The following is a 253,054-nucleotide window of genomic DNA, read 5'->3' as shown; positions in this document are numbered from 1 at the left end:
CTAGTTCTTCCCAACAAATTTTACAAATTTACAGTTCCACAACTGTAGTAAGTTGTTAAATGCTTCGGAGTTATTTGATACAGAAGAGAAGTACGTGAACACCAGAAGGAAAAAGACAAAAGATGCAGGATTTCAAGCATCATTGGCTCATTCACATTACACTTCTGTGCTTATTTATTATAGATTCAGCACTTAATTTAGGTGCAAGCCCTGATGAGTGCAGGTACTTCAATTTGATTATGACCTTCCATGTTTCATCTGGATATGAATCCTTGCCGTTGAAGCAGATAGTAAAATGCCCATTGATTTTAGCAGAATTAAATTCAGTTAGGATCTAGTAGTTCAACAGAAATTCCCAAGTAAGATGGAGTTCAAGGTGAAGTGTCTTAGTTGCATCTTCTGTTTGTGTCTTTTCCAGTTGTGTGATGTACAATGATTTTTTTTTTTTTTTTTTTTTTTTTTTAATCCTGTGTTTGGGTTGGAAGGGACTTTAAACATCATCTAATTCCAACCTGGCCTTGAACACTTCCAAGGAGGGGGCATCAACAACCTCTCTGGGCAACCTGTTCTAGTGTCTCACCACCCTCACAATGAAGAACTTCTTCCTTATATTTAATCTAAATCTACCTTCTTTCAGTTTAAAACCATTACCCTTCATCCTATCCCTACACTCCCTGATAGAGTCCCTCTCCACATTTCCTGTAGGCCCCTTTTAAGTACTGGAAGGCTAAAGTCTCCCTGGAGCCTTCTGCAGGCTGAACAACCCCAACTCTCTCAGCCTGTCCTCATAAGGGAGGTGCTCCAGCCCCCTGATCATCTTTGTGGCCTACTCTGGACCTGCTTGAGCAGGTCAATGTCCTCTGTATGTTGGTGGCCCCAGAGCTGGACACAGCACTGCAGGTGGGGTCTCATGAAGGCAGAGTAGAGGGGGAGAATCACCTCCCTCAACCTGCTGATCACACTCTTCTTGATGCAGCCCAGGATACGGTTGGCTTTCTGGGCTGCAAGCACACGTTGCTGGCTTATATTCAGTTTTTCCATCCACCAGTACCCCCAAGTCCTTCTCCACAGGGCTGCTCTCAATCCACTCATCTCCCAGCCTGTATTTGTGCTTGGGATTGCCCCAACCCTTGTGCAGGTCCTTGCACTTGGCATTGTTGAACTTCATGAGTTTTTCACGAGCCCACCTCTCCAGCCTGTCCAGGTCCCTCTGGATGGCACATCCCTTCCCTCCAGCGTGTTGACCACACCACACAGCTTGGTGTCACTGGTGAACTTGCTGAGGGTGCACTCGATCCCACTGTCCATGTCGCCAACAAAGATGTTAAACAGCACCGGTCCCTACACCGACCCCCAAGGCACGCCACTCATCACTGCTTTCCAACTGGACATCAAGCTGTTGACTGCAACTCTTTGAGTGTGACCATCCAGCCAATTCCTTATCCACCAAGTGGTCCATCAATCAAATCCATGCCTCTCCAATTTAGAGACAGATGTCATGCAAGACAGTGTCAAAAGCTTTGCTCAAGTCTGGGTAGATGACATCAGTTGCTCTTCCCTTATCCACCAATGCTGTAACCCCATCTGAGTTAATATTTAGAAGGAAATTATTCATTACCTTTCTGAAAGCCACTTTTATCTCAGGGTTACAGAGATAGGTTCTTGCTGTACTGTTTATTTATACAGGCCTTTAACAGCTTTGATTTGAATTATAAATTGGTAAGTATTAAAGTGATGACAAATACTTCATTACAGTTTCATCAGCTGAAGTACATTTTCTAGTGAAAAAGTATTTTTTATGTTTACTACATGCAGTTTTGATATTCACAAGTGTCAGAAGCAAGTGTGTAAGTAGGGTGGCATTTTTAGGGGTTTTTTTCTTTGTCAACAGTCAACATCCTAAGTTAAGAAATATTTTAAAATTTAATGGCAACTTAAATAGTCTAAAAGACCAGAAGTAGGTTGCAGTGTGTCTTTTTATGCAAGCACAAAATGTAATTCTCCACAAATGCACACTTCATCTTGCTTGCTCATGCAACCGGCAGTGATGGCCAGCTAATTCCAATTCCTTATGTTCTCTGTTCCAGCAAATCATCCTGTGATTTAGTGGAGCAGAATAAGAAATATATGGACGCAATGGTGTATTGTGAAATGTCATTTATTACCTTCTCATAGAAGAAAAATAGTTTCTGCTGGAAATTTTGAATTCTGTCTTTACATTTGAGCTTTGCTGGACTAAGCTGTGCGGTGAAATACTGTCAGCTCTGGACACTGAGTAAGAATCTGAGGTTTTCTCATAACAGTAGCAGGCTATTTGTCTGGCACCATTCCTACCTCATTGCATTCTGAAAATCCAGCCCTCCATATTACATGGTGACTCTGTGATGCAAACTGAAGTTTTCATTGCATGAGATTCAGGCAGCTGTAATCATTTGTGCTGATACCATCAAGCTAAAATCCAGATCGCAAGATATATAAGGCATTAACCCAGCATGACCTTTAGACATCGCCAAAGCATCAGTAGCCAGGGAAATTCCCAAGAAGCTCCAAGAGCAGTTGTGGACATGCCTGTGTGGTGAAGTTGTGGACATGTCTCTGGGTGATTACACACAGTCTGAGTGCTGAGACCAAGGGGTTGTTTTTTCAGTGGGAGCTTTGTGATGAACAGAAGTAGTTGTACTTTCTAAGGACAGGAACAGATGATGGGGCTTTATGTCTGCCTTCTGCCATGAGGAGAGAAAGAATTACCTTCTACATATGCATGCTTGTCCTAACCTCATTGCCTTCTCTGTAATGGCCTAGCATCATCTGTTCCAGTTTCTTAATGTTATTGTGGCCCAGATTCTTCCTTTCAGCTTCTAGCAGGCTTCAAAATCTCTCCTTTACTTAACAGCTCTCAGTTTCCCCTTGCTCTTCCAGTCACTCACAGCTGCATCTGTTCCTACAAATCAATTTATCCTGTTCTGTCTGGATTAATATCAGTGTATTAAATTCTGTAGCTCAAATGATCTGCACAGCAAAAATGAGCATTTAGGATTCGAATATTGCATCATTTAAATGGAGGGAATAATCATGGAGGACATTTTATATAACATTTCCTTTTTTCATAAAAGTTCAGCCTTTCAAACTCCACATACAAAAAATATGTAAAGATAATGGCATTTGGTTGCAATGCTGGACACTGTCGGATTGACAGTTTGTCCGCCCAGCCTCCAGACTGCCCCCTCCTCCACCAGGTTTCCACACAATGGTTGAATGCTTTTGATTACATGGTCACGTAACTTTTTTCCCTAGGGCGTCAGCTTGAGAGTGTGAAGGTTCCACAAGAAATTTGTTTCCTATCATTGCTCAGACCTGGCATCTCCTAATTTTTGAGTGCTGGACTTTGGGCAAATGTTAGTTAACATGCAAGAATGTGCAGTGACCCCTAAGGTTGCTTAAAACTCCTTTGTGGCCTATGTCTGTGAATGTCCTTCCAGCATGGCATAAGAGCCGAAAGCTGAGAGGCAGCAACAGTATAACTGAATGCCGGAGCTGCTGTGGGAAGGAGGAGGGACTTCCCGCAGTAACTGAGGCAGTCGAATCTTTGGTAGAGAGTCTGCATTCTGGGAAGTCCCAGAGGCTCCTGTGTACGTACAGCCAGACTGGTGCTGCAGTGGCCATGTTCTGCGGCAAAATGGTAGTAAGGGAGGTGAGAGATATGGTAGGTCTCTGGAAAGCATATTTTTGTCTTTCAGATTTTGCTCTAGAGGACAACTGCACTAAGCATCTGTCATGACTATAATGGATATGAAGGCACCTGAGGAAAAATAATGGGAAAAGGATTAATGCTTGGTAATAGCTGTTACCAGCTGTACCAGCAAAACAGTGTCCCTTGCCTTGAGTTGAAAGCAGAAATTAATTTCCATGGGCAGTTCATATGGGGGCTGTCTTCAGTAATGAAAATGCTGGTTTAGCAGAGCTCTTGGTAACTTCCTAATAGGAAGTAAAATATTAATGATATGCAAAGTACTGATCTGTTTGTTTTAGCTCAGTGTCCCATGCTTGATGGGGGAATACAGTGTAAACTTTTCCCTCTGAGTTGGTATTCTGTGAGGTTGGAGTCACGATCAGCATGTTTAATTTTTTCTGCAGTTGAGAATACCATTAAACTTTTCTTGGAGAGAACAGGACTCAACTTGCCACATCCTCTCTACCCTACCTCTCCTGTAATTTCAGATGGTGGAACCAGTGCTACATAACTGTTGCTCTGTGGTTTGTATTTCCAAACACCAGCTGATCCAAGCAGAGCAGGAAGGGTCTCTTTCTTTTTTCCAATTTACTTAATTATGACTTTTCCCATATACCTCCTTTTTGTAATCCTGAAGTAGATTAAACAGTCCAGATGAAAAAATGTGGCTTTATATAAAACAATTTTGGGTCCCTTCTTAGTATGTTTATATTGCAGCTTGGTTAAAGCTCATTGAATTATTTCCAATAGCCCAAAGACTGTTTAAAAACTGCTGTCCATGTGTTTCTTTTCATCATTGTTTGAATGGGCTTTTTTCAATTCCGTGGACCTTGTTCACTTCTGACATTTCATTAAACTGTTAGAGGAAATTGAGATTAGTCAGGTCATTTCAAATCAACACAGCAAACTCATTCAGCTGCAATATGAGGGGAGGAGAAATGCCTACACATTGAGTTCCAAGCTAGATACTAAATGCCACACCAAACAGAGACATTGTCCCCAGTGCCCAGCTGGCTTCATCTCTTAGAGCAAAAGGAGATTGTATTATGAAATTAGCGCAGGACATTCAAATAACAGGCTGGTTTGGGGAGGAGAGGGGAGGCTGTTTTACATTGAAGCTGTTGTTTTTTATTTAGCTCCTCAGCAAATACCTAGTTTTTTGCATGTATATGTGTAATAAGAGCCCAGGTTGGGATACCAAGTTAGCATAAACAAACTCAGGGACTTCACCTTCCAGTGTAAGAGTTCAAGGGGTCTGGGTTGGTACAGGGTGACAGAGGCAGTGAAGATGATTCATGACAATGCTTTGTGTTGGCTTTGTGGGTTTGGGATTTGGAAGAGCTTATGTTCACTCTGGATCTCTTCTCCTATAGAAGCACAACACTCTTTAACGGAAGGCTGAATCTCACCTATCCTGTCTGCAGTCCTTCAGCTTGAGAGGCAAGATTTGCTCAACTAAAGTCCTCTGTTTTGGAAATACAGCTGCTATTTAGGGTGCAGTCAGGTTGACATCAATGGGCAGAAGATCATACCCTGCCTCAGTTTACTCTTGCCAAGGAAACTGCTGTTTTCTTCCGGAGATTAGATTTATTCAGCCCTTGTAATCACCTCACATTTCTTTATGGTGCCACCAGCTCCCTAACTATTTCTGCAGTGGTGGTTCAGGTTTAAGTGTTATCTCATCTCTCTTGTACGTCATATACAAAAGGAGTGAGAAGTTAGGGATAACCTCTGATAGCCAAACTCCAGCTAGCTGTGTTTTCTTCTCTGAATAATTAGTTGGGATATCAAAAGTGTAACAAAATTTGCTATTCTTAATGCCGGGGGAGGGGTGTGTGTGTGTTGGATTTTTTAAAACTAACTGAAGTCTTGCCTAAAACAATATTGGTCTATGAAAACAATGAGTTGCAACTGCATATTCTGTTCCTGCTCCTACTCCAACAGAAGAAAACAAGTTTAATTAAAGAACAATATGACAGTCTTTGCGCTCTGAGTGCACTTGTTTATACCACAGACAGCACTTACTTTCTGCAGGCAGCTAGCTACCCCATCATAGCAATTGCAATAAATGATGGGCTAGAGCTCCTCCAGAAATAAACTCTTAACCTAAAGGTGCATCGTTTTTCATTCCTTTCCTATTTGTTTTTGTAGATAACTCAAGATGCCCCAGTGAGCCCCTTTCAGACAGGTTTATTCACCTGATTTGCACCTTGGTAATAAATTGCCATTTAGTGGCATCAAAGGAGTATGTACGTGGCCACAGGCTCCCATACCTTCCCTGAGAGCTTATGAAACTGTTCCAGTTCTTTCCAAGTGAAATCTGCCCTCAATCCCCAACCGCACTGGAATGTCTATACTTACCTCCAAGGCCAAACTGCAAGTAAACTTCAACCATTGGGTAAACTTGTTAAAAACCTGGCTTCTATGGTTTTATTGTGAGGGCACGACACCGTTTTCTTTAGCACATGACTGAGTCTTTTACCTTCATCCCATGTGTTTATACAGGGAAAATCAGACCATTGGACAGCAGAATGTTTTAACATTGCATATGCTTCCCAGCGCAGCCTGACTAAAGTAAGTCTCTTAAAAATTAATCTGACAAAATTATCTTATGTGTTGAATCAGTGATAGAAACACATCAACCCCACTTTATCCAGTATGTGAAGTGTCTGGAAAAAATTCACTGAAAAATAAGATCCATCAGAAAGACAACTACAAAAAGAGAAGCTTTAAAAGTCATCAGAATGCACATAAACAAAATTTTCTGGCAAGGGCAGCCTAGACCTCTGGCTTACTTGGGATGTCTGCCATCAATAGGAATCTTTGCCTTTGCTTTCAATGGGCAGTCGTTCAGGCCTTGGAGAAATTGCTCTTGAAAAGATTTTGGCAGTTAGGGGAAGTTTCCATCAGAAACAGCAGGATTCGGCTTTCCACGCAAGAAGATGGGTATACTTCAGTAGCTGGTATCAGGTGCAGTCAGAGCTGCATCACAGTTTACATGCTATTTTGCTGAGTGTGATATAACAGATTTACCTTCAAAAAAACTCGCTGAAAATGTGAATATCAAAGCGAAACATAGAATATAAGTGAGAAGAACAATTTGATTTGTGTGTGTGTGTGTGCAATGATAACTCATACAGGAAAAAACAGAATACCACTGAAGTACCCTCAGCTGGCTATTTCACCCCAGGGTGGATGTTGCTTTTCTTTGACTCCTTGGGCAAAAACTTACAAGCATTCTGCGATTTGTGTGTAGTTGCATTGTTGCTCCCCTATGTACTTGTTCTTTGCCTGTTAGTTATTTGTTAGCAGCATTTCTCTGTGGAATATTTTATAGCACTTGAACCACACGGAAAGTATGCACCAAGCTGAACCTGCTAAATTTGGTGAATAATCCATTGTGTGTAGATGCTGTCATATATTTCAGGGGAAGAAAAAAAACCACTAAGGGCACTCTGTCCTCTTCAAAAACACTTGTAAAGAATGGTCCCAGAGCTTTAAAAGATCCTCCCTTTTCTAAGTGCTGTGTGAATTTCCATGCAGCTCACTACCTTCCTTACTGACTAGACCCACAGACCTCAAGCCAGCAGACAGCTGGAGAGGAGCTGTGAACTTTTTTGACCATGTTTATTTTAAAATGTTAAGCCAAGGTATATATAAAGTCACAGAAGACTCAGAACTCAGTTTTCTGCCATGTGCTTTTCCACCAGCTCCACCACTTGCCCATTGTATCATACTGCTTTTTAGAGCAACTGATCCAGTTTTCCTTAACCTGACTACCAACTGTGCCTGTTCTGGCACTCCTGAGAACAGTTCTTCAGCAGATGAATAGTTGCGTAGCCCATCAGGTATCTCTGCAGAGAAGCCGCTGACCTTTGCAACTCAAATAGAAAGAATCTCTTTTGGGGATCTAGAGGTCTAAGCACTCACATTCTGGTGCTGACCTGTTCAGAGAGGGCACCACTGGGTATGTCTGACACACAAATAATGTGCATCTAGCTGATGTTGCATGAAGCCCTGAATTACACATTGCACCCTTTTGTCATGTTTGCCCATGCTGAGCTGTGATCAGTTGCATCACGCAGCCACCTTGATATCCAGTCCACCATGAGGATGTGTGTGATGGCAGTTAACTTGACAGACTGACTCTCAGGAACAATAAATGATAGAATTGTAGAATGGTTTGGGTTGGAAGGGACCTTAAAGATCATCTTGTTCCAACCCCCCTGCCATGGGCAGGGACACCTTCCACTACATCAGGTTGCCCAAAGCCCCGTCCAACCTGGCCTTCAACACTTCTAGGGAGGGGGCAGCCACAGCTTCTCTGGGAAACCTCTTCCAGTGTCTCACCACCCTCACAGGAAAGAATTTCTTCCTTATATCTAATCTGAATCTATCCCCTTTCAGTTTAAAAGCATTACCCCTCATCCTATCACTACACTTCCCGACAAAAAGTCCCTCCCCATCTTTCCTGTAGCCCCCTTTAAGTACTGGAAGGCCACTCTAAGGTCTCCCTGGAGCCTTCTCTTCTCCAGGCTGAACAACCCCAACTCTCTCAGCCTGTCCTCACAGGGGAGGTGCTCCAGCCCCCTGATCATCTTCATGGCCTCCTCTGGACCCGCTCGAGCAGGTCTATGCCCTTCTTGTCTTGGGGACCCCAGGGCTGGGCACAGCACTGCAAGTGGGGTCTCACGAGAGCAGAGTAGAGGGGGAGAATCACCTCCCTTGACCTGCTGGCCACACTTCTCTTGATGCAGCCCAGGATATGGTTGGCTTTCTGGGCTGTGAGTGCACATTGCTGGCTCATAGTTTTCCATACACCAATACCCCCAAGTCCTTCTCCTGCTCTCAGTCCACGCATTGCCCAGCCTGTATTTGTGCTTGGGATTGCCCCAACCCTTGTGCAGGTCCTTGCACTTGGCCTTGTTGAACTTCATGAGTTTTTCACAGGCCCACCTCTCCAGCCTGTCCAGGTCCCTCTGGATGGCCCATCCCTTCCCTCCAACGTGTCAACCACACCACACAGCTTGGTGTCACTGGTGAACTTGCTGAGGGTGCACTCGATCCCACTGTCCATGTCGCCAACAAAAATGATAAACAACACGAGTCCCAACACTGACCCCTGAGGAACACCAGTTGTCACTGCTCTCCACTTGGATGTCATAAAATGTCATGATTCTAGCTCTGAGGATTTTGATCTCATGTTATGTATTAGCCATGATGACCTGAGTGAATTCAAGAGGTATGTTTTCCTCTGGCAGTAAAGGGGAGGGAGCAATCGCAGATGGGCTGGTATAATACAGGTACAGACAACTGCAGCTGCTCCAGGCAATATCCAGCTTCCAGCCATTTACACTTGAGGGGGTGCCCTCCAGCTGGCAAAACACTGTTGCTGCTAAACCTCATATAATTCTCTGGACTGCTTTGCTGTTAATGCTTCAGGAACTTTCAAAGGGAATAAAATGATGCGTTACTGAGCACACCAAAGCTGTAGAAGAAATAGTAGGAAATGAATAGAAAAATGGCATGCAGTGGCAAAAGCTACCTCAGGACATGTGCAGGTCCACCCAGAAACCTAGAAGTGCAGAGACAGAGGAAAGCATTATGTCATTGATTCCATCTTATCACTCACATGAGTATTAGTAAGATACTCCCAAGCTTCACCCAAGCTCCCACTTCAGCCAGATACTCAAAAGCAGTCAGCCAGTCACTATGTACTCCCATGGAGCCAGGTTAGAACTATAAAGCTGTAAGTGAATGACCTCAGCACTGGAGAACTGAATTGCTTGAAAAACTGTTCAAGTGGGGCAGTCAAACATGCAAATCCATCACACACTGTGCTTGTGTAGCTGATGCAAAACCTATGCAGTCTCTCTACATTTCATATTAGACTATAAACCTTTTGAGACAAATGGAGTATGTTACTTATAAAGCTGTAGGCAATGTGATACAAAAAGTCATTCTCCTTAATAAATTATGCTTTTAAAGGTTTGAGTCCTCGACAATATATATTTTTGTTTGATAATATTAAATGCATCCGTCCTGGGGGAGATAGATTCTGTTGCCTGGCCCTCCTCACAACTCTTAAGGCCAAAATAGCATTAAATAAACTGAAACAATTTAAACTCTGTGAACTTTTTCTGCTGTGAAACAACTATTACAGAAATGGCATTTAAGAGTGTGTGTCTTTTTTTGCCTTCAAGAGTTTTGGAGTAGTCCTCCTTTTTCAGTTTCAAGATGACCAAATAGTTCCAGTAATTTCTGATCTCCCTGCCAGTTTATTATTAGTGCAACTGGCTACAAACCAGCTGACTGATGTCAGTCTCGTAATAAAGAATGACAAAGCTGAACAAGGGTCCCATGAGACACTGAAGAAGGAGGATCAAATGCAATTGTAAATCTGTGCAAGAGACTACAAGGTCTCTGGCAAAAGTTTTACTGCTTTTTATAGCACTACTTATTCAACAGGTTTTCTTTCTTTTCCCAGGTGTGTGCATGTTGCATTGTTCTCTCTTCTGTTGTTTGCTTGTTTGGTTTTTTTTTAATATATCATGTAGTGGAGTACATGAATATTCTTATTTAATGTGAGTACATAACTCTTTATTTAACACAACTCATTAATATACCCCACAAGGCAGAGCATCCCTAATTATGTGCTGTGTTGCCAACTGCAATCTTAGGTTTGCATCTTGCAGTTATGTAAGTGAATTATAATTGTGAAGAAAAGCCATGTTTTCCAAGGCTGCAATGGCAATTTTTTCAGCTATTGTGTGCACAGGAATGTGGCTGCACACACCCAGAGATCTCCAGACATCAGCAAAGCTTATGGATCCTATCAGCTGCAGAACAAGAAACTAAGCATTAGTATAAAAGCCAGCCATGTCCTTCACTCATCTTTCAGTAGCTCTGTTCTCAACTTAGCCTTGTCTGATTCTGCAACTGCTTTTTAAGAGTGGTGTTGTAGAAGGGTCATTGCAAAAAAACAGAGAATTGCAAAAAATTAAATTATTTTAGACAAGACTAAAATAGATGTAATCTGGTTCTCCTGGACTTCTTAACACTAGGTTTAAAAAGATAGCAGATTTAGGTTGCTCTTCATTACTGTGTCAAATTTTTATTGCCCTGCCATTCAGGATAGGTTCTTGGAAGGAGAGTTATATCCCCAAGAGCAAGGTTTGTGGAAACCGTCATTGCTAAAAAATGAATTGTGATCTAGCCAGCAAGAATGCTTTAGAGAAGGCAGTGCTGTAGAAAATGCCGTAGAGAGTTATTCACCTCAATCTGAGTTGCAGGGACATGGCATGTCACTCTTCTCATTATAGCCAGGAAAAGCTGTTGAGTTTTTCATATTTACATCAAAGTCCATTCAGGGATCAAGCTGCACTCATCTGAGCTGTCTCTGGGATCCAGTACAACATAATCTGCAAATCAGTGTATCTCCACAAAAGACATGTGGACTTCTGCATTCAAAAAAAAGTGTTTTGAAGAAAATTTGAGTCTCAACAACTGTTTTAATCTAATTTTCCATTGCCTGACCTGTATCTTTACTGTCATCTCTGCTACTTTGCTGGTGATAAAAAGTTTCCAACCTTCAGGCGATATGAATATGTAAAGTATTCCAGCAGATTCAAATACCATCTTTCCTCAGTGCAAATCTACAACAGTGGTTTTCCAGCACACATTAGGCAACACCTAACCTTTGAAAAATTCACTCTATTTCAGCAGACAAGTAATGTGCTCTGGGAAAAATTCAAGCTTGACTCCTTCAAGCCAGACTATCAATTCAATTAAATTGCCTTTAGGATACAATTTCTTATTTTGAGATTTCCACATGCTATGAAACAGTCACATTTACGGAGGGCAAAAGTTTTACTAGGAAGGCACATAATGCCTCGTGATGTCTTTTGTTCAAGGAAGCCACCAGCACATTAAAAGGAAAGGAAAAAACCAAAGAAAAGAGGCTTTTGCTATTCTTTCTTCATATTTGTGATGGCATGTAATGGTTAGAGAAGGCCCAAATTTCTGATTGCAGTCTGGTTTCTTAGGTTTTGCAGTTTCAACAGATGTGCATTTGATCATTTCAGCCCAAGCTCAATGCTGCTAATTCTTTGTTATTACTGATTCCTCTTGTTCATTTACAAGCTGTGGTGAATGTATACATAGACAGGTCAAGATTTCCCACAGGCTGAAATGCCTCCCTTTAACATTAAGACCCAGGATAGAAAAAAGAGAGGAACAGAGAGGAATCCCCATGGAGGATTACTCCAGGGCTTGTGGAATAGGCAAGTTACCTTGCTCCCTAGCATCAGTGAATCCCTACATGTCTGTATGAGTAAGGCTGGTACTTATAATTCTCTACACTTTACCTTCCTCCTCACCTCTCCCCGTGGTTTCCCATGCCTCCAAGTGCTTGTCAAACACACAGTGCAAGGAGGATCCACAGGAAAGGTCACATAGCATTAAGACACAATATCATTGCATTAGGTACTGAAAGAAAGAGAAAACATGTATAGAGTAATGCTCCCTTACAGCTTCCTGTTCTCTTTCCTTAACTTAGAGTCCAGCTCCCCAGAGCTAAATGTTAATTCAACTGAAAATTGCTGTAACCAGTTTGAAGGGCACAGAAATGTAGAAGGTAAGTGCCCATCTTTATACATGGTCATCAGGTCAGAGATGAATTAGACTCTGCCATCTGCAAGACGATACTGATGACTACCAGGAATTGGGACATTTGGTTTACATCTGTTTGTAACGACAGAAGCTCCAGCAGCACAGTGGTCGCCTAACTCTGAACTGGGGCAGTAGTTCAATATTGACTCAGAGGGAAGTGTGCCAGCAGCACCACTGAATGTATGTTATATATAATACAGCAGGAAATTTGGACAGCAACTTGTTATAACACTGTTTTGGAAGTGCATGAGTCACTGTGTTTCTGGAATCTGAACCTTCCTCAGCATGTTTTTGTGCTAGATACCCTGTCATGCTGTTTGAGAAAGCCTTAAGGACCGATGCTGAGTTAGTTTATCCCAGATCTTCACATTGGAATACTCTAATCCATCTCTGTCATTTTTCCTCCTGTTTCCAAAAAACCCAAAATGCAATCCACTATTTTCTTCCGTTGTGAAATATTATTTAAACCACTTTTGTAATTGACACTAATCTCCTCCTTTATTAGAGCAACACACTGAACCTTTCACCTCAGCTGTTGCACTCATTGACTTCTCTGATGCTTTCAGATGAGGCTCCCGCATTTCTTCACACCACAGTGCATACAGTATTCCTTCACCATTCTATTTCAAAATGTTTCTTGCAAGACTAAACACTAACAACACCGATGAAATCACATACATGCTCTGCAGTAACTGAACATGCCAGGGGATGCCTCTGTGTTTCCTTTGCCTCCTTTCTCCTCCCACTGACAGTTGTCTCTGTCTCCAGAGCTGCACTGCTGCAAGCTTAGGATTCAGGTACCACTTCTAACTTCACTGATGGCAGAAGGTCCCTCCCTCTAACAAATGTCATAATTTGTCTATAACACCTTGGCTTTTTTCCTACTTCTTACACTAAAATCTAGTGCTAAACCGAATTACAATTAAAATAGTTTTATTTAATCTCATAAATGCACGCAAGCACACACAGATGCACACACACTTTTTTATGAGACATTTAAATACAGGTGTATTCAAAATTATCAAAGTGCAAGAAAAATCAACAGCATGGTTGTGCTAGAAGCTGGCTGCAGAGGAAAGGGAAGCTTCCCATCTTGCAATTACATGTGTTAGATTGATCATTTGAGCAAACAAGTCACAGCAAAGACGAGTAAGATTAAAGTGAGGCACTTAGGAAGGGTCAGGGCTGAAGTCTGACAGCTCAGTGACATTGTGCATCCTGAGTCTGATTCACAAAGTCTTTGATGCCTAACAGGCTTTTTTTAGATATTGGCACTTAGGCATATTCACAATGCCTGTGACCCAACCCTGCAGGCATCTACAGTCATCCCTGGAGTCACAGGAGTGCACAGAGCCTACCTCACAGGTGAGAGCAAGAGGAATGCAAAAAACTGGGGTTCTCCAATCTTTGTCACCTGCTGATCCTGGTCGAGCAGGACGCCCGCCTGGTTGAGCACACCTAGCTGTCCCTTGAAACACAGCCAGGAAGCAGACGGGTTATGTCCTGCCCACGTCTGGCAGTAAAAGCTCTCAGCTGGCAGATGGGAGATTTGGGAAGCTGAGTTCCCCATTTTCTTTAACACATGTGGAGCAGACTTGCAGCAAAAGCTACAGTCTATCAGATCTTCCTCATCACCAGCCTTACAGAACTATTTCTCTCAGTTATCTTTAAATGTGATAAAGGAAAGCAGGTTCTTTACCATATAGAGTTGATGTCTGATTCTTAAACAGGTCTGGTTTTTTTAATTTTATAAAAGTAGCGGTTTTTTTTAAACAAGGATAGTACAGACGACTTGATAGAAAACAAACCATGCCGTGGACATATTTAGAAGATGTAATATTAAAATTGCCTTGTATCACACATGCCACTTATCAGGGTCTAACATGTTTTATAGACCTGCCTTTATCTGCCTGTACCATGTCCCCTCCCACTTCTGCTTATAGCTTTCCTCTTAGCTTTTATTCTAGAAGCAGAGAAACACAGTGGTGAAACAGCACTCAGAATTTATGTGTCACCTATTCAGTGTTACAAAATTTTTTTAAGACTGCATGTAACTGGGCAATAAAAAGCATGCTCACTCCTAGGTACCTCTGCCAACCTGCTGTCGCTGCTCCAATATGTTAATTTATCACACGCTTCATGGGCTCTTAAGCAAAACAAAGATCAGGTTCATGATAAATGACTGCAGCACATACCCTCTGCCAACTGCTGAGTCTGGGATGGGATACTCCCTATTTTTAGCAACTGCATGGCCTTTTTATGCCTCTTAATTGCTTTAGTCATACAAAGTACGTACGCAGTGAACAGATTTTGTTCTATTGATTTGTGCAAAGGTTCTATGATGAGGCTGCTGTGCTTTTGTATTTGTATGTAGCAAACCAATACTGCACAAGATACCTGTCACACTGGCTTTTTATACTTGCATGGATCTGCATGATTTGTGTGTGTTCTGTAAGGTGCTGTTTATAGGAGGAACCATCCCAGCTGTTCATTGCTGATGTTGATGCACTGGTACCTGAATGGATTTTATCTGAAATAATTTGGGTTTGCATTTGAAAGCTAGCAACTGTGCTCATCCTAAGTATTGCTGAATAAAAACTCCTAAGCCTGATAATAGGTTATTATTTGTGAATTTTATAATAATAATAGCATTAGAGAAAGGAACAAGCTAAATCTGTGCCCTGGATCTATACCCATGGCAGTAGTATCTGAGTCCCTTGTTGCTTCTGTGCAGTTTATCTTCACAGTATGTATCTGCAGTACAGCAGTGCTATCTTCCCCACCTGGCAGAAGGGAGCGAACAAGGCACAGGGTGTACTAATGTACATGGCTTGCATTCCCACTCAAGCCCAAGCTCCTTGAAAGCCCACACCACCTGTTTGTTGACACACTCTGACGCAAGCCCATGTGTGCACCAGGAAGGGAAACTCAACAACGCTGCAGTGCCTTTTGTGCCTGAAAACGAACCCGTCCCTCCCAGACACCACCACTTCACCCTATGGCATTGCACATTCAAGTCCTCACTCCTCTGACATGGCTAAAAAAATAGGGACCTAGCTGGAGGGACATAAGCCATTCAACCAGGGCTTCCTGGAAATGTGGGGGAGTGCTCATACCTCAACAACTACACTCTTCTTCCTCACTTCTGGCTAATACAAAGCACAGCAAAGATCAGCATTATGTTATCCACTAGTCTTGGGAGGCTGATAATTTGGGGGCATCATCCAAGATTTTTTCTTTTTTTCACAACATCTGTAGGTATGAATTTCTTCAGTATGTTTGTGTTCCCTTCTGAACGCTTTCAAAGGCTGAAAAGTTAAAATAACATAGAGTGGTTTTAGTGCAGTGCACCACACATTGTTTCTATCATGTGAGAATTGCTTAACTGCAGTACACTTCAGCAGCACAATTTATTACAAACCTTGGAAGTCATTTCAGGAGCCCAAGGACCTCATGGACCTTGGACCAAGTTTCAACAAACTGCTCAGATATGCAGTCACTAGGCAGATGTCTGGAAACGTGTTCTTGCACATTTATCTGATAATGCAAACGTCCCAATGCAAGCATTAACACTTAAGAGCATTATGTGGATTTTAAACAATCCCTGGAAGAGTTGGGTCCCATAAAAGTTATTCTGACAGATATAATCCTTCTCCTCTCCTTTGCCAAGTGCTTGCTCTGACTACAGGAGCCAGAGCACATCAAGTGAGACTCCTGCCTGCTTCCACTGCTTCTGGTGCTCCAGACACAACATCCCTGCCCAGTGCTGACTTCACTCTTATTTTTATTGTTATTATTCTAGTTGGGAAAGAAGCAGCAACGTGGAAGGGAGAGATAAAACAGTAGATAAGAGGATATTTTTATGCTTTCATCTGCACAGATGACTCATATGGGACAGGTTTATTTCTCGTCTCTCTCTGGATTAATGCCTCATGGAGAACAGCAACAAAATTAAGGCTCTTTTTGCTGCTGTGGAAAATAATACTTTCTTTCATCCTGCTCTGTGAGGTCTTTGAGGCAATGACTGTGAGTGTGTACAGCACATAGCACAATTGGCTCCAATCTTACTGGGGCCTCTCAGTGTAATAAAAGTAAATACCAAGTGGTCAGGGTTTAATTATAATCTGGACATGCTGTGCTCTGGCAGTGGATTACGGGAGCCATTGACTTGTACCTTAAGGCACTGAATCTACTGTTGGCACGAGGGTGAATCCATGTAAAGGGACAAGACAGCAAAGTGAAATCCCACGTTTCCTGCTCAGTGTGTAGGACACAACCTAGGAGGAAGTGATTTCAGTTAGAACTGGAGCAGCTGGAGTAGGTCCAGCTGTGGCTTTTTGTGTTCAACTCTGATGACTGTTTCAGGGAGTCAAATACTATTTTATAGTAGATGGAGAGGCAGAAGTTTTCATTAGATAATGATTTTATTAAGACCCAAATCCTCACATAATTCTTTGAAAAGGAATGTTGCAATTAATGTTGCAATTTTATGTTGATTTTTTTTCTCCTCCACCCTTAATTTTCTTTTGAGCAGGCACTGACCATGATCGTGCTCTGTGAAGAATAATTCAGAAATGCAAGAAATAAATGTGTTCCACAATCAATCCTGAAGTGTGTTTCTTTTTGCCTTATTTGATTCTTGAGGGTTTTGGTAACATTTTCCCTATTTTTATTTCACTTTCAAAGTCCCCTCATAATTTATTTTTGTAGTTGCTATTATTTATGTGCTAGGCTATTGTAACTGCATTATATTAGTGCACAGAGAGGTGTCCAAGGTTGAATTTTATCTGATATATTTTTAATGCCTTAAGAAAACAACAACAAAGTGCTATGAACCTGTGAATAAATACCTTTGGATCTCTGGCACAGATTTGTGGAGCTCAAGCAGAAGCAACATTGACAACTGTAACAGCATAATACTGTTACTAAAAATGTTGCAAAAGGCCCCCTACAGACATATTTCCATAGCCATTCTGGTTATATTAGCTTGGCCTTAGCTTCACAGTGTAGTTCTGGATGACTGTGACATATGAGTATTACAGTAACATCTGGAGGCTCAACTCACTGTATTAGGAAATGTACATGGTAAGGGATTGCTGTTCTGAGACTTTTCAACATAAATGAGCAGGGCATGTGTAACTGAAGGGGCAGCAGTCAAGCGGTTCATCCACCTAGCAGGATCATAAGAATTAGGCCAGGAAAAAAAACTCAGATCTACATCTCACCACGTCTCTCTGTTTCTGTCTATTCCCATGCTGTACTTCTGGTGGTGCTTAACTGGTATCCAAGCCACCCTGAAGCAGTACAGGACTGGGAGCTGCTGCCTCGCAATGGTTTCAGTGTAGATTGCTGCCTGTTTAAAGCAGAGTGTCTGGGGTGGGACTGCTGCTGCCAAGCAGGGACAAGCAGCAGGAGCACACACCTTAGCTGCTGCACTCTGGATGCCCAGCTTTGATCAGCCAGTGAAGCACATGGAGATATATCTGGAAGAGGTGCAATGACACACATTTTTCTTCAAGCTTACCTTCTTCTATCAGTTGAAGTGGATACATGGATATACGGACCATATATGGAACCAGGCCCAGGAGGCTGAGTTGCTACTGTAGGTGTGTGATGGGTCAAAACGGGGTGTCTTTGATACATCATTGGCAAATTCTTCACTGTGCAACTGGTTTACCCTGTTGAAGTTCATCTCTTGCAATTCCTACTGCTGCCAGAGTTACCTCTGTTTTGCTAGCTGGTTTGACTGGAAAGCATGACCATGAATGGAAGAGAGGGGAAATCAGAAGCCAGAAGACACATATCCTGCAGCCCCTAAATCACTACAACTTGCAGTAATCATAAGAGATCACTCAGCCATGAACATTTAGTGAGTGCTTTTGAGACATTCTTTCTTTCAGAATCTATTATTGCTTCAGAGCAATAACTGTAATTGAAACAAATAATAAAATCCAATAAAGAGCAAACAGGGACAGTTTCTTAGCCCAAAGGCCAACTGGCAAAGCATAGCTGATGGCACACAGCTGTGTTTTCTTCCTGTCAGAAGAGCATGGCTGCATGCAAAACTGCCATGGGGAATGCTCCCTGGCATGTGCTAAGTTCTGAACACCACCGTTTGTGAGCTAACACATAAATAGTGTGGAGAATCATGTGCCAGTACCTGTTTCGTGTGTGCTGGCCCCACTAAATTAACTTGTGTAGATGTAGCCTGAAGGGTTTTTTCTAGAATATACTGTATGATCTTCTGAGGCTGTATGATACATGCTATTAAATATATATAAACAAAGCTATATACTTGGGTTTTAATACCTTTTCATACATTACACGGACATGAATATTAAATCTATGTTAGAATGTTAAATCTATGTTATTATGCTGTCTGGTGATGTCTGCTTGATTCTTTATTTCTGCAGCTAATCTTTAGAAATAACCAGTTGTCTTCTCTACTGGAACAGGTCTCAGTCACTCTTGTGGAAATACTCTTGTAACTTTGACCTAAAATTGGGGGAGCAGAACCCTTCATGGATCCAAACTTGCCCAAGAGCGAAGCAGTGGAGTGCCATGGGTGACAATCTCAAGTCAGCCTGACAGCAGGAGCCTTTTGGTGAATAGACAACACAGTTCAATAGGGATGTGGGAGTGAAGTACCCAAACAAGTGTCAACTGTATTTAAAGGAAAAAGAATTAAAGGAGAGAAGACAGGAAACTCCTCATGCTTTGTTTATCAGAAATGTAAATGTTCTCACTGCTCCCTTATTAAAAGCCAAACAAATGTGAGACATAGGAGCAAAAGAAAGAAAACAACTAAATGTCCAGACCAAACAAAAGAATAGATAAGTGGCTAAGATATTTTGGTGGAATCCAAATTCTGTTTTCTGAAATATTCTGTGCAAGGGTTGTCAGCTGACTTCAGAAGTCCAGGTCTCAACACTACCTGTAGTGTAGGAGTGTGTGTCATCTTGCAAGGGGCAAATCCCGTGCCCTGGACAAATGATGTAAGATAAGTTCAGGAGGGCCATCTTGGCAGACTTTCCTCCCTGGTCCTCTTCTGCAGGTCTTACTGCATGACTGGAGTTTTGGCAGATAAATTCTACTTAACCAGACAAAAGTATTGCAGAGCCTGAGAGAATATTATATACAAGTCTGAACTATTTCATCTCTGCTAACTATTACTAATGTCTTTGGCAGTGTTACACTATGGCCATTGACTGGCTTTGAACATAACAAGACCTGATTTGGATCAAGTCCGTCCAGCCCAATACCGTGCAACAGTGCCCAGCAGCAGATGTTTAGCGGGGGGTGTTAAGGAACAGGGCCTGCAGAATGACCCTTCCCCAGCAGACCTTTCTAAATGTGGGAAATCAGCAGTTCTGATATTTCTTCAACTACCAGAATTCATTGTTTAACAGCAGACCTATCCTCTATGAATTTACCTAGTGCCTTTTGGCTCCTTTGTAATTTTGTGCCCCACCGCACCCTGAGGCAATAAATTCCACAATATTATCATGTAAAGGAGTCCTGTTGTCTGACACCTTATATAGGTTGTCCCTAGTTCTTATCTGATACAAAGTAGTGAATACTTGTTACACATTTAACCTTCTCCACACTTTTCATGATTTTATAGATCTGCACGTTATAAAGCCTTTTCCTCTCCCATCATTCCCTTTTCGTGTTGAAAAATCCTATTCTACTTCTGTTTCTCTTGCACTGAGGCTGTTGTATACAAGTGCTAAAAATCCTTTTTGCCTTCCTTTCAGCTTTCTCTGCTTCTACTTACCCATTTTGATGTGGGATTGCCAGCATTCAGGAATGTGTCATAGTGATATTGGACGAATTGCTCTCTACCTCTTTCCTAACAGCACTCCCAGCACTGCTCGGCACTGAGCACCCAGAGGATGGCTTCCCAGAACTGTCCACCGTGACCCTCTCATCCCTTTCATGAGTGGTAACAGCTCATTCAGAGCTATTGATTCCCATCAAGCTACAGAGAAACAAGCCTGGGAAAGTCCCATTATTTACTAAAGCTGCTGATCTATATGAATGTTAATTGCAGTTAAGAGTCCTGTTGGGTCAGTGCTAATTAATTATCATACAAGTACCACTACAGATTGATGATAAACTTCCTGAGAAGGAAACTTTTAAGTAGGATGGGCAAAACACTGAAGATCAGGATTTCTAGAAGAACCCGAAGAGAACAAAGACATGAACTGGGCTGTAACTTGGGCCTGGTGTTCTCTGCTGCTCACTGCTCTCAATTAAACAAACAAAAAGATACAATTAAAAAAACCCCAGCTAAATAACCATTTTAGGAGAATCTGAATTCTAGAGATTAATATTAGACTGTTTTAAAATGTAAATTTAATGACAGGATAAAATATAATTTATGAGCTTTGTCTGTTGCCTTTGTTTTATTCGGGTCCCAGATCAAAAACATTCTTTAGCACAGACCCTGCTATGCATATGAGTGGATCTGTCTTGACATCACTGAGTCACTGTGATGGTTAAGAATGGTGGACATCCAAGTGCCTTGCTGTGAGGGACAGGTACCAAGCAAAGTCTAGACAGGAAAAATACCACAAAGTCAGAAGATACTACAAAACTCTCACAGTACCAGGAAAAAAAAAAAATTAGAAGCTATGATATTTGTGTAGTACATTTTAAAAAACCCCAAACTTCCAACTGATGTTGAACGTGATTTCTGTTTGTGTTTATAAATGAACATCCTCCATCCCCTTGGGAATGTACTGCTCCAGATGCTCTCAAGCACCATCAGTTTGCCATTTCTGCTACCCTGGGCATTGTTGCTGCCGCAGACACTTATTATTTGTTAAAGGTGCTTGAGCATGCATGCAGTTTGGTTTGGTTTTTTTTTTCCTCTCTTTAGTTTTACACCAAACATCCTTACATCCTTTTTGTGTGAAATAAGATCGTATCTGACGATGCAGTACTTGTAGTAACACAACCCTTGAATAATGTAGGGTTTTGCTAATCTGAGTAGTAATTCAGGCTGAAAGTGCTTGGGTTGGCATGCTTCCATGGTTAATGCTTGTCTGCCTATGAAGGCCCGGAAAAGCCTTGTGAGAGCCTAGAACAGTGCAGTGCTAACCGAATCCCTCCAACCCTGTGTGCTCAGCTGGGGGTTTCCAAGTAATCGCAAGCCTGGTGGTGGGAATAGAGTTGCAACAGCAAGGCTCCTATCCCTTGTGCAATGGAAAGTTTGGAGAGGAACCAGGTCACTGTTTTCTTTCCTGAATTCTGGCAGAAGATTGTAGAGATGCCTCTTCCCTCAGGCAAGCTACCTCTCAAGGGTGAAACAGAGATGTAGAAACTGCAAGACAATAAAGCGTGACTAATTTCTCTCCTTGGTGAGTGCTGTGCTGCTGCAGCCCAATTTCCAGGTGTTTTTAAGTGTAATCACTATCTTGCTTACATTCTTCTGGGAAGAGATCCATTTAAATTAGCGCAATCTCTTCGGTCTCTAATTTACTGCACAGGGGTGTGGATCAGGAGAGCTGTTTGCTGCTTAGCCCAAACAAGATTAACGTGATGCTTTTGGGTTGAAGAAAGCAATTACAGCAATTGTGCATGGAATGTTTGCGTTGCCTGTCTTCTGGGTTTTCTAACCATCTTGCAATTTTGGGGATGTTATCTACTCCTGATTTAAGACCTTGTGAACAATCCCCTGCTTTGTGAGGAGCAGAGCAGATGGCACACTTTTCTTTCAGCAGCAGTTCTCACAAAGATAAGCCCGCTTTTCATCCTTGCCAGGTTGTGCTCCAATTTGTTCCATTACTTTCTGCATTTTAAGACAACACTGGAGCCTCCATCTCCACGAGACCATCCCAGAATACTTGCACAGGAAAACGTGCTCTGTAAATTACACTACACTCCTGGAAGTCAAGGGCAGTTTTAATTTCTAGAACTGCCCATTTTGATTTGTAGCTGGGATGCTTCTTAGCTGTTGAGATGAAATCGGGAACCCCGGATGTGCTGCTGTGTAGAGTTTCTTTATATATTGTGTATGGAGCTGCTTTATGTACTTTTTTAGGCAGCATGGTTGAAGATAACAGCATATTTAGCAAGGCGTTTCCACCACCTTGTTTCCCTTGTCGATCTGCCAGTCCTGTTATTCCGCCTTTAGGATACAATACAAAGTGAAGCTGTTTACAGAATTAGAGGGTGGAATACATGAGAAATCGCAGAAGAGTTTATCCGGCTGCTTTCCGAGTGGGAAGTGCCGCTCCACCTGCAGCTACCTACAACAAAACACAGATGTGCTCAGTGGCGCGAGTGAGAAGTTTGTGCCCAACAGCTCTAACAACACTGGTGAATAAAGTTGTCTGTTTTGTGGTAAATGCTGTTAAAATAAAAATGAGGTTATGCAGAAAACATTTTCTTCACATCGGTCGCGATTTTCTTTCCAAATAAAAGCTTTTAATAAGGAAAAAGATTGTTTTGGGTTGGACTGAAACTCAACTTCTCAGCATTTTTGCAATTTTCCAACACTCTTTAGAGGTGGAAACGGCTTTTTCCTAGTCAAAAAAAAAAAAAGCGCTCCCGTGTTTGCAGCAGAGGACGCCTCCCCGGCTCTGTCGCAGGCAGGCCGGGGCGCCGCGGCGGCGGGAGTCCCTGTGTCCGGCCGGAGCCGGGCGCCACCGACAGCCCCCCCAGGTGTTGGTGACCGCGGCAGCCCCTCGGGGGACCAGGCAGGCCACGCTCCGCTGCACCGGCCCGTATGGCCTCAGGGCAGGGCGGGCCGGGCCGGGCCGGGCCGGGCCGGGCCAGGCCGGCAGGTGGGGGCACAGCCCGCCCGCCCGCCCTCAGGAGCGGGGGGGCGCGGTCCCAGAGGCGCGGGGGTCCCCTGGCACAGCGGGCTCGCGCCGCGGGGGCGGGGCGGGGGGCGGGGCGCCCTGGGGGCGGGCCGCGGCGCCATTGGCCGGCCCGCGCCGCGCCGCGGCGTTGCCGCGCGGCCGCCGGGTGGGGCGTCACGGCGGCGGGTCGGGGCGGTCGGAGGCGCCGCCGCCTGCCCGCCCTCCTCCCCCCACCCCCGCCCGCCTTATAGCCCCGGTGGGCGCCGCGGCGGCGGCGGCAGTAGCGCAGTGCGGGCGGCGGCGGGACCGCGGGGGGCGGGCGCTGCTGGCTCGGAGCGCAGCGCCTTGCGGCGGCAGAGCCCCTCCGTCCCTCCCTCCTGCCGCCTCCGCTCCGCTCCCGCCCCTCGGGCCGAGGCTGTCACCGCGCTGCGCGAGGAAGCGCGGCCGCAGCCGCCGCCGCGCCTGTCGCCGGCGCTGCCAGCATGTTTGACAGGACGCGGCTGCCCTTCGTGGCGCTGGACGTGGTCTGCGTGCTGCTGGGTAGGTCGGCGGGCCGCGGCGGGGGGCGAGGGAAGCCGTCCCCGGGGCGCTGCGCCGCGCCCCGCTCCGCTCCCTCCCCGCACGGCACGGGGCTAACCGCATGCTGGCCACCCCCCTCCCCGTGGCGCCAGGCACCACCCCGGCGCGGGTCTTTCTCCAGCCTGCGCCTTCGCTGCGCCCATCTGCCGCTTCACCGCTGCCTGCCGTCCCTTCGCCCCCCCGCCTCCCTCCCTGCTTGCCTCTCGCCTGCCCCTTCCCTTCGCCGCCGCCCCGGGCAGACGGCGGCGCCGCGCCCTCCCGACCCTCGCACGGAGGAATCTGGTCACTGCCGCCCGCCGGGGCCGCGGGCTGGGAAGGAAAGAGTCCTGGGGGGAGCGGGCTGCTGCCGCTTATCGACTGACATCTGGAACTCCCTCCGCTCTCTGGTGTCCTTACTCCTCCTTCCCTCACCTCTTCTGCCGGCTGGAAACCGGTTGTGGCGAAAGCCTCTGCTGGGGAAGTGTAGGTGTCCGCAGTCTGGGGTGCGCTTGTTGCCCTCGGTGGTCGGACGGCCGCCCCGACGCGGGCCAGGGTCGCGGGGACGCGCTTCATCGCCCTGCCCGGCCGGGGCGGCGCGACGGGCGTTGTGCAGCGGAGATGAGGGTCGCTTTGAGGTCCGAGTTGAGCGCGGTCTCAGGGAAACTCAACCGATACTCTCGGTTGAGGCTGAAAGCGAAATGGGGTATTTACTGCAGCATGATGTTTGCGTGCCCGTGTCTGTGGGCGGCGGTGAGGGACACGTGTAGGGGCAGGAGCGATGCCTGGGTGCGGGGAGCCCTGACAGCCACAGCACACTGCCACAGCACTGCAGACGCTTCTCTTGGCTAGTCCAGAGAGTGCATCCTTCCTAGTTTTTCTTTCTTCTGTTTCAGTCTCCAGCTCTGTTGAAACAACATCATGGCCTGTCAATTTGCATTGACTTTCTCCTTTTAGGTAATGGCACGGTGTAAAGCGTTACTGATGTTAGTTACTGATCAGCAAAGGAGAAGTTTTACTCTGTAAAGAGCTGTGACTCCTCTGGGCCTTTGGGTGTTGAGAGCCTGGGAAGTGTCTTCAGTATCTGAAGATGTTCTTCTTGGTCAGTCTTAGGAGGTGTTAGGCAGTTTGCTTCTTAATCAAATGAGACCAGTACTTCAGTAATAAATCTAAGCACTTTCTTGTCATGTTCAGTGGGGGTGTTCAAACAGGCCTGGCTCATGAAGTCTCTCTTGGATGAAAAAGTTTCTAGCATCAATATGAACATAAGGAGCAACATTTTATCTTGCTAGATGCTTCACGTGGCAACGGTACCCGTAGCTAAATGGCATTAAAGAACAAAATTATGGTGAACGATGCATTGATTTGAACAAACATTACATGAGAGAGAGCTTCTGGAGAATGATAGTGGATCCATGTAGTCCAGTAGGAGCAATCTTTACTCGGAGGTTTTACAAAGCTACACTGTAGCAAGGCTTAATCTTTCATGCTGTCTTTATGGCCAGTAAAACAGTTTTGACTATCCTGACAATTGTCATTACAAAATCTTTACAATTGGGCAAAAGTTTGCACTATGCATATATTTTAGTCTGTTTGAAGCATATGTGCATACTCTTAAGTAACCTTGAGGAAAACAAAAGGTATTAAAATGAAGACTATAGGAGGCATATGACTTGAGGGTTATCCAGCTAAAAGAATGAGGGTTTCCCCCTGCTCCTGCCCCAAGTTACTACCTGGGGGGTGGATTCTTGACCTTGCCCTGCGGTGTAATATCAATTTGCACACCTTCCCCTGCCCCCCCGTGTATCATTTGCATTACAGATGCCCTAATCTGATGCCTCAGTGTGCTGGAGGGTTGACAGACTTTTTATTTTCCCTGGTCTTGTTTACTTCCTATTAGTAGGAGGAAAAATGCAGGCAGTGCATAACATGAAATCTCTTTACAACTGTAACTTCAAACACATGGAGTTACAGGTTTCAGTGAAACTCTAGCTGAGGCAAGAATATGTAAGTGTAAGAATGGGAAAGATACTGCATATAGAACCAGATTCTCTTCCTCTTCTTCCTGGCTCCCATGTGATTGAGACAGACCCTTAGAAGAATAGGTCTTAATCCTGTGTGTCTAATGGGGGAATCCGATTTTTTTTTTACTGTAAGAAGAATAGTTCCTGTTGATTGTGGATTCTTATTCTAACTTGCTTTTCCCCTGCCCTCCCCCCACCCTGCACTTTGGTATCTACTCAAATGGCTGAGGTAACTGCCCAGATAAAGTGACTTGCAGGTGTTGATAACCTGATACCTAGTATCTCCACTAAAGAGACCAGGAAGCCTCCAAGAGTAAACTTTACCTGTGTTGTACTGAAAGTTTAAAACTATGTAGACCAGCTTCAGCTGAGGAATGAACTCTCAATCTTTGTGTGGTAGCCCATTCTACAAAAAGGGCTACCATTAGCATACCCATGATTCCCAAGGTAACTCTTACTGTCACTTGAGACAGAGCTTGCCTTTTTTCTCCTCAATCTCCTGCCCGCACCTTCCCCATAGTAAGTGAAGATGGAGAAGAAAAATTAATTTCATTGTCTAAGCAATGTTTGACAGAAACCTAAGGATATCACTTCAAGTTACAATGACCTGATTTATCCATAAGCTCACCACAGTGGAACTGGATGACTCTGACTGTGTGTCTGACTTATTTGCTCCCATTTTAGTCAAACCATTTTTTGTGCAGGTTCAACTCTCCCAACACAAGTTTTCCAAAGGGGAAGGAAGGGAAAGAGAGATTTACTGTATATTTTTTTTTTTTTTGTGATTTAAATGGCTTTGTTGAAAGGTCTGACAAGTGCCCAAGGTGGAGGAGAGGTAAGACACTAAGATCAAGAAAGAGCAGGCAGCACAGGAGGGAGAAACATCCTCCCCCTTTATGTGGCATTAACCTATCAGATGTGTTTGGTTGCTTGAAACTTAAGTCTAAGGTTGTTCTTAATTGGCCTTAAGGAAACTCCCTCCCTCACCTACCTTTCTACCCAGTAAGGGAGAGACAATTCAGGGAAAGCAGTCTTTGGTGCCCTGAGAAAATAAATGAAAGATCTCCTTTCTTATCAGGATGATAATTCTTTCCTAAATGATACTAGTGTTTCAGCATTAAACTAGTGTCATATTCTGTAAACTAAAGAAAGAAAAAGCTGCAGGTTTCTGCGGTATCTGTCCTTAAATAGTGTGACAAGGCTGTGTCTGCATTCTGTGAGTGCGTGCTGATCTGCAGTGCTGCGTGTGTGTGTGCAGCACGTTGTATGCAGCTCTGCAGTGCTGCAGGCAACAGCTCCCTTACTCTGTGCAGTCCAGTAGGCAGTGGTCAACTACTTCTGTCACTGGAGAGCATCAACAGCCTGGACTGAAAGGTTTCCTTCTCCTGCATACTTTTGTTACTTGTCCCTCCTTGTTTTTCTGATGGAGAGACATTTTATATATCATGGCATAGATGTGTAAATGGAATGGCATTACTAGACAATAGTAGAACCATTTTCACTGATACTGAGACTTGATTCTTATGGTTTATTATACTTTCACTTTGTCATACAAAAAATAACAGCTTATTAGGGTAACAATTAGATAGCTTGTGACTGATATCTTCATTAGGCACTATACATATACTCTATGCCACTTCTATAGGTCTATTGTTTGACTGCAAATCAGACTCCTTCATTAAAGCAGGTAAACAACACTTAAAGAACACAGTTGGGAAACCCATGGTAATCAGTAGAAGAACTACTACATTTACCTTTAGACCAAACTCTCACTAAGACCAGGTCAGATTAAAGTAACTTCTGCAGAGGTGACTAGAGCGATAAGGAAAACATCCTCTGTGATGCCAGACTCTAGGACAACTTGCAGTGCAACAGAACTGTGTTTCTTTAGTCCCTTGCCTGACTACACAATTACTGACAAACTACTGTAAGTACTTATGGAGTGTACTTGTCAATATGTGATTGCTGTTGTAATGCAAGAATACGTACAACCTAAGATTAGAAAAATTGATGTCTTCTAAAAGAGTTTGGCTCTTCACTGTTCTGATCCAATCTTCTGCCGTATGTTGGAAATAGTAAAGGATTACTTAGTTAAATTTCAAACTGCTGTAGCACCTAATTATATTTGGTGTATGTGTAGGGATTTCTTTTGCTTTTTTTCCTCCTCCCCATGTCCTACCCTGTCTTGGTTCAAGAAGCCAACTGAAAACTTCCCTATTGCCAGCCATTCTCTAGCATGAGGGCTATCTGCTACTTTGGTGTGAGGCACCTTAAGCTGCAAGCAGTATCTGTGGAAAAAAGGAGGTTGGTAGGTGGCTGGTGGTGGGGAAGGTGAGGCTGTGGCAGTCTTATTTATCTTTTTTGTTATGAAACTACTTCTAAGGGGAGGAGAAGTTCTAGTCTTCCAAACAGAAGAACATGTCAACTAAACCCAGAAATATGAAATGCTTACATCACTTTTTAAAGCATACTATTTAAAGACTACTGGAGTGTCGTGTGATACAATATGCTAAATGGCAGATGCATGTGTGTAGGACAGGTGAGTTTGCTTTTGCAGTGACTTCCGAGGGTGAGATGGCTAGACCACTCTGCACACCCTCTACAATGTTTTTGCATTAGGTGCCATTCTTTCCTTTTGGGAGTGTTTACTCTTGCTGTCACTGAAGGCAGCCGTCTTTGTGACGATTAAGGTACTGCTGTTCAGTCAAGGAGGGCCTCCTTCTACATGGGTTAGCACTTCCTGATTGCCCTAGTTCAAATAAAACCTCCTCCCCTATTACTTGTGACTCACTGACATATGTGTCACCATCCTTATATTTCATGTCATGTGGATGATAAATCTTTTTTCTAGTGCATGAATACTTTGTTAAGCTGTAACAGGTTCAGGTGAAAGAGCAGCTTGTCTTCAGATGACGCTGTCCACCAGTACCACGAGATGATACCCATTAAGCTGTCTCTCAGTTCATTGGAAACATGGCTGTGACCTAAACCAGGGAAAATCTTCCCTCTCCTACTGTGCTTTCTCAAACACATGAGACCAAATAGTCTGGTTGTGACATTGTCCTTTGTTACTGTTCTTGGCAAGTCACTTTTTATTTTCCCCCACATAAAGAAAGATGCTCTACCCGGAGACTCTCTCTGTCTTGCTTGGAAGCCTACAGAAAAGCCTCAGGTTAGAACTCAACTAGTTAATGAGCAGTATTAAAAGTCAGCAATTGGGTTCCTGCTCTGGCAGGTATTGCTTTTAAAGTGTTTCTTGTACTCTGGCTAACCCCAGCCTCAAAAAGAGAAGTTCTTGCACTTGTTTTTTACAGGAATGGGTAAATCCTAATTCACCTTCTAGTGCCTTCCCAAGAGACGTATCTTCAACTTAGCACTATACTCTTTCCTCTTGGCATAATAGAGGAAGTTGCTTGTCAGCAGTGAGGTTCCTTACAAGCTGCTTGAGTCCTGGTGACTTTTTAACCTTAAGCAGACAGAAGGGCTCTTGCAGCATGCTTATGTGAAGGTGGTGACCTTTGCTTAAGAGAATGGGAGGGAAGGGGCTTCTGACACATTTTCTGTAGAAAATGAAGTACCACGCTACAGCTAAATAATAAAATAGTTCATCTCTCATAGTTGAAGAGGTCCTGCCTCATCTTTATAGCTCTTTGGGTGCTTGTTGAGCCTGTACTGAGTTGATTTAGTACACTGCCCTGGTTTCAAAGAGTTGGATAGCATGAACTTGTACTGACTAAAAGCAGCTTGGTTTGAAACCTGCACAATCACAGCCCTGGTGGGAGAGGAAGTAAAGAGTTGACTGCTGGTTGCCTGCTACTGCGTAGTTTTAGTAGGAGCACTGTTGCTCTGACCAGATGCTGATGACAGGATAAAGCTGTGTTAGTCCTCTATCTGTGACTGTGTTAGAACCACAGAAGCGGCTGGCACGAACAGGTGACCTAACTCTGGAAGGTACCTGATGGTGAGAGGTAACTTGAGCTTTGTAGTGTTCCAAGTGACTTGGATTTATCCCTGACAACTGATAATTCTCTTCCCAGAATTAGTCCAGGAGAATTAAAACAAACTCACCTTGGAAAAAAAGAAAAAAGGAAGTGCTGAACAGAATAACGTAGAACCTTATTGGGAAGATACACCACCCACAGAAGTATGACTTCAAAAAAGTCAGGTTCATTGGTACGGGCTTGTTTATTGCTGTATCTGCTCAGGGGGGTGGGGGTGGTGCCAGGGCTTGGTTCTTTTTCTTATCCCACAAAGGAAGCTCTTCCTTCTTGGGGTTTAATCAGGTAAAATAGTTGACTGAAGACAACTGAAAAATCCACAAACACTACAAATTCAGATAATGGATGACTAGCAAGTGACTAGTTATAGCCAAGTTTTATGACAAAATTAAAACCATTTAAAGCTGTCCTGAAGAAGCAAGATTTCCTTAAGATACTTTCTTAGACTGTTTTGTTGGAACAATGTAGTTGCCACTACATCAGGAAATACTACTAATCAGTTTGGCTGCAGCAATAGGCTTTAGTCCCACCTGTGAGTAGACCCACAAGCATTTTTTTCAGCCAGAGTAGTGTAGTCCTGGAAGAAAAAACCAGAAGAAACTATGCTCTTTATATTAAGTATCTTCAGCTCACCTATTCTTGTTTAACAATTGACTGCTAATGAGTTGACCCACTTTCTGGGAGGAATTTTCCTTTCCAAGTTATGAGGCTGATCTCAGAGGCACAGAACTAAAAACTGTCTATTGATAAACTTGCATTGTGTCTTTCAAACTACCTTTGACAGATTACTCTGGTACACTAATTATTCTAGCACAGTCAGGTCCAGTCTTGATTTTAAAATCAAGAACTGCCTGTTCATACAGAAGCCAAAAATAGACCCAAGTAAGCTTCTTCAGCAGAATATGATACAGAAGAGTAATGTTGAAACTGTCTGCTGCAATTACCAAACACTCCTGTTATCACATTGAGTTGCAGTATCTGAAACAACCAATACAAAAAGCATTAATAAGCTGGTCTTACACTGTTACAGACTTTGCTGATTCATCTTTAAAAAAGCTGTAACCAAGAAGCAGTCTGATGCAGAAGTGTGTTAAGGCACTTTAGTTTTATTTGTATTGTACTTCCAACACAGTTTTGGCATCTCCTATTTATGTGGCATCTTGATATTTCGCAACAGGAAAATAATTTTTTAAATGTAGAAAGGCAAGTATGTCATGTCAGGGCATCCATCTTGTATTGGCTATAAACGCTGATTCTACTAAATGGAACCAAAGGTATGCAGGAGCCCTATCAATACAGCCTTACTTTTGTGATGCTGCTGCTGAAACAATGAATCTTGCTAGATGTTGCCTACACTTTAGTGCCTCCTCACCTTAGGCTGCTATTGCTAAGCATGCAGCTTTCAGAGGGACCACATAGGGGTTGCTTGATCTTGTAAGGTAGCTTCAAGATGTTAGCTAGTCATCTCTGGTATAGAAGAAGGGTCATAGGTTTTTGTTACATGATCCCTCTCCTAGGGAAGGAGGAAGCTGTGCCCAACAAGAGTTTTGCTCATTTTTTGCCTGAAGTCTAGAAGGGATTATGTATCAAATTTCAGCATCCCGAGTAGCTTCTGTCTCTCTGAGAATAATGTCCAATTTTTCCCTCAAATTTATCTTAGTATATTTTTGTCCCTTTAACTTTGCTCTGTTACTGCAGATCTGCAGATTACTGTAAATCTGTTCTGGCTGAATCACTGAGATTTAACAGTAGGTGCAATATTCTCTGAAACTGGAGTGCTGGGATGATAAGGCACATACATGTATCTAAGCTTATCTACCTTATTTTAAGGTATCTGAGGGGCAATGGACTATGCTTACCTTAAGCTGAAGGGACTGGTTTGGAAGCTAGTGGTGAAGAGACATGAGAGGATAAACTTCTAGTTTTAACCATGCAACCTTCTGATGTGCAGCAAGCTAATGGGGAGCATGTGTGGCCCTTAAGGGGTCAAGAGGGCTGAGATATAGAAGGGAGGCAGTGAGATTGAGCCCTGCAAAGAGCTCCAGTCAGGAGCTGTTCTCCATTAAATTCCAAAAATCATCATTTTAGTCAGTGGCTCCTTTTCTTGGTGTTTCTTCAGTGAGTTCTGTACCTTTTTGCTGACTCAGGGAAATTAAGGCTTCATTTTGTTTTGTTAGGTAAGCCTATGCTGCAGTACTAGTATTCAGTTGAAATACTCCAAGCCAGTATGGTGGCTGTGTCTAATGCTAATGGAGATGCTGGGGATGGAAATAAGGTCACTGTTTCTGCTTGCAGACAGTCTCTTGTCATTCTCATGTCTTCTTGAATCTTAAGACTCCAGTCGCCAACACCAGAAAATGAAATTTCCAATCATTAATACATAGAAACTAAGATCAGGAATCTAACGCTGATAACTTCTACTGAAAGTAGAAAGCAACACCTGCTCTATTATATGAGTACCAGAAGACTTTCTATGCTGTTGCATTATTCATTATACTCAAGTATCAAAAGCAATGTTGTCTAAATATTTTTTACAAATGCTGGTTAAATGAACTTCTCGGGAAGTCTTCTGAATCAGTACAAAACAATTGCTCTGATAGCTCTAAAATATATAGGGTATTCTCATTTTTCCTTTTAAAATTCTATTTAGGTACAGCTTAATAAAGAGCTTATGTTCTCAGAATGTACTATTAGACACTACAAACTTCAGTGTACCATGAAAAAATGTGGTTCTGATAACTAAAAATACTCTTAAACATGGTGGTATGCAGCAGTGTGTACAGTATAAAATAATGTTCTGATGGATTATAAGGTAGACAATCTTATGGAAGTTCTGAGTCCCTCTAGCCCTGCCTTTGTAAGGCCTGACTTTGTTAAAAGACTGTTTAAAATATTGTTATGCTTGTAAGACTCACTGGAAAAAGGGCATTTACACTACTAACAACTAATTGGCTATTATATTTCTAGAGACTGAATGGTATTTCAGGTTATGGTGTGTAGCTATATGTGAAATACTCTGAAAGCCTCTTGCTGTGCACTCCCACAAAACAAAAGTTAGAATGGAAAAGTAGTTAGAACTTCTGGAGTCTAAAAGAACACTGGTCTTGCATGAAATTCGGAGTTAGTATCACCTGCAGGAAAAAAAAAATCCCTCCCTGCCTTGCCTACCGCTGACCTTGATAGTTCAGTTTCTTTTGCTGTATTGTTTTCCCTGTCTGTAAACCCTGTGCTTTAGGTAGATTGTTTGTAGATCATGATCTTTGGGGAGCATGCATGGCATTTTCTATCTGTGGGCTTTTTAATCCTCTAGACAATACAGTCAAAGCCTTTAACAGTGAACATAATACTGAGCACATAATGCAAGCAGTGATTAAATATTTATTTAATTTCCCCTAAACAGGAAGGGTTATTGCTTGCTCTGGCTGCAGCCAGCTGGATTCTTCCCCACCCCATGAACAGCACTGCAACACAAGGAGCTGCTGACCTCTCCCTTTCCATCCTTCCCTGTGCCCCCAGTGTCTTTTGGATATCTGAGGGTCTAAAAATCTTTGCAAGGTCTGTCGGTGATCAGGGCAATTGGCCTCTGCCCCACTGGGTGAACTGCTAATGAGTTCCAGGTGGTTGTCAGTTGACTGGTTGAACTTCAACATTCTCTGCCCCCCTGAACTAAGTAGAACACAGCCTTTGCTTATGACATGCAACTGGCTTGGTTCAGCTGAACAATTTTCTCTGTGTAAGTAATAGAGCAGGCTAGAATGTACTACTGTCTTGTCTCTCTGCATTTTTTATTTTGTATTTGTACTTCTGTAAATGCTCACAGGTGAGACCACTGCAGGGTTTTTAGACTAACAGGTACTTAGTGCTTCTAAAAGCCCATTTTTTTCACTGAAATGTAGATATAAGGGAGAAAACACTTGTCTATGTGAATATTTTTAAACAAATGTGACTTGTAATGGATTGGGAATGTAGATAACTGAACTAGTGCTCTCAGGTACTGCTAAACTGATGAATGTGGAAAAACTGGAATATAATGTAGTTTTCTGTTAGTAAATGACTGGACTAGAAATTGCACTCTTCTGTTTTGAGGCTGGTCCATCTCACAGGGAGGTTTCCTTCGCTTCCTGCCTCTGCCACCCTTGCCTTGGCTCAACCAAAAGTGTCAGGTGTGGTGAGGGAATCATTTAGTGAAACTGTCTCAGCTGGACCGGGTTGCTGATCTGGCTTCCTGCTAGCTAAATCACAGATCAGTAAACAAATAAAAATGTAAGTAGTGTATAGTTGCAAGTAGAATAGTAGCAGAGATTAGAATGTAGTTCGTACTTTCAAATATGTATATCCTGTTTACTGAAGCCTAGCACAGCTTCTGGTGTTACCAGAACAATCAGTGTGCTGGTGTTAGAAATATTTTGCATTCCTTGGGGTGGAAAAGTAAGATAAAGTCCTTTAAAGTGGCTAGGAGGTGAGTTGTGGACTATCCACTGAACTACTGAAAATGAATACTGTATTCACTCTTGTACATCCCTCACCCCTAGGTGTCAAAAGTCTAGATGCTTTCTTATTTTTTTTAATCTCTTCTTCCTCTTGGGTAGTTTTCTGTATTACCAGAACCTTCTGTCTAAGAGGTGTTGATTCTTCGTCTTGGCCACTTGTGAAAAAAACCTTTCAGCACATCTGCTTTTCTGCAAGGAACAGTCTCTTACAGATGCTCCCAAACTCTCCAGCAGCATTGACCTGTTTCTTTAAATCTTGCGTACTTCTTACCCCAGACTGCACACTGCAAAATGAGCAGCAAAGCAAACATGGTTGTCCTGGCTGAAAATAAAAGGAGAAATACATGTGTAAGAGTGGGAGAACTTAAGTTCTCTCTTGCCCTCAGTAGTAATTACTGGCTGTAAAGGTTCTACTCAGAATGATGGCTTTTATCTGTGGGGTTATTTAGCAGCATCATCTCTCTAATAAGCATCTAAACTGTGAAGTACCTTTTCCTCAAATGAGCAGCCTTCAGCTGAATACCTGATCTGTTTTGAGACTGTCATTTGATGTGTTTTATAGAGATTATTTCTCTGATACAACCAGAATTCCTGTTTGACATTCCCCAATTTAACTGTAAATTGTGGATTTCTTTACAAAAAGTTACTTTGTCAGTCCATCAAGTGCAGAATGTGTTGAGCCTATTCTTCAGGACAAGTGTAGAGAAACATAACATGAGACTGAGAACTTTTAGTCTGGTACAGTTTCTCTTAATTAGCACTTGTGAGCTCAGTACAGCATGAGGAAAAAACTCTGGTTAATAATCAAGCTAGAATATTCTCATTTGCCATGGTCTCCCTTAAGGGTAACTGTCTTTCTCCTGGTTTCTAGATATTAATTTCTTTAAATGAGAAGAACTTCCTGACTGAGGACCAGGTGGGAGTCTTGTGTGTCTTGGAGAATTTGAAACACCAACACAATTTTTAAAGTTTTTCAGAGCCTCACATGAAGATTCAGTCACTTCCACAGATAAGGAGGCCAACTGGATTAATTTAACGATGTTTACAAAAAAATACAGTACATTCCTTTCAACTGCTTAAAACTGTGGAGGAGAAAGAACCACTGACCAGGAAACAATTTCACAAGGTGTTTGAGCTGATCTAAGACTATGGGCAGTCTGTCCTTGTTCTCCTTTCTTCCACACCCTTGGCTATGTGTTCCTATTATGTCTACCAGCTCTAACAGTCATGCACTCGGCCAGATGAGCAAGTGCTTCTGAAGAACCTGTGTTGTGGGGGCATGCATTTGTCCTTTCTTTGGACAGGTTGGTGTGAAAAGCTGGTGCTGTGGCAAGGAAGGGGATAGCGGTGGATGGCCAGAGGTGGGAGAAGGGCAGGACAGTCTAGGTTGTCTTTGAGCTCAGTGTAGCCAGGTTTTGTGAGCACCACACTTGCTTCTCAACTAGATGGTACAGTATAACTGAAATGGTTAGAATCTTCAAGAGTCTTTTTCCTTTCAGATATAAAACCTAAATAGTGTTAAAATGGAAGACCTATCTAAAACTGTGTGCATAGACTTAATTAGGAAAATGTTCCTAAATTTTAAGTAGAACACAGTATTTTTAGACCCTAAAGCTACCTTCTTTTGAACAGTATTCTGTTGCTGGTCTTAAATATTTTATGGCAACTGCTGGCTGCAAAAGAGGCTAATTCAGTTATAAATGCTATTTTTTTCCCTGTTTAGGGAAAAATACCCCATGCAACTTGCTGGCAAAGCCAAACGGGCACCTGAGTATCAGAATCCAGCTCCTTACGCCTCTAAATTTAAACACCTAACTCTAAAGTTACAAGTGTGATAAATGCTACAAATCAGAATAATAATGCAGTGTTATACACATTGTAAAAAGATCATAGTTTGGTATCTAGCACTTCCATCTGTAGGATAAATTGTGGAACTTAAGTGACTTTTTTGTTTTCATCTTAAAATTATTTAAAATATAAGAAATCAACATTTTTTCATTAAACAGTCTTTTTCTTTTTTTGCCAAAGGAAGACTTAATCTCTCATTGGGTATTGTTTTTTCTTGACATTCCCTTTCTGTGGGTGCAGAACTGTTCTCACAGTGACTTCCTTCCTAGTGTCCCTTCCTTACTTACAGATTTTTGTGTCATGGCATGTTGTCCAGTCAGATGTGATTAAATATGAGCTCCCTAAAGGCTGTTGATATTACTGTGAATTATCCATAGGTTTTTAGTGGAAACTACACTACAACTGGCTCAAATCTACAAATAAGATTTGGAAACTCCTTGTGAACTGAGTGTAGCCCTATGTAACTATGAGCTGGCTTAGCTTCAATGTACAATGTACAATGTGTGTTGCCCTGTTCTTATAGTTCTAGCCAAAAACTTAAGGCTGTTTCTTCCCTGCAAGTAATAAATATTCGTCTTGCCTCTCTCTTCTCCCTCTCCATCCTGTGTGTGTGCTTTTGTTCTCTTCCATGTGTATGAATCTTTTTCACCTTCCTTTCATAGGTGAAGGCTTCAAATCTCTGCAGTATTTTTTCCTGTTCAACTTTGTTACTTCTGCTGTAGACTCTGACTAACCCCGAAAGCTCTTTGTGTCAGCATTACAGAAGTGTACCTCCCAGTCTTTTCAAAGTCTTGGATGGACCTGGTCCAGAGCACTTGAGTGATCAGGTCGTTTTCTCTGTATAGTTAAAGGGGAGAGAATCCAAATCAGAGGACTGCTGTCTATTTCTTGCTACTACCTAGCAAAACAGTACAGAACCTGTTGGTGACTAGTCCTTGACAAGATCAACTAGACAAATCTTGACAGAAAATAGAGAATCTTACAGAAAATAGAGGCACCCCAGTTCTGAGTCTGAAGCATGGGGAACTTCAAGGAATTGTCTCTTTACAGCTGAAGGTTATGTTTTAGAGGATATGAATAACAACTGAGCCACTATGATCCCTTATAATCCCTAGTTACCTAGATCAGAAGAGCACCCTCAGAGGTTACTGCTGGTACTGGCTAGGTAAAAAGGAAGAGTAGGTACACTGTGAAGAGGATAAGGCATGAGAGTTGATGTACAAGACTGAATTTTAGCATTGTAATCTTTCACTAGATCTTGGTCACCCTTTTCTCCAGTTTGTAGAAGCTAATGAAGCTGAACATACATGCATTCCTCAGAAGTTCAGTGTACAGTCAGCCTGCTTAAAGGTTATAGAGATGCTTGGAACCTGTGATGGCAATACTGGCCTGTAATGTACATTAGTGTGTTTTTTTTTCTCTTATAGTGAGAACTTAAGGACCATTTGCTTACATGTATGCAGTGTTGTCTTCTCTCCCTGTAAAGTAAAAATGCTACTACTTGTTTAGGGTAGGTTAATGTTCAACTAAACACCATTTCACAAAGTCTTCTACTCCACTGCTGGAAAGCAATGCATCATTTAGATTGCAGTAGGAATTCTAACAATAATGTAAAAAATGGAAATGGGCAGTTAGTGTAACATGTGTAACCAGTTTCTTGTTTTCTTTTACTATGGACTGTACAAATGAATTTTGCGGTCACTTTGGTGAAACTGTTCTCATCTGACCCCTTTATTTGCTGCTTTTCCTCTCCCCCCTCCCCCCCCTTCCCAGAATCTCATGGTTGAAAGTACAAATATGTTTCTTAATTCCTACTCTAGATTATACATTTTCAAAGTACTTTTTTAAGTACTATGTAATGTAGTCAATCTGATTTAACAAAAAGGTGCCTCTTTTTTCTTTCAATGAAACATGTAGAAAGGAACAAAAATGTATGAGAAATATTTAAATATATAGGCACCAGAAAGATTTGGATAACTGCTGGTTATTTAAAAGTTCTCAAACTAGTTTTCATAAACAAATTTCGCATACAGATGACTATTTAATGGGAAGAGAAGCTTGAATTAAATCTTGAGTTCCCTTCATCTTTGTTTAATAAAAACTGAGAGCATAGCACTTACTGTCTGGAATTCTCCCTAATTAAAAAAAAAAAACCCTCAAGCTTCTGTCTTAACTAGGTTAGAGTAATTCTCTCCTGCTGCAGTTACACAACAAAAAACCCCCTTCATATTCAAACTGATTGTTTTGCTGGTAGGCTTAAAACACTGCATGTCAAACTTAGGGTACTTTCTCTTTTTCATGTACAGTCATGTAATAGATCTCTTCCAGTTCCTAAAGAAATCTTCCTTGAAAAAACAACATGACCCATGACTGTAAACCTGTGTACTTTGGTGGCAAGAAATTTGGAATTTTTGAGCTAAGAACTCTGTCATGTTTGCAAGTGAATTACTGGAGTGTCTTCTACTTTCTGAACTGGAGCACTTAGAGAACGTATTTCAGCAGCTGGTAAAAATGAAACAGCCTGTCCTAATGAAGTTAAAACTAGAAACAAAAGCCAAGGCAAAACACCTCAAAATCTTTTTGTAAAAACTGAGCAATATTGGCTAAAAAGGTTGAGCTGGAAGGCTGAAAATGTAACTGAATGAAACAGGAAAATTCTTGGTGTTGAGTTGTAGCAACTTCTCTTGGAAAACAGAGGTATTTATGTCTTAAGTAGTCAACTTCTGCAAGCTGCTGCTTAAATTAACCATGAGGATGTGATATATTTTCCGTATGTGAAAATCTGGTGACCTGTTTGAGAAGATAGGATTGTATCAAATAGGTAATGGATTTGCCACTCCATCATCCTGACGCTGGGTATGCAATAGCAGAGATAACGACAGGAAACATGGGCTCTGACTTACATTAGTGGAATCTTGCCATGGCCTCAAGTGGAGCTAAAAATTGGCTCCAGACATGTGAACATCCAGCAGTGTCCTTTGATCCAAGTGAACTTTCAGAGTTCTTCAGTGTGTGCTTTGTATTTGAAGGGCTGTGATTCTGTTTCGGCTACTTCTGCCATTTGCATTCTGTCACGTTCCAGCTCCTTTTCAATCATTAAAGCAGAGGAGGGAGAGGGATCTTTGAGATGCTGTTGATTTGAAGGTATATCGTCCTACTTTATGAAAAACTTTGTGCTTAAAGTTGAACAAGCATAGTGCCATTTGCATTTTTGTTCAGTTTTGCTATACAGGATGGTAAGCATCTGCTGAAGTGCTTTGGTGCATCAGCATCCCTGGTTGTTAAGGCTAAGTGTGGACAGTCCTTAGGATTTCAGATGTTTTGTGGAAAAAATTACTCTCTGCTCCATAGGAGGCTTTAAATTACTGACAAAATGCCTTCTGTGACCATAGCAATTTTCTTAGAAGAGAAGTTGGGAGTTGGAGTATTAGGAAGCACATACACAGTTTCAATATGCACTTAATGAGCTTTTGCGCTGTGATTTAGCAGGTCAAAGAAGGGATCAGGGTTTATCACTCTGTTCCTACTGTTTCACTCTTGATGTCTTCTGATGAAGTATATAGGAATAAGCTTATTTAAAACCCCTTTAAGTGACTTATCTGATAGTTGTCTTAAGCGTCACCAGAAATCAAAGCAATCTCACATCATCTGAACTTCTTTGAAATGTTTTTTGTTCTCAGTACAGCAGTTTGTTTATATCATGAGATATCTTTTCTGCTTCAGTAATAGCACTTACCATCTAATTTATATATAATATCTATATGCAGAATTGCATATTACCTGGATGTTGGGGAAAATACAGTTTAGTTTGCCCTTTTTTACCTTGTTTTAAACCAAAATCTACCTTTGTTATTGTTTGTGGATTTTGCAATTCTTAGAGCATTGCCTAATTTATCCAATGTTAATCTATTACTTGCTCAGGGGAACAAAGGAAAGGGGGAGGATGAGAACATAAAGTTACAAACTTGGATTTCCTGAGGTCATTGCTCCTGCAAATGTCTATTCTCTAGCTGATTCTTATCAGAAATAAGTTAGACCTGAATGTAATTGTCAGAGGTCTTGATGGCTTCTTTGACGTGTCTACCAGTATAGTGGAAGAGAACTTGTAAGAGGAGGAGTAGGTAATATCTCACACAGTGTAAGTTCAGAGAGCTATAATTTGTACCCAAGTCTCAGTTCCCATGTTAATAATTTAGTCGTTTTCATGCAGAAATCTTCCAAAGCATACAAAGCTGTGTAAATGCAACTCTTAAGAAGTATAGATCTCATTACCTTGATGCAGTCCATTCAAAGTGTTCCCCTTACTTGCATGAAAACTACTTGCATGAAATTAACTCCCTAACTACAACAAAATCTGTATGTTTTTTTGTATTGTTCTATGTAAACACTGACCAGATTACAATGTACAGAACAAGGCTGGTAATTCAGTTACATTTCAATGCTGTGAGGTGGTGGTGAAGGAGGGGGTGCAAAAGGCAGCTTGCCCTCAAATAACTATTCAGTCATGTGAGTGGCAAATGCTTTTCTTAAGCGTAATCTTGGTTCAGTGTGTGGCAACTCACCTTACTGATGAAAGGACTTTGAACTTTATACTTTCTTAACTTCTGTATCTGGTGGGCAACCTCAGAGTCCTTCTGTAGACTTCTAGAAGAGATACATTTCTATAAACATGATTTGGTAAGTGTGTGCATTGCATGATACATAGGAAACTTGAGTTTTGCATGTTTGGTAGCTTCCTCCATGCATGTTTAAAAATGATTTTTTTTTAATTTAACCACATGTATTTCTTGTTTTTGTTTTTTGTTTTCCTTCCCCCAACAGCTGGCTTACCCCTTGGTGTTCTAAACTTGGCAAAAATAAAACCGTATCAGAGAGGCTTTTTCTGTAATGATGACAGCATCAAGTATCCGTTCCATGACAGTACCATCACATCCACTGTCCTCTACACAGTGGGGTTCACCCTGCCCATTTTCTCTGTAAGTAGCTAATATATAGGGAGCTTTGGTGATGGGAGTAAAATGTATGCCTTTCAAGAGTTCAGCACTGTGACTGAGTTGAAGACAGTCTGTATAGGCAAAATCCCATATATGTATAGTCATATGCATGTGAAAGATGCTGTTGCTACTTTGTTTGCCCAGGAAATCTGGGACTAATCTCTTAACTGCTAGTATTGCTAATCTCATTTGTTTTAGGAGCAGAAAAAAATGGAGATGAGAATTTAAACTGTGTTAGTCCAGGCTCTTATCACTGGGGATAAAAATGCTACAGGCTTCCAAAATGCTGTGGAATAAAATACATCTTTTGTTCAGAATGGGTTAGTCTGACAGCTTAAACGCTTGTGATGTTAAAACTTGCACTGTAGTGGAGTACGGAAACCTATAACTAATGACTGTTGCTTCCATATACTTTCTACAGAAATAAGTCTAATTTGCACTCAGTGTGTTGTCTTAGGTTTAGAAAAAATGTGGTGACTCTTTAAACCCTTCAAAATGGGATACAGAGGCTGAAAATCTAGTTGCCTGTAAAAAAGAGGCTCAGTGTTTTCAAGACCACGTGATTTTTACAAAGAACAAGTTAACTCTTCAGTAGGCTTTTCTAACTATTTTAACCCTGTTTGTATCTGAGCTTTTAGTAAAGTTTGAGCTGGTTTAGAGAACCAAAATTTAACTATTCAGAATAGTCTTGAACCTGAAACTGCATCTTCTTGTTTCTGCCTGTAGTGGTTGACCAAACTGTATTGGAGATGGCCATAATATTTGGTCTTCTGATAAATGTATGTGCTAAACTAATAAGTAAGAAGTGTATGTTAAATTAGTTTAAGGATGGAAGCTATTGTTTAAAACGAGTAAACAGAAATCTGCAGAACCTCTACATGTTTTACTCTGTTTTTCCATTAAATGCTTATTTATTAAAGCTTGCATTAGTCCTGTGCAGTAAATAGATGGTAGACACAACAGTCCACTTTTGAGGAAAACAGTCTGAAGTTTGTAATTTTGACATGTACTGACATATATCCTCAGCACAATTTCAGGAAAATTTATTTTCCAGTAGAGTTCATGTGTACCTTAACTGGTACATACACAGGGAAACTAGCAATTGCAGGTCTGTGGAATTTTGGACTTTTAAAGAGGCATTTCAGTTGCAGTTAGATAATCTGTTGAATTGATTGGTATTTTTATCTTCTATTTTTAGATTAGAAGAAGTTCTTCCTGTAACAGAAAGTCAGTTGAGAAAGCATTTTTTTTCTCTCTAAAGCAGTGGAGAAACACCTGACTTACAGTTAATTTACTTAAAAGTGTAAACATCTAAGGAGTGGTTTGGATAGCTATTGTAACTTTAGCTGCCAAGGTATCTAAAATGATAACCTAGGATTAGACTTGTCACTGATTCCAGTCTATTCTGATATTTTTTCTTCTATGATACTCTTGTAGCATTCACACAGTGAATTTTTATTGCTTGTCTTTGTGCAGGGGATCAAGTATATAATTGGAACAATCACTTCTGGCTTCTATGCTGAGAGGCAAAAAAAAAAATTCTAAAGCACTTGTAGTTTTGTAACAACAATACAGGCTATCCAGATCAGTTTTCTTCAGTCTGAACATTTTACAAACCTTAAAACAACACAGATTTTCTGGGATCTCGTGAGAAAATAATCACTGTAGTGTGTATATTACTGTTCTGTGTAGTTAATTAACCTAACTGGCTTTCTTAGTCTCAATATTAGATTTAGGGAGTTCTTCAGCCTCATGCAATAGGTGAAAAATCATTTATGGTTACTGAAAATGTAGAGCTAGGATGAGGTGTATAGAGCTAGAGATTTTAAGATCTGGTTTTTTACAACTTACTGAGTTGAAAGTGGGTTCCAGTTGTGAATGCTTTCTAGCTTTAAGCTTGCCTTTATTCAAAATGGACAGGGAAAGTTGATTAGTCTGGGAGCAGAAGAATCTGACATTCCAATTTGTTTTGGACTGACTCAATGGAGGCTTGAAACTTTTTCCAAGGCAACTTAAGTTTTTGGAAGTAGCATGTTCCAAAGTCAATATCCTCAGCAGGGACACAGCTGGCTCATGAAAGCTTATTGGGCAGTGACACCGATTATCCCACATCTAGTAAAAAACATTATCCTGACTTGAGATGTTCCTGAAGGGAACAGGCTTCTCAATGAAGGAATTGACAGTAAAAATTGGGTCTAATACTGTGAAATAAGAGTTGATAAATTGCACTTTTGTGCAAACTTTTCCCTAATCAAAGACTACCTTCAACAGGATACTTGTTCCTAAGAAGGACTTACACCTCAGCTTTGTCACATCACAAAACAGAAGGAAGAACTTGTGGTAGGAAGCTAAGGGAGGGAAAAGGAATCACATCTGTAACATGGAAAAAAAAAAAAAGAATGGTTAATTGAGTAGTAGAATGGTTATAACCCTTCCCCTTAGCATTCAACAATGTACAGGTATTGGTGATCCAGTTATTTAGTCCTCAGTCTCTAAAGCCTCATGAAATCTCAGCAGAAATGCTCAAAATATTATTATGCATATGCCCCTGCTGTACTAACATCTTGCTTGTCTTCAGAATGCAGTAAGAAATGGCCTGGCCATCTTGCTTTATAATAATAAAAGGTCTTGTCTGGTTCAGTTGATGGGGTAGGCCCATAGTGGAATATAGAACACCTTCAAAAAAACCCCCAAACAAACCAAAACCTACAGTAATGAGTAAGGCATAAATATTTCATTAAGAAGTCTCTTTGTGCATAAAAAACTAGGCTGCCTGAACATTTACTTGTCTTCAGAACATTTTATGAAGATTTATAAGACATGTTAGAAACTTGCAGGGATATTCTTTAAAAAAAAATGTTTTTACAATTCCATTTATAGCACTGAACTCTTTCTGCTCCTATTGCCACCTGTTATCAGGAAATAAAATGTCTGGGAAAAACTCATGTTTATTCTTTTGCAAGTGCCGCTTCATAGTTTGATACTTCATAATTTTCCAAATTGTTTTCTGTGTCTGGATGGTAAGCATAACTTTGTATTAGAATTTTTGGAGACTTACACTCAAGCCTTGGTAGTGCTCTAGAAAAATGAATATCTTTTGATGTCTAGGCCAGTGTCTGGAGCAGCACACATCCATGATGACTGACATTTCAAGAAACCCAGAAGATACTTCTGATACTTCCACCTTCCAAAGTCTTTTCAGAGATGTTTAGAAAGTAATTCTGAACAGTCTAAAAGCCATGACTAGTCAGGGGACAGTGTCTATAGATTGCAACTCTAGGAATATTTTGAAATTAATCTCTTAAGTAGATGTATTTTGTCTCGCATTGTTGTTGATCTTTAGCTGTCTGCATGAGATTGGCTCTTCCAAGTATAAATGACAAATTAATGTCAGTGTCTTTCTCTTGCAGTGAGGTCCAACCATGCCTATTTGCATGTGTTCTATTCCATTGGTCTTTTCTGGTGACCTCTTTTCCAGATCAATTTCCTCTTCCTCCAGTCATCTTGCTTCTTAAAACTGCTGTCTTCAGTGACACTCGTATAGCTACTCTTAGATCGAAGGGTAGGTGTGATTGAGGGAAGGAGAAGCACAGAGCAAAGGAGGCCTCTCTGAAGCAGAAGAATGGAGCAACTCAAGAGTTGCTGAGTTTCATCTGCTCCTCATGCTAGGTTCTGAGCAGGGTTTCTGTAGTTGCCTACCAAAGCTTTGCCTTGAACAGAGGTTCAGGAGGTGAAGGGACGCAACACACTGGTGACTTTCTATATGATGGACTGAGTCATTAGAGGACAAGAGTTCAGTTCTTCTAACTCAGCCAAAGTGCCACATCGAGTTTGTGGGAACAAAGTAGTTTGCCACAGCTGTTGCTACTAAAACAGGTAATGCAAATGCTGATGTTTCTGACAGGTGAAGTGTTCAGTAGTAGTACAGAGTTTTGAATAAGTCACTCCCCTGGGATGAGCTCTGCTATTTGGCACTTCTTTCAGAGAAAGGAATGTTATGGACCTGTAGGACTTAATTTCTCCACCTTAAACACATCCAAAAGATATTTAGGTGGTCAGGTCATGTTGTCTTCTACTTCAGATAACAAAACCAAAACATTCTTAGTTTGATTTGGCAAAGGCTAATGTCTTCAGTGTCATAATGCCTTCCCTAAAGGGACCTATGTAACTTTGCTTCTGTGCCAGCTTTAATGTGTTAGGCATTAGGTTTAATGTTTTCAGAAACATCTCCTTCTACCACGTGCATCAATGTTGTGACTGTAACTTTTCCTTTCTACAGATTAGCACAATCATACTCTGGAGGCAATCTCACTTCTTTTCTGGCAAAAGAAACTAATCTTTTATGCTTTGTTTGTGAAAGGGGTACATTTTGCAGGGAAACTTTTACTGAAAGGACCTATTTGATTAATAACATAAGCACTTACTGGGCTAGTTCATGTTTCTTGAGGGACGAATGTAGCTACTGCTGTGGTAGAGCCTGGTAAAGCAGGGGACTGTAATGAAACCTATTGAAGACTGTTAAATTGGTAGATGTGCACTTCATTTTTCTGCAGCAGTGTCAAAGCTTTGTGGCCCACTGCTGATAGTTTTGCAACTAATCAAAATCAAACCTGCTGTTTGATACTAGAGTGGACTTTTGCATCCTTTAACTTAACTTTCAGGTTATGTATTAATAATTTTATTGTGCTTTGAACAAGACTTTGCCTCTTACCTGGTAAACTTTTTGAAAAGGAGAGTAATGTTTTATCTTCATTTTTTTTTGGTATATTCATGGCACTGGAAATCTTTTTAGGCAATGCTGTTGAACTTCATAATCTGGCATGAGTTCTACTTGATACTAACTGTTCGTACAACCCATGTTTATATTATGTGAAGGGTTAATGCACAGGGTGATGCACTTTGGTTGAATTCATGAGTAATTCATGGGTGAGATCAGTGCTGTGGGGGACAGAGGCTGAGAAATGGCAGTTGCTGCATCCAGCTTTGGCCCCGCTTCTCCCCAATCCATGGCAAGGGTGTTCTGGTGAGCTTGGTTTGAAGTCAGATGAGGAAAGATCTGAGGAGCACCACTTCCAGTTTGATACTCTTACCAGATGCAGTTCATTTTAAATAAATTGCAGCTACTTGCTTGTTAAGCCTGTGGACTTGAATATTGTACTGTTCTCAATCCTTCAGATACGTTTGTTAATACAGTGATGAAAAATGCATGCAGTGTGTGAAACAGTAAAATAGTTGGCAGCCTGACAGTGGAAAGAGCTCCAAACAAGGGCTTTTAAAATGTTGAGTGAAGCATGGTCATAACTATAAGAAAGCCAAGTGGTTTGGAGTTGTTTTTAAAAGGGTAAAATGGAATAGGGAGAAACGTAGGGAGAGGGAGTTGCAACTTTAAATATTTAAGTCTTGTCATCTAAGCAAAAAAACCCCCAACCAGTCTGTGGCATAGATTTTTCCTTAAGTCTCATACCTAGTTACTAATAACTTGCTGTTGACATCCAGGACTTAGACCAGAGACTCAAGGGGGTGGCAAAAAAGGGAAGGGACTGCACCAGAAACCAGAGATGAGCAACAGGGAAAGTAAGTGGAAGAGAGGGAAAGTTCCTTTTTGGCTGCCTCTTCTGTTTCCCTTCCTCTGGCTCACCCCATTGTATCTCTTTCTCTTCTGCCTTGAGCAGTGAAATGCTCATGCAGAGAGATGGTTTTTATCCATCTTTTCTGGAGAAAGTTGAATAACAAAATGCAGCCATTGATCTTGGTGAACTGTGGAGTGATGGTATAAGCATATTTCTTGCTAGGTGCCCTCCTGAACTTTAAAGCTCCTTTTAAGAAATGTAAAGTAGCGCTGTTGTGGTACTGAGGAGAAGCCGAAGTCTTAACTTAATCTGCAATGAGCTGTATAATACCATAACCAACCCCTGTGGAATGTGAGCAGTTATACAGAGTAATACTCAACTCAGAAGTTTTAACCGAGCTTTCACAAAATGCTTTTTTTTTTTAGGCAGGATTTCTGGTGTTGTACAAATGAATACTATGGATGTTTTTGCTGATGCAATTAGTAATGAATCTCTACAGCACATTCATGGGAGATGTTAACTTCTGCTTTCTATCTTAATTTCTGGTGTAAGGAGACTTAGACCTCAAAAATACTATTTATGTGTTTGTTTTAATAACAAGTCTAGGTGTCACTTCTGGTTTAAAGCTACACTAATGAAGTTGGTATTAGATAATAGCATGAAAGTGGTGGTGGCTTTTCTTGAAGTGCTGGGAGAAAAGAGCGAAATCTTTCAAAATTTCTTTTGTTTCTAAATTCTGGAGAAAGACTATTGCTACCCACTACTTAAGCACAGATGTTTAAAGCTATTTTGTCTGAAACATATCCACTGTTTCCTGGTGTCAATCACATCTATTCTCTTTCTAATCCCTTTAATGAACCAGGAGCATGGAGTACTTGGGCTAAAGGCAGCATTAAAAAAATAACTCATTATTTGATCTGTACATTCAAATGATTACTTCACCAGGAAACTGAATAGTCATGGGATTAGATGAGGAAACCTTAAATATATAAATAATTCATTGAAATGTGAGAAATTGACAGTAGGAGTAGGTGCTCCCTGTCTTTAACGAGGGAGGAAGGTACCAAGTGGAGCTTTCCAGCAGTCTGCTCAGTAGAGTCATAAATGCCCTGGAGGAGAGTGTATGCAGTGAGGCAGCAGAGCAGGGTACTCACAGCAGTAAATACAAAACATGGGAATGACATGGCTGGTGAAATACAGCTTAGATCAATATCAAGTCATGTCCTTCCTGAGGAGAGTGGAAAGGACAACTTGAGGGTGGCATATAATGTGATGTTCTTTCTCTTCACCAGAGTGGTAGCTTTTAGTTCTGTGGAGAGATCAACTTCATGCCCAGTAACAGTGTAGAAACCTAATCAAAATTAGTAACATGGAGAGAAATAAACCTGTGTTATACAGGATATTCATAGAATAAAACCTCAACATAACTGGTCAGAAATCACTTCAGCTTGTAAGGAAATCTAATCCATTATACTGTGTGAGCCAGACTATTGGACAAGTGTACTATAATTGTTTAAAATACTTAGTCTTATCAGTTGAGCTACTTGTGTTTCTACCCCTGCATTCGGACTGAAAGCCTGTTTCAGAGGCCTGTATATCTCCCTCACTACGAATGTCTTTATTGCCAACTGTATTTGCAGCTCCTTAATTCTTGGTTGTTGTTGGATAAGTATTGCTCTTTTTTTTTTTTCTGGTAGCCACTGCCTATGCAATTAGCTGATTTACCACCCTTACATTCTGTTGAACTGTGCAAAACCCAACTTTTCTAGCTCTTTGAGATGAGGAATGTACCTTAGCAGTCCTCTCTCTGCATTTAAGGCAGTTTAATGAAAAACAAACATTTTTGCAAGTTCTGATTGAATGCTGTTTCAGAAGAAATTCTCGTCAGGTGGCTAACAGTGTTAAAGCCTTTGGAAAGACTTTTCTAATGGTCTGTTATATTGATGAACAACAACCATGGGAAGCAGACACTATTTTCCCCTCCTGTTTCGAACTGACAAGCTCCCAGCTCATCAGAGCTGTTCAGCCTCCCAAGTGCATGACTCTGAACTCATTACTCCGCAAATCTCCATCTGGTCTCTCGCTTCAGTCTTTAAGAGTTGTTTTGCAGGCAGAACTGGCTGACCTTGATCTTCCACAGTATCAGAATTGCCAGCTCTGTCAGCAGTACATCTACTAGTTATTCATTAATGATGCTGGCATAGGCACTGCATACCACTAGTTTGTTGGCTTTATCCTTGAGATTACCCTACTGGTAACCTCTTCCCAACCTTATAATTCCTCTTAACAAACCTGTTGTCATCTTTCCTCTAGGCAATTTCTTCACTGTGTTACAATTGACTTGGGAAATGAAGTATACATTAGGGATGCTTTTTGGTATTGTCATATGGGAGGTATTCAGTAGAGAGCCTTTAATGACCCTCTGCCATCTCCACTTAAAAGGAGTATTTAAACTCCCCAGTTTCTTCTACTTTCATGTAAAACTGAGACCAACTAATTTTTACTAGTTCTTCTTTTTAAGGTGACAAACTCTGCCCTTAGAAATTGTAGCTTGTTTAGGGGAAAAAGGATAATTCTAGAAAAAGCAGGACCTTTCTTTTACTGTGGCAACACATGACTATGGCAGATGAGCAGGATCTCTTTTCCCAGAGATCTGCTGTTGAATCTTTGCTACTTTTCCTGAGAAACTACTTTATAGACTTTTATGTGGATAAATCTTTTGGCAATGAAGTACACCATGTCCTATACTACTACTGAAATTTGTTCTTCATTTGTATTTGGGAAGACCTTGACACTAATGATAGTTGTACCATTATAAAGACAAATATAACTTAGTCTCTTCACTCATATCCAGTCCCGCTACCATGATGCAAAAACTTATTCCTGTCTTATGAAACTATGATACCTCTTGGGGTAAAAAAAGTAACATGTCTATCGCAACTATAGGGAAACCCTACTGTTGTACTTGCTAAGAGGCTTTGCCTCTTTCATCGCTTATGCCGGTTCTTCTGCTTGTTTGTCCTGCCTATACTAATGAAAAAGCCAAACTATTTTTCCCTGTCTCTGCACTGTCTTTGGGGGAGAGAGGCTTGCACTGCAGGAAGTACTTAAACTATATATTTGAAATAACTTTGATTTGTTTTCACAAATGGTTTGGTTTTTTTAAAAAAAACCCTTAAAATTCTACAAAACCAGACTTTGCAGATTCATTTAAAACAGAACAAAACCTGTAAGTATTTTGAGATGTTTTTCTTAATGGCTTCACCTGACAGAAACAGTAGGAGTTGCTGCCCCTCTGGTTTGACTTCTACTTTTCTCCCCCCTCCCACCAGCTAATAGTGAAGCCAATCCATGTGTGTTTAAAAGAAGTAAATTAAACCTGTATGGAGTGTGTTCTGAGGGAGTAGGTATTGACATTGGAGAGTACTTCAACCGAAAAGACATCAAAAGCCAGTATTGGCATGGTTTTTCAGTCTAACAACTGCCTTGGATTGAGCAGAAGGTAAATTACAAATGTTGTAGTTCTGTGACTTTAGTTTTCAGTTTAACAGTGTTAAGTCAATCTGATCAATCTTACTGCAATATGTTTTTAGAAATTAAACCTTTTATCTCAAGCTTTCATGGAGCACATCTCCTTTCAGCACTGAAACATGCTGACAAAGAGCTGGTGGAATTACTTTTAAAATACGTTATACAGTTGGGGGAAACTGAAGAAACACTTCATGAAGTTTACTGTATATGCTTTTTTAGCAGTATTGTATTTCAGTTCATAGCTCTTCCAATTAATTGTTACTTCAAACCAGATACCTAGAATTTTAAGGCTCATACTGTCTTACCTAATTTTATTGGTTATGACTTCAGGAAACTGTTTATAAAGTTCTCTTTCTTAATTTGCAACGTGGGATTGGTTTCAGATAGAGGTGGAAAAATTACGAAAAAGAAGGAATTTTAATAACATATTTTAGCTGGTTCTTACTTGCTTACAGAAACCCCCCAAACTTAGAGTTGTTTGGTATTTTGTTTGCATGGTCTTGATATAGGAAGGTGCTGCAAGCAATTACAGACTAATTACATAACAATTTCAATATTGTTGAAGAGTGAGCACACATTTCAAGCAGCTTCTCTTTACATGGAAAAGCACATGCTGTTGCTGCATGATGGACTTCATTCCCATTATCTGCATACCATTGCTTTCCATTTCTGATTTAGCAGGAGGTAATTACATAAAAAAAAGCCCCCCCAACACCTGAATAACCCCAGCTGAAATATTCAGGTGTGGGTAGGAGGAAATGAGGACTAAGACACCACGATAACATTATTCATAGAGCAGGTCTTTAAAAAGGATGATGCAGAGCTGGTGATGTGATGTCAGTGACATCACCTAACTATGATCGCAAGTATTTGTGGCAGTGTGCTGAAGCTGTGGTAAGGTTTTTCTAGGCTAAATTTAATTTTGTGAGTAACTGCTTTACCATGATGATTAAAACTACCTACTCTAAAGATGCAAACCTGTAAATAATCAAGAGACTCTTATTTGTTTGTGCCTCATGCTCCACTTGTGGAGATGTGAAAAATACACTTTTCTCAAATATACAGTCTTCGATCTTGGACGTTAGTATGTGTGCAGGGCAACGGATGAAGCTTTCATTCCATACATATTTTGTAGAATAAATGGTGTTGGAAATGCACCATGGCATTATGTTGACAAATCACCTTCCCTCACCATGACCTCACATTGCTTCTGCCTCCTCCTTTGCACAAGCTAGCTAAATACTAAACAACTGATTATATATTGTGACATACTGTCACAATACCAACACAAGGGGAGAGCAGAAATGAGGTCTTGGCTGTAGCGCTTTAAAAAACCCTGTTATTTGTACTATTAAGGAGAAAGCGAGAGGGATTTTTTTTCCTGGTAGGAAGGGCTGTGTTTTTGCACTGTTACTGCAGAGTACTGCTCCAGGGCTCTGTGGCGGCTCATGTCTGAATGGTTCAGTGTTTTGGCGAGGCTCTGGCTTGGCTCTTAGCCTGTTCTGCTATCCTTCTGCTTTGTTGGTGTGCTTGGACAGCTTCCAGAGCTAGGTCAGTTGTAGTCCCACTAGTGTGGAACTGGAAGCAACCCCGCTTCACAGTGACAGTGTTTTTTTCAGCCACTTTCAGAAGGGAGAATGCTATAGATTCTATGACTGTAACAGTACAGAAGCTACATGATTCTCTGCGACTTAGCTGGAATACATGGGTGTTATGATAAGCCCATGACTGCTTGGTCATGGAAGAAAGCTGTATGTCATTTGTCAGCGGTCACCTCAAGGAAATTTTCACTTTGAGCTATTAGTTTGTTATTTGTTTTTCTGTGTCTGTTTTCAAACTGAAAGATTCTTTTAAGCAGTCACTTTATGATGTGAAGAACAAAATTCATAGCAAATCATTGGTGAAACCATAGTATGTCTCATTTGAGATGCGCCCAGGAGTCAGGCTTAGTTTGAAGGACTTCATGGGTGGAGGTTAAAGCAGGAAGAGGGTTGAAAAGCATCCTAGGTATTCTTTTTTTCTTATTGTAAATCCTGACTGTGTAACTTAGTATTTTTCTTCTCTAACAGTTCTTTTACTGTTTGGTTGGTATCTTTTGCTAATAATTACTTTTTCTTCTGTTGTTTCCATGTTTACTTTTGTTTGTACACACTAAGGTGGGTGTAGTTGTATATATGGAAAGGAACAGGTGGGCTGTGCCTTGACACTGAGGTCCTGAGGAGAGAACTGAGATTACAGCAACATCTTTCTCTAGCAGGCAGAAAGGAGGCTGTTTTTCATCCTTCTGATCCATTTACTGGTAGATTAGGATTGTCTCCCCCAGATGATTTTTGTTGTCTAACTCGGTATGTACTTTATGTGCAATACTGCTGAATTTTGAGCACAAAATCCAGGCTTTTAAGCACTTTAATGCCATTGTGCTGTTCATCCCTAACTTAAAGAAGATAATTTATTGTTTTGTTGAACATTCTTGATAGTCCCACGCTTCTTTTTTTTTTCCATACAGCTATTTCTTTCTGAGGGTATTCATCCCTGTACACAAACAGATTGTGCAAATGATGTATGTGTGTCAACGAAGGAGGATCAGGGTTTAAAAATTGATTCTATTACTTGTAGTAATTTGTATCCTATTAAGCTTTTTTAAACTTTGCTGTTCAAATGACTAGTTTTGGTTAGTGTTGCAGGTCTCTTGAGGTGCAATAGCACAAAGCATTGTGTGCCTTAATCTTGTGTTCTCTTGAGTTTAGGATGAGCCAAAGGCTTCCTCTTTTGTGGAAGAGAGGGGAGTAAAATCTCCATGCCCTGAGACTGTAGGGTTTGTGCAGTGACCACATTGTTCCAGGGAACAATCCAGTGTGTGTGGAAGTAAGGGGTTCACATGCATGTATAATTTTACCTCTTTTCCATATCTTCCTGAAAACTTCCTCTGCACTTGCACTCCCTGGGAAGCACCCCTTTTCTGCTTTCATGGAATGTAATTTATGCTCTTCTGACTTGTAAAGCTCTCCAGAGAAGGTATAAAGGGGCAACTGTTGCTCACTGGAATATAAAGGAACAGTCGAAAATTGTGGCAGTAGCAGCAGATTGAGCAACTCAGTGGTTGCCACCGAACTGTTTACTCAATCACAGTTTTGGCATGCTTCCATACTTGATGTGCCACAAATGGGTGAGAAATTTTGGATCAAAAAGGTGAGAGGAATCCTGTCCTGCTCTCCTTCATTCAGCAGTCCTTCCTGGGAGCTGCAAAGACAAGGCAGTAGTCATTGGCCAAAGGAAGTGCATAACCTCCTAATTTGCTGCATGCCTGTTCCTCTTTATGCGCTTCTCTTTGGAAATGCGGGGGTATAATCATCGCCAGAGTTTGTGTTGCTTTTGTAATGTATTTTTTTATTCCTTTTTGCTAGCTGGCTTGCCTTTTGCAATTCTCAATTCAAGACGTATCCCCTTCCAGAGAGGAGTTTTCTGTAGTGATGAATCCATCCGGTATCCATACAAAGAGGACACCATTTCTTATAAGTTGTTAGCAGGAATAATTATTCCTTTCAGTATAATTGTTGTAAGTTAAAACTTCTCTTCATTGCATTTGATTTCAGTGGGGGTGGGGAAGAGGGAGGAGGGGCAATCTGTTGATACAGACTTCTAAAACTGTATTCTATAAGATTTCTCAACTTTAAAATAATGTCATTAGACCAGGTGCTAAAGCAGTAGAAATGGTGTTCTGGCAAGAATTACTAAAAGGTTTTCTTTAATTGAGGTCAAACTACTAGAATTATAGACTAGAAAAAGAATAACTCAGAACCGTGGTGACTAATTCTATAGTCTGATCAATAAAAACTTCCTCCCTTACCATATCAGTTAAGAATAACACTAATGTATCTTAAATGACTGTCTCAAGCTTCTCTATTTTGGGGAGCTACTACTTTCAGAATATGAGTTTGCATGACCTATTAAGTTAGATTTTTTCTTTTTTAATCTGCCACAGAGTCTTTGAAAATACTTCTGTGTGTGGAAGTGTAACAACAGATACTAAGTTCTTGTGGCGTCCAATCAGAACACATCAAAAGCATAACTAGAAAAAAAAAAGTAGCCAGGGAGTTTTTCCCTGGACATTTCCCCAAAGATCTGAATAAAACACTGGGCCCATTTGTGTTTGAGTTAATGCTAGGGCTTACTTTCTTGCTTTCACCCTGGTTGAAAATGGGGTGGTTCTTCCCTTGTTTTTGCACCATATCAGAGAGCTGAAGAGATTGCCTCTGCAACTGCCAGTTTGGGATCTCCCTATTGGACCACAGGTCCTAGATCAGTTGAACTGGTTCAAGCATATAGTGACTCTGTATCTTTAAGATTTAATTGCATACTGTCAGTTGAGCTAGCCTAATAGCTCACTGTGGGCAAAAGTTGAGGTCCCACTGTTACCCTGTCTTTTGCCACCTCTGGCTGCTTGTCTGACCCAGGATAAGCTAGTGAAATTCCTTAACCTGGCAGAAAAGAGCAGCTTTCTTCGAGCTATGTTGAGTGAAATGGCTCTTGGAAGAATACAGCGTCAGTGCTGCAGGCATGTCCTTGGGCATGGGCAGAGGGGAGAGCTGGACCTCATCAGTTAACCATTTTGTGTCCTAAGTTTCATGGGACTGCATTTTAGTTCCCACAATGGCACTTCAATGGGGACTTCAAGATCCCTGTCCAGATGTGCTAAAGAGCTTCAGACTCCACTCATGGCTCTGTTGGGTGACATCCAAGCTCAGCAGAGCTACACTTTGAGCAAAGTTAAAAGTCTTTTATGCCAAATAAGATTTTTAGGTGTATAAATGTTTATCCAAGTATATTTTAGGAATCAAAGCTGGAAGAGGAGTAGCTAAATGTAAACCTCAGTAGTGGCCAGCTGTTTCTCTGGGCTAATGGGTTAAAATCAGGAGGGATATTATGTCAATCTAACTGTTTTTTGCATAAGGACTGCATGGATTTTTATCTAGGTTCCAACATAAAGGTCAACTTGTACCTAATGTTTGCTCTCAGGTGGAATTTTTTGTTTCATACTGTAGAAATGTGGGGCTGGGAATCAAAACTGTGACTTACCTAGTTCTCCTTTTCTTGGAAAAACTGCTTCAAAAACTTACAGAAATACTTCTGGAGCAGATAAAACTTGGGGTTTTGTTCTATTAACTGGCAAGTGGTTTATGCTAAAAGATTTTGCCTTTTAAGATAGGACTGTTTTTTTCCACCCTGTTACTACCACTGGTAGTCAATATGACTTAAGAGCAACAGTACTTGGTTACAACTGAAGTCCGTCTAGCCTCATTTCTAGCAGTGATTAAAACAGATGAGTGAGGAAGTACAGAAAAACAGAGCAAGCAGAGATTAATGTTTTGCCCTCAAGTACTTTGCTACTAGCCATTGCAGCTCAGGGACTTCCAGAGTTAGAAAAGGCTTCAGTGAATATAGTAATTTTAATGGATGCATTTCCTCTTTATCCAACTCCTCTTTATCCTGCATTTATCCAATTTACATATGAGCCTGTATGAACATTTAGCTAACAAAGTTACCTTTGTAACATCAGGGACTGTCTTTTAGTTGTGAAGTCAGGCTTTTCTGTCAAGACTGCTTTAATGGTAAAAGCAAATGTTGGTGTCTTCTACTCAATGCTTTGTCAGATTCTTGAAGATGAAATACTCTTTGATGTCTGCATCCATTGAAGAAGCTGCATTGACATCACCTAATTTTTTTGTCAGCTCAACCGAGATAAGTGACCTTCTTGCAGATTTTGCAGCAGTGTTCTTTAAAAGGGATTCATTATTTATTAGTCATGGCTGTAATATTTCTGCTCAACTGTCTTCATTAAGAGGTTATTCTCTGGGATAGGTAGATTCTGTATAAGAGCCTACCAACATCTACTTTACTGAAAACTTTTTCAGCTTTAGTCCATGTTGTGGTGATTCTCTGCTTCAGTCCATGTTTCAGTATGGTGCAGGGTATAAAACTTCAGTGTCATGCATCTGATGGGATTGTCTGTTTGCCTTAATGTGCAGAGCTGCCGACAGCTACTTTGTATGCCCAAGTGTCAGAGTGTCTAATAACAGCTTCATTCACCAAAGCTTTGCTTTGATGGGATCCTGGACTTGTCACTCTTGAGTGACGATGGAGCCATCATTTAATCTTTACATGATTTTTAAAGACCAGTCTACATACATGTATACAGTCCCCCACTCACTTGATCATCTGTATGAGTTGAGCCTTTCTGTACAAAATGGGACCATCTGGTTCAATATCCAGCCTGTCTGGGCTGAAGTTTTGTACTTGGTTTAAGGAAAAACTTACTTTCTGCAAAAGATATAGTTGCAGGGAAATAAAATTAAATCTGTTTTCCCGTCAACACTTGATACAGACTTGATGCATATACCTTGGACAAGCAGGTTGAAAGACCTCAGTAATGCCTGTCTGTCCCCATTCTCGTTTCGTTTTCTCCCCATAGAATTTAATTTTCCTGAGGAATATTTCTTTGTTTAAATAACTGGCCTTTCACATCTGGAAGTGAAGTCTAGACCCTTCAGAATAGTCTCTGGCTTCACAAAAAACCAAACAACTTAATGATGAAATAGAAAAAATTTGCTCAGCAGAAGTTTAGCTGAAGAAGACTCAATGTAGAATAAAATGTTATTCTGGAGAAAATACTTGTAATTAGGGCCATGCCAAATAATATGGATAAATGTTACTCTGAGAAGGCTTTGTTTTAATAAATATTCTGAAAATCAACAATATTAAGTTCAACATGAAGCAGGGTAAGATAATGGTTTTTTCTTCTACATAAGTGTGTAAAGTTTCGGCATGGTTACTGCTGACTCTTGGAAAATTTAAATTTGCAGCTTAATTTTTATAAAATTAATTTCTGAAACTACATGTCTGAGTGTTAATAACAGTAGAGTAATATCTTTCTTTTTAAGTGATTATCTTTCTTTAACTGTTGTCCTTATTTCTCTTTCAGATAATCCTAGGAGAGACTCTCTCTGTCTTTTATAATAATTTGCACTCAAATTCATTTGTCAGAAATAACTACATAGCCACTATTTACAAAGCCATTGGGACCTTCATTTTTGGAGCAGCTGCTAGCCAGTCGTTGACAGACATTGCCAAGTACTCCATAGGTAGGCTGCGTCCTCACTTCCTCGCTGTGTGCCAGCCCGACTGGACACGAATCAACTGCAGTCTTGGTTACATTGAGAACTTCTCTTGTCAAGGAGACAAAGCAAAAATCAATGAGGGAAGGTGAGTCTGACTAACCTTGTGTACTTGATTGTTAAGACCTGTTTCTTTCTTAAGTTTGAGTTTGGTATTGCTACTGCATTTTTTATGATTCTAGAGTAAATTTCTTGTAATGAATTTTAAACTTTGAGCCCTGTCTAGACACTGGGATTTTTTTTCTAATTTGTGGAAACTTGTTTTATACAGAAGAATGCATAAATTATTGTGTATTCATTTCTGCTTTTTTTACAAAATGTAGGTGATGTTCAGTTTCGATTCTCATCTATTTATGTTTCTAAAGTGTCTCTGTATCCCAGTAAAGAGAAGAATTTGAAACCTGCCTTCAAAATTGGATGTGGAATAGCAAGGAAAACAGTTTAGATTTAGAATGAAAGCACGTAAAAACTGGATGTATCCATATAAAAATATGGAGGGCTTTGAAGAGAATCACTTTACTTGGTTTTCTCGATACTAGGCATTTCTTTACCTTAAATCCTTACCTGCCAGTTCAATTGAAGCAAGATAACAGGGAAACAAAAGAAGCATCTGACACATTGGAATTTTGTCAGTGTTATAAGCGAAAATGTTTGAATGCGACTGAAAATATTAAAAGTATGTTCAGAATAATTTCTGGTATTAGAGTTGCTTGAGCTCCCTGGAAGCTTGCTTTAGAGAAACTCCTTGCCATTCTTTTTCCAGAAGATCTGTATACCCTTAGAACTCTTCTCTCTGAGTATGGTTCTTAAATACATGTATGTAGGTTTTGCTCACTGTCCTCTGCTCTTCTAGCACATGTTCCCTGTGGATCTTCCAGTAGCCTACATGGTATTCCTCAGCAGTCACAGGAAAATGTTGTGTACTGATTTGGTGGGGGACCAGGTCCAGCTCCAAGTCACACACAGCAGCTGTTCAAAGGTGCCAGGAGCAGTTTGTATTTTGAATGGCTGTTGCTAGTAGAGAAGTAAGTGCATGATGATAGATAGGCAGTAGAGCAGATAATCCTAAAATGAGCAGAACTTCATGCAACAGAGAAATGGGAGTTTGCTCTTTGAGAGATTGCAGTAGTGTGCTTTGTGTGCAGCTTTTTTTTTGTATTACTAATGCCTAAATTATGCTTAGAAGACTTCTATTTACTTATTCTAAGCTATTCTAGACCTTGATTATTGGGTGGACTTTCCTTATCTGTGAGTAGTCCTGTAGAGTGAGAATATCCACTAGCAAAGTATAACTTTTATCTCTGTTCCAGGAAATGGGATGTATCTAAACACCTGTAATGGTCACTTTCTATATGACTGTCAACTTCAGTTTGGAAAAAGGCAGAGTAAACCAAGGAGGATTTTCATGAAATGTAGAAAACAAGAGTTTTTAAACAGCATGTCTGTCAGACTTTTAAATGGTAGTGACTTGTCAGAGATCTAACGACATAAAGGAGATGCTGCTTCCCCCAAGATAACAAATTGTCTTGGTATCTTGTCAGCTTTGCAAATTTTAGTGTAGTGAGTTAGCAGAAGTAACTGCCAGAAACTATCTCTTTAGAGTTTAAAAGAAGATAAAATGGTAATTTACAAGAGGAGGGAATACAGAATTTTTTGTGTATTACATTGTGGCAGGGGTAAAATGTTTTGACTTTTTTTTTTGCTTCAACTCAATAAAAGTTGTATTTTTTTATTATTCTGCTACTATGTGAAAAGATACTTGTCTAAGTTTCAAGTGGAATGAGTCTTTAAACAAAAAGGCACTTCCTCAGGTTCTTTGAAACCGAATTGCATGGCTTTCAGCATGGAACTATGGGGTCAAAATTCAACTCGGGTATAGCTCCAAGTCTTCAGTTGAACTTCGCATGAGTCTAAAAATGCTTCTGTAATGTAAAGAGGGAAAAGGAGAAAATTCAAGTAGACCGTAATGATTAAATGGTCGTGAAGTAAAATTCTCTGCGTTTTGGGGATGCTGAAAACCAGAGTCAGCTTATTCTCAATCAAGGAAACAGATTTTTGTTGTATGAGAATAACATGGGGGAACAATGGCATACTGATCACCTAGCTTTTGCTCTTCCGTGTGCAACTAGTGCTTTGAAATCAGACTTCCATATTGGAAGCAAGATTCGTCTGTCATCTCTTAACTGATGAGCTGTTAGGTTTGTATTCCCAGCTACTGTTTTGTTCCCTTTTTTCTGTTGTCACTGTTGCTCCCTAGAACATGATGTAAGAGGGCTGTCCTTGGTCAAAGTTTGCCTTGAAGTGATGACTTCACTGTGAGCTCACCTGTGGTGCTTCTGCTCTCAGCTGAGGTTTTTCCATGCACAGGAAGCTGTAAAGAAAAAGTAAGTTACTGCATGGTCAAAGAAGGGTAGATTAAAGTGGAACATTGTCCTGTACACATGGATGTCATGGATACAGTGACCTAGTAAATCATTCTGGGTTTCCTATGGAAATTGGGTCCTACATCTGAGAGGGTGGTTTCAATGATCTTAGGTCATATGCCTACATACTTTACAGTTAATAAGCCACTAAGAGGAGGGAGTTTGATTGCAGTGAGTTCTACAGCAAGTTGGAGGAGGTCAGTAGGGTCTCAAACTGTAACCCAGAGGTGAATTTCTGGATCAGTTGGACAAAATTATTAGGGCAAACTTATTAGCATCTACAATCACTTGCATAAAATAAATATGCAGATAGATATTCCAAGAAAAAATGAAGACAGGACGATTGTAGTGTTGCATACAAAACCATATGTTCTGAATTGAACCTATTATTCCTGTGTAGTAGTACAACTTGAGGTTGTGTTTGAATATTTTTAGAGATTCATGCTCATTTATACTGTCCAAAAGACAAATCTAGTCTTTGTTTATGTTAATTCATAGCAGGAAAGCAGTGCTTCCAGTGTAAAAATCCACTGTACACTTCTATGCATATTGTACTCTTCTGTTTTGTTTTGGTTTCTATTCCCTTCCCATCCCTTATCATTTTATAAATATAAAATAGCTTTGGAATGCAGCATCTCTGAGTAAATCAGAGCTCTTGGTCAAAATAAAGTGGGTGTGTATTGAAGAGGTGGGTGTAAGATGGAAGTTTCTAGATGATACTTTAGAAGTGGTACAGAAGCTAGGTAATCAACACTGTTCCCTTTTCCTCCTAAGAGTAAAACTGGAGGGAAAACATTTGAAGTAGTTCCTTATTTTTATTTTTCTCACATGAAGATTAAGAAGATTTAAGAAAGATGTGGAACTCTTTGCAGTTCTGAGATGTGTAAGTTTATAGGTGGGTTCAAAAAACCATTTGGACAAACTTCTAGAAGAATAAAACCAAGAAAACAACCTATGTTTCTAGAAGCCTGTAAGTTATGGTTGGAGGCTGAGTGTTTTGGGCAAGTATCTCTGCATATTTTGTTCCAGTACTGTTTTATGCAAATCTGATGTTTGCAACTCTTTGCATATGTTTCCTATGTTATAACAAGGGGACGTGAGGGGAGGATAATCATTAGTCTTTATTGTTCATCAGTAACAATAGTATTAAAGTGCATGCTAAAATACATATATGCTTTATCATGAACATAAACCAATGGGACTTATGCTTGGTTGTCTAAATTAATAAAGTGCTCATGGGTTTTGGTTAGTTTCGGTAAGGTTTTACTTTCTAACTTCAGTTTCATAAGTTAATTCTGACCTATGTATCTTGTTTGCTCTGTATCATGCTGAAGACGGAGTCCTCTTCAGTTTTAAATAGCTTAGGTTCTCCTTAACAACTTTTATAGTGAGTTTGTACTTTCAGTACTACTAGTGGTTAAGCTAAGCTGAGGGTCACAATCACAGTTGTGTACTTGGTAAATCTCATTCATATTTGTTGAAAGATGCATGTAAGAGTTGGCATATATTACTTGAAAGTATGTAACACTTGAAGATCTCTAAAATATACATGGAAATCACTAGTTACATTAAAAATTGCTAGTTAAATTACATATTAGCATTAGAAACTGTACTTCAGTGTCTCTTTTGTAAGACAACGCTTTCTTCAGGATTTCTTTGGCATTTAATTTAAGCTAGACACAGAAGCTTGGTATGAGCTACTTCACAGCAGCTTTCTGAGGGTGAATGACTTACACAGAACTGCATTCTCAAGCTTTTATGAACTAGTTGTGTGTAGAGCTTTGTAATATTCCATTTAAGTAAATATTAAGAGTAGTAACTCAGTAAAGGTGCTTGACCTGTGAAAGTGATTTTTCTTTTGAATATCAAAATAGCAAAGTTCTCCTTAAAGCACATAATGCAGTTGAGTAAGATAAATATTTTTAAAATGTAGTTGCACTGGACAGAAGGGTACAGAACTTCATATAGTGTAGTTTCTTTATTGGGAGACAGTGACTTTTCTAATACACTAAAATAAGTTTTAGTGTCTATGAATGAAGAGAGGTCAAAGCAAACAGGTCCTACTGTCACCGGTGCTAGCAATTAGCATGTCACTTTTAGTATACCAGCATATACTTTAATGCTGCTAGATTGCCTTTAAGGTACTTCCTTCAGCACCCATAAAGATAATGACTTGTGAAATGGCTGTTTCCTTTTTCAAATCAGCAAAGTAGGGTTCAGTAAAATAGGTAAGTGTGCTGGGCCATAACCCTGATTGAGTGGGGATGAGTGAGCCGTTTTTGCAGCTCCCATTCTTGTTCAGTGCTTCCTTCTCTTTTGGCTTGCTACTGCTTGCCTTTGCCTGGCTTTGAGCGGGTTGGCAAGATACCCAAATTCCTCAAAGAGGAGTAGGCAGGGAGGACACAGAAAGGACAGGTGACCTCCATTCCTTATTGGTAGCTAAGGCATACTTCCCAAACCTGTCTGCTCTAGCCAGTCTGTGGCAGATTGTTCACGCATCCTGTTTGTTACCTTTCTTGCACTGAAAAGAGTTAATAGAAACCACAGATGTTCAGCAGCAGGAGCTCTGAATTAATATTTTACTGTTCCTTTGGTGGGTGTACCTTGTAGTTGCTGGTTGTCTGTCTGAAACTTTGTAGACAGTGAAGCTTGAATGTCTTAGTAGGGTAACAAAGTTGAAAATCAGGAGCTGCTTGTTTTCCTCAAGTATATGAATTGTGGGATAAGTCTTCAACATGTTCAAAAAGCCTTTGTTGTTAGTGTATCTTAATGAGTGGTGTGGAAGATTTTTTTTTTAGGCTTCTGGTAGGAGGAGAAAAGGCAATTTTTAAAGCTATTTGTTTAGTTACTTAAATATATTGTATTTCAGCACTTCAAGGTGGTGATGGGGTTCCTTCTAACTGTATTGTTAGATTGTACTAATATATTGCGTGGCAGTGTTAACTGCTTGCTCCCAAATCATTTTGACAGTCAGGAGTTGCTAATTGTACCTTGATAGCCTTTGTGCAGACAAGGATTGGTGTCATATCCTCTCAGACGAGGCAGACAAGTGGTAAAGATTCATAAATCCCCAACAGTGGACAACGGCGAGACAAGTCTCAAAGTCCAGACATTTATTAACTTCCCACAATGTACTAATTGGATACACAATAATTGGCTAAGTATATAATGAGTTATGGCAAGCAATACGGTATGTCTTGCATTACTTGATGGTAAAGGAGGGAGATAGAATAGAGAAATAGAGATCACTGGTCCGGGTTCCTGCATTGGTCCTATCCGAGTCTGACAGGGATGCATCTGTCGTCTTCACTTCATGTCTTTTGTTTTTCTCCCCTTCCCTTCTTCCCCCCCCTCCTCCCCCCTCAACTTGTACACACTTTCCTTGGGTCCGTGCCCTAGGTTAACCCACATACCTACATATCCCATGTATGGGGAGGGGTAAGGTGCTTCATGGGATGAGGTAATTAGCATGATCTTGTTAATCTTTATTAGCATATTCAGTTTTCACCATCATCTGCAGGTAACAATCATCCTGAAATGCAGTATTAAAAATATAGACTTATGTTAATCCAAAACTATGAAGAATAACTTCATAACCCAATTGCCAGGTATCTGAATTGATTCTTAAACTTCTACCCACTAAATTGATTGGTCCTAATTAGTCAAAAATTTAGTCAAAACTGTCAACTTTAATATACATTTTGTGGATAATGTGTCCGTCATTCACTGGACAGATGGCCCTTGAAACTTCACAAGATGCACCAGAGCAGAACTGTCCTGCCTTCACAGGGCTCCCCTCTCCAGCTGCATTGTACGCTATCAAGGCAGCCTTATCAGTTCCAAACTCGCTATCCACCCTGTGACTATAGTTTTGCTACTTGCGAGTGTTTGAGACATTACTTGGCTCAGAGGGCCCCCGCTCCCCCCCCCCCCCCCCCATCCCTTATCTCTCTCAGGCTGTTTTTTCTTGCAGGCCTGTTTCTCTCAGACCCTGTTTTTAGGGAGTTACAGGTCATCCCTCACAACTGGTAATCCCTAGGTAGCAAGATCTGGAATCCAGGAGACATGCTTGACCAGGGCAGCCTGAAACTGGAAAAGGTCAGTCTTAACTGTATCTGTAAACTTGGAGTGGGTATTTCTTACCGCTTGTAAAATCCTGTCTCGAAGAAAATAAATGTGGCTTAAATAAAGGTTCTGTCAGAATCTTTTTTGAGGAGGATGGGAACTTGTAATGGCAATATGCTTTTCTCTCCAGTTTTATAAAATTCTTTCCACAAGCAGGTAAAAACTAAAAACCAAACAAAAACCCCAAGGTGCCCCCCCACTGAACAAAAACTCCCCCAAAACAACAATAAAGAACCCCCACCAACAAAGTTTCTGGTATTTGAAGGGTTGGGTCTAATTGAAAGAACATTTGAGAGTTTTTTAATTCTCAAACAATGTATCAGGTGCCATATACAGCTCACAGTATTTTTAGAACTTAATTTAGGATTGTGCTGTCACTTGTGTATATATATCATGTTATAAACTTGGCAGCACAAATAGCACATTAAAGCCTTGTGTAAAGGTCAGGTATATTGAATCTGGTACTATTTAAATTTACATTTTATCCACAAAACGTTAAGAATAAATGTTGTAGCATGAAGTATGCAGTATTATTATTCAGTGTCTGCTGAATAATTTCACAGGGACAATAACATACTAGGGTGGAAACAAATAAGTTCTAGTTACTGCTGGTGCAAATGATGCCTCCCTAGAACTTCAAAACCTTAAAGCATGCTTCCTTAAATTTTCTGGTTTTAGAATCACTTCCTGCAGTAATATGTAGGAAAAAAAGTAGGTTTGTAATACCAGTACTCAATAATGAGTGTGAAACACAACTGTTGCTAATGCTGTGTTGAACTTGGAACCTTTGAAAGTAAAAGGCTTTTAGTTAATGTAGTCCTCTTCTCACATGTTCAGTGATTTGCTTGTTGTGCCATAGTGGTCACTAAATTCTCTGAAACAGAAACTAATTAGGACCAATCAATTTAGTGGGTAGAAGTTTAAGAATCAATTCAGATACCTGGCAATTGGGTTATGAAGTTATTCTTCATAGTTTTGGATTAACATAAGTCTATATTTTTAATACTGCATTTCAGGATGATTGTTACCTGCAGATGATGGTGAAAACTATTTTTAAAAGAACTCTTCTAAAATGTCACCAGAAAAAGTATTAAAACATTTCAGAAAAATAAACATGGTGGCTTCTCTTAAAAGCTAATGTTTTCTACCCTTTTGAGTATACCTTAGAGATATCTTATAAAATTCTGAATCTTTGTCTTCTGAAATGTTCATTGAACCTTTTCTTCCTGCTGAATTGATTTCTTCACCTCCCCACCCCCTCCCCCACCCATCCAGGATTGTTAATGTCCACATGATCTTGAAGACTGTGGAGACCTTGTTAAAATGTCTAGCAAGAATGGCTTAAATACTTCTGGTGTGTGGCTGGATGCCTAGGAAGCCTTTGTGTATATATAGGAGGGGATCTCTGGAGGTTATCTAGTCCAACCTCTGGTTTAAAGTGGAGGTTAACTATAGAGTTTTGACAAAACTCTGTGCATCCTGATTCACTGAAGAGCTCTGGAGGTGGATACTCCACAGCCTGTTGGGAAAATATATTCCTTCAGTCCTTCTTGCCCTTTTTCTAACCATCAAGGGGACCATCTGCCTCCTTAGCATGGCTTCTTAAAGATACCTAAACAGCCTCATCATGGCATCTCTACCTTCTTCAGCACCACTGGGTGCAAGCCATCCAGTTTCATGGACTTGCAAGTCGAGCTTTAAGTAATCATGGTTAGATCTTCCTTGACTATATAGTACCTCTCTCTGCTAAACTCTACTACTAGGCTTGAAGACCTGGAAGTCTGAAAAGATCTTGTTGGAAAAGACTTCAAAACATGAGTCAAAGAAGGTATCAAATACCTTTAGCTTTTCTATCCCCTTTGTCACAGCATATAGCTCACCCTGTTCAGTGGTGGGCCCATGTTATCCTTGTCTTTGTTTTGCTGCTGACCTACCAGTTGAACACCTTCACACTGCCCTTTGTATCCCTCACTAGCTCCAGCCTTGGCCTTCCTAATTCCTTTGCATGCTTGGGTGATTCTTCAGTGCTTGTCCTTGGTAGGCAGTCTGTACCTCTCATTTTTTTTACCTAAACTCAGATGTTGCTCACTGAATCAAGATGGCCTCTTGTTATTCCTGCTTATTTTCTTCCAGAAGGGGATGGAATGTATTGGTGCTCTGAGGAGGTTGTCCTTGAAATCCTACCACCTCATAGTTGCTGCAACCAAGGCTATTGCTGACATGTCCAACTAGTACATTTTTGCTCCTGAGTAACATATTAGCAGAGATCACTCTTCCTGTTAGGCCTGTCCAACAGCAGTATCAAAAAAGGAAGGCTGTTGAATTGCTTCCACCCTGCCATGTTGTCCTTCCAGCAGATTTTGAGACAGCTGAATTTCTCTAGGAGAGGAAGCCTTTCTAGATGGGAGATGCCTGAGTTCCTATGCCCCCAGTCTTTAGAAATTTTAGTCTGTACTTCAGTGTTTGAGTGCTCAGTCTAACTAGTGGATTCTAACACATCTTGGGGTTGTCCCCCAATCCCTTCTGTGTACGATTAAGCCTGAAAGGAAGACTTAACAATTCTTTGTGTTCTTCAGCCTTGGGCAAGACTTGTACCCTGGGCTCCAAACATCTAAGTGAGCTTCTCTAATGACTTCGCATTTTCTTTTTATGCATCTCCAGCTGTACCTTGAGTTAAAAGGAGAAGGGTCAACATATGGTTCAATTCACTAACTTTTACTCTGGAGCTTATTTATTGACCTCTCATTTAAGGTGAAGATTCGCTTGTTTCTGTTTTTCTATTGAGACATAGATATGAGGGCTTTTCGTCTTGTTCATGTGTAAGATCTGCTTCAAACTGGGTTTCATAAATGCTAGATGTGTCCCTTTGTGATGGAATTTTATTGTCCTTTCAGACTGCACCTTGAAAAATCAGGGTTGAATTTCAGATCTGGGTAACTGATGGGTCCAGCTTTTGTTTTTTCAGAAAATATAATAAAATTTAGCAGTTTTTATGGATGCCATTCAAAATGTTCTTTCACATTTTTGAAACTGAAAACTTTCCCACTAGTTCCATAACGAAGTGATTTCAGTGTTGTACAAGGAGACAGTCCAGGTTTCTACTCCTGAAAGTGAAGAGTGCAGTATGCATTAGACAGAAAAAATGCATATAGCAAACATCTTGCCCCCGTTTATTTCATGGTCTTTAAAATGGGGAAGCAGAACATTGCTACATGTGTGTAATACCTCTATAGTATTCAGGTAAACAAGTATCTTTCATTCCAGGGATGTAAAGCGCTTGATTATCATGCTGCTGCTCGGAGACACAGAACAGTTGCAGATGGGAAGGCATAAGTGTAATGTGTTCTTCCTTGATTAATATACTGCAAAGTTGGGAGTAGAAAGTAGGGATTCAGATCTTTTCCAGAGGATGATGCAAGAATATGTTTAAACAGTCTTTTGACAGATTAGCCTTTTCAGCAAACAATTTCAGCTATGATAGCAGGTTTCTAACTAACCAATTAGGAGTGTGTATGTGTTATGCATGTGCTGCCATACTGTGTTTTCCATAACCTCTGTTTCTGAGCAAATAGAAGGTGGTGCAGGTGATCTGCAAGTAAGTACTGTCAGTGGATGTACTTAATGGTTGCCTTAATTCTCTTCTACAGTATCTGTTATAAGGAATTTGATGTTAAAACTTTTTGTAGCTGAAGCTTGAGTCACCTTGTAAATCAGTTCTGAGTACATACTTTAATTTTTCAGAGCTTTAGAATCAAATTAGAACAAAATATTTTTTTATTAGTTCTCAAAAATCTATATTCTCCCTCAAAGGACAGTTGAGTATAAAGGAGGAGGAACAGAGCAGTGATACAAGTATTTAGAAGACAAACCGGATGCCAGCATGTTTGTTTATTTAGGGTGCTAATGGCTTTCTCTTGTAGTCATCCTAAATTTGGTTGCAGTGTTGCAGTACAGTTGCTGATTTATGCTATTGCTTTAGCACTGGTTAAACTAATTCCCATCAGCACACATTCTCGTACAGTGTGAAGTGGTTTTTTTCCATGTGTAATAGTCCTGGATGTGCACTAAAGGGCCCTTAATCTAGCTGCTCAGGCTTCCTGAGTTTACTGCAGATTTTTTTTATGCAGTATTTATTGCAGTTTAGTTGAGCAGTGCAAGTTTGTCACAGTAATGCAGTCAGTGACTTCTAAATATTTTTGTTAGATATAATTTTTTAGCTTTTTTTACTGAGTATGGATGTTGAGGGGAAAGTTCGGAGTTCTGGGCTTGGAGGAACACTGAAAGCCTGGTGACCAAGGAGATCCAAAAAGCTGTCCTTTTTTGGTTTGTCAGCTCAGTAAGCACATACACAAAAGTGAAACTTTCAACCTGAAGTGGTAAATATTAAGCCATGTTGTGCAAGTCTAGCTACTTCAGCAGCACTCTGCAGTCTGAACTCTCAGGCTCCAAAGCAGACTTGCGCAGCTAGCAGGGATGTGTATGTGTGTATGAAGCACTTTCTCTGAAGTTGAATTTAACTTTGGATAGTTGAAGTTCTCTAATTTCAGCCTGCCACTTTGTTTGTGGTAACAGATAATGCAGCTGTTGTTTCATAATTATAATTGTATTACTAATGTACAGTTTCATATTACAACTCAGATGTCCAGAGGAAAAAACAGTTCCCTACTTAAGTTGATCTATTGCTCACATGCTGGCTGCACTCAGAACAAGCTGTGTGTTGTCTGCCATTGCAAACTCAAAATGTAATCTTCAAAGAAGTCTTTAGGAAATTAGAGCTGACAGTTTTGACCTTGATAATTTATTTCAATACAATTGCCAAGGTGGTGCCCTTTACCAATCATTTTGCCAGGAATTTTATTTCAGCTTTGTTTAGAGCTCTTTCATAGGCTGTATTCATGCATGCCAGTGAGTGCAGTTAAATCACCCGGAGCAGTTCCCAGTAGCTAGGGACCCGTGCTAGAGTAACTGGTATGGGCTAACCTGTATAACATTTTTGAAGTTCAACCAAACTTTTAAAATGCTTATGTTGTCTGTTCTGTGCATGCCCTCAAAACTATAACTCTGTTAAAAAAAACCCACAGAAGAATAACACCCAAACAAAAAAACCCCAGAAAACAACCAAAACCAAACTTCATGCCTTACTTCCATTTTCATGAATAGTTTTGTTTTCCCTTGTTTCATTAGATAGCCTTTGCAATTGGTTTGCTTTGGAATTTTTAAACCTAAGCTGAGAGACTGGACATTTCCTTGAAGTTAACCATCTTTATTAATAATTGTACTTGTCTTCCCCCCCACCCCACGCCCCGCACTAGGAATAATTTTACGATGAAATGTTATTTTGCATTAAAATAAATTCACTTGTATGAAATGATCCAATATTTTGTTTTGAAACTTAGAGCTTTGACAAAAATCAAACTGCACTTAATTATTCAAGCATAATAACTAAATGGATTACTTACCTAATCTGGCAGTTTCAAACCGCATCATGAATCAAATTTCTCTAAAGCTGCTACAGACTTACTAACTACATATTTTCTAGGGGCATACTGCTTTGTTGTGTATAACCTGTGAAGTGCTCTGTGGTACTGAAATTTATATGTTCAGTTTTCATCAGAGGTTAACTTAATAGTTTTCACTTCTGAAAAGATACATGTGAAAAATCTCAAGGAGCTTGGATACTGAAGTAGTTGAAAGGGATGAATAGAAGGTCATATATGTGTAATATTATCCAGATGGTGCAACTTCTTCCTTTAAACACCGCTTCTCACCCTTCTGTTATTACTGTTATTCAAGATGTAACATGGCTGATTTGGGAACACTTCCACACTTAATAAAATTATTCACCACTTCCGAGAATTGGACCTTAGTCAGGGCACCTACAGTTAATTTTACACTGAAGAAAAAAGCTGAAATATGGTAGTGAATAAGAGTCTTTAAATATTTAAACTTTAGAAACTTCTGGGTACAGTGGATGATGAAATGGGGCCGTACTTGATCTAGAAGCAAAAAGAGCTGCCTTTGCAATAGAAATTAACTGGCAGTAGGGAGAATCATATCTGAAAGGTGAACATGGTGTAATCAACTGAGATGCACTTTTACAATCCCCTTTAATGGTTTTCAGAAAAAGCTGTACTGGCAGTCTGTTATTACAGTAGCTTATCATGCTTAAGTTCATTAAAAATAAAAATTTGTAACTCGTGTTCAGCACACCCTGAAAATTATTTAGAAGCTAGCTATGGCTAATCAAACCCGTAGATGAATCTTCTTGTTCTTGGCAGAATTTCACTGATTTGCAAAGCTTATGTCCAAGTTAATAGAAGGGAAAAGTCTCTTAAGATAAAAGTTTGGACTGCTGTGTAACTGCTTATTGCTTGTACCATAGGAACTGAAATACCCTTAATGCTGACAGTTCTCCTACTGCTTCCTTTCCCTTTTTCCCTTCAAAGATTTAAAAACTGTTTGGGGAAGGATTCTGCACATTTGCCAAGTGCTTCATGCCCAAAGCAGTTTCTTAAAGAGGGAGTAACAATCAAATCCCTGATTTAACAGGGATTATCTTTTTTGTTCTCATTCCCTTTATGTAAAATGATCACACTCCTGTGAGTCAGAGTAGTATTGTGTGGATAATTTGTGGAGACATGGTTCATGGAACAGAAGCCTGTAATCTGATGCATGTGAGAGCAAGCTATTAGTCTGTGTAAGTGTTGATTTGAGACACCTTGCTGCTATTTTCACTTTTACTCTTTCCTGAGGGGGGTTACTAGGAAAGAGAAGTAAACAAAGTCCTGATATCTTTTTTTCCTGTTGGAGGAAGCTAGCTAGAAATGTAGTGGAAAGTTAAACTTTTCTTTTTTGTGTTAAGTTAAATTGAGTGACAAAGTCAAAAGTGACAAAGGAGAACTTGCTTTGTAGTGGTTTTGCCGTGTGCATGTGTAATTCCATTGCAGCATGCCAGTTGGTTGGACTTCACAATATCAAGAGCTCAGAACATACATGTTTGTGTGTGGTACGAATGCCAGGAGTTGGTAACTTTTGATAAAACTTAGAAATTTTGGAAGTTCAAGGTGCATGTTGACTGCTGCTCATTTGAAAAGGAAAAAATAGTAGGGGGAGATGAGGTTTTTCCTTACTGGCTCTCTTACGGTGAAGTGTATTCCACTGGTAGCTGCTGGTATAAACTGCTGCTGACAGATGCAGAATAGCTACCTAACTAGTCATTGCCCAGTTAGATTGTTCCATCAGTGTGTAATACTTCTGTTTAAAGAAACAAAATTTACATGATATTTGCATACTTGGATGTATTGGGAGATAATTCTTCAATTCCTAGCGAGGAAGAAAAAAAAAAACCCACAACAAATTATACCAGCGGAAGTTAACAAACTTCAAAATCTGGTCCACCTAGTAGTGATGACAAGACTTGTAGTACTCCTGAGTAAAATCACTTCATGTTGATCCTGAGCTTGGGAAAAAGGTTACTTTATTACCCCTGTTTCTTGCACTGGCTGCAGGGCTTGTTTCAAAAGGGTGGTGGTGGTAAAGGTGAAAATTAGAAAAAGATTGCCTATTTCTTTCTAGAACCTGCTAGATCTGTTTTATGTCATTAGGATATGCCAAGAACTTTCACTTGTGTATGATAGCCTGTAAAAGGAAAAAAGTGTAACTGTCTGCAAAAAAAGGAACATAGTCTCATGCATATTAAGTGTCAACATTGGCAAAGTTTTCCCACTATCTGCCACTACTTCAAGTAGAACGGAGTGGATGCACCCCTCCGCCCAAACTCGATTAGGGAATTGTGCAAGACACTTACTATTAGTAAGTCTCATATCGAAACACCTCTGACAGTAAAATTGTCCAGACGACGATTACTGGATTGGAAAGACTCTGTCAGTTTTTTCCCTTCTGTAAGTGCAAGGCTTTGTACTTAAGTGTGAGTTTAACTACTGGCAGAGAAGGAAGAAAGTGAAGAAATTTGGAATATTGTCTTTTGAAAATGGGTTTCTGAGTAGTTGCTGATATTGTTAAATAGATGAACTACTATTTACTTAAACATTTCTTTGCAATAATCACAAGTGCTTAATTTCAGAGTCCTCAACTCTTTCAACCCCAATCTTGTGGGTATTGAAAGTTGTACTTGTGCAAGTCTTAGCACTTGAGAAAAGAGCAGGTGCAGTGAAAACATGTTGACTGTTGAGCACAGAGAAAATTGACTGTAAAGAATATGGTGCTTCAGCTTAAGTGTAAGACTAGCACTTTATTAAACCATGTCCTCATGGCACTGAAATTCTAGGAATATTTCACTGCCAACTGTGTGGAGCTGTCTGGCTTACTCCACACAGATGTGTTAAACTGCAGCCTCTGGCAGTCTCCTCCAGATCAATGGAATGGGTAACACAAATGTCAGTGGAAGCTTTGAGTCAGACTTGGAGAATCCAGAAAACTTGAGGTTAGAAAGGATTTGCTGGCTAATCCAGTGGGTGGTTTCATTTGCTTTGATGTGGGAGTGTGCATAATGTTTTGCTGGGTGTCCTATTTTTCTCTAAGGGATCATTCCATAGTTTGGTAGTTATATTGGGAAGATTCCTTTATCATTCAGCCTCTGCCAGGTTTATTGTGGCACCACAAGATACGCTTTCTTCTGGTTTATCCCTTTCAACTGTAATTTCTAACACTTTAATTTCTCACCGTTTAATGCTCCACTGTGTATTTAGCTGTTTCCTAGTCTTGTGTTTCACTAAGGTTATTTATTTCCCTGTCAGACTCCCGCACTTCACTTAAATGTTTTTGCACATTCAGGTGTCCTTACAAAGGCATTCTATGGAGACAAGAAATCAAGCTTGTTTACTGAGCTCCAGTGTTCAGTAATTCACTTATGAAATAATGCACTTTACAAAATATGCTTTTTTGTGACAGTGTAAGACAAATGATCCTTTTATGTGCTGTGTGTATTGTTTCTTTTTTCTACTAATTAAAGAAATGGTACCTTCTATCAAGCAGGCTCTGCTCCCTAGGCTAAGTTGCCTTTGTGCATGGAAAGGAATAGAACAGAGTGAAAATGAAATGGTTGTCAGTGTCAAGTCCTGCAAGGCAATCTTACTTAGACTTGCTTACATGGGATTAGAAGTCCTGGCTAAAAGTACCGTGTGGTTCAGTTCAATTATTTCTTATATAACACGAATTTTTCCAGGTAATCTTTAAAAACGCAGATTTACAATAACAAACTGTAGTGATTAATTGTAATCAGTCTTCTGGCAACCTTTTTAAGAAAGTATAACGTCTTTACTTTTGTCTTTATCTTAAACCATGTGAAATTTGTGGCAAAACTTAAGTTTCAAGAAAGCTAAACAGCCCTTAAATTACCTTGTTTTAAGACCTTTTTGATATGTCCGGCTGTACTGTATATGATGGAAACTGTAGACCTCAACTGAGACCTGAAACTGGTTTCATATTACTACTTAAGGCATTCTTCTAACTTGGTAGTAATATATCGCCCAAGTGGAAATAATTAAATCTTATGCTTTTTCCTGTTAAAATGAAGCCTTGTTCCTCACATCAGAAGTGATCTGTGAGGTAGGTATTGATGGAGTAAAAGGCATAGATCTCTGCAAAGCTGTTCTTTTGATGTCAGACTTTGCCATTTTGGAAAGAATCAAAACAAATTTTGCAGTTACCAATTCTGTTTCATGACACTACAGTTTTACTGGATACTGTTCTAATATTAATTTTAAAAAAAGTCCCAGAATTTGATATGCAAATTCCTACTGGGATAATTTAGCCTTCCCTTCATTAGCAAAAGGTATGGGTTTTGAGAGTTGTCTGTACCATTTTATTTATAAGTGTATCTTCTAATACTTCTGCATTCTTGGGATTAGTAAAGAGTGGTTCATTTTTTAATTAAAAATGTATTTATTTTGTAAATGCTGTCTCATGGCAAACCAGCACTTGCAGTATGATGACAAAGAAGCCTGAGCTGTGCAGCCGCTTGGCTGGTTTGATAGACAGATGTTCTCCTGGCTTTGGGAAGACATTGTTTGCGTGCTGAGGAATCGCTGGTAAACTTTTCCATTGTCAAACTTAGTGTTTGAAAGGGTTTTAAGATTATTTTTTTAAATATGTCTGTGTTTTAAAGAAAGCTAGAATTGCCAAAGAAATTTCAGTGGGATTGCACAATGTACAAGTTGGATCAATACTTTCTCCCAGTTGTATTTCTGGCAATACTTCATGTGCTAAGCACAACATTTTCAATCATGTACAGCATACTTATCTATGCCTGATGAGAATGCATTCAAATTTTGTAATCTTCAACTTGGAACAAGGCATTCTTAATGTTACATTGGGCTAATACATTCCTAAAACCAAGAATGCCAATAGTCAACAGCACCTTTAAAATGGTATAGGAATTCCAAAATAAACTTAAATAATTTAATTTATTCCTTCTCTCAATTATTAGTCTTCTGTATTCCTTCAGTTGGCAACAGGCTGCCTTCAGGAATTATAGGAAATGTCATCTTATGGACAACAGGAATAGCCCCAAAGGCAGTGGACAACAGGAGTAGGCCCAAAGTCAGTGGATAAAATATTGGTGTAGGAGCCAGGAATTCCATATTCTGTATCTTCTGTTCTGTAGAACAGCATGCTCTGCTTTCATGGCTCAGATGACATGTTTGTCTGAAAGACAGATCTTCAAAATGCTGATTGACTTTCACACTGGATTCTTGCCCAGAGATTTTAACTGGTGAAGAGTTAGGAGTACTAAAGTGGAGAAGGGATGTCTAGCTAAAACGTAATCTTATGGTTTTGAATTTTAAATATCTGAATATAACACATTGTCAATACAGTTTTTCTATTTAAGAATTTAAGAATATCTGATACTACATATATTCACACCCCCACAAAAGTAGTCTTATTCAAGACTGCTTATTTAGTACCTCTGAAACTGAAAAGCTATTTATTGGCTGTGCTTTGAATCAACTATAAGCCAAGAACTCTAAAATGTGCAGAGGAAACTTATGTGGGTTTTTTCTGATACCTGATTCAGTTTCATGATGTTAGACATGCAAACTAATGCAAGAAGTTGTGCAGTTTCACTTGTGCATGTTTGTTTTATTCCCTTCTTTGTGGTATTTGAGTAGTGAATGTTTAACCCAGTTATCTTGCTGCACATCAGAGCTGCCTTAATTACTTCATTACTATCTTCATGCCTGAAGAGTAGAAATGCTTCCCCTGACTGGGAATTTCCATGGCCTCAGGCTCTCTGCCTGCCTGAGGCATCAAAACAGGGACTGCTGGATATGGTGGAGGGCTATGACACTGAAGTTGGTCTTGTTTATATATGCCAAACTCTTAAGTCAGGAGTGCTGTGTTACTTAGCTAAATAGCACAGAAGCCTGCCTGAGACCTGACTGACAGCCTGTGAAGCAGCACTCTTACAAGGCTATGTGCATAAAATAGAAGAAATAGTTTACACTTTCTTTGATGTTGCTGCTTAAGACCGAGTTAGAAATGTCTTTCCATTTTGCCCTCTCTTCCTGATGAAGAGGTGGGGTGGGATTTGTTTTATACCTCTGATACTCAGCTCCTTGCAGAAACCACCTGTGCGGGGGAGGACCTTGCTGAAGGCATGACAGTGTCAGCATCAACTGTTGAGTCCCTTCAGTCTGGACCTGCTAGAAGCCCTTATGAGCTGAAAGCGATGTTGACACTCTTTAAATGAGATAGCCAAGTATGAAGCTATTTCTACAAATATTAGATGAAGTGTCATCTTTTGTGGTTGGCTGGCTAACGAACTGCCTTCCTGCTTTTCTCCCTACCCTTCATTGACAGATGATAGTGGTCTGCATCAATCAGTACGTTTATCAAAGGTATACATATGTATACGTGGTATAAACATCTAGATGGGAGTTGTTAACAATGACTTCTTGATGGTGATTAATGTGTCATTTCTTCTCATCTACATACTGTGACTATCACATAAGTAATTTTAAAAATTGATAATATTTACAGTATTCTGGTATTTATCAAGATGAAATAAATACACAGCTTTAAAGGACACTTGATAGTTTTGAGGCTGTGTCCACTTGCTGCTCAAACTTCAGTCAGAGAGCTAGTAGTTACTACCTGATATGGAGATCAGCTTAATGCTGGAATACAGTATCTGCTGTTTGTCAGAAGCTGTTGTCGGACATGCATGATGGCTGTTGTGCCTAGGTAGCCTCCTGAAGAAAAAGCATTGATATGTTTGCAATTTACCAGTTTCCTTGTGTAAGATAAATTAGTATCACTGTAGACTGAGTGTTGCGAAAGCAAAATAATGAAATGTCTGCTTTCTTCTCTTCCAGACTATCATTTTACTCTGGCCATTCTTCGTTCTCCATGTACTGCATGCTCTTCCTAGCAGTAAGTATGCTCTTTAAATAGCAATGAAAAGTCTGTTAAGTTACCTAGTACAAAATTTGAAATATTTATTTGGCTGCTTTGCACAAGAGACATTGCTTTTGTAGGATGCTTGTCTGAAGATTTCTCAGTAGGAGTTGTAAGGGAACACCACTGATACTGGGACAAGAAGAGAATTTGTTCAATGTGCCTAGAAGTAATATGGTAGTTGGCGTGTGTGTCTTGTCTAAAATGAACCCGGTCACAAGTGGGTTTGGAAAATATGCTGCTACTTAAATTTAGTTAGATTGAAAGTATTGCAAGCCATATAAAAATATATAATGAGATATGTCTGAATTAATGAAACATGGAAAGCCTATTTAAAAAACAATAACCATAAACTTAAACCCTGATCAAATGTGTATGGGCCCATATGCACAAAACAGAAAATCAACCTGAATTTTTAAATTCCTTTTAATTTCTCCTATCTTCTAGGAGTGGGGCGAAAGAGTGAGGGAAGCAAGGGGACAGATCTGTGTGTGGAAGTAGATACTAATGATAAGATCAGTTCACTAATGCTTCAATTGTAGCCTAATCTATTTCAGTTCAAGTTGTTGCAAGTCAGCTAGGGCAAATTACCTTCACTCCTAGGACAAGCTTTGTAACACTGAAAGATTGATTGCGATTGTTCTCCCCCAGCTTATTTGTAACACAAAGTATTAAACAATTTTGTGCACTTTTGTCATTAATGCAGTTGGAAAATTAAGCTCTAGTCCCGGATATAAATTCCTAACATAATACATACATACCAGGATTTTCAGAGCTCAGATTCAATTTGCCTTCTCATCTTGATTGCATTTTTAATTTTTTCTGTCTCTTGGCAATAGTATAACATCCACAGTGGATGGACAGATTATCCAAACTAAAGTAAAAAAGCTACAACCACAAACAGAAAGGGGTGGCTTTTCAGTATGACATAGGTATTTTTAAACTTTATTTTAAAATAAAGGCTTTTCAGAAGCTCAGTGTTCAGTTTGGATCTATCATTAAAGTTTGTTTATTGCTAAACCTGTTTAGTTCCTCTCCCCTCTCACCTGTCTCTAGTGTTAAAATACCAAGAGTTCACAGTACTATTATGTCATGGGTTTGACTAGAATATAGTGCAACTTCCTGTGTCAGCTGGTTTTAAAAATAGTGTCTTGCGCGTTACGACTGGCAGTCTCCAAAATTATATAGGTCCATTTGTGATATGATTCCAAAACCACTATTTCCATAGTACAGTGGAGCAATTACTGCTATATAGCAACCTAATACTGATTTGCTCCATTGGGTTCAGCCATACCCAACTTCAGCCAGATCCAACTTCTCCGTGCATGGTTTTGTTGAGCAATATGAGAATGGAATACTGCCACCTCTCAGAAGCACAAACTTACAGACAAGAAAAGACTGGCTAGATGTGTGGCAGTGTGTATGGTTTATAATTTATGCTGACTGGATTATAGTAATTTATCAGGGATCTGAATCTGTCTGAATTTATACCACTGTCACAGGTGTGTGTAAGGAGAGTCCCGCTTGCTGCAGACTGGGGAAATGGTGGTGGTCAGGAGGACTTCTCAGCTGCTGCACACTGAGAGAAAGGAGTTGCTATTTTCAAACCTTTCATCTGTTCATTAAAACCTGTGTGTGCTTCACTGCCTGCCCCACCCTGCCCCCCTCTCCCTTGCTGTAATACTGAGGCCATCTTTAGTTGAATGCAATGTAGTAGAAGATGTGCTGAACAGCTTGGTCTTCAGACCTTGTTTGTTTAACCTGCTAGGATTTGAAAAAATGCAGCCTTTGGCAAGAAAGTCAAGAATTCTTTGTTTTGAAGATACAAATTTCATGTGGGTTAAATAATGCTTTCTGTAGCTCCCTGTGGCATGGCTTTTTGAATCCATGCAAAGGAGCTTGTGTGGAGAGTTCCTCAACACGCAACTGTGAACCTTATGTGTCTTGGGGCTTTGTGTGTGTGTGAGCTTCACTCTTAACAACCTTCTGCATGGGGGAGAAGTAGGGCATGGAAGTCAAATCATCCTCTGTATGCCACTTTGAAATGCTGTAAATCCAGAGCTTGTGTCAGTCCTAGTTCAGCAATGAAATAGAACTTACTGTAGTTGAGCCTACTGCTCCAGAAACTGTCCTCATGTTCATTCAGTTCTGGAGTAACTACAAGACAACATGGCTTTACTTAGCTCCCTTAGACTAGAAGGGTATGAATGTCTTCAACAAATGTCATGTTAAGACTTAAACAGTAATTGCTTTATTGGAGATCAGTTTGTTATTCAGTAAACTTGTCAATGAGTAGCCAGAACCCTGGCTGAAGGAGAAGGCATTCATCTATTCCTGCACCCCAGTTTCTTGTCTTGTCTCTGGCTGAGCTGTTACCCAGTACAAGTAAGAGGCTTTGTGGAGATTAGACTTGTACTTTCTTCTGTAACAAGATTATTCACTCAGAAATTGTTGGGAGTCTTTCATAGGGATGTCTGAAGAAGGTTAATGACACCTGTGCAGGACGTTTTTACCTTGCTGATTAACACAGCATTACTGCATACTAACCTTTGCATTGAATGTGATCTTTTTTTTTAATAAAAAAAAGGTAAAAAAAGTAAGTACAGATGTCTTCAAGCAGATAGACAGCTACTGCAGGAACATGAGGAAAACTGTTTTCTAACCCTCCCCCCTTGCGCATGTGGCAAGGCAGAGTGCTGCTGCTGGCTCTAAACCAAACCTGTGGCACTTGATAACCTGTTCGTTAACTGAACTCTGGTGCTGGCTTCATCTGCTCTTTGCACACTTAATACAGCCATGGACTGAGTCATGAGCAGGACAGAATCGTTAACATGTGGCATTACTCATAGGCAGCATTAATCATAACCAGACACTAGTATGCTGGTTTCTGGAGAGACTGGAGGAGCCTGCCACGTGCGTACTGCAGAAAGCATGCTCTTAAATGTTACCTGCTGAACATGTGTACTGTGTCAGATTATGCATTTCAAACATGAGGGAACATTTTGGTGGAATCAAAGGGGAAATGATCTCTGCCACAAACACTGCAGCTGTGAAATGAAAGATGCTTGAAGTTGATGTGTGTGGCTTAAAGCCACCTTGCAAAATACTAGGTGAAGTAGTGAAATACTTCTGCAACTTCAGTTACTTAACTCGTTTGCAATCCAGCCATTCTGCTTTAAATTGTAGCTTTTTTCTGTTCTGTGCACTTGCACATGATGGATTAAAAATGAACATGAGGTGGTTCATCAGCCTTTTCAAATGTTTTAAATGCTTTAAACCTTTGGTGACATGAGAAATTCCACAAGTCTCGGTGAGAACTGTGGTATCTGAGTTCTGACTGCATGGCTTTGCTGGTATCGGGATTTAAAACCGCAATTTTTAACATAATCCTGTACTGCATGTCCCCACCCCATAGTGAGGGCATCTGACATATCAGAAATATCTGATGGCTCAGGCTTTATATTTAATGTGAAGGAAGTTGTTGACAAAAACTGTAAGCTGTAGGTACTGCTGGGTGGGTGGTTTTTTTTTTAAAAGTTCATCTCTTAAGGATGTTGTAACTTTAATGTCTTTGTATTCTGGGGGCTTCGTTACCCTGGAAGCAGGGATTTTGTCTAGATGATGTCTCATTTTCTTGCTTCAGGAGCATATAGAAGAAAATGTGTGATTTAGTTCAGAAGGGAAGGATAGTAGCTGAAAAGCTTGAAATTCCAAATTGAAAATACATAACTTCAATTTTAAGAGCTAAAGAAACATACAAGAATATCATGCCACATGAACTATTCAAAATGAATAGTCTAAGCAAGCACATATCTGGGAATTTGAAGCATTTCTCCTTAGTTTGTCTCTTGGTTTGTGGGACAGCATTGGAGAGTAGAACTTTCACTTTTAACCCAAAAAATGGAAATACTTACTTGGTATGTAATTTGGGCTCATATTTCTGGGAGAACACAAATAACCTTTGTTCCCCAGCATTTACAGTTACTTACTATTGTCTGTCTTAGGTTCCTTGCAGAAGCAGCGTTCACCTTCCATGCATGTGGCAGTCAAGCTTTTAAAGGTTATCTAAATAAAAGGAATGAGTCTGTGATACCATATCAATTTACATATTTCCATAATTGATAGCAGCTTCATGAAGCTAGTCCCTTCTTAAAGCCTTTTATGGCAAAATATAATGAATTACATTTTTTTACTGTTTGAATTGTTACTGTGCTCATGTGCAAAATCTCTACTTGAACTGGTCTCATGTAGCTTGCTGTATATGACTGTCTGGCATTAAAACAGAAGCAAGGGCAGTGCCTACTGCAAATCACTGGGGCAGTGATTTCCATTAAGAAAAGAGGTTTGCTCATCTGCAGAGTAACAAGAAGAATGCTTTAATTCTGTTTCATAAAACAAGTATCTAACAGGTTCTAAAAGAATGATAATACAATAGAAATGTGTAGGTTTTGTATAACCTTAGGGAATGTTAAATAGCATATATAATCTACCTATTTAAATAAGCAGTAGTGTATATCACTTGTTATTATTATTACACCACAGAGGTCGCTGCTACGTTTTTTTAACTGGATGTTATGTTGCCATGTACCTGTAAAAAAGCTGTTGTGTCTAGCTGGACCAGTTTAAGGCCTGGGTTTTTAGTCTGTTTCAGGTTAGACTTCAGGTTTCTTCTAGTTCTAACTGGTATATAGAATGAGTGAAACCACAGAAAAAAACCTGCTTGCAGACTGTCAGGCCAGGAAGTTGTGGTGGAGAATATATTTTGAGATTCATTTGACAGAGCTAGGTGGGTCACTTTGGGTCCAGACGGAGCCTTTATCTCTGGGATGCTTCTGCCAACAGCAGCTTCATGGGGAAACTAGAGGGAGTTTGAGGTGCAACAGTGTGTGGGAACCCAGTGACCTAATAACAGATGCTGGATCCCAAATTATCTCCGTCATCCCCTCCCCCTGCTGCTCCTTTTCTTTCATAGTTAAACAGCTGGCACTATCTCTCCTGTGTCAACAAGACCATTTTATCTTGGCTTGGAGAATGGGAGGACGAGTGTAGTTGAATGTCTCTTCTAGCAATGTCCATGTGACCAAACTAGCACCCCTCCCCTAGAGTGGTAGGTGCTGCAGTTATAGTCCTAAATTTTTGCTTCAACTTTTTTAAAAAAACTTACATCTGAAAGCTATTGTAAATTAAAATGCATGCTGTTTTCAGTAGGGAGAATGACCCCACTGCAGCTGTTTGCAGTTGGCAGAAATGAGTGTGGTGCTGAGGATCAGGTTGCTGTAATGGAGTCGGCGTTGTCTGTAGCTGGCCTGGGCATGTCTCTGCCAGCTCCTAACCTGGGATGAAGAACAGGGCTGCAGAAACCCAGCCAAGCTGCCCTGCTATTCTGGGGATGGCAACATTTGTGTTGCTTAGACTTGGGACGAAAGGGGATGGTGAATCTTTGCATGATGTAACTTGAGTGGCTCTCAAACTTTCCCACTGTTCATTGGGAAAGAACACTTTGTGTGTCCAAGGACACAGGGAATTACAGATGAGAATGGGGAGGATGACTAGTATTTTGGTGACCTGGGCTGACAGCCACCTTTTGCAGAGAGATCATAGACTAAATAAACACAAGTGAAGGTGGGGTTTAGGATGCTTTTTGTACTCATGCTCCTAAATGTGCCAGTCAAGCTTTGCTCTTGAAATTTCTTACTTTAATTGTTTATGTTGGGATTGGAGGTTGAGTGAAACAGTACCCAAGTAAGAGCCTTGGAGCCTTTAACCAGTATTTTAGGTATGTCTGTTTGTGTGACAGTATTGCTTTACTGACTGGAGCTACAGGACAGTCCTTAATGTGTTCCTGCCCATGTGAAAGCTGAGGACTACCCAGTCTTCAAAAACTAGTGAAAAGACATTTATTACTGAAAATGTTTTATTTGGCTGTAGCTGTGGCCAGTACCAAGCATCTTACTTGAAGAAGAGATGAAAAAATAAAGGGTAGCTAGTCATGCTGTAAGGCTCAAGTATGGAGATGCTTGTGCTTCTGCTTGCATTGGTATTTAGACTTTTTAACAGTAAGCAAACAAAGCAAAACAACTTCTCCATAGTTTGCTTAAAAGTTATGGCTGTCAGGAGTGATGAAATTATTGTGGACTGAGCTGAAAGTAATACCTTGCAGTGCTTATGTTCTTCTAGTAAAGGTTTCTATAACTTGGTAGACAGAAGAGAAAAATCCTTACACCAGGTAGAAGGAACATATTTAGCTTTTGCTCATCAGAAAAGATCCAAGTGTTAGCATTTGCAATGGAATAAAATGTTATTGTTTATCCTGCTTGATGGTAAAATGATGTCAATAAACAATTATTTCTGCAGTGTACAGCCAAGTTGAGTTGGAGCATTAAAAACCCAAAAAACATTACTTGTCCAGTGGGAAATTTCTGTACGGAATAGATTTATTGTACTTGTGACATTGAACTGAGAGTTGGGCTATCGCTAGTAACAGAGGTGTTTTTCACATTGCATAGGAGGCAGCTCTTGTGCATCAGTTGCCTTTTGACAGTAGTGTGCAGCTATCTTAACAGCCAGATTAGTACCTATTCTGCCTTTTCATAGACCAGTCATTTTTTTCACCCTTAATTCAGCTGTCCAATGGATCAGTTCCCTGTACCAGCTCACTGTAGGGCTATTCAAACATCAGAGCTGGCACAGGGGGTCAGTGGGAATACATGGTTAAAGGGATAGATCACCCCTTTGAACAGCAGTTTAGATAGACCACCACCTTGAAGTAACTGCAGACCTGTATCCTTTTCCTTCACTGGAAGAGGAAAAATTAATTCTGAAATACTGTTTTTTTTCCTTTGTTTTCTGCTCAATCAAAATAAAACTAAAGAATGGATAATATTGCAGATATACCAGGGATCATAAGTATGTATTTGTTAAGAAAAGGAGGAGATGTCATTAAAAAGACAAAATAAACTTAGAAGTCTAAGTTGCTTTTTTCTTTAAGAACCCCAGCTCATGAGTGACTCATGAATTCTGCTACATCTCTGTAGTGCTTTTATAATAGTTTTCTGTTTGTATGTGAGCCTGTTGTGTTTAAAATTACATGGGATAGACATTATCCATACTAAAATCAAGTTTCACGTGAGACACTGCACATTGATTTCTGGTTTGCAGGCAGTGCCTTGTTGCTGCTTAAAGCTCTATTTAACTGTAGATACTGTGCTTACAAGTATAAAACAAGCTGCTGCACTTGTATGTAGTATTTGCATAAACACAAGATTGTATATGACAGATTATTTCTCAGCACATCTTGTGGCTCTTGGCCATTGTTTTGTGCTTGGAACTGCAATTTTTAAACTGTTTCCTGGATTTCTTACACTTCATCGTATTTCAGCTAGCATAAACTCTGGAATTCAAGGAATACTTTTATATCAACTTGCTTTTATACAAAGGAATCTGTAAAGGTTCCTGTAACATGCAGGAAGGGAAGAACTCTTTTGCAAACCTTCACAGAAGAAGGAAAAAGCTTGGAAGATTTCTGAAGTGGGCTTTTTTTCTCCCCTGTAACCTAGTATGAGCAGGGCAGGTGTGTCTTGTGTCTGTACTGCTGGACTGTTGAGCAGGACTAGAACAGGGGAATGGCAGATCTGTTTAAGTGTTTGTTTTCTGTTGCTTTATAGCATTATGCAAGAATCCAGAGTGAATGTCTCAGGTCTTTCATTCTCTTGGAGGATCTTGTTTGAATAACTGTTTGTATTGAAGATACTCAGGTGCAAACTGTCTTGTAGAAGTGTGTAGTAGTGTAGTTACTGGAGTCCCTTCTTCTCACAGAAAGGGGATGATGCTTATTTACTGATGGAGTTGGAGGGTGGATAGTTACTCTGGTGCTCTGTGCATCTACTCAGTTTCCTAATGGACAACTTCAGTCTTAAGAGTGTCCTGTAAGGAAGTCCTTGGGATATCCATAGAAATGGAATTTTCCTGTCTTATAAGTGTGCCTGGGTCTTCCTTCCTAACCCCAGGTCTCCTGGAGAATTTTGCCCCATTGTTTATCATATTAGTTATTCTGAGGTTGTTTTTTCTGAAGACTTTCAAACACTGGTGCCTCACGTGCCTTTTCCCTTCTACTTCCACCTCAGTCTCATTAACAAAACCACCAAAACACAGTACCTCTATATCCCCTCCCTCCACCCCAGAAATCCCAAACCCAACCACATACATGTGTACACACATTTGAGGTGGCTCACGCTTTACTGTTTCAGAGCTTCTTGGTTTGGGACAAATACTTATGGTAGATTTCCACAGCACTGATTACCGTTTGTGGCTCTTTGAACTTTTTGGGTCAGCAGACTTGCTTCGAAGTACGAGCTTTTCTAACTATAGTCAATAAAGGATCCAAATACTAATTATAACTGCAGTAGGATCTTGTGCCTGTTAAAGAGCAAAACAGTAATGCCATAGGACTTTTTCTTGATGCTCAGGCAGGTATGATGAAACTGAAGTTAATGACTAATGGTAAATGCTAAGCTAAGCAAAGTAAATGCCATTTACCTGCTCTCTCCCAAAACTTGTATCAGCCACTATTGTCTCTCACAGTAGGGCTTACTTCCTAAGAAAACTGATTTCTGCACCTTTGTTTCTCCTCCAGACTCTTACTACTTTTACTCGGACAATTCAAGAAGTGTTCTCACTTCCCTGACTCACAAAGGAGTTTTCTCTCTAGGAAAACCATATGCTTTCTCTGTTTTGCTATTAAGTTCATGATGCTATGAATATATTAGGATTGAGGAGACAAAAATAAGAGGGAAAACAGGTACATCTCCAAAGGGAAAGTGTACTTCCGTTCATTAGGACACAACAGGACACCTGTAGGAAGTGTGATTACTAGGGCCTTTAGATACTGGGAAACCTAAAATCCTATTGAATAAAATAATTTTTGAAAAGTGACAGAACAAATCAATTGGTATCAGTAAAACTCTTCCTCAGTAGGGGAAAAACCCCCAAAACTTCCTTTATTTTGACTTTCATTCTTGAAGGAAGACTGGAAGTACAGGAGGATTTCCCATGCCCTAATAGGCAAAATATTTTGCAGTATAGAGTTTTTGTGTAACAGGATTTTGGAAAAAAACTGAAAAGGTATTGAATGAAAAATGAGGAGTTTTAAGTATTGAAATTAAGTATCTGAAATACGACCTTGGTTTGTGGAGTGAGGAGGTTTTGGTAGATTTAAAACAATTTCGTGCCCTTAAGGTAGGGATGTGAGATGTTGGCTGTTAGGAAATTTTCTTGTGAAGCTGCATGGTTACAAAAGTCCATCTAGGAAATAAAAGTCACTGTACTTTAAAATTAGGTAGGCAGGCATCATGTATATATGTATATTAATACTGCTTCAGTGGAAGAGCAAATACTTGAAAGCTATGCTAGAAACATTAAGAGCAACAAATAACTCTCCAGTTGCAGAGACCCTTCCACTCATGTCTGTGGCTTCTTGCAACAAGCCACAAAGTGGCTGTGAGTTTCTTCTCATTCCTGTGTGTATTTTTAGAAATGAAGTACTAGACCATAGATTAAGAAGAAACTTGTGTTCAGGATGTGTGTGGTGTAAAGAACATACTTTCATTATAGAGTAAGCATTAGCTAGTAGGGGAAAAAAAAGTTGAAGATTATTTAATCCCATTACAAGAAAGTTTCTATGAAATCTATTTATGTACTTTACAAAACAAACATGAGAAACAGCAGGATGGAGAAATAGATCATAGCTGAATTATATTACTGAATGATCAGACAGATGCTCGAAAACAGGGTAGCCAGGAGCTGGTATGGTGTAGTAGCTGTCACTTATAGGAGCACGTTGCTACCAGAACAGCTGTGGATGCTCCTGCTGTGTTCATAAGCCCACAAATGTATTTCTCAGCAACAAGTGAACTGCTGTGAAGGGGCATTACAGTAGTATGTGCCAGATGACGTTTCCTAAAGTTCCTGCTGCATCCATAGATTACAAGTTCTACTCTAAAGCTTATTCCTTTCTAGCAAACAGACTTAGGTGGGGAGGCAGGCAGGGGTTTGCTTCTGTTTCCCTTTTTTAAGCCTGTGCTGTAAATGACTTCAAAGAGGAGCAAAAGAAGCTGAGGCGTGCTGTGCATGTCAGGAGGGGTTCTGTAAACAGCTGAAGTCATTGCCCTCTGTTAGTCAACAGGGTCAAAATAGTAGTGTTATTGCAGTGTAACACCAGGACACCTCTATATTGTGCATATAATGCTATATAAGGACTACTGCTGTATAAAGGACTCTTGGGTCTACTTATGGTATCAACCTGGGTTTATATTAATGGATCTTTAGGGTCCCTTCCAACCCAAACCATTCTATGATTCTATGAATTGCAAGGCAAAAGCTCCTGCCTCTCTTTGGCTGCTTTATTTCCCTGTGTGGTCCTGCTGGCCCATTTCAGCCCAGACATGTCACTGTTGTCTGAGTGAGTCATGGTAGTAGGAAGAATCTTTGCAGGGGAGCATGACTGCCTGAGTCTATTAAAAGCAGTGTCAGTTTGAAGTTACCTCTTCAAAAATAACATGGAATTTGCCATTGTAGCAGCTGGTTAATAATCAGTTACTCTCAACTGAATGAAAGAATAATGGAAAAAAATCACAACAGCTGCTACTTTTGAAAGTAAATACAGCAGTGATCAGTCACACTGACACCTGTGGTATGATTCATCACTCTTCTCACACCTAGTTTTAGAATAAGGTGCAAGAAGGGCTTTGGGCATTTCCTCTACAGCTACTGGAGTTGGTGGTGTGAGGAGGCACCTAGAATTGATGAAGTCTGTAGGCAACTGCGCGTGTTCTGCAGGTGATAAAGCATCTCCAGATCTTCTCTATGACTGGAGATTACTTCCTTCTTATGGAAATTAAGTCTTCATGTAGATGTTAAATCCAAGTGTCTTGTTTGATGCTTTGTCAAGCAGAAAGAAAATCTGAATACATGTTGTGTAATAGGGATTCAAAGACTCTTGGTCATCTGGTGTTGTGGGCTGGCATCTTTCCAAGCTTGGTTTTTGTCTGGCTTGCCTCATTTAATTCCTCTGTTCAGAAGTAAACCTGCTTTTTCACCTATTTGCAGTCTTTTTCTTTCTAATACAACTATACATCTTTGTCAACTATCAGAAATGCTTACATGGAAAAAACTTGTATTACAGCAAGGTATTTTTAGCTGTCCTAAGCAGAATTTGGTGTGAATAGGAAAAGAGGAAAGAACAGCCAGTATCAAATCATCAGCCAGCTCTCTTCAGGCTACCAGCATGTGTTCCTTAGACGCACCTCTGCTCCATTTGGCACTCAGGTAGTCTTCTGGTCTACTCTTGGTAAATCCAGAGGCAGTATTAGTATAAGACCATTAAAACACCTTTTGTTAAAAGAACTGTGTGACAGCTAATTTTTGAAGTGGCTAAACAGTATTTTCCCTAGTGCTGAAATTAAGGTCCCCAGAAATAGGCAGTGCCCACCACTTGAGGGGAAAAAAAATTATTTTCCAGTTCAGGCTTAGCTGTAGCTTCTTCAGATTTCACCATGACCTTACTATTAATGAAACCTAGTTATGGATTGGGTTGATCTTTTTGATGTTCCATTTATAGCTGAAAAGTCAGCATACCAAAATTATGATGTGAGTTACTCACAGAAACCAACCAAACGTTCCCCAAATGTTTAACTTTGGAAAGTAGCACCTTTGTATCTACAGTGCATGCTCTATACCAGTATTTACATTGTAAATGTAATGCTTTTACAAGGTAGCCATGGCTTTTGCAGTTGGCAACGGAGGGATTTACCAGAAGTTTAGTGTGCTTAGTGCCTGAAGCCTGTGTTTTAGTTAGCTTCTCTGATTTTGCAAGACTGTCAGTTAAGGTTTTGTACTCGACCTGAAGTTCCTAGATGGTACTGAAAAGATATACTTGAAATGTTAAATATAACTTCCAACTGTATTGTTCTTCTCTGTAAATACGGTAACTGTGTTGCCTATCTTGACAGGATCAAGTTCTAGAATAAATTCAATGATGTTTACAGGGTGGATTTGGAGAAGCTCCTCTTATAGCTGAAATAAGAGGTCTCTGTCCTAAACAGACCAGAGGAGACAGAAGCAGGGTCTTACATTAGATGGGAAAGTAATAAATACTGTGAATTTGAGAACTCATCAAAAGCATACACATGAGGGGAGGGAAAAAGCACGAGAACTGCGAGTATCCACTGGCTTACCAGAGTGGCAACATGGTTAGTGTGCAGCTAAAATGGACTAGGAACAGATGGAGCTCAGTGAAATACAGCAGTGACAACTGAGGAATGTTATCCTAGATGTTGATGTATCAGGTTAGTTCTGATGCTTAACTACAGCTGGAATATTATGCTAAAAGTTGGTAATACTGAAGGTGACTGGAATTGAGAATAAAGTTAAAAACTTGTCAACTCTGTGCATAGTATATGTAAACTTTACTAAAGGTGTTCATGGTCTTCCTGCTCAGAGCAAGATGGGGCTCCCTGTATTTGGAGGACTGTAAATTTGGATGGTTGCCAGATTTTTATGTGTGTGTAAGACTTACCTGTAGTTAATGTAGGACTAAAATACTGGTTTGATTTCCACTGGATTCTTTCTAAGCCTTAAGTGGCTCTGGTATTACCAGTACCTTTATCCTGAAAATAGTAATTTGTCACATTGGTACAAATACAGCAAGTATCTATATGATGGTGTTATGTAGCTTTATGTAAAACATATAGACCAACACTATCAAACTCTGCCTTGGCATACTTGTGAGAGTATAGCATTTGGAACACTTGTGGATGTTATCATGTCTCTGAACACTAATTTCAACTCAACTTTTTGAACAGACCCAACACAATTTTATGTGATGATTACTGCTTCTGTATTTACTTAATGTATTTTATAATTTTCCTTTTAGCTTTACCTTCAGGCCAGAATGAAAGGAGACTGGGCAAGACTTGTACGTCCTACTCTACAATTTGGTCTTATTGCTGCATCTATCTATGTGGGTCTCTCACGTGTTTCTGATTACAAGCATCATTGGAGTGATGTTTTAACAGGACTCATTCAGGGAGCAGTGGTAGCTGTGCTCATTGTAAGTAATTCCTGAAGGGGGGTGTGTGTGTGTGTGTGTAAACACTGCTTTTATAAACAGCACCTTAGAACTGCAGGCTATGTTCAGATGAATACAGACCTGTCTTCCTAATGCTTTGAAAATTGCTGGAGAGGGGAAACAACTCCTTGAACTGGAGGTAGCCATAGTACTTCTGGGACTGAGGCAGACTCTGGGCCAATGATGAGATAAGTGGCTGTTTTAGCTGTTGGACAATGTGAAATTATCCCTGCCCAAGAGCTTTTCAAATAACTGAGATAGAAACAGTCAACTGCAAAGCTGCATGGGCCTCTATATAATCAAGAAAAGATAGAGCTTTTGCTTCTAGCTGAATTCTGAATTGCAGGTACAACAGAACTGTGTACAAAGTAAGCAGGGCAAAAAAAGGCCTTTAAGGATACAGACAGCATGCCTAGTGTCTGCCTCCGCTAGCTTTTACAGCCTGCTTTTTCAGTCTGATGGGAAACAAAAACCCTTCACCATTTCTTGTGTGCATTTTGAGTGCTAAAGTTATGCATAGCAACCAGCATGTGAAGCTTAGCTGTACTGATGAGTGAAAAGCTATCCCAAGGAACAGAGATTCAGCTAAACGTGGAGCTGCAGGCCTGGTTGACTTAGTTGTGCTGGCTCTCAACAGTGCCATGGTTGATTCATCCATGGGAAGGGACAGATCAGAGAGACTTCTGGTTCAGAGACATGAGCTAATTGAGGTCATACTAAAGAATTCAGTTACCAAGAACTGAGGCTCACTGAGAAGAACCGCCTCCAACATAAGCACTTTCTCAGCTGAAAGTCAGAAGGGTATGGTTCATGTCAAGACAGAGCTTTGTTTACTTGTTGCAATCATCAAAACAAATCTTGGGAGTAGCTCTGGGAAACCTACATGCTGCATTAGCTCTTATTAAATGGCTGCATGTTGACTAAAACATAATCCTACCCCTCATTTTTGTACAATCTCACTTTCTAAGAAAAGGAGCGCAGGGAACGAGAAACATCAGGGATTGACGAGCTGAGGGCACTTGTATTAGAAAAATGAGTTTAGTGAAGGGTGTGGATGATTGAGAGGGTATCTTAGAGATGCTCAATAATACAAGAATGAGTAGAAGGTGGCATTACAGTGAACAGAGTTGAAAGGTGAGAAAACTTAAATAAACCCCCTCAAACACCTTATCTGAAAGAACTGAAGAGTTCACCTCCAGAAACAGAAAGCTGAGGTAAGTAAGCATGCTGGGACTACAACTGCAAATGGAGCACTAAATTGAGCCGAGTGAATTCAGCATTAAGTGGAAGCTGAAACTGAAGCTGAAACAGCATGCTGGGTCATCACCTAGCCCTTGGTGTGGAAGATGTCTTCTGCTGCTGCCCTGAGTTGTGTTCTGCAGTTCTCCTGCAGTTCTTCAGTTTGCATTGGGAGGGGAAGAAGTAGGAAGGGAAGGGATCATGAGAGAAGGCTTCTCATTTATTGTACTTCATGCAGCACTGTACCCAGCATGCTCACTAGTATGGCTTGATGAAGTGGGTAGTGGGTAGCCTCAGAATTGGATCAAGTCTCATATAGTTGGTAGCTGTGAAGGAAGTGATATGTTCAAAGGAATGTAGGAAAGGATAATGTGGATAGAGTTGGCCTTACAGGTGCTGGAACTTGGGTGAGACACGTGTTGGGAAGGGAACTGCTGTGAACCTTGTCAAGGAGAGGAATCCAAGCTTGGTTTAACTAGCTTTTAAAGAAATGCAAGTGAGAGTGACACTCCAGAGGCTAGTTACTAACTATTGAGCCCTATTTCTCAGCTAAAGCACAATAAATAAGTTACAGAATAAATTTAACAGTACATGCGATGGGGGCCCTCAGCAAGCCTATCTTGCTCCTTCCTTTAGAGTTGTTGAGACTATGGCTATTGTAATGAACCAGTGCCTGGTAAGGCAGTTACAGCAGCTAACACATAAGCCTTGAATTTGGCTTAAACCATCAGTGGCTAAGTGGTCAGTGGGAGAGGGGTAATGGCTGGAGAAAAAGCTATTGAAAGAACAGATGCCAGAATTGTATACAAGACTTCCTAGCATTTTCTAATGTTTTAATCTGTTTAAACATTTTATTACTTTTGATCATGGAATTTACCTTCTGCAGAAGTGCAAGAGCTTAACCCTCATTTGTTCACTTAGGTTGTATATGTGTCTGACTTCTTCAAAGTGAGAGGATGTACATTTCAACCGAAAGAAGATTCCCATACAACCCTACATGAGACTCCAACAAATGGAAATCACTTTGGCAGCAATCATCAACCATGAAGAATAGCCCACCTCACCTGCCTTGCTCTCTGAAAGGAAAATAATTTCACAAGTCTAACTATGTAATACAAGTAAATGCCTTTAAGAGACTGCTGCTGCTCTTGGATGCTCACTCTACCTGTATATAGTAACATCTACCACCATTAATGTATATCTAAACTTTTAAATTTCTGTTGGTTCAAGCTCTTGCATAAAAGAAAAAAGCTATTCAAATTGTAAATTTTTATTGAAAACATAGTAACAGTTATATTACATACACTGCTGTTTTAGCAAGGCATGTACAAACAACTGGTTTTAAATACACACCATTAAAAGAAATAATGACTTGAAATGAAAATAGCATGTGAAGCTGATGATCTTGTTCCGTAACGTGAATCTAGTACTGTTTCTAGAAGATACCTTCTGTTACAGGTAAAGGCTTGCAGCAAACACAATATCTCTCTTGATTTTTGTAATCCCTATTAAAAAAGAAAACTGTATTAATGTCCAGCAGTCATAATTGACACAATCACTATTTTAAGTGCAGTTACAGGTCTGTAATACTTTGCAGCACAGAAAGTGTTACAGGCCTTAAATGAAAGTCATTGTACATCCATTTTCAGTCACAAACTTGGTTAAACTGTCAGTATGCACTTAAGTCAAACTTAACATAGGTGTTGCCTGGAAGGAGAGCAATGATGCCGTTTACTATGAAGTCAATACCAGAAGCTTGTTAATACCAAATCATTCACCCACACCCTGCCCTACTTCCCCTCCCCGCAGCCCTTTCCTTTCATATGCTTTCTACACTTACTTCTTATACTGTGGAAGTGAAATACATACCCTCTGCAAACTTATTTTCCAACTCTGTGTTTCCAATGGCTTTTGCAGCCTGGCACATCTGCCGAAGCAATTCTTCTAGCCTCCTCATGCAACGAATTATGCTACCTGTACAAAAAGAGTGAGGGAAAACTTTGTATCCTTTGCCACATTGTGTCACTGAACAATTCAGCTCCTTGGGCCCACTTTGAGCCAGAGCAGTAGTTCCTTCTTCAACCCTGTTCAATTTATCTAGAAGCCAAGGGTAAGAATGGCCATACATATATCTTAAGCTTGGTTTCTGTTTAACAGTAACTTTTTCCATCAGGCATTTCCTTGAAGCTATCCTCTATGTGCTTGTCCTGTTCTTGTTTTTTTTCTACACAGCCTCTAACTATCTAACCACAGAACTAGTAACTACTAGTGGATTTTTCTTTCAAGTACTTGTTAAGACTTCCCTCAAAAACTACACAGGTTCAAGGGATTCAGAAGTTTCCTGCTTCAAGAACCACCACATGTCGGCTGTGTTTATTTTTTTGCTAGCCCTTAGTTCTTTAGTTGGTAGATCCACTGAGACAGTAAGTGGTCTACCTTAATTCTCCTGTGCCACTCAGAGTCTGGACCACTCTACCACCCAGTTGCATACTTATAGTAATGTATACAAGCTCAGACTTGACAAAGCTCCTACACTGCAACCTCATGTCCAAGTGTAGTTTGTTAAGCCTTCCTCTCCTCTTAATTTCTCAGCTTAGCCCAAGTTACTGCAACAACTTCCACGAAGTGACCCTAATGCTTACGCTCTTTTAGTAGCATACAAACAGTATGCTGTTTGGTCATTTCCTACAGACAAAATTACTGTATGCAAAATAACTGTCATAGGGTAAATATAGGATGAAAGGATTGAGAGCAGCCCTCTGGAGAAGGATTTGGGGGTATTGGGCCATGAAAAGCTGGACATGAGCTGGCAACATGCACCCGCAGACCATACCCTGGACTGCATCAAGAGGAGTGTGGCCAGCAGGTTGAGGGAGGTGATTCTCCCCCTCTGCTCTTTTGAGACCACACTTGCAGTGCTGTGTGTGTGGTGTCCAGCTCTGGGGCCCCCCAACATAAGAAAGGCATGGACCTGCTCAAGGGGGCAGGCCCAGAAAAGGCCACAAAGATAATCAGGGGGCTGGAGCACCTCCCTTATGAGGACAGGCTGAGAGAGTTGGGGTTGTTCAGCCTGCAGAAGAGAAGGCTCTGGGGAGACCTTCTAGCGGCCTTCCAGTACTTAAAGGGGCTACAGGAAAGATGGAGGGACTCTTCAAGGAGTGTAGGGCTAGGACAAGGGATAACAGCTTTAAATTGAAAGAAGGTAGATTTAGATTAGATGTAAGGAAGAAGTTCTTCACTGTAAGGGTGGTGAGACACTGAAACAGGTTGCCCAGAGAAGTGGTAGATGCCTCATCCCTGGAAACATTCAAGGTCAAGTTGGATGGGGCTTTGAGCAACCTGAACTAGTTGAAGATCTCCCTGCTCATTGCATGGCGGGCTGAACTAGGTGACCTATCTGGAGAAAAACTGTCTATATGAAAAAAATGTTGTTGGGAAAGTGAGAAGTTAAATAAAATATCACCTATTTTCTAAAAGTACATTTATACTGTACTAGTAGGCCATGTCAGTTTCCACAGTAAGAATAGTTTGTGTGAGGGCAGCAGTCTGCAAAACCTATTGCAATGACACAAGGTGAAAAAAACCATACATAGTCTATTGAACACAAAGAACAAAGCCAATGCAAGTGACTGCAGGCAGCTCCCCCAAACACAGCCACGCTGCGTTGTGGCAGGCCCCGGCTCAGCATTTAAAGATCCTGCTTGTCTCCATTTACAAGGCCAGGCCTGACAACCAATCCAGAGAGTACTCATTTACAGGCAGCAGAGCTGGGGTTGTTGCAGACATACTTTTCTTTTGCATGGAAAAAAAAAATTGCATTTTTTGACTAAATGACTACTGTGTATACTTACTTCCACAAAACAAAACAGTCAATCTGCAACTGATTAACAGTATACTTAGCTCAGTTTGCCATTCTTCCCTACAGCTTTAAAAAGCTTCTCTAATTTCTACCTCTTTCCAACACACACATTTCAGCTTAATGACAACTCATTTTCATTAGCCAATCAACACTGTTCCAATCTGGCAAGCATGCCTGCTCTTGGAGCACTCAGGCATATGCTGCAACCTGAAAAGGGAGCCAGTTACCACAAGTACCACACTACTCATAACTGCATCCAAAAGGTTTCAGACACTTGACCATCAACAGTAATAAAATAGTAGAACGCCATCTATCTTCAGGCTTGTGAAGAGTGGAAGCATGCCATTGACTCAAGATTTCTGTCTAGAACAGTTCTGCTAGTGCCTGTTAGCCTGGATGGCAGCACAAAAAATGAAAAGCACAATTTTTCAGAAAGCACTTTCAGTAAGTTGCAGGGAGGGTGGGGGGTGTGATGAAAAAAACTAGTTTAAAGTGGTGACTTCCAATGCACTCTTTAATGGCTGAACAATTTTCAGCCTCCTTACTACAACTGATACACAACAGTGAAGTTGGGACTCCCTGTAATAGCAGCGATTCATTACTGTTAATTCCATGTTGTCCGAAAGGCAAAGAGGAAAATACACCTTTTTTTAGAGCTTTAACAAGCCATCACACTGTAACTTGTGGTAACAACTTCTATCAAAATTAAGACAGAAGCACTAATACCTAAAATGAAAATTTGCACTTAAGATCACAATAAGGATGCTGTGGGTTTCAGTTTGTGTTTTGTTGTTTGGGGTTTTTTTGTATTCTGGTTTTTAATTTTTTTGAAATCACTATAGTGACTTGGCTAACCAGGGCAAACTCCCCTGGGATTCAGCAACACTACACTGCTATTAAGGTAAGCATAATGGACAGCGGACATCTGAGGCGCTTTCCTTCCTTTTGAACAATGCACAGAAAACCAGCCTATTAAAGGAAAAATCATGTGTCAACCCCTGCCACAAGGACTGAAGTTCTCAAAATAGGCCCATAAGATCTGATTTTGAGGGAGCTAGCACTGTTGATTAGACCAACTAGCCATAGCCCAAATATAGTAAATGGAAAATGCTACTGCCCTGTGTATTCTGAACAACGAAGTGCCAACATAAAAACATAAGCCAGCTACTGCTTTTCCTTTTGTATTCCCCTTACTCAGGGTGCCTCCACAGCAGATGTAAGGCTCAGACATTCATTGCAATTGGAGGAATCTCCTGAATGCAGAATCAAAGACTGCCAGGATTCCTGCTGCTTAAAGGCAATATGCTTTAGAAAGTTCCGGGGTCTATGCACTGGATTACAGAAGTGCATGATTTCTGTTGTTTTAAGGGCTCCGATTTGCAACTGTATACATACAAACAAGAAAACAGCATTTGAGAGAGCCAAGACAATCGTGACAGTAAGAACTTCAAAAAGGATTTTCAATCATCAGTCATTACATACAGACTTGTAAGATTGGTGCACACATTCTACTGTTCTTCACAACTTTCAACATAGCTGGAAAAGATGAAGTAAGATTTTTCATTCTGGTTTGACCTTCAGGTGGATGGTTTGTCATTTTACAAAGTATCTGGGCTTTAAGTCATCCTACTTTTAAAATAATTCCCCCTCAAGGGGAATTTTTAGTACTCCAACTTTAGGAACCAACTTAACCCAGGTGACAGGTTACATCTAGGCTTTTCAAATATCTGCATAGCACTGTGTAAGGAACTGAAGGAAATAATGCCTCAAACATTCATCAACACAGAAAACCTTAAGGACAAATTGTGGCCTTTGTGATTAGTCTAAGGAATGAACTGTCTGCCCAGGGAAGCACAGGGTGTATCGAAGGGTGCACAGCTCTGCTCCCTTGTGGTTTTATAACCAAATTCCTTAGATAAACCTTGAAGGGAGGAGACATAGACTGAGTAAAACCGTATGTTTGGGTTAAGGCTACACTTTAATTTACGACTATAGCCTCGAAGAAGAGCTAAAAGAGTGGTGAGACAGATAAACAACCGACATCAGATGGAGCTAATGACTGGGTAATTGCCTGAGAAACCAAAACTGAGGAAAAGGTAAAGGTGGTAGGGGGAGATCACAATCACCAACTCAATTGGACAAAAGGGTTAATGTACCCCATTCCCCCCCCCAAAGCATGCACAGAACCCATGGTCCACCTTTGGCCTGTGTTTCATGGAGATGAGTTCATGGAATACCTGCCTCTCTTTGTCTAGTATGCTAATCAGCTGGTAAGATGAACTTAAAAGGTGACAGAAAACTTTGCTGTCTGTGCACCCAAGATTACCAGACCTGAAACAACGCTGGATCCAGGGGTGGTGATCCGGATTTCTTTGACTCTCTTTCTCTCTTTTCTTTCTTATAGATTTATAAGAGACCACATTGCTTATTATCCTTTTCCAAGTTTAAATTGTTTTCTACTGCAAGTAAAACATTTTAACTGGTTGTTTGGTGTTGTTTCACCTTAATTTAACCCGAGGGGATCACACAACCGTTGCAACTCTCTGGGCTTCCAGTCCGGGTCATGACACACTGCTGTGATGAACCATCCAAAACAGAGACTTGGTTACCACCTCTCACTTATGTCACCATTAACACAGCAAGAGCAACCTTCAGTTTACCAAGTAAATAAAACACTGAACTGTAATTGGGACAAGCACAAGAGACGTGCTTCTTAATGGCAAGTATTTGGAACATGGTATTTTTCCCTTTAACTAGGAAAGGTAAGCATTAACTTTGTTGCAATACTTAGGATTTCCGAATTTTATATAAAGTTTTTAAAATGCAGAGAGATCTCTTTTAAAAAGTCTTCTATAGATTCTAAGTTATCAACAGTAAAACTATAAATTAACATATATAGTAAACATTTTTTTTCCCACTTAGTTTCAGCCAGGCAGATACTTGAATACATCTGAGTTAATGAATTTTGTGATCTATTGTAAGGTTATTCAGAATTACCATTCCATGTTATGGAATTACCATCTCACACTTCCTAAAGAAGAACTGATTAACATACCTTCAAAGACATCAGTCATCTTACAGATGTGAGCGAAGTTAGCTCCATTTGACCATGTATACACAACATCCATTAGGTTGGGTCTAAAAGAATTTAAGTAATTTTCTTCATCAATTTCCAGTTTTGCTTCTGCTGACACCTTGGCAATTCTTTTTGCACACTCCTTTAAAATAAAATATTTTAAATTTATAAATATGCTTAAACAGATTAAGTGTTCAACCAGTAGAAAAACTTGCATATTATTAGGTAATGTATACAGGATGAGGTTTCCTTTTTACTGTGAAATTATTCAGAATCAGCAAGTAAACCATTGTTTACATTAAGTTTGCCTGCACTAACAACTTACAGTGTAGTAAGCAAGCTTATAAAAGTTTTTAAAGTCATATTCTAGATTAGCATGAAGATTTCTTGCAAACAAGATAACCCATTACACAATGCAAAACCACATGCAGTGCCAGCCAAATTCACTGATGATCCAAAATCAAGTCTTCACCGTGCATTTATTATACTTTACTCACACACTTTACTCATGTTAACATTAACCCTGAGCTTAGACAGATTTCTAAGGGACAGATTACCTGCATTTGCCGAAGTGGTCCTGCCAACTGCTCTGTCAATTTTGGCATTTCACTGGACTGAAAAAGAAGACATTAAATAATCTCACGTGCTCCCATACATTTGCTCTACACCGAACTAAAACGTGTGATACTGCCATCCTAAATTATTCCAATGACTTCTCAAACCTGTTATCAAACACTAAAATTTACTGAATTCCTTAAGTACTTTTTCCTCAAACTAAATCAGAAAACAAAATCTCTCTGTCCCGTCTGCCAACAGTATGAAAAAAACCACCTGCTTTCAGAATACTTCCAAAATTCCCTCTATTTAGCTGTTCTATAATTTTGAACTGCCAAAATGCTGGTTGTTTACTACTTTAACTGTTACAAGCTTTTAAGAATATGAAAAGCAAATGTTTTGAATAACTTAAGCATTAGTGGTTATGTATGAAAATATGGCTATTCAAATATAGCAGCATTTTTATGTCCTACCTGTTTAGAACCGAGTACCATTGTTGAGTGAACCACAATATTCTGACTAATAATGGCTTATTTTGGCAGCCCTTCTATTAACAAAAATAATTCATTAGCATCTGCTGCTAATGTGTTTTCCACATTTAGAATCAACCCAAGTGATACATCTTGCTAGTTATCTGCTGTAGTATTCATATGCAAGGTTTTTTTTTACTGTATTTTCCTGATGATGCTAAACTTCTAACACAGCTTGTAGGTGGGAAAACAATTAGCATCTGGTATTAAACACCCATGGTTTTGCTTTTAGTAACATATGGTCTGTTTTTAACAACTCTTTTGGTATCAATTCCATGTGGTACTGCCTTTTCCATCAATAGGTCAAGGGTACTGTCCAAGTATTGTAACATGGACATAGCTCAGAATTAAAGATACTCTCAGCCTGGAGTGTATGGAGCATATATTGTTAAGCATCTTTTTTGAAATAATCACTCTACATTTTAAATTATAGGGATGTGCTTATACATACATAAATACAAGCATGTACGCTGAGACTCTTAATATTGCTTCATTGCATGAGGAGGAAACAGCTGTAGATTCACTACAAGGACTGCAATTTTACGCAACCTTCGGCACATCATTCATGAGGAAAGATTTTAGCACTGAAGCTGCAACGCTTTTGGTAACAATGGGATTTCATGTTAAACACCTTAGGAAAGGATAAAAAATGTGCAGTGGCTCATACTGTTATGACCAATTTCTGGAACTGAATTATAAACAATACTGTTGGTAGACAGAAATGTCTAGAGTTCATGAACTGAAGAAGTAACTCACGTTCTCTTGAAATACAAAGCAGCTTAGTAGTGCAGTTGCCTGTTCTGCAGATAAGTCATTGAAGAGACCATTGAACATCATTTCTGTCAGGAGTAGTTCATCAGCACTAAAATAAAGAGAAGGAAGCTTAGGGAAAAGACTTACTGAAATGTAATTTTAAAATTAAGTACTATTAATCTGTTTTGTGAAGCAACTGGATATAGGTAAGAAACAACAGCTTCTTAATTTTGCTCACGGGAACACCAAATATTAATATGTTAGCTTTTTAAGGGGGGGTGCTAGTTAGTAAGACAGTGAGACAGTATTTTAAACAAACTAAAAGCTCTTACTGAAATACAAAGAATCTCTCCTGATAGTTCATAGAAGTTAGTATTAACAGTTGCTTTAGTCAGTTTTTGTCAGGATATCAAGAGATTGAAAAGAGCTAGAGAGTTAGGCAACTTATGAATTGGTACTGCTGCTGCTCAAAAAAGACTCAACTGGGTATTTCCAAGTTACTGAAAAGAGGAATGAACTTGCTTCAATTTACTTGTAGAATAAAGACTTAATCATTAATTATAAAAGTGCATGATGTGGATACAAAATCCAAACATACTATTTGGATAAAACAACAAATTTGTTGACAAGACTATGCCTTTATTTTTGGAGTTTGTCAGACAAATGCATAGGATGGGGGGAAAAAAGTAGATTTTTTTACAATGAAAAGTGTAACTCATCAGCACACAGCTCCTGAAAGTCAGAAAGTTGATAAAATTCTGATTCAGCTTCCCCATTTGCTATTAAATTTTGCATGAGAAAAAAGGTATTAGATATCAAACAAATATAGGTAGCATCTTTCAAACCATCTGTAAGGCAATGAGTACAGCAGTCATTGTAACTTTTAAAAATACACAATTCTACCAAAACCTGAGTTACACTCTGAAGTATTAAAGTCTGATTCACGAGTTTCTGTGGAATCTTTACAATATGTTTCAATACAGATGTACCTGCTAAATGTATTACAGTAAAATGCATCACTTGCATAGATTTGTTCCAACAGCTCTTATGAAAGCAATTAAGCTGTATTTCAAACTTGTCAGCAACTTGGTAATTGCTGATATTCACCGTTACACCCTTGTTTGTGAGCAACTCTGTACTAAGAGACCCGGGAAGTGCAATCATAGAAACTGAGACCATCATCTCATGTAATGTACAATATTAAATGCAAACACACACTACTGCTTAAACTGTATAAGAAAATAGCCATTGTTCTGGCATTTTCTGTCCACGTTTTAGTTTTAAAATCTATTGTATTTTGTCCTTAAGTTGCTATCTTTATTGCTTCAATCAGTATATTCCCTTTATGACACAGATCATATAGTCTCTGAAGAATCTTTTAACGGTCTCAGAACTGTAAAATATAAACATGGCATACTAATTTCAGCAAGGACAGTAAAGTGTGTATTCTTGACAATAATCACTTTGCACAATTACCTGCTGATTTCACAAGCCACCCGTCCTTTCAACTCAATAACATCTGAAGATGTGGCAAATCCCAGTCTTCTCAAAACACGCTTGCGGCATTTGAGTTCATCCATTTGTAAGACAGTTCTGGCTTTTTTCAGTTCTCGCTTTGCTGTTTTAATATCCATAGCAATCTTGGGGGTCAGAAGGAGAGAAATTACGTTACTGGTTTAACAGATGCAACTGTTTTAAGACATTGTTTAATTTACATAAAGGCCTCAGAACTATAGTATATGGACACACTAGTCCTAACTCTACTAAGAGGAAGGTTTAAAACAAATTTAAAAGAAACTCAAAACAAAACAGCTTCATTTACTCATAGGAAACTCTGGCATGTTTGGGAAGGTAAGCTACTTACCCAGAGTGAGGGCAAAAAAACCCAACTGGCCCTCACCAAAAAAACACAGAAGAAATCTTTGGTTGAGAAATGAACATTCATCTTCTGAGACCTGTACTAAGTCTCAGCTAAGTAACCATTGCATCAAATGTAACCTGAAGGCATTGCTTCCTGCTATTAGAGCTTCTCCAGTGTCTTGCAGTTTATCAGTCACTGTCAGCATCCTGATAGCGGGGTGTACAGTGCAGACACCCTCGCAGAAGTCTGCTTGGTCCATCAGATCTTGCCACATGCAATTTTGTGCTGCCCGTAACAGAACTACCTCACTTCTGTGAAGTGGCTCCTGGAGAACCTGTTTTCTGGAGCAGCATAGAAACAGGAGAGATGTTTTTGTGCACAACCAGTTTTGGTCTAGCAGGGTACGACTCTATACAAAATAATTAAGTGTATTGCTTCCCGGATGGGAGTCAGCTCAGGAAGCAGCAGCACACATTTGTATGGTACACTCCTCAAACTAATAATCCCCATCAATTCAACTTAGCTCTGCACAAGCATGTTAAAAATTATCAGTTTCAATTATCTGTGAAGAATTTACCTACACTGTATTGTGCTATGTCTATTCAGTGAAAAAGACTCTAGCAGCACCTCTGTAACTTTTAGTCCCTGATGACTTTTTCTTAAGATTTTTTTTTTTTTTTCACATGTACGTCCCATCTGTACCAATCAAGGGCATGCCACCAAGTCAGCCAGTTTGTTAGTGAGATTCAATAATGTGCTTATTAATTTAAAAAGGATTATTTGGGCTTTGCAAATAAAAACAAGTAAGAAGGGAACTATTACTGTCTCTCTCTTCAGCTAAATATAGTGTTTTGGTTGTATTTTTACCTGTGCTTTTTTTTCACAAAGTTTGTATACAGTTTCCAAGTTGGGATCATTGTGAAGAGGATGTGAATACATCCTATGCTCAAATGCCTCTACTTTTTGGATTACTTTTTTCAGTCCTTGATCTTTGATGCCCATGTCATCAATAGGGTCTAGTAATGGTACTCCATCAGGAAATCGCTTCTGTACTTCCTAAAAGGAAAAAATTTTTTTTCTGTAAGATTAGTAACAGTAAAATAAACTATACTTCTACAAATCAGCTGTCTCAACTATAGGGACACAGAAGGCACCGGTGTAAGTTTGTTATGCAATGTTTCAGAAGTTTTCAAAATCAGTTTAAAATGACTGTTGACAAGGAGAAACAATTGACATAACTTGTGGCTTCCAAGCCCTTTTAAGAATGAGGTGAAGATGTGACACAAGCTTTAGACAAATTTCTTTAGTACAAGTTGTCCTGGGTTCAAGAGTACCTCACTAATCAGAGCAGAGAGTTTACACAGCTTAGTGGAACTTACTTGTATAGATTTTAACACACTTTGCCTGTTGTCAACAGGCCTCAGGTCTTTCGGTATGTAAAGTCGGACACTGCTGATAGCTGAGAGAAGATGTACCAAAACAGGAACAACCTATCAAAGACAGTGCAGTAACTGATAAATCAGTGAAAAAATATTTATTATTAATGTTCCATAGCAAAACTTTACTAGGAGAACTAAGTACACAAGGACAGAGCAGTAGGTAAAGGAATATCAGGAAGCAGGAAAATGTGGGTAATGAGATAAAGTATTAATAAAGAAGAAAAGTAGGTTTATCCAAATGGGAAAATTCTGTATTCAGTTAAATCTGGAGAGAGGCCACAAGTGGAAAAAAAGTTTTCTGTTTTTCTATTACCTTGCCTCTTATCTACTGGAATACGTTTTAGGATCCAAATCAGACAAATTTTTGTCATATACTTAACTAGGAATGCTAACAATAGAGAACATAAAATCAGTAAATGTATATTTGTAAGTATCAAAATCATGAAGACAATCAATACTCAAGCTTTAAACTGACTTTGTGAAAAAACCATGCAGACCACATAAACCACTGTCTGGTCTGAAAATTATAATTCTTTGTCTTGGTATAGGGTTTGAAATTGAAAAATTTAAATAATGCGAATGCTTTTAATAAAAATGTCCATTTAATTTTAGAATGAGATAGCCTCACAAAGCTGAAGGGGTGTGAAAAAGAAGTAAAAAAAGAATTCTGCTCCCAGAGACAGAAGATACTGCTCAGAAAAGTATCTGCCAAACAGCATTGCTAAAATTTATTACTCAAGGATTATAAAAATTCTAACTAAATTCTTGATCTACAAGAACAAATGCATATTACCCACAAAATCCTGCACAAGTATCCAAGAAAAAACAGCTTATAGATACTAGTTTATCTGCAGATTTTACCACTTATGCAGGTTGTTTTCATAACATTGTTTACATTACTACTATTGTCTTTCATCTACTGATTTGAAATATAGAACACAACAGTAACTAATTTTCAAAGCACTTCTTATATGGTAACAAATTCTCTCAAGTATTTTGTTCACACTTAAATGTTTCCTCTTCAGTGAAATCAGCCACTGTTTAAGAAAGCGGAGTTAGGTGTACAGCTCCTTTCTCTTAATGCATCAATCCTCTTTTTACCACAGTTTGCAAATATTTTGGAAATAGAATCTTTGAGAACAGTTATAACAAACTATTGAGAATAAAGATGTGTAACAAACCTGCATCTCTCCTTTCTCATTAGGTCTGGCTGGCTTTGCAGCCTCAGTAGCAGAATTCTTCAAACTCTCTTTGCTGCAGTGCAGTAGCACTTCAACTACGTATAGTGGGTCCAATTCACCAGAATTTGGCTGTTGAGGACACGGAAGAAAGAAGTCCATAACAGTTATTTTAAAATACAAGCAAGAATGAAAGGAAAAAGCATGATTTTATTCAATATTACAGGTATGAAATGAGCTACTGCTCTTCAGAGTGTATCAACTCAGTGATGCAGTATATCCTAAAAACTACTGAATCAATATTGATTGAAAGATCCCTCACATAGAAAAGTACACTTGAAAAAATTACTCCTTCCCCATCCTCCCTCACCAGAGTAGCCGGAAGTCTACTTGAAGCTTTAGGTATTTCTGCCTTTTCTTCTAGATGTAGCTCTTTCCAATTACAACATCTTTTGTAACTGTAATGCAAAATATTTGCATCATGCTAGCTAGCAGTGCTGAACTTTGCCATTTTTTTAAAAAAAGAAACAAAATTTGGGGGATCTCTTTCATTTGCAGGTTTGCAAGTTCAAGTTTTTCCCCACAATAAGGACCACAGAAAAGTCTTTCAAGCATAACAGCTTGTATCTGCAGCAAAGCAGGAGCTGCATCTTACAGGCCACATCTTTATATACCCAAAACTGCATATGTAACAACTGACATTCACTTAAAGAACACAAACATGCAGATATGGTGGTTAAAGACTATTGTTCACAAAGCCTAACCTTTGTTATATACTGCTTAAAAAAACCCTGCCGTTAGTTATTTGACTGGATCAGTATGCACTATGGTTGCTGAAATATACTCCTACTACAAGCAAATCTTTTTACGACTTTGAATAGAAACAAGCTATAGGCCTAACACTGAAGGCAGACATCAACTTTTAAAATACTACGTGCAAGCTTGTCTGCTTCACAAGAGAGATGATGAGAGAACACTCTTTTCAAAATCCCATATTAACTCAGTTCAGTTTTACTGGGCAATATTTTTCATTACAACACACTATTTTCTTTTGCTGCATGCAAAGCAGGGTGAGGCCAGCTAGCATTTCTAAGAGATTCTCAGAAGTACTATGAGAAACTGCCATAGTAAACTAAACAGAAAAACAGGGTTATCCTGTTCTACAAGATACATAACTTCAAGAAATGCAGTTACTTGCTGGGGAAGAAGCTGCTCCTCTGAATTCTATGCTACATTTGCAGAAAGCACTCAGAGCAATGTACAAAACCCATATGACTGCTGCTCTTCAAATTAGAATTTTAAAATAATATCCACCTATACCAAATCAGTATCCAGCCAAAGTCACAAAAAGCATAATGCTGACTTGAATGAAGAAGAGACTAAACTCATAGCTGCACATATATGCTACAAAAAATACTAGAATTGGAGATGTCTAGAAAATTATGAGAGGAAAAAAGTATTTCTATAACTAACTGTACTGTAAACCTATTAATAAAGGAGTATACATTTAATTAACATTTGCTGTTAATATTACTCTCTATAAGTTTACATATACCAATGGCTTTTAGACAATGCTGACCAGACATGACTTAATCTAGAACTGCTTTTTGAATGTGTATGTTTCCTTCAATGGGTCTTCTACAACATTTTAGGTGCTGAACCCTTGAACAGGAACATCCATGGTTTTATATGCAACAGTAAAAGGAGACTAGAACACCCTGTAAAAATTTGTTAGTCACAGACATCTCCATCATATCAAGTTTGAATGATCCTTTGGTTCATGTCACATCAATTCACATGCTTCAAGGATAAATTTCTGCCCTCTTTGGCAGATTATTGCCTGATTAGGTGTATTCCAAGGATTTTATATTTGCCCTGAAACATCTTTTACTTTATGTGCCTGGAAACAAAACAAGGTAAAACAGCTGATCATATCTGCAAATCAAGAAATGTGACACAGATAAATTCAGATTCCCAGATTGATAACATCAGACTCACTGAAAATTCAGTGACCATGACACAGCAAAAATAATGCTTATGTAGTAAACATAAATACACATGAACAGGCAAGTACATAAATGTAAGTTTAATATGTAAGGATTATAATTATGCTAAATAAGGAAGACCAAATTTCAGCATCTCGAATTTTAGTATCAGTAACTGTTAACAGACAAAATTTGATGTCTAGAATCAGGGATCAGATGACAACATGGACTATAAACAGCACAACAATTAAACTAGCATACTGCTGGCACAATCTAGTGGAAATAAAATTTCTTACTCCAAAATACTTGGGTTTTTTTATGAATTCCAAAGCAAATAGTTACTTTGCTGCCTACTGTACTGTACAATATAAAGCAAACACCACTGCTTGAAATAAATTCTTCTGTCTACTGTAATTCAGGATAAAGTGCTATTTGCATTCACAATTTTGTGGAACAATTTTGTGAAATTATGCTGGAAAAACATGTAAATATAATTAGCAATGAACATAACTGACAATGACTCATGCTTTTGCTTTCACAATGCAATGACTAAAGAATTACTCAAATACAGACATACTGTAACCTTAAATGTCAATCTTAATTATATATATTCCTCACTAGAAAGAGGACTTCATTAGAAACCGTGACACAGTGAAGAAAAATTTACAACTAAAGAAAAACTAGTAATATAGACTGAATTCAATGTAATTTCTAAAAGCAAAGCCAAAGAACTGTCACAGCTTAGAAGTGGATGAAGGTTTAAAGGCATGACATAATAGTGACATATTTCCAATACTAAGTATACTACTACATTGAACATGGGGAAATGTATCTGTATATATCCCAGGACAAAAATACGTTGAATAAGCACGTTAAAATGGGTAAATAACAGACTAAGTCGTTTGTTTTGCCTCTCCTCATAGAAACTAGTCTTTCCATACCAATTTTAAAAGTTATATAGCTTTAAGTCTGTTCCATAATTTTCAGCATCTATTGTCATTCTTTCCACAGAGCTCAGAAGGAAAAATTCAACCCAGCTGCTAGAATGACTTAATGAAAAAAGGGTTGCTGGAGCCAGAGCCATACCCTGCAGAACTGACTGTAATTTCAAAGCTAATATTCAAACCTAAAGGCTTTATACAACAGTGAGACCGGCCAGATAGAGAAGGCAAATATATATGTGGGTAAAATATGACACAGATAGAAGAAATGCCTCCAGTGACACAGAGGTTGGCAATTTTACATAGAAGGCCAGGGTGAGAGGGAAATCTGTTTTGCTGCTCATGTGGCTCTAAGAAAAAGGCAGTCTGCAAGCAAAAGTTTAAGCAATAGGAGTAACAGTCCAGCTTTTCAACCTGAAAAAGAAATGTGACTTTCAAAAGGAAGATGGAAAATGAAAACAAAGTATCTTTTAATAAGTTCTGTATGCACACATTTTTCTCATATTCTCTTTAATGAATATATTAGAGAAGCACCAAAAGGTGCCACAATGTACAGTCACCACCAGAACTTGACAAAGACAACGTCTCATTTAGACCTAGTAATTAATGCCAATGCTCTCCAGAGCAAATTATAGCAAAAATGCCACCACAGAAAAATACACTTTAAACTTAGGTTTTAATTTAACCAGCCTGTCAAAACATTTCTGAAAGGGAGACTAAAACATCATCTCTGGGGTTATGTGGAGACCAACTATAAAAATGGATTTTTGGAAGGAAAAACAAATCTGGCTTCTATTGCATCACTGCCCTCTGTATTTTCTTCCAGACTTCCCTGAATGCATTTCTATTGTTTTGCTCTCTTTGTATTTTAACTTCCCAACTCTCAACTCTACAGCAACGTCTCAGGACAAGCAATCCCATGTTTCATGCACTAGCTCAGGACCCAAGACACAATTCCCCAGTTTCAGATAACCTTCTACACACAGTCAGATGTCAGTCTCCCTACGCTCTCAACCCTCACTTACAGTTTCTATAGATTTTCTGAGTAGATAAGATAGTATCTTTCCCATGAACCGCTTAGAGTAGTGCTGTTGGGGATGTCTCAGAAACAAATTAGTTTGAAACATCTGTAGTACCAAGTGCACTTTTGAACTACTTATCCCAGACACAACCAAGCATTTCCTCCATAAATATGTCAAAAGTTAAAAAATGAACACAGGATTTAGGGTTTGTCCCACCTTTCATAGTTTTTTCTTTACTCTTTTACTTCAGGAAGGCCTGAGCGTTTTGTAAATCTGAGGTGAAAGGAAAATTTTTTTGCCTTTGAGAATTACAAAGAAAATAGGAGCTTTATCTTATTTTCAGAAAAAGAATTGTTTCTAATGGACCGAATCTATATTTTACCTTAACATTTGATTTTTTGGAGAAATTAACAACCACTCCCCATCCAAAGTCATCACCTTCGTTCTTCACCTGAAAATATTACAAGACATTATAACATAAACTATGTGCAATCACATCCTGGCAAGCATATCTTTTTCTATTTGATATTTACAACATCATGGACTACTATTTATCATGGAAACAGTGTTTCTTTTAATTCATTGTTGAATGTTTAACAAAGAAACATAACAGAAGTCAAAATTGTTGCTTAGTGCAACGCATGTAGTATTTCAAGATGGTAAACCAGCAGACACCAACCCAGCAAATTTCATGGATAGATAGTGATTTGAAATAAAAACAAAATAAACCAAACAGCAAGTTACCTTTACGAGTCTCCCTGGCTGTAGAAAGGGCAAACAATACTTTGGTTTGTGAACATATTCTTCAATCTCTTTACCCAGTTTTGCAAGCTGCTGTCGGATTTTGTAGTATATGACCACATTTTCTTCATTGGGAATTGCTATTTTATTGTACTGCCCTTCCAAATTATTCACTCCTATAATAAAAAGTAAAATCTCATGGTAATGAGTAACTTCAGATTTAAAAATCAATGTTTCACCTTCAGATCTACAGAACCAGTATTTTGTCACCATTTTTGGCATTCATTTTCTATTTACAATAATCTGTTCTCTGGAAAGCTAGAAATCTGTAAGTGTGTGCATTAAATTTTATTTATAGGAAATTAAGTATTAATACTAGAAAATATTTTGTTTTAAATAAACAAGCTTCAGAAAACAAAGAAGGCTAGATCCCCAATTGTCCAGGAATCACTAATTCAGGGTTGCACAGAAGTCCCACAAAAACTTGCAATGATTTGTAGGAGGGTATTCACTGTCTACCAGTGCTCTTCTACCTCCTCCTACGAAAATAAGATTGCTCAAAGACATCTTCTAACAAGATGTCTTCCAACAAGAGGGAAGTTGTTAGAAAGTGTTCTTCCCAACCTGTTTTAGGCTCTGATTTCATCAGCTGGAAATCACTATTTTCTTCCTTCAACATTTTTACGCCTTATTTAGCAAATCAGTTTTTATTATAAGCAACATGCTTTGTTCTCTCACACTGATAACAGCATTAGTAAACATAAACAATGGACAAATTAGAAAGATCTCTTTTTCCTCTCTACCAACTCACCCTCCTGCATGCTATTTGAATGCATATGGGTGACTCAGAAATCCCACTTCACTGGGATCCTGCTTCAGAGACAGTTCAGGGAAGTGCTCCCTATTTTTAACTGCCAACTTTTTAAATAAAAAAGCTAGCAATCCAGACTCATAGCATAATTTCCAACTTGATCTAAACAACCATTTCTCTCCTTTGTGTTTTTAATTGCAGCTGAAGCGATTACAAAATTTTAATACCCAGTATGGTGCATAAACAAAAAATGTCCAAGAAATACGAAAAAAGTTCTCCAGCTCCATTTCTCTCTCTATTGAAATAGCAATGCTGGAATGCCAAAATGAAGATCTAGGCATGCCAGTTGGAACAGCGAGACTCTCAGGAAATACATACTATATTTGACTACTACAGTCTTAAATACTGCACCTGCAAACTAACAGAAAGTGCAAAGGGAATCGAAACCCTTCCCCTCAGCACATCTATCAAAGCTACACATTGTCTCTCTTAATATTCAGTTAACAAATGAACAGATGAACTGCTCATTCAACAGTGGCAAAGGAAGAAGTTACCCCTTGTGTTCTTAAGATTTTTCTGGGTTAAGTTTTGAAAGAGGCCTCACTCTCAAACACTGGCTGAGATCTTTGGAAACTATCTTTGGCTCATGAAAACACACTATTTAAAGATCATGGCTCAAAATCTAGTTACTCAGTGGAGTGCAAATAATGTCTCAGTCCTCTCTGAATTTTGCTTTGTATTTTAATGAAACATTTTTTCCTATACTACTCTGAATACAGCGTGCCCAAGTTCTTTTTTAGAGATTGTAACGAGATATTAAAATCATGCTTCTTTTAGCTTCTTTCTGCATATCAAGAAGGAGTAAGACTTCTCTGCACCTCTAACAAGCTGCAAGAATTCAAAAACTGTTTTTCTTTCTTCATGTACTACACTTTAGCAATGTGACAACACAGAATCACAGAATCATCTAGGTTGGAAAAGACCTTGAAGTTCACCTAGTCCAACCGTAAACCTAACACTGACAGTTCCCAACTACACCATATCCCTCAGTGCTATGTCAACCCGACTCTTAAACACTTCCAGGGATGGGGACTCCACCACCTCCCTGGGCAGCTCATTCCACGCCTAACAACCCGTTTGGAAAGAAATGCTTCCTAATATCCAGTCTAAACCTTCCCTGGCACAACTTGAGGCCGTTCCCTCTTGTCCTATCGCTTGTTACTTGGTTAAAGAGACTCATCCCCAGCTCTCTGCAACCTTCTTTCAGGTAGTTGTAGAGGGTGATGAGGTCTCCCCTCAGCCTCCTCTTCTCCAGACTAAACAACCCCAGTTCCCTCAGCCGCTCCTCGTACGACCTGTGCTCCAGACCCTTCACCAGCTTCCTTGCCCTTCTCTGGACACGCTCGAGTAGTTCAATGTCCTTTTTGTAGTGAGGGGCCCAAAACTGAACATAGGAATCGAGGTGTGGCCTCACCAGTGCCGAGTACAGGGGTAAGATCACTTCCCTGTCCCTGCTGGCCACGCTATTCCTGATACAAGCCAGGATGCCACTGGCCTTCTTGGCCACCTGGGCACACTGCTGGCTCATGTTCAGCTGGCTGTCAGTCAACACCCCCAGGTCCCTCTCTGACTGGCAGCTCTCCAGCCACTCCTCCCCAAGCCTGTAGCGCTGCTGGGGGTTGTTGTGGCCCAAGTGCAGCACCTGGCATTTGGCCTTATTGAAACTCCTACAGTTGGCCTTAGCCCATCGCTCCAGCCTGTCCAGGTCTCTCTGCAGAGCCTCCCTACCCTCGAGCAGATCAACACTCCCACCCAACTTGGTGTCATCTGCAAACTTACTGAGGGTGCACTCGATCCCCTCATCTAGATCATCAGTAAAGATGTTAAACTGGAGTGGCCCCAAAACTGAGCCCTGGGGGACACCACTCGTGACCGGCCGCCAACTAGATTTAACTCCGTTCACCACAACTCTCTGGGCCCGGCCATCCAGCCAGTTTTTTACCCAGCAAAGTGTGTGCCCATCCAAGCCTCGAGCAGCCAGTTTTGCCAGGAGAATGCTGGCAAAACAACCATTCTTGTCTGACTCAGTGAGGAAAGCTCTCTTCATAGATTGACAGTGCATATCAATAAAGGTCCTAAGAACAAGAGGAAATTACTCTTCCTGAAACTATAACATAACAGGAAATGGTGCAGTGGCAACTGTTGGCAGGGAAGGCAAGAACTGCACAGGTATAAACTCTTCTAAGAGTGATGAAGTGTAACTACCTAATCTCACAGTGCAGCACCTTTTATATCGACTCTTGTAAGTACAACATACAGTAATACTTACTTTCTACTATTTCTGGAATAGTTCTGTAATGTTGGAACTGATAGAAGGATTTTTCTAACATGTATTCAGGGTTAATTTCCTCTACTCGAAGCAAGTTCAATACCATGTTGTACGTCAGGTGGAATGCACTGTTTAAAGGATCAGCTGAACCCTGAAAAACATCCAAGAGTACCGTCCAGTTAAAAAATATTAATTGCAGCATATAAGAACATACCAAATAAATCATGATGCAGTGTTTTATACGAGGAGCTATTTTGATGGGTATACCACTTGTCTTGAATTTAGATTACGTGTCTCGTCAAGAAGCCTTCAGCATATGTTTATACTAAGGAAGTACCAACATGAATACATGTAAACCAGGTTTAAGATAAATCACATACACTAATGTTTTGCTTTCCATGGCCAGAGACTCAGTCATTCTAGCTTACATCTGTGAGAATACACACATAGGCTTTCACCTCAAGTCATGTACCACATAACAGAAATACCTCTTAAATTAGATCATGAAATGTGTATTTGAAATAACACCATCAGTTCTGAAATTACTGCAAACGGATTTATACTAACAGAAAAGTGTCAATAAGTATGATGTCAACAGCTGAGCTGCAGCATACAGAGGAAAGCTCAAGATTCTACAGCTGTCTCTGGTCTGATACACCAAAGGATGAGAGAACTTCTGCTGCTGATGGTAACCAATGTTTAACAAGGCTTTTTCCTTAGACCTAATAAAAGGATTATGTGTCTGTTTTTCTAAATATATGAGTTGTTCTAGGAAAGAGAAAGGACCACTCCCTAAAAAGCCTGCTAAGCACAACAGACAATGCCATTTAAAGAATGGCATTTACTAAAGAACAGCACAGCAATTATGCCAGTGTCAGTTAACGGTGGGTCAGATTCTTTCCTACAGCAACATCCACTGCTGTATCCAGCCATCAAGTAAGCAGCTGGAATACACCCACCAGCTGGCTACAGTCACCAGTGTATCTACAGATCAGCAGAAATCTGGCAAAATGCTGCTGTGACTGCTCTGATCACACTGTGAACTCCTCTTTCCATTCCTGACAATGTTACATAGCTTTAAGGCATAATTTAGCTGTGTGCTTGCAAGATTATCAACTATTTGAAAGAATAAAATAGGGTCACACAGTCACTTAAATCCTATCATGAAGTGAGAAAACAATGAACTTTATACAACTATAATATAGGTACAGAACATGCCAAGAAAGACCAAACAATTCCTGCGGATTCACTTTAATGGCTTTTTTAAAATCAGCACAGTTCAACTGTGAAGAAGGAGTGATTTAAAAATGAACTAAAACCGCCAAACTATTTCCAAGATTATATAAAGCAGACTTATTTGAAAGGCAGCATTTGAGCCAGTTGCTGATGTGGCAATTTTTATTTTGAACACATGATCATCATTTTACAATTTGAAAATAAGATCATTCTATTAAGACCAAACAGTTAAAATACAAATCCTGTTTTGGCAAAAATTGTGAATTGTTCCTGTTCCTTCATCTCATAAACACATTTTTCTCCAAGTTTCAGAAATTCCTGTTTTCTCAGTGTTGTTCTTTAGGCAATACTACATTCAAAATAAAAAGTTCTGAGATCAGCTTATTTGTTTTTGAAAACCGGAACAGTTGCTTCTCCAAATTAAAGAGATCTATAGTGGATTTACTGTAGTATACCTTCAGCACAGCCAGTGAATTCTGCAACATGCATTAGTCTCTAGAGACTACCCCAGGCTGTCAACAGACTCGCATCTAACAGGCAGCAATCACCCAGATGTCCTTGCTTCATTTTCCTAGTAGCAACATACAGATTTTGCAGCTGCATTAGGAAACCTTATAGCAAACCACAGTTGTTCTTCTATACTAAGTACACACAAAACATGAGTAGACATTCAAGCCTTTTCTGGCAAATTATAAACATTGGCATGATTACTGAAGAGGCAGTTAGAAGTTATCTAAAGACACCTGGTGGAGGGAAGGGAAAAACAGGAGGGGGGGAAAGATGGGATACATTACTGATAGGAAAATAGAAAAGGTGGGCCTTTGTTTCCTAACTTGCTCTCAAAAAGCCTACACAGTACAAAGTGTTCAGCTATCCTGGATTTTGATTGCTGCTAAGAAGAAGGAGGCAAATCAGTTTAACTTAGATCTTCTCCTTGACAGTTTGCTCCTCTTGCAATCCCTTTCTCTACTCAGGCCCTGTGCCACCAGCTCCCAGAATGATTACTTTTCTTATTTTCTTAAGAATACTGTAAAGTATGTGCATGACATTTAGCTCACCCTCTACCATAGATCCTCCTATAACAACTCATCAATCTTCTCTCTGACAAGCTAGGGTATGCAATCATCTGCCTCAAGTTCTCGGTCTCCAGAGAAAAAGCTCCATATTAGAGAAAGAAAGAACTACCAACTAGTCAAGCAGAAGACTGGGCAAAAGCCTAATTGATCAGAGCTGCAACAAAAGTTGATGAGAAAGACTGCCTTGAATAGGCATCAAGAAGTCAAACACAAGCTGTGTCCATGACTTTACTGTTGTTGGAGAACTACCTTACCAGTTCCCAGCCTCCTTTCTGCAAGTAATCCTCCTCCTCAGCCCGTCAAAGAGGGCAGTCCCCACACCCCAAATCTTCAACAGACAGTCGCAACAGATGTATGTCTGAATATTTTTTAAAAAAAACAGAACAATTTTGCGAGCTGTTTTATCCATAACTCTGGATGGGAACTGGTTGGATACATGAGAACAGCCTGGATATATCAACTAAAGTTCTCAGAAATTAATGACCTACTCTGTGTGCTTGCAACCACTTCACTTCTTGAGAAATTTTAAACCAACTTACCAGTAGCATCCTTTCAAGTTTTCCAAGATTTGGGTTGCAAAGGAATGATTGGTTTAAGTTGATAATGTTAAAAATCAAGAACATGACCATAAGCAATTTACTACAGAAATAATTTAGTAAAGATCTATCTGAAAATTATAGCAGCTATACACTGTGCCCTGTTTAACTGACAACAACTTCAGAGTGGAGTCTCTCCTTAACACAACCAGCATTTACTAGTCCTACCATTTCTTGCCTACATAAACTAGAAAGATACAAGATTGGAGAGGAGGAAGATTAGTGTCTGGAATTGATATTCACAAGGTTTTTTCACATTTTTTTAATTACTGTTAAGACTTGGAAGCTCTGTCTAACCAGAGATGTGAGAGCTGTCATTGATGCATTATGGCACGTAGTGTTGAGCAAGATGTACATTTGGTAAGGGTTACTCTCTCTGTTCTCTCTTATAGTGGGAGAAAAATATTTACATTTTCAAAACTGTTCCCATGCAGAGAGAGGAACAAATTTTGCACGTAACTTTCCTGCTTTCCAGCCTCTCATGGAAAACGTGTACAAAGCTTTCACACAGAATACAAGATGGCAAATACTGTCTAAAACTAACTCTGAGGGACATTACAAGCTAACAAAGATGCAAGAGGCAACTTGCAAAGCAACAATGAAGTATCTTTCATAATTACACAAATCAGATACACTACAGGACATATTTTACACCACTTGGTCCACTGACTGTTTCATCTGTTTATCAGTGTTTCCAGAAATAAGCTGAATGAATGAGTTTCCAAAGAGGAAACAAAGAACCGCTTTACAAAAAGGGCAAACAGAACACATTGATGATATTTAAAAGGTCTCTCACTTTTTTCCTCATAAGGGGGAAATAAGTACATTTAGCTGTCTGTGACAGTCGCCATTATGAATTTCTATGAAAAACCTCATCAAATAAAAACGCAAGTGACTGCTTGATAATCTGTAAGACACAGAAATGCCTTTAGTGAAACAGTAATTAACAGCACACATTTTTTCCACACATCAATGATACAGTTACCACATGAATAAGCAGATCTCTCTCAGAAATACCAAAAAAGACTGTATATTTATACCGATAACAGGATTATCCTGAGCCATCCTGGCATGATTGCAAAACCTACAAAAACCCCTTCTGCAGGGTTACTTTTAAGAGACAAGGTAAGTAGCTATTTTAAGCACAAATTAATTACCAATCTAGCTAACTGCTTTGCCCCAAAACCAGTTGCAAAAACAAAACCAGAAGCCACTGTGGGTGGCAAAATCCTGCTTTAGCAGGCTTTGCCGATGAAAATACCTCCAGTTTTGGTTCCACAAATGCTCCAGTTGTAATCCGAGACTTAAAAGGAAAAAAATCTATCTCGATTTCTCTCGCATGCAACTACCACCGTCTGAAGTTAGTTCTGAATGACTGAACTTTTCAGTCATTTACTCTCTCTAATATAGTAGGGTCCTACCATTGTAACCATCCTTAGTTTTACTTCAGGCTGGTAACTCCAAGTTCTCTTCTTCCCCTAAGCCTTTTGTCTTCTTTCTGAACTGAACACAGAAAAATAAACAAAAACCCTGCACAGTTGTACCAAGGCATCCCCATTCAACAAAACAATATTTAAACTCTCAAGCAAATACTAACTTAAAAATTTAGAAACTGGCCCTCCCCAAACTAGGATCATAGCACTGCTACAGGAATTGCTCTGCAAAAAACACAAATGGACAGTGGGGGAAAGGTAACTCACCATGTGTTCAACCCCATACTGTGCAATGATTCTTTTGGACCTGAGCTAGCCTGCTAACACTATAACTGTATAATACATTTGAGAAAATAATATTGCTCCTTCTAGGTTGGATGAACTCAGAGAATGCTGAAATGCAAAAAACCAAATGGTATCTATATCTGCACTTAGAAGCTAGCCGAGATCCTCAACAGTCACTGGTTTCAGATTTGCTACTACAGGTATCAGGTCACTGATGTGGCAATTTACAACTTCAATAAATATGCAGTATGTTTAACTTAAAGGAGATGTGTGCCCTAGCAAAGATCATATACTTCTACAAAAAGTTAACATAAATTTTAAAAAGGAACTTTGTCTTCCGTTCATCTTCCACTTACCTTTTTTAAGAATAAGAAGGCAAAGAAAAAAAATCTAGCTTAACCAGTCAAAACGCATTCACATTTGTAGTGATGAGTTTACCAAAGTAAAAGAAAATTTCCGAAAAATCTGTCAGCTGAGGGGAAACTGCTTTCCACAGACTGACCTAATAAAACTTAAGTGACTTGTGGTATTAAGAGGCAGCAACTGCAATTCATAAACACCAGTTAGCTTAGTCCTACTGGCTCTGGAAAAGCCTAATGTGAAGTTCAAGAGTGACAAATGATTTTACATGCTACCTGATGCACCCCATCTTCCCACATTTTGGTTGCGAACAGCAGGAAGAACAACCATTTGCGGTTCTCTTCTATCTGCTGGCTTGCATAATTATCTACAAAACTGTGACCCTGTTCACAATGGCATCTGATTATCTGTTTCCCTTAAAACAGCTGAATTCTCTCCACAATTTCATGCTAAAATCTTGTTGACTTTTAGCAGATTTTAAATTAAGGTTAGAAATTAAGTACCTTTCTGAATTGAAGCCTGGAAAATTTCAGCAGTGCAAGCTTCATAAGAACAAGAAAAGTTTGGCAATAAAAAAGGGTATTTTGACAATAAAAAATGTTTTACAATAAAAATAAAAATTTCACATTATTTTTATCTAAATTTTGATAAAGTATCCAAAATGTTTCATTGATATTCTCATCTATGTATCAACTTTAGATTAGAAAGAACATTATACCGTCCTCAAATCACCAGTGACAACCTACTTCATCTAGATTTTGTAACACCTTTTCCAAAAAGTGCTAGTGCCAGCCTCCAGCTGACGTCTCTTTCTCTCCCAAACTAGGCTTTAGTAAATTTCTAAAATCCTGAGGCATTTATTGTTTTTTCCATATGAGTAAGCTTTGAACCAAACCAAAGTACAATAGTATAATTAAGCTGGCATGTTATGATGATGTTTGCAGAGGGACAGAATGCTCACAGAAGACAGTCTCACTAGAAGGCTTCACCTGCTGTCTTGTGCATAGTTCCAAACAACAAGATCAAATGGAAAACTGTTACTACTACTCACTCACAAGTTACAGGAAAATGAACTGAAATACCAGTTTGCTTCTCTACAAACATCTTTAATGCATTTGGGGAGAAGTAAATGGAAAATCTGCATACAGCACCATTTTAAAAGATGTGGACAATCCACAGTATTAAAGATTCTGTGGAGTCTTTATCATAAAAGTGAGGTAGTAAGCCGTATCATTCCATACCAATTTCAGTACAGGCCACCACATTTTGCACAAGAAAACATTACTCATAGACATCATATCAGGATACCCTCTCGCCAAAAAAGCTTGTGCTGCAATTTTGCCAAACACTGCACTGAAGAACTGCTACACTCTTGCCTGCATCTGATTGTACCTTGAGCTTCCTGATAGAGGTTGTCAGCAGCTCCCTATTCTTGACTTCCGTGACAGCCATGCATAGCAAACAACCTCTGTTTCTTTACTCCGACTGTGCTAAGCATTTCATTTGAAAAAAGAAGCTCTGTTGATGCTCTGCTCCCATGCTTCTTGCCTGATCATACAGTAAAAATTCAGTACCATTTATAAGAACAAAATGAGAACTCAGTATAACAGAATAAATCTTACCACCTGAAAAATTTCCCATTCACTGGAAGGGTTTTCTATATATTAGTCAAATGAGATCAGTTAAACAAAAACACACTAATAAGTTCAAGAGTATGATGTTAGTACATATGGGTATTTTAAAGGGTAATAAAGACTAATAACAGTTTTGGACTGTCCTAAATCTACCTAGCAATAACAATAACAAAAAATCACCCCAAAACCCAACCACTCAAACAGAATCTATGTGTTTACATTAGGTAATTTTAAAAGTTTTACTATTTTTCAACCCAATTCAAGAGCATACACACCCATATTTATTTTAAAACACAGAATTCTGATTTATCAGAGTTTCTTATGGCATTAGATAACTATGGCATTTCTCATGACCCAGGCAAAAGTTTTAGTTGCTTGTTACACTTTCTGTGTTAGAAATCCACAGAAACTTACGCTGGTGCCCAAGCCTTATTATTATTTTGCTTTGCCGACAGGCAGCTATGATTATGCAAAAATACTAACTTCCAGCAATTTCATCACATAGCTCCTTGTCCAGAAACTTCCTCTTCCTGCAGTTGAAGCTTCTCATCACCTCACCATTTCCAATCTTATTTATTCCCAATCAGCATAAATGTATTTATTTTTATGTAAATATAGCTCTTCACAGTAAGTAGAATTTTCTTTGTACTTGGGAGTCTGAAAGGAACAGCCATATCTGATACAGAGCAGATGATTAAAACACAGATGCTGCCTCAGTTATAAGGGAACAATGATTTGTCCTTTCAAAATTAAGAAACTTTCTAACAACTGCACAATCGTCATATGAGAGAGCTGTGCAAACAGGCAGAAAGTTAGAGAAAAGTATTAAGCTGTCTGACTCGCTATCCTGTTCATTTGCCTAGTACAATAAACAACCTGAAAGTCAAAATAAAATTCAAAAAGACAAGACAGATTTCTAATAGCACCATACGTGCCAAACAAGCACAGTACTGCCAACTTTACAAATTAAGGCCCAGCCAAGGAGTCAGATGTAGCTAGTGGACTATCTCCTACAGCTTGGCATCGAGGCACTTTATGTTCCATACACAAATGACAAGGAAAGCATAATACTGTGTATTTTATCTGGCTAGATGGATGTTTTCTTTCAATTTTTCAGTCCATCTAGCTTGTCCTGTGAAGGAATAAGTAGATGCAAAGAACTGATACACCCAAATTCAAGGCTCAAAAACTTAACTTACATTAGCACATTTTCTTTCATTATACAATCATTCATTTCTGCAATGTAATTAGCTTAAGATTTTTGTCTTTTAGAGACAAAACAGATTACCACTGCTCAGTAACTCAGTTGGCTCTGTAAGGAATACATGCTTGTAACATGGCCAAATTCCAACCAGAAAGATGCTGCTCTGGTTTCAAAGATGATCTAGCATCAAGGAGAAGCTTTCCACTTTCTACCTAAACTAACACAATGTAGCTAAAGATTTTAATTAAGGAAACAAAAAAAATTTTCCCACCAAACATTTTTTAGTATTATGCAAATGTAAGACTGTAATTTACTGTCTTCAGAAATCTATCAAACATTGTGTTTATAGATTCGTGCAAATCACCAGTTTACTAAATATTCAATGGTCAAATAAATGCTAAGGATAAACAAAAAAACCTAGTTACACTCCAGAAGACAAATGTACATTACCAAGTTTAAGAAATATTTACAAATATCCCTTGGAAGAACTCCATCTAAGATTTGAACTTTGAATTGAAGTCTGAAGTACTGTACACAATGTTGCAATGAACAGTGGCAGGCAAACAGCACAGCTGCAGCAATACTGCTGGTACTGAAATGTACTCAAAGCTCTCACTTCACTTAACAGCAGCTGATAACACTATTCCTAGACATTTTGCTCAGTATTCAGGAAATCATTTGGATCAGACATGCATTAGGATTGAAGAGCTACGATAAAAATGTCCTATGTAAATGTCCTATCATTCTCAGTATGGCTAATGCATTTTTTCCTGAAGTTTTCCCTATAGATCTTTAGGTTATCCTGGAGCAAAGCCACAATACTTGATGTGGCGACAAAACATTACCACAAGACATGATCATGATCTTACTACAGATTTTTTTTATTTACACTGTCAGTTACTAAGTAAAAGCTGATTCAGACACACTTAACGATGTATACAAAATGTCAATATTGAAGAAATGTTAGTCTGTATACATTCTTGGCCTGCTTTGACATAAAATTTCCTCAAAGTGTTTTGTATTTAAAAGGGAAAATATGAAGTATTTTTTTATGTTGTACTGCTCATCTCATAAAAAAGACTACTTTTACTGCCTTTTCAGCAATTGATTGAATAGTAACAGAAGCATCAATACCTTCATTATAGCCCCTTCTAATCTTTTTCAAAGAAATCTTAAATTTGGTCCTTGCTTACAAGTGAAGTAGTGTGAAAAATTAATGAAATACATTAATGTATTTAGATCAGTGGAGAAGAACCAAGTGATACTATGGAAAGCCAAAACCTTCCCATTATTTTCCCCTTTTGTTTCCTTATAATTCAAAAGGTAGAAAAAAAAATATCAAAGGGCTTATAGTTTCAATAAAGGAAATATTCTTTATTATTTCCTTAAAATCTAGACAACAAATCAAGATATTATCAAAAAGATGTAGGTGATATACTGTTTCCTTTTTTCTTCATACTTCATGAAGATTGAGTTCTACAGTTCTCAAACTACTGAATTTACAAACTTAAAAACACACCTTCTGAATGGTTGAGCTTATACAGTAATCTCATAAAGCCTGAAGATAAATAACTGAAAGATCAATTTTTCTTAAGCTATTTACTATTACTTCAAATAAATTAACCTTTGGGAGATATTCTTTATAAACTACAGATTACAAGTTCACAAAATTAATGGTATTTATAAGGACTGTTTTTTTCTTCTCTCATTTTGTATCTCCTGCTGTTTAATTTTTCAGCTGTGGAAGTACAATGGTATAAAGACTTTATTTAAATTAAGTGTGCCACAAAATCACATCTATTTTTTTTAGAGACTTAAAAACGTATAAAAATCTACTTAAAATACTTAGCCTTCGCACATCTCAGAGATGTACACACACATTAAGTGTGGATGTAAACAAATATACATCCATTCCACTGAGAAAACACAAATCAAATCAAGACTAAGAAGTAAATTCAAAACCTAATGCTACCATATATGAACGAGTTCCAATATTTTTGAAACTTATGTTATTAATTTGTGGTTAGTTAGCCATAACATAGCATTCACGAAAATTCTGACTTTAAGAAGGTACAATTAACACAATTTATACAAACTCTAATAATACTCTTAAGTGTCATTTTAACACAAATGACCTGCTATTTGTACCAAGACTACAAGCTCCCGAACAGCGTGCAGAGGAACTCCCCAAGTTTTCAATTTTAACATGCATACACAATTACTGTAAGCAGCCTAAGACAGACAACACACAGAACAGAATATTATGCTTCATTATGGTGATTTTTGCCATGTAATTTAAATAGAAGTGTAATGAGTCCAATGTTTCACATTCAAACTATAAAGCAAGAGGGTATTATTGAATCTGTAACAACTTCCATTACAATGTGAGGAAGCCCTATAATCTAATGCCCATCTCAACCACAAGAGTATTTTTTTTCAGTCTCTTGATTTATAAACCTCAGTTTCCTACAAGCACTATCAATTTCTCCATAGTTAATTTTAGCTGACAGCCATCTCACTCTTATTTATATGTACCTCATTTTTTTGCATGTCTTTATCCAGTTTGTCTATTACACTGAAAAGTCCATTAACAAAGTTTTATTTCACCACAGAACCAAGCCTTTAATAATTCTTCTGAAAGCTCAGATAACCTGTTCTAGTTCAGCAATATCCTTGAACTGACTGTGGTCAGCAAGAAATGAACAGAACGCTGCAGCAGTAGTGAAACCACTAGAAAACAGAATGTAATTCTACCTTTCCTTTTATACAGAGAAGGATGATACTGGTATTCTAATATTGTCTCACAACAGAAACTCCCACTTTAAAGAAAATGCAGTGAAAACCATAATCCTTTTAGCCCATGCACCTCCTACTTGCATGATCTACATACCTTTTGTTCTAGGTGTACAATTTTACATGTTACATTATTCAAATGAGAATCACCTTAGTGGGGAGGATTAAAAAAAAAGTTAACTTCTCTCCTACCTTCAGGAGCTGCTTGCCAATTGTTGGACTCATTTTTTCATCCACCATAAGAATTACTATTCCTCTGTCATCCATACCTCGACGTCCTGCACGACCTGACATTTGAATGTATTCACCTGAGGATATCTAGGATAAAACAAGAAAAAGAAAAAAATTTAACAAACATCAGAAAAATAGCAAGAACATATAAAGTGCTATTTACAATTATGCAGTAAATGACCATGATGTATAAAAATCAGGAGAGTTATCTACGACATGAACTTTTCACAGATTCCATGACTATGAACAATGTATGTCAGCAGCGTTAACTAATGCTCCCATAGCTACAGTGATTTCTGTAACACTGTGTATCATTTTAATAAGTACAAAAAACATTTTATGTCTTATGTGATAGAAGATTGCTGGGCATGGTGGAGATTATTAAACTATAATACATCTTATACATGGTGATAATGCATCTTCACCATCTTCAAATAATGTATCATTTCATTCAAATGATTAAAATTATTCAGATGTAACATTAAAATACTGATACCCAGCAGAAGCAGCATTTCTATGCCTACTAACAGTGAAATCGAAGAGGTTATAAAGAACTGGGACATGGACAAGAGCCAGCTATAAGTGGCTCCCTATGTCTCAGTAAGTTATAAAACCTTTTTTTTGTAATCTGTGGCACTTACATTCACTTTAAGTCAGATCTCAAAAACTACTTAAGGAAACTGTGTTAAAACATTTCAAAAGCAGGAGTATCACATATCTAATACCTCAAAGGTAGCCAGTTCTCACATATACCTTAAGGACATGCAATCAGACTGAACGCACAGTGAAACTGAACAGCCTAAACTAAGATTGAAAAGATGTTTACTTCATAATGCATGTCAAGTCACTTGTCATGTTTACCTCAGTTTTCCCATCTCTGAAAGATGAACCATGACACTTATTTATAACGGGATGACTTGTACACCCTTATTATTATTTATATGTGAATCACATACCTGGTTTTAATGTTTAAAACTTTTAAATTACTTGTTTTTCAGCTGTTTTAACGTGTCTCTCCCTCTGCACATTTGTGTCTTTCTGTGGGCTACCCAAAATACTATGCTGGAACAGAACAATCAATACTCTCCTGAGGTAAATGATCTCTTTTCTTGCATCTGTCTAAACCTAAATTTAGCAATCATTATGATATGATACTGAACCCACTTACTCTCCACATTTCTCTGACACAGAAGAAAATGCTTGGGTCACACAGTCTTGGACAAGTTGTGCAGAAGTCTTGGTCTAATTCAGTGTCCACCACTAACCTGTGTTTCATGTCCTTTTGCTGTGTCTTATTAAACTAAATAATCTCATGCATAATCTGAGGAATCTTGTCTTCAGGAATTTGTACACTAATGATAAATGGATTAGTGAACAAAGAAAGATTTTTGAAAGAAAAAAATATTTTCTACTACACTGAAGTGGATACATCACAACTAAATTTAATCCTAGTAAGGTTTAAATAATGCAATTCAGTTATTCTACAGAACCCATTTTTCACTTACCCATCGGAAATCTTTTCCATCAAATTTGCTGGCACTTGTAAATAGCACAGTCCTGGCTGGCATATTAATTCCCATAGCAAAAGTCTCTGTTGCAAACAAGGCCTAAATAAACAGACTAAAGTTAAGCAGGCAAAACCAAACACTCTTAAGCAAACATGCAAATCATCAGAGATTACTACACAAAACCTCTCCAGATTTTACTACTTATGTGCAGCCAACACAGGAACATAGGTGCATTCAATATTTAAAAACTGCACAAAAAGCATTCTCCCCGCCCCTCCCCTATTTCCTTTGGGAAAACATGAAAACTAGTTAGATGGGACCATGTGAAAGACTCCAAAACAAAACACAAGGCAGTGCAAATTATATTAATGAAAAATAATTGTTAATTTCCACATTCAAAGTTTGCAAAAAGAAAATAACAGTTAGCTATCCAAAAAACCCCACAACCTTCATCTGAACGTATGTCCCTTAGGGCAACCAATAAACACCCTGGTAAATGTCTACAATCATTTATAGGAGCAAAATATATCTTAAAACAGTTGAAGAAAATGTTGAAGTTAGACGTTATAAGTTTAAATACTTTAGAATAAAATCTGGAACACATAAAACTAGAGCTGTAATTGTGCACTAACATAAGACATCTATGGTAAAGTATTAAAGACTACAAACTTTTCCTTATGGAGAGAAAAAAAAAATAACCAGCTTCAAGAATTGTTTTTTCAGGTAAAGATGGAGGCATTTACAGAAATATTTGCATTTCTCAAGGGAAGGGAGCTGCAATCAGTTACACCAATCAACCTGTGCCACTGGAACAACTACAGGCTTCCAGAGGTGCTGTGGGCACTTGCAGAACCCACTATGTAGATCCACAGAATGAAGCCTTTCCCTTCACATGAGTGTAGCTCTTTTTAAAACTGCCTACTTAATGGTTCACAGAGTGTTCAAAAAAAGTTTTGGTAAGTACTAAGCCTTATGCTTCCTGCGTAGAATCACATTCAAAACATAAAGCATTTTTCAGTTTGGCACGTGTAATGAGTCTTTCACCTTTTTCAGTCCATAAGCAGATCTCCACTGTAATACTAGCATATATTCTGAGCTAAGACACAGTTCTCATTTTTTCAGATTACTCACAACAGAGAAAAAACCTAAACATGGACATGAATTACATACCTTTATTAGGCCCTCAGAGAAAAGAATTTCTATGGTTTCTTTTAAGATAGGAAGCAGACCACCATGATGGATACCAATTCCTCGCTTCAAAAGAGGAAGTACATGCTCAACCTGGGAAGAAAGGTATAAAGACCCGTAAAAAAACTTTAATATTCATTACTAAAAAATAAAACCTGAACAGAAAACCTCAACACTGCCCTCAGTGTTCATGTAATTCAGTATCTCCCGATTTTAAATACAATAAATAACCCTTCAGTATTATTTTCCAGTTAGAACTAGGGATGATGTGAAGAGTAAAGCCAGAGGCCAATCTTTTCAATAGACTAGTCTTAAACTGGGTTAGCCAACTGTGAAGCTATGCCCTAATCTACACATGCAGTTAGTACTTAACTTTGCCTCTATACAAAAAAAATTGCCTCATTTAAAATAATTTTTGGAAATAGCGATCCTGGTATGCATGATATATTTTGTTTCAATTTTAGTTGCAGTGATTTCATTTATTGATATATGCTGTAGAACAGTGAAGTCAGCACCCACGAGAGCCATACATGGAAATTCAGGCTGTAAATGACTGAATTCGTCTCTTAAATTCTAAAAACATTATACTTCAAATACCTATATAAACTCAGTTTTGTCTCTGTTTTTTCTTTGAAAACAATAATTCCCATTAACAATCTATTAACACTTGGTTACCACCCCAAACCTAATTTTGAGAATACGCTTTTGAGATAATGTCCACAGATACCAAAACAGATTACTTGGGTATAATGCCACTGTTATAAGCTTACCAAAAATACCAGCATGTAACACCTTATATACTGGATTCTTATTTTCCATTTTTCTCAAGTTCACAAATAAAACAGGTATCTGGAATCCAAAGCAAATAGGCATGGCCAAAAATTCAATGGTTGTTTTTTAAAAGAAGAAATTGCCATGCTCACAATAAAGGTAACTACATTAAGAAATGATGGACACAAATAAATAAAGAGGGGGTAGGAATAAATTATAGTTTTAGTATTTATTGCAAAAGTACTGAACCCTGTAAAATTCTGTCCATTTAGAAGCTTGTATTTTTCCACTGTAAAGGCTGTCATTATGCTTAGTCATTACACAATAAATTAGAATGCAGATGCATCAATTCAATTTTTTGAAAGGCTCAGCAGCCGATACCTGATAAAGTGCATGCTGCGCTCTCATATGAACTATTTCCAGACAGTTTTAACCCAGATACATATCTTTATAAGCCCTTATATTTACTTAAAAACATGATCAGGAAAAAATAAAACACAGGATAGGAACTCCATGGTTGATTTTGGCATATGTCATTCACTGGAATCACAACTGGAAGGAATCCTAATCACTGAGTCCTATTTCACAATTCCAGGGAGAAATGTAAGAGAGATTAAAACCTGGGGAGATGAATGAGAATATCCAGTTTATAATTTCTGTACCCACTACAAAAGACCCACAGCCTCAAAAGTTGCAGAAAACAGGAGAGCAGTAGCTACGCCTATTCAATCTCCACTCACCTGAGGAAGCTTTTTGTCTTCATCTGACAGACAATCAATTGCATTATTGAACACTTCTTCAACCATCTTTTTTTCTTCATCTAAGAAGGCAATTTGTACGTTATCACAAAATCGAGAAGGCTAATACTGTATGTAAATAAAGTGTTACCACATTCTAATAGTTACAAGTTTACAATAAAAAGAGCATGGAAGACTGTGAAGTCCACACAAAACCATCCACATTGGGTCAAGACTTGAATGTGAGCCTGAAGGAGCCTAACAGTAACCAGTAGATGCTCAGGGAAAAGGAAAATAGAACAAACTTGGCAGAATAGCCTAAACTTCAACTATTTCTAAGACTGTGATTTCTCAGTTTTACGTACTTTCTGCCTATTTCATAAACCTCCCCATTTCTCTTTTACCTATTAGTCCCTGTCTGCATGGACACAGAGGTTCTTCCTCTTCCCTGCTAATTCTCTAAGTTTATATCCTTTCTACCTAAGTAGTACAAATATCAAAAATACATATTCAAAGATATGACTGAAGAAAATGTATGAAAATGCATCTCTGCACTTGTGCATATCTTTAGATTTTCTGACAGAAATGGGTGCACTATTTTGCAACACTGAACCAGAACATGCAAAGGCTAGAGCAAGTAAACAACCAAGAACCCTGAACCGTTCACAAACATGAAGCGCTATGTTGATTTACAACAAATTCCTTATTTTTGTTACAACTCTTAACATTTCCAAGAAGAAATGAGCTTAAATGTTTTCCAAGCTTGGTCTTAATCCAAAACTAAAAAATATTCTTTGTTTAACTTTTGATTTTTTCTTTGAGAAGGGGGAAGAAGAAAACTGGATTTAATAGTTGAGAAAGAACAGTCTAGTGGTTTGTTACACAGCTGTTTTGACTTTGAGAGAATACTCATTTTTCTAATGGACATAACATGAAAATTTTGGGAAATACACTTGTTACATCTTGTCCCATTATAGAATTTCCTAGGAACTCTTGTGCTATTATTGAAGTGAACGGGATTTTGAAGAAAGGAATGAAGTTTAAAATAGAGTAACAGGAATTAGAAATATCTAACCCGAGTAACATTCCACATCAAACTACAATTGTGAATAAAACTGCATTTTATTTATCTGTACCTGTATTGAAATCTAACTTTGTCATCTGAAGTGCATAGGCTTCACAGTCTTTCTTACTGAAGCTGAAAATAATCACAGGTTGGAAATTCCTTTCCATGATCATTTTCACAATCTTAAAAACATTTGAAGGACCTGCAGAGAGATTATATTAATTTAAATGTTATTTTGGAAAAAAAAAGATCTTACGGAATAACTGAGACAAAAGGACAACATACAACTTCGTTGTATTATACAAAAAGTTACTTTAGAATGGGATTCAAACTCACCTTTCAATCCTCCTTTCCTGCCTTTCTGGTCCCCTTTTGCCAAGTCTCCTGCATCTCTAAGCACCTGCATTGCTGTATTAAAATTATCTTCTCTGAAATCTCCCTAGATATAAAACACAATCTTTGTAAGCAATTACTTCTTACATAGCTCACTTAAAAATATTTGGTGCTTTGCATAGCCAGTACCATTAGCCCATGTTTACAGGCAGAAGGACAAAAACAATGCATAAGCTAGCGAGTTTACTACATCAGTGTCACAGGTCAGAATTACATTGGTGTCTCTGAAGTTATTGCTCATTGTTCTATCCACCACACCATTAACCATGCTAGACCTGCTGAATAACACAATAACAAAACTGACTTTTAGGAACGTCTACATGAAACTACACTGCGCAATGAAGACCTAGCTTCAAGTGCAGTACGACTGTTTGTGACATTAGCTACTGCTGTGCAAGCTGATGATGAATTTTAAACAAGTCATTACTTCAAAATCACCTAGACACAAAAATATTTTGCCCCCTCAGACAAAGTAAAATTTATATGCTACTATGTTTTCCTTTGAGAAACAGTACAAGAAACATCAGCTACTTTGCAGATTTACAGAAAGCAGCACGCATTTTAGGAAACAAAGCAAGGATGAGGGCACTTAAGACATCTCAGCAAAGTACTTACTACTCAGCTGACTACCACCTGCATTAGATAATAAAACCAATCTCTTCTATAAGACTCCAAAAATCTAACAGCAATTCAGAGATCATTGCTATCCATTTGTACTTCATTTTAACACAAACATCCTTTTTGCATAGCCAATCCAAATTTTGCAAGAGACCAAGCTTGTGACTGATACGCGAGGAAAAAGATCTTCCAAACAAACTGAATGTCACTTACATTTTCATCAACAACCAGATGGAGTCCATCTCCTCCTGCTGGGAATATATAATGCTGCAGTGGAGTGGGTCGATAATCAGTGTAAATCACATGGCAAGGCTATAAAGAAAGAACAGCATATACATAAATATTTAATGTTTCTAATTGCACTGTAAAAACACTTGCTTGATGAAAAATCAAATACATTACTATTGAAATACATATTTCTAAAAGCCAGAAAGTAAGACTCACAGAAAGCAAGATAAATTTTCTTTCCTGAATATGAATTTTGTACTAATGACATTGCTTAAGAAAATTAAAGTTTGCAAGTCCTTTAGAAGTACAGAATTTTTGTAGCCAGATTATTTCTCATGAACACAAAAAGTCAGGACCGGTAATATTTCCTTCTGTATTATTACACAGACTCAAAATCTCAACACCGTTTAAAATCAAAAGGAAAAACTGTTAATTTCTACTTTGTAAAAAAGCCTGCAGTACTTCTTACACCAACTAAAAAAGGCACACAGTAGACTTTTAAAAACATTTAAGGTTTTAATGCACAGAGAAAGCTTGTTTAGGAAAAAAATAAACAGACCACTTCCTTTAAAATATTAAATATTATGTAAATCTTTAAAAAAAAATCAGTGTCTAGTGGTCTGCAAAACAAAGTCAAGGTTTTATGCCATGCTTAAACAGACATTTCTTATACTACACTCCTTTCATCACAAACAACGTAAGATTCAATCTCTGGGGTATGTTTAAAATCGGACCAACCTCTTGTGGATATCAACTTCCCTAATTATAATTCCCATATTTTTTCCTGCAAAAGCATCTCTTAAAAAAACAGATTAAAATAAACCTAACAGTTACGGAACAGGATAGATTTCTTACATTCCTCTTTTCTCACTTTGTTTGCATACATATATAGTATTTCCTATGGATTTATGATTTACTTCTGATTTCCACATGGCCTTTTTACAGAATTCTTCAAACAAATTCTCCAAATAACCTCTTGTCTATCAGCCCTCTGAAAATCATAGTATGTTCATCCTGATTCATAATTCAGAATGTTTGTTGAAATCAAGCTGGTGTCTAAATAAGTGTGGAAAATAAACTTTAAAGAAACAGCTTTAATGTTGCTTTGTAGAACCAACAGCCAGTATAGCTGCAAAAGCTAGGAATACAACCAAAGAAGCCAGGAGCGATCTATACCATCATTTATAAGCAATATGACTAAAAAGATGCTCAAAGGCTCAGTTCTCATCAACCAAAGAGCCGGTATTTTGCCACAAAACAAAAAGGATGGAGGTACAGCCCATCAGAAACATTACCTGTTTGTGAAGATGGCAGATCCATTCAGCAAACTGACGGGCATTTGGAATAGTTGCAGAAAGGAACACGTAATGAACATTGTCAGGGAGCAAAATAATTGTCTCTTCCCAAACCACACCACGTTCTGAAAGTGTAAAAGTCACATGGGAAATTTACGTGATTAAAGCCTATTTTTCAGCTCTGATGCCATAGTACAGCATGCTTAAAGACAAAATAAAACAAAAACTCAAAAAACCTTCCCCTACACAAATGGGGTACAACAAATGCCTTCTAGGTGGCTTTTGCCTCGGCAAAGAAAATGCAGACTGCAACACACAATAACTATCTTATATACATTCAGTAGAAAACAAATTCTGAATGATTTATGCACAAAGATGACTGATTTTTAGAGAGAGAATAAAGATGTAATGCTTTAAAAGAAAAATATTTGTTCTTGGGAAAAAAAATTACTGAAAAGAAAAATTGTACATATAGGGTACCTGAATCTCTCATGTAGTGGATTTCATCAAAAATAACCCACGCAACTTCTCGCATAACCTCAGAACCTCTGTAGAGCATACTTCTCAAAATCTAGAAGAGGAAAAAAACCCTGAGATCATCACATGAAATAGCAACTGTCACATATTACAGATGTGTCAGTAAGAAACTGCAAGAACTTTTGGTTCACATTTGCATGGCAGTATGAAATCTTATTTTGCACAAAACTTAAAAGCATTTAAAGATTGACTGTGAGATGCCTTCCAAGTTGATTGCAATCTAACAAATCTCGTGATACGAGATGAACTCATTTCCCTGCAAGAACAATGAAGGAACATGAAAGAAAAACTCTTTTTCTCCCAGCCTCTACATGGTAGCGTATTTGTTACAGGTCTACAGATCTACTTCTGCCAAGCCTTCCTCCCTCATGCTAATAGATAATGTCTCTGTGATTAAGAGGAAACCTTTGTCAGAATTCAAGTCATCCTGTCTCTCCACTCCAATTTTCCCCTACCAGAGTTTTCTCTGTAAGACTCTCTAGTCCTTTGAGGTAAAGACAGCAAGAGGAAAATTCCAACTCATGGCTGGATAGATTTCTACAACAGAAATATGACACAACTGTGCCAACAGTTTTCGTTACCGTAGACGAAAAACTGTATATTCCTGGTGTACTAGCATCTAGCATGAACCACTCAACTACTACTCAGTGATTTTCCTTTCCCCATTCTGTTTCCCTAGAATAAAAAACTGACCCTACAGGATTCAGTAAGCTTGACTGACTTTCAGTACTTCACATCTATCCAAAGAAAACAGTGTCTTGAGCGTTCAGGAAACCTAGTTCTGCCTTTCTGCATGTGAGAATGAAAGTTTCTTGTTGATAGTCCAAAAGCATGAGTTTACAGAGATTTACCTAACTTATTTAATAACCAAAAGTTAAAACATTAAAGGGTGGTATAATGAACTTGCAACATTTTCTACCCTAACTGGGCTTATGATGATAACTTTAACCTTTCAATATCAGACCTTCTCAGTCAAAAAAGGGTAGAAGAAAACACACACAGATCACAAATTAATGTCTGATCTTACCTCAGTTGTCATTACCAGACAAGAAGCTGTAGGATTAATGGTGACATCCCCAGTCATCAAACCAACATCTTGAAATTCTTCATACATTTCACGGTACTTCTGATTACTCAAAGCTTTAATTGGACTTGTAAATATCACACGCTGTTTCTCCCTCAAAGCAAGGGCTATTGCATATCTGTATTCAAACATTGTACATATTAAAGTTGTCAGAAAGACTTTCAGAGCATATCACTTTCCTCTAAACTTCTCTTCAAAAAAAAAAACCCAAAATAAAATACGAAATTCAGACCACTGCTAGAGTGATATGAAGCATTATTAAATTCAGTTGAATCTTAACTCAACTATGTACGCCACTTTGGCGAGCAACAAATCATTGACGACATTAACAGATTTTTACCGATATCAGAGCACACCTAATTAAATCTAAAAATTTAATTGTCACTGTCTCATGACAAACTATTATTTGAACCCATGTTCTAATACATCTACACGTACATTTCACATCTCACCTCAGGTCAGCAAAGTCACTTCACTGTCAGACCAAACTCTGACAAAAAATGTACACTATCTTTTGAACATTTCTTGCTTGATAAACACCAAGTTGCAAATTAAATCAAACCAATGCTTCTGACAAAGCAAAGCAAACATACAAGTAACTCATTATTAGTTATAGCCAAGGGCTTGAAAACAAAGGTATTTTTTTCTAAATTCATGAAAGTTTGTATTGAAGAAGCTTTCCTTTCCATTTATACAGTAACATCTCAACAAAACCAGATTGTTTAAAAATGAAAGGTAAGTTTAAACACAAATTAAGCCTTTCACTACCCACTAAATAAGACAAAATAAGTAATTTTTATATTCAGGAGTGGTCCATTCAGTTCTAACACTAATGGTCCAAACTTTGTATCAAGAAACTGAGACACAACAGCTACTGATGGTTCAACAAAATGACATGACAAGCATCATACCATTCTCTTACTACAGCCTGTCAGAAAATTACGTACTCTGCACAAACAGTTTTACCAGCTGATGTATGAGCCGACACTAGCACAGATTGGTTATTATCTACACAAAGAATAGCTTCTCTCTGAAAGGCATCAAGAATGAATGGATATTCCTAAAAAGAAAGAAAGCAAAAACCTTACATATTTTTAACACAGACTGTTATTTACATCTAAATAGTTTTGTGACTGATCTAGTGTGCAAATTACAGGCAGAAATCAAATCCTGTAGATATGTAACTTCAACTGATCTTAATCCAGTAATTTGCAATGACTTTGTATTTAAATAATGTTATCTAATACCACACCTAAGATCTTTACTTACATCCTGTTGTCATATCAAATGAAAATCTTGCCCCGATGACTGATTTTTGTCTAATTTACTAATTTAGGAAAACTACTGTGTACAATGTGTAATACTGTGTACTACTGTCTACCTAATGTTGTAGAATAGAACTGGAGTCACAACAGCCTATCCACCCCATTCAACCACCACATTTTGCTCTACCAAATTTAAAATATAGAAACACCAGTCTTACTTACAACAGGCTATCTTTTCAAGATACTTTTTTCCAAGCCTTACTTGCAGGGTGTATCATTTTTCCCTCTACTTTCATCTAGTATCTAAAGCATATGCAAAAAGAAAAATAAATGCAATCTACCACATACTTTTGCAGCTTTTCCAGTTCTTGGCTTCAGACCTGTGAAGTCTTCATCTGCTGGAAGTGCAACCTATAAAACACATTTTAAACAAAAACAGTTGCAGAGTTCTCAAGTTCTTGGTGTTCACTCCAGTGACATGGCAAGCTATGAAGACCTGGGGCACGAGACGTAAAGTGCATGAAAACTAGTCTGAGTTTCTGTTATCCTGTTTCTATGAGCTCATATGTCAAGGCTTCCTTCCTTCCTTTCTTTCTCTCAGAGTTTTTCAACCAGCATCTCTATCCACCTGCCCCAATGATGCTCCTGCTCTCACTCCTTACTGTCTTATGTGAAATATTTCTGCTTCACCCACCTTGGAAATTTAGCTCTTCAGGCCAAGACACAATCATGGCTTCTGGCCAGTGGATGTTAGGAGCTATTATTCAGCTCACATTGCTAACATATCCTCTCCAAGGACAATGTATTTATACAGGTAAAGTTCCTGTTCCCGGCCAGTATCTGAAATTCATTATTACTAGATATTTAAGCTCTCTTCAGTTACTGAGCGATGGCAAACCTCTACCAGACACCTCAAGATAACAAATATTGTACGTAAGCAAGAGCTTTAAAACCCATATCATCAATTGCATATACAGTTCCTTCATTACAAAGGTCTAATCATACAGGATCCTTGAATGTGACCCTAATTAATTTGAGCTAGTTCTGGAAGACAGCACAGAACAGAAAATGAGCATGAAAGTGCAAGGAAGTTTAAATTTACATATTTACTTCTCACAGAAACTCCTCTTGACAATCATCCTTGGATGAAGGATCATTTGAAAAAAGGAATCAGCATTAATACTTCTGATTTTTCATATTTTAAATTGTATTTATGTCTATTAACACAATTTGAAAACGGATAGTTTTCATTATTTTGCTTTTACGTAAAAACACTTTTCCTTTTTATTAAAATGTAATTTTCAACAGTAATCAGCCTTACAAGAAAGCTGTTCATTCTTTGAAGCAGAATAGCAAAATATTTCAATGCACTGCTGCACAATTAGATCACACTATGAACAAAGACCTATTTTAACAACCAATTTCCTCCTCAACAACAGTACTCAGAATGTGCTTGGTACCTTTGATATATGGAAACCTATCAAAATTATCATTAAGTCCCTCACAATCACTTATTTTATTGCAAGTATCATTCAATCTGCTTCCGGTAAGATATTCTATTAATTTCTCAAGTGCATTTTGTGCATGCTCAATGCCAGACACAGACTTCAAACTCTTTACAAGCCTGTCCTACCTTATATTTAGTATGAAATAATATAACTTCTTGAGGGCAAAAAAGCTCTACAGAGGGATCTAGACAGGCTGGACTGGTGGTCTAAGGCCAATTGTACGAGATTCAACAAGGCTGAGTGCTGGGTCCTGCACCTGGGTCACAACAACCCCATGCAATGCTACAGGCTTGGGGAAGAGTGGCTGGAAAGCTGCCCGGTGGGGAACAACCTGGAGGTGTTGGTCAACAGCCAGCTGAATATGAGCCAGCAGTGTGCCCAGCTGGCCAAGAAGGCCAATAACATCCTGGCTTGTATCAGAAACACTGTGGCCAGCAGGACTAGGGAAGTGATCGTCCCCCTGTACTCAGCACTGGTGAGGCCGCACCTTGAATACCGTGTTTGGTTTTGGGCCCCTCACTACAAGAAAGACATTGAGGTGCTGGAGTGTGTCCAAAGCAGAGCAACGAAGCTGGTGAAGGGTCTAGAGAACAAGTCCTATCAGGAGTGGCTGAAGGAACTGGGGTTGTTCAGCCTGGAGAAAAGGAGGCTGAGGGGAGACCTTATTGCTCTCTACAACTACCTGAAAGGAGGTTGTAGCAAGGTGAGTGTTGGTCTCTTCTCCCAAGCAACAAGGGATAGGATGAGAGGAAACAGCCTAAAGTTGTGCCAGGGGAGGTTCAGATTGGATATTAGGAAAATTTCTCTGTCAAAAGTGTTGTCAAGCACTGGAACAGGCTGCCCAGGGAAGTGGTTGAGTCACCATCCCTGGGGGTATTTAAAAGACATGTAGATGTGGTGCTTAGGGACATGGTTTAGTGGTGGACCTGGCAGCATTATGTTTATGGTCAGACTTGATAATCTTAAAGGTCTTTTCCAACCTAAAGGATCCTATGATACAATAAGTACAAGTGCAATAAACAGTATTATTATACTGGCAGTAATACATATAATTCTATGAAACAAGCCTATATTTTTCGTGTGCATTTTACTGCACTTACCTCGTGTGTACAACCTTCAACAGTTTCCACAGCTTGCACCTTTACTTGAGGCATCAGGTCTGCCAGACTAAAAACATATGAGTTAGGATTGCCAAAACAGTATTTAAAAATCCTGTTTTCTTTATAAATGCAAAAGTGTTGAACTTCACCTCTACTTTAACTGCAACATTAAAAAAACGATGCGCACACTTAAACGGACACTTGGCAGAGACTACTACCAGGACTAAGAATACCTGTTAAGTATTAAAATTTTGCTACTATATAAACCTACTCTAGCTACCACTTTGGGATTTGCACCACTAAACAGCACTTGTATCACATTTGTTCACATGAACTTTTCTGATTAAATGGGGACTTTTTTTCAATATACAACAAAGCAAAATTCAAGACCTGTATTCCTGCTACTAGTCATGACACTGAACAACAGCAGCTGCCTGAAGATGAGACCCCTCTTTTCTTCACCAGTCCCTTCTCTCATGGCCACAAAAATGGGCTAGTGTCTTCACTGCATAAAACAGTGTTTTTTTCTGATGGTTTTAACATACTTAGTAAGTTACTGTGGACAAGTATATATTCCACTGAGACCACTAACACAAACTGACTTAAAATGTTGACTCTGGCTCTGTTTTGCTTCTATACGGCTACTCTTTGTTTACAGTGTTCCGAGAAGTCTTCTCACGACTTTCTCATAGAAAATATTCCCTTAAACTTATGAAAAATTACCATGTAAGACCAAATGACAATCCAGACCAGGATTCTGTCTGACAGAAGTCAATAATACATCACCCAGAGAAAAAAGAACACAGAGAGCACGTAATTTTTATTCCTGTAGTAGAGTTTTCCACATCTTGAGCTAGGAGGTACAGACCTGCATTTGGCAACTCTGGATGAATTTTTCTTCCACAAACTCTCCTAATCATTTTCTGAACCAACATAAACTTCCAAGTTCCCAAGAATCTCTTAACATACCCTAAGCTGCAAAAGTGCCCATACTGTCCCTTCAAAACACCTCATAATACCTGTCATGAAGGACATGAGGGACAAGAGGGAAGACAGATCCCAAAGCACAGAAAAGGCATTCTGGCTTCCCTTCAGCTGCATTATCTCTGTCGCTGTCAACATGCCAAATACCTGCCATTTGTGTTCAAATTTAAAAGCATGTCCATACTTACGATCCCAAATATTTGCTGCACTTATAATCTTACATGCCTCAAAAGCCTTGTTTCTGTTCCCTTGGTCAAATTATTCTTCCTGTACCCCAAGCCAATAATGTCTTTCAGTGGCATGGTACAGCAAGCCTGCCTCCTCCCCTGTGCATCACTGCTTATCTCTTGCTATATGCCTGAAATCAACACGGTGGCTTTGACCAAAAACCACCAATCCATATGCAGTAACCACAAATACATGAACTTTTCATACTGCAGTTCCTTGTCTGTCCTCAGTATCATTTTAAACGTACCCAGTGGTCATCACCACTGAAGCTGTATTACCAACACATCCTCATTTATATAGATAATGGAAAATCAACTTCGTATGCCTATTCATCTTTATATGAAAATAATGCAAAGCTACTTACATTGACTATGCACAACTAGCATACGGCTAACCAGCATGTCATGTTATGCTTTCCCTACACATTAAGCTGGGTACTTACTTAGCATCTTCTGATACAACATCCTCTAATTTTGGCTTCTTTCCCAAAATGGTATCTTCAGTACTATCAACCTCAACTTCCCTTTTGGGCTTCCCTGTCGCAACTACTGAAGATTTTTCCTCCAATTTTCTTCTGCAACATAAATAGAAAGCAAATTTAAATTTTGTCTTTTACATACATAGTTCCAAAAAAAAAAATCAGGTATCCTATAAACAGTGATCACCCTACATTCAGAGCACGACCCGGGGAACTCCACCCACGAAAAATCTCTGTTGGGTTTTCAAACCACTTCCCAGATGAGCATGTCCCCACATCCCCGCGCTTCCCAACCGCCCACGGCGCCTGGGCTGGCTACAGCTTTGGGGCTAGGAATCCCAGGGAAGCGCTTCCCCTGCACCGACTCTCTGGTCCGAGGAGGTTCAGTAGTTCAGATAAGCAGGCAGAAGCCGGGCCCAGCAGTGCGGCCCGACACTCAGCCGCCACAGCACCCCGGCACTGCTTCCCCGGACCCCCACTGCGCCCTCACCCTGGTCTCCTGGTGTCCTCTTTGCTCTTCTTGGTGGAGGAGGCGCTGGCGGCCGAGTCCTCCTCAAACACGCTGAAGAGCTCGTCCCCAAACGCGTCCGCCATCTTCACCACCGGTCCCACAATGCCTCGCGTGGCACTACCTCCCCCACCGACCCTGATCCTTTCCGCCCCTACGGCGGTGCTGCACCCCGAGAAGAAACAGAGCGCCCCGCCGCCCCCGGGCACCGGGAGCCCCACCAGCGGCCCGATCCCGCTCCCGGTCCCACCCCACCAGCACTGGGGCAGCGGAAATCTCCCTTCAGTGAACAACTACCCCCGCCCAGCCTTTCCCACAAGCCCCCGCGACCGGCAGTGGCCCTTGCCCCGGAACCTGATCCCCGCATGGCCTAGAAGGCCTAGCGGCGGCGAGGTGCGCTACCTCAGGCTCTGACCAATGGCGGGTGGAAGGCGGTGCCATGCAGGAGGCACTGGCCAGTGGGAAGCGGAGGGCGGTACCAAGCGCCGTGCCCGGATGTGGGGGGCGCGTCGTTTCCAGTACGGGCAGGAGGTGCCATGGGCGGCCGTAACAAGAAGCAGCGGGCGGGCAGCGCGGCCCACACCGCCTCCGCTGCCACTGCTGCTGCCCGGGCTCGGGCCGCTGCCGAGGCTGGAGCTGCCGCTGCTGCGGAGGCGGGTAGCCGAGTGGCGCCGCGGCCGCCGCCCGCCTCCAAGGAGCCTCGTGTCAAGCAAGGTACCGGGCCCCGCGGCGTGAGGCGGCCCCGGCCAAGGAGCCCCGGGAGCGGCTGTGCCGTGGGGAGGAGGGTCGCAGGGTCAAGGCGGCGGAGGGGTGTCTTGGATGGCCGGGAGCACATGGAGGGGCAGCTTCGTCGGGGAGCCTCCGAGGGCGCGGCCTGGTTCTGCCTGGGCGCCTCGGCGTTATGTGAAAAGGCCTGCTAAAAGACTTGACGTAATTGAGCGTCGAGAGGCACCTTAAATCTCTCTGACACGGGGCTGGTCAGGCCTGGCTTTAGCCTGTCTCACTTCCTGGGGCGTCCCTGAGCAGATGAGCATTGTTGGCATTGATGTGTTAGTTACAAAAAGTCTGTCATTAGATTATTGGCAGCTCTTGTGGAGTAAGTGTTGATGTGGCACTTTCCCAGTAATGAGCTGCTTTTGTAGATGTTCATTCTGTATGTGCTCAAAACCAACATAATGTGGATTTGGGATTTTTTTTTTTTTTTTGTCATGAGAAAAGCCCAGAACAATTCTGTGGGCTGAAGGCACTTCAGTGTTGGATGAGCTGAGGGATGACTGTTTTGGCTGCAGCCTGAAAAACTAGTATTGTGCAGCACTGTGAGAAGTCTGTTTTCAATAAGCCAGCTTTACCAGAAGTAGCTCAGATACCTTATAAGATCAGTAACTGCTTATGTTGCAGACTATAAGCAAATGATGCAATGGCCAGGCCATTTGAAATTACAACTTGTTAACAGAGTATTGCGTTCCATTAATTTAACCTTCTTGAACTTATTAATGTACACTGCTTTTACAAATTTGGGCTCTGCTAAATGTATTTTTTGTGTCTCCCACTTCTCCAACACCGTGGCGCTCAGTCCTCTTCAGAAACTATCCTGCATCTTTCCCAGGTTGTCTGCTGTGGTGAAAAATAAGTCAGTGTAAGTGATAGTTAGTGTAGTCTTAACTACTGTGTAGTTGCACAGCCTACCAGTAAGTGCCAGTGATTAGCTCATGAATGCTAGTTGCTCTTTGTAGCTCCTGACCAGATTTGACTGTTTTTTTTCTGAAATGCAGTTGCCTACACCCAGTGCCAATCTAAGATGCCTCTCCACAGGCAGCCCTGCACAGATGAGCTGTCCAACCCGCCTGCTGGCAGGCTGAGGAGCTGAGAGGTAGCTGTGACTCCTGGAGCACAGCTGTGCTTCCTCTGGGGTGGCATACAGCCTTGAATGGTGGTGAAAGCTGGGAGGCTGCTCAGTTTCTTTATACCTGTGCAGTACCAGAAACAGTATGTGTGTTCTGCAAGTGATGGAATCCAACAGCAAGCTGTATGTTGTCATTCTAATGACAGTAAATAGCTTTGTGAATTAGTATTTTTTTCTAACATCTGCTAAATGAAAAGCATTTAAGAATGACCACAGTAGATCAGACCAAAGGCCTCTAACCCTGTGCCCTCTCCTAAATAGGGGCCAAAAGCAGGTACCTAGGTAAGAATAGGTCAGACATGCAGTGATACTGCTGTAGGGTACTCTTACGTTCTCCACCAGTTGTGACTTGGGGTCTTCCTGAGCCAGATGCAATGTTTTTTCAATGCCCTCCCAAATCGGTTTCTTTACTACAAAGTTATTGTGTCTGTCCTTGGTCTTTAGTAAATGTCCAATATCCACAGCTTTAGTGGCAAAGAGTTCTGTTACATAGCTATGCACTTTGTGGTAAACCCTCAACAGTCTTGCTTGTTTTGAAACTGCAATTAGCTTCCCTGTTTGGCACTCCTTGTTCCAAAGTTGAAAATGAGCAGTCAATCCCATTTCCTCTCATTGTGTCACTTTGGATTTTATGTTTTGGCTGCTGAGAGTCATACTCTTCTTTGTTACTCCTTGTTCAAGGGTCATTTCTGCACTGGTGATACATACATATGTGTTTCTGACAAATTAGTGTGGTATTTGCTTGCACTAACCTGTGTTATGTTGTGTCTGCTTTAGCTACTGTAAACAATGTTGTGTGTTCTGCTTATGTGATGATAGTTATTTGCAATTTGCAGGTCCAAAAACTTACAGTTTTAGTTCAACAACAGATTCCAGTGCTGCTGCAAATCTAGATAAATCAGTTCTTAAGGTGAGTATTTTCTTGGGTAAAACAACTTTGGTTTTCCATAGTGCTCTTATAGCTGAGTGAGTATTTCTTCAGCTCTTCTTCAGCATTATGTTATGCAGGTAAACTGTGTTCATGTATTAGACGTTGAATGTCTTGAGCTTGATATGTTTGGGATTTTCAGTGTGCTTTAAGAAATAGGGGTAAAGTAACAGGGCAGGAGGGTGTCTGGTTTTAAGTACAAATGCCACATTACATGCAGAACTATTAAAGAGTTATGTTTGGGCTTCTGCTGTGCATGTGGATTCTTCCTGTTGGAGGAAGAATACAGATTTTGTACAACAACCTCAGTAGCAATCAAAGCTTGGTTCATGTTTTAGAAGTGTTAAAAATACTAAAATTATTATTTTACTAACACTATTTTTTTTAAGCCAGACAGGAAAGGTAGTGTCACAGATTATATTTTGATGATCGAACTATTTTATACCAGTTTTGGTAAGCAGAGGAGAAAGGCCTTGTTCTTTCCCGTGGAAGTTTTTGAAATTTCCTTACAGTATTTTCCCTGACATACTACATTTTCCTGAAGATGTATAGGCCTTCTTTGTAATAAGGAGTAAACTCTTCTATTTCAAGTAAAAGCATATAGCTTGCAAAAGTAAAAAGAAAAAAGTGTCCCTTTGATAAGAAGTGTTTACCACGTTTAGGGAAAGCTAGAAAAGTTGGGATTTGAATAGTAGAGAGATTTCTGCATTTATTTCTTTAGCTATGAAGAGCATTGATATATCATAAAAAATTGTAAAGTTTTGCTTTGTATCAACTGATTTTCTCTGTGCAGGTAATGATAAATGGTCATTTAGAGAAAAGGATTATTGATGTAATCAATGACCATAAAAACCAAAATGATGACAAAGGAATGATTTCCAGAAGACTTACTGCTAAGAAACTACAGGTAGAGTTTAAAGTGGTGTTCTCTGACCATTGTTTAATTAGAATAAGCAGTTTCTTTTTTGTCATTCCTATCATGTATCATGCTACACTTCTGCATGCAGTACAAGCCAGTGTAGCATGTTTCTGGTAGTTACATTAATGATTGGTCAGTGAAACTGACAAATATGCTTATTAGGAAATAGGTCTTTATGCATTCAGTAACTAAAACTGGAGTCTTCAGACAGAATAGAGGAGTAGAACTTAATCTGAATATTTTGTTTCCTACATTTTTTGTTACATATAGCTGCAAAATTTTAGGTTTATCTTTCTAACTAGAAAATAAGCTGTGTACAGAGGCTGGAGTGTAGCTGTATTTATACATATGCATACATATTTACAATTAAAATATAAGTTATATATGCAAAACACGATTTTCTACTCAGTCTCCTAATATATTTAAGCTGTTTACCTCCATTTACTGCCAGTTACCTGATATGTGGGAAATAGGAGTTTACAAGCCTATATTAGATTGCTAGACTAAATTCTAAAATTTACTGACTTCTTTATTTATAGGATGTATACATGGCTTTACAAAGATTCTCTTTTAAGACTGAGCACATTGAGGAAGCAATGAAAAATACACTTTTATATGGTGGGGATCTTCACTCTGCACTTGACTGGCTTTGTTTAAACCTTCCTGATGGTGAGTATGGTGACAGAGAATTGATTACAGTTTTTAACAGAAGAGTAACAGGACCTGCTTTGGCATGAGAATGCTTCATAGTAGTAATTAAGTATGTTGTTTCACCAAGACTGGTAGTAGTCACAATTGTCTTGGTTTGAGCCCAGAGGGCAACTGAGCACCACACAGCTGCTTGCTCGTTCCTTCCCCCTCAAGGATGGAGGGGAGAAAATACAATAAAAGGCTCAGGCATCAAGACAAGGACAGGGGGGCTTGACTCACCTATCATGGTCAGGGACAAAAGGCAGACTCATTAGGGGAAGAAAAAGAACATCAATTTAATAACACCACTACCACCACCACTTAATTTTCCAATTGGAATAGAACAGTGAGAAGTATAATCACATCTTAAAAACACCTTCCCCTCCCTTCTTTCCCAGTTCAGCTTTGCTTCCAAATTCTTTACCTGCTACCCTCTCAGAGGTGTAGGGGAGCAGGGGATGGGGGTTGTGGTTGGTCCCTCACGTTGTCTCTGCTACTTCCTCCTCCTCAGGGGGAGGACTCCTTACACTCTTCCACTGCTTCAGCGTGGGGTCCCTCCCACTGGAGACCAGCGTGGGTCCCTCCCACGTGTTGCAGTCCTCCCAGTGCTGAGCTACAACAGTGGGGGCTTCCAAGAGTCTCAGCATTCCTCAGGCACAGCCCCTTGCCCCGGTGTGGGGTCCTCCACAGGCTGCAGATGGGCATCTGCTCCATCAGTGACCTCCTTGGGTTGCAGGGGCACAGCCTGCCCCTCACCACGGGCTGCAAGGTGGGGTCTCTCCTCTGGTGCACCTCCTCCCCCGCTTCATTCCACTGACCTACATGCATAGGTGCCTCCCTCAACTCTTCCTCACAACTCCCCCTCCTCTCAGTTTCCCCTTCTTAAATACATTATCACAGAGGCATGGCCACCATCGCCAATTGGCTCAGCCTTGGCCAGAAGTGGGTCTGACTTGGAGCCGGGGGATCTTCAAGAAGCTTCTCACAGGAGCCACCACCATAGCCTCCTCCCCCCCACACAAACCCAACACAACAGTGTTCCCTTCCCAGATGGACTGCTGACTGGTTCTCGGATATCTTTTTTTTAGCGTATAAAGTCTTGTAGACCTCTTGTTCCTACTCTTAGAGTTTTATGGAAGTCCAACAAGCAAATGCTGGTTTATCAAAATGCTAAAGACTAATTTTATTTCAGGCATGTTGCTTTTGTTTTACGTTCTTCGGGTTGGTTCCCAACACGCTTTAAAAGACTTCCAGTAATTATTATTGACATATTCTGTGCGTTTTTTATTTTGAAGATGCCTTGCCTGAAGGTTTTAGCCAGCAGTTTGAAGAACAGCAACAGAAACCTAGAGCAAAATTTTGTTCTCCTGTGTCACAACGTGAACCTCTACCTTGCTTAGCAGATAACAAAAAGAAAGAAAATGGCCCTGAAACTAAGGTAATCTGAGAAATTCATTAGTATTTACTGGGGGGAAGAGAAGATGAAGTTTTCTAAAATACAGAATTTGTATTGACTTCCAACAGTGCTGTGAAAAACTTCTGAAAATATGATATGCTTTATAATTGTCCCCCATGGTATTTTAACTTCAGTGGGATGGTCAGTTGAAGGTAACAGTTTTCTCTTGTGAAGTCTAGAAGGCTCTTCATAGTTCACTTTTTTTTTTAGTAAAACATAGCTGAAATTTCTCCTGGAATGAGTACATTCTGTTTATTTACAGATGGCAATCTTTATATACTAGTATGGGCTTAAGTTTGCCTGTGTATTTGCAGTGTTTTGATTTATGTGATTATTGACTTTTACACCTAGAAATCGAAAGATTTCTTGCAATTTTTTTTTTTTTTCTTACAGCAGTTATAATTGTTCAAGTGTTAAGATCTAAGTAAATTGTGAGATCTTTACCCTGGTTGGAGAAGTTTGCTCCATGTTTTATTGTTATTTATGTAATACAGCTATCACATCCAACCTATGGGGAGGGGGGAGTGACTAGGATTCCTAAATCCCCTTGGTATGGATTAAGGTGAGAACACTCAAGGTCTGTACATAAATATCAACTTTAATGGGAACAAATATTCTGTAAATGTTGGCACTCTCACAATTATGTCTACCTAAGCTATAAGGCTTTATGGGGAACCAAGGTAGGCCTTTAACAACTTTAAGAGAAAAGAGATAGAGAAGAGAGAGAGGTCCTGGATCTAGTGTCGGACCTGCCAACAGAGGGCCAGTAGAGAGTCCCCTCTAGACTTGTATGTCCCCTTATTTATTGGCTTCAGCTCCTGGGCTTGTGACACCTTCTCTTGCCCGAGTTCCAAGAGTGGTTGAGACACCAGTCAAATCAAGAGAAGTGACACCAGGCCCCTCCCTGTGACTTACTTCTGGTCCCTCCTCTCAGGGAACTGCCCAGGCTCACCGTACAGGCACTTGGGACTTGTCCCTTACAATAACTTAGTTTTTGTATATAAAAAAAAATCTTTAAAAATAGTTCCTAAATACTGACAGAGAAAAGCATTGGTCTTTTCAGTTGCTTGTTATCACTACTTTTAATTTTCATTGTTCTTCCTAGGAGACAAGTGTGGGGAAGCAGAAAGAAGTGAGTATGAAAGAATGGATTTTGCGATATGCCGAGCAACAGAGTGATGAAGAGAATGAGTCTGTGAAAGAGACAGATGAAGAAAAGTTTGACCCAGTAAGATAGAGCAACACTTCATGAAAGTCTTTCAAAAACTTGTATGTCTGGTGCATCTCCAAGTGGTGGAGCTGTTTGTTAAAAATTGGGGATTGAGTACTTTTTTTATGTTAATCTATTTTTACATTTGCAGGCTACTGAAGGGGAAATGGGTTGAAACTTCTGCTTTCTGAAGCTGTTTTTCCTTTCCTATTTTTTTTTGTACTGGTCTCAAAATACTGAACACATTGTGCTAGAAAGGAAAAAATTTTGAAACACATCTCAGATTAGGAGAGTGACTATCAAATTCTGAGAGATTTTGACTGTTAGTTACCTAAAAACTAATTGTTCCTCCTTTGTGTAAGCTTGGTATAAAGGACAAAAAAACCCCACTTTTTTATTAGTAAAGTGACGAGCATACAATATTCAATTTGTAATTAATAATTGTTTGAAATAGAATGAGAGGTATGTACATCTGGCTGCCAAGCTTTCAGAAGCAAAAGAACAAGCAAGCATCTCCAAGCAAGACAAAGACAAGCAAGGCCAGAAGGTAGCACAGGAGAAAATAAGAAGAATTCAGCAAGGTAGAGCTATGCCAATTACCTGTGTCTTTATTTTGTGGCTTGCATATTTGTTAGTCAAGTAAGTCTCTGAGTCAGATTGAATTGATTTCGTCATCTTTTATGCCACTGTGTGAATTGCAGGCTTTCATGAATCTGTCCTTTCCATGGCCAAATTTTAAAAAGTCAGTAATATTTCACTACTTCTGGTTTTGGGTACTTGGTATGAATTAATATAATTGGGCTTTTCTTTTTAAAGAAGAGATGTTTAATATAGTGGAGCTTTTTTTTAAAAAAGAAGAAATGCTCAGCAATTGGTGAGTGTAAGTTGTATTCTCTCTCTGACAGAAATGGCTATACTTGAAGAACATCCAGTATTTAATCCGGCTATAAAGATTTCAAACCAACAACAAAACGAAAAGAAAAAAGCTCCATCACCTCAGCCTCAAGAAACCACTTTGAATTTGAGCTTGCTTGAAAAACCCGATGGTGCTGCAAAGGAAGAAAAAGGTGTGTTGGAAATGGTTCAGTACAAATTTGGAATGTATCACAAATTTCCAGTGTTAGTTCTTGTTTTTCCGGGCTGTATTGCACTGCTGAGTCATCAAGCTCTGATTGTGGGAGAAGCAGGTGGACTGTCTCACTGATCAAGTTGACTTTAAAGGATCTGTCTTTGCTTTTAGCAGATCATGTTGAAAGCTATTTTTGCCATAGTGTCATGTCTAAAATTTTGATTTTTTTTTTAATTATAGGGCTAGTTACTGTTTCCATTGTCACCCTCTTTTTAACCTATTTTAATTGTAAACCTTCAAACTGTTACATTTTCTAATAACCAAACTTTAGTGAAAGCTCTTAAATTATTGGGTGTTCAAAGATGGCAAACAAAATATTGTAATAAATTTCCTGCTAGATACTTTTGTGGGAAAAGCAGGAATTTGTCATGTATTAGTATTTCTGTAATACATTTCAGAAAAGACTGCTCTGTAGTAAAAATACATTTGAAGAAAAGGTAAAAACCCTTTTGACTATCAAAGGAATGTAAAATAAAAGAAATTTTAGGAGACTTAAAATGTGTCTTTCTGCTCTTGCAGTGAAAAAGAAAGAACCGTTAGATATAAGAAATTTTGATTATAGTGCTCGAAGCTGGACTGGTAAATCTCCAAAACAGTTTTTGATTGACTGGTGTAGGAAGAATTTTCCCAAGAGCCCAAATCCTGCTTTTGAAAAGGTTCCAGTTGGAAAATACTGGAAATGTAGGTATGTATTTCCTAGAAACTTTACATTTTCCTTTTGGTTCATATAAAAATGCTGGCTATTTCTGTCTTGTCATGTTGATCCAGATTTATATGAATCTGGTGTGTTTAACCCAAACTCTTTTTTTAGTCCACCAGGGAGGTATTTCACTGTGGATATTTTTGCAAAAGTAGTGCTTAGACAGGACAGTATCAGAAAAACAAGATTCTAGTGTATGATCCCATAAAGAAGGGATTAGTTTTTAATTCTGTACTACTGAATGAAAGGTTCTGAAGTGAACCTGTGAGATAAATTTGGACAATTAAGTTCTGGTATTCTCATTCAAAGTAATGTATTAAATCACAGGTTTTAAACATACGAATACCAAAACCTCTTTGGGGATTAAAAGTGGAGGTTAGAAATTTATATGAAAGGTAAGTTTGTAACCAGAACAGTGCAGTATCAGTGATTTTTTTTTTTTTTTTAATTTCTTTTAGAAAATGAATGTATAATATAGTGGTATAAAGTAGAGTATTAATACAAAAATAAAGTAGACACTGCATTACAAACAAGTAATGCTTCTGGAAGGAACCAAGTAAAAGAAGCTGTCATCTTGCTCAAGTTAAAAGCTACCAGTGTTCCCCTAAGAATATGAGAAATTTGACTGCTGATCTGATTGGCATGTATCTTACACAGGTAGATCATTAACTGTCATCTCAATCTCTGCAAAGTAGTTACAAGCACACAAATATTTAGTCCCTCTTCCAAAGCAACTAACCTTAATGGTAAGCTGTATGAATATAAATACCTCTGCTTTGATGAAAGTGAAGACATTTGTTAAGAGTAAAAAAAAAAAAAATCACAAGTTCATGGCTAGAATCTGCTGCTGAAAATTTTCTGCTATTCAGTTGAGCTTTATCAGGTGTTTCAGTTTACAAAGTATTACTGAGTAACATTTAAGTTTCTTTAGCTTAGTTTCTCTATTTTAATTTCACTCATGTTTTTGTCCTGGCTTTGGCTCAGATGGAGTTAATTTTTCTTCTTAGTAGCTAGAATAGTGCTGTGCTTAGGATTCTGGATGGGATTTGGTATAAGAAGAATGTTGGTAATAGACTGATGTTTTCAATCATTACTAAGAAATCAAGGACTTTCCAACTTCCCATGTCCTGCCTGTGTGCAGGTGTTACAGGAAGCTGTGAGGGAGCAGACCCAGAGCACCGGACCCAAACTGGCCAATGAAAATATTCCATGTCATGTAATGTCATGTTCAGTATATAGAGGAGGGTTGACCAGGAAGGGGGGGTTTCTCTCTTGCTTCCAGAATTGAGGTTTTGGGATCTTGGCTTCTCCAGGATTGCTAGTTGGGAACGGGCTGGGAATTAGTTGGTGGGTGGTGAGCACTTGCATTGTGCATGACCTGTTTGTATTTTTTATCATTATTATTGTTTCATTTTATTTCAGTTAAACTGTTTTTATCTCAGCCTATGAGTCTACCTACCTTTATTCCTCCAATTCTCTCCCCATCACCTGGGCAGGGGAGGGTGAGTGAGCAGCTGTGTGGTGTTTGGCTGCTGGGTGGGTTAAAACCCTGACAGTTTTAAACAAAAACATTTAACAGGTGTGCTATTTATATAGGTAACAGATTTAAAGAAATGCCTGTATGAATTTATCTTTAAGGGTCAGGATTACCAAATCGTCAGATGATGTAATGGTGATGTGTCCTACAATCGTAACAGAAGATAGTATGCAAGCACAGCATCTAGCTGCTACTTTGGCACTCTATCATTTAACCAAAGGACAAGTAAGATTTTCACCAATATTACTGTTTTTAGCCTGGAATCTGCCTCTGCGCTTGTTTGTTGTAATATCCATAGTTAAATTCTAAAAACAGTTTAATGAAGTGTTTCCCATGAAATTCTTTGCTTTTATTATATGTTCATTTACTTTCATCTGTAATTATGCGTATGTGTTACAGCATACAGGGAGGAAATTTTTTGATAGTAAAACTGTTCTTTCGGTCTTGTAAAGAATGCAAGCCAGTTGAAAATAAAGTCTATTGTTGACATTTATATTACTGTTTTCATCATTTCTGTATTTAGAAATAGCTCCCTATTTCATATTTTGTCATATCTTTTGCCACTTAAGTTCATTTACACATAAAATGTTAGTGGTAGTACATAAAGTAATTTTTTTCTGCTTTTTTCCACCTGAAGTCAGTTCATCAGTTACTGCCTCCTACTTACCGAGATGTCTGGCTGGAATGGAGGGATATTGAAAAGAAAAAGGAAGAAGAAAACAGGATAGAAACCAACAAACCTCGTGATAACTTTATTGCTAGATTATTAAATAAACTCAAACAACAGCAACAGTTACAATCTGAAAACCAACTGAAAGTATCTGAGGGTCCTGAAGATTCCTGGGAAAACTTAGTTTCTGATGAGGACTTCAGCAGTCTCTCCCTTGAGACCTCAAACACAGATAATTTGGAACCATCACGGATTTTGTTCAAAAAGCTGCAAAGTTCCTCCAGATACCAGAGGCTTCTGAAAGAGAGACAGGAATTACCTGTGTTTAAGCACAGATATTCAATTGTAGAAACTCTTAAAAAACATCGAGTAGTTGTTGTGGCAGGTGAAACAGGCAGTGGGAAGAGTACCCAGGTGCCCCATTTCTTGTTAGAAGACTTGTTGCTAGATGAAGGATCAAATAAATGTAATATTGTTTGCACACAACCCCGAAGAATCTCAGCAGTGAGTCTGGCAACCAGAGTTTGTGAAGAGCTAGGCTGCGAATCAGGACCGGGAGGAAAAGTAAGATGTGTCTGGATTAATTTTTCTAGTCTTGATCAAATAGGGAGGGACTGGATTGTTGATACAAAGTAAAAACATTGTTTCTTGCTCAACGAAATAATTAGCTGTTATTTTCTCTTGAAAAGGGCTTCTTGCTGTGTCAGCTGTTACTTTCCAAATTGTCGCTTGTGAACCTCTGGGTATCCATATATGATTTCTAAAATCTTTAGAGGGTGCGTAAGAGCAAGAGTGTTTCATAATGGGATTGGTCAGACGACGGAGCAGATTGCCCAGAGACTAGCATCTCCATCATTAAGGATAGAGAAGTCTCCCCAGAAAAGTCAGAGCAATCCATTGGCGTTGAATGAGGCTTTGAGGCCCCTTCCAACATAAGTTATTTTGTTACTTGAAGAAAACCAAGGTCCTGTATTCTTTATGGTAGTGTATTTGTGCAAAAGAATTTTTGAGGAATGCAAAGAACTGTGAAAAGAACACTTAATTTACCAGGTCTTTGGTACTCTGGAGAACCTTAGTAGTGGATTTCGGTGTATTTTCCAGAAAGTGCGTATACGAAAAAAGTGTGGTAGTCATTCACCATACTGTTTAATTAGCAACTTGTGCAGTGTCTGAATCTAATAGTGCTTAAATTTCACTTCATTCTGAATATCTCTAGTTTGTATACTATTTTAAGTTATGCCTGTATTTTTAATTTTTTAAAGAATTCCCTGTGCGGATATCAAATTCGTATGGAATCAAGAACAGGAGAAGCCACCAGACTACTCTACTGTACAACAGGTGTCCTGCTTCGGAAACTTCAGGAGGATGGTCTTCTTTCAAGTATATCTCATGTTATTGTAGATGAGGTTATCAGCTCTTACTATTCTGTAGAAACTGTAGTTATTCTGGGCCTTGACTTGTACTAAAGCCTTACTATAGATATGTTTTTCTAATTCTAGGTACACGAAAGAAGTGTCCAATCTGATTTCTTGCTAATTATTCTGAAGGAGATCTTGCATAAGCGTTCAGACCTGCATCTGATTTTAATGAGTGCTACTGTGGACAGTGAGAAGTTTTCCAGCTATTTCTCACACTGTCCCATTTTAAGGATCTCGGGGAGGAGTTACCCTGTTGAGGTAGGTAAATGTTTCTTTAATTATGCAAGACACTTTGTATGCATGTGTTTGATCAGTTAGTGTCTATAGGAAATACACCTGTATTACTTGTTTCTTACCAAAAATACATAATTTAAATGTATGTTTCAAGCACTTGTAACACTTTTCCTTCCTGAAAATATAAAATAGCATCAGTGTTTTGAATTACAGTGTTGTACTGTTTTTTCTGATGGATTTTTAATTGATTAAAATCAGTCCATCAGTGACGCTTTGGTTTTTCTCTACTCAACTAGGTAGAAAGGAAAGAATTAAAAGAATTCCCCTCACCCCCCCCATGCAAGTTGTCATTACACTCTTATGTGGGTTTCTCATGCATATTATATAAGCTATGGTAAAGGTAGTGTTGGTGATCGTGTGGAGAGGCCCATTAACAAACTCATAGCAGCTCTATGAGTTTAGGTTTTCAAAAATCATATGAAAGATGAAGTTGAAATTTACAAGATCTATTATAACATTAAGAGAAAGGCATGCCCTGTTTAGCTTTGTATGTAAGCTTTAAAAAATGAAGAAGACTCTGGTTAGTTTTTGACATACCTTGTATTTCTTCTGTGAATTTTCACTAAAGATTTTCCATGTTGAAGATGTAATTGAAGCAACTGGCTATGTTCTGGAGAAAGACTCGGAATATTGTCAGAAGTTCTTGGAGGAGGAGGAGGAAGTAACAATAAATATTACTAGCAAAGGTGGAGGCACTACAAAGTATCAGGTAAAATAGGCATTTCTAGTTTTGGCTTGGAAGTATTGATTATTTTTTTATTATCACCTTAGTTCCTCTTATTAGATATGATTGGATTGTATAATATCAAATATTCTTTCCGTTGACAAGACAGGCACAATGGCACTCATATAGTGGAGACCAAATATTTATTAATGCTGCACCCTTATGTTTGTGTCTCCAGCTCCTTTATAGCTGATTTTTGCTATATTTGACATTTGAGTTCTCCTGTACAGATTCCCAACTCTAGCAGCAGGGGAAAGCATTTAAGTTTTTTTCTCCCAAAGAATTAATTATCCTAAGTAATGAACCAAAGAACAGAAGAGGCAAGGCCATATCCTTCTTAGCTGAAAAATTCCCAAGATCCTCCATCTTGGCATATCAAATGAGATGATTTACATGAGATTGTGTAGAGCTTTTGGGTTTAACAGGCTGTGGTTAATTCTGTAGCTACTCTTCTGTGACAGCTGTATGTGCTTTGGGATGAAAATTCTTGAAGGGAAGAGTATATGAATGCCATCTGACTTTAGGCAACTTGGGCTGTTCATCTAGATTGCTTTTATTTTGGGTAGATACCTGTCTGCTCTGACTTGCTCTCTCTGTAGGATCATTTAGCTTGGTGTGATCAAACACTGATACATATGTTGAAAAACTGATGGGTTTTTTTTCCTAGCGTAGTAGTTATCCCATACATCACAACAGCATCCTTAAATTGAAGCCCAAGTGCTCTCCTCAGTGCTCCTCCATCTTTGTGGTTTATTTCTGTTGAGCCTTCAGTACAGAAGGATATGTGGTGGCAAGTTTCTTTAAGTGTGTTGATTAACAATAAAATAATTTACAGTAGTGCCACTTAAGGTAGAAGTCCTATGCATCTGTAAGATGTTTACAAACAATTTAGATGTCTATATGTTCTGCTGACTCTCCCTCCCCCTTTCCTCCTGCTCCAAAACACTGCAGGAGTTGCCACCTAATTCACTCTTAACTTTCACTGCAACCATTGCTTGAGAAGGGTGAGGTAAGGGGGGGAGAAAAGGGGAGACTGGTTTCTCATACCCCAAAACAGGAGTTTTGAAAGAAGAATAGCCACTCTGTTATCCCATTTTGAATTGATACCAGTTGGATGCCAGATATGGACCTTGGTACTGTTTTCATTTGCAAAACAGACATAGTACTGCTTCCACGGACTTTAAGTTTTACTAATTTTTTAATCTGGAGCGTCATTTAACAGTATTAAGTACCTATACACAGGTTATGTAGGTGGCTGTGATTTAATCTAACTCACAGTGATTTTGATGGGAACTTAGTTAAATGTCTCTTATCCCAGTCTTTGTTTTAAGAAATCTAAATTAAGTGAATGACAAACTGGCCTTTTTTTCTCTTACCTTCTAAAACACTGAGAATGAATTTTTTTTTTTGGTGTGTGTGTGTTCATCTTTTTAGGAGTATGTCCCAATCCAGTCTGGATCTGGTACTGATTTAGCTCCTTACTATGCGAAGTATAGCAGTCGTACACAGCAGGCAATCTTCTATATGAACCCTTACAAGATCAACCTTGAACTTCTTTTGGAGCTGCTTGCATACTTAGGTACAGCCTACTCATTAAGTTTATATACCTGGAGCTGTCCTTTGGACTTATTTGTCAGCATTTTGTACTGATAATGAAGTACTGGACTTCATTCTTAGATGAAACATCCTAAAAAGTGTTTACCTCAGGGCCCAGAATTAGCTCTCATTCTCAAGTGAAAGTGTTTGCAAATGGATCTTTGTTTTAACTATATGCCTGTACTGTAACTTTCCAGATAGAAGTCCCCAGTTCAAGAACATTGAGGGTGCTGTGCTGATCTTTTTACCCGGCCTTGCCCATATCCAACAGCTGTATGATCTCATTTCAACTGACAGAAGATTTAACTTGCGTGACAGGTAATGCAGTTAATAGTTTAATTTAATTAATATGTTTGGGTTTTAAGATCTGCTGTTCTTGAAAAGGGAAACTGAGAGTTATACCTCTGAGCAGTTTGTGCTGCAAATATACTTCCATTATCTAAAAATGATACAAGCAAAAATGGCAGGTGCTTAGGAATGGTACAGTAGTAACTTTATTCTTTTGATTTTATTTTTCGACAAACTTACTTAATCACAAAGCACTTCACTACTTTTCCGCTTCTTAGGGTATGGAAGCTGCCATATTGGGGATATAGCTTATCGTGGCTTACGCTTTGCATGGAAGTGACTACTTCCTGAGAAGAGATCCAGAGACAGTAATATACCAAGAGAAATGACATAAGGTTGTAGTGACAGATAGTTTTGAAATTTATTTTGTGGGTAACTAAAAGTTAGTTTATGGCATAAAAAGAACATTTGCAGTCAAATTCTAAAGATTCTTAGATGGACTGAGATGTCAAGGTCTAGAAAAGGGAAGTACAAATCTCTGTCTCATCTCTGAAGACCTTTATTACTCAGGCTGAAAGTTGCATGTGTTTATAGTTCTGTGCAAAGTTTCAATAATGGTCCTTGTCTCGGAAGCACGATGTAAAGAACTCAGACACCTAGCTCCCTCTTTTGCTAGGCTATTGATGTAAATTAGTTTAGAGTTCTGCAGTAGTAGTACTTTTTCTGCATTGTTACCAAGTAGAACAGATTTAAGAACTAATGGTGTTATCCTTTCTTGATATTGTAATAAATCACTGAAGCAGTCTTTCATACCTAATCATGCAAGGTTTTACTCTTTCAAGTGTCCATTCTAGTTGCTTTCTCCATACTTGTCATCATTCTGGTCTCTTTTTTTTACTGTATCTTCTTTTGATAAGTGTATATTGATTAGTGTAATTTCTTGTTCTAGGCACAGGTTGATAGCTTTGCATTCTGTTCTTTCAACTCAAGATCAAGCAGCTGCATTTACAATTCCTCCTTTTGGTATTAGAAAGGTATGATATATTTAGAAAGGCAAAGTTCACCACTGAAAGGAGAAACTTTCTGTGGGTGCAACTCTGTTTTAAAATCAAATGATAGAGAATTACACAACAACTGGTTGTTCCTGGAATTTTCTCACTGGAAAGAAACAATTCATCTTATTTGGTGCTCTGTAACAGAAGCTAGCATGCTGTGAAAACTTTGACAGTAATCAGGCAAATTTTTAAACCTAATACTTTTCTAAGAGCTTCTTTAACTGTTACTTTCCTGTATTTTAACTATTTTAAACCAGTAACTATAGCTTTTACCTAGGAAAATAGTATTTTACTGAATGCCAAATCATTTAATTAAAAGTTGATCAATTTTGCCAGATACTGGCTAGTAAGTTTGATGGATTATAAAACAAAAAATGAAATTCTTATTTAACTTTTGATTCCTTAGTAATTGGGGAAGACTAAACCATTTTCCAAGTGGTATAGCTTTTAATGCTTTGTCAGATTATTTAAGGAAACATTTCTGGGTTAAAAAAATTCAACCAAACTTATTCTGTAATATTGATTAAAAGGATGAAAACTGTTAGACATTCTATAATTCTTTTTATTTGTTATGTTACTACTTTTCAGATTGTTTTGGCAACCAATATAGCAGAGACAGGTATTACAATACCAGATGTTGTCTTTGTAATTGATACTGGGAGAACAAAAGAAAATAGGTGAGAGTGATTTACATCAATGATACTGTGATTACTGTAAACATTTAGAGGTTAGTACTGCAAGAATTTTGTAGTATCCTTATTAAGCTACAGTTCTGAATGAAAAATGTGCTGAGCTCATTGAACAGCTTGCAGTTCAGGTACAAGCTTGGAATGAATCTTGGTTTTTCAAATGGTGTGAAGAACAGCAAGGGGAATTGTTCATAGATTTGGAGAAGTATGACTAAGTACTGGTTTAAAAATAAAGTAAACCCTTTTCATGCTATCTCAGTTCTTAGAAGTGGGGTTTTTTTGTGCCTTTTAAATGTGAAAAGCCTTACAGAGTGTGTTAGAAAAATTCTGAATTGCCAGGGAGATTAAATAATACAATAGCTCTTTCATTTTCTAATTTTTACATTTTCATTAGTGAGTTGTATCCAAGGTTCTATGGTGTACAGTTTCCCCCAGGTACGCTTAGTTTTCAAAACTAAATATAATATTTTCAAATAAATACTATTTAGATATATTATCAATATGCTAGTGTTTAAGTATACATCAGAATTTTAATTCTGAAATCTGAATGGGCACCTGCTTTGCAATTTTTAAGGTATCATGAAAGCAGTCAGATGAGTTCCCTGGAAGAGACCTTTGTAAGTAAAGCTAGTGCTCTGCAGCGACAAGGAAGAGCTGGGCGTGTTAGGGATGGATTCTGCTTCCGAATGTACACCAGAGACAGGTACTGTAAACTTAGTTGTCAAGATTTTGTAAATCGCATAAATATCTTTGTCTTTTCTGTGCACAAACAAGAAGTCTTGTTGAAATTCACTTTACTACAAACTGGAACTGCTAAACTGTAAAAAAAAAAAAAAATTGTAAGACCAAAGTGTTACAGTAACACAGTGTTATAGTTGATTTTAAAAAAGCCAATTTTATTCTTGGTATCTCTGTAATGTGTTTTGAAGAAAATTGTCATGATTAACGGAAAGTGCAGCACCAAGGAATTGTAGATGAGTTTTTAATATCATTTACTGCCCTGCATCAAATATACACAAACCTAACCTCCTGAACTGTGAATTTTTTTATCAGAAAAATCTGTAGGCTTCTGAAGTTGTATCTCTATGGATAAGATTTGGGGAATATATCAAATTATCCAGTACTGCAGAACTAGTTTCTGGTACTGCAGTGGAATAACTTTTTTCCTTCTTGTCTGAAAGTCTGAAGCAACTTTCAGCTGAGAAGCAGTTAAGGTAAAAGTATTTTGAAATAACCAGTGAAGCGTGCATTTTAGCCATATGCAAGACTTTCAGTTTGCGTGGTATGCATTTTAAAAACCTGTTTTGAAAATCAGGGTCACTGCCTTTCCCTCTCTTTCACTGAAATGCTTTCCAAGCTACCACACACACCTTAATTCAAAAGATGAATGGTTTATCCCTGTATTAAAACATGTGCCACTCCCCGCCTCTTGCCCCTCAAAAGAACATCTGCAAAGAATGAGCATGTGAAACCTGAGTTTGTAAGTTGAATTCAAAGACTAAATTGGATATCTGTAATTCTGTGTTTTTACGATGTTGCAGGTTTGAAAGTTTCATGGAATATTCTGTTCCAGAAATACTGCGTGTGCCTTTGGAGGAATTATGCCTTCATATTATGGTATGGTTTTTTTAGAATTACTGACAGTGTTAGCTAAAATATGACATGTGCCTTTGGAGGAATTATATCCTCATTCTCTTGTGGGGGGGTGGTTTTGGAATTACTGACCTTGTTAGCTAAAAAGGTTTGCTAGGACAGCCCTTATCCAGTGTGGTCTTCTCCCACCAGGGCAGGGGGGAACCCAGTACCTGCGTGTTGGAAAATCCAGGGAATGCTGCTCAGTGAGAGTAGCATACTGTACTATTCCAGATTACCTCAAAGGGACAATTCAAACTTAGTTAAATAGCCTTCAAACTGATTTCTGCTTAAGGAAGCAATTCCATTCCCCAATTCCTCCCATCCTGAGTGAGTAGAATATGCATAGGAGAACTAGCAACCTGGCAAATTAGTGCCAGGTTTGAACTGTATCTCATCAGGTTTGAGAGTCTCCTGTGACCATTGGTAATGTGATTCTCTGAGCAGTGGCTGTGCCATACAAAGTCGTTCCAAACAGTGAAGCTTTGTTAACCTGATTTGGGGTTTGTCTGCATTCTGGGAACCAAGAGGCTGGTTTAGAGGGAAAGGAATGTGGGCTTTTGATTGCAAGAACAGCTTTCCAGTTTCCTTCATAGCTACTCTAAAAGTGTATTATAATAAATTTTTATATTGAAATATATGCCCATTTACTCCACAGAAGTGCAATCTTGGCTCTCCTGAAGATTTCCTTTCCAGGGCATTAGACCCTCCACAGCAGCAAGTCATTGGTAATGCAATGAACCTGCTGAGGAAGATTGGGGCTTGTCTGTTAAATGAGCCCAAGCTGACTCCATTGGGCCAGCACCTTGCAGCCCTTCCTGTCAATGTAAAGATTGGCAAAATGCTTATATTTGGTGCTATATTTGGCTGCTTGGATCCTGTGGTGAGTATTAAAAAAAAAAATAATAATTTATATCTAAATTTTGAAAAAAGGCATAAAAATGGTTAACTCTTTACTCTTAATCTGGTATTTTGTGACATCATATTTTGAAAGGATGATGAAAGAAGTTGAAATGTTTATATTAAGGTGAGGACAGCTGGACATCATGGAGGGGAACAATCTAAGTATTCTTTACAGTTGGACTCCATGAGCTTTTCCAACCTAAATGATTTTATGATTCTGAACTCCTAGGTACTATTCATAAGGGAATAGTCAGACTTGGTTTCTAGTTCTGTCTGTTACAATCCCAGGGAGTATGATGCTTACAGAAAAAGCCCTCTTACATGTGGGTTAGACCAGTCTGGATTACTCCATAGTTTGTGGCCCAAGAACATGCTGATGTTAAGCTATTGCAAATTAAATGATGTGGTAATTTATTATATGAAGACTGTGGCACAGTTTACACTTTCACCTAATGCATATAATTTACTGCAAATTAGGAGAAAGCAAGGGTATGTTAGTTGCAGAAAACTGGAAGTTAAAATTCAGTGTTCTCTCAGTATCTCCTGTTAATGTGGTATAGTCTAAAGCAGTTGTTTAATCTGACCTTCGCTGTATTATATCAGGTACTGCTCTGACATTTGACAAAATGTTTTGTGTGTTTTGAAATGTATTATTTTTATCAGTGTATATAAGGCACTATGTAAGCAATGTCTCTAATATAAGTAAGTTCTGAACTCTGTGTAGGAAATTCTTATGGTGATAAATCTTCCTTAAGATGTAGAAGATGAAGTATCATTAAATATTACTGTGAAAGAAAACTTAAAGCTATTTGCATGATAAACCTGTAAGCTTATAATGAAATACTTGTAAGAGATGTGTACTTTACTAATTGCAGGCAACTCTGGCTGCTGTTATGACAGAAAAATCCCCATTTACTACACCAATTGGTCGAAAAGATGAAGCAGATCTTGCAAAATCATCTCTAGCAATGGCAGTTTCAGACCATATAACAATCTACAATGCTTATCTGGGGTAAATGATAATTCTCCTGTGCTTATAGCTAGATGCAGATAACACTTAAGTAACATAGTTCTGTAAAGAATTCTTAATAAGTATCTTCTCTTGAATTGTTTGCACCTGCAGTTTTTCTCTTCAGAATTACAAGATATCATTTGTGTTACAGTATTTGGCTAGCTTGCTCAGTACCTTATCCTTTAACTCTTTAACTATGCTTGCACATGTACAGAGGTGTACCGTGACTGTTTATCCTACCGTTTAAAGTATTTCCTGTTTGTGATACTCTGACCTGAATATTTTGTATTTGAGAAAGTACAAATGTATATATTATAAAATGGCATACATACTGTTTTCTTTTTAGGATATTATCACTAAGTCTCAAAAACCACACCTGAATTGTTTCAACTGTCAAGGTGGACAGAAGTGTGTAATTTTTGAGAGAAAATTACCTTGTATTATTGTTAGTATCCATCAAATTTGTTGCAGACATGTTCTCCGGAGTGCTCTTAGATCAGCAGCATTTATCTTAATGCCACTTATTTCTAGTTCTGAGGGGAGAATGCTGACCAAAACACAGTATTGCCTTTTAATTCACTACCACTTTCATATTGTTACACTCTTGATGTGGTTCTTTTTCCTGTAATAAAACACTTTTTTTCTTTAGGTGGAAAAGGGCTCGACAAGAAGGAGGGTATCGTGCTGAAATGACTTATTGTGGAAGAAATTTCCTTAATAGGACTTCACTGTTAACTCTGGAGGTAAATGAAATAATTATGCTCTGCACTCCTTGTTTGTTAAAATCTCCCTCTGAGAATGTCATGCCCTCTTAAAGATGTGATACATTGCAGTTACTATTCAGACAAGACAAAAACAAGTGAAATGCTAGGGACTGATGAAATGCACACTCTCAATCGAGGTAGCTGTGTCTGCATTTGAGTTTTGATATGCACACTTCGTTGATATGCATCTTTGTAGTCACTGCCATTGGAGAAACTAGTTCTTACTTCCACCAGAGAATCAAAACTCAGAAATTAAACCTTGGATTGTGGGGTTTTTTGGTATCTAAGATGAGACACAAACTTAAGTAAATGACCTTTATTTTTGTTGAGAAAATGTTTTAATTGGTCTTTCCTATTTAAGTTTGGGTGACTGAGCTCTCCTAAGCAGAAATGGGTCTTTGATACAAATGTATGTATCTTTTTATTTTAACTACAGGTGAGGGATTTGATACTTGCCATATATATAGTACCATATATCAAATTCCATATTCCAGGTAATGTTTTTTCTCATAGAAACAGCCAGTATTCCAAAGTGATTGCAGAAAATACAAGTGTTTTTCTAGTAAGATATTTTCCCCTGGAGAGCATGAATATTTGGGATGGAGTGTTGTTGCCTGCTGATGGAGTATGTACCTTCTTAAATTCAGAGTTTTATTAACACCTTAATAATTTCAGGATGTGAAGCAAGAACTCATAAGAGTGGTCAGAGCAGCAGGGTTCACAGCACCTACAACACAATGTGGATGGGATGGAAATGGAGCCACACAATCCCTTTCTCTGCATGAAATAGCTCTTCTTAAAGCTGTGTTGACTGCAGGGCTGTATGAAAACATAGGAAAAGTAATATATACGAAGTCTGTAGATATTACAGAGAAGCTGGCTTGCATGGTAGAAACTGCTCAGGGTAAAGCGCAAGTGCATCCCTCCTCTGTAAATCGAGACTTACAGACATATGGATGGCTCCTTTACCAGGAGAAGGTAAGTGAAAATAGTGAATATAGCTAACAGTTTGTGTGAAAGTGGACTTATGCCTCTAATGTTAAACAGCATACACCAGTGTAAAGTATATCTGAATGTCTTGTTCATCTTAAGAGTCTTCAGTATCTAATGATTCTAAAGTCCATAAAAATGAGTCAGCTGAGTGCTGAAGAGTTAAGACTGAACATCATGAACATACCTGTTTGTGGTGAAGCTGCTAGCTGTAAATGAAACTACATTTGTGTCATCGTGGTGGTTTAGTCCCTGCCAGGGGCTGAGACCACGCGGCCGCTGCCCCTCCCCCACAAAGGGAGTGAAATAAAAAACCTCCGGGCTGAGATAAGGAAAGGTTTAATACAACAGTGCAACTGCAACGCAACAACAACAATAACAATAAGAATAACAGTAATAACAATGAACAGGACAAAATATCTACCAATACAGCAGTGAGAACAGAACAAATCCCACAGTACATGTGTTAACCGACTGTCCTGCTTCGGCGCCAGGATGTGACGTCCGCAGGGTATCTGAATAACCCGGCTAGAGCTTCCCCCCCACTGCTGGGGAAACTTAACCCTATCCTGGTTAAACCAGGACATAATCCATCCCTTTATTCTATACCATGTGCGTCACATCCAGCTGCCATTTAGCAATTAGCATTGACAAAGAAAAATTGACAAAAGCACAGTATAACTCACGGTGTGTTTTCACCCACAATCAAGTCCCCTTGTGGCACGCATCGGACCTCTCCATCCTTCTGCATCACCCACCAGGTGCACCCAGGTCCTTGAGCAAAAACAATCCCGTGGATGGGTTTGCCTTTGCCTGGCTCAGGACTAACCCAGACCATTTTTCCCAGCAGATCCCTCATGCGCACCACAGGGACTTTATCCCCGTCTACAACACGTGGAAGTTTTGACTGAGCCAGGCCAGCTCGATTGGCAGATCCTCTTGTGTTCACTAACCAAGTGGCCTTTGTCAGATGTGTGTCCCAGTGTTTGAAGGTTCCACCCCCCCATTGCTCTCAATGTAGTTTTCAACAGTCCATTGTAGCGCTCGATCTTCCCAGAGGCTGGTGCGTGGTAGGGGATGTGGTAGACCCACTCGATGCCGTGTTCTTCTGCCCAGGCATCTATGAGGTTATTTTGGAAGTGAGTCCCATTGTCCGACTCAGTCCTCTCTGGGGTGCCGTGTCGCCACAGGACTCGCTCTTCAAGGCCCAGAATGGTATTTCAGGTGGTGGCGTGGGACACTGGATAAGTTTCGAGCCACCCAGTGGTTGCTTCCACCATTGTGAGCACGTGGCACTTGCCTTGGCGGGTCTGTGGCAGTGTGATGTAGTCGATCTGCCAGGCCTCTCCATATTTATATTTCATCCATCGATCTTTATTCCGCTGGGGCTTCACCCGTTTGGCTTGTTTGATCGCAGCACACGTCTCACATCCATGGATGATCTCTGCGATGGTGTCAATGGTGAGGTCCACCCCTCGATCTCGAGCCCACCTGTATGTTGCATCTCTGCCTTGGTGGCCCAAGGTCTCATAGGCCCACCGGGCTATGAACAGTTCACCTTTACGCTGCCAGTCCAAGTCCACCTGAGCCACTTCGATCTTAGCAGCCTGGTCCGCCTGCTGGTTATGTTGATGTTCATCAGTGGCTTGACTCTTGGGTATATGGGCGTCCACATGGCACACCTTCACAACGAGGTTCTCCACCCGGGCTGCAATGTCCTGCCATACTTCAGCGGCCCAGACGGGTCTGCCCTTGCGTTGCCAGTTGTTCTGTTTCCATTGCTGCAACCACATCCACAGGGCACTTGCCATCACCCACGAGTCAGTGTAGAGATAGAGCCTCGGCCACTTTTCTCGCTCAGCAATCTCCAAAGCCAATTGGATGGCTTTCACCTCTGCGAACTGGCTCGGTTCACCTTGTCCCTCAACAGCTTCAGTGGTTTCCCGTGTGGGATGCCACACCACAGCCTTCCATCATCGATGTTTTCCCACAATGCGGCAAGACCCATCAGTGAACAGGGCATATCGTTTCTCTTCCTCTGGCAGCTCGTTACATGGTGGGGCCTCCTCAGCATGTTTCACCTCTTGTTCTGGTGACATCCCAGCATCTTTGCTCTCTGGCCAGTTTATGATCATTTCTACTAATCCTGGGGGGTCGCGGTTCCCTATTCAAGCCCGTTGTGTTATCAACGCAACCCATTTACTCCACGTGGCATCTGTTGCATGATGTGTGGAGGGAGCCTTTCCTTTGAACATCCATCCCAGCACCGGCAGTCGGGGTGCCAGGAGGAGCTGTGTCTCAGTACCGACCACTTCTGAGGCAGCTCGAATTCGTTCGTACGCTGCCAGTATCTCCTTCTCAGTCAGGGTATAGTTAGCTTCAGAGCCTTTGTATCCCCGGCTCCAAAAGCCTAGAGGTCGGCCTCGGGATTCCCCATCTGCTCTCTGCCAAAGGCTCCAGGAAGGGCCATTCTCCCCAGCTGTGGTGTAGAGCATGTTCTTAATCTCCTGCCCTGTCCGGACTGGCCCGAGGGCCACTGCCTGGGTAATCTCCTGCTTAATTTGTTCAAAGGCTTGGTGTTGCTCTGGGCCCCATTTAAAATCGTTCTTCTTGCGGGTTATGTGGTAGAGAGGGCTCACAATCAGGCTGTAGTTTGGGATGTGCATCCTCCAGAACCCCACAGCGCCCAGGAAAGACTGAGTCTCCTTTTTGGTGGTTGGTGGGGCCATGGCTGTTATCTTGTTTATCACCTCCATTGGGATGTGGCGACGCCCATCTTGCCATTTTATTCCTAGGAACTGAATCTCCCTTCCAGGCCCCTTAACTTTCTGTTGCTTGATGGCAAAACCAGCCTTCAGGAGGATTTCAATTATCTTCTTTCCTTTCTCAAAGACTTCCTCAGCTGTGTCCCCCCATACAATGATATCATCAATGAACTGCAGGTGTTCTGGAGCCCCACCTTTCTCCAGTGCAGTATGGACCAGTCTATGGCAAATGGTGGAGCTGTGTTTCCACCCCTGGGGCAATCAATTCCAGGTGTACTGGATACCCCTCCAAGTGAACGCAAACTGTGGCCTGCACTCTGGTGCTATTGGGATGGAGAAGAACGCGTTAGCAATGTCAATCGTGGAGTACCACTTGGCTGCCTTCGACTCCAGCTCATACTGGAGCTCTAGCATGTCTGGCACTGCAGCACTCATCGCTGGCGTAACTTCATTCAGGCCACGGTAGTCTACAGTTAGTCTCCATTCGCCATTAGGTTTTCTCACTGGCCGTATAGGGCTGTTGAAAGGTGAATGAGTCTTGCTGATCACCTTCTGGCTTTCTAGTCGACGGATCAGCTGATGGATGGGGACCAGGGAATCTCGGTTAGTGAGGTACTGCCGCCGGTGCACCGTCTTGGTGGCAATTGGCACTCGCTGCTCTTCAACCTTAAGCAACCCCACCACCGAGGGGTCCTCTGAGAGGCCGGGTAAGGTGGACAATTGCTCAGTCTCCTCCAGGGCAGCTATACCAAAGGCCCACCGGTACCCTTTTGGGTCTTTAAAGTACCCTCTCCTGAGGTAGTCTATACCCAGGATGCACGGGGCATCTGGGCCAGTCACAATGGGGTGCTTATGCCAGTCCTTCCCAGTTAAGCTTACTTCAGCCTCTAATAGGGTCAGCTGTTGGGACCCCCCTGTCACTCCAGAGATGCAGATGGATTTGACCCCACTGTGACTTGATGGCATCAGGGTGCACTGTGTGCCAGTGTCTACCAAGGCCTTATATTCTTGTGGTTCTGATGTGCCAGGCCATCGGATCCACACCTTCCAGTAAATCCGATTATCCCTCTCCTCCACCTGGCTGGAGGCAGGGCCCTTCTAATCCTGCTCACCATCACTCACTTGATCTAAGAGTGACTCCTGCAGGAATGACTTCCTGGTCCCCTCAAGAGGGTCAAGCATACTGTTGGCCATTCTATTCTGTCCAGGGGATTTCCGACTAGACACTGGAGCTGCATCTCTCTTGGAAGACTCCCCTTTCATGGTGGTCTTCCCTTTCAGTTGCTGTACTCGTGCAGCTAGGTTGGAAGTGGGCTGTCCATGCCACCTTCTCCTGTTTTCCCCATGGTCACAGAGGAAGAACCACAGGGTGCCCCGTGGTGTGTGCCTTCCACTGTCCTTCTCTTGGGTGGGGAAGCGACTGCTTCTAATGGCTGAGACATCGGCCTGTGCAGGTGGAACATAGGACATGTCCTCTTCCACTTTCTGGAGCCTCTGAGACAGTTCCTCTACAGCTGAAACCAAAGCATGTTGGGAGGAAGGGAGACTTCCCTCATATTGCCAGAGCTGGATAATCACTTCATCCACTGTCTGAGTCTGGGTGTCTCGCCACCAGGACGCTACTGCTAATGCTTTGGAATGTGCCTCTGGTCCACTTTGCAGGAACTTCCGCCACATCAGCTGTGTGCAAGGGGCCTGATCTGGATCCATTGGTGACTGCTCATCATTCAGATCACCATAGACCATGTCAAACACAGCCATTTCCCTGAGGTTTTGAATGCCTTTCTCCATGTCGGTCCACTTGCCTAACCGACATAGAGCATCAAGCATCATCCTTGTAGGGGTACCTCTCCCTCACACCGAGCAGGAGTCGCCTCCAAAGGCTGAGGGTTTGAGCCTGTTTCCCTATTGCCTTGTCAATACCAGCCTGCTTGGCTAAAGGTCCCAGCTGCTTGGCCTCTCTCCCTTCCAATTCAAAACCAGCAGCTCCACTGTCCCAGCACCGGAGCAGCCAGGTGCAAATTTGCTCGCCTGGAAGGCGGCTGAAATCCTTCCGCATATCTCGCAACTCACTGAGGGATAGAGATTGGATGATTACCTCCGGCTCTTCCTCCTGCTCTCGTGATGGGCCTGGTTCATCATCACCCTGTACACTGTGAGGGGATTTTTTGGTATATTTGGTTTTCTGTATCGGGGCAACTGATATTGGTACTGCTTGTCCCTCTGGCCCAGCTGCTGTGCTGGTGGAGGCGACCGGTACTGGCACTGCCTGTCCCCCTGGCCCAGCTGCTGTACCAGCAGGTTCACTTTCAGACCCTGCAGCCCTTTTTCCCCCTTGAGGGCAGTGATCAGTGTTAAGGGCGATGCGGTAAGCATGGGCAAGCCCCCAACACATCGCAGCGAGTTGCATCTCCCGGGGTTTGTCAGATTGGCAGCACACCTTTTCCAAACACTCCACCAGTTTATCAGGACTCTGCACTTGTTCGGGAGTGAAATCCCAGAATGTTGGGGGTGACCACTGACTCAGGTACTTGCCCATCTTCTCCCACATACCTAGCCATTTATAACTATCTGCCCTTGGGGCAGGTTTCCAGGTGGTGCTATTGTTGGAGAAGTACCACATGGCCCAAAACAAGATCTGGCAGACATTCAGAAAGCATTGTACCGCGAACACAGTGGCCAGGAGGCTCCAGGGATAGCTGAAACTCTCAAAAACCGAGAGGATCTCTTCCCCTGGCTCACCCACAGAGGGGGTGAGACCCCAAACAAAAGACCAGGCAGCAAACAGGTACCAGTTCACCCCCACAAACAGCGATACGAGCCCATTATAAGCAGACAGTAACCAGTAGAGCAGAACAAGACCCTTGATACATCTTCCACCGAGAACAAACACCAGCACTGGGAACACACAGGGGATATAAGGATTAATCCAGCCCCACCACGCAAGCAAGTCGGCCAGCATTGCAAACGTTTCTTATCAAACAATACGAATAAAAACAGAAAAAAAATTACACCTAACAGATGGCTCTAACACACCTTCTCCTTTTGTCCTTATCTCAGCCTTCTCAAGCCCCACGTTGGGCGCCAAAGTTGTGGTGGTTTAGTCCCTGCCGGGGTCTGAGACCACGCGGCCACTGCCCCTCCCCCACAAAGGGAGTGAAATATAAAGCCCCGAGACTGAGATAAGGAAAGGTTTAATACAACAGTGCAACTGCAACGCAACAAACAATAACAATAACAGTGATAACAATGAACAGAGCAAAATATCTACCAATACAGCAGTGAGAACAGAGCAAATCCCACAGTACGCGTGGTGACTGACTGTCCCGCTTTGGCGCCAGGACATGACGTCCGCAGGGTATCTGAATAACCCGGCTAGAGCTTCCCCCCCACTGCTGGGGAAACTTAACTCTATCCTGGCTAAACCAGGACAGTCATTTAATAGTATCATTGACTTTTTTAATACGATCACTTTAAGCAGTAATATGTAGTAGTAACCCTTTGAAGTGTGCTTTTCTGTTTTACTCTTCTAAGCAGACTCTATATCTGAAACTTGATACAGGCCTCGCGTATCCCCAATAATAAAAAGAAATAGCCATGTCAGTGTAATTGACTGCTGAACTTCCTAAGTGAATTGCGTTTTTTTCCTGACGCTTTCTTCCTCCTCACAACTGAAAATTTTGTCAGCTATTTGCTAAACTCAAGTGTTTATATTTAGTTACACTTCTGACACAACAAAACCTTGACAGCAGTTGCTTAATAGCCAACTTCACTGTAGAGAAGCAGGAAATTACATTAGACTTCTTAGTGCGTATGAAGTGATAGTATTTTTTGGAGAGCTGAAAATACTTCCTACCCCCAAGAACCTTGTGTAAGGGCAAGACAGCAGCTAAAGCAGGTAAGTTATTCCATGAACAGTAGACCCAAAGCCTGCACTTGGGTGAAGATGCACTCTTTTTGTTTCCTTTCTTCCCACTACAACTTTTTGCCATCCCATTCAGTCTTTATCTTAGAGGCTCCAAAGCCAGAAGTAGCATATGCTGAGCCCCGTAGTTTACTCTATGTATCTGCATGTGTGCCCACATTTATGCATGGATGGATGTGCATGTGTGGATATAGATAGACAAACCAGCTGCTGCTAAGAATGATGTATAACAGAAGAGTTTTACCTGCCTTTGACTTTACTAGGTTTATTAATTTTGATGTGTCTTCTCTGAACAGCACTAAGCTAATGTTACCTTTCTGTTTGAATTTTGACAAGAAAATTGTGGCTTCAGCTAATTTCCTGGTAGTGTATAAGCCTGGTCACTTACTTAGAGGTGATGTATTTTATGCGGTCTAAGGCAGACAAATTGCCATTAGTTGTTCTGTGTACAGTGACTTGTGTTGATTGGATCTTAAAAGGAAGAAAGTGTATTTTTTGCTTTTAAAAGTAGCAATGAAATTTGGTGTTACAGATTCTGTGGTTTGGGTTTTTTTGTTGTTTTTAATTCTTGTGTTTGTTTATATGCAGGTGAGGTACACTAAGGTGTATTTGAGAGAAACTACTTTAATATCACCCTTTCCCATTTTGCTTTTTGGTGGGGATATAGAAGTCCAGCATCGGGAGCGTCTCCTGACAGTTGATGGCTGGATCCATTTTCAGGTGCATTGCAGTGATAACTACCTTTTGTGGTGCCATGGGCTTTTGTGTTACACAGTTGATGTGCAAGCTTAATTCAGAACGCTATATACATGGGATGAAGACAACAGGGAAGAAGGAAGGAGAGAATTAAAGGGAATTATGGGAGATTTTATACACATGTAACAATCTTAGCAAATCGCACTCTAAAGAATAGGCTTGTAATATGCAGCTTGTAACAAATCACTTCCCTCTCTATGAAAAAAAAAGTCAGTTCTTTCAGAAAAGGTGTTGGAAAAGGATATAGATTAAGCCTTGTTTTATAGAGCTAGTACTGAAAGCAGATGTGTGCTATTTTATATTACCCTTTCCTACAATCTTATAATAATGTAAATACATATTTATCTTTAGAATACTATTTATTTTGCTTTATAGCTGAAACAGAATTATTTAGGAAAGGAAGAAATCCAAGCGGAAAATACCTGTTTGCTTGGGTTTGGGGTGTTTGGGTTTTTTTGTTCAGGGTTTTTTCTTTCCAGGTGAAAAAGTTTTATTTGGGAATGGGAAAACTGAGTACATTTTAGCATATTTTTGCAGACAAAAATTGAAACAGTGAGGTGCCAAAATCTTCTGTAAACTCTGTTAAATAGTAAACACTGGTTTTTGCTAGCCTGCCAGCTACTTGGTTACAATTTTCTGTGCTCCTGTGGGTCGTGTTATACTCAAGGAAGACTGTAAGTCACAAAACATTTTAGTTTTTTGCACTCTGATGCAAGCAAGCAACCATCTAATTGAATTCACTGTTTATCATGAATATGGAATTTTAAAAAGCAGCTCCCTTGTGGTTTGGAGGATTTTTTATGTTCCCTGGGTAGCTATAAGTTGTGCGGTTGCTGGGCCAATTACATCTTGTAGTGTATTTCAGAATGTCTATTTTTCTACTGAGATGCTAAGAAGAATATGTTGCATTTTGTGCTTTTTTCATAATAGTTACTTATTGTACCATGAGCAGCATATAAATAAAGATTGGAATAAGGATTCTGGAAAAAGCCTTCAGGTTTTGATATGCATATTCCTAGTGAGATTTAGGAGATGTTTGTGACTGCTTTCTCAGGAGGCTAGATGGACCTCCTGAGAGGGAAATGTGTAGATATTTTTTTATTTCAGGTATAAATTAATTTCTACTTTTATGCCTTGGAAAAAAGCAATTAGAGTAAGAAGGATATTGGTAAATTAATAATTTTACCATATGCTCGTTGTTCATGATATGTCTGAGAACATATTCTGAGTTACCCTTCTGAGCTGTTCTCTAGGCTGTGATGCTACAAAAAACGGGTGCTTAAAGATGAGGGCATAATGAAAGCCCAGTCATTTCTTGAGTCCACTATCCATATGCTTAAAATCATGTATATGCATCATGTTTGCAAGAGTCTTCTTGAAAACTTCTGTTTGTATGTAAGGTAATCTTTTAATTTATATTTTGGTATAAAATGTCTGAGTAATGCAAATGTTTGTCTTCTCTGTTCTTTATAGGCTCCTGTAAAGATAGCGGTAATTTTCAAACAGCTGAGAGTTCTCATTGAGTCTGTTCTAAAGAAGAAGCTTGAAAATCCTAAAATGTCACTTGAAGGTAACTTTTACTGCATTGCTGACATTACTATTTGTTAAACGGACCTTGGGGTAACCTGAGGAAACTTTAGTACACTGCATCCTCACCCAGTAGGTTAGTGTGACATGAGTATCATTCCATTATCTTGAGAGACACCCACAAAGTCACTACTAATCCTAGTGTATTGGGTGGCTTACCCGAGATGTGTGAAGATCTGCACAACTGGTATTTTAAAGATACCCCTGGTGACACTCAAGGTAGTGGTGGTAATGGTTAAGGTGTGCGTCTCAAAACAGAAGTTAGATTGTGTGATGGACCTCAGACGTGAATGAATTTTAAGTGTTACGCAAGTTGTCCCACAGCTTAGGTTAATGATGGGGAACTGCGTGCTGGCCCCCGATATGAAGGGGTAGAGGAGCACAATGTAAACTTTGAACACTGGATGTTCAGAAGAATATTGTGGGTTTGGAGGAAGAAAGTGAGTTCCTCTATGCTAATGCATCTGTAGTTCACCCATCACTTTCTCAGTCTTTTGTGAAATACTGAAATGGCCACAACCAGCACATTGAGTAATTTTATAAATTTTCTAATGTACTGTGGACATACTGCTTGCCCTTTTGTCATGCTTTTGAGTCTGGCATAGCCTAAAGCATTAAGATTTCAAGTTGCTGAGAACTAAACTTGGGAACCAGTTTTTAAGCTCACCTTTTTCCACTTACTGTGTGTGTTTTTCTTTCCTAGATGACAAGGTCTTACACATCATCAGAGAACTGATAAAAACAGAGAATGGTAACTGAAACCAGAAATCAGTAACAAAGCAGAGCTTCAGTAATGGCAGGGGACATACGCACTCCAACATTAACTGAAAGTATTTAAATGCTTAGTGTGTTTGATACCAGCCATGATGTGGAAAGACTGCATGATTTTACATAGAATTTACTTTTCTCTGTATTGCTTTTAAAGATGAACATTGAGTATGTTTAGCTTTTACAATATATTTGGTGCCATTTGTCTGACTGTACAAATGATGGATGGAAGCAGTTCATTATTAATATAAAAATGGCTGTGGTCAGTTCCTCTTTTTCTTGTTTTAACATACTAATCTTTACTATCACTGGTGGTGCAGACTGTAGTAATGATTAAAGCTTGGGTCCTGAATCTCAGTTGAATAGAATTCCATTAGATGTGTGCAGACAGAAGACAAATGCTTCTTAATGTGGGTTTTCCAAGTGTAATTTTTTTTGATCTCTGAATTTACAGTATTAAAGCAATACATCTTATAGATGTCTTTGTTTTTCTATATGGTTTGCATTAAGGAGATGCTTTATAATGAGATGGTATGGACTGCTGTGAACAAGTACTCTGTCTTTTCTCACACGTGTTCCTCCCTATTCCCCCTGATCCTTGTCTCTCCCAGCTACTGTAGTAAGTTTTGCTGTTCCTTCCCTCTGTTAAGTTTTGCACAGTCTTGCAGGCTGCCCAGGCTATCTCCCCCCCGTGTTTGTGCTCTCTTTCCCCCTGAGACCAAGTGAAGGCACTACTTAAACCCAGCAGTCTAGCTACAAAATGGTAGGAGAGGGAGAGACGTTTGTTTAAGTAGTGGCAAAACCGGAGCCGGAGCAACTTCAGCGGGCTCGGGTCAGGCTCTGACCCGGTGGGGTTTAGGGCGCTGCTGCCCGGTTTGGGCCCCCTGCCCCCCCGCAGCCCAGCGATGCCTGCCCCCGTAGAAGGCGCCAGAGAAGAGCCAGGCGTTTCGCTAACTCGGCCCCTTTTCGGATTGTGTTGTGGAGACGGCGCTCCGGCAGTGCCCGGCCGACCTCCCCGCGGCGGGGGGTGCCCGGGGGACGGGCGGTGGCGGCACCGGGGCCGCCCTGCCGCTCAAATACCCGCCGCCACCGCTCCCGGCAGCGGAGCCGGCACAGCCGGCCCCCGCCATGGTGACGGCGGCGAGCAGGCGGCGCGGCGGCACCCCGGGGCGGCGGGGGCCCGGCGGCTCCCCCGGCCGCTGCCCGCGGCGACCGGCACGGCGGCGGCGGCGACCGGCGGCGGCGGCGGCGGCGGGGGAGAGCCCGCAGGAGCTGCAGGCTTTCCGCGACTACGGGGAGAGCTGGTACCGCTCCCGCAAGGGGCTGGAGAGCCGCTTCCAGCCGCAGGAGCCGCTGGCCCGGCAGCCGCAGGTGGGGGTGGCGGATGATGGCGGGCGGGGGTAGCCCGGCAGGGGCCCGGCCTGACCCCCTGCTCCCGGTGCCGCAGGTGACGGCGGAGGCGCGCTGCAAGCTGGTCAGCTGGCTCATCCCCGTGCACCGGCACTTCGGGCTCTCCTTCGAGGCGCTCTGCCTGGCCGTCAACATCCTCGACCGCTTCCTCGCCACCACCCCCGTGGCGGCGGACTGCTTCCAGCTCCTGGGGGTGACGGCGCTGCTCATCGCCGGCAAGCAGGTAGGGCGGCCCCGCAGCCCGGCTGCCCCCGCGCCGGGGGCTCCGCAGCCCCTCCTCGGCCACCCCCAGCGGCTCCGGCGCCAGCCGGGCCCCAGCCGCGCCGGGCTGCGCACCCTTTCCGCCGGCGGCAGCGTCCCCACCGCCTGCCCCCCTCCTCTTCCCGCTCCCTCCCTCGCAGGTGGAGGTGCACCCTCCCAGCGTGAAGGAGCTCCTCGTCCTCTGCTGCGGCGCCTTCAGCCGTCAGCAGCTCTGCAACCTGGAGTGCATCGTCCTGCACCGCCTGGGCTTCGACCTGGCAGCGCCCACCGTCAGCTTCTTCCTGGAGCACTTCAGCCGGGTGCGGCTGGAGGCGGAGGGGGCGGACGCGGGGGAGGCGGCGGACGCCAGGAGCCTGGCCGGGGGGGTGGCGGAGCTCAGCCTCGCCGACTACGCTTTCACCAAGTACGCGCCCTCGCTGCTGGCCGCCGGCAGCCTGGGGCTGGCCGACCGGCTGCTGCGGCACCGCAGCCCCCTGGACCTGCGGGTCAGCGGCTACCCGGAGGGGCTCCTGCGGGACTGCATGGACCAGCTGCAGCTCCTGGTGTCGCTGAACGGGCAGTCCCTGCCGCTCCTCCTGCCTCCGGAGGTGGCCCAGAAGTGCCCCTGGCTGCGGGGCGGCCGCTGACTGCGGGGCCGCCGGTCGCCGGTCCCTGTGGCCGCCGCGGTGTCTGTCTCGGCCTTTGGCTGAGCTGGCTGCGGGCTGCTCGTCGTCTGTGCACCGTGGAGTTGATGCAGAGTGTAGTCAACTAAGCGTTAGTGTCACTGGCGTTTTAAAAAATAGATCACGTTTTGCACTTGATGTTACTGTATGTCAGTTGCACTGTCCCTTCGCTGTTCTTTAAAATCCAGCATGTAAATAACATGCAGAATCTCAAGTACTGTATTATTTATTTGGAGGATGGTCTGTAAAGATGGCGGTGGAAGGACCAGATGAACGTTGAATAAACTTTTTTCTACTTGTCACCTGTGCTCGTCCGTTTGCTGGCAGTGCGTGTGCACAGCTGGGAGAGGAAACATGCTGGCACAGAACGAGTTCACCCCAACAGTTAACTCCAGCCCCCACAAAGCAGTGATGCCCTGTGGTGTCATTGCCGATTTCAAACTGACACTGGCTTGGTAGTGGCTTGGGAAAAAGAAAAATTAGATGCACTGACCTAATTGTAGGAAAACAAAATGTTACATAATAAAACAGCTGATTACTATTTTTCCAGCAGGTCTGTAATCCAGGTGCATACTCCTAACCAACCTGGCACTGTAGCATGGGAAACGTTCAAGGGGGGAAAAGAGGGAAATTTCGTGATGTCACAAAATATTTTATTTTCTTCATTTTATTGTCTTTGTGCACAGAAGAGCGCACACACATCTAAAGTCGCCCGCGGGGGTGCTCGCCTTTCAGGGCAGTAGGGAAGGGGTGAACTGCGCACTGGGCTGCGCTCTGAGCCCTAACGAGCAGCAGGTGTTCAGGCAGAAAGAGCAGAACTTGTCTACACTGCTGCGGCCGAAAATACCGACGAGCCCCTCACACGAGGCTAACGGCCGGTTTATCCTCCGCCAGCCCCGCCGGTGATTTCAGCCGGGCTCAGCGTAGCAGCAGTGGGCGACCCTCTCCCGGTGCGGGGCTCAGCAAAGTCAAGATGCCGCGGGCTGGTTTCTTTCCTCTCCTGCCCCCGACTTATGCTTTCCACGCTGACGGCCCTTAGCCCTAGCATTTAACAAAAATCCTTGCAAAAACCAGCCCAGCCCGCAAGCCGACTCCCACACGCGGCCCGGGGTAGGGGCGGGGGACCGAGGTGCTGGCGGGGGGGGGGCAGCCGCGGCGGAGCGGCCTCGGCCGCGGGGCCGGCAGCGCCCCTCCTGGGGTTTTTCCCTAGCGGGGGTAGCCCCCCCGGCCCGCCCCGGCTCCGCGGGCGCGGGGAAGGGCTCCGCGGGCGCGGGAGCCGCCGGCGCGGCCCGGGCAGGCGGCGGGAGATTCCCGCGCCCCGGCGGAGGGAAGGCGGGCGGGCAGCTCCCGGCATGGCCCCGGTCCTGCCCGCGCCCCTACCCGCGCCCCTGCCCGCGGGGCGGCGCCGAGAGGGGCGCGGGGCGGAGGGCGCCCGCCGGTGCCGGGATCGGTGCCGGTGCCGCGGCGGCAGCATGGAGCAGGGCGGCCGCCGCCGGGCCTTCGGCAGCATCTGCCCCAACAGGGTCCAAGGCCCGCCCGCCCGCCTCGCCAAGAAGCCGGCCCGTCCTGGCGGGGGGGCGGCGGGGACCCCTCCGGCCGCCCTGAGCCCCCGAGCACCCCCCCCCCGCCCGCGCCGCAGCGGCGCCCCGCCGGCCCCCGCCGCACCCACCCTCGGTGAGTCTGTCCGCGGCGGAGAGCCCTGACACCCCGGCCGTGCCCCTCTCCCCGTGCCTCCCACCCTGCCCCCCAGCCCCCACCCCCTGGCCGTGACACCCCCACTATGCCCTCCACTCTGTTCTCCCGGCCGTGTCCCCCCTCCATGCCCCTCGCTGTGTCCTCCCCCGGTGCCCCCCACCACGCCCCCCAGCCCTGCGTCCCCCCGGGCGTGCTCCTTGAGGATGCCCCCCGACCACACTTCCCACTTCGCCGCACCCCCTCCCCCCCCCCCCCCGCTGTGCCCACCGCTGCCCGGGTTCCTCACGGCTGTCTCTCGCTGTCCCCAGCACTCACCACCATCGACTGGCAAGATTTGGCAGCCTGTGCCCCCATCCTTCCCACCACCCCGGCTGGCCTTGTGACCCTGCAGCAGGTAACCCCCCCGGCTGGGGCAGGCTTGGCCGCCCTGGGTGCAGGGCACCCAAGCGGATGGCCCCCTCAAGCTGATGGGTGCTGGCAGCCCCCCCCCCGCCCCCCCCCACCTGTGAAATGGGAACAGTGGAGGACAGTGTCTTGTCCCATGCATTAGATCCGTTAGTGGCAAGGGCAGGGGAGGGGATAGGTGCCCGGGGGTGCCAGGACTGTGGGAAGGTGCTGAGGACCGGCAGCAGTCAGTGTCGGAGCAGTGTGGGCAGCGCAGGCAGGGCTGAGCCCTGGGCTCCGTTCACAGGCAAGTTTCCTTCACCCCTCCCAGGGTCCTTGCTTCCAGGATGGACAGGACTTTGATCTCCAGGAGTTCAGAGATGCTGTCGATGATTTTATATCTGGCAAGTAGATATATTTCCTTACCTGAGCCAAACACGCCTGTCTGTGCACATCAGCAGTCACGCTGTGTTCCATTTCCTCCTTTTTTGCTTTGTTTTTGGGTTTTTGGATGCCCACTCACTGCACGCTTGTCCCACCTGGTGACATTCTGTAAAGCAGTGAGTAAGGCACCGTAAGGCGCACCCCCTCAGAGGTACCTGGGCTGATACTGAGCTTTCTCCCATGGGAGATAGAAATTAAGTCCAAACAGATTTAGGGTGCACAGCTGCTGCAGCAGAGTAAAAGCATGTTGAGACATACCGGGGGGATGCTCTGAACCGGGATGGTGTGCTGGGGTCGGGGGCAGAGAGGACGTGAAAACCACCTCTGTTTTAACACCTGTGGCCATTCCCTCCAGATGCAGCCACCTTAATGCCACCGCCAGTGGACTGCACCGACTTTGATTTCTCACTTGACGAGGAGGCCTTTGGCCCCTGTGCCCCGCAGCTGGAGAGCAGTGCGCTGGCACAGACGGCCTCGCAGCGCCTGCCTTCCCCTGAGCCGTGCTGGAGGGACCTGGTCGACCAGCACCAGAAAGCGCTGGGCCATGCCCTGGAGGCAAACAGCCAGGTAGGGGCTCCCAAGCCCTCCCCGAGGGCCCCCCGCTGGGTTTCTCTCCCTCGCATCCTGCTGAGGCGGCTGCACAGCCCCGGTGTGCAGCATCCCCTGCCCGCCCCTGTCCCCACTTGACCTTCGCAGCTGCAGGAGACCCTCACCCAGAGGCAGGAAGAGCTGGCGACGCTGCGGGCGAGCAATGTGCACCTGAAGGAGCTGGCGAGCCAGGCCAGGCAGCTGGCCGCCGTCCTCGAGGTGAGTGCTGCCGCCCCGTCTGGCCTGGCTGCCCCGCGGCCCAGCCGGTCCCTGTGGGGGACACTGCAGTGCGGGGGTGCAGTGGGGGACAGGGCGCGGGGTGAGGTGAGCAGTGCGAGGTGGGACAGGGCCGCGGCGGGGGGAGGAGGAGGAGGTGTGGGGTGGTGCAGTGTAGGCCCGTGGGGTGGGTGGTGGGGTGGGACGGGGCGGGTCAGGGCAGTCTGGGTCGCGGGGGGGGGGTGGTGGTACAGCAGCGCGGGATGGAGAAGGGCAGCGGGGGACAGCGTGGTACAGCAGGGGGCAGTGATGGGAGGGATGGGGCGGTGTGGGGCAGGGCAGCGGGGCGGGGGGGGGCGTGCGGTGTGGGCAAGGAGCAGTGCGGGACAGTGTGGAGCGGGGACGCACGGTGCGGCGCAGCCCGCGGAAAGTCGCGCTCTTTCCTCCCCGGCAGACGCTGATTCTCCCGCAGGGCGCCGACGGGGCGGCCCTTCCTCCTCCACCTCCTCCTCCCGCCGCCGCTGCCGCCGCCGCCCCGGCCGGGGTCTGGGGCGGGCGCGGGCGGCCGGAGCCGCGGGAGGAGGCGGCGGGCGTGGACGCCATGCTGCAGGCGGTGTCGGAGAAGTGCCGCGCCGCCCTGCGGAGCCTGGGGGGCAGCCCGGGGGGCAGCCCCGCGCCCAAGCGCCCGCGGCCGCCCCCGCGCCTGCACGGCGCCTTCCGCGGGCTGCGCACCGGCCGCGCCGCCGCGCGCCCGGACGAGGGGGGGGCGGAGGGGGGCGGCAGCCTGCGGGCCGCGCTGGGGGCCGCGGGCGGCATCCGCACCCTGGCCTTCCCGCAGGGCAACGCCTTCACCCTCCGCACCGCCGGCGGCGGGTACCGCTTCCGCTGGGTGCCGCGCTGAGCCCCTGCACCCCGCCACCCCCCGCCACGCGTGTCCCGGGCGCGGCGGAGCGGGGCCTGCCGCAGCCAGAGGCTGGCGGGGCACGGGCCCCGTTTTCTCCTGGGAAACGGGTACTTGCGCTTTCGCCGCCGTTGCTGGAGGCTGGAGGAGAGACGGGGCGCGGGGGCAGCGGCCGCGCAGGGCGGGCAGCGAGGCTCGGGCACTGCCACTGCAGCCGCCGCCGGGCTTTACAGGGAGCTGCTGGGGTTTTCGAGTCGGCAACTCGCCCTCAGTAGTTTGCTAATGAATGTGATGAATGTAGAGATTAAATGAGGATCTCCACGGTTTTATCCGGAGATTTTACTCAGTTGAGCAGAAAAGCGTAATTTACAGGCGGTTCTCCAGCATGAGAAGGGACAGACCAGCCCAAGAGGTTTAAACACGATACACCTTTCCCATCACGGAATTTTACATCCATAGTCTTTACAAACTGCACTTGCGTCGTTCATGTGTGCGACTGTAGGTGTATATTTGCACTTGGTGTGATGATTAAATAGGGCTTAAAATTGCCATTTATTTGTACTGATTTAATGTAAACATAGCGTTTCGCATCAGGTATGCAAGTTCACTTTCATTAGAGCAAAGATGACAGAAAACAGCATCTACACAGAGCTGAGCATCTACACAAAGTTTACTTTGCTTGATGTGCTCAAGCAGAAAATTTTAGCATAAGACATGATGCTGTTAACATTCAGTGATATTATCTCAAGTAAAGAGAAGTGCGAATAACGTTAAATTGTTCTAAATGGATACATTTCACTTGCACCCACTGGCCTGAAGGCTGAACCACTGACAGCACACGTGAAATGGTACGTGAAGTTTATTTTTCTGTGGCATATAAGTGAATGAAGGCACTGTGCTCCACCCAAGATAGAGATTTTCTCTCTGTGAAGTTACCAGTTTTTCTGCTTTTCAGTACTCAGACTTCCCAGTATCCTTGCATGGGTCCATGCACACTAGCAGCAAGCCAACTGTAACAGGCTCATGTGATGGTTAAGGTGACAGAACCGTGTTGTCATCTCAGGAGGTTTCTTAGGGGAGTTATGTGGCTCCTAGAAGACTGCAGAGGTGGTCCATCAGTATCTGCGGTCCTTCGTGTCTGCGTCACTGACATTTTCTAGCAGGGAAGGTGCTGAAGCCCTGTCTGGGATGTCAAGGGCTCAACCCTGGGACAAGTCCAGACACGTTCACATTTCAGGAGAAGACCGTTGCCACCTTGGCCAGAATGCTGTATGAAAGCTCTGGTTCAGCAGCAGACAGGAGAGACAAAACCTTCCCAGCTGCGCTGAATTCAGCAGGGAATAAACTGATAACAAAAGCCAACTTGTATAGATTTCTACAGTTCCTCTCCACGTGTTTTATGAAGTTAAACACAAAACGTATAGTGTGTACAACTTCGTAATGCTCATAAGCTTATTAATTCCTCAGAAATAAAGTGACAGTAGAACTGTAGACTTTTCGTAGGATGCAACAATAAAACAATCACCCTGTTGGACTGCCACTAGTGTTGTTCTTGCTGCTATTTCAAGTCTTTTCAGAATTACAAATACCTGTTTATCCACTTACTTTTGCAGTTAACCTGCTACAGAGTTGCCACTAATGACTTTACTCATAGCGTTTCTATGTTAAAAGAATCCTTGATTAATTTTGAATTGTGATCTAAAAGTAATGGAAAATGATCATAGATGTATTTAAAAAAAATAATTTGCTTTTAATGCTGTTAATTTGAAAAACTGAAAATTGGCTGATCAGACCAAGATACTTCTCGCTGAGACTCATGGTAGCATCATCAGACACAGAGACCATAACTGGTAAAAGGAAAAGGCATTTGGTATGCAGCATGGTATGTTCATTGTTCATAGTGTTATGCTATAAACATAGTTACAGTGTTACACTATAAACCTCCTTTAAACTATAAAGGTGTATTTTAAATTCCCACTTATTCATCCACTTCCATACAGGAACCTCATAAAAAGTGAACAAATCTTTTGCACAGATTAAAGCAGCCCAACAACTGCTTTCATCACCAGTAACTTGAAACGGCTCCCAGTGCCCTTTGTCTTTCTGTCAGAAAGGAGTAGGTGGAATCACAGAGGATGAAGCCTGGCCTCTTGGTACATGCTCATGCTCCATGGTTGTTCCATCAGAAGCTGATCCCTGGAGAAGCTGGAAGTTTACCACTAGGAAACCTCAAGTCCGAAGAAATTTGACTCTATGCTTAGTGTCTGGGGCAGGGTCTGTGCCACAGGGCACAGGGCAGAGCCCTGGACATGCAGGTGTAATGAACTGAAGAACATGTTGGTCTGTGGTATAGGTTCACTGTTTCTCTCCCTTGCAGTGTGTGGTCCACGCAACAGGTGAAGGGAGCTGGCCAAGCCCCCAACAGAAATAAAATAAAGTAGGTGCAATAACATTCCACGAGCCTTGTTCCAGCTCACAAGTAAACTTCCTCCACCTTTCCCTGCCCTGCTGGTGCCGGGGTCACAGGTTGGGTGGCTGTGGATGTGTGGAGGTGCAGAACTGCAGACAGCTGGGACACTTTGAGGTGAAAGAGAAAAATACCTTTTAATTCTGTGTGTGTGTGTGCGCCAGGGGAAGGGGTTTAGTGATCATGTTTTGAATATAAACACCTCAATTCCACATAAGCCTTGTTCTGGGCACATGGGTTTTTCATTGGATAAAATCTTTAGGTGTTAATTAAAAAATTACACCAGACCTCAAGGTACAGCTTGATTAAAAAGAAATACTAGAAAGAGAAACTACCTTTTAGTAAATAGGTCCATATTAGGTCAGTAATTTTAGGTCTCTTCAGAATGGCAAGGGCAAAAGGGACATGGATGGAGGTATTTAGAAATGGCATAGGGCTCTTGGTATAATTACAGCTTGTCAAAGCCTTTTTTATTGGCCATGTTGCCTATTCCCTGGTCTAAAGGCTGAGAGTCGGCATGGCATTATCCTGTGGGGGTTGCCAAGACTGTTCAATGAGTCATAGAGGGAAACATTCCCTGTTCACGTTATCTGAGCTACTCTCCACGTGTTTGGCTCTTGCTTTGCTATTCGTATCAACCTATACATAAACACAGGCACACATTTTGTGTCATTTAATTGGCCTGACTACCATTTTTGAAGCACATAGGTTCCTACAACTCCCATTCATATGAAGCCATGAAAAAGATGCAGCTGGTGCTCCTGTCAGTTTGCCACAGACCCTGGGTGGCAGCAGGCATTGAGGTAGCTCAGACGCTTGGTAATCATGTAGAGACCAGACTGCAACATGGCTGTGGTGCTGTAGCTGCAGTACTAAACTACTCCTATTGGTTTGTCTCTTCTGTTCAGTGATAGCAGAGAAATGGAATTTCACCAACTTTTCTCCTCTTGTTTTGTGGAATATTTTTCTAAATAAAATTACCCCTATGTCTAACTTCAGGAAAAAGACAAGCATTTTGCAGTAAGTTTTGTATCACAGCAGCAGCCCTCTTCATCTTTTCTAAACATCGACTTACTTCTGGTCAGCAGCCATTATTTACATTTTGCATTGCACAGTCTTAATGAACAACTAAAGCTAATGAGGTCAAAAGAGGCTGTAGTTTGCTTTGGCACAACTATGTCATAGGTGTACCAGAAGCAGTGTAAAGTCTGCTTTGCGCCTAGCACCTGTTCAAACTCTGATGGCAAGTGACTATTTATGTTCAATATTTACTTTATGGTCTTCAACAAAATACTATGAAAAACCAAAATTAATAAGTGTCTTCAAGCTTATTCACACTTTGTGGTCACTTTTGGTAAAGTCTCTGGGCTTCTTGCACAGGTACTGCAGTTACAGTTAGAACTCACTTGTTAAAATGCGGTAGCTGGCAATTTTGAGGCTTATTCCCTTTTTTGCCCAGTAAATTGTTGTTGCAATGGCCCGTGACGATATGTCCCAGACATCCTCCCTGTAAGTCTCTCTGTCACAGGCTGACAGACAGCAAGCACGCAGAAGATGGTTACGTTTTGTGCTCTGATCTCTTCTACGGCACAGGTCTCAGCATTTCAGGCAACAACTCCTTTATCGAATCTCATATTTCTATTTGTGCAAAACTTACCTCAGCTGATGCTTTACAGTTTCAAACAGCTTTAGCCCATGTACCACGGATCTCCCTGAATCCCTCTGGGTGAACTGCTTTGGCTTTCAGTAGTGGGGGCACCGACAGCACATTGACACAGCAGAGAGCCTCCACACCCTGGATGAATTGCTGGGAAATCTCAACTCTGGTTGACCACATTTGCAGGCGTTTAATGCAAAGAAATATTAACAATTCTAACTCCCTCTTCTATATCCTTGAGCAGTAGAAATGTCCTCTCTTTTAAGCCATTCTGTAGTGATGTCTACAGCTGGTTCAGTGCCTTAAAATGCAGCCCTTTTTTCAGCACTTTGCATGTGAATGATTAATAGTTACTGCTTGGGGATTTGTGGTGACAGCTGAATTGTCCCAGACATCAGGTGAGCTCCCATTTATGACAGTGCTGAGGGAGTATAGCCAGAGACACTTTTCTCCTCTAACCTAATGGGATTGCCATTCTTTTAAGCTGTGCTGCAATAGCTCACAGAGGCCACGGTGCTCTGCGTGTGCACATAGTAAAAGACAACTTGGAGACTCCTTGATTCCAAAAAGATAGGCGTGATACAAAAGGGAGCAAAAATCTTACACCCTGGTGACAGTTGGGAAGCAGAGGCACAGAGATGTAACATGACTTGGCATAGGCCACTGCACCTGTCTGTGATAAAATAAGAGACAGGATCCTGATCTCCTGTGATCTGCTCAGGTTGTTCTTCACAACCACGTACTGTCTCTTCTCCGTGCCCTGAACTCCTCCTGTGTCTTGGAGAACTGTAAGTTCTGATATTGGAGCTAGGGATAAGGAGAGCGACATGTGGAAGAGAAGTAGGAAAGGAAGCATGTTGCAAGCTAAACTGTATGTTTTGTAGCAAATTTCTTTTTGTTGAAAAGGCTTTAGAAGTTGGTCAGGATCTGCACATTAAAAACATAATTCAACTCACTGAACTCTTCCAGAAAAAGGCTTTTATGATTATGTTCAATTCTCTAGTCAAAAATACAGGTATTTATAAGGAATCCCTTGCAGTTTTTGTTTTAGATTTCTGTTGTGTTGTACTCCAAATTGGTTAGCAGAGACCTTTGGGTTTGTAGCACTGTGAATAATAAACCACATTTTTAAAAGAATATTCTGAATGAAAGATACCTGACAGGTGACTTTACACTATCACTAAAAAAATTCGCAATGTATTTCATTTGCCAGCCATCATGGAAATTTTGTAAGAAAGCTTTTCCCTTTATTTCTAGGCTTTCAGACCTTTTATGCTAGTGGTTAGTCTCAGGAAGCCTACTCTGGCTGCTCCTTGGTCATCTCATCGTGTTGTGTTCTTACACCAGAGCCCAGAACAGACCCAGACCTGGTGAGTCAGACACTGTAACCCCATATTCAGCTCCTTCCCCCTCCCTCCAAATCTTACAACCCCAGCATGGTGGTAGAGTCAACTGTTGTGAAAAAAGAACCCAAACCCTGAAAAAAACAAACCGAGGAGGGAAATAAAAAAATGAATTAAATATCTGCAAAATGTAAAGCTTTCTAGTGTTTTCAGTATTGATTATATGGTGTTAAAACTAAGGCAGTGTACAATTATAATGTTAGTTTTAGCTCCTGAATTTCAGTGCTGCCTTTTGAAATGAATAAATAGAACAACATGTCCAATTCTTCACATTACACAGAAAAATCCCTTTTAAATTTGAATAAAACTCTGAGCAAATAGAATCAAGATCTGTAGCTAAGTATTCGTTTTACACACTTATTTGCCATGAGTAGAATTCCCCGTCAGCAATGCATTCAACATCCTTAAAATTAAATCTTTTTACTTCTCATTTTGGGGTTTTGGGTTAAGGCCAAAATCAACACCTATAAGAAGAACTATGAACCTTCAGAAAGTATTTATAAATACTATGCTGTTACTTTTGTATGAACTCTTACACAACCTTGATTTAGGAAGAAAAAGGTTGTGCACATGAATAAGGCATCAGAAGAAAAGCTGGCTGAAAGCATTTGTTTGTTTTTGTAAATGCCCAGAACTATAAGGATTATCATAATTTATATTTATTTGTTTAGCAGGTCCTCTGAGATATGGTAGCCTCTGTATGTTTGATTACTTTCCACTGGATGTTATCCAAACAACTCTACTTTGAATCATAGCACCTTTGGGAATTATATTTTCCTTTGCAGATGCTCAGTTGCCTACTATTCTGGCAAAAATTATAACATGAATTAGCAAATTTGCTCCCTGTGATTCACTTTCTCTTAGCTCAGGTGGAGCAGACATGGGAGACTGAAGTCAATTTCCTCTGCTATCACAATATTTTGAGTGGTTGCAATAGACGACAGAGCTGTAGATTCATCTGGTCAAAGATCTGTTAAGGTATATTAATAATCATTAAGGTTATGTAAGGTGATTGACTGAACACTATATAGCTGTTTAAATAAAGCAATAAAAAAATATGTTACAGCCCTAACCTCTTTCCATGTTAATGAAAGATTTAGCCAGATTAACCTGTTTATTGTACCAAAGACACACCTCAGTATATTGTTACTCTTTTTTCAGTCAGTGATTACAACACAGACCCTGAGAGTTTATGAACACATTTGAACCAGTGTCCAACAAAGGACAGACACCCAATGAAAGTTATGGAGTTTAAATTGCAACTTCTGGCATGTGTGGAGTTATCAAATAGGTAAAGTTCATCTCACTTGTGTGTGATTTTTTTCCTGGATGAAATATAAGCACTTCAAAAATGCAAAGAAAGACTGGACTCGCTCTGTTCCACTTTGATTTGTACCACCAAAGTTTTGCAAAATTAAAACCATGAAAACTTCAAAAGCATGGACTCTGTCTCTGGCAGGGGACAACATTGTTAGAAAAATGGGTGAATCACAGCCTCATCCATGTACAGCTTCTTGCTTCTGTATCTTAGACTGGGCTGCAGCCCTGGGATCAGCCAGATTACAAACTGCCCTTGAAGGTCCATGCACATGTTGTCAAAAACCCAAAACAACTGCCCCTCACTGCACATCTGGTATCTGGCCCTATATTTGTAACTTTAGTCTCATTTACTGCAATTTTGAAAATTACTCAGCTTGACCAGAAAGCAACCACCAAATCTCCCAGAACAGTGTCTCTCTGCACAGGATTTCCATTGAACACATACCTCACTCACTGCCTTTTTCCTGATTTAGAAAGCCTGATTAGAAATGATCTTCATTACCCAAGATACTGTTTCTCTGTCTGCAACTGTAGTTTCCCATGAAAGTGGCTTTCCAGAGGAAGAAGGAAATTGTCAACTCACTGATGGAGGATCCATGAGGACCATTAATGAGGACCATAAAACCATTAATGGAGGCAAATTGGGTCACAGACTTAGGTAGTAAAAGAAAAAGCACAAGTGTTGCCTGCATGACTTTCAGGATTAAGTATGGAACCCATCTCTTCATTCAGACTTGCTTCCAGCTGTTCTCTGACACGGATAATGGCCATAAACTTGTCTCTTTTCAACAAGAAGAGGGGGATAGAAGGGTAAAGGTAATTTTTTGAGAGCTTCTAGATTATGGTGGTGATGGGTACCTACACAGTAGTTCAGACAGAGAAGTGCAGCTTTTTGTACTCACATTGAATTAGAGGTGTACACAGTCCTATGAGCTAAGCTTTAATTTGGTTTATTAAGCCCCCAGTTGCAAAATACATGAAACAGCGTTTCTGCCAGTTAGTGCATACATTATGTTCAAATTAAACTACACAAAAAAATGCTTGGTAATGTACTTATCCTTCTCCTTCTCTCTCCTTTCTTAAAGTCTGCTTGTTGAGTTGCCTTGTACTATGTTGGTCATTCAAAAGTGCCCAAAGACATGAAAACAGAGTCCTATTGTGCTGCGTGCTCTGTAAACCCCACGTCTCTGCCCAAAGACAATTTTTGAAAGTGCCTCCTTTTGGCTTATCTTGTATGGCTCTTTTCATGGCAGAAAACTCACAGAATTTCATTGTCAAATATTTGAAGGAGGAAAGGAAGATATTTTAATGAAGCTAACTGTATTAAATATGATTTTTCTTCTTAGTGCATTCTTTCTCTTTGTAACAGTTTTAAAGCATTTTTCTCAATTGTTTTCTAGTACTTAGTGAACCCCTCTGAACATGTTTAGAGCCTCTAACATGGCCAAGACATCAGTACAAGGAGCACTGATCCCAAACAACCTCTCACAGAAGAGTTTAACAAACAACTGGTGCTGAAGAAGTAGAGATGTGGATATGTGGAAAGGCTTTCCCAATTATTGGGCAAATGAGCAAATTCTGATCTCCTACACAAATTCTTTAACACACTTTAGCACATATTCAGCATCTGAGGTTAAGCCTGAAGATTATGAAATAATAAATGTCCCCATTGATTATTTCTTCATTAGTTACCAAGATATTATTTTAGAAATTCCCATGGCCCAGTTGAATCTCTTTGGAAGTTCTATAGTATTCTTCCTGGATTGTTCATATTTGCCACAGCCCCTTCAAAACAATAAATGGGGCTGTCACTCCCTTCTCTGGAATTTGAATCATGCTATACAGGACAGGAAGGCATGAATTTCTCGAGTACATCAGGCTGTTTTCCTTGGTTATACTGATTAAACAACTTCCATGAGTTGTGGGAGACAGCTACAGTGGGCATTTATTTCTTGTCTTTTTGATCTTAATTTTTCTGTTTTGTTGTTGTTGTTATTTTTTAAAAATTTTTCCTCAGAGTGACTGTATCAAAATCACTTAGGGGAATAAAATAAAACTTGATGGAAGAGATACTTTGTTGACTTTTTCTCCAGTCTATTGATGAGTACGGGGGAAGTGGTGAGTCCTTATTCACTCATACTCTGTAGCTTATCTGCATGAAGGCCTAATTTGTACCAGTTGAAAATCAGGAATAGCTAAGGTGGACTCTGTTTTGCCTCCTCTGCTACCTCCTCTGTTTCACTCTGCAGGTACCTACCTGAGGAAGTTGGGCAGCTGTGCAGGTGATGGCACTTCAGAACCTTCATTGACAGTATTCAGCTGTACAAGGGCTACAGCAACATCAACACTTTAGTCCAGATGAAGAATGTGTGTTTGAAGCAAGTCTCATGCTTGATCCCATCTTTTCCACCTTGGTTTCGTGTTGCACAGCAACCTTGAAGTTTGTCAACTGGATTCCTTTCAGATGAAATGAAACCAAAGATGCCCTGCAGGAACTCATCTAATTTACCTCAACTGCTAATGGGCATTTAGTCCACATACCTGAGCTAGAGCCGGTTCTCAGTTACTCTCACCTCAAGCATGTACAGAGTGGACCCTGGATCTTAGCATCGGCTGTTTCACTTTCCAGGTCCACTCAAGGCACTCCTCACTCCTTACTGCTGCAGACATAGGTAAGGCCACTTTATGCAACCTGGAGCACATCTTGTAGAAGATGGGGGAATCTCATATATTGTGTGTAACTTCTACTAGTTATAGTAGTACAGTTGTGACAGCAAAACAAGATCATATCCATTGCAGTGGTGATATATCTGCCAGGAAAGTGTCAAACAGTATCAGAACAGCCAACATGATTTTTTCAGGAATGAAAGTAAACAAATACATGAGTGACAGAACTCAATGTAGTGCATGAAGCTGCAAGGAACTGGAACATGGAGATGCACCTCAGCCAGTTTGAACATTTGTGTAGATCTTCCTTCTCTTCTGCATAAACACACACAGACAACCCAACAAGCAAGCAAACACATCAGTCTGACTTACTTTAATAAAATAAGCAAAGGCCAGCAAACAGATATCAGACCTGAATTTTTGCTGCTAACTAGGGGATCCATCTAGAGAGGAACTAGAAATGGGTTTTAGTCCTGAATTTTGTCTGCTTATTGGCCTAATTCCTCACCCATCTGCTATTACAGAAGGAGCCTTAGTTGTAAATATGAAACTCTATTGGCATTTGTGGAATTGCCTATATTCTTCTTCCAGATCAATGAGTGAGGTTTTCTGTTTCACAGGATGCTGCTTCTTCTAAGCCTTAAGCAATGTATGGACAGAGTTAGTGAATCAAATGAATATTGGTAGTGTCAGATGCTTTTGAAAACCGCCCCATAATCTAATCAAATCAACTGTTCAAACAAAACACTTCCAAGTATGCTTTATCACAAAGTAAATATACCTGTGTAACCAAGGGGGCATTTTTACTAGCATTCAGTACAGAGCAAATTAGCAAGTAGGTCATAATTTCAAGATAATGAATGTCAATTATGTTTACATTTCAGTAAATACACAAGGGCTAGATTTAGTAGTGATTTTGACAGCAAGAAAAAGTTCTTTGGTGAGAATCACAAGTGAAACTAGGATGTGGGGAAAGTACTGAGTGCAGAAATTTGCACTGGCTTTTAATGCTCATATTCAAGATTTTTCAATAAGAAAATATTAAAACTGTGGAACAAAAAATTAGTAGCAAAGAGAGATGACACACAAACAAGAAATATAGCAGTAGTATTTATGGTCAAGGTAAAAAAGATGAAGGCAGACATTAGAGGCAAATGGGAAGGCAGTCAATAGCACACAAGGTTGTATTTCCATTATAATAAACAGAAGCAGTAACTGCCCACGTCTTCTTTCAAATTGTCCTGGTTTAACCAGGATAGGGTTAAGTTTCCCCAGCAGTGGGGGGGAGCTCTAGCCGGGTTATTCAGATACCATGGGACTCACATCCTGGCAGGTCACATTTATTCCTGGTGCGGGAGCGCGGTGCACTCGTGGTTTTGTACATCGTGCTTCCCACTGCTGTATTTGGTAGCTATTTTGCTCTGTTCATTGCTATCACTATTACTGTTATTGTTATTGTTGTTGTTTGTTGTGTTGCTATTGCACTGTTGTATTAAACCTTTCCTTATTTCAGTCTTGGGGCTTTGTATTTCACTCCCTTTGTGGGGGAGGGGCAGCGGCCGGTGGTCTCAGACCCCGGCAGGGACTAAACCACCACACAAATCCATTGGGAAAGAGATCTGATCATAGCAATCCATGCTTCAAAACACAACCACACATCTGACAGCCGGTGTCCAAGTGTCAATGTTACATGGGGAGGTAACAACCCAGAGGAGGTTGAGGCATTGCAGTGCCTCAGTTTGGGATGCAGGACTCCTTGACTTACCACTTTGCAGGGAAGTGCTTTAACCATGAGGCCCCTGTATAAAAGGTAGGTAGTGGAAAGCAGCACCAACTTGGGCTTTGCTAAAACAGGACATAGCAAGTCTTTCCCACCTTTTGCAAGAAACAACTGTAAAAGACAGCAGGGAAGGGTCTTGATCCTTCATCATGTGTATTTAGAGGTGACTGTTTCAAGGTGGGTGCTGTGATGCCAGGGCAGACCGCCCCGTGCTTAGCACACCCTTCAGGCAGCTTAGCGTGGAGGTTTTCTTCGCTTTGTATCTACTCTGAGCTGCCCTTCTTTCTCCATGCTCTGGCTCTGAGTAGACAATCTAAATGTGTAATATTGTGTGTACTCAGCAAGGGGCAGAAAGTCAAGCACTGGCTCCACCTGTGCTCCAAGCTGGCAGCAGTGGTCTGTAGCTGTTCAGATGTGTTGGTGTATGGCTGTTCAGTACTGGCAGGTCCTCCCAACAGCACCCTGGGTCAGGCGGTGAAGGGGGTACTCCTCCAGGTGTGGGTAGAACTGCATGTGACTGTCAGTGTATGGAGCCACCTCTTTTCTCCAGGATTTAGATTCCTTTCTTGGAGTTGAAGGGCACTACCAAAACACTGCTGACTCATGTCAAATCATGACTCATGATTTGACTCATACAGTTGTCTGTATTCATGTTTTCGGCCATTAGGCATGTACCCAGATCCGGCATCCAGTGCCAATGTGGTTGCATCCCCTACTAACTTTAGACACCTTTAGACACCTTTTATTGAAGCCTGTCCCAGCTCTCATGGACGACAGCTGAACTGCTGCTGGGGCACACACATGGGAAGACTCTATGGCTTATAAACACTAGTACATCCACTTAACCTTAAGTATGCAAATTGGCCCAGTGACTTTAGCAGGACTGATTTACTTAGGCCTAATCATGCAATATATGTGATGGCTCTGCCTGTATGTTTTGTGTGGTAATGTGTGGATCTCACAGGATTTGAGGATATGTTAGTTTTTAAAATATTTGAATAGGGAGGTTTAAGAGAAGGGAGGGGTTTTTTAAAAGTGACATTTCTAGAGATCATGATTCTACTGTTTTGCATTTCAGTACAATTTCATTGCTGTATGAAGTAGCAATCATGAGGTGTGCTGTGGGAGAGAGGCAAGCCGACATCGGCCTGTCAGTCCTGCACAGCCTCTGAGAAGCAGCTAGGCTTTGATGAGAAACATGGCTTGGAAGAAATATAAGAAACTGCTGAGTTGTGCCAAGGTGGCAGGGGAAAACAATGGACAGCTACAACACTGAACTGTGGAAAAGTACTGAACTGTGAGAAGTTACCGCTGCGTGAACAAGAAGGTGATTGGTCTGCACAGCGTGTCTTAGAGTGGTCTTATGCTGATAGGAGAAAAGGTTGATAGCTGTCTAATTGCTGATTTGCTAATTATGAAGTAAGAGCTTTAACCATAGCATAAATATGTACTATTGTAAGAGAGCAAAAAAGAGAATAAAGAAAGAAAACAGCCCCTGCCCTGCAGAAAGAAAGAAGAACACTCTGACTTGTTATTTTGGCTGCTACAGGATGCAACAAAAGGAATAATACCACTTACAGAAAAATGCTCCTCTGCTCAAAATCAGCAGATCAATTCTCTGTTTCAACTGTTGGAGCTTCTAACTTTAGATGAATCCTGAGAAGAGTTCACAGGACTATTTATTAATATAGACTGATGTTTAATGCCTGAAAAGTTTACATGACTGCAAAGAGTTTTCTCTTGAAGTCATTCTACATTGTTATGTCCTGATGGGCTTTCACTGTCCATCAACAAAGAAGTAGCTTCGTAATTCCCTAACTCAGGTGGATCTCAGGTGGAAATAAAGAGATTAAAGAAGTTTCCTAACACATTTCAGCTTGGCTTCCTACAGTTGTCTACGTCGGACATTTTGCACCTTTTTTTTTTTGTGGTAAGAGGTAAAGAGTGCTACAAAGTCACTATTTAACCTGCGAGGTTGGATTTAACCTATAACACTTGTAACCATTGCTTAGCTTTCTAAAAGCCCTGATTAAGTTTTTTTTTTTTCTCCTAGGAAACTCCTTCCCATTATTGCCTTCCTAATTGGTTAGTTTTCTAGGCATGACTGCATAGGTGATAAAAGGTATGTACCCAGCACCTCTATAAATTGTTTTTCAGAAATCTAATTAAAGCTATCAAATATGCGTTCACATTATCACAGTAATGGACAACATATACTCCAGGATGTTCTGGGGTAAGCAATGCAGAGCATTTCAACAAAATGAAGAGGAAAGGAAGAGATCATGCTAAAAATAATAGGTGAATCTCTTACACTGGATTCTTTATGTGAATGGTATTACTAATAAAACAGCTACAGATATATTTATTGATAAATGTTTTCTACCATTTTATTCTTGTTTGGTCTGATAGTCCCCAGCATAGCTCAATTTGTACATATGTTTGTATTGTGTTCCTCTCTTTTATTTTGTTATCAAGTTTGTATCTCGTGGTGAAATTCAGAGTCCCCTTTGTCTCAGTGGTCCTTTGAGTGGGCTCTGGAATCCAGCAATCCCAAGGTCTTTGCAGGACTCGAGACTTGCACTGACTCTGAGAGGAGCTGGAATGGACTTGTATCTGCTGTGAGGGGAGAGAATTTCACATATTGTGGGTGGACAGAGCTGACTTGATCTATACCTACGCCCTGAATATCAAGAAAGGGTTTTAGAAGCTTAAAAAGGTGGAAGAGTTGAAATAGATGAACATATACTATAGAGTTACGTACAAACTGCACCTCTTCAACAAATTAGGTCTTTAAAGTGCTTAACTGTAAGAACACACTCTTAGGATATTAGTTAACTTATGTCATCTAGAAACTGCATAAGTCAACCACTGGTTTGCTGAAGTTGGTATCACAATAGTGAGTGATACCTGACTGTAACTACTGCTCTGTTTTCAAGGCATGTAGTATCCTACAGAACCCCTTCCCCCCAAATATGTTTTAATTGAAAAATTAGCTTACAGGTTCAACTATTAGTTTTCTGAAGTGAAACCAGAGACTTGCTTCCACGGGAAATGGTATGGAGATGCAACAGAATTTCAGGAACTCACAGCTGATGCAGCTGGACCTGTCAGCAACTACTTGACTGAAACATGTTTGCAAAGAGAGATGACAATTGCTTCTCAAGGTGTATATTAATTGCCCTTATCCAGAAAAGAAAGTCAGAAACCTTGTCAAGTCTCTGAGACCACCTGAGAGGAATCATCTGCAACAGATGCCTGAAGCCTTGGATATAGTTACAATTAACAGTTATTGAAAGACATAATTACTTTTTACATAACTTAATTTTACAATAACTTATAGCAGTTTGGTACTAGTAATGTAGTAATAGGTACCATGCTAACAATAGAAACTGCTAGAGAAGCTTTGGAAAGAACCACATCTGAGTGGCATTTTGGCAGTTTGTTAAGCCAGACTCTCAGGATTCCAGGATGAAATATTATTTAGGCACAGAGTTGGCAGCTGGCAATGACCCCAGAAGTTCTCTTTTGGGTTGGAGTTTAGCCAAGGTAAACAAAATGTAGTTGTATGTTGCCTGCAGTCCCCAAAGCCAGCAGGGGATTCCAGCGTGTTGGAAGCCCTAACAGAGACAGCCTTTGTAGCTGTGATGTAGAATGGATTCTTAATGTGCACAGAAAAAGGGAGTGCACACTGAAGAGAGGAACTTAGCAGAAAGGCCTGGGATGGACGACCTAGCAGGACAGCTCTTGATCTGTCCCTAACAGGCAGTTACTATAGTGTGCTGCTGAAGAAATCAATTGTGAATTGTAATGTTTTATGAAAGTTAAAGAAGATCACATTAAAACTGATGGTCCTCAAAGTCAACAGTATGTTACATGAAAAGTTATATAATTTATTAAAATGCACTTATCCCTTGATGCATTTGTTTTCCTGAGGTTATTTTCCCTCTTTTTTTAAACCAATAAAAATCTTTTACAAGTCAGAAACTCACAGCTGACACAAATTCCTCCCTGAGCTAAAGAGTTCTTCAGTGTACTTAAGAATGCTTGCCAAGCATTGCTTGTCATTAGTGCTAAATTCAACATTGGAAATGAAAGAAGTTTAGGTACAGGGAAAGGTGTGGGTCAAATGGACAAAAGTCAGAAAAATATAAATGCAGTACTCCATCTGTTATGTGTTAGTCTATCCACATAATACAGAATACGTGCAGTGACAGAATGCTGTACATAAGGAACAGTTACAGGGGTTTTTTTGTTTTCCCACTTGTTTGCATAGGAGAAATAATTTTCCTTAATGTCCGAGGTTCATCCAAGGAATAGTGGACAGTCATTTTCAGAGCTCACTCCCCACATGTTCACAACCACTTTACTGTGCTGTCAAAAATAAATGAAATGGGAGATGCCTGTTGAGTGGACTACCTGAGATGTTAAGTGCATGGCTTAATGTAAGCCTCAGCAAAGAAGCAGGAACTTTCTTCTGACCTCGTCCTGTGAAGGACATCTTAATAACCCATGCTTTGTACAGCTAAAATGAAGCTGTGGCTTCATGGCCAGAATATTTCAGTTGCCTGGTCAACAATATTTCATACTGGAGTCTAAACAATGGTTGCTCATTGCACTGTGAAATGATGTGAAGAGAACAGCCACATGAACCAAGTCCCTTCGCTTTCCTGATTCCTTCCTTCCCCATTCTTTCTTTGCTTTCCATCGTAGTTAGAAACACTCGAGGGTCAAATCTCCCTTTTATAAATGGGAACCACTATCTACTACTATTGTCAGTCACTTAGAGAGGCCCCATGGTTTGCCCTGTACCACTGTGAGAACCATTCCTCTAACCCACTCAGAGGCATCTGAGTATTGATATGACTGAGCAGGCAACAAGACTGGGATCCTTCTGGGATACTGGCTGAAAAGCTAGAGAGAATGGTGAAGAAATACAGGAAGAAAAATTAAGATGTTTCCATACCTCAAGACATCTGCTCTGTGAGTGTCTAACAAAGCTGGGACATCATTTTCTCTCTGGCAGGAAGTTAGAGGCCTCAGTTCCCAGAAACCTCTCATCACTTTGCAACTGCGTAATGGAAACAAATTTTCACCAAAATATGTTCAGGAAATTTTCCCCACCTATTTCAAATAGCAGCCCAAAACTGTGGTAAATCTTATTCGGATCCCCCACACTTTCAAAAGGGTGATATTTTTCTTAATATTATTTGCTACACCTTTCTTAGTTTATCCAGCTGGGTATCACAGACAACGACTATATCCTCTCTGGAAAAGTGTTCAGTCCAGTATGCCCTCAATGTCCAAGTCCCTGTGCTCCTTAGCTAGGAAGGTTTCTCTAACTAGGCCTTTGGTTTAAGCAAAACTTTCCTAGAAACTGATTTAAAGAGCAGGTTTTTTTTACCTCTCTCTTACACTGACATGGAGACAACCTGTGATCGATTGCTTTTAAGACAATTTTCTATGGCCAGCTCTTCTGATCTTTCTACTTGCCAGAACTTAGTGTAAACTAGCATCACCTCTGTCAGCAATCATTTGGCAAGGAGCACCATTACTATCGTGTCCTGAGACTTCTGGGCCCTACAAGTCCTTGTTCAGCAGCCTGGATGTGATGAATCCAGTTTTTCCTGAAATGTGGTATATCGGTCAGTGCTTAATTCTCTGATAACGTTGTGAGGCTTGCTATCTCACCTCAAACTATGAATTCATATTTTATCTCGATAAATTCTGAAGTCTGATGATGAAGATAAATTCGTATCAAAAGACTTTAAGGGTAATGGATGAGAAAAAAAAAGTGACTATGGAATTGAGAGCCTATTTCAGATGTACACAGCAACAGCGTATCAGCACCATCTGCTGTCAGCGGGGGCAAACTACATGATTTCTACATACCGGCTTGGGAGTTTTTTTACAGTGAACTACAAAAATTCAGCCACGTTTCTTGCAGGTAGGTGAAATAATTGAGCAATTCGCTGCATAGGTGCCATAATGAGGAGCCTAAAATGAGTCCACAGTGAGAAAGAAATTAAGACACTTAACCAAGATGACCTTTTCACTTTGAAGACATGTTAGTGAGATGCTGGAAGCATTTCAGATGCAATATACTTAGCTGTGGATGGCTTTTCTAAAACAAAACTCCTTTGTTTAAAAGTCGGTTACAATTTCTAAGCAACAACAGAGCTTTTACCTACCACATCATTTCCAAAATACCAGGCGCTTCAAGTGAAGAAGAGAGTTTTAAGGATATCCTTGATGTTATAATACCTGGCTAACAATCCAACACATCCTTCTTAACAAACACAAAGCAATTCAGACTTCCCCATGGCATTTCTGCTTATTTCTGGATTTTATTTACTACTGACTTCACTTAGGGACCTACTTATTTTGAGGCTACTAGCAAACATAGTTTCTGGGCAAGTTTTCTACTTGCTGATCAGTGTTTGGAAGGAGTTTTACAGAAAAACCTCTAAATCTTTTCTTGTAACTTGTTTGTGGTGCACAGATGTGTGAGTTGAAGGCACAATCACTGCTTGTAACACCAATTGCAGTGGGTCATACTATTTACTCTTTAATGCCTTGCTCTGTGTTAATTAATCCTAATTCTAATTCACCCAAAACCTTGTTGACTTTGAAAGACTTTTGACTTTTTTTCCAGCTTACAACCATATAGCTCTCAGACTTCTTTCCTCCTGCTATCTAACTGCATGGGTACAGGCCTGCTCATCTGAAATAAACTCTGCAGTGTGAGCAAAAGTTTCATTAAGAAGCCCAAATGCTGGTCTGATAGGTAACAGTTCCATATACTTCACCTGAGGGTTGCTGATTCATTGAGTATTAAGGTGAGCTGGCTTTGCAGTGCATGCCAGCATCTGCTGTTAGGCAGGGTAACGCTAGCTGGCCATGCTTGCTTGTAGGAAGAGCTCGTATTCAGTTAAACGAACAACTGAAGCATTGCAAACAATCCTTTGTGATGGTATGCTAGCAATGCCTTGCATGTTGTTTGTTTTACAGAAAGCATTAAAATGGTGTTGAGTGACTCAGCCACTTCGTGTGCTGGCTGTGCTTAGCTGTGTCCTTATCAATACAAAGAGAGATAATAAAATGGCACTTTTGAAATAGTTTTACTTTGATTTGACAAAACATCTGATATTTAAGTATTGCCTATAACTCAAGCATCAATAAACATGTCTCCTTCATTGCCTTGCTTACATGATGTCCTTTTGCCAGATGTAATGTGTGCAGCTATAGAAATAGAATTGACTGGGAAACAGGACTTTACATGAGAAAATTTTTGCAGGAGGATATTTTTTGGTTCAAATAATACTTTTCCAAGTGAAAGTTTAGAAAAATCTTTCCTGGGGAAAAAACTGAAACCGTAAGAAAGTGAAAAAAACTTTGAGCACAGTTTTAGAAGTGGCACTCTTTGTTTCTTACTCTTAGAAAATAACACTTCTAATGTTGATTCTCAGATCCAAAAGCTAGAAAGAGGAAAAGTGGGCTCTTTTAAATGCTGCATGTCTCTCAGCTTCTGTTGCTTGAAAACCCAAGTGGCATAACTCCAAATTTTGAAACTTTAGCAAGGGCTGAGAAGGATGGTTCTGAACTTATTTTGTAAAAAATACAGAAGGTATGTGTAGCAGTAACTCTTCTTCTGCCTTCCTATCTCTTTGGATTTAACTAAAGCCTATCTTCCAACAAAAACACGTTTGACTTCTTTCCTACCAAATCTGTGCTCAAGTTTTCTCTGGTGAAGTGAGTGCCTGAGGGTACGTACAATCCCCCTGTCATCTGCGCTCCATAAAACACATGCACAAGCAACTCATCTGCTGGGATAAAATGGTTCTTCACACTTTCTCCTACGACTTCTGCCTTTGTCTGTCACGTTAAAGCAAACGATTGCGGGTTATCTCCATGAGCCTGGTTGTTCCTGGTGGCGGTTAGGTTTTGTTCCCTTTGGGTTTCGGGGACCTTCGCTGGAGGACAGGCCGCCACGCAGCAGCGCACAGAGATGTGGCGCCGCATGTTGGGCCTCTGCTCCGGCTCCCGGTTTCGCAGACCCAGGCCTGAATGCCTCAGCGAGGCGCTGCTCCCCAGGCCTTGCGCCGAGGCTGCTGCGTGTCTGTGACTCCTCGCAGCTGGCAAAAACCTCAGCGAGAAACAGACCGACGTGCGGGTTTTTGCATGAGGAGCGTGCCGAAGCTGCCCTCGCTCCATCCCCCAGGCAGGGGCCGAGGCAGCAGCAACCCGAGAGCCGCGGGGCCACGGGGGCAGCCCCTCGAGAGATGGCCCTGTGGAGGTGACCCACCGACCCCGGGACGGGGTCGAGCGGCAGCCGCCCGGGGTGACGGCCTCGCCGCCTGCCCGTCCCCGGGCGAGCCAGGGCCGTTTGGCACCGGCCGCCGCGGCCCTCCTCCCCCGCTCCCTATGGGGGCTGCGGGACCCGCCGCGTCGCGCTCCGTTGCCGCCAGCCTCCATTGCCGCCAGCCTCCGCCGCCCCTTGGCGCCGCCACTCAACCCGGGCGCGCTGCCTCCCGCCGGCGGGCCGGGCTGGGCCGGGCGCGGCTGAGCCGCGTCGCCGCCCGCCGGTTCCCGCCCGCCGGTTCCCGCCTCGCCGGCCGCGCCTGCGGGCTACTTAAAGGGCGCCGGCGGCCGCTGGGGAGCGGTGCGGGCTGCGCGGCGGAGGGGCTGGCACCGCCTCTCGGGCAGCAGGAGCCCGCGCCCCGAGGGCTGCCAGTTGCCTTCCCGGCAGGTCGCCGGGCGCGCAGGCTGCCTTCCGCGCACCTGCTCTGGCCACCCGTGTAGCCCCTTACGGGCCGTCCCGCCCGCGGGGACCCACCTCGAGGTAAGATCACCTCGCCCGAGGCGGCGGCGGCGGGTTCGGCCAGCCCCGGCGGAGATGGAGTGGAAATTAGCAAAGCCCGCCCGGAGGGCGAGCAGGAGGGATGAGGATTTGCGACGGGTAAGGGTGCCCTGCGGGGATGTGGGGGGCTGCCGGCGCTTTGGGGAGGGTGGTGGCCGAGGAGCTGGCCTGGCAGACGCCTGCCCGGCCCGTCCGGCGGCTCTGCCGGGGGCCGTGGCGCCCGGCGAAGCCTGGCAAGCAGCACGGCTGGGTCGAGGGTGGTGTAGGGCGAAGAAACGGTGAGCCACGCGTTTGTCAAGTGTTGTGCCGCTGTGTTTCAAGGAGGAGGTGGCGAGAACACTTGGAAAAGACCTGAAGCGGAGCAGAGAGCAGAGCCTACAGAAAGCAGCTGAGGTAAGGCCAAACACAGACATTCACGCTCCTCTGTATCCACTGCACTAAAGAGTTCCCCTCTTTACATTTCTGGGGGAGGAGAGGGGGAAACTGTTGAAAATATGTGATCTTTGAAAGAACAAATTTTATTATTCCTTTCCTATTACTCCTTATCACACTTTCTTGACCGTACCATCTGAACTGTCAGTAAAACACAAGTTATGGTAAAGTGACATTTGTTGAGGGGAGGAATCAAAAACACATGTGGGCTTCTCCTGTGGCACTAAAGAGACTGCCTGTTGTTTGGAAGAAAAGGTTACTTGACCTGATTGAAGGGGTTGTATGGATTTACAGAGCTTTTGTTAGCACTGCAGGCTGACTTCTCCACGTTTAGAGGGTGGTAAAGATAAAAGGGACAATGAAGAACTTGCATATACAGTAGGAACACAGCTGGAAAACCTATTAACCACCAGCAATATGCTTGACAGTAAGCAAGAGGAAAATGCAGGCAGTTTGTGCCTTAAGGAGTTGACACAGATCACAAAACCTGGTGAGACTGCAGTACGCAAACTGGTACAGTGGGACATGGAGGTGTACAAGGAATTGACCATACTGAAAACACTGAAGCAGGAGATGAGCAGTGTGCCCTTAGATACAGTGACAGTACAGAAATGTATCCACCAGCATGGTGAGAATGTCGCTCCAACATAAATGTTTTATGTAAGTGACCCCATGGGAAAAGCCAGGTTGTTAAAGCAAACAACGACTGGGCTCTAGAAACTTTAGGGGAGTGGTGGTGGTAAGGGGGAACTAATGGCCAAAATGCAACGTAACAGTCTGGCAGTGCATGTTAGCCAGCTGTTGTCTGTGATGTGTCAACAGCTGCTAGCTGCACTCCATATTGTTTTGTTCAAAACCGTCGTGGAAAACTCAGGGGTGGCCTCCTCTTGCTGTGAAACAAGCAGAATTCAGTTAGCCAGTGCTTTTCTGTGGCTGTTAACAGCAGCACTCAGGCAAGTAAATGTTTTACAGTTTTGTTTTGTATTGAGATTTATTTTGAGAGACTTAAGACTGGTTTTTAAGAAGCAAAGGGAAGGCTTCAAATTTGGTATTCATTGACTTTCTTACAAAGTGTCTACCTCTCTGGCTGCTTTCCAGTATGACTTAAAAGGGCTTTTCATCAAAATGGATGTTGTAGGTAAAATTTTCTCTCCATCCAGCCTAAATCTGTAAAGTTGAATCTTGGGATCTTTATTCATCCTGCATTACATCGCTGTAATTGGAGGTACAGTGTGGCTCATCACCACTTCACAAAGTGGTTGCATGTAGTTCACTTAACAAAGTTAAGTTGCACTATGGAGTAACCAATGATAATTCTAATTTCAGAGTAACCTAAAATGGACTGTACTGAGTTAGACTCTGGGCTCATCTAGACTAAGGTCCGGTAAAGGACTGAAGCAAATGTGTATGATGCTACAACTTGTGGAGGTAACATACTATACTGGTGCTTGTATAATTAAGGCAAGAAACTGCAACACTAACTATCCAGTTTCTTTTGGATAGTCTGGGATCTGATTCTAGTCATACTCCACATAGGCTTTATACTATTACTTTAATACAGGTCTTGCGGAATCAATAACTTGTATGTGGCATTTATTTCATGACAGTATTTAGTGCTTGAACTTGTGTATATATACGTATATGAAACATGAATATCAAAACAGGTGAACAATGCTGAATTTAGGTAGAAAATAAGAGATGTTTCCAGGCATGTTATTTCATGAGACATCTCGCTTTGCACGGACTCTGTGTCTGGTAGACAGTGTACTGCTAGCTGGCTGCTGTATCTGAATGGAGCAGTCACTACAGCACTGTCAACCTGCTGCAGGGACAGCTCATCGCTGTTTAAAGGCAGTTTCTTTGGAAAGAGCTAGGTTTCATATTTTCAGTAATGCAGGTGGTGCATCTGTGTGTGATGGGATGGCAGTGTATGTTAGCTGGTTGAAATTCTGACATCAGCTCACATGCAGCTGCTATCCTTTTCCACATACCTTGATCATCAAAGTGGAGAGCTACTACTTTATTGTTATCTAAAGAATTGTGAGAATTTTTGGTTGATTTAGGCTGGTTTTAATATGCTTTTAGATACCAAGGTAGCAAGAAGTTTATAAATACTTGAAACAGTAAATAATTCAAACACTTCAAACAATTTTAAGCTCTGGAAGTTTTCTTAAAGCAAAAGAAGCACAGTTAAAAACTTCACATAAGTTTTAAAGTTTGCTTTTAAATTTTTTTATAATGATATTTGGCAAATGCAAGTTGGTGGTTGTTTTTTTGGGGGGGGGGAGGTTGTTGTGTTTTGTTTTGTTTTTTAACCAAGTCATTAGATGCTGGAAAGGCTTAAAAACACTTTCACCAAATGCTGAATAATAATTACCTTTCCGTTCTATTAAAAAAAGAGAAATCAGCTTTGGAGTTTTTGGTCCCTCCTTGCTTCTCAGAATAACTTAATATATGAACAGCAATACATTAAAACAACTGCACATAGTGTCACCAAGCAGGAGACACAATTTGAACAGGGCATAATATACTTCAGAAGAATAAAGTCTGGAAGCACATTGATCCTTTTGGTTCATGTTACACTGCAAGCTTTTCTCAAACTGCCACAGGCAACAGAGTGTTACCTCTGTCCTGGTCCTGGCACTTCAGACACTGACTGAACACAAAAGAAACTCTTTGTTATGACTTGCTTTATCTGGGTGCTGCGATATGTGCCTTGCAAAGTGAAGGTCTCCGAGGAAGAAAAATAGCATCAATGTGAAGGTCTGCAGTATCAGAGTGATCCTAGTGTTGTATGTGGTGATTAGGCAGTGTATTGTTAGTTAGCTGTTCTTCATACACCAGCAACTGACTACACTGCCACATTAGCACATTACTGTTGAGACAAGAGTGTAAACAGTTATAATAAATATCTCATCGGATGCTTAGCTGGTATGGAGCCCAGTGCCCATCTAGTTCCCCCAGCTGAAAGGAGCTGTGTTAGGTTATGCAAACTGAATGTAGGATATAAAAATAATTTTAACTGTATTTGACACACTTATACAGCTAATCCAACCAGTTTCTAAAGAATTTACTAATTTATGTAAGTATTAAGTAAGAGTTTCAGGTTTGGGCGCCGTGTGAATATGTTTCTCTTATACCACTAAATGTTTACAGGAGTGTTGATGTGTGGCTCAGCAAACAAGCATTTTCTGATAATACTTGCATTAACAGGGACATGTCCAACCACTGACTGAAAGGCATTTACAATATTTGCACTCCCAGACAATTTTTTGGAAAGAGGAGCTGACGGTTAAATGCTCTCTGTTGGAGATAATGAGCATATGAGAGACTTAAGGAGTGAGGGAAGCGTGAGATAGGAATGAAGAAGGATGCAATAGGTTATGCTCAAATGGAGTTGAAGAAACTTTAACACTCACAGACTGAACTCTGTTAACATTCTTAAGAGGGCAGTTTTATCTTAAATTGGTGGGATTATTTAAGAATCCAATAAATACATTTTAATCTGTTTACCATGTTTGTAGTTTAGTATTGTTTTATATGCTATATCCTACATAAACTGTAAGTGGATGTTTATGCAAATATGTATTCATATTACTTTGTTGGCTTTTGACTATAGATAAGTGTGTGTTTGTATAATAGTGTTCTAACTTTCATTTTATTTATTCACCTTTCCAAGTCTGTGTAGATTTCACAGTTAAAGATGCTTTGTTTTTACCCTGGATAACTGGCAACTTGGTTTTAAGAAAGAAATGATTAGTTTATCAATGATCTGCCCTAAATATTATATTGGAAGAGCTGGTATGTCTCAAGAAGAATTAGTAATACAAACGTACTGAATTTCTGGAGAAATGTTAATTAACAGTAACTTTTGAAAAACTTAAACTCTGTGTAGATTCAGGATAGAATTGTACCTACATTCAAATTTCTACAGAAGGTGGTTGTAATGGATTGTAACCAAATGGTGAAGTAAGAAATTCAATGATCATTTTCTCAGGCTAAACCTTCTTTTTCTAGGAATCCGCAGTAATTTGCGAAGCAGCGAGTTAAATAATTCTGTCCTCCCATTTGCTAATATTCCATGCTATTTCTGCATACCAGGAAAGATATTTGATCTTAATGCTGGCACTGATTTATTTAAGATTACAGTGTATCCTGTGAAAAACAGAATATGAGCTTTCGTGGGTGAATCACAAGCAAGGTGTGCACACTCCCTTCCCTCCTGATCTCTTCCAATCTAGAAAATGATACTGCACTATTTATCTTTCAAAGGGTATTTAAAGAACTTGAGTGAAATTTCCCATATGCTGAGTGACTCTCAGGCAATATCAGGACTAAAATAGATTTTTTTTTTTTTCAGGTATTCCACTAACAGCACCCAACACTTCTTTATACCTAGCTTTTTTTTTAAGTGATAACAAAAAGCAGGGAACTATAATAGTGCACATAAATAGATATGCATGTTTTAGTCACGTACATTTTAAAGTAGAGATACCATTTATGGGAAAAGCATTGTGTCCTGCCACTTAGTTCCATGGAATTTAGGCTGCTTCCAGTGAGGGGAGAGAATCCATATCTCAATTTTCTTTCTCTCCATCAAAGCAGCAGGGACATGTGACAAAAGTCACCTGACATGTTCTGCTAAATGCTCCCAAGGCTGGAACTGTACATGCACAGAAGTGGAGTGAAACACAGGACCTCAACATAAGAACAGGAACTGTCTTGATGGATTGGATGTGGAATCTTGTGGGCTAATGGCAAACACCTCAGACTGGTCTAAAACACCAGCAGTAGGCACATCTGGACTAACTAGACCCCTACATAGGCCTTAACTGATCTCTGAAAGCTAGAGTGGCTAAAATTGTCATGTATAAGGTTTGACTTTCCTTCCAAAATTATGGTTGTTATTATTGAGAGTGACTTTGTTTAATCTTCCACATCAGTACCATTACTCAGTCTTTTAAATATGTCCTTATCCTTCAGGGGTTTTCTGTGAAATTATCAATTAATTCCATAGATGAATGAAAATATACTTGTATTTTTAGAAAATTGATTTTGAATTTCTCACCTTCTTAATACAGTTAAGTGGCTATCTTTATTGGAAAACGTTTCAAAGTGCTTCAGCTATTTTCAGTCAGTGTTAGTCCTACAGGAGAACAGCACTAATGCTACCAGTCCTTTTTCATACAGAAAACTCTTCTGAGACATTGTTTTCTCTTGTTTCTATTCTCTCAGCCCTCCTTTAGGATTTGGAGAGCTGGAATAAGTTCCTTATTCCCATTTACTGTTTCCTTTCATCAAACAGATAAAACACTTGGCAGTTTGAAATAGAACAGTGGAACAGAACTGGCGATGGGTTTGCAGTTACATACAGGACTGGGGAGATTGCAGGGTGAGAAGAGTGGGGCTTGAGGCATGAACTTTCATCCCCTTCTTCCACCTTTACTTGAAGACTGTTTTATTCTAAAGATGTGAGGTGGATGACTGGGGAACATTGTTTTGGACTGTCTCAGAAATACGTCTGTTAGAGTGCTAAGCTGTTGATTTTTGTTGCCCCTTGAATCCTTCTGTAAGCAACCGTGTATAGTGACACAGGCCCTACCTTCATTCAGGTCAGAAGACTGGGAATCCAGCAGGAGATGAGCCCACAGCTGAGGCACTGTATTGCAGCGCAAATGTGTGGAGAAGGCTAAAGAGGTTAAAGGTGTTGCTGTAAAGGTGAAACGTAAAATCAAAACACAAAGCAGGCAAGGAAACATTTTTGCAGTTTTTTTCTTTTAATAATTTTATTTTCTATGTACATTTTTTTACAACTAAGTTGACAGCTTCACAATTCAGTAATCTTCCTCGAGAAGATATTGCAAAGCTGGTATCTTAGTTGGATTTGTCTCTAAAAGCCCTGCTATGATGCCTCTGGGTCCCAGGCCTTTCAGTCAGGGCAGTTATATGTTAATGGAATATCAAAATCTATTTGTTACTGGTAGATGGGAAACAAAACTCTTCTGTGCAAATACTGAGTAATTTATCAACAAATCCTCTTATTTTTAGCTATCTTCCTCCTGGTGACGATTGTAGGTAGCTATTGTCAGCAGTTTAAAGAAACATTCAGAAACTTTATGCATGTTGAAGGTCCATCCCTGCAAGGTACTGAGTGCCTTGCCATTCTCAGTAACCTCAGTAGTTCACAAGGCTGTTGCAGGAGCCAATCCAACACTAATAGACATAGTGGAGCTGAAAATACTAACACTGAAGAGAAGTAAAATCACCTGATGGTTTAGCTTCTAGCAGCATTTCCCAGGAATGTAGTAAGGCTGTGTACCCATGCTGTTGAATGGATTCACTGCGTGAATGGCTTTTTCAGAGGTCTTCTCTTTTTTTCATGATAATCTGCCTGATTAATGATGCTACTTCTGGCTTGATACTTTCTATGGGCTCTTCAGGTCTCCAGAATTTCACAACTTTACCCTCAGGGCTGACAAGGTACTTCCAGAAATTCCATCGAGGCTCTTTCTTTGATGAATCTGTAAGAATGGCATCAGATCATTTTGGTGACTTATCCTTGTAATTGCTTCATTACCTTGCAGTGATTCTTCAACTATTTATGTTGAAGTAGTCCCACCTTGTTCTTTGCTAGTAGTCTGAAATGTGGTTAAGTGAAACTGTTCAAGAGTTCCTACTTTTACTATACTCTGCTTCCTAGGGAGGAGGATATGAGGGCTGCATACTTACTTGGGGAATCCCCAGTTTTATGTTGGTTTAGGGGAAGTGAAATAGGAGCAGGAAGTCATTACTGGTGATGACTTAATTCAGCTCCTTTCATCCCATGAGGCAAAACCGTACTGGTATCTTTGCTATCATGAATACCTGGCAAGATATTTTTTGAGATCAAGGGGCTATCAGGTTCTTAGAGGAGGCAGAAGCAGTTTCTTGACTCTGGCTTTGTCCATGGAGAGTCTTACAGGTTTAGAGGGAAATCTCTTTTTGAGAGAAGACCTAGAAGAAAACTCCAGGAAATTTTGACTGGGGAGCAGTGCTGAACCCTACACTGATTCTTGATTCAAAATTCACTTGATTCAAAATTCAACGGGTTAAATTTTGCCATTGGACTACACTTGTAATGTCATGACTCTAAGGGGACACCATGGCAAGCAAACGGGTATGGTAAAGCTCATGTCATGGAGGCTCTGGCCCAGCTAGTAGTTATGTCTTTGCTGAGTTGTTGAATCTAGGATCAGTCCTGAAGTAACATAACCCCATCTCTGAATATTCTTCCAGTGTTCATCAGTGCATATGAGTAACTCATACAAAGTGCTAACACGTAGGAAGCTGGACATTATTTGAGGAGAGGCAAGGGCACAAACCTTGCACTGGTCTAACAAAATGCCTTATTGCTATGAACAAGGAGCAGCTGTGTAAAGGCCTTGGCACCATGTTTGCGCTACCAGTGGATTCTTTTTGAGCTAGACTATCTGACAGTGCTGGACAAATTGTAGCTAGCAGTCACAGTTACTAAGGGCTGTAGCACGAGGGTGTTCAACCTTCTGATTGTCAAGACAGCTACGTGAAGAAAACAGGTGCTGCTTTAATTTAATTTGTACAGTAATTATGTGAAGCAGAGGAATGCAAGAAAAGACAGACCTTGTTTCAGAATATTTAAGTACCAGAGCATCTTTCTCCTTGTGGATGAACAGCATGTCAAATAAGAACTGAGAATATGGCTGTTCTGCTTCTGTATAGGTATTAATGTCTGATACTGATTGCACTGGTAGTTAGAATCTAGATTCATCCCACCCAGCTGGAGCCTGTGTGCTCTAGTCTCCTCTATAATGAACTGAGAGTCACCTCCAGAGTGCATTCAATAATTTCACTGGACATGAGGCAACTCAGAGCAGTGAGGCTTTACCTGATGTCTTTGGTGGCATGCATAAGGGGAGGTAGGAAGACAGTTACAGTGACAATGGTGACCACTTAAATAACTCCTAAATGATAATAATTTTCCAGTACAAGAGGTATCACAGAGGATATGGCAAGAAGCAACAGACTTAGGTGGTGAAAGAAAGATTTCATTTAGATGTTGAAATAGCTTTCTGACAAGAGGGGCTGTAAAGAACTGGAGTAGAGTGAGAGGTTTTGGAATCTCTCCTACAGTAATCCTGTCTTGGGGCAGGGAGATGGAATACAGGTTTAGGCCTTCTACCTTATTTGCTAGTTAAAATGATGTGATAGAGAAGGGTTATGTTCTAAATATTCTGTCTTTCATATGTCAGTGTTTAGTATGGGTCAAAGGCCCGGCCAAAGCTCTGCAAAATTCAGAGAGGCTTTTCAAGTTAGCTTTGGGTCTCTGAGCTCTTTGGTCAGCTGAAGAGAGTTTCATTTTGCTTGTGAGAGTATGGAGCTGTAAGTCAGTAAATGCTTACTGTAACAGGAGTATTTGTGCACAGGCTGGGCCTGAAGTTCACAAGTCAAATTAATGCAAATCAGTGATTATATATAACTACAGTGTATATATAATCCTGCTTTACAAATACAGTTTACATAAAGGTGGATATATGACTGTGCTAAAAAAGGAATCTTCTCATCTGCATGTGTTTATGTAAAATCTTCCAGTAATTATACGACCCTCCATAGTTATACTTTTGTCCATAAGTAAAGGTGGTTTTCAACAACAGTCACATAATTTGAAATGGGATTTTGTAGGTTGGAATCTTTACACTCAAGTTTTTACATCCACAAAATGGGTGTTTCTAGCTGGGCTGGTCACAGAAGGCTGATTTTATAACTGGGGAGGAGAAACAGATGCTTTCAGGGTACAACTCTTAAGACCAAATTTTTAATGTCCACATTGAAACAAGATAAATTGTATGCTGAGTGCCTGTTTCTCTCCATGGACTATGAAGACTATGATGTTTCCTCACAAACAGACTGAAATTTAGGGAGAACACCGTGATTACAGGCAGCTTGATATAGAAAACAAAACAGTTACCTATTAGAAATTTAAAGGCGGGCTCTGCTTCTGATCCTAGGATCTTGATTTTGTGGAAGACAGGGAAGGTTACTCCATAGTTTCCTTTAGCAAAAGATTCTATTTCCTGGCTTGAGCTAGGCTCTGATTCTCCGAACTGGTTGCAGGGAAAAGCCAGCACAGTGAAGTGGGAGGGACCAAACTCTCTGTGTAGTTCTTGCAGTGCGATGTAATTTTTGTCTGTGTGTTGGCAGTAACTGGCCACGTTTACAACCAAAGTTGCCTTCAGAGAAATAATGTTATAATAGTAAGAAAAAAACCTAGAGATGACATAGAGATTACAATTAAGTCTTAAAATGGCATTTCCCACTACCACAATCGTTCCTGCCAGAAGGCCAAATTTAGTTTGTCTGATCATAATTTCATTAAACAGGTAAGGATCATAGCAGCATAAGATATTTACTTGCAGACAACCTGTTTTAAAAATCCAGTAAATGACTAAACTTCAACTTATGGCTTTGTTTAAATATAAGCATGTAAAAAAGCAGGTATTTAGGACAGGCAGTAAAATCATATTTATTAGATCAACTTCCAGAATTCAACAAAACATGCTACCATTCTTAACTAAGATTAAAATGCAGAAATTATATTGTTAGGCTATATTGATTTATAATAAGGAATATGGAAAAACATATTTTTTGATTTATTAGATCAAATACTTAATTCCTGGAGCAGGCCTCGATAAAATAAATGTCTCTCCAGCTTACTGTTTGAAGAACAGAAATTTAGGACAAATCTCAGCCGAAAATTCCCATAAACAACCTTTTTGTTTACCTACAAATGGACACCCGTTTATCAGTAAAGATTCAAGACAAAGATGTAATGCAGTTGTAACTTACTTTCCCTCTGTACTTCTCCAAGGAAACGATCCTTCCTCGTGAATCCTTGACTTCAAAAGAATAAAAATCTTTGATTTTAGGTTTAAAAAATCTGAGTTGCAGCAGGCAGAGAATGGCGGTACACAAAACCATTGACAGAAAGACAACAAAGATCCTGGCTTTGGGCACTGAGTATTTCAGAGGATAAGTAGTTGTGAGAGGCTCCATTTTCGAAATCTTTGGAGAGGAGCCTGGGCAGGCCTGGAATGTGAAGGAGGAGCTGAAATACGAAACTCAGACTTGAAAGAACAAGCTGCTCATTTTGTCCCTGTTGCAGAAGTGACTGTTTCATGTCACAGTGCATCTGCTGGGCTTCAGAGCTCTTGAGTAAAGTACAGAAATCTCTCCCGGGGGAAAAAATGAAAATAAATTAATGAAATGTGTGTTCCCATCGCCTAAGGATGCTGAGTGTTCTGTTAAACTGACCTGTGTGGGATACTCCAGTGTTTGTCTGTACGTTGTCTTGAGAGCTGCTGGGGCCTCTTGCGGGTCTGTAGCACAGCTCTAGCACAGACCCTGGGCCCCTCAGTTGTCCCTGACAGAGTTGTTCAGCAGCAGTCTGCTATCAGACAGTCCTGGAGAAGCAGTTTAGGGGCCAGCTCTTCAGGTAGAAGGAAGGGCAGTGTGACTGAAACCACCGTGTTCACAGCCTCAGTCCTGCCTGTTACCTGCTGCTGTGGGATCACAGGCAACTTTGGTTGTAAAACTCTTTTACAGCACACGGGGCAGAGAAGATCTCCTTGCTTATAGGCTGGCATAAAGGAAGATAATAAATTTTTTTTGGTAATGGCAGGAGGGGCTGATGATGGAAAATGGGTTGCTTTTTTTTATTGCTACTGGCTAACTGGCAACTAGTTGTGCTGTGATGAGAAGATGGAAGATCTGCATAAGAGAAGAATGAGTTAGCTGAGAATCTCAGATATAAGCCAGGCAGCTGCAGGGGTGTTTTGCTGAGGCTGTTGTGAAAGACACTGAACTTTAGAGTCGCACAATTCTGGTGTCTTATTTGTCTTCATTTTATTGTTTTATATTTTAAAGATGTTTGCCTGTAGTTCTTGGTTTCTGAAGATACCTCAACATGTAGTGGTTAAAACTCAGTTACGGTAAAAACAATTTTCTCTGTCATTCTTCATGTCTTCCCTTGCTCAGTTCATCCCTCTTTGTTTCTGTCCATTTTCTATTCCCTCCCTTCCTTTCAGCTCTCAGGATTTTGTTTTGTCTTGCTCACATTTCTGTTCTTCGGCTTGTCTAAGCTATTACTTATCTTTCAGACCATGTTGCTTGTCAGTCTCTGCTAATGTTCTTCTCCTCCCAGTCCAAACCACCATTGAAAAGTGATTTCTGTCTCAGATGTCTTTCTTATCACACTGATTTTTTGCACTTATAGACTACATTTTAAAGGATGGAAATAGAATGGGACTTTCTGAAAGTGAAACGTGGAGTCTGGGTGTCTGTTGCTTTTCAGTGATTTTGGTATTGCCTCAACTATCATTGATTTGTACATTATGATAGTGGTATGTTCAACCATTTCTATAATCTCTATGTAGCTGAAGTCCCATGTTGCTTTTGTTTAACAAGACTATATAGTGGGTCTCACACATTTCTATGTAACAGAGATGCTTGGGAAACTGTGACATTTCAGTGTTTGTATAGGTGTTCTGTGTGGTGAGGACATTCGAGGCTTGATCTCTGCCTGGCAGTGAGGCCTGTGAGCATGGTGTTTTGGTGGTGGGGACAGAAAAGGCACAGACTTCTGTGCTCAAATGAACAAAAGCTGTACTCAACAAGGAAGCACAGGTGACTAATGCCGACTTTAAAAGCAAGTCTGAATGTGTTTGATTTAGAAAATCCATGCAAGATCTTGGTGTCTAAGTTATATCTCAACAGCTTGTAATTTGCATCTAATGTTATTTCAGAAATAAAAAAAAATTACAAGACTTAATACATTATAAGTATTTACTGGTGTACCTAATAACGATCCAGAAGCCTATTATACTTGCTGTTCTTCCTTACTATTGTTAATCTCACCTAAAACATTGCTTTAAAACTGTCTGAAAAACAAAACCTTGTGTTCAATAGTATGTAGGCTCTTACATTTCAAATTTTGATACATTCTTTTGTTTTTCTGACACACTGCTCTGTGAATGAATTTGAACGTAAGAAATGTAAATCTGTCATTTAATCTTTATCTAGTATGCCTTAATATATTAAAAAGTGTACGATAACATTAAAAATAATAACATGAGCAAGCCACAGTGTTGATGAGAAGATTCAGAAATCAGAAGAGATCTAAGTTGTCCTTCGGGTAAAGGTCAGAAAACCAGCCTGGTTCTAGACGCCAACATGTGGGTTTGCCCAAATGCACATCTCTCGGGAAGGACTGGACCAGTGAGTGTATGCTAAATGTCCAAAGATGTTTTGGTCTTTCAGAGGCCAGTGCCAATAGCCTAGTGCATGAGGGACACAAATTCAGGATTTTTTTCTCTGCCACAGGCTTTCTGTGTGGCAGCTGATTCAGAGGTACTTATCTGACCAGAAACATTGGATTCTTTATGGTTTTTTCACCCCTCACTCTTTCTCCATTCAGGTGACTGACTGCTGGAGCCATCCTCAGCCCAACATCCATTTTGATGGCCTGTTGCTCTGAGGTGGACTGAGCCCACGTGGCATAGCAGAGAAGAACTGGAAACAGCGTGAAGAGACAGAATGATACTAAGTCATGACGAATTGTGGTGTTTTGTCTCCTTTCACTTCTGCAGGTCCCAGACTCAGAAGGGACCACGTACTCCAGTTTTAAGAGCTCCATGAAGAGGAAGCTGGCGTCCAGGGCTCCGGTGGCGAGCAGCCCCATTGTCACAAGGTGGCAGCAGCTGCACGCAAGAGGCGGCGCAGCGGGGCGGCGCAGGGCTCGGTGTGTGACCGATCTCTGTGCCTCGGCGCGGTCCAGGCTCATCCACTCGCCTGGGAAGACTCCAGGTCAGCCAGGATACAAAGGAACGTTTTCCTGTAGAGGATGGCCTCATGCAGGGACTTCTGAAATAACCCGGAGTGGGGAGTTAGTGTAAGGTGTGGGTTGGTGTTTCTCCCTGTCCCGTTGTCAGGGCCTCTGGGTATCGCAGTGTGCAGCAGCAGCAACAGCAGTCTGTGCAGACCTTCACAGGCAGAGCAAGCTCAGGACCAGCAGGAGAACACTGCTGTCATGATAGGAAAGCTGGGCCCAAGGTTCTTGCTACCAGTGTGCAGACAGCCTAGGACAGGTCAGGTCATACAGACAGTTGACACTGAGAGAGGGTTGAAAGGAAAGAGAGAAGAGAGTCTTATCCCTAACCAAGCAATGCCTGTTGCAGACCAGTCTTCTTTCCTCTATGATGGGGGCTGGGTGTAAGTTGCAGTGGGCTGTAACAGTGCACAGAAATAGTTAACAATAACTGGCAGGAGAGCAGAATTCACACAGGCCTCTCCCTTTCCCTTCCTCTGCTTCTCCTTTGCCTTCACAGATCCAACCATAACTGCAGAACTTGGACTAGTCTGCCAGGATGTGGTGTAGTGTACACTCACTGAAGGAGAAGCTTGCCCTGTGTTATTGTCTGTCCTCTAATGCGTAAGGCTTCAGGTATTGACAAAGGGACAGCGGCCAGGGCACACTTACACTCAACTCACCTTAGGCAGAGACTTATCTGAGGGCCATTCAGAGCACAGATCAAACTTCTAGTACTCTTGACTTGTTCTGGAGAAGAACTGACTCTAGGGGAGGCTGTTTCTCTCCATCAGCAACCGAGCTGACAAAAGGTTAAATAAGCCTTTGAACTCACTGACTCCTACTTCCAGCAGTGCTAGGGGAAAGCGGGGAAAGGTTTACGTGCTGTGGGTACAAGAATAACTTCCTGGAAGATCTAGGGAACTAAACATAGCTCACTTCTTGATTAATAATTGAAATATTTAGAGATCAAATAAAAGATGCGGTTTAGTGTTCAGGATGTGTTCCTATGATGCCATGGCTGTTGGTCAGAAAGTGCAATTCTATCTTTGCTAAGCAGAATACCAGAGCTGTTCAATAATACATGCCCAGCTGTAGGAAACTCTGGTTCTAAACCAAGGTGAAGTCTTCCCTGCTTCAGTTTCTAGAACAGAAAGTCCTGCATGCTGTGTCTACTAGTAGTGGTGAAAGCTTGTATTGTTCTGGGAGATCACATGCTGATTTCCTATGGGGTAGGATCTTGTTTAACAAGTCAATAAATCTAAAGCTGGATATGAGCTGTAGTAGTAAACAGTCACTCTTTATAAAGGGAATTAATCTAACCTTTTTTAGACATCTCCTTTAGGATAAGATGAATAGTGCTGTAGAAATGTCTGTTTCTCTTCACTGACAAAAGGAAAGCAGAGTGACTGGTTCAAATGTTAGTATTTGCGTTGTCCTACTTAGCGTGTTAGATCTGGTTTTTAGAGTGCTGCTATTATGAAATCAGTGCTATTCTGAAAAGTACTCGAAAAATACCCCTGTGTATGGTTTTTAAAGGAATTGTTTCCATGCAAATTGTTTTTCCAGTGACACCTCAGGTGCCTAAGAAAGTCTCCATCATGAAAACTGTTGTGATTCTATCTAGCAGTCATGCTGCAGCAGTGTTGGAAAGGAGTGATAACAGGAGAGCTGAAATGGAAAAGAAGGAGGCGAGTAATGCAACATTCAAATGCATGGTAGGGTATTTATTTTTCTGATGTGCTTTTTTTACTTTATGCTTGGCCTGAAATGTTATGTGGATACTACCTTATTGACATGAGGAACAGTAACATGAGGGACTCCATTTAGGAAGTGTCTGCTAGAGAAATGTCAGGAACAATTGCTTCATAATTTATTTGATTCAGCTTCTCTCCCCTTCCTCCAGGCTATCATCCTGCATACTAAAATAGAAACCAAGCTAATGAAGCCCTCAAGATGCGTTTGTTACCTCAGAGGGAAAATGTGTATTGTAAAAAAATACGCATGAAAAACATGAATGACTCAGTGTTCCACTTTAATAACCACTCTGTGTGAAGAAGATAGTTTCTTCAGTTGTGCGGGATGTAGATGTTCATTTTGTCACATAGACAGAACGAGGTGCTATGAAAAAATCTGCTAAAAAGCAGCTTTCTGAGAGTAAAATTTTTTATCATGTCAATAGAAGGTCAGATTCTTGGCCAAGGATGAAAGAACACATGGAATTTGCTGAACATGTGAAACAAAGACTTCAGATCGCTTCTTATTTAGGTGTTATTTTCTATTATTGTATGCTTTATTTTTTACTAGTGGACACTGACACACTAGTTTTGTTTTTTCTTTTTAGGCTTTATCCATTGCTTTTTGGTCATCTTAAATAAACCTATGCTCCAGCCACCCACCTGCTTCTGTTCACTAACTTTTTGAAAATTGACTTCTCATATGAAGTATGGTGATACTTGTCTGTATTAGTAAAAGTTATTACTGTAACACTAAACTCAAAAAACACCTCTTTGTTTTAGTCCTACCTAATCGTGACTGTTCATATATTAAATTGTAAACTTGTCGTCAGTGATCACGCTTTTTCTTGTGCTCTCCTTTCCTTGAGTGTACCAGTTGCAAGGTCAGTACTGAAGATGCTGATGGCCGTTTTCATGTGATTTACTTTTTTGACCATAACTGTTAGATAAGGATGCATCAGAGATACATACTCAATGTCCTTGCTTATAGTGGTTTATAATCCTTAATTAATGTTATGGAGAACTTTGTGAGGATATCTAGCTCAGCATCTAAGAAAAGGAGGTAGTGTACTGACAGGTGAACTAACAGGCTTGTTGACTGGTATCTTGTAATAATTGTTGGAGGGAGACCATGCTTTTAGATCATTCTGGGAAATCTGGTCCTTGGGGCAATCACTTTCCTTTATAAATAAACAAAATAGTCTGTAAAATCCTCCTTTCAACAACAGTGCGTTCCTCCTGCCCCCTTCGTGGTTTGATTGAATGTCTGTGAATTTTAGAATTGTTAAGATCACAACTCAGTGAGTTTAGTAATATTAGCTGAATCTACCCCACAGAGAAATTTAATAAAACTTTTTTGTGAGATGATAAGAACTTGCTATGAAGTAATGTATGTAAACCACTTTTCCTTAAAATGTAACGTCTATTAAAAGATGAGTACATGTCATTGTCTTCACTCTTAGTCATAGAATGGTTTGCGTTGGAAGGGACTTTTAAAGGTGATGCAGTCCAACCCCCTTCAATGAGCAGGGCCATCTTCAGCTAGATCAGGTTGGTCAGAGCCCCATCTTTCCAGGGATGGGGCATTTACAACCTCTCTGGGCAACCTGTTCCATTGTTTCACCACCTTCATACTAAAAAATTTCTTCTTTATAGCTAGTCTGAATCTACTTTCTTTCAGTTTAAAACCATTGCCCCTTGTCTTACTGCGAGAGGCCCTATTAAAAAGTTTGTCACCATCTGTCTTATAAGCCCCCTCTAAGTGTTGACAGGCTGTGATAAGGGCTTCCCGCAGCCTTCTCTTCTCCAGGCAGAGCAACCCCAACTCTGTCAGCCTTTCCTCATAGGGAAGGTGTTCTATCCCTCTGATCATTTTGTGGCCTCCTCTGGACCCACTCCAGCAGGTCCATGTCTTTCTTGTCTTCTGGGACTCCAGAGCTGGACACAGGACTCCAGGTGGGGTCTCACGTGAGTGGGGTGGAGGGCCAGAATCACCTCCCTCGACCTGCTGACCACACTTCTTGAGACACCCCAGAATGGGGTTGTCTTTCTGGGCTGTGAGTGCACATTGCTGGCTCATGTCCAGCTTTTCATCCACCAGTACCCCCAGGTCCTCCACAGGGCTGCTCTCAATCCACTCATCCCCCAACTGGTATTGGTAGTGGGAGTTGCCCAGACCCAAGTGCAGAATGTTGCACTTGGCCTTGTTGAACATCATGAACTTCACATGGGCCCACTTCTCAAGTTTGTCCAGGTCCTGTTGAATGGCATCCTGTCCCTCAGGTGTGTCAACTGCACCACTCAGCTTGGTGTCATCTACAAATTTGTTGAGGGTGCACTCAATCCCACTGTCTGTGTTGCTGATGAAGGTACTAAACTGTGCTGGTCCCAGTATGGACTGGGTGTCAGCATTCCATGTTTCAGTCTTTCACACCTACAGTGAAGTAACTTAGAATTACACTGTAATTTACAAGCAGGAGTTAAGTTAGAACTGAGGTATCCGGAGTTCTACATCAAGGACCACAATCATTTCCTAAAAGTGTGATGTGGGGGTCTTTGAGAAGACATTGTGGGATGAACAAAACCTAAGTTCTTTCCAAAAACATTTGGAAGTCAGTCCTGGCTAAAACCAAACAAAAATCTATTAATCTTCTTAGGTATAGTAATTAATAACTATTTAATTTGTGTTGCCTGATAGCATAAAGGGATGGAATGCATTGAAAATAAAATCTCACATTCCAGTGAATGTGTGTGGTCCAAAAGATTACTTCCTTGTATACACAGTCAGTTTTCCACAGAAATGTCTGCACTTATTTTAGAGGGACACAGATCCAAGCAATCTGATTAGCTTTCTGCCAAGCTGTCTACATAAATCATACAGAAAGTACCTCTGAAAGCTGAAGGCCTGCCTGTAGAGCAGCTGGGATATAAGGGAGGAACCCTTTTTTTCCACATATGTTTTTGTAAGACATTTCTTATCATGATTGCAGCAGAGTTTTGAAGAAGAGTTATACTGAGTGTGCTTTGAAGTAAAGATTTCAAAGACGCTGGAGGAAGAACATACTAATCTTTAGTGGCTGGTAAAAACAGTTTCATTTCCACCTGACTGTAAATAAAGAATTACAGACCAAACAGACAACTGGCATCATTCAACTCTGAACATTTTGAAAAAATGCATATTACTGGGGGTTGCTGAAGAGATTCATATCCTATGTGAGCTGATCTGAGCCTTTGCCTGAATCTTGGCTAAAGCTAATTTTTATTGAAAAAAGAAAAAGTTCCAATAACAATTCAGATCTCCATTTTCTTATCTTTGTCTGCTGCATCATCTGTTTCTTTGACACCCAAGTAAATTGTAATTTATTCCTCTGAGACACCTTTTATATATTTTTGGTTTCATACTGTAATACTGGTTTAAGGAATGGGATCATGGAGTCCAGCCTCTGGGACCGTGGGACATCCGGTAGGTCTCATGCTGGAATCAATGGCCCTGCAGCATATGCACCACAAAACTGATCTTCCCTCATAGAGCAAGCCTGAGGCATCATACTTCTTGTCTGCGTGCAGAAAACATGTTATTGTATGCTGGTAAAATTAGCCCAAATGCCAATTCAGAACAGGACAAGAGGTCACTCTAGTTTTGCAGGTGACCTGTGGTAGTACCTACAGATGTACAGGCCTGGGACCTGTTTCATTGCTAAGATGGCCTTGTTCAAACAGATTTGTTAAAGTTTGTGTGATCATCAGCAGTGAATTGGTGGTTTATGGAAAGAAGGAGGGTGGCTCAAGTTAGAGCACATGATTTGGACACTGGTACCAATTCTGTGTTTGTTACTCATCTCCCATCCAAGAGACAAGCTGGTTTGAAGCTTTTATGTAACAAGTGTTGAGTCCTTTGCTGGGAGTTGTGTTATCCATGATGCTTAAATGTGTTTTTCAACAGATTTCTTCATTCAGTCACATTTTCCCTTTAATATATTGGCAGAAATGTCCTTCTCAGCTTCCAGTGGTCCAGGAGGTTGGATATAGTCTTTCAGAAAATGGTGATGTGAAGGTCTGTGAAAATACCAATTGCATTTGGAAAGGTATGTTCCAGTATAGCAAGTATTCTCATGCACACTGAACAGTAAGATACAGCAGGCTGCATCTACACTGGAAAAGCAGGTGCATCTACCTGTTCCAGCGAGTGTTAAAGAATAATACAAAGTGCTGAGATTTACGCTGTTCGGGGCTATTTCTAGAGTTCCCATCACCTGTGAAGAGATAGCATTCCACCTCTTCCAGTGTTGTTAACCCCTAGTATTTTACCTGGCTCTCCTTTGGGCCCCATCTGACGCATTGGTGGCCCTAAAACATTCATTTCCTTTCAGCTTTTCAGTTTCAGAACCCTACAAATAATGTAGGGTTATGCTGCAGAATGGGCACAGGATATGTATCATATGGACTGTTAGGTACATGAGAGTGCAAGACATGCAGAGATGGTGGGATCTTGTTGCTCTGTAGGGAAAGGTGGCTGGAACAAACTGTCCCTAGCACTGCCTCTGGTTTCATCTGTTGGTTAATTTGCTCCAAAAGATGTCCTAGGAATGAAGGAGCATAAGGGAGTGTGAATGATCAGGTGACTGGAAAACAGGTAGGATGTGGGGAGCTAACCTGTGAAATAATACATATATTCCCAGAGTTATTTGAGTATGAGACAGTTCATTAAATATCAGACCAATATTTTGTTGTGTTCTGTCCTGGACAGATGACAGTTTTGGTGATCTGGCTATTTCTTTGTATGACACGTTCTTGCCAGTCAGGGCATCTAAAACCAGTAAGAAAGAGCTTCTTTATGAATCTGGAGTTCAGCTCCTGTGGAAGAAGTTTGGGGCTACGTGATACATTTTATACTCCTTTGTTGCTCTTCTCCATGCAGATAAGACTCATTTCAGAGCAGTCAATAGCACCAGTATAGGGATTAGTCACAGTGGTTTTTTTCTTGCTGGCAAATGAATACAGGTATTAGGAATACCAAGTTTATTCCACCCACATACTTGTTGATCAAGTGGTCTGGTGTGACAGTACTGACTACTTACCACTTCCTGAGTCTCATTTTGAGAAGTGACACAGGCACGTGAGAGCCAAAATTCTATCAAAAGTTAGTGATATCTGCTAGTACTCTGGCAAAATAACACCAAATGATGTAATGAAGCTTAATTTCCTCTAATTAAAAAGCCAGTTATGCACATTTGTGTGTCTATGAAGCAGGTGAATAGAGCTGAAAGTATGATCAGTGTGAATTTGGGGCAGATGAATTACTCATGAGAGAAGAGAAACCTGAAATGAGTTGCAGAGATGATTTAATCCTTTATATCTCACTGCTCAATACCAACTACCAATATTAAAGAAGAAAAACATTTTCAGAGTGTTTCAGAAGTGTTGCCATTCATCCAGCTATTACAATTAAGTGCCTTAATTTTCCTGAATTATCTTACTTGGCTGGGTTGAGAAAGATTTGGTAAAGTTTTCAAAAAATAACAAAAAATTTAGATATTAGAAATGCAGATTTTTCTGTAGAGAGAAATCTCATTTCAGTAACATTACACATTTTTAGTGTTAGAATGCAGTGTTACATATCCCATTGGGCAGGTCTGAGAAGGTTGTTCCTGCAAGCCTGCTTGATTGTTTAACTCCACAAAATTTTAGATACAGAGGAAAATCACTGTGGCCTGCTTCTTGCTCATCTTCAGTCTTTATTTGGAGAGAGACGGTGTACCACAGCTGAGAGGGGAAACATTTTTTGTCTGGCAGAAATGAATTTTGGATTAGGGGAGAAGATTCAGGACAGAGTAGGGAAGGACTGTGTGAAATATTTTGTCTCTGGACTTCCATATAGGATGTTTATGTGTGTATTTAAGCTACAGAGTACAAAAACTTTGTCAGTGTTGAATTTTTTCGAACAGAGAAGGTTAGTTGTAGAAATAAGTAATATCTTCTGCCCCTGAAACTTTTGATATTAGTTCTAAATACTCCTCTCTGGAGAATAATGCAAAAAGGAAGTCAAAACACAGAGAAGAACGCAGAAATGTTAATCTCCAGCTTTCTGCTCTGCACATTACAGCATGATAATTTCTTACACAAAAAGATCTAGCATTAAATGATTCATTAAATGAGTGGTAATTGATCTGACTTTTTTTCTGTGATGTTTAGGAGTCCTTGCAGTATAAGATAGGCAGTCACCACAAAGGATGAGTCTTCTGCTTACTCATCCTTGTCATAGCCTTTCTTTCTCGCTTATGTGTTGTCACAGGTTTAGTGTACTGTGATCAAAGTGTGTGTGCTTTAAAACCTTTTCCTGTGGTTAGGTATTGATGGGGGAGACCTTTTGGTGAGAAACTAACAACAGAAAGCAAAAAAGTTAATTGCTGTATGAGAGGGTTTTGAAGTGGGAGAGCACATATGAAACATCGTCCTACTAACAACTTTTGACAGAAAACTGAAGCAAAAAAGACAAAAAACCCCACGTTGAGCTGTGGAACAATTTAAACAAAATATAGTGGACCCTATTCTCTGTTCTAGCTGACTAAATCCATGGAGGTTTGAAAGAGTGGTAAAAGGTGGCTTTCACCTAGTCTAGTGTGTCTAGTGTTTTGAGCCTATCCAGGATAAATTAAACTCTTCTGGCCTCCTCTGGACCATGGAGAGACAAATGTAGTGAGAGTATGAAAGGCTTAGGCCTGAGAAAAACTGGTGGTTGCTTGCATTACTGATTTGTGTGTGATGAATCTTCAAATACAGGATGCCGAGAGTGGACCCAGGATGAGTTTAGAGCGGCTACCACCATGAAGCCTTCCATAGCATTGCAGCCAAAAGTGAGGCTTCATATTACTGGCTTGCGCAATGATTACTGTAAGTTAATTTCTCCTGTGTAGTGGTTTTTGTAGAGATTGGGGATTCTTACGTATGTTTCAAGAAAGATGGTGAAGGTGTGTCCCCTTCACATGAAATGGAAACTCTGCAGAACGTATGTATGATGTCATTTTTCATATAAGGATGCATCTTTGAAAACTACCTGTCCCAGGATGGAGACATGACTGATCAAACCCTATAGTTAATACTATCCAATTGTCATGCAGTTTCCTTCAGCTATAGATCTCAATACAGTTTTCAAATCAAACCAATATACTTACCTCTGCTTAATTAAGTGTTTCAGCTGTCAGCCTTGGGTATCTAGCAGCCAGTCAACACAGCAGCAACTTTATTGAGCAGACTTTGAAATCTCTTGTTTTGGGAGACATCGGTGACCTTGTTTATGGTTTGGATGATAGATACCTTCTGAAGTAAGTTCTCACTTATGTCTTTGGTGATGCACAGGCAAAAATTCAACATGCCCAAGTTACACATGAACACACATGGATCTCTGGTCTACTGCAGCAAATACATGTTTTAACACTTCATAAGATCTAATGAAAAACTCTCTATGTGCAAGTGTTCCTAATTGTCCCTGTGGAGATTTTTTTCAACATATCCTTGCAAGTGTTCATGTGTATCTATGAATAGAACAAAGGTTTGTTTGTATGATTTACACTGATTGTGCACAAGGCATGTCCCAAGATCAACAGCATTAACAGAAATCTTTAGAAGTGATTTCTGGCTGCAACAACCAGGACTGTAGTCAAACAGCTGACTGACAGGTTCAACTGTTCTTCAGAGTGATTTTAGTTACCAGAATATGATGTCAGACCTTGGCCTTTGGTAACAATCTTCTGTGCTTCTGGGATCATGCAAAATGACTTTTAAGCTGCTCTAAATGGACAGCTGAGGATTTTTGTTGACATGGAAGAATGGTATTGATTGATATTAGACGTTGTATACCAACTTCTTCTGGCTTACCTGACATAGCAGGCTGTACTGAGGCTAATTGCTGTAGTGACTTGCTTTGCCGGGATCTACAAGTGCAATACATCCAGCATCAGGGGCAGTGGAAACAGTATTTCCATCATACGCATGCTGAGCAAGCTCTGAAGGTGAGGAGCAGAGTTTCCCTAATTCCTTTCTACATTTTTTTTTCCTATCATGTGCAGGGTAAATGTTATCATTAACCCAAGGTTGTAGGACAGACTGTAGCATGCAGACCCTCTCCAACGTCTTTCTCAATATCAAGAACCACCTTTCACCAGGGGTGTTTTTGGAACTGTAGCTGTTGGTGGAGGAGCCGTAGAATGGTAGAATTAGAATCAGTGATGTGACGATGCAAAATGCAGAGTGATAGATTAAAAAATTATAGTGGGGAAGCTGTTAAGTCAGATCCTGCTGTGCAAACATACCAGTTTGTGGAGATTAGATTTATGAAGACTTCAGCTTGTTAGAGGTACTCTCCTTCATGCCTAATAACGGTTTCATGGAAGCATTCCCTTGAAGTTTTTCCATAGCTATTAAAAAAAATAAGCCTCTCTCCACCAGACCATACTCCTCCTCCCCCCATCCTATTACCTACATTTTTTTTGCAGTAATTTTTAGTAGCTTTCTTCTAGATCTAAACATACTGGACTGGAGCCTTGAAAATCTCATTGCTATTGCTGTAGGACCTGCTGCACACATCTGGAATGGAGGGACTCTTCAAGCCATTGAAAGCATTGATTTGAATTCCAGTTCCAAATACATTTCATCTCTGGCTTGGATAAAAGAAGGAACTTGCCTTGCAATTGGCACCAGTGATGGAGAAGTGCAAGTACTAGATAATTTACTTTTTTAGTCTTTCTCCATTTTTAGCTGAAGTGACCACAGACGGCTTGATACTGATTTTCTTTTTTTAAGGAAACAAATGAAAAAGATTGGCTAAACTGCAGAAGGATTCTGCTAGAGACAATATATAGCACTTCTTGTATCATGCTGCACCTTACTTGAATGGCTTAGTGACATCCAGTGTTACCTGTATGTAATGGAGCCTCTGAAGCCACTAAAAAGCTGATGACTGAGTTAATGATTCAGTTGTCCAGAGACAATCAGATTTTTTTCCCACCAGTAACAGGAACACTTTCATTAAATTATTTTTCTCAGCATAGGCTATTTTTTCTTGTATATCTCTTGCTAAGATCACTCTAGTGATCAATACCTTAAGAACTCAATCCAAAACTCTCCTTATGGATTCACACACAAGAATTTGACTTCAGTCTGATTCTACACATACGTCTCAGCCTGCTTTAATAGGACAGTCCTATTAAAAGATTTCTGTGCGACTTCAGCTGAGATGCTAGATAATATGGAGGTCTGCCTGAGTCAGCAGTCTGATGGTACTGAAGGCCAGTGCTTTCAAGTATGGACTTCCAAATACTGACGTGTAAATGAATAGCTTTAAACTCAGACACGTGCATTCCCTTCAATCCTCTCTGACTTCGGCATCACTGATATAGGTGGCCAAATTTGGAAATACTCCTTGTCTTGTGGAATAAATGAGCTTGAGGTTGTCCATATGTCAAATCAGAACTGGGCAGTGGTTTACTTGCAAACTGGAGCAAATGAAGAGAATGAAAACCTTTTTTCTTTTTGTTGTTAAATTTGTATTTCTTATGTGTTTGGCAGCTGTGGGACATTGAAACCAAAAAGAGGTTGAGAAATATGTTTGGTCATCTGTCTGTAGTTGGAGCTCTGAGCTGGAATCATTATATTCTGAGCAGGTGAGTGGTATAGTATATTCCCAGAAAGAGTGCTGCTGCTTTTACTTAGACAAATGTCCCATTCATTTTAGCTGTTTTCCTTGGCTTTGCTCAGAGATGATTTATCCTGTCCCTCTACTTATTGGCCATCTCAGAAATCATATGTAGATTTACTGTACAGCAGGAAAGCGGTCAAAGGGGATTTAGCCTGCCTCTTTAGTCTCTGTTTCTTACTCTCCTTCCAGAAAACTCACCACTCGCAGAATTTCACTAGGATATGGAGGCTGTGGCCCTAGTTTTGTACAAAGCCTGAGCTTGAAATGGTGGTGTCTCCAGTGGGTCTGGACTCCAAAAATCATAGCCTGCCCCATGCCAGCAAGAGGGCACATAGTTTAGACTGTCACTCCATTGATAGCAAGACTGAATCTGTCTTTTCAGATGTAGAGCAAAACGGAACTGTTAAGAGTTGCACACCTCTAGCTGTGTATCTACAAGCCAGCTCATTGCTATCCACAACCCAAGGAGGATTTAAGTGATTGATCTTTGCTTTGCCAAGGGTGAATTTTATACCAGCTGGTGAATATTTTTATATTTAGGGATCATGGGGACTCAGATGAGAAAGATAAAAGTGTACTCTTTTGTGGATTTTTTCCTCCCACTTTCTGTTTCAGATCTTTGACTCACACTTGAAGGGTCTGAGGGCAGACTTGTTTATGATGGATGCTTCTGCAATTTTAAAATCATACGATAGTCTTCTCTTTTACTTAAATGCAGAAATAGTAGCAAAGGTGGACTGACTTCATTATTAAATTCAAACCCAGTATATCTGGATAGGAACACTAGAGGTAGTTTTATTTTGATTTCACAAGGTGCTCTGGCTTTTGATCGGTTTAGGTCTGCTGGCTGGAGTGAGGTACAAGGATACCAGCTGAACAGCCAGTTAATAAAATGATGTTGCTGGAGCAGGTACACTGGGTGGCTTAAGTTACAAGGATGCAGGTGGAACATCCTGCCAATGCCAAGTGGCATAACTTTATTACAGTAAGCATTAGTTTCAGTTTGCATTTCAGCTTGGCCAAAGGAGTAAAACCAACAGAAACTTAAATTACAGTTCTCTCTGAGTAGAAATTGATCATAAAATTTAGCATAACCTGTGAACTACAGTTAGGGTTGACAGATTAGGTTGAGATAACATTTATTTCTCTTGCTAGGTTTGAAACTAACCAGTTCATTCTAACATTAGGGCAGAGCTAAAATTCTGTATAAGGAGAAAAAAAGATGTGGAGTTAATATTCATTGTACTAAAATAAGAGCAGTATTCTTACAGTAAACTTCACTGTGGACAATTGATACTTTAGATTACATGCTAATTCCTGTGGTTAAAAATAGTCCAACACCACATTGTCTTGAACCCGTTGCATTACCATATATTAACCCATCACAAAATTTTGGTGGCTTCTCTTTGTCTTTGGGAAAACAGATGCCATCTTCTGTGTCAAAAGCAAACAATTCTGATTTCTTTTTATGCAAAGTGGAAAAATGTGCCCAATTCCTTCCCACTCATACCACTAGAATTACTGAAAACCTTAATATGGCCAACACTGGCAATTCAATTCTGTTTCTCTTGGTGTGGTGGGTTGACCTTGGCTGGACATCAGGTGCCCACCAAGGTGTTCTATCACTCCCCTCTTCAGCAGGCTGGGGGAGCGGAGAAAATAAGATGGGAAAAAAACCACATGGGTCAAGATAAAGGCAAAAGCAAAGACTGCATGTGGAAGCAACGGAAAACAGAAGATTTATTCTCTACTTCCCATCAGCAGGCGATGTCCAGCCACTTCCTTGGGAGTAGGGCTTCAGTACGCATAGTGGTTGCTCCAGAAGACAAATGTCATAATAACGAATGCCCCCCTGCCCTGCCCTCCTTTCTCGTAGCTTTTATTGCTGAGCAGATGTTATATCGTATGGAATATCCCTTTGATCAGTTTGGGTCAGCTGTCCTGGCTATGTCCCCTCCCAAAGTCTTGCCCACCCCCAGCCTACTGGTGAGGGGGGGAAGTTGGAGAGACAGCCTTGATGCTGTGCAAGCACTGCTCAACAGTAGCCAAAACACTGGTGTGTTATCAACACCTTTCTAGCTACCAATACAAAGTCCAGCACTATGAGGGCTGCTATGGGGAAAATTAACTCCATCTCAGCCAGACCCAATACACTTAATTAGATTTTCTGCTTATTATGTAGTAGGAAAAATCTATATAAATCTTCAGGAGGCAAATGATGATGCCTTTGCACATAATGCACATATTCCCATGTATTTTCATAGATACTTTCCATGAAGATGTGCTTAATGTTCACTGGAGCACTGCTTGGTTGGAGTCTTTCATGCTTTTGTGAACTTCAGGAGCTTGACAAGTCCATAATACAAGCACAACAGAATGGTGTTTCTTGCAATTAGTCAGTTTTGTGACTGCATTTAGAGCTTCCACATCAATCAACTTGCATCTGAAAATCTTTAAGAGCCAGTATGGGAAAGTCTCCAGTCATTATTACCTTAAATTAATCTATTGCAGTAATGTCAGATACCTGTTTCTCAGATACCCAGAAAGATGGTATTGAACTTGCTGAATTTTTCAGTGTCATCATCATAGCTGGAAGTGCGAATTTCCAGCAGAAAGTTTTGTCATAGGTTTAATATAGGTCATATCCTTAGAAAGGCAGGAAAAGAAAATGTGCTGCAAGGTGTTTTCAATATTTTCAGTTCAACTCTACTATGGATGTTTAAAACCCGTATCTGGGAGCTAAGCTGTAATAGAAGCTGTGCTTCCAGGCAGGGTATTTCTTCCTTTCTTTAGCAGTCTGATGATACTGGCTGTAGAACCATGCATCCATTTCCTAACAGGCAATTAGTGCAACAGTGTCAAGCTGTGCAGATTTTCTTTAAGCCTGGAGTGGGAAAGAGAAGCCAGGGGAAGGGACAGAACCAAAGAACACGCTGTTACTCGCTAGTAAGCCCTTTCCTAGAGCAGTGCAGTTTTACACTGCCTCTTTGTTGGGTGTGGAGTCATATCTGGCCTTGGCAAAAATCATCTTGCAAAATGATTTTTCATGAAGAACAGGCAATAGTTTACATTTAATGGCTTGACAGTTGAACGGGGTGCGGATTAGTGACATACAATGCAATATATCTTCAGGGAAATGAAAATCATGACAGGGAACAGGTATTCTGCCTGGCTTAAACTGAGAGGCTGTTTGGCTCCTTTCTGTTGTCAGCCACCTCTACAGTTAGGGTGGTGCTTTTGATAGTTGGTTTGTGGGTTTTTTTACTGCAATACTGTTGTTCAGCAGACACATTTCACTCTGATGTGGTTTGCTTCTGAAACCCCTGAAGAAACATCTGTGTGATGATGTAGCTTGTCTTCTTTAACATTAAACCCATGCTGTCTTTTCTCATCTACAGTGGTTCACGACTAGGATCTATTCATCACCATGATGTTCGGGTTGCTCAACACCACGTTGGGACTCTTTGCCAAAACAGACAAAGCATTTGCAGCCTGAAATGGTCACTAACCAACCAGTTGCTGGCAAGTGGATCCAGTGATGGTATATTGAATATCTGGCCTAGTGACCCTGGTGTGAAATTGCAGTCACAGCCACTGAAAACCATAACTCATTCCTCAGCAGTTAAGGTATATGGAGAAGGAATGTCTGCTTTTCTGTATTTACTCTCTTGAAATCACATTGTTGATGTGGACAGTTAGGGAATTTTTCAAATCATCTCACTGATATCTATTAATTTCTTCTCCCTGTCTGTGATGCAGTTAATTTTAAGACCAGTTCTCATTCCAAGTCATAGATAAGTTTGCTAGGACTTTGATTAGGAAATTTTACTGGATTAGTAGGCCTTTGTAAATATAACGCCAAATAGAAATAAAATTTGCAGCATTCTCTCTGCCTTACACAGGAACATTTGGTGGCACAATGCTTACAAGTTAACAAACAACATCTTTCAATTTTTTTAGTTTCAGAAAATTCTCTCTGCTTCATTTAATTTAAATATAAAGTTTCTTTTGCCCTCCTGCACATATTTTCTTGTAATTGCTGGTAACAAATAATCTGAATAAAGAAACCGGAAATGAAACAATTAAGATTCTTCATCTTTATAAACTCACAGTCTGTGTGTGAGAGAGGATAGGTATTAGCAATAAGAGGCAGAGGAGTCTAGCAGAGTCTGAGGCTGGCCTGAAGTGCTGGTGTTAAAGGGCCAGAGGAGTTTATTGAAACAGGTGGAACTCAGTTCTTAGTAGCTTTTCTTCAGGTAGAGTCTGGGCCTTAGGCATATCTTGGAAATATCTCAGAAGAAACCAGGTCTCTTGTAACCCGTGTAAGTCACGTTGCTTAGGCTTCTGTGGTGGCTTGGCTTAGGCAGTAAGACTCTATCCTGCTGGGTTCTTCTGGTACTGAGATGTGAGTCTGAGGCCTGTGAAAGCCCTTTTGAATGTATGTGGGACACTGTAGGCTACTGTGAAGCAATGACAAGGGAAGCAGCATTTGGAGTTTTGGGATCCTACATTGCTGTGTGTGTACATTCTGGGTGCTTGTTGCAGTTAATTTTTCCAACTAGACTTTTAAGCAAAAAGACTCTTGTTTTTCCAGCTAACTTTCTAGTCTGTTCTGGCAACTGTTTTCTTTTTTTTAGGCTATGAACTGGTGTCCTTGGCAGTCCAAAGTCCTTGCTACAGGGGGTGGAATGAAAGATGGGATTTTGCGTGTCTGGGACATAAATCGTGAGAAAATAATCCAAAGTGCAGCTACAGATTCTCAGGTGAAATGATGAAATGTCTGCATACTTCTTGTATAGCTGTGCTCATTTGGCAAACTCCCACTGACTTTGAGGGTGGTTCTGTGGTCAGAGGAACAGCAGGATTTTCTCTAGATGTGCAATTGTGCTGCATTTGGCACTGCAGTGTGTGGCTGGACTCGGAAGCAGTTTGTTGTTTGTCATTCACCACTTCTGTCTCCACACAGAAGTGATTGAAGAGGAGGTGGTCTCGCAGCCAGACACTTCTCATCATCTTTTCCTTATTGGCAATAATAGTTTTGGCCAAAATTCTAGATGTAGAGAGAATGTTGAGGGGGAGGGAAAATTCCCAGAGTGCTGGGGTGAGCAGAGGTGTAAGAGTCAGAGGGCAAACATCCATCTCTGGAGTTCGAATATTAGGAGATAGAGGAACAGATTCTCAGCTGGAGTAAAGCAGCATAACTGTTGGTTTTCCTGGATCTATTACAATTTAGCTGAGGATGTGTTTGAAGGGCTTTGGTTTTATACTGATAAGCTGTTACCACATTTAGATAGGACAATAAGATGACTGTACTTCGAAGTGTTGTAAGGAATGAAGTATCCTTCTAAATAAAATATTCTGCTGGGGCTGTTTCTCAGTAGCTTGTTTAAACATTGTAGATAACGTTTCAAATCTACTGAGTGGTACGTTGGCCGTTTCTAAAAACTAAAGCAGAATTTTAAATTGCAATAGATTTGTTCCTTGCTCTGGTTACCCCAAACCAGTGAAATGATGACTGGACAAGGCCTTCCTGGAAATCAGATGAAAATATGGAAGTATCCCATGCTTATCAATTCATCAGAACTCTATGGCAAGTATTTCAGTTAATAGTTCTAACTATTTCAGTTTCTGTCTAATCAGTGTGTTTTTGCAAGTATGTATTTACGTAAAAAAAAGTTAAAAGAGCGGTCACCTACACATCCTCCCTTTGCCTATACACATTCATGTATACAGTCCTGATTCATGGGAATTTAAAGGTTGACTTCTTAAGATAGTAGTATACGTTGCTTCTGTAAAATTCCTTGGTTTTAACGATGGGATTCTCTCTTGTAATTTCTAAGGCCATCCTAGGTGCAGGACATGGATTTCCACTTCTCCCTAAGGTTTACTAGGCCTGGATTGAGTGTGCAAATGTCAGGTTGCTTCAATACATTCTAGGCTGATGGCCACCTAGATAACACAAACTAGATTGGCTCTTTGATTTTGCAGCTCATCATGCAAGGATACTGAACCAGCTTCCAAACGATGTTTGAAATAAATCTCCAGGTGTTATTTAGAGCTGCTTGGGTTTTAATGAATGATTTTGACTGTGAAGCAATGAGGTGCAGCGTGTTTCCCTTGTACCCTGCTGACAGCTAGAGAAAAGTGGAGTTTCCTTGCAGCTCTGTGTTGGTCCATGATGCTGTAGGGCTGTATCACACATAAAAGTTGTTCCATGCTATTAAGCTTTCTTATTTCTGGTGCTTGCTGTCACTCCTATCCATTAAGTTTTACTTGTTTCAGTGTTAACTGAAGTGATATAATAGAAGCAGCTGAAGTTAAAGGAAAATAACAAATTCTTTGCACACTGGCTGCATTTTCCCAAGTATGGTTGTTTTTTTACACTCACTGACAAGATATGCCCAAAGAAGCTTTGGATTTTTAACCTGACAGCTGATATTCACAAATTTGTTTTGTACCCTGTTGCTACATTTGAAGGCATTTATTAAATTCCTGATTTATTAAATCCCAACTATATGGGGATGCTCTCCTTGGAACCAGGGACTTGGCTTCAACACTAGGCTCTAAGAGGAAAGTACAGGAGAGTCAAAACAAAGATGGGCAGAAGAGATATATGTGGATCTGGTTACACGTTATCCTTGTGTAATGCAGCTTGTCTGTGTTGCTTTTCCTTCCTTACTCTACCTTGTTTATGTACAGCTCTTAAGGTAATGTCCTGTGATGTTCTGAGAAATGATCTGGAAAGTGACATAGTCATTAGTCTTAATTACTCTAGCTTGAGGTTTCTCAAATCTTTGTAAGTCTTGAACATACTATTTGAAATGAAACCCAGATTTAATCTTACCTTTGAGAATAGCATATGGTGTAAAGCATTTACGATAAAAGTCAAATGCATTGGTAATTTGGTGAAGCTGGAGGATTACTTATCATCCTGTTTCCTATTGAGTTTACTTATCTGCAAGAGAAACTAATTTTCATGAACAAAAATATGAGGTAATTGTTACACAGATATATTCCTGCTTATGAAGACTCTTAATACCTTACTATAAGCAACTGAATGTGGGAAGTAATTGTGAATGTATCAAAATATATTCAGAAAAAAATACTGTGGTGGATGATTGTGAGATGGTTCTAAGTCAGCCTCAGATGCCCTTAATCACATGAGTTTTACACCCAAATAAATGAACACATAAATCGTAACAGAATCTCATTGTTTAATCCTCCTGCAAAATGCTGAAGACGTCAGCTAACAATGGAGCACCGTCAGCTACTGTTTGGTACTTTAGTAACTGAGGTTGTCTATTACTGGGCATATTCAGAACAGAATATCAACTGAAAGTAACATTTTTATAGTATTGACTCCATTTTTGAGATACTTCTGATAGAACTATTAATGTACTAGAAAAAAGATTCATTTGGGATGTAAATGCCCTGCCCTCAGAAAAGTTACTGTAGATCAAAGAAACATACAAGCTAACAAAATATGTAATTCCTTTGAAAGATATCTGAATGTGATCTTGAAACAATGAAATAAAACCAGAAAAACTCCACTCAGGAAACATGGAAATTAGTAATTTCAACTTTTCTGATTTCTCCCTATTCCCCTTCTTTTGACTGAAACTATTAATCAAATTTTGGTTACTGTTGTGGATAGTTTTAGATGTCTCCAAAGAATACGTATCCAGCTCTTCCTTCAAAGTCATTACAGACACTAAACGGAGACAGTGTAAAGAATTTGCTGAGTTGTAAACTCATGGTCTTAAATATTGACAAAGATCATGTACACTTCAATAACTTGAGAAGGAGCAAAGCCTGAAAATTAATCTCTGCTGAAGTAATTTAGTGGTGGTGTCAAAATTCTAGTCACAGAGTTTAGGAGGGACACATGCTACTCAGCACCAGGACAGCAGATATTTGATTTTAGTCACAGTGGCTCCAGAGACCCATTGTAGCATCTTCTCAAAGTTAGGGCAGACTGTCCATCTGCCACAGTCTTATGGATGTTCATCAGGTACCATTGTGATAAGTACCACAGTTTCAGAGGGCTTTATAGTTCCTCACATCTTTATCCTGATAAAATTATTTTGAGCTAGAGAAGTTCTATCACGTTATGTCCATGGAGAACTCAGGTACAGATCATGGGAGGCCATGGGTCACCTACATTCATTCAAGTTGGTCACCCAAGACTTCATACCTTCACACTTCCTTTTAGGATGTGGTTCATCTGGTCTGTTTTAGATGAGATACACTGTGTCTCAGAAGTTTATTTTTTCCCCTTGGGTGACAAGCTTAGCTATATGATTGTCAGTAACTCACCCAGCCAGAGAAGCTAATGGCTAGTAACTTGCAGTAAAAAAGCTTATTTCTCATACCCCTGTGTGCTTAGCATTGACATTGTGCTAGATGATACAGGAGGTCTGTGGCAGAGCAGTAAGGTAAATAAAGGTCACAACAGTCTCAGTTTAGTACCAGACTCTTTCTGCTTTCAGTTCAAATTCATTTGCTTCTGCTGAGGGCAATTCTTGTATAACCAGGTTAATGAATTTTGTACGTTCTTTGTGCTGCTAGCTTCTGGCCTGCAGTGTCTAGCTCCCAAAGTTTATTACAACTGCAGACAAACTCAATATACAATTCCAATAAATTATTTAGTGGGATCACTGTTAAAATGTCTCCTTAACAGTAATAACTGAGCAGCTGGAGACACTATCTCATTATTGTTGGATCAGCTGCAAACTGTCTGTGAGGCGTGTGCAGCCAGATGGGAAAGCTCAGCAGTGAGACACATTACCAAACACAGATGAGACTGATGTAAATACATGGAGAACCAAGGGTTCAGGTTCAGTGTTGTTCTCTGACAGAAATGTCTTGTCAATGTGGTGCGGCCCGGGCAGTTAAAGCCTTGTCCCTAATAAGAAAATATTGCCTTCAGTTTTTTCTTAATGTGAAAATATTCTATAGATAATGCTAGCTTCCTAAATCCTATGCAGCATGTTTTGCTGCTACAGTAAAAGTGGAACAAGCCATAGTGTGGGTGGGGGTGGTGAAAGTGACTGGCATAATCAGTGTAGAATTGTGATGTATCTTTTTTTTTTTTTTTGTATACATTTTTTTTTACAGGTCACAAAGGGAGAGTCCTGCATATGGCCCTGAGCCCAGATCAGAAGAGGCTCTTTTCTGTTGCAGCTGATGGAATAGCTTGTCTGTGGAAATGCCATGAGCCTGGGGAGAGCAAGCACAGCAGCAAGACTTTTTCTAATGGTTATTTGAGCTCATTCTTCTGACTTCTTTTCCTTGAAAGCAAGTGATTAAATGTATTTAGTCTACTCAATAATTCAAATTATGTGTGTTCCTTCCAGTGGAAACATGGCAAAAGATAGTACAATTCAGGCAGTTTTCCCCATCAGTCCATCATGTGAAGTGTTAGTAACTTGTCTTACTTATCCTAGAAGAAAAATACTCTAAATCTGAAGAATAACATCATCTTTATTTTCATTAAACTGGCAAGCATGGATGGAATCCACCCTGTGTCAAATGCCAGCATAAAGTCTTAGGTCCTGCTTTTAGCTATGATTCTTATAAGTAATTTTGCATCATCTCAGCATCCCCATTGGAAACCACATGCCAATTTGTATAAATTGCCTTGAATCATTCAAAGGCTAGAACCAGCAGAGACCAGTCCAGGGGTCTGTATTGTTCTATATATCACATAGATCATGGTACAGAATCTGTCTCAATATTTCTAGAGATCTGCGTTAAATATGTAACTGTAACTAAATATAACTGATTTCTTGGGAATTCTTTATTATTTTTATAGTGGTAGTGATAACTAGCTTAATTAGAAAACTATCTTTATTGAATTTTTAATTGTTTCCTTTCCTTAAATCCACCTACTATGTTTGACAACGATTGAAAATATAAATAATTGCATAATAATAGAATTATTATAGAGTAGAATTATTATGCATAATTATGTAATCAACTGGTTAATAAGCCAGATGGACATAGTAAAAGAAGCATGCTGTTTGGATCAAACACAACAGTTAGTTTATTCATTCGTTAAGGGTACCAGTTTAATTCTGGGTGTCAGTGAACCTGGCAGCTGTCACCCTCTTACAAATTTTATTTAGTGCTTACAAGGCCCAAACCTCTTGGACAGGTTTGCCTGTGTAAGACTTGTACACTGTCAACAGTTAAGTCAGAATGTCAGAATTGGTCTTCAGTGCTATTCAGCTGCAACTCAGTATTGCTATTCAAAATGTGTTCTATCTACAGAGCTTTGCTTTCTTTATTAAGAATTATGAGGGGCAAGAGGTAATGATTCACTCTTGCATTGGTATATTAAAAGCCCTGTGAGCTCAGAAACTCATATTGTTTGGATTTTTTTTTTTTCTGCTGGAGATTTATTTAGACTATTTCCTGTAGTTGAGGGAGATTAGGGGAGTAGAGCAGTGTCAGCCCATGGAAAATTACTCTGTGATCATATGCATGAAAAGAGATAGGCAGTGTTAACAGGGGCACAAGTATCTCTGGAAATGAATGTGAAACTGTCATGTCTTTGGTTCTCATAATTTTTAAAACCTCATCTTCTGCTGTTCATAAATCACGTGGTTGCTAAATTTATATCTGGAAGGTTAAGACCACTCATCTTTTTTATCTAGTAAGATGTTAATTTACAATAAATCTGCTACTAAACTGTTGGTTTCTGATGTCATCTCGTGTGGTCTTCAAAACAGGTTAGAAAATGGGAATGTTGATTATCAATTGAGAAATCACTACCAAGAAGCTGAAGTCTAAGAATGGGAAATAACTTATCCTGTGCCTGTCTTCTAATATGAGCATGTTTGTTGCAGCAGACTTTATCAAATATTTACCAGCTGATTTAAATATTCAAAATAGTATTTTAAATAATTCAAATGTTTTAAAAAATGTTAAAAAATATTTTTTTCTCTTTTGAATGGGGAAAAAAGTGGAATGAATCTGTTTACTCATATATTTTTTGGATTCTTCCTGAAATTATCTCTTTCCTTTGAAAGTACCTAAATGGTATTGGTTTGCCAAATATAGGAAGAAGTGTATAACACAGGATGGGGGGCTGTGACAGGGAAGGAGCTGGTCAATATTGAAGCCAGGCATGTTCTGTTGGATGCTCAACTGTCAAAATAAGAAAATACATTTCTTTCAGACTGAGAAGTGCTCATTTCTTAGTTAATTATGCTTGTTCATTGTTGAGTGGTCAAACTGTATTGCCTCAGAAGTACTTTAACATAGTATCTAAAAGTGGGAGAAGTCACTGATTTCAGTAGAACTAACCAAAACCCCATAAATATCAGAGAATCTTGTATGTGTGACCTGTAGCTCTATTCTGTGACCACGTCTGAGAAAGCATTTAAGCATGTGTTTAAATTGCAGACTGTGACTAATATGGAGTGAAATTAAACATACTGGAGTGCCTTTTCTGGATGTGCTTCTTTTCTAGATAGGCTTCTTTACTGCCAGTTTCTTTCACATGGCAAATTTCTATCTTTCTGTAATAGGAATTTGAGGACTTGAGTAGGCAGTGTGATTCTGTTTCACTAATTTTTTGCAGGTAATGTTGTTGAATACTTGCAGGTATAGAGAGTGCAGTTGCTGAAAGTGTATCATTGTTCTTGCATAGCTGCCTCATTCTGCCAGTGCAGAGGTCTTAACATACGAAGTCTTGGTCAAAGTGTGAAATCCTGACTTCCGCCCTGTAGACGTGCATATTTTTAGCTCATTGCCTATTACATGCCTGTTCAGGCCCAGTCTAAGGCAGAAATCAGAACCCGTTTCTAAGAGGTCAGCTTGTTCTGCACCTGAGATCTGTATGCAGTAAAGGCTAAGTCTCCAGAGGTGGCACAGAGGATTATGTAAAATTTAAGTTGCTTAAACTCAGGCCTTCATCCCCACAGTCCTGTCCAAGGTGGAGCACTGTACAGTACACAGAATCCAAAACTTTGGGACAAAAATAATTATTGCAAGAGGAAAAACTTCATTGCCCATACAGGGCATGTGTCTTCCCACGTATACCAATGTGATAAAGTGTCTGTCTGTAATGCAGTGAAGTGGATTAAAGGAACTCAGACTGGGGAATCCTTTTGTCTCCACACATAAATGCACTAGTCTGTAGCAGACAGCCCCCTGTTCTTCAGCCACTGTATGATCTGACTTGAGGCTACCTACCATGGTGGTGCCCCCCCCCCCCCGCCCCCTTCTTGGGCTGCTCAGTGGTTAGTGTGATTCCAACTTGGGGAGGTAAGGACTGCTAATGGCCGTAAACAGAACGTTAAGGCACCCCTTTGACAAGCCTGACTCTGCCCTCCCTGTCTCTTGGGAAGAGCTATAACAGCCCATCACCCTCTGACAGCCTGGTACGTCTGCACCTGGGATGTGGCCAAAGGAGAACAGTAACAGAATTGCACAGCCATCAAGCTCTTGTGCAGCTGGTGGAAGACGCCAGAATACTTCATTGTTTGAGCTGGGCCAGAGTGAAAAGCACCTGACAAAAGTCAGTTATCTCGGACCCTATAAATAGTGACCCCAAGTGAGACCCTTTGAGCTCTCCTGGACTGCAGCGGGCCTGTGACCAGCATCTCCCCTGAGCTGGGACACCTCTCAGGTACCAAAACCCTTAAGGCACCGTCCATAGAGCTGACGGGAGGCCAGGGCGAAGTCGACCCTCTCGAGTCTCAATTATTGCCCGTTGAGGAAAGCTGATGCATTGTGAGTATTTAAACTGGAGGAGAGGGAACCTTTAACTTTGAGCTAGCTTCTCTTTCACCCACTCTCTCTCTGCTTACCGATGTGTTTGGGTATACACTGTTATTTTCACAAGTGTGGGGGGACACATATTTCACTGAATCCAAATGCTTTTTGTCTCTGTGTCTGTATGTCTTGTGTTTGTGAATGCATATATGTATTGATTTAAGGTATCGTATAGTAAGTTAGTGTGAATCTTGTCATCTTTGAATCTGTAGTTAAGTGTAGTTAAGTTACTATTTTAATTATAATGTATTTTACTGAATTATTTTGTAAATAATGAAATTGGTTAAGTACTGCTAGTCATTAATAAATCTTGATTTGCTGCTAAATCATTACTGTGTTAATATTTCCATCCCCAACATCTACATAAATGTTGCATTAATTTGTGTAATGCAGTTTATACCTGTTAATTTCCCCCACAGAGAAGAAATTGTTACATTCTAGGTGTCACAATGACATCAAATGATCATACCATTTTTCTTAGCTAGTACATAAACTTGTATGGGTTTCATCCCATAGTGGTGGAGCTGTACTGGACGTGGGTTCATGCCTCTTGATCAGAGAAAGTCCCCACCTAGATGCAAACTCAGTTCTATCTTGCTCTTGCTTCTGCTTTTTTTCCACTACTGGCAGTGGTGACACAGGCTTGAATGTTTTGTTTACCATGTAAGTGCACTGGCTCATTTTGCACAATTCACTAAATAACACTCATGTAAAAAAAAAAAGTTTTTAAAGTATTTTGGGGTAGATCCTAAATTTCAAGCTAGAAGGGGAAGGCTGTACATTTTTTCCTGCATATTTCTTCATGCATTGTAAACTTCTTGGTCAGAACCTCTCCTTCCTGGTCTCTTAAGGTTCTGCAACACTTGGGTCAGAACGACTGTCTGAAAAATACTGAATGATAGGCTTTGAGTGGGATTTTCTACTGACAAGGATGTTGCCTATGACTTCCAGGGAAGAGGAAGAAGGAGACCAAAGACCAGTAAGATGAAAAAAATGCTATAGCAGGATGAAAGAAAGACAGTGAAAAAATGGGCAAAGAGGAAAGAAATTAAGTAAGACTAATGTATGGAAGAGTAAAATAGCCCTAGGTGATCAGTTGTCTTGAAGATCAGCCACAGATTTTTCACTAGATTTATAAGGAAATTTTTGTTTTCCAAAGGTTTTCAGAATCAGTTCTTTCCTAAGCAAGGGTTTGGTAGTTTGCAAGAATAGAACATGTCTGGACTTGTCTCACATGTGTTTAAAGACAGAGTCAAAGTCACCACTTTGGGTGTCAGTACCAGTCAGCCGGACAAATTCTCCTGTCAGTTTCACTGTTGCCATCTTACTTGGTTGGGAATCCTCTCTGCTCTTGCTCTGCTTCTGTCTTTGTGTGTGTCTCTGTGATGGTTTGTGTGCTTGTTTGTGTGTTCAGCCCAAGAGTCAGAACAAACATTTTAGGAATAAGAATAATGAATGTGAAAAGTCCTGACTGTTTGTAATGGACAGAAAACATAAAAGATGATGTTCGGCATCAAAACTTTCAGTAGAGATCCCTGTAGTTTAGGCCCTCTCCCTCCCCAGCCCTCATTATTCCTCTATGACAAAACTAATATTTCTTCTCAGCAAGATCAGATGAAGTCAGTTGTTTTTTGAGGTGTTCGTGGCATTGAAAATACCAAAGACTGTTAATACAGAGATGGGCAGAAGCGTTTTTCCCGATAGGTCTGTTTGCTATTTGACAAGTGGTGGTTGAAACACTTAAAAATTTCACTGCATATCTGAAACAGCAGTAGTGGCATCATAAAATTAACACTGTTTTATGTTATGAACAGTGCTTTATCATACTGATACTCCAGCTGAGACTCTTTCTGTCATTTCTCTGGAGGATGGGTTTTCAGCTGAGTTTTTAACATAATGTTGCTGATCTTGGTGCATTCTGCAGACACACTGCACATCCAAAACATTGTGTACACAGGCTATCTGTACTGCAACATATGGGGCTTTCCACATAAATTGACAACTACAAGTAGCAGATTTTTATTGCCATATCTTTATTAAATGCAAAGTACATAAAGGAATGAAATCTAAAGATTTCAAATACAAGACAGGTAGAAATGCACACTTCTTATGTCCCACAGTCAAGTGCAGTTGCTGAAACTTAATTTGCTGAAACTTACCCGTCCCCTACACCTGTTAAATCAGGAGTTCTGCTGGGGAGAAACCAGCAAGTTTTTCAGGTGTTTGGACTTGTACCTAGCATCTCACAGGGTTATTTGCAGAAGTGCAAATACAGAAGAGTGCAGTATATACTTGAAATGCAGTGAGGACACAAACAGCTGGATTAGATTCTTGGTCAGAAATACTCATCCACATAGAGCTCAGACTGAATGTGCAACACAAGAATGTTGGAATCCTGAGTCACAAATACCCGTCAAATTAGTCCATGGCTGACAGTATAAATTACAAATGCTGTTGTAGCAGAGCACTGTGTTCTGACTGTGTTAAGATCACCTCTGTACTGCAAAGAGACATATGCATGTTCATCTACAAGGACATCAAGCTGCTAAAATTCAGTGTGAGAATACCTCTTTTACCATTATAATGAAGCTCTTTTTGAAAGCATGTTTCAAAACTAGATACTGTTACACAAATACCAGGTGGGAAATCACTTGGTCAAAACCCAAGCTATTAGGCTCCCCTTATGGTTTTCCTTATCCACTGAAGGTATTGCTTTGTGAGTCGAGTGTAGACACCAGGGCCATCAGCAGTACCACACTTGTTAGCCTTCCCAAAAGCAGTGATGCCTCTCATCACATTATTGCATCTTAAAGTCCACCAGAATCCCCCTGGAAAAAGGGGAAAAAAATTGTCATTCAAATTTAGAAAAGCTAAAAAATGATTCTTTTAAATAAAGTTTGCACCAGTTGCATGGAGGAAATAAAAATGTAGATACTGCTATTGTGGATTTCTTTTTTTTCCTCCTTGCAAGTCAAGATTTTCATTAGCAAAAAAGAAAAAAAGACTTCAATCTGATCTTTCAAGTGTGAGTAATGGGGACTGAATCTAGCTCAGTGCTAAGGAATAGGCAGTCTTTTTGAGTATGAAAAGAAAAAGCTGGAATCTTTCCTCTTGAAAAGCAGAATGTCTCTAGAAATTGTTACGTTTTCGTAACTTTGTTTCAATAGTTAAATCTTTTAAAATGTGGTAGTTCTTACACAATTGTGCATTTGACTTGAGACCCAGACAAAATACTTTTTATCAGCAAAACCTGTTTCAAAGCTTTCTGACATCAGAGAAGTTGTTCCACTGAGGTTACCTGCTTGAGAATGGGCTCATAAGCTATTTTGTGGAGATTTTTCTATTAAAATAATTTTATTGAAAAAGAGAATAGCTATCTGCCATGCCCAGATAAAACCACAATATCCAAAGTCAGTGAAGGTGAATTTATCAATCAGAAGTTTTGATTTTAAGGCTTAGAAGAACAAACCTTGGTAAATTCACTGATTTTTAATAAAATTCTTCACTGAACTGAAGAGAGGCAGAAATTATAAATGTGAAAAGTTAGTACTTTATGTTTTATTTTTAGTATAATCTATGTGGATATAGACAGTAAATACTTACAAAACACGTGTCCTTTCCTCCTTTCTTATCCCCTGCGCATATCATGTTGTCTGTTATAACAGGGTTGTTTTTATAATGCTTGTTGTCATTGCAGATTTTCCTACTGATGACAGTGATATTGACCTCCCTCAGGGTATCAGAAGGCTTTCTCAGATGATTGCGAGTTTGTCCCCATCCTGCTACTGTGCAAGTTGTTCCAGGTTTGGGATCATCTTCTGAAGTAGGCAGGGGAATCAGCTGCACAGCTTTATTAAGTATTGCTCTTTTCTGAAGCTGTAAAAGATGTGGAAAATAGTTACTACAGGGCAGAGTTTAACCGTTGGATATTTTCCATTGTGGTAATGGGGGATTACTGCAAATCCTTTTGAGACTCCTCAGTTCTTCGTGACAGAATTTATGTAATCAATGTAAGAATGAGAAAAATGAATATTCTTTGTCTGATGAAAGCCCATTTAGCTTCTGCTGAAATATTAGCTCTAAAAGACACTCTATTATACTTCTCTGCCTCTCAGACTATCGGGAGGACAAAATAACTAATCACTGAAGCTGGCAAAATTGAGAATCAGAGAAGTCAGACATTTTTAATTAGAACTGTTTTTCAGACAGAACATTAGGGGTTTTAACCAAATTATTTCTGTATGTGAAATACACTTCTTTTTGTGGACAATCTTTATTCTTTCACTGAAAATCCAGAAACTGAAATATCTTGGTCAAGCTTCAGAATTTTTCTACTTCTAGCACTGGCATGCATTACAGGAATTGTTGATTGCCTTAGTTCCCAGTGCATCCCCGATTCCCCAGTCTACTGGATTAGCAGACCAGATTATATCACCCCAGAAAAAAGTCACCAGAAACTCCCTTGGCTCATTTCCCTCACAAGAAAGAAGAAACTGTTACACGTAGGAGATGAGTATTCCATCACTGATGTGTAAGTCCATACCTGCAGAAGCATAATGTCATTTTCCTTATGATTGGAACAGTAGCATGGGTGGCGAATTTCTTTTGCAATCTGAAAAAACTGTTTTTCTCTTTCTATTGCTTTCTGAGAATGAGCTCCAAGAATAACTCTCCCTCCTTCCCTGAGAAGAGAAGACAACGTGGTTAATGGGATTTACTTGCCGTAACTCCATAATTCTTTGCTGTTGAATGTGGTGCTATAATGTCCAGCTGCTACAGAGTCTCTTTTCTCGTGCCTGAAAAGCAACAGTAATTTAGAAAAATATAAAAGATTACCCTGTTTTTAGAAGTAGTTAAAAAAATTGACTCAGTAATTGAAATTCTATCCTATTTTCAGCTTCCCGGGAGCATAGACAGAGTTCAGGTATTTAACTCTGAACCTACCGCTATTGTTTCCCTTTGGGAACTGAATGAGGGGTGGATGCATTAGCCTGGCTGTCTCACCAACTGCGCTCTGCAATTTGTGCTGAAAATTTAGGGCATAGCTCACAGCACTGTTAGTTCAGAGATCATCATGACTGGACTGAATTGTACCATTGCCTTGCCATAACACCATTTCAACACCATTTTCTGAGTCCATGTGAGACATAGCTCATTCTCTAATGTCTTCTGAAACTTCATATACTTACTAGATACTAAAGTGGTAACAGAGTTGTGCCTGCTGGGGCTCTCTGGTGGAGAAACCAGGAGTCTAGCACTCCTTGGTCAAGCAGTCCAAACGGACCTTTATATCAGACTACAGGTGTATAGCCTTTGGTGGGAGGACAATGTATGTTACAGATGAATGGGAGAATATTCTTTGAGCAGATGTGTAGGTGGACTCTCATTTGCTTCTTACTGTGGTAAACACAACCCCTAGGAAGGAGCTGCTCCTTTCCTTCAGCTCTTAAGAGCTGTCTGTTGACTGAGCATCATTAAGTTAATGATTTATTGTATATTCTCTTAAATGCGATCTCATTTGGAAACACTCATTACGTTATGTTAATACAACGGCTTTTGGGCCCTATGGTCTCTTTGTAGTAGGTCCCATATATCTCCCTGTTTGGATGGGGACAGGAGAGATGGCTACACTTCTCTGATGCTTGTAGAGTCCAGTGATTCACTGGTCCCAGGCAGGCCGTTGACAGAGCGCCTGTGTGAGGTCTGGCTCAGCAGCAGCTTCAGTCCTCCCTACAAAGGCAAGGGGTGGGACGCCATTTAAACCTCACATCTTGTCTTGCTGAGGGACTCTGCAGGGCCAAATATCCATTTGCATCTTGAGTCAGACAGGAAGAAGAAAGGTTGACTGACAAGCCAACATATCCAGTAGAGCAGAGATCTCTCAGTGTCTCCTGTCATCTGTCTGGAGGATTTTTGCTCCTGTATAACTGCATGTTGTCTCTTTCTGTGGTGAACTGCATATCTTTTACAGAATAAAATGACAAGAATTTATTTTTGTTTTCTGAGCAGCTATTTAGACTGGCTCGTCCTCTGGCCTAGTGCACTGGTCGACTGAGAAAACAGGGATAAACCTTTCGCCCAAATTCACTACTTCAGTGTTGTTATTCTGTGCTTGCATGCAGATAGAAGCTTGCAAAATATTTCTTCAGAAAGAGTAAATATCAGTATACCTTGCTATATTACTTTTTACTCACCAAAGCACATTTGTCAATATAAATTATAAAACACAGTAATCAGAACATGATCATTGTCATGCTAAATGCACAACCCACCAGGGATATTAACTATCCTTCTTGAACAGAGACACCAGATACCCACTAAGGACAATCTCTGAATCAGAGTCAGAACTTACACGTTACAGTGGGCAGCTGTTAACACCCAGTCTTCCTTGATCAAAGCTCCTCCACAAATAGCTTTTCCATTTGATCCAGTGATTAAGGCCATAAATGGTCTGGAGTGTGGTGCTACTTCATTTCCTCCAATGATATCCACACAGAAACCTAAAAATAAAAATAAGCCACAATAAACCTTCCAGGGAAGGTTTAGACTGGATATTAGGAAGTATTTCTTTACAGAACGGGTAGTTAGGCGGAATGGGCTGCCCAGGGAGGTGGTGGAGTCCCCATCCCTGGAGGTGTTCAAGAGGCAGGTTGACATAGCGCTGAGGGACCTGGTGTAGTTGGGAACTGTCAGTGCTAGGTTAACGGTTGGACTAGATGATCTTCAAGGTCCTTTCCAACCTAGATGATTCTGTGATTCTGTGATACACAGCTGGGCTAAAAAATACTCTAAGACACTCAAAGTCTCTTAGAAAAAACAGTTAAAGTAATTATGAAGTATACAGACACACAAGTATGTATATATGTCACAGTATTAGTCTTCAGGGTAGACAATTTTAAAATTGCTTAACAGTACTACTTCTGTATGCTTCATTGGGACCAAAATTAGATCAGTGAGGTGTGCTTTGGCTAGAAAAACATCAAAGTATTGCTCTTGCACAGATTTCTTTTGAAGTTCTCTTCTAAGTTTAATTTCTTAGCTTTCATTGTGAGTAACAACCTCTGATCTGCCACATGATAAATGTACAGTATGTGACTTATGTGGACATCTGGAAACTGAGCTACATAGTGAGAGTCACATTACATGAATCTGTTTTTCAGAAAAACAGAAAATAAAAAGATTAATGTATGTGTATGCCTCTGGAAAGAAAGGTCAGAAAATCATTATTTTAACTCCTCAGAACTCCTTCAGATAGCCTGTCCTCTGCAGCTTTAATTCATACTACCCATTCAGAAATTATTTTGTCTTTATGAAAGATCAAAAACATGCAGACAGTGGAAAAGAGCTGATAACAAGAACTCAAATAATAATCGTGACTACTTCCTTTACATTAATACATGTTGGCTTAACTAGAACTCTATATGTCAGCATTTACCTTCAAAAGGATCGAATTGGGCACTTACCTCCATGAATTACCAGGAGAATGACAGCAGCAGATGTGGACAAATTGATGAAAGCTCCCATGATTTCTGTCTGGTGTTCCCCCCACTGTTTAATATATATATCTAAATGAAAAGGATGTGGGTTTTGTTTTTCCTCTTAAGGATATTTGACATTTGTAACTACGACAAAGGCAAAAACCTCCCTAACAACGTAGCTCACAGCAGAGGTCTTAGTGAGAAATTGCATCATCTGTTGTGGTGTGAAGACAGGATCTGCCCCCCTTCATGTCTCTCTGTAGCACTGGCAGAGAGCTAACATATGAGTACTGGGGTGAAACCTTGCAAGTCACTATGTGTCCAGTTACACAGTGGGACTCAGCTCACATAAATTTAGACTTGACTCAGTTGCCCACATAAAGATGTATAGTTTCATTCTAGACACCCCAAGTGGCCTCCGGATCAGAGACGAATCCCGTTCCATTCCCCATTGAAGAGTTATATGGGCTGTTCAGGAGCCTCTCAGGGCTAAGGAATCTGATGTTCGTTCCTTTCAGCATCTGATCCTACCTCATTAGCTTTGCACTAATTGGATAATTGTTGGTGATTTCTCTGAAGGCGGCAGATGTGGAGCTATTTTTGGAGATTGCAGAGGTCTTTGTCACTGTAAAACCACACCAAGTTTTGAATTTTCTTCTATTTTTCTCCTCACTACCTGCACCTCCCCTGTAACTATTAGCAGTTTCTAGCACTGCCATTCTTTTTTTCAACCTTGTCCCAAACACAGTATCACCAGGTATCATAGGTACCGTTCTTTCATCTACCACTTATAAATATCTGCCAAAGTCTGATTTTATGACATTTTAATTAGCATTCTTATCTTGTTGAAACACAAGCCTTCTCCTGTCTGGTCAGAAGGTGGGTCTGTTGCGCGTTTTGTCTCTTATGCTGCTTTCTAAGATAGCCCTTAGGGGGACGGCAAAGCCATAAAGGACTTGAACATAATTATGCCTTTAGAACCCTCTTTGCAGAGATAACCTCCAGCACTCGAATAATCCCAGGATTAGCTGGAGGATAGAGAGTGATTTTGGAGTAACCTGAGCTGGCTCTTTCATGAGCTGATGAAGTCTAAAAGTCACATGTTTTCTTTTAAAAGAGCTTTGGAAGAGTCTTCTGAAATGTGAAACGTGTTACATTGTGTTGCATCATGTACATTTTCAAACTGGGTTATAGCTAGTAAGATTCTGTGCCATAGAAATAAGCATTTCAGTGCTATAATCTCATTCAACAATCTGGAGAGCTGCTGTTCTCCAACTCTTGAATAAAAATGACAGCTAGCTATATTGGGCAAGTTACATTTCCGATTCTTTCTAAAGGTACTTAAGATGATAGCAGGTTTTTTAAATTCTCTACACAAGGGCATGCTGGTTTTTTGTAGTGGTTTACCAGCACAGTGTGCAAAACATGGGTGCAGACACAGACGTTTGCAATACAGAAATGTCTCTCCCACCACTGTGTCTTATTATCTTTTTGTTGTGACCACTGAGTAGATACTTTGTTTGCATTTGTCACTTGCACACTCTAGGGTTTTCTGAATCTGAATCCTGCACCCTCAAAAATTATTGCTAAGAAAACACAAATTGCTCTGCCCTCCATGTGTGTAGCTTGTCTTTTGTGTCAGGCATTCCTAAGCTTATCAGACAACAGATGTCTGCCAACTCTCAATTGCTTTCATAAAATTCACGTATGAATCTTTTTCAGCCTTTCAACTGAAAATGTTACCTGGGCGGTATAATTCTGCAGAGGATTTGCTGGCTGCTGATGTATCTTGGCCCACAGTTTACGAATGACTTTAGTGTTCTATGTGCCCTGAATTTTGCCTCTCACTGCTGTACTGTGAAGCCTTTTCAGGTGGCCCTTGTATTCATTCTCTCATTTGTTCACAAGCTTGAAGGTGGCCAGTTTAATTATCTCATGTATTTCCATTTTTTTTTCTTTAAAGTCAAAAGAGCATTGAATTCTCTGAGACCTTATATTTCATTATACATTCATCCCATGTAATGCTCAGGAATTTTCTTATGTGCTTGTTTCTAATACCTGTGGTGAAGGGCTGTTGAAGTTCCTGTAAGACTTGGACCAATTAATATTGACACATGTCTGGGATTCAAGAAACAGGTTTTAAAGAAACCTAAAGAAACCAAGCTGCAGTTAAATAATACAACATTAATGATGTAAAGGGAAACAAGAGAGAATGCTATTCATAAAACCTTTCAACCACCATTTCCTGTAGGGGACATTTAAATAAGAAAGGCTGTATCTTAATTTACAATGCTCTTGTCAGTTAATAGCAGCAGCTATGAGAAGCCACCTGTCAGCTCTCCTGCTCTCTTTAATTGCTATTACCCTACCCCCAAGATGTGAGTACTCATCTAAGGATAAAAATACCCGAATTCCCAATTCCTCTGGATAACATGTAACATAATTGCACTTCTGTGTCATTTCAGATGGCTGCACGGATATTATCGGAGGACACATTGTGCGACCTCATTCCTGGCCTTATATGGCTGCTATCCAGACAGAGAATTTAACTAGGTGTGGAGGAGTTCTCGTGGAAAAGCAATGGGTTTTGACAGCAGCACATTGTCAGTAAGTATCTTATGCTGGGGAAATTTTAACTCTTCATTGAGGTGGGGCATGGTGTGCAAGCTTGTAAGTAAAGAAAGGTGGATATTGAATTTTTAAGAATTGGTAAAAGTTGCAGTTCTCTTACTAAACTGATCTAAGAACTTATCATTCTGTTTAAAGTTGTTTTGTAAACTACTGATCTGTATTGCATAGTTACCTTATTGGTCAAATGCTGCTAGTGCCACAGGATACAGACTGTGCTGATAAAAGACCCAATTCATTATTTATGCATCTGAAACATTGGTGTCTTAGAGAAGGGGTTATATTCTAAAGTGCTTTAAACAAATCTTACCTGTGTGCACTGGGACTAAGCCTCGAAACACCCTGAGAGATGAAGTTGAATTAGATGGAAACATTATTCCTCCCATTTTAAATGATCTGGGCTCACAAAAACTGAATGTCAGTCACGACTATGACAAGGAGCCTTATCCTTTTGACAAGTCAAATGTGAGCACAAGTGCTCCTTCCCCAGGTGGGATGCTCCAAGGCTGCCATAGCTGTCGAACAGCAGGCTCGGGGTAAGGAGGACATCTACTGTTCATGTTAGGAAGTGAAAAGCCCTGGCTTTGCTAAAATGTTCTCTAAATTAAACTTTAGTTCTCCATTTTTTTTTTCTTCTGTATTTTGAGTAACTAAAAGTTAGCAACTACAATAAATCTGTGCAAATCTGACCTCCTCAAACACAGCGTGGGCAGCTCGGCCAGCCTTCTACCGTCAGTTAGTCTGAAATAGAGGACACAGCTCCTTCTTTCTAAGTGAATTTGACTTTCACATTTCTTCAACTGAATCAGGTTTGGTTGCATTTTTTGTAAGAGTAGAAAATATTCACGCCTAGCATGTGCTGTTTTGAACATTTACAAAACAAAATCCAAGCCTTCCTCTTTGGAATTAAGGGATTTTTTGATGGGTTATGGAGTCTTTCACTTTTCAGTCAATGGGTCAGAGATATCGATTCAGTTATGGTTATAAAAATTCAGATTTGGGAGCTATTCAGTGGAAAGGGCACTGGTTGTCTCTGGTCCTGTGGACAGTGTTCTCTGGTCACTTGTTTGGTTTTCTAACAAGCACATCAGTTTGGGCTGACTTTAAGTCTTGCTACTGGGGCAAACTGAATGAACATCGGTCTGGTCTCCTTCTCCTGAGCATGATTTTGCATGATTCCCATGCAAAACCCACCCACAGTATGCTATGTCTAGACTATTCTTAGCAGATGCAATTGTAGTGCATGTAGGCCTTCCTAACTAATGAATACTATGTGATAATCAGTTCTAAAATAATTTTTGTCTTAGACTCAATTTCTGAAATAATTTTTGTCTTAGACTTTTGTCTTTCAATTCTGAAATAATTTATGTCTCTGTGTGGCCTGAGAACAACCCGTCAGAGATCAGGATGAGGTGGCAGTGCGGTTTTTTGTTTGTTTGTTTGCTTGTTTGTTTGGTTTTTGTTGGGTTTTTTTGTTTTTTTTTTTTTTTTCCCCCCAGGCTTCTCTGTATGTACAGTGGCTGATTGCCTGGGCTTTCCGCAAGTCCAGTAATTGCACCTCTGTTAAGGATGGCACATGAAACAGTCCCAGGGATGGAGTTTTATGAGTCTTATATAATTCTCACTGTGTAAATGTGCTTTGTAGATAAAAAGATAAATTTGTAGGATCCAGCACTGCCTTTTCAGCTGTTTTCACAAGCAAACATTCACGTACAAATAAATTAATTGCATCTTTCAGGGAAACATGCAGCTGGAATGAAGAAAATAACTTTTTTTTTTGTTTGGATTGATAAAATCTTTGTTCTGGCTTCAATAAATTTTCCTGTGTGTAGTGAGATTGTGTTCTGAAGATGAAGCACAGAAAACCAGCAGTATGTCTTCTGGCAATGTCATCTTACTGGGCTGCATTAAATTTAGCAGAGCAAAATGAAGAAACGCAAACTTTAATAAATACATTTCTGATGATACTCAGCTTGGGGGAGAGGGAGATTTATGAGTTGCCTAACTTTTACTGTTTATTAGCAGAAACTGGACATATAACTCTCGGTTTTGGCGGTCTCCCTTTTTAATATTCACTATAGGATTGTCTTGAATTAGGCAACACCCATCCTTCTTTAATGGGCTGTATCCTGTATTTAGCAAAGCTAAGGACAAAACTCTTACTAATGTTAAAGATGTCCACTTCAGCGAATCTTACCGTATGCATAATGCTCAGAATGAGTATTGGGTATCAGTGTATGTTCTGACATCTCACTGATGTCAGCAACATGACCTACATGCTATTAGTCAGGCATGTTTCAGTCTTTTGCAGGATTAGGTCATAAGTCCAAAGGAGAGCATTAAAAAATTAATGAAAGGCATCAGTACCAGCAGTGCTTGTGCAAAGGAACGTTCCTTAAAAAGCCAGTAGGCTTTTTCATGAAATTAATTCTGAACTCTGGAAATCCCTGAAGGTCAGCTATCACACCATTATTTCATCAAACTAGATTTACAGTAAAGAAATGTTACTTTGTAGAGGAAAAAACGAGCTTATGTCAAAACATTGAAATGAACAATATCCTTCCCTATGTTTTAATCATGTTCTTGTAAAATGAAATTGTATTATGTTACATGTCTTTTGATTATCTTGAGAGATGTTGCTCAATTCCAGTAGTAACCTTCTCTCCCTGTACTTTCTTTAAATTACAGATTAAAGAAATCAGAAGTTAGAGTCGTTCTTGGGGCCCACCAAGCATCCATAGCTGAAAAAGAACAGCAGATATTTGAGGTTCTGCAGTACTTTCCTAATCCTCAGTTTGGCACGTCTTCTATGGAAAATGATATAATGCTCCTCAAGGTATTATGTTAATTACTGTTGTATTATTATAAAAGGAATTTTGCTGATGATTGTTTTGGCTGTTCTTTGATATCGAAGAGTACATTGTTTAGCTAGTTTAATAATGTCACAGAACATTATGCTTTTGGTTGTACTAATCTAGATAAGGTTACAGGATCACTGGCACTGTGAGCAGGGATGACATTTCAAGCCCATTCTGTGCTCTAAAACTCCCTTTAACCCACTCACTGCAGCAACCCCTCCAAAACCTCAAAACACATTCTTTAGTGGTTTTTCAAAGGCAATACTGAAGTGATGTGTGCAATGGAGTCTGGGTCACACCTGTATCCCAAAGGGATACCTTGTGCTGAACTAAACAAGATGGGGATGAAACTTACTCTTAATTATTTGGGGCAATCACATAAAGTAAAAGTACGGATAATACAGGACATAGAAGAATTAATCTGTAGAAGCACAGACTGGTAACATAGTGAAGGCGGCTCAGGACGCTGCAGAATGAAGCATGGAAAGATGTCCTCACCAACATCATCTTCCTGGATGCCAAAGTGGGGCAGGGCTGTAAGAATTTCCTGCATACCTGCTCCTGCTCAGCCTGGCTCATATCTCATGTGTTCCTGCACTGAAAACTCTGTTAATCCAGCTCTGAGGTTGACATGGAGGAAACCATGGGTGTTTTGAATAGGGAGAGGGCAGTCTCTATGTGGGAAACCTGTAGATGGTCAAATGGTTCTGGAGAACTGTCTTCCTGGTACCAGCAGTTGTAGTGCTGCTTCAAAGTCCCTTAAAAGTATAGGCAAGATGATGTACATCATCTTGCCTATACTTTTAAAAACATCAACATTATGACTTCAGTATGATGCCTAAGAAATCTTGGATGGATCTTTATTTGGGCTATACTTTAGTGTTAAGGCTGTGATAGTGAAGAAATAGTTTCATGTAAAAGGTCAATATGTATATTTAAAATAACTGACTAGGTACAGTATATTATGAAAGTTACCACACTTTTGAAATAATTGGTGGAATTATATGGAAAAGAAAGTGATGACTTGAACCTAACTTTTAATATTTAGATGGCATCACCAGTTTGATATGACAATGACACAGGGAGGAAACTAGCAATGTCCCTTTCTGGAACTAGCTGGAGCATTTACAGACAACTGTGCCCACAGCGACTTATCACTGCCCAAGTGTGAGAAGCTCCTTCCCCCAGATGTTAGTAAGCATTCTCCATCTGCTTGATTACAAAGGCAGACGGGTTCATTTCACTGGCTTCTCCTGTGGCCACCAGCAGCTTATCAGGAGCACCAGGTTATTTGTGAACACAGTATCAAAATGGATCCCCAGAAAGTAGTATTTCTAGAGCTGAAGGTTACAATTCTGTTCCAGAATGACATGGATACCATAAAATTGTTTGTCTGAATTTGACACAGGATAGCATTAGTACCAGGGCTCACCTACCATCTCTACAGTTCTGCTGTAATGTAGTATTAAGTGACTTGGGATAAATTTTTCATCTTTGGAAATTCCCACCAGCACTAGTGATAATAAACTGTAAGGATTTTTTGGATAAACTTGTGATTTTGTTAAACTTGTGACCAGAAATCTATACTACAGAACAATACTAGAATACCTCTAAGGTTGCAAAGACGAAGGAGAATTTGAGTGCATGGAATAAAACGATGTTTTTTCTTGGTGGTCTGCTTCTTTGAGGGCAGTGGTGGTGTCAAACATTGCAAGTCACCAAAGTGGCTGCCAACACGTTTTAAAAATGTGTAAAGGCAGAATCATTTAACTGGCAACCATTCAGCAACATGTATAACCACCTGTGAAACAAATCACTGTGCGGTGATCCTGTGTAAAACAGAAAATGTCTGTTAGGTAGCTGTGAACCGTTACCAAGCACACTGGGGATATGTGTTAGCATTCAGCTATGTTCTCATTTACAGGCTTAAGCTGTCCTCTGCTGAAGGAGGAATCTGTCAGGTAAAGGCCAACAAAACACAGACAGTTTGGATCATTTAAGCCCCTTTGAATCTCTCAGAGCAAAGAATTGGCAGTCAGAGTTCAAGACCTCATTTTTCGCCAATTATGACACTGCTGTCATGTCTAATTGGTTATAGTTTTTGTTTTCATCTTTGTTACTGGGTACATTGCACCATGCTTTGAGACTTTTCTGTGTGTCAGTCAAACAACAGAGTCTGATTGCAAGTTGGAAGTTCAGTGGCCAGGTAGGTTCTCAAATAGGACATAGATCCAACAGCCTAACTGCTATGCAGGTTATTAATTTCCTACTGTAGTCAATGGGAAGCCGCGCTTGAACTCACTACTGGTGCCATAGATAGGGAATTGCTATACAGACAGCAGGGAAATTCTTTTAGATTTGCAAAGGGGCAGTTAAGCACAGGATCAGTTCTTAAATATTGAAAAGTGATTTATAAGGAAAGTATAGGTAAATGAGACGAAAATGCCAATTGAAACTAGATTATGCTTTCCTTTCTGCATGAGAAAGCATTTTTTTTCTTCTTTTTTCCAGCTGAACAGTATTGCAAAGCTGAATAAATATGTGCAACTGTTGTCTCTGCCTGACTCTTGTGAAGATATCAAACCTGGCACAACATGCAAGGTGGCAGGCTGGGGAGTCACATCTTCAGGAAAGCCATCAAAATATCTTCAGGAAACAACTCTTAAAATCGTTGGTAGAAAAAGCTGTGAGAGAAAATTTAGAAATTCCACAAAAATAACCAACAACATGTTGTGTGCTGCAGGAAAATATAAATTTTTGCGGAGAGATGCTTGCAAGGTAAGAAGAAAAGTTACAAAGAGAAGGGGATGTGCTTTTAACAACTGTTTCCTTTTTACTGGGAACAAAGCAGTGCTCGACACTTCATGAGACTGATCAGATTCATAGTGATTTTAACCACATTTGTAAGAGACTTTATTGCTGTGAAAAAGAAGAGTTAAAACTTTGAGTAGTTTAGGTCAATGTACGTGGCAAGATCAAGAGTATGGGAATTTGAGTCTGGGATTATCTCAGTTAACTTCAGGTGCATTTCTTTAGCTAAGTGTTTGAATCATCAGATCCTTTCCAGTTGTCAACATCTGAATAGTACAGAATTAACTGTACACTCAAAAGTGCTGTTTGGATCTTGCTTTTGATGTCTTCTGTGCTGTCTCCAGAAGGGCCAATTACAAAAGAAGTGAGAATCAATTTATACTAACAATAAAAGAACCCCTTTTGAAATAGAATTATGATAGCACTGTGCTGGTCTACAACATTTACATCAAAGGCTCATTCAGGCTTGAAAAGTAACCTCTCCTTATACCTCACTGAACTTCCATGAAGTGATGTAAGCCAAATGATCCATTTCATAGGTTGGAACAGGTTAGAAGCAACATTTCCAAACATGCTTATGCACTGCAGGTGGCACTGCATGCTCCTCTGGGGAGAAATGAACATACGTTGACAGTTACTTCTATTTTGTGTTCTAGGGAGATTCAGGTGGGCCGTTAATCTGTGCCAGTAGATACAGTGGGATCGTTTCTTTTGGAAAAGGATGTGGAAGAAGAAACATGCCTGGAGTTTATACACGACTGACCAAAAAATATATTGACTGGATAAAAAAAATAATTTCCCTTCACAGAGATCCATGAGATAGACAAGACAGTTTTAAGAAATACTGTGCTTTGCATTAGAACTAGATGCTGTTGCTTTAGTGTGTCACCTTTAAAAAGTACCTCCCAGCTTTACAGCTTTACTGACACAACCACTGCTTTATGAGAACAGTTAAAAATATTCCCCTTTGTACAGATAACATGTTTACTCATCTTTAGTAGGAAACTGCCTCTTAGATAACACAATTTGTATTGGACTTCACCCTATTTCTTAGTGTGATGGGAAAGTACTGCCCACCTTATTCATTGTGACTGGGATGAGGCAACATTTTTGAATGTGCACTTACATAAAAATTTGGTTTCAGACTGATAGTGAATGAGATGTCTGCTGAATGAGAAAAAACAGAACAAAGGCTTTAAGTGTTCAAATATTTAACTGTGATATTATTCAAAACCAAATACTTCAATTCTCCATCACTAAATAGTTAACTAATTTTCAAAGAATTAAAGTATAAAACAGATAAACATTTTCCCAATTAATCTTTCATTATGAGAAAGAAAAAAAAAGTATTTTTTTTCCTAGATTATTTTCCCTAATTTTTTTTTTTAGTGATCAAATCAAGAAAATCATCTCTTCTCACAGCCTTGTTCATGATCTCACCGTTTCAGTGGATGGTATGTTGAAAAAAGTATAAATACTGATTGTAATGGGAATAATTATGCTTCTCTAACACAGTGCCTATTTAACATCTGTCAAAACAAACAGGAATTTTGCTCTGAATTTCAACAGACTTCTACTAACAGAAGGACCTGCTGTGTTTCTGAAGAAGCCTGTGGCTAATTTGATGTATTCCCATTATCTTTCAAATATTCTCTACGTCTTTTTTTGCCAACAGTTTGGAAGTGACCATCTACAGGGTTTCTCTGCTTCTTTGATTATTGCATTAATATGTACCAAATACTGTAAATTTTTGAACATTGCAGAGGCATGAATAAATAACTCCAACACATCAACATACTGGCCTTGATTATTGACCAGCAGCTGTGTCACTGCACTGAGCAGAGCAAGCTCTGTATCATAAAGGCTATGCCGATAAAGGAGCAAACAGACACTGCAAAACTGGGTTGGTAGTCAGCCATGGTGCAATAAAACCTGCCGATGTGGTGTATGGGGGCTTGATCCAATTCTCACTGAAGGTCATGGGAAGGAAGATCTTAAAAAATGCCAGTGAGAATGGGCTCAGGACTGGAATACAGAGAGAAACTGGGAAAAACTGGAGAAAAAAAGGGGGAGCAATATAAAAGTGGAAAGAATTAACATATCACTGTTAACACTTTTCAGCTGGGGGTCTCAGAGGATGTTGCAAACACAGATTAGTCCCTTTTACCTTTGTAAGGTAAATAACAGCAAGGATATGCTTCCCATCCTGTAGGAGACTTTTTGTATCCTGCAGCCCAATAACAACTAATTAGTGCCTAACCTCTCAAAGGCAAAGATTTCACTCGCTCTGTTCATGTGAACAGTGGCTGTATTTCAGTCACGGATGGGAAATAATGAGTAATATATTCTGGAAACCATAACCCAGAAGGTTAATTCCAGTTCAGATACTGGGCTTTGTGTGTGTGATCTCCTTGTATTGGGTTTGCGTGGCAAGGTTTTGGTAGTGGGGGGGCTACATGGGTGGCTTCTGTGAGAAGCTGCTAGAAGCTTCCCCCATGTCTGATAGAGTCAATGCCAGACTGGCCAAGGCTGAGCCCATCGGTAACAGTGGTAGTGCCTCAGTGATAACGTATTTAAGAAGGAGAAAAAAACC

At 40.6% G+C, this 253,054-nt stretch overlaps 8 protein-coding genes across 11 annotated transcripts; 5 read left to right on the top strand and 3 right to left on the bottom strand.

The window, feature by feature from the left end:
* Positions 1 to 23,495: 23,495 nt before the first annotated feature.
* PLPP1 (phospholipid phosphatase 1) lies at positions 23,496 to 92,246 on the top strand. Its single transcript, XM_074811723.1, has 6 exons — positions 23,496 to 23,751; positions 53,626 to 53,777; positions 57,201 to 57,481; positions 76,277 to 76,334; positions 89,287 to 89,463; positions 91,642 to 92,246. Exons 1-6 carry the CDS (start codon positions 23,694 to 23,696, stop codon positions 91,765 to 91,767), a joined length of 852 nt encoding a protein of 283 aa, XP_074667824.1. The 5' UTR covers positions 23,496 to 23,693; the 3' UTR covers positions 91,768 to 92,246.
* On the bottom strand, positions 91,975 to 138,447 carry MTREX (Mtr4 exosome RNA helicase). 2 transcript variants are annotated; one of them, XM_074811721.1, is made up of 27 exons: positions 138,127 to 138,444; positions 137,601 to 137,732; positions 135,947 to 136,013; positions 133,687 to 133,749; positions 133,021 to 133,133; positions 132,017 to 132,191; positions 130,933 to 131,023; positions 130,453 to 130,577; positions 129,143 to 129,241; positions 128,255 to 128,357; positions 127,989 to 128,120; positions 126,856 to 126,935; positions 125,327 to 125,437; positions 124,154 to 124,255; positions 122,610 to 122,735; positions 111,801 to 111,951; positions 108,664 to 108,836; positions 108,302 to 108,370; positions 103,975 to 104,103; positions 102,734 to 102,844; positions 102,222 to 102,410; positions 100,970 to 101,133; positions 99,497 to 99,602; positions 98,213 to 98,269; positions 97,635 to 97,797; positions 92,590 to 92,694; positions 91,975 to 92,225 (listed from the first exon to the last, which is right to left on the bottom strand). In XM_074811721.1, the coding sequence occupies exons 1-27, from the start codon at positions 138,228 to 138,230 to the stop codon at positions 92,173 to 92,175; spliced, it is 3,093 nt and encodes a 1,030-aa protein (XP_074667822.1). In that variant the 5' UTR covers positions 138,231 to 138,444; the 3' UTR covers positions 91,975 to 92,172. The 2 variants fall into 2 exon arrangements, with proteins under 2 accessions (XP_074667822.1, XP_074667823.1); XM_074811722.1 differs by lacking the exons at positions 91,975 to 92,225; positions 92,590 to 92,694; positions 97,635 to 97,797; ... (1 more) ...; positions 99,497 to 99,602; positions 100,970 to 101,133 and adding an exon at positions 101,140 to 101,695 and having other exon boundaries at positions 138,127 to 138,447.
* Positions 138,448 to 138,655: 208 nt separating this feature from the next.
* DHX29 (DExH-box helicase 29) lies at positions 138,656 to 170,926 on the top strand. Of its 2 annotated transcripts, XM_074812092.1 has the most exons (28): positions 138,728 to 138,858; positions 139,718 to 139,780; positions 140,884 to 140,957; positions 141,769 to 141,882; positions 142,434 to 142,563; positions 143,880 to 144,022; positions 145,146 to 145,268; positions 145,705 to 145,831; positions 146,156 to 146,317; positions 146,899 to 147,064; positions 148,718 to 148,841; positions 149,254 to 149,850; positions 150,549 to 150,692; positions 150,786 to 150,962; positions 151,567 to 151,707; positions 153,157 to 153,301; positions 153,516 to 153,636; positions 154,556 to 154,640; positions 155,250 to 155,338; positions 155,925 to 156,053; positions 156,892 to 156,967; positions 157,641 to 157,865; positions 158,761 to 158,897; positions 159,547 to 159,640; positions 160,337 to 160,639; positions 167,930 to 168,061; positions 169,571 to 169,667; positions 170,388 to 170,926. In XM_074812092.1, the coding sequence occupies exons 4-28, from the start codon at positions 141,772 to 141,774 to the stop codon at positions 170,441 to 170,443; spliced, it is 3,834 nt and encodes a 1,277-aa protein (XP_074668193.1). In that variant the 5' UTR covers positions 138,728 to 138,858; positions 139,718 to 139,780; positions 140,884 to 140,957; positions 141,769 to 141,771; the 3' UTR covers positions 170,444 to 170,926. The 2 variants fall into 2 exon arrangements, with proteins under 2 accessions (XP_074668192.1, XP_074668193.1); XM_074812091.1 differs by lacking the exon at positions 139,718 to 139,780 and having other exon boundaries at positions 138,656 to 138,858.
* Positions 170,927 to 171,580: 654 nt separating this feature from the next.
* On the top strand, positions 171,581 to 172,749 carry CCNO (cyclin O). The gene is made up of 3 exons (XM_074813156.1): positions 171,581 to 171,823; positions 171,900 to 172,085; positions 172,264 to 172,749. Exons 1-3 carry the CDS (start codon positions 171,581 to 171,583, stop codon positions 172,747 to 172,749), a joined length of 915 nt encoding a protein of 304 aa, XP_074669257.1.
* Positions 172,750 to 203,313: 30,564 nt separating this feature from the next.
* On the bottom strand, positions 203,314 to 207,664 carry GPX8 (glutathione peroxidase 8 (putative)). 2 transcript variants are annotated; one of them, XM_074812514.1, is made up of 3 exons: positions 207,458 to 207,664; positions 206,580 to 206,841; positions 203,314 to 204,117 (listed from the first exon to the last, which is right to left on the bottom strand). In XM_074812514.1, the coding sequence occupies exons 1-3, from the start codon at positions 207,662 to 207,664 to the stop codon at positions 203,954 to 203,956; spliced, it is 633 nt and encodes a 210-aa protein (XP_074668615.1). In that variant the 3' UTR covers positions 203,314 to 203,953. The 2 variants fall into 2 exon arrangements, with proteins under 2 accessions (XP_074668615.1, XP_074668616.1); XM_074812515.1 differs by lacking the exon at positions 206,580 to 206,841 and having other exon boundaries at positions 203,938 to 204,117.
* A 2,175-nt stretch (positions 207,665 to 209,839) lies between these two features.
* Positions 209,840 to 231,184, top strand: CDC20B (cell division cycle 20B). The gene is made up of 11 exons (XM_074813672.1): positions 209,840 to 209,884; positions 210,256 to 210,472; positions 212,043 to 212,164; positions 216,195 to 216,294; positions 218,990 to 219,100; positions 220,726 to 220,922; positions 221,774 to 221,868; positions 225,302 to 225,530; positions 226,541 to 226,666; positions 227,376 to 227,493; positions 231,021 to 231,184. Exons 1-11 carry the CDS (start codon positions 209,840 to 209,842, stop codon positions 231,182 to 231,184), a joined length of 1,524 nt encoding a protein of 507 aa, XP_074669773.1.
* Positions 231,185 to 236,718: 5,534 nt separating this feature from the next.
* LOC141918279 (granzyme A-like) lies at positions 236,719 to 242,225 on the bottom strand. The gene is given in 6 exon segments (XM_074812560.1): positions 236,719 to 237,499; positions 237,502 to 237,514; positions 238,290 to 238,562; positions 239,230 to 239,368; positions 241,039 to 241,186; positions 242,150 to 242,225. Coding segments are annotated over 6 exon segments (777 nt in total). The 5' UTR covers positions 242,211 to 242,225; the 3' UTR covers positions 236,719 to 237,356.
* Positions 242,226 to 244,481: 2,256 nt separating this feature from the next.
* LOC141918393 (granzyme K-like) lies at positions 244,482 to 251,684 on the top strand. Its single transcript, XM_074812801.1, has 5 exons — positions 244,482 to 244,542; positions 244,630 to 244,771; positions 247,481 to 247,628; positions 250,162 to 250,428; positions 251,118 to 251,684. The coding sequence occupies exons 1-5, from the start codon at positions 244,482 to 244,484 to the stop codon at positions 251,277 to 251,279; spliced, it is 780 nt and encodes a 259-aa protein (XP_074668902.1). The 3' UTR covers positions 251,280 to 251,684.
* The last annotated feature ends 1,370 nt before the right edge of the window (positions 251,685 to 253,054 follow it).

Source organism: Strix aluco, chromosome Z (assembly GCF_031877795.1).
Source record: "Strix aluco isolate bStrAlu1 chromosome Z, bStrAlu1.hap1, whole genome shotgun sequence".
NCBI lineage: Eukaryota > Metazoa > Chordata > Aves > Strigiformes > Strigidae > Strix > Strix aluco.
Note: the sequence above shows the minus strand (reverse complement) of the source record. Positions and strands in the feature narration are given on the sequence as shown.

What these genes read in the sequence shown, in the direction of transcription:
- DHX29 (XM_074812091.1), top strand. Translation starts at nt 138,681, where the DNA reads ATGGGCGGCCGTAACAAGAAGCAGCGGGCGGGCAGCGCGGCCCACACC. An exon ending in TTACTGCTAAGAAACTACAG is followed by an intron (nt 141,883 to 142,433) that starts GTAGAGTTTAAA and finishes CTTTATTTATAG; the next exon opens with GATGTATACATGGCTTTACA. An exon ending in ATCATTTAACCAAAGGACAA is followed by an intron (nt 148,842 to 149,253) that starts GTAAGATTTTCA and finishes TTCCACCTGAAG; the next exon opens with TCAGTTCATCAGTTACTGCC.
- MTREX (XM_074811721.1), bottom strand. Translation starts at nt 138,230, where the DNA reads ATGGCGGACGCGTTTGGGGACGAGCTCTTCAGCGTGTTTGAGGAGGAC. An exon ending in GAGGACACCAGGAGACCAGG is followed by an intron (nt 137,733 to 138,126) that starts GTGAGGGCGCAG and finishes TTTATGTTGCAG; the next exon opens with AAGAAAATTGGAGGAAAAAT. An exon ending in TCTCTGAGGGCCTAATAAAG is followed by an intron (nt 124,256 to 125,326) that starts GTATGTAATTCA and finishes CTGTTTATTTAG; the next exon opens with GCCTTGTTTGCAACAGAGAC.
- GPX8 (XM_074812514.1), bottom strand. Translation starts at nt 207,664, where the DNA reads ATGGAGCCTCTCACAACTACTTATCCTCTGAAATACTCAGTGCCCAAA. An exon ending in TGGAGAAGTACAGAGGGAAA is followed by an intron (nt 206,842 to 207,457) that starts GTAAGTTACAAC and finishes ATTTCTCTGAAG; the next exon opens with GCAACTTTGGTTGTAAACGT. An exon ending in CGCCTTTAAATTTCTAATAG is followed by an intron (nt 204,118 to 206,579) that starts GTAACTGTTTTG and finishes CCATTCTTACAG; the next exon opens with ATTCATCAAAGAAAGAGCCT.
- LOC141918393 (XM_074812801.1), top strand. Translation starts at nt 244,482, where the DNA reads ATGAGAAGCCACCTGTCAGCTCTCCTGCTCTCTTTAATTGCTATTACC. An exon ending in ATGATATAATGCTCCTCAAG is followed by an intron (nt 247,629 to 250,161) that starts GTATTATGTTAA and finishes TCTTTTTTCCAG; the next exon opens with CTGAACAGTATTGCAAAGCT. An exon ending in TGCGGAGAGATGCTTGCAAG is followed by an intron (nt 250,429 to 251,117) that starts GTAAGAAGAAAA and finishes TTTGTGTTCTAG; the next exon opens with GGAGATTCAGGTGGGCCGTT.
- CDC20B (XM_074813672.1), top strand. Translation starts at nt 209,840, where the DNA reads ATGTGGGTTTGCCCAAATGCACATCTCTCGGGAAGGACTGGACCA. An exon ending in TACCAATTGCATTTGGAAAG is followed by an intron (nt 216,295 to 218,989) that starts GTATGTTCCAGT and finishes CTTCAAATACAG; the next exon opens with GATGCCGAGAGTGGACCCAG. An exon ending in TGGCTTGCGCAATGATTACT is followed by an intron (nt 219,101 to 220,725) that starts GTAAGTTAATTT and finishes GCTTTCTTCTAG; the next exon opens with ATCTAAACATACTGGACTGG.
- PLPP1 (XM_074811723.1), top strand. Translation starts at nt 23,694, where the DNA reads ATGTTTGACAGGACGCGGCTGCCCTTCGTGGCGCTGGACGTGGTCTGC. An exon ending in GCAAAAATCAATGAGGGAAG is followed by an intron (nt 57,482 to 76,276) that starts GTGAGTCTGACT and finishes CTTCTCTTCCAG; the next exon opens with ACTATCATTTTACTCTGGCC. An exon ending in ACTGCATGCTCTTCCTAGCA is followed by an intron (nt 76,335 to 89,286) that starts GTAAGTATGCTC and finishes TTTTCCTTTTAG; the next exon opens with CTTTACCTTCAGGCCAGAAT.
- CCNO (XM_074813156.1), top strand. Translation starts at nt 171,581, where the DNA reads ATGGTGACGGCGGCGAGCAGGCGGCGCGGCGGCACCCCGGGGCGGCGG. An exon ending in CGCTGGCCCGGCAGCCGCAG is followed by an intron (nt 171,824 to 171,899) that starts GTGGGGGTGGCG and finishes CCGGTGCCGCAG; the next exon opens with GTGACGGCGGAGGCGCGCTG. An exon ending in TGCTCATCGCCGGCAAGCAG is followed by an intron (nt 172,086 to 172,263) that starts GTAGGGCGGCCC and finishes CCTCCCTCGCAG; the next exon opens with GTGGAGGTGCACCCTCCCAG.